The 232950-nt window shown below is 33.6% G+C and overlaps 1 protein-coding gene across 4 annotated transcripts; it reads right to left on the bottom strand.

Annotated features, from left to right (window-relative positions):
* Nucleotides 1–2469: 2469 nt before the first annotated feature.
* Nucleotides 2470–215696, bottom strand: LOC118185672 (neural cell adhesion molecule 1-like). 4 transcript variants are annotated; one of them, XM_085816546.1, is made up of 17 exons: nt 215412–215696; nt 62681–63016; nt 35866–36165; nt 35455–35709; nt 32431–32712; nt 29808–30074; nt 28438–28776; nt 26161–26457; nt 22568–22753; nt 22366–22461; nt 17838–17929; nt 16673–16856; nt 14491–14634; nt 14282–14312; nt 13229–13320; nt 7059–7265; nt 2470–5801 (listed from the first exon to the last, which is right to left on the bottom strand). In XM_085816546.1, exons 1-17 carry the CDS (start codon nt 215527–215529, stop codon nt 5641–5643), a joined length of 3387 nt encoding a protein of 1128 aa, XP_085672672.1. In that variant the 5' UTR covers nt 215530–215696; the 3' UTR covers nt 2470–5640. The 4 variants fall into 4 exon arrangements, with proteins under 4 accessions (XP_085672672.1, XP_085672670.1, XP_085672671.1 ...); XM_085816544.1 differs by having other exon boundaries at nt 13151–13320; nt 215412–215694; XM_085816545.1 differs by lacking the exon at nt 215412–215696 and adding an exon at nt 170623–170756 and having other exon boundaries at nt 13151–13320.
* Between the last annotated feature and the right edge of the window lie 17254 nt (nt 215697–232950).

Genomic DNA, 232950 nt, shown 5'->3' with positions numbered 1-232950 from the left:
GAACTGAATTTTATGGTTTTTTAACTGAATTTTATGGAAAATCTTTCAGATTTTTTTAAATTTTTTTAATTTCCCTAACCAAACTATTGGCTGCAAAAAAACTAATGGCTATATTTTAGAAGAAACTATTGGCTGCAAAAATTAAACAGATTCACTTTAAATTATACAAGCTGATATACTGTTCACTTCCACGAACTGTATAAGGTAAACAGAGTAATTAATACACACGCATTTGAGAAAGGGTAAGAAAACTAATTGCAGAGATACTTTTAGCATTGTTAGCAAATAGATGACGTCTTTGGGTTGTAACTCCCGTGATTACTTTTTACTTCTTAGAGCAATAAGTGATCTAGAGTGTAATTTGGCAATCTAAAAATGAAAGTGTGATAGTTATTTATTTATTTTGTCTAATGAACTAATTTTTAAATATAACTTTTTTTAAAAATTTAAATCATAACTGATTTTATGAAAAGAGGAAAGAAAATTATAACTTCACCGTTAGTTTTTAACTTACACTTCCATAAAAATGGCTCTTATTTCCTTTATATTAAGATGAAAAATGTGAGGAGGTCTACTGAATTTGCTGAAGACAATTAAATTTTAATTTAAGTAACTATATGTTTTCAAAAAATTGAATTGATACTAATATACTACCTAAAATATAATGAAAACTTTAATATAAACAAATTTAAACATTATTTTCGCGAGCTGACTGCATATGTCATTTCGAGATTTTCTGCATTTCTAATGTTTATGAAGTATCCTGTGGATGCATACGTAAATAAGGCGGGTGCAGAACACTGGTAGTTCGATCCAAATTTCGAAAACCGTCGAACTGTTTGGCTGCGCAAAACCACTGAACAGTGGTACTTCGGACCAACTTTTGAATCCCGGCGAACGGACTGGCAGCATGGGTGTTTTCGTGATTTTACGCAAGTGTATCGTGTATAAAGTATCTTCTGGATGAATACGTGAATATAGCGGGCGCAGTCCGCGCAAAATGCTGAAAACTGGTAGTTCGGTCCAACTTTCGAATCCAAGAGGGCTGACTGCATGCTTTCGAGATTTTCTGCATTTCTAATGTTTATGAAGTATCCTGTGGATGCATACGTGAATAAGGCGGGCGCAGAACACTGGTAGTTTGATCCAAATTTCGAAAACCGTCGAATAGGCAAGCTGCATGTGTGTTTTCGGGATTTTACGCATGTGTATCGAGTACGCAGTATCTTCTCCATGCATAAAGTCATTTACCATATTTAGGGGCCATACACATAACTAAATGTAAAATATCAGTTTATTAAAAGGTTATTGAGAGATTAAATGACTAGCATTTCTACGTAGATTATTATGAAAAGTATTGATTCATATTAATTTTTTCAAAATGGAGATAGTACAGAATTTGTATTCTAAAAAACACTGGCAGGCTTCAGTATTGCCATGCCAACAACTCTTCATATTATTTGTATTAGTTACAAATGAAAGATATTTGTAATCTTTTGGAACATTTCGTAGGATTTTAAAGTAATAAAACTTCATGATAATATTAATAATGTAACCTTTGAAGACTTAATAAAGTGCTTGTGTAAAAATTCTTTCAACATACTAAATATAATAAAATTGTAAATTAAAGTCACTAATATATATATATAGTATTATTAACCAATTCCTTATTGCAAACTGAATAGGAAGTAAAAAATCGCAGATTTTGAAACTCTCAATTTTTTTGGAACAAAAGTCAAACTTTTTGTGTTTTAGTTTTTATAAGGAGTACAAAATTTTCTTAAATATGAGTATATGGACTGGAGAAACATATAAAAAGTTAGATTTCGTAACATTTACAAAATTGACGACTTTAAAAATGCAAAAACATGAATTTTTATGTCATGTTTTTAACTGTTATACCCATGATCAATGGTCGTGAAAATAAAGACCAGAAAAGGACTTTTATGGAGCTGTGCTCTGTGGATAAAATTAATGTTATTTGAGAACATTTAGATCTTTTAATGGGTGTGAAAGATACTTAAAAGTATTATGTGAATTCTGAAAATCTGATACTGGGATATCAGGGGCACTTTCTATACAACTAACCTGAGAACAGTTAAAAATACAGGAAAGATGAATAACTTGTATTATATTTACTATAAAAACATTATGAAGAATTTACTTATATTTTTTAAGCAGTTCATTTGGTTGTGCTATAAATGCATGGTTTAATAATGTTTATATTTCCTAGATTAAATACTATTCTGGATAAAAACAACTCCCCAAATAGGACAGCATTATTTGCTATTATTCCACATACTTTTCTTATCTTTTTTGTATTTTCCATAGACAGTTTTGTTTTACACTGTGATAATTTATGGTAATAATTTTCCCATCATTCTATAATAAACTTTTTAAGGTGGGGTCTAATTAATCGGAAGACGACTATACATATGTTTGTGATAGTTAAAAAACAATAAAACACAATTACAAAGAAAGTTATTTTTATTTAAAAAACACAAGGCGAGGAAATCTGACTGTACAAACAGTAAACACAAGGAATATAATATGTATGTATGTATGTACATTTATTTTTAATTTTTTTGCATATCTTGCAATTTGAACAGATAAAATAAAAACATGGAGAAATCAAATGACGTAAAGACATGAAGTACAATAAGCAATATTAAATTATCCACAAATCACTCAAAAACTGATATGCAACAAAGAGTGAACTTGCCTCAATTACATATAAAAAAGTTGAGCAACGCTATGACAGTGGAGTTCTTGTAATAATGAGGGGATGGAAAGCTATTGACATTCTTGGATAAGCACAATTTTGAGGCAGATAACAACAAAAACATCAGCAAGTTTGAAATCAGGAGGATATGTGGACAGACATTTTATATAACAACGGCAAGATAGGATTTTGTACAAAATACTGATATTTTGGGACGGTTTCTTTATCAGCCTTGCGTAATTAAGTGAAAAGAATACAACATATTGCTGTTTTATGTGAACATGAACTACATATTTGAAATAATAACATTTTGAATGCTTTTCCATTTCATAATTGTGTTCCCATCAGCACCTGTTGTAAAATGTGTAAATGAATCGGCATGCCAACACAATCTACAAATTTTCAGACCAATCATACTGACAGCTACTCAAAATAGAATCACTTCTTTATGGACGGTTGTGACTTGCAACGATGAGCTTTAGTAATAATTCTCTTCTTTGATATTTTTATGTATTGCACACTTGGTCATCCTTTATTGGCATAGGAACTAAATGAAACCACAAATAAAAGCTGCCTGCTCTTCTCTCGCTAAGCATTGCAGAGTGCATTTCGATACAGTAGCACTCAAATTTTAAAAACTTTTATAGCTATACCATTATTGCATGCCTCTCTTGAATCATTCGGTACTTGTGTATTATCAGGTACATGCAGATATAGTGCCAAAAGTACCTATCCATGATTCCTGTGAATATTTGACAATCATACAAGCTTTTTCAGATTCACATAAAAAGAAAAGATTTTCTTTCATTATTAATACCTGCTTGGGAAGGGGCGAGTGAAAATGCTTTCTTTTAATTTAGAGCTAACTTCAGGCTAAGCACAGTGGGTGCAATCTGCATTGTGTCATTAGTTTTGGTAATCCTTTTCACATGGAAAGGACCCTGTAGCACATTTGTTCATTTCGTGCCAATTTTTATGAATTTTGCATCACATGTTTAGCCACTATTTCCAGGCTTATGATATTTTCCCAAAATATCATGAGTGTTCCAATGCTCATGAAATGAAATTGTACATGACAGAATATTTAAGATGAAAATTTAATGTCAACAACAGTTGATAGATTATAAGAACTGAGAACTGGTCTGAGAGAAGGTCATTTGTCTTTTGTTTTAGCTGAATTCATATGGAAGCAGACACAACATGTGGAGAGTAATAATCAGAAATGATTTTGAATACGACCCACAAATAAGTAATACCCACTGTAAAAAATTTTTTTAAAAGGTGTTTCCATTGATCTGCCGATATCGAAAATTCGTCAACAAATGGCTCTGATTGTTGCCCGAGCATCTGCGAATACCAGCTAACACACAAGTATCGTCTTTTTATGTTAAGGCTAGTTTTCTAAAATTGTTAGGGACACTTAAGTCTGCCATGAAATTATTAATTCAAATATAATTTAATAAGGGAATGTTCTCTGTTGTTTGATTTAAAACAGCCTATGTATTAAGCTAATAACAATACTCTTTAATTATTATTAGTTTGTCACATATATAATTCATGATTAATTTTTCAAAAATATCTTCTACTTAAATAATTTTCTCTCATTTTACTGTAAATCTTTACTATACCTGTTTAGTCAAAAGTGTTATAAGTAAAGCATTTTTCCCGATTAAAATGCAAAATATGAATATATTTACATGACATGATAATATAAAGGACTTCTTAACACTTTTTTCTCACCTATATCTTTTTTTCTTAAGAGGCATTAAATTTCTTACACATGGATATTTTGTTCTAAATTACTGTTTGGGATTTTTTAAAGCAAGCAAACTTATGCTTCATTTTTTTAACATATTTTTAAGCTTTAAACCATGAAAATGTCCCAATGGTGAAATATCAATAAATAGTAGGATTAATTTGCCTTGTATAGTTTCTTCAATCTATTAACAACCATTTTTTTTTTTTTTTTTTTTCCCTGGCGCAAATAAAACATTTCTTTATTTAGAAATGAATACAGTCATTGTGACTTTATCACAGACTATGCACTGAAGTTATATTTTGTATGGCCAGTTAAAAATTTGTTCCCCTCCCTCAACAACAAGGATATTTCGAAAACTGATCTACTTAACAATGCATAAAGTCAATATGTGTAAATACCCTTAAAGTACCTCATTATTGCATTGATGAATATTGATATATTTTGGGTAACAAAGAAATACAAACAATAACAGCTTTTAAATGTAAATTACTGTTTCTGCCTTTATAACGCCTGATAAATGCCAAATTCTCATAGTACTCATTTTACTGTACTTTGGCAGTACAACTGTGACAGTTCTATCTGTCTCTCTCTTAAGGCAAAGGATTAGCATTTCATAGTGAAGGGAAATATGAATTTCACAGTCTTTTCTATGTACATTGCTTATGAAGTATTTACAATTTTTCATCAGGTAAACTGGAGCCAAGACACAGTAAAATCCTCATCAGTTTGTGGCCCATCCTGCATGATTCTCATCTTTTTGTTGATGGGTTCAGTCAAAGTATTTGTTTTGGTCCAGCATCTGCTGGATTGGTCTATTTTAAACATTACCCGATTCAAAACAATGTCCCATTCTAACTGCTATTTCAAATTTTTTTTTCCTAATAATAATCCTACAAGTTGCCACATTAAAAGCATTTGTTCTCATCATTTTCCAGACACACATTCAGATTAGATTCAACAATTCCTGTTCACAGTATGCAAATGCTTCAAGAGTCTCTTTAAAGGCTGTTCCACAACAAGTAGTTGTGTGGAATGGCAAAAGAACTGACTGCTTGCAGTCGGCACCATCGGATGACAAAATTCTTCTGTCATTTATCACAGTTCTTCTTTTATTTTTTTAACTTAACTGGTCTCCAAACATAGACCATCCAAATGTCCATCAGACGATGATTTCTCGAATTACCCTGCGAGATCTGGAGTTGGGTGTTGAGTACCCACTCTCGTGGCTTTCATCGAATGACAGAGATATATGTTGAGTCTTGTCTTCTTCACTCATGGCATAAGGATCTGGTAAGCCACTTACATCATAGTAAGGAGAATCTGCAATGACAAGAATACAAATAAACTTCAATAATAATAATAATAATAATAAACACAAATGAAAACTTTATAATGCATGTTAATACTAAATTTATCCATACATTAACATGAATGCAAATTCTCTTTAACCTCTGAAATTACAGGAGGTGCGTAAAGTCGTAGCCATAGCAGACATTTAATTACAAAGGTGAAATGTTGCTCAATATATGTCTTTTATCATTCCTCACAGATGAAAGGTTTAAAGTATTAAATCAGGTGAATAGGTGGGAACTCAAATGCACCACTTACCCTTATGTAGTGTCTCATTCATATAAGTTATACTTATGCTAATGCTAACCTTTATCATATATCCATATAATGCTTCAGCTTATATGCATATATATGTGGCAGATTTCTGAGGTGGGTGTGCAAACTCTTCAAGGTGATGAAATGGGATTTGTTACTGCTTGGCAGTTCTTAAATTTGAAATACCACTTTACAGTAAAATTAGCAAAGCAACAACTTTCTGTTTGGCCTAGATTTAGGCAAGAAGTCGATTTAGTTTCACACTTTACAATGTTCGAATGTTTCTTAAACAATAATCATGTGTCACTCACTTTGATTTATTGCATTATGTCACATGTGCATTTTAGGCTCAAGTAATGACATCTATTGACAGAAAATTTTCCTATACATTACCACTGCCATTCAATCCAACTTTTAAAAAAGTCTGAAGTTATGCTAAAATATGTGTGCATTTTTGGCAAACTCTGTATATGTTGGAGAAAGAGTGGAAACTTAAATTATAGCAAAGCACTCGAGAGCTTCTACCTAAGGGGATGGATGCCTTCCTAGAGGACTTCCTAAGGAAAATTGCTTATTAGTCATGTCACATATAACACAAATGTATAGATTCTTATACAAAATCTGATTTCAAACTTATTTTTGAGGATCAGATTTCAAAACATTTTAATTATTTTAAGGATCAGATTTCAAAGCATAGAGTTTTAGGATACAGCAATACTTCTAAAAAATTTTAATATTAGTAAGCACATCATCACTGTAGTTGCAGTGTTAATTTTGAATACATAAATTGCAAATAATATAAGTAACATTTATAATCCTACAAAAACAATTAACTGTCATATAACTTAAAGAGTTTAAAATAATTGTGAATGATTTTAATTCATTCAAGAAAACTGAATGTTGTCAAAAATTTAAGACTATATACCCATGAATTAAATGAATTAATCTAAACTTTAAATTTGTGTAACTTACGCAAGTGTTCTCGGTTTTTCATGTTCATTATCTCCTCTGTCAGTGGCTGATAGTCTTCTGGATAGAAATAGCCATTAGGGAGACGAGAATCATAAGGCTGATATGAACCTTCTGTTCCCATGTCATCTCCAGGTTTCAGCCATGGCTCCGAATGATCGAGAGCACTGCACGGACTGGTATCTTGATCAGGATGGTGGTACATCATGCCTTTTCAAAGGAAAAATAAAATAAATATTATGACTAATTTCTTGGATTAAAAGGCCAATTATTATTATTGTATTTACAGTGACTGCAATTCTATTACTGTTATAAAGTAAAATATAACTTCTGAATTTCTTCTAATTAAGTTTTTGAGATCTCTCTCTTTTTAATCCTCCAGGGGGGAAAAATAAATTACAATATAGTAATAATTATTATGTATACATCACATTATATTTATATGAAATTTATACTCCCTGCAATTTCACATATCTTAAAGAAAGCAGTGAATCAACACTTCCATTGTCAAGACTTATTCAACATTTAAATATACAGTAAAAGCCCGACTATCTGGCCTTCAACTATTTTAAAATTTAAAAAAATTTTAATGAAAAATTAAGCAAATAAGAGATTTGAAATTCCATCATTAAGCAAGAATAGGATTATGACTCAAAGAAAACTGTCACCAAACAATGTGATTTGAGCCAATAATGTTAAGCTTGACATCACAATCTAATCATATGACCTTCGCCTTGGCTTATGTAAACCTGATTAATTTCCGATAAGTGGGTTTAATTCTATAAAACATTAAAGAAGGCATATAAGTTAGCTGCTACTTATTTGTTTTTGAATCACATTTTGAAAATAAATAAATAAAATTTGGGACTAGTTTGATTTTAAGGGAAAAGCATGCAGTAGAGGCATCCATCCCCTCCCTAAAAAAAAAGTGGCAGGCCATTTAAGTTTTTTTATATGTTATGTCCGTAATTTGTATATGTTGATTATCTAACTAAATAAATCATCTATTCCTTCAAATTTCTGCAAGAATAAGTGGTGTAGGTTTAGCAAGATCTCTGCTAATTTTCATAGTCAATAAAATTTCACAATCAGATATGATGTTTCACGTTACCATTTATGTCTGCAATGCCTTTATCTTTCAAATGTTACATAATGTAGATGTAGACATTCAATATTCAAGTTGATAACAAATAAAATGACTCTTTTTATAATTTTAGTCCAGAAATTTTTTCTTCTATTCAGTTGTCATTTTTACTTTGAATCACATTTTTTTATACACTCAATTATTCAGAGTTTTCACGAATCCAGAATTCGGCATTTCCTCAGATTTTATTGCAGTAATAGGCATTTGCATATATATTTATAGATCTGAAATAAATTGCCTAATTAAAAAAACAATTTTGTTTTACAATTTCAAAATGCGACTAAATTTTAAAATAAGAATTTGATTTTGTATAAACTGAAAATTATTTTCAATGTATTATTTTTAGTGTATGTATGTGTATATCTATGTGCGTATTTTTCAGAGTAAACAATCATGACTAAGAGTTTTCTTTTGTGTACTGTTCATATGATGTGCTTTAGTAATTCAATATAGGCCTTTTTATTCTATATGTAAGCATGCATAAATATTGGTCCATAAATACCTATTTCAAATAAAATAATGAGAGTAATTTCTAATTATCGCCTCCCTGAAAAGTACTCATGAGACAATGCAATATGTAGCCATAATAGGCAACTACGACATTGTCAAATGTACTTATGTGGCAACTTTTGGTGTGCACATGTGCATGCACAGCACAGGCTTGTAAATTTCCACCTTGAGATTTGGCAGTCGTTACTGTTTGTTCTCTTTCCATTGAATGCTTTTTTTACCCTGGAAAGGAATCATAATGGGACTATGATGCTTGACAACTGATGAAAAAGAAAGCACTGCATTTCTTCAGAAATATAGTATTTTGTCCAACAGTACAGAATGCAAAAATTGCATGAAGTTGTACTTCATAAATAATCAAATTTGATGGATCAAAATTTGAGCAATTCTCTGATTTCCTTTTTACATGAAAGCAGATCATTGTGTACATGGGGAAAACTACAGTGTGCACAATGCCAAATTTATGGAACTCTGTGATTTTTTTAAAAGCAAAAATAGATCACAGTGTGCATGAGAAGAAAAACAATGAAAAAAATTTACAAAAGGATTTCTTCAGAAAGATGCTATTATGGATGCTTTTGCCTTTTTTTTTTATTAATTCTTTGATGGAATTCTTAATGTTCAAAATGGATGTTGCCTTTCATGTATTAGTTTGGCAAAAAGATAGTTGCCAACTTTTTAAAGAGGTACATTAACAATTGGAAAGCACTGTGATGAGAGATATAAAGCCACTTGAAAGAGCAAAACAAGTTTATTTTGATATTAATCTGATGCATTTTAATTTTACCATTCTTAAGGAAAAATACTACTATAATGCATTGCAAATTTCTGTAAATATTTGCACTGTTATAATTTCATGTATTGCTTTATTTAGTTGTTTATTTGCTTTTAATGTAATAGTTTTGGGGTTTATTTCACAAATAACTGAATCTGTAGCCACACTTTTTACATATAAGTGTTTATTTCTCATATAAGATTGCAGAGCCTTCAATTTTGAGTCCAACAACATTTAAATTATAAAAACGAGCTCAACTAGAGCATAAGATATGGACAAATAAGGCTCCTGATTGAGCCTTGGCAACATTTTGCGATTTATTGCCCTCTTGGCAAGTTTGACGAAAACACATTTTCAAAGCTCTAGCCAAGATTTTCCCAGAAGCCTTGTGCAGCACCACATAATTACCCCTCCGAGAGCCAGGGCATCTGTTGTTAATCAACTTTTAGAGCCTTTGCTGTTCAAACAGGGTTAGTTGAATTATGGTTTGGGGTTTTACTCTATGATTGATTTGGGAATTTACAATATTTCTTATGCACTAAACAAGTAATTGATTAATATCCACATTCTCCTTGATTTATTTAAAACTATTTATTGTTTGTGTGTTATTATTAGTTATAATAAATTGTCAGTTTCTTCCTGTTCAAACACTGTGATTATTTAAAGACGCAACCACAAACTCATATCTTGTAACAATATAATTTCTATGAATTTAGTTCATGAAGAGGTATTTTACAAAATATTTTTAACAGAACTTTTTGCATGTGTTTATCAATAGTTTTGGTAGAAGGATATTGTACAATTTTATTGCATCTCTTTAGATCTTACTTATTTTGGCTAAAATTTGTGAAATATTTAAAGCATACTTAGTTTACAAGATGTAAAAATGATTAGTATGCATGGTAAAAAAATATAAAATTTAAGTATAATTTATAGGCATTTCTTTATGTATTTCATGATATATATTTGATATGATAATGAAACCTTTTACCAAATATCAGATGTTTACAGTAAAGTTTTGAATAGTGAAACACAAATCATTATAAATATATATACATACAACATTATATATATATATATATATAAATGAAAGTTAAATATATTACATGACCAAATAACAAATAAAATCATTACATATCCATACATGAAATTTTAGTCCAAAAAGAATACAGTATTTTGAAAAAATAAGTTAATTAAAGCAGAAATTAAGAGAGTTGAAGCAGTTGCTGAAACTGAAGTTAGATCATGCAACAGAAATTCCATTTACTGGATTATTTATCAAATTACTTAAAAAATAAAGAATGATCAGAAATATTTTACATACCATAAGTAACATAAAATTAAATTTTAAGAAAAGTTTCCACTTTCTTCAAAATTATATTAATTATTTATATGCGCTAATGCTTACTCAGCTTTTTAGAAATAAAAAATTCTTTCTTTTCTACCTATTTTACTTTTCACTCATACATAAAATATGTACAAGTTAAATTTTATCATAATTTCTCTAATATAACTAGATGCATGAAATTACATTACAATTTATATCAATTTAATCCTAAATGAAAATATGGGTAATTAATACATTCAGTTTTAAATTATTGTAATTTTTATCTAATGGATACATTTGTTATCTGAGTTTGCAGTATCCAAAAATGCTAATTAGTTTTTATCATATTAATCCAGTATGAAAGAAACTACAGTTATTATTGCCAAATATGGAAATGCACATAAAATATTAGGCTATGTATGTAAAATAGCAGTTATTAATATCTATATTTTAAAAGTCGGTGGATAAAACAGGAAGTGAGGAAGCACAGCATGATTTATTTTTAATAAATACTTCTTTTTCTTACTTAAAGATTTACCATCTGTTCATATTCTAATTTAATTATATTTTGAATACATAAAAATACCTAAATATCAGGCTTAAATTCAGCCTGAATCCACCAGAGCCAGGCTCCAGTACTCCTTAGTCTGAGTAAAAACATAATTCCAGCCGATACTATAATACTCCCTTATTTTAATTTATTATGTAACTATTTTCATTAATTTAATGCATTTTATTGATTTTCTGTTTGTTTTTTTTAATTTTACTATCCTTTATCATTTTATTTACCTTTCTTAATTTATCCTCCCATAGTTCTAATTTTAGAAATTATCCTGTATGATAAATAATGCTTTTCATATTAAGATATTTCAAAATTAATATTAGCTAGTCAGATTACTTTTTCTAAAAACATAATTAAAAACAAAACTTTTTTTTTTTTTTTGTGAAAAATAATATGTACAATGTACTCTTGATTATCTGGGTTTATATTATCTGTGCGTGGCGGTGCCCACGCACACACAATCAATGCTATGCAGAAGAGTGTGTAAAAAACAAATATGGGCAAGTCCAAGCATGCTCTAAAAACTGCTGAATTCTGTCTTTAGGTTTAGTTTCGGTGATTACCTCGTACAACTCATTCTGCATGTGCAATCAAAAGCAGAAATTTATATGCATCTATGCATTTTTTTTATTCTTTTAAAACTGATTTAAAATTTTAGAAACAAAAATGAATAAAGAACACGCTACAAGTATGAAGAGCACAAGAAAAGTTTTTTTGACATTAAAACAAGAACTTACATTTATTTGAAATATCTGATTGACATCAATGACTTCTGTTGAAACTCTATTTGACTTTGTCAACCAAAGGGATTTGAATATAATGATAAATTCTAAATATTTAAATGCTCTCAAAAAAAGTAAAAATTACTTTCTCTCTCTATATATATAAATAAGAAAGTAAACACATATACAATATGCATGAAAACTGATAGTTTGGATTATCTGTGTTTTTCAGTTATCCATGATCAATTTCACCTGCATTAGCCAGAAAATCGAGAGTACACTGTGATTGGTGAAAATTAACATTTAAAATTAAATTTTAAAAATACATTTTATAATGTAATTTAAAGTTAGACCTATTTATTATATGACATAGTAATATTGCACTTTAACAGAATAACTTTTTAATAATACTTTGATTTACATGATAAAGTAATAAATTGATGCTTTTAATTGAATTTATAACTTAATTTGGCTATAAGATAAACTAATAATGTACTTTAACAGGATAAGTAATTTACATTGGCTTTCAAAATAAACTAATAATATACTTTAATAGAATAAGTAACTTATCTTTACTCACATAATAAACTAATAAATGCACTTGAACAGAATAAGTAAACTAGTTTTGTTTACAGAATGAAGCAATAATGTACTTTAATAGAATAAGTAACACATTGATTGAATATGTTAACAATCCCCAACAGAGGCTGCAGATCTAGTTTGCTCAAATTCCATACTCTTTTCTCAAGACAATTAAAAAAAAAAAAAATTACATGAGGGCAAGAGTGTGGGGTAAAAACTGGCAGCGGTTTTTAGATCATGAAACTTTCCACAAACCAGATAACTTTCACAAGAAGGCAAAATACTAACATCTGCTGAGTTCCAGATAGTTTTGTGCACTCTACTGAAGAAAACAAAAGAAATTACTAAGCAAGTATCAGAAAGCAACTATATGAGAAATGCATTTGCAAATGGCAGGAAGAATGGCCAAGAAAGAAGAAGCAGAAGATTGAGTTTTGTAGTCTTTTCATAGCTAATGTGGTAACATTTCTCACCAGCATGTGGGTGGCTGCTCGAAGGGATATGGCCATTCATCCCTCCATTGATGCCCGATGTATTGGTAGTGTAGATACCTGCTTTAGTGATGTCATCTGTTACGCTCTCCAAGCCCTTGTTCACAACTCCATCGGGGAAGTAGGGAGGTGTAACTGCCTTTGGTCGAGGGCTAAACAGAAGAGAGGGGAAAAAAATTGGAGGCTTTTAATATTATAAGTTTTGGACTTCAGTTACAATAGTAAACTTAATACAATAACTCTAATAATATCATACTATAACAAAATTCTATTAATTCAGACCAGCTATCTGGATCTCCAGTTATTTACGTCACTTTTTGGGGGGGGGTTAAGAAATTAAGCATGTTATTGATTTGTTAATTTTAGTTTTTCATTAAATTAAAGAATAAAAAGTGGTATAAAACTATAATTAAATGCAAATTAAATGTTAATAGGCCATCCAAGTGAATTTTTGTTTAGTCATAATAAGTTCTGCAACTGTATAATAATAAAAAGAATATAAATTTAAAAAATGCAGTGATATGTTTATTTTCTTTTTAGGTAAGGAATTTTTTTGGTAGTATAATCATGTTGGGTTAGTTTCTGTTAGCTTCTTCTTCTTTTTCTCTCTCTCTCTTTTAACTTTGTGTATGTGATTATTGCATTCTAGGAAAGTATCCTTTTCTCCTTCAGTACGTAATTTAACGTTTTTCTATTCTTTAGCTTAAAGAAAAATAGGAAAGCAATTATTGTTTTCACAAAGGATGAAATTAATATTATTAACAGTAAAATAGTTTAACACATGAGAAAATTTCTTTGATTAATTGAGTATATTAAAAATAAAATCAGGACTATGTGCTTACTTTGTTACTGTTGTTGAAAATTTTTTTGGAGGGGAGGGGGGGTCTTAGTGAAAAATTTGTTCTAAATTTCTTTCTTCGCGTATTTACTAATCAATTTTCATCGGCATAATGCACCAAAATACACGGAAAGATTTTATTTTCATATAAAAAAATGTTTGTGTTTCTGATAGATATATAAATATTAAATGACATATATATATGTGCATGTGCATTTCAAATTTTACAGCAGCTTTTATTTGTATTACCTTAATAAATAATAAAAAAGACTTACTTTGTGGTTTCCATTTCAAAATCTTTCTTTTCTAAAATAAAAAAAAGGAAATATTTTGTAATTGTTTATAATAAAAAAAATAGTGCATAATAATGTTAGTAAACATGTAGAACTTTCCGTATCTTTTTAACATAGAAATATGTAACAATAAAAATAATTTAAACTTTATTAACATAACTAAATATGTTTTAATTGTTTTTAATCTGTACCTTTATGGATATTTCTTTTCTTCAAGCAACAACAAATCACTGTAATAACAAGTAACAAAAAGAAAATTCCACCAACTGAAAGTATAATCATAACAAATTCTGTTGATAGTCCAGCTTTAGAATCTTTAGGATTGGGTAGATCCTCTGTGAAATACAATATATTCATTAATAAATAATTTTTTAATCTCTCTCTCTTTTATATAAATATATAATTAGTTCTATTCTATATAAACATAGTATGTTAATTCTATTCTACATAAATATATAATTAGTTCTAAAAATATTAAATAAATTTAATATTTTTAATAAATTAGCAGCTCTTAAAATTGAACGTCTTATCTGCTTAGATATCAACTGATTGCATTATCAAAGAGATCTTAGTTATGCAGAAAAAATTACATTTTTCCTAAAAAATGTAGTTGCATATATTAATCTTTTATACAAATAGTTATATACTACATGTGAAAATAACAGTACAATATCTGAACCATAAACATGCAAATATGTACAATATGGTGATAAATTATGTGAATGTTATGAATCAACCACGTAAAGTAATGAACTTATAAGGTTAAGGTAAAATTTTCATGACGAATGAATATATGGTAAAATATATTATTTCACTAAATCCCAAATATTTCATTTTGGGAATGCTAAATTTTCTTGCATAAAACATTTTGTCTACTTTTCCTTACTTCAAAAAATATAATTTTTCCTTTATTCTTTTGAAGAAATCCTTATTGAATGCATTTATTTCTTCCAGTTTGAACTAAAAACAGAAGTCTTCAATCCTGCTTTTGATGATGATGGTGATGTTTGCGATGGCTTTTTTCTATTGTTGTCATTACCTCTCGATATATCATTACCTCTACCATATAATTTTCTATCATCATAGTGCTTGGCAATAAACCTACACAAATTAGCCATTTAATGTGGTAAGAAACTCTACCAAGTTTCAGATATTTTTTATTCATTTCTGAAACATTAGGCAACCTTTTTTTTTAACAAAATTAACCAATGAATAAAAATTTTTAATCAACACAATATCTGGAAAAATATTTAAAATGTACAAAAAAAAAAAAAAAAAAAAAAAAAAAAAAAAAAAAAATGCAGCTAATTTTGTTCTGGTTGCACATTTAAATAAAATTTAAGGAACTAATTTTCAAGGTAGTCTAATTAAAGTTGAAAGAATAAAATTTTCAAATAGTAATGCAATGCGAATTATTTAAAATGTACAAAAAAATGCAGCAAATTTTGTTCTGGTTGCACATTTAAATAAAATTTAAGGAACTAACTTTCAAGATAGTCTAATTAAAGTTGAAAGAATAAAATTTTCAAATAGTAATGCAATGTGAATTATTTAAAATGTACAAAAAAAAAAAAAAAAAAAAAAAAAAAAATGCAGCTAATTTTGTTCTGGTTGCACATTTAAATAAAATTTAAGGAACTAATTTTCAAGGTAGTCTAATTAAAGTTGAAAGAATAAAATTTTCAAATAGTAATGCAATGCGAATTATTTAAAATGTACAAAAAAAAAATGCAGCTAATTTTGTTCTGGTTGCACATTTAAATAAAATTTAAGGAACTAATTTTCAAGGTAGTCTAATTAAAGTTGAAAGAATAAAATTTTCAAATAGTAATGCAATGCAAATTATTTTAGTTCAATTTAAAAACAAAAATTAATGGATTTAATTTTTAATTTTAAAAGTTATTAATTTAGTATTATGCAGTTAAGCTATTTAGTAAACAACCATAATTTTGGAAAAAAATGTGTTTTCCTGTTTAAAAAGTTTTATTTATTTATTTTTAATTTGGGTCCCTCCAAAAGCTTCTTACGAGGTTCGAATCCCATGAACAGGCTGGCTGCATGGGTGATTTCGTGGTTTTCCCCATGTGTGTAAAGTGTAAGTGTACACGAGCGTATGTAAAGTGTACACGAGCCAGTTTCCCTTAGAAAGTCCTCCACAAAGGTATCCCTCCCCTTAGGCAGATAGCACTTGAAGCTCTGCCGTAATTAAATAACCTAAAGCAAAAGCTTCTTATGTGAGTCAGTTGCAATTATTTACTTATGCACAAGAGTAAAAAATGATCGACTTTTGGTTTTAGGAAAATTAAACAAACAATGAAAGACTATTTTTGAGTTTGATAAACATTATTAAATTATAAATGAATATATATTTACCTTCTAGAGGATTTGCAAGTTTTGCATCACCGCACCATGAATCATTACTTTCCAAGCATAATTTTACCCTTACATCTGAGAAGCCTTCATCTGGTGGACTCAGTTGAACTTTTTCAATTGGCCGTATTACTTTAATAACTGTTTGAGGGATCCACATTTCACTACCAATTGGCCTAGCTTCAATCTAAGAAACAGAATTATAGATTAATACAACTTATGGATGATTTTCTTGTACGTGAAATACAACTCTTAAAATGTAATAAAAGAGAAAAACCATTTTAAAAGCAAATCAGAAGTCCTGCTAATCTACTAATAAACTGCCTCAGACTATCATGGCATTTGTTGTTTAGTTTTATAATTATTTAAAATTGTACTACAATTAGAAAATCAAGCCAAGCATGTACTAAAGTTATATATATCTTTAGGAAGCTATCAAATGTGTATAAATTATTAAATACTTTAATGTTAAATTTTCTAATGATGCATAATTAAACATCCTGTTAGCAGAAACTCATGAGATTAAGGCTTTTCGTCTATTATAAGGGAATATCTGCTAAATAGTATCTCAGATTCTGTTATAGATGGGATAAAATAACAAACATATTTTTTCACATCTTTTCAAGATCTGAAAAATCTCACAGTTAAACTGTATCTAAGAATAAGCAAGATAGGTTTTCATTGGCAATTTTTATCACATATTCAATTACAGATGGAACCAAATAGTGAGCATGTTTGCCAGATCTTGGCGATATCTAACAAACTTGGTTGCAGTTCAACTACACCTCTGTTAATAAGCAAGATACAGAAATGCTGATCTCACTATCTAATTTTGAGAATTGAATCTCTCCTGGTCCAGGTAAGTAGTGGGTGATGAACTGAAAAACATTTTTTTTTTATATATCTTAACAAAGATCTGAATGCAGTGCTATATCTATAAACTTTCAAAATACCTGTAATATATTGGGTTTTATTATCTGTGATCTGCGAAAATATCTAATGAATAGACTCACAGTTCAATTTCATCTTATCATGGAAAAACTCTATCTCAGTCAAGAATTCTCTGCTTGAATGTAGGTATCCATGAATGGAGATATGACTGCATGTTGTTTTTAGTTAATTTTATGATTAAAATTTCATTCAGAAAAATAGGAACTTTATATCATACCTTTGCTAAGAGTTTCAAGGAAGTTAATTCCACATGAAAAGTCAGGTAGCCTGTGTCTTTGTCGTATTGAGCTTCAGAAGGTCTTGGCATATCTATAAAATATGAAAGCATATTGTTAAACCATAGAAATGAATTTGTTAAATTTTATCAAATAAGATATCTCTCAATTTTATACTCAATAACTTTTGAAATAATCATTCATGTATTGTTTAAGAAACATCATATTTTTAATCTATGAAAAACATATTAAAGAAACGTTAAAATAAGAAATTTTCTGTTTTAATATAGCATACATTTCAATGGAAAATTAAATTGGTAATATAAACACAAGCATAAATGGCAGAAAGTGAAAAATTTATATACTTTTGGATCTAAGGTCATGTAGATTTTAGAATTTGGCAGATTCAATCATGAATAAAAAATCACTTAGATTAAAAAATTGCCAGAAAAGAGAAATATATATTACAGAAAAACTGGGAGATATTTATTAATTTTCCAGATAACCATACATTCAATAGATTAGAATTTTATGAGAAAAAGAGCCTAAAACATTATTTTTTACATTTTTCAAACATCTACTTTATAGCAGTTTTAAAATTTTAGGATGTTCTAGTTGCATTCTTCCTGACAAACTATACAGAGTTATTTTTTTCTGATTGGCTAAATGTTTTTATTATTCTAAATTCCTTTTTTTTTTTTAAATTCTGAGTATTATTTGCAGGAAAATCCTAAGAATATTTAAAACTGAAAATTCTAGTGTGACAAAAAATATTCTTTTTAGTTCTGATCTTAACAATTAAAATTCTAATTACTGCAATATTGCTCAATTAAAACAGCACAAGATTAGTCTACAATTTGGGGTTCATGTTTGGCAATTTTTTATAAAAAATCTACTTGACAACAGCTATAAAAACAATAATCAATAGAATAATATGGTGCTTTGTTTCAATACTGAATAAGGAAACCTGTATATAAATATTTTCAGTTTAGCAGTCTTATTAAGTTTGAATTTCATTACTGAGGTCTGAATAGATGTGTATTTTTTCTGTCTTCTGAATTTCACACACAATTTATATATATTTAGCATAAATTTTGCATATTACAGAGTATATACATTTCATGTATCACAATTAAACAATATTTAAAATAAACATTTTTTCATACTGTAGAAGCGAAATTCAAATTTGCACAATATTTTAAATTAATTTTAGCAAAATTCACAGTTTTCCTTAAAGTTAGTTTCTTTTTCTCAGTTTACTCTAACAAAAAATATTTTTGTTGGAAATTTTTATTTCGTCTGTTCAAATAATTTCTAGATCATATAATATTATTATAGATTACAAATTGCATAGTATTAATGCAAAAGTATTGAAAAAAACCTTCTTACTGTTATTTTTCATTGAATGAAAAAAAAAAGTTTCTATAAATACCAAAGATATAATTTAGATATCTTAAATTATATCTAACACTGGTTAATCCCATTAACTGTTTGCAAGATTTATTTTTATTCAGTTTTTAAATGGTAATTCGTTTAAGTCTATTAGTAGGCAGTTTACAATACTCTTTTATTGAGCTAAAAGTGAAAAACTCTTGGATCATATGAGAATAAAACACATTTTAAGCACACATTTCAACATTTTACAAACTTGTATGATACAAAATTTTTTTCATTAAAGTCTATGAAAAAGATGCTGTAAGAAAGCCATAAGATTGGAAAATTTCTTAAAGTTGAATCACAACAAATACCCAAGGTCAAAAGCTTTTTGAAGAAAAACAGCTGGTACAGTAAAAGTTCAATTATTTATTTCATTAAACAATTTTATCATAAAATAAAAATAAAATAAAATAATAATAATAATAATAATAATAATAATAATAATAATAAAAAAAAAAAAACAGAAAAAAGAGTTAGAAATTTTTATTAAATTCTAATGCTTACCTTTCAAATTCACTGTAAAGAAAGAAAAATAAAGAAATTAGTAGAAGATCTAAAATGGCATTAAAGAAAAATATTAGTGTTTAAAGCAAAGGGGGGGAGGAAAAAGTAAAATTTTGAACGCTGCCAATTTCCTTGGGTTAACTTTATTTTAAATTGTGGTGAGAATAAGGATCAAACACATGCTTCAGCAAAGTGCATGTATTTATGCAGTGAGTAAATTAAACCAAAAATTTGTACCAGCTGTTTTTCTCTGCTTATGATTTTTTGAATTGTTCTCAGAAAACTCAGATAATGTATTTTCTGTGCTTTGTATGTATGTTCCAAATTTTAAAAGTATGGGAATAAATTAATTCTTTAATTAAAAATTTTTTATTATATACACTTTCCTTTAGTTATTATAACTTATTATATTATATTTCTATGCGATCTGAATATTAAATAATTATAAATGAACTTCAAAATGTGTATTTGTCTCATATTTATTTTTTAACTCTAAGTACTTTACTAATGTTTTCTCATGCAGTTTTAACTATTTTTTCCTGCTCCTTTTGTTCTGTGGAGTAGTAGTACAAGCTTCATTTGTCACATACTTTTAGGAAATGAATAGTATATTTATTATATTTTATAAGACATTTATTTAATATCACTATTTATAAGACATGTATTTAATACCACTATTTATTTGCCAGGGACCCAAAAGTTCTTTAATATTCGGAAATTCAGTAATTCACTGAATAATGTAGGTAAAGAGGTAAAAATTTATACACATACTTAACCTATAATGTCATGGGGTTTTATTGAAAGAAAAAAAGTGCTTAAAATGGCCAACAGATGGCGCTTTATATGATAGCAAAAGCAATAATTAGCATAACAATAGATTTTCAGCAAAGACTATGTTCTTTATAACAAATGTTCAACATATCGGCCATCATTCATTAACAATACCTGTAGTCGGGGGATAATGTTGTGAACAGTACTGTGCAGCATATCTGCAGGTATGGTGAGAAATTATCATTGGATGTTGTCTTTTAGCATCCCTAATGAGATCGAATGATCGCTGTAGACTTGCGATTTCAGGTAACCCCACAATCAATAATCATATGGATTGAGACTTGAGAGGCCAAGCATGATGGAAGTGGTGGCTCAGCATACGATCCTCGCCAAATGAGGTGTGCAAGAGATTGTTCACACGTATAGCAATATGGGGTGGACAGCCACCTTGCATAAAAGTCATACCTTCCAACACGTGTTTATCAGCCAGAGTAGGGATAATATGATTCTGTAACATATCAGCATACTTTACACCCATCACTGATGGTTTGAATAGCAGGACCATGTGTTTCCTCGAAGAAAAAAGGGTCTGATCACGATTGATGTGATAAATCCCCATCACACCATGACCAACACCCAGAGGCGAGGACAGAAAAGTAACAAAGCCATAAAGGGACTGATTCCCTCTCTCACTACAGCTCATTTCATACACAATTCTCATGCAGTGTCACTGACGTTTTGCTGCCCAGTGCCATATGTTGGCTTTTTTTTGCATGTATGTCAGCTTTTACCTCTCTACCCACATTATTACATGAATTATTGAATTTTCAAATGTTAATGGACTTTTGGGTCACCTGGTATATTACTTTCCTGCAATTATGCTAAATTTTTCATATTTCATATATTTATTTATGTTTAATACTGACTCAGGTTGTATAATTTAGTATGAAAAATTAAAATGGCATGCTTTAAAATATGCAAATAAAAGCTTAACATATAAATTTTAAAATAAGAATTCAATTATTAAATTCACGTTCTTTTCTCCTACTGCCCTAATCTCGTGCTTTTGTGACTTTATATATCATTTACATGCCTGTAATTTCTATTTAATGTCATTTGTGGTTTTCCTTCTCATATAAATTTGGAATTCGAATGCTATATTAAACGGTGTACTACATGAATATATTGTCATCTAATGTGGAACATTCTCAGACAAAATCCTTAATCTTTTTCTGTAAACCTTAGCTTAATATTATGATACAATGCAAAGATAAATAGTGTGGATTCTCAAATTTTACAAATCTATAATTATTTGTCAACTAGACATAAAATAATTTCATCATACTGTGTAAAGATAAGCAGAAATAATTCTTAAATTTTACATTCCTGGTATTGTTTAGTCTACTGTCTATGAAATAATTTCATAATACTGTGTTAGTATAAATAGAGTAGATGCTTACAAATCTGTACACGAAATAATTTTATAATATGTAATTTGTTTTAAATTGCGACTGCTACCAAAATGAAGAAGCTGAAGGTAAGACTCAAAATACTTTTATCTACTAAACCTCAACTAAATGCATTATTTTTTGAACTGCAACTAATTACCATACTTTGTAACTCTGGAATATGGCAATTTTCTTACATATGTGCTTTTCATAATGTCTTAAAGACACAAATTAGACGAATTTCATGCATCCTAACACATTCTGTACTACAGTTTGTTAGAAGACATGCAAATTTACCACTTGCTTATCCAAAGTAATAATGATTGGCAGCAAAACATGCAATAAATTTATATTTTATAACATAAAATACCTTTTGTTGTAACAGGCATTTCTTCTGAATAAGGACTGTAACCACGAGGATTGACAGCTAAAACTTTGAAATGATATTCAGTGTTTGCAGAAAGTCCTGAAAAGAAAGATATAAAATCATTACAATTTGCCGAACCTAATGCTCATTCTTAAGAACAATTATAAAATTAACACTGAATTATGGAATGATTTTTAAAACAGACCTGTAATTTGACAGAGGTTTTGTGAACGGCACGATTCATTGAACTGACGACCAGTTTCAGTGTTCAGGTAGGTGACTAAGAACTCTGTGTTTGAGAAACCACCATTGAATCCTTCTTGCCATCTCAGAGTAACTTTATCTGAGCTCACTTCAATCAGTTCTAAATGTGTAGGTCTTTCAGGTGGACCTTAAAAAATAAATAAGATATATTTTCTCTTCCATTTCTTTATCAGAAGTTTCTTGCTTCATTAGAAAAAGAAAAGATTTTAAAATTTTAAACACATGTATGTGTCCATAAACTATAATTATGTGTTAATAAGATATTTAATTTTCAGTTATTATTTTTGACAGAAGTTTCATTTCATGATAACTTTTTAAGAAGGCCACTGTTGCAGTTCAAATGGTAAATTTTGAAAAATATAGTCCAAATTCGAAGTTTAATTCTGAGGCTTGTAGAAACCATGATAATTATTTTAGAATTAAGTAACAAAAGATAATAAAGTATTATCTAGTTATTCACTTTGATTAATAACATGGTGTTACATAAGCCTAGAAAATAATCACATAAAATGACCAGAGAATGACTAGAAATTTAACATAAAATGACTAGAAAATAATCACATAAAATTCCTGTGTCTCCATAATGATGATTACAAATTCACTCATATCTGATAATTATCATTTCTGATCATTGCATGTTTCATACATTACAAAATTAGTACTTTTTATAATCCACAAATAACTACTAAAATGTGATGAAAGAATTATTACAGTAATCTTTGTTATTAAAAAAGAAAGACATTGGTAGATAATAAAAATTGCGATGGAAAAATTTCTTTATTGTAAAATTAATACCACATGAAAGACTTGTGATTTTATTTGATAAACAAAACAATTATTCAAGATATTACTGCAAACATTTTTTTGTTACTGGATTGTTCATGCCGGAGGTTTGTAACAAATACATCCATTGAGTGGGAATACTTTGGATATGAAATTCGTTTACTAAAAACTATAAACACCTCTTTATATCATCACTTATATAAAAGCTCCATACTAATAGTAACTGTTAAATAATCAGTTAAAATTTTGGAAGCTGTATATAAATATCTTGGAAGGTAAGTTTTTAAATATAAATTTCTAAACTATAAATTTTACATCAGACAAACACACATACATGAGTACAGATTTCAAATTGGTATTTGCAGAAATGTTATAATTAAAAAAAAAAAAACATTATCTAACAAAATTAATTTTACAGAACCCCTAAGATCAATGTTTTGCATATTCTTTTCATTAGATAAAAATATTTAAACCATATAATGAGCATGACTAAACTGTGGAGCAACACAGTGTGCCAACATGCCAACACAGAAACACATGCGCCACAACAAACTGTGCCCACACTATCAACTATAGAGCTTGACTAAACTATGGTATTTTCAATATAGCTTATGTTATAACAAAAAATATTCATGGCATGTGATGCTTTAAGAGAAATGCGAAGTTAAATGACTATTAGTTAGCTAGGGTTTAGAAATTATAAAATAATACTTTTATGCAATTTTTGTTTTTCAGTGTTTTTTAACAACTATGTACAAAACATTTTCAAAACCTGAAATATCATTTCAAAATAAACAGAAATCATGTTACGACATACTGTTTTTAATAATCAGTAGTTTCATTTAAAAATTACGTTTTACATAACAGTAACTTTAAATAATTTCAACTTTCCATTTTTGCAGCTTGCATAATAGCAATACTACTGCTAGAACAGGTAACTGTTATATAGCAGAAAAGACAAATTTTAATAAATGAAGCTAAATATGCGATAAAATACTCCACGCTGCTATACTGAAATCACATTTAAACACAAATAAAAAATACAGAGCTTTTGCAGATACCCATAAGAAGAATAAGAATTATTCTCTTATATTTATACAAAATAGTATTATTAATTATAAACAGCAGTACTATTAATTATTAAAAAATTAAAATATTTCTTTTAATTTATAAGCTATTTTGCTGCTTTTAAAAATTGGTATAAATAACTGTCAATCTTACTAAATCTGCTTGTGTAGCTTTTACTGACATGAAGTCCTTGTTATATAATTTTGTTAAATTTTTCAGCTTTGTTACATGTATCACAAAACTCAGTTTTTCATCTAAAAAATCTTTGTAGGATAAGTGAAAATGTTCTAGAACTTTCTTTTAAAAAGATTGCCTTGTTTATTAAATTTTGCCTTATTTTTAAATTTTGCATAAAATTAACACAATTATTATGTGACCCAACTGTCACAGACTTAAGAAAGCTATCTATTTAATTTAACTCTGAAACTGGAACCCACTGAAGAAATAAATCAATGCAATTTTTTTAACATATTGAGATGATTTTGTTACAACTGTAAGACATGTATTATAGCAACCCTATTATATTTGTGGTAACTACAGTATACCGGCACTGTGTGCAACCCTATACAACACAGATGATTGATCGCACATGGTAAACTTATAGCATGTGCTCATAGTGACGAATATAATGTAGTTAATCTTATGTATTGCACACATACTAATATATGTACACTAATTCATCTTATGTGCTATACTGTCAAAAGTCGTTAATCCGGACTCGTCGGGACTTCGGCGATTCCGGATTATCGATTTTTCCGGATTATAGATCATCAGTTTAAATCTCGTAAGATGGCATGCAGAAATTCTAAAATTAAAAATATGAAACCGTAATTTATGAAATAAAGAACAAGTATGATCTAAAAAGTATCAAATTTTACAAAAAAAAAAAAAAAGCTTAATATTTATTTGTTTACTTTATTAAACATTTCTTTCAATGTAAGTTGCTTAAGTTGCTTCGTTTTATGTAATAATACTTTCTCTTTAATTCTATAAACAGACATAATTTCTTGTTCAGTTACAAAGTTCCGCTGTTCAAGTCCCGTTAATTGCTGTGCCGAGAATACCGACTAACTTGTCAATCGAAATTTTTTCGTTTTCACTAACCTCTCTGTCACATTCTTCATGTCTTTATCCATTTTTTGTTTGTTGGACATCGAAACATACTTTCGTTTTGTAGATCCTTTGGAAGTTCCAGCATCGGAAATTCTATTTGACATAATCGAAAGTTCAAGTTTACTTTTATAAAATTGCTCTTACAGTCTGCAAAAAATAATAAGCGGGATCCAATTCGAAGATCGAGGAGCAACGCAATCATTAACATTAACTGAAATAGATAATTAGAGCTTACACCGTCCGTTATACATTAAACGCGCAGGCGAAAACGTATTCTGCACTTGCGCACATGCATATGCACAGTAGTCAAGGTCTTATGCGCACGCGTAAAAGCCTGTGCGGGCGCATGCGCGGAAAGTTTTTAGCTTTGAGGTCCGGATTATAGATCATTCCGGATTATGGGTGTCCGAATTAACGACTTTTGACTGTATGTGTTATTGTGAAATATGTGCTGTGTTAGCAGAATATATTATTACTTGTGATTTTGAGGTGTCATTATCATTTTATATTTTACTACCACATTAAACTGGCAACATTAAAAACCTTGAATCTACAATAATGATTATTTACCTTTTCTCACAAGCCTTATGATCGTCTTCTTGTCATCACCAACTTGGTTTGAGGCTCTGCAGGTATATTCACCATAGTCTTCTTCTTTCATGTCCCTGATGGAGAGGACACCAGCATAGATGTCTTCTCCCAGATCAGTAATATTAGTTCCATAATTTCCATATTCATCAAGCACTCGTCCTCGAGAGAACCACTCGAACTGAGGATTGGGATATGCCTGCATCTTGCACTGTAGTACAGCAGTTTCCCCAACATCAAATGCTACCCTGTTATAAGTGTGCCTTACCACTGGAGAATCTGTAATATTAAAAATACTGACATTAGAACTTTATACATTGTCTAGGATATTTTGAAAAATGCATAAATAAATAATGATAGGTCCATTAATATTAAAAAAGCTAACGTAAGAAACTTGTTTATTATACAGAATATTTTGAAAAATAAATAAAGATATCAGATAAATAAGATATATTTTATTGCATAGAAAATCAACATCAATTACATAATAGTATCAGGTCTTTTACTCAATATTTACGAAGTATACATGGAAATACTTTAAATTTTACCTCGATAATACATAAAATACCAAGCTGTGCATTATACTTAGGGGAGAACAATAATAACTTTTTTGGACACATCATGTTATTTTTCATGAAACGGGTATACAGATTATTAGGTTTTCTAGAGAGGGACCCTGAAAAATCAGCTGTACCCTTACTGGGATTCAAACTATGGATGTTTCAGTTGCTAGCTCAATGTGCTAACCACTCACACCATATGATAGGAGAATGTGATAATTTTTACATACCCCACTTAAAGAATGACTAAAGAAAATGAATAACTAAATAACTAATAACTAAAGAAAAGAATGACTAAGGAAAGGCAAGTGATGCAATTTACCAAATCCAAGCATATTCATGAGTTATATCTATCATGTACCACATTTTAGTTCTGCAAGAGACCTTCCAACTGCTAGCTGGACATGATAACCACTTATACCATAAAAGCACATGTCGATGAATGTGATAATTCCTTACAAGTGTAATTCTAAAAAGTGTTAATTTGATTATTCCAAAGAGTATATTATTTTGTTCAATAAAAATGCAAGAATCTGCTATCTAAGATCTGTGATTATATTAAGTCTCTCACTTAATATTTAATGCGCTGTGAAATAACAGTTAAGGACATGTATCATTATTTTATTAGTTTTCTCAAATACCAAAAATTAATGAAAACTATAACCATCAGTCAAATAAAAGTTTGTGATATTAATAATATGATGATTGCAATTAAACTATGTTTGCTTTTAATGTATTCTGAATTGTATTTTCTCAAAATTTAGGTTAAAATAACATGTCGAACAACGATTATCTTGGAAGTCAAACAACAAAAATCAGCGTTATATTTTCAAATTTTCCAGGACTAGTTTGGATGATTTAATTACCAATATGATAATTTGTTTATTATATTTCAAAGAGGTATTATTTGTATATTGCATATTATATTTCAATTTATATTTTAAAACCACTTCAGAGGGTTTCTTATTTCTTATTAAGTTACACAATAATTCTTGTGATATGTGATACTATAATATAATGTAATTATGCCATTTTCTCATCCATGCAAAACTGTGGTCTAGTTTAAATATATGGTAGCATGTAGCGGCACATTTATAAATGCTGAGGCCCAATGCAGGATTTACATATAAGCTACACAAGCTACAGCTTAGGGCCCCTACTTTCTTGGGGGCTCCCAAAAAATTAAAATATAGTATAAATATAGTATAACAGACTTATAAAGGGCCCCATATCTCAAATAACTTAGATCCTTATTAAGTCTAAATCTGGCTCTGCTGGGGCCCCTCTTCCCAGAAATTCTGAGGGTTCCTCATCTTAAGATATCAGATAAGTATGCTGTCTTCAACTATTAACTCAAATTTGGGTGCTCCTTGGAATGCAGGACCCCTCACTGTGACTCCATAAGTCTGTCCCTGATTGTATGACAGAAAAATATAGACAAATTATTTTTTAAAATTGCTCCTTTTCTATCTAATTTGCCATTTTATTCCCCCTCCCTCAAAACTGGAATGGAAAGGCACAGCTGGTGCTGCGGGACTATAGCTCTACGACCAATATAGTGAACTTCTGGTGCCCCACCAACTTCTACCTGAACCTGACACTTTACGTTCCTTGACAACAACCAAGATTAGTTACTAAATAAAATTTCATGATTCATTAATCTGTCACATCAGAGCAAGAAATTCAAATGAAAACTTACGTTCTATCCTCAGCATCATCTCTGATCTAGCAGTCTCCCCAAATCCATTGTCAAATTCGCAAGTGTAGCGTCCTCTATCACCAGGGGTAAGACCATTTTCTCGCCGACTAGGTCCTGCAAAAGCAAGGGTACTTTGAACTGTAAAAGCATTGCTATCTTCAACTGTGTCAGTCGTGGTAATGTGGAAAAGGCCACTATCTTCGGATATTTCTTGACCATTTTGCAACCATCGTACTTTGGGCTTGGGTTTTCCTCGAGCTCGACAGGTGATGCTGTAATTCTTTTCTTTGTCTTTCATGACAGTTTGAGGCCTCAACGGATGGACGATGGATGCTGGCTCTAAAACATAAACAAACATTACAATACAGTTTTATTCATTTAATAAAACGTTCATTCATAAAACTTTGGTACTTACATACTTCCCTATCAACTATGACAGTTAAGCTTGGGTCAGTTACTCCGATAGAAATTTAAAAAAATAAATCGCTGTTTATTAGAGGATCAATAGACATAAGTTACTGATATAGCATATAAAAAGCCTAAAAAAATATAAGCTCAAACTTGAGCCAATCATTCTGGCTCAAGTTTTGAAAGAAACAGTAACTGACTCATATTCTTCTTTACAAAAATCAGCCTGGTTTATTTAGGATGAATTAGAGTAACATTAAACCAAGGGGCAGATATGAAGAGCATGTTGTGATGTTACTCTTATACCTTATTGGCACAAAAACAAACTACCCCTCTAAAATAAGTGGCATACAAATTATTTAGTGATGGTTTTTGTTTGTTAGAAATGGTCAACATGAAGGTAAACAAAAAATAAGAAGAGGAAGACAAAATAAGGCTAATATGGGTTTTAACAAACCTTTTATATTAAAAAGCAAACTCCCCATCAATTAAATTTGCAAGCCATTTGATATCTACATAAGCAAGATACATGATACCATCTTTATACATATTTCACTGACTTCATATTCTGAACCTTGAATTCCTTTTAAATTATTTATCTTTACTTTTATATATGACGTCTAGCACATTTTTATGACAACCTTTTTAAAGGCCAGTTTTCAGGGATAGTAAAATTTAAAAAATTCATAAATATTTTTGTCAACAGATTTAAATCACAGAGATCTTATTGATCTAGTCTAGAATTTAGAATATCTGCTTTACTAATACATAAACTTAATGTCATAGATGCAGCTAATTAAACTGATATCATTCCATATTTTTACCTTTAAGGATTAACTGTGGAATTTTTGAAAATTTTTTACGTATTTTTAAGGATATATTTTACGTATATTTTATATTTTACGTATTTTTATAATTTATTTACGTATTTTTAAGGATGAAGAGTAAATTTGATAACATACCATGCACAGTTAAATACACAGAAGCTGATCCTCCTCTGCCTAAAGCATTGGAGGGCTGGCAGAAATATCTTCCTTCATGGCTCATGTGGGCAGAGATTAAAGTGTAATTGGATTTTGGTGTTAGTTCTTGACTCTGCTGTCCTTCCTTCCACCAACGGTATTCAGGTAATGGCCAACCTAAAGGATGGGCAGTGCAAGACAAGGTGAACGGCCGCCCAGCAATCGCCACCGGCTGGACAGGAAGGATTTCAGCTAGGCCAGGCTTGTCTGAAATAAAAGAAAAGAAATAATGAAGGAAATGGTATTAGTAGATAGAATTTTTATATTGAAAAGGTTGGGCTGACTGGTTAGATGTACAAAACATTTGCTGTCTGTAAGTCCATTTTGAAATTAAATACTTCCTTCCCTTTTTCTTATCTAAGAAGTGTCCTCAAGAAAGCTAACACAATGAGAAAAGAGATATAATTTCAAACAGTAGTAAACATGACAATATTAAAAAAAGCAGCACTTGAAGCAATAGTTCCCTTCCCTATTCAGATGATACAGCCTCTGACAACAAGGACATGAACATTTTTCTGCTTTTAATGAAGATGTGGTAATCTAAACAATAAGTAACAAACATTGCAGAAAGAAGGTTTTCAGATTGTGAATGCTCTTGGAAAAGGGGGAAAAAAAAGAAGAAACTTCAGTCGCGCAGTTGTTGCATAAAAGTCAGTGACGTTTGTAGAGACATTAGGTTATTTCGAAGCAGGAAAGATGAAAAATAAGCAATGCCCTCACCGGGATTCTGACCAAGGACCTCTCGAATACGCATCGAGAGTGCTGACCACTACATCACAAAGGCATGCTAAGAAAGCGGGAGAAACACCTTATATACTTCTCCCTTTCAAAGGATGATCGGGGATTAGGGGACCTAATTGCCAAATCTTGGTGGTGGAGAATCATCATATATCCCCCCTTCAGTTCGGATGCCACTGTAGAGACATTAGGAATTTTTCAGATAAAAAATTAGCAATGCCCTCGCCGGGACTCAAACCACGGACCTCTCAAATATATGTCGAGCGTGCTGACCACTACACTACGAAGGTGGGAGAAATACCTAATAAGTTATATCAAATTCTCACTGCACAGGGAAGGTTCCCTGCTTACTTAAAAAGGTTCCACCTCCAGGGAAATGATATATGTAAAGTTTGTATTAAATTCGGCGATTCCAAGGGAAAAAACGGAATGTTTCAGATGTTGCAAAGGTAAGAACTTAAACGTTAAAAGAAAATCTTCGAAGTTAAAAGACAGTTGTATAATAATTAAAATGCTCGATGCCAACTATAAACAAAGCGTTTAATTCTGATTTGGATCTTAAAAATGGTGAAAAAACGTAATGTGCACCATCCTTCTGCACGACATATTGCCGAAAGCAGAACGCGCTGTAGAATTCCGATAATCGTATAACAATTATCGGACAAAAATGGGAAAATGTTGCCGCAATAGATGATTCTTGGGTATATTTAAACGGTCGCAATAAAAAGAGGTCCATTTATTATCATCAAGGAGAACAAAAAAATCTTAAAATATGGTTCAAAAATCTAAAGAAAGTTTTTCAAAGGGATTTATGGTTGTTGCTGGTTTTTTATGTGACGACAAATCAACATTAAAGAGAGTGCAGAAAACTGTTAAGGTCAACTCCACATATTATTAGGAATATATTCTATAGCCGATTTCCAAATAGGAAATCCCCATCTCCTTACCCACAGTGCCATCAACCTGAACTGCATCAAGACAAAGCAAGCAGCCAAGCGTCCAAATACACTGTTAATTTCCTGGAAGAAGAGGAACAAGAAACGTGTATTAAAGGCATATCCTTCACTCATATCAATATGAAATCTGCTGATGTATAATTCCACAGATTTTTGTATTTGGGGACTTTTAAAAAGTGGATTGTCCAAACGTCGACCTATAACTCTTCTTGGACTTTGGAAGGCTGCTCAAGAGGAAAGGGATAAAATACCTCTTCCACTACTAAAAACAGCTTTATTGTCTTGGAGGTTATGGTGCAGAAACATAGTGAAGAATAAGGGTTATCAAATGGATAATTTAAAACACAAAAATTATGCATTAAATATTTCTGTAAATACCATGATAATTGTCTAAAAAATGTGCGAACAGCCTTAGTAGATCCTGTATGTAATTGGCAAAATATCCTGTTTCACAAAAGCTTATTCACCATGCACTGCACCACAGAATTACCATCTGTTCTCACCGCTTCGGTGTTATAAAACCATGATGCACATTTTTCCAGACAATGGAAAAAGTAAAAATGAAGTCTTATATTATCTTATCCGAACATTCTTACAGAAAGACGTTAGATGGTTCCGAAGAACCGTCTTGAATTTCCTGAGCTTAAATTTCATGACAGTTTTCAAAAACTGTCAAGTTTCATCTGCAAAAATCTGTAACACATGTTTGAGAAACAGGCTAAAATCTATTTTCTTACAATTAAATTTTAAATTGTGTGAAGAAAATCATCAATTAATTTCTGCGGACAATCTTTAAGATATTACATTCACAAACACAATGATGTTCTTGCTTCCTGGAGGAGTATAAACATTACCAAATGAAAACTTACGCTTGATACGAACAGTGACAGTGCCATTTCCGGTGGCTTCGCTTTGGACGTTGGATCCTGAGGGCCGGAATGAGGCGGCCGCTTCACAAATGTACCTCCCACCATCATCGACGGAGACTTTCTCGATTTGCAGAGTGTCCCCTGTCTGTCGGAAGTAAGGGTCGCCTTCTTTCAGCCATTGGATCATGTGCGGAGGAGGTTTAGAAGAGACATCACATTTCACAACAAGAGTATCTCCAGCTGCCACTTCTTGGTAAGAAATTACTTTAACATGAGGACCGTCTGAAAAATTAAATAGCATTTTTTGATGTTAACGACTATTATATTATAAATTTCCATTAATGTTGCCATCATTAAACTAAGAAAATACATTATTTTTATACCTTTTCCTATTCATCAAAGCTATATCTTTTTTGTATAGAGTCAAAAGTCGTTAATTCGGACACCCATAATCCGGAATGATCTATAATCCGGACCTCAACGCTACAAACTTTCTGCGCATGCGTCGCGTTCATGCATGCGCACAGGCGTTTACGAGAGCGCATAAGACCCTTACAGCTGCGAATATGTTTGTGCGCATGCGCGTTTAATGCGCACAAACGCTAAGCTAAAGTTATACGAGTTATACGCTAAGCTAAAGTTATGTAATTCAGTTAATGTTGCAGATTGCGTTGTTCCTTAATCTTCGAATTGGATCCGGCTTATTATTTTTTGCAGACTGTTAGAGCAATTTTATAAAAGTTACCTTGAACTTTCGATTATGTCAAATAGAATTTCCGATATATATTTACTACAAAGCGAAAGTATGTTTTGAAATCCGAAATCTGTTTATCAATTTCACGCTGCTCTGCGGCAGAGGGGGGGGGCATAAACGTCATTATTAGATTATGATAGATTAGAAAGATTATGTCAAATAGAATTTCCGATATATATTTACTAATATGTAATTTGTATCTACAAAGCGAAAGTATGTTTTGAAATCCGAAATCTGTTTATCAATTTCACGCCGCGGATTGGAAGTTGATCTGTCAGCACTATCCTTATCTTCAGAGCAGATGTTTTTATTTTATTTGGTTTATAATTCCGTACTAAGTGTAGTATTTCATCTCGATATACTCCGTCTTTGATATGATTTAAATCAAGTTCCTCGTCATTATAATTCGCTTCCGATAGTGAAGAAAGTGACCCAGAGGTTATTGAAAACGAAAACATTTCGATTGACAAATTAGTCGGTATTCTCAACACAGCAATTATAGGACTTGAACAGCGGAACTTTGTAACTAAACAAGAAATTATGTCTGTTTAATAGAATTAAAGAGAAAGCATTATCACATGAAACGAAGCAACTTACATTGAAGGAAATGTTTAATAAAGTAAACAAATAAATATTAAGCTTTTTCTTTTTGTAAATTTTGATACCCTTTAGATCATAATTGTTCTTTATTTCATAAATTACGGTTTCATATTTTTAATTTTGTAATTTCTGCATGCCACCTTACCAGATTTAAACTGATGATCTATAATCCGGAAAAATCGATAATCCGGAATCGCCGAAGTCCCGACGAGTCCGGATTAACGACTTTTGACTGTATTTCTTATTAAATACAAAAAAGAAAAATTAACCATCTTCATATCTTTTGTTTTGTTAGAGCTATTGTTGTTTCTGGCTTGCTCTGGCGATGTCCGCAAAAAGACCATAGGGCGAAGTTAAGTCTGGCAGGAGGGTCGAGCTGCGCCCCTCACATCACATCACAAAAAAGTAGGGTTAGTTGCCCATTTAACTCCTTAAGAACTGCTTAATGTTTTGGGAAAATCGTCACAAAAATATGTAATTTTATTAAAGAAATTTAACAGTAATTAAAATTTAAATGAAGTAGCAGTTACTTTCAGTTTTAGATGGGTTTAACAAAATAAAACTTTGAGAGGAAAAAAAAAAAGTGTTTGAAGAAAATTTAACAAGAAAAGCAAGGCTATCATAAAGCAAAGAATTTTATCACAAAGAATTTATCACAATATCACACAATAAAAGTAGGCACAAATTCAAAATCAAATAAAACACACAGCAAACCAACAAAGAAACAAAAAAATCACTTTACAACGCTATGAAAATTAAGATCTTATGGACAAACGCAGCATATGACTCTGCCAGATGCAATAAAATCTAAGAAAATACATTTTTTATTAAGACTTAAAAAATGGTTATATAAGCACTTGAGCAATCGATTATTATATATTTCAACTACGAGTTAATTACAAAATTTTGAAAATGATTGCATTTTCAGTGCGGTAAGACTACATTTTTCAGCAAATTAAACACTTTCCACTTTCCCTCCCTCCTTCTCATTAAGACTTTTACGTTACAAAAAAAAAAAAAAAAAAAAAAAAAAAAAAAAAAAAAAAAAAAAAAAAAACTGAAATTTTTTAGATTTTAAATTACGTCCAAAGGGGCGTTTTTTTTTAACGTTTTGAGTGTTACCTTTATTTATTAAATATCATGTTCTTTGCACTTAAACCATAAAATTCAGTTCAAGAGCAATATCGCAAAATAATGTTAAATTAAGCATATCTTTAGAATTTCCGATATACACAGTCTCGCGAGCTGGAGATAAAAGTATTTTTTTTTCTGCTTAACGTTGCCATTTCTCGCTTTTAAAGCATTGAGTTTGTAAATCAAAAATTCGTTAAAGTTTTACAAAATATAAAATCTATAATAAAACAAATTCCAAATTTGGGATTTCAGATGCCCATATTCGCAGTAGGATTTCGTCATTCAAAATTCGATGGCTCTATGTACCATTGTTTTATCACAATGCGAGAAATAGACAATCATTTATGCAGATTTTTCATTATTTAATTTCTTCAAATATAATGCAGGACTCTAACATTTTGTGGCAACAGTTTGAAAAGTGAACCGACGTTTATGAGTCCGACGCAAAATGCCAAAACGAAAGCAATAGTCCTTCGGGACTGAAATTCCTTTGGACTAAAAATAGAAAGAATTAGAAATAAAAAGAAAATACATACAAAGTACAGATAATTCCAGGTTGGCTTGTGTAGGATCTCCAATACCATTATCAGCAATGCAGCTATAAATGCCACTGTCATCTGCCGTGACAGATCTAATTGTGTGGTTAAAGGTGTTGGACAAGAGATTGCCATTTTTTACCCAACGAACGGAACGAACAGGTGGAGAAGCGATTACATTGCAGATCAAGTGAGCATCGGTATTCTCCAGAACATTCAGCGGGTTAGAAGGCCCCACCGTGATTCGAGGGGAATCTGCAAAGAGAAGTTTTGTTACGACATCCTCAGAGAGTGAGAAGCAATAAAACAGTCTTTCATTAAAAATATAACAAGAAGAAAAAAAATCCATAAAATAACAAACACATGCTTTGAAGAATTTAACTTACAAGGGCAATTGTGTGGCATACTTACAATGGACCCTGAGGCTGACGCTGGTGTCTAGCTTCAAATTTTCCGCGAGAGCTCGGTTCCAGACTACACATCGGTAGACAGAATCGTCATCATCTATTCGCGGAGTCACATCTAGAACACTGGATGTAGGTCTCTCCCTGGATCCTCCTTTCTGCACCTTTCCTTGCAGCAGAACACCATCTCGGTACCACCGAATGGTAGGGTCCGGGCTACCTCCTTCACTGGAGCACGTCAAAGAGATGGTCTCTCTTTCTCTGGCAATAGGTTTAGGTGGCGTAATCCGTGGTTCCCCAGGTTTAACTGTAAAGGAATTTTTTTTTAATGCATTAAAAAGAATAAACAGTAAAATGGAATACTGTAGCATGAAACAGAATTAAATCTTGATAAACAAATTTGCAGTAACAGTAAAATGCATGATCATGAAGAATTTTTTTAACAGCGCGTTGAAAACAACTTTTAATAATTCTCAGAGGTTTCTATCAAATTTTAGCAGCCTATTAAGAATCATACATAGAGGAAAGGTGAACACTGCCTTTAGTCAAAGATTTTGGATAAAGATAAAAATCCTGTATAAGATGGATCACACTTTTATTGGTAATACCATAAGAATTAAGAGAGAAAATACCTGCACAGTCACATAGATTAGATCATGGGTCATCACACAACCATCAGACAATGTGCGCACTATCACAGATCAGACAAGAGTCGTAGATAGGAGATTGGGTGTATACTATCTTTCATATTAAAAAAAAAAAAAAAAAAAAAAACCTAAGGCACCAGTCTAACCATGAAAGACCAGAAGCGAAAGATAACATTGAAGCTTTTAAAACTGAAATTTTTTAGTTGAATTCGAATTTCAGTTAACATTTGTTTTATTAGTTGACAACATTTATTTTATTTATTTTCTTCTTTCCAAAAGTGGTGTAATGGTAAAAATTGTAAGGTTTCATTTTATTTTCGCTTTTCTAATTTCATCAACTTCCACAGGACTACGAATAAGATCTCAAATTTCAAATTTATCAGAAAGCGTTTAAGCAGCTCAGGCAGACAGTTATTATAGATTTCTGCTACCGCAATTGGCTAGTTAGCAAATTTTTGCTTGTTGTAATTCTTTGAGGTGATTAATAAGAAGCCAAAGTTTAGGCTAAGCTTTGCTAATACTGCATATCACCTTCGATTTAACGTAAAACTCTGTTGAAAGCTGTTTGTGCACTGGAGTTCTGTTTCTGATAATTTTCAGTTTGTATAACGTAAGATCGAAGAGTTAATAACTATTTTTATTGCCTTTTATTTTGTGACACATCTAGACAAGAAATCAGATTGGACGAAAAGTCCTCCGATAATCTTTTATATTTACTTATTAAATAGAGTTTATACTTTACATTAAGTGTAATTTTACAATATTATCTTTGAGTTACCTGAGTATAATCTGTATTTTCCAGACTAATTTTCATTACAAATTGCAAAGTAACAGTACATAAAATTATACTAAATTGAATTTTCATTACTTTCGTCTGTTAATCCTATCCCCTCCTTGTATAGTCCCCTGTATAGTCCCCATGGAACGGTTTATACAAAAAATTTGAATATTATAATGCGGTAGAGGGAATACTACACTATTTGTTTTATAAATCTGTCATACCATTTTCAAATACTTATATTTAGCTCAGTCATTAATCAATTCGCTTGTATATTGTATGTTCAAAAATTCATCCTTTCCAAAATTATTAAATAACTATCGAATAATTAACTTTAAATTTTGGGATTATAAGATTTCCTTTAATTCCAAGATCAAGAAATCACTTAAAAGTAATCAGTTTAAAAACATCTACGCAAATACATAAGTCCAAACTGTTACTTTGTTTGACAAGTCGCTAGTTACTGAAGTAGCTATAAACTTGTTACATTACAAATAGTACTTAAATATTGCGGTAATAAAGAATTTGAAATGATATATGCTGCTAAAAGACGAGAATCAAAAGTCTGTCGACTGAGAAGTTAAAAGTTTAGTATTATTAGTGTTGGCCTAATTTGCAGCGTATCACACCTATGAACTAAATTCAATGAAAATTCAGTTTATTAAACTAATAGAGTGGGTATATCTTTCCATGGGGACTATACTTGTTATGAAGAATATGCAATATTCATAGATAGCTTTGGGCTAGAGAGAGAGAAACATTAGTTTTTGCTCTGTTTATAGAGTGGAAATTGATAATGTAAAATATGAACTAAATATTTTTAATTCAGTATATTAAGAGGAGCAATTTATTGCATTATTATAGACTGCAAAATAAGTAAGTATTTTGCAAAGTAAAAAAATCGGCACTAGGCATTATATTTGTGTGGCATTATATTTGTGTATATATACACAAATATAATGCCTAGTGCCGATTTTTTTGCCGCCCACTGCAATCTTTGCAGGGCATAAATTCTGCTACCCTGGTCATAAATTCTACTAAAAATTTTGCTGTAATAAATTTAAAGTCTAAAAATTTTGCTGTTCCTAAATTCTGGAACAGAATAAAGATATTATTCTAAAAACACAATAAAAATTTCTAATTTAAATTTATATATAATATCCTTTTTACTGCACACTCGATGGTGTTCCAATACTTTTAGAAGCCACTGTAGAAAACGAATGATCAATTCTTACACAACTCAAATTCTTAAAATTACACCTAAAACGACACCGAAAACAATGCACCATTGCTATTTCGTGCAATCATGATATTTGCATTTTAGCAGCTGTTGAAATGACATGGAGAGAAAGAAGGACAACGAAAATTAAGATTAGTCAAACAATAGAAAATGGCAAAAAATAAATCACATCTTTCGGTCATTTTCAAACATCAAACGATATGCGGTTTTCGAACTGGAATCGCTGCAAATGGAAGTTCTTTCTTCCTCTTTGTGACGGATCGCAGGTCAGAGAGCATCGTAAAGAAGAATAAAGCTCCTTCGGGATCTTTTTTTAAATTCGCAGGTGTTTTCTCAAACAATAGAAACGTGAATTCTTCTTACCGCAGAGCTTAGAAACATCTGTGTCGTTTGAAGATTTAGGAATATGCATTAAAGAGATTCCCCTTCCAACCTTGCCTTAAATCCTAAGGAGGACATTCTCAAAAATAAATAACTAAAATTCCAATCTTGGATTGCATGCACAATTTAACGGACGATATTTCCCACAAAGATGCTAAATAGCTTAGGTATTTTATTCTACGTTCATGATAAAAAAAAATAATAAAGATAACAAACTGATGTGGTATTGTTAACAGAATATCTTAATACACTGATGGAAAATAGAGTTCCAACATAAGAAATCAGTTTAGAGGAATGAAATGAAGGCAAAGCATTTGTCTAGGCAACATATTTATTTGATTTATATTTCAAGGTCACAAGTTAAAGTATCCGTGAAAAGAGCCATTTCAAATGTGAAATGGTGGTACACCAATAACCGCTTGGTTGCCACGATGTCGAATGCAAGCCTGGAAACGCGCTTCTATTGTGTTGTACAGGTGTGATACGCCATTTTGTGGGACGGATTTCCATATGTGTTGTACTTAATTAGTCACATCAGCAATGATCCATACTGTTTGGAGATCACGCTCAGTTTATCATCCATTCATGTTCCACATGAGTTCAAAGATCGGTGATCTCGCAGGCCAAGGCAAAATGTCGAACCTATAGAGCACGTCAAGTGATAGCAGCGGTATGGGGAATGGCTTTATCTTGTTGGAAAATGGCCCGTGGAATATTGCTCAAGAATGGCAGCACAAGCGGTGCAATCACCAGTCAAATTTGTTGTTGTGTGGCATAACGATAAGAGTGTAACAGAAAATGGCTCCCCAGACCATAACAACTAGCGTAGCTCCAAAGTATCTAATCTGCAGACAGCTCACCTGGCCTCCTTCTAACCAACACACGGCTATCAATGGCACCAAGACAAAAAGTCTCCTGAAAGCACAGCAAATCTCCACTCTGTTCTTCAGTGAATTCTAGCCTGACAACACCTATTCAACAATTCTAGCCTGACCGCAGATAATGGTGATTTGGAGTTAATTGTATGGCCACTACAAGGCGCCTGGCTCGAAGCATCAAATAACCTTTTTATTACAAGTTCGTTAGGTTACTTTGGTGTTAACAAAAGCTCGAATGTCTGCCACATATGCAGGATGGTGCGCCAGAGTCATGCGGTGAATATGGTTTTCCCTTTGAGCGGCTGCATGTGTGCGGCTGGATTCTGGCCTTCTTGAATCTTTCCGTGACCACTGCTGCCAACACGCATACATAGAGGATAAAGTTTTGTCAGATTTTTCGAAAAGAAAATCCACCTTTTCGTAACCCTATTACACAGCCTCGTTCAAACTTAGTAAGCTGATGATACTGCCTTTTTCATCTCCTCAAAGGCATTCTTGGCTCAAATCTCATTCACAAAGCCCAATCCGAAGGATATATAAAGCACATAAACAACATATATTTAAAACAAACGTGATTTGCATGTTCATATTGGTATTACTAGCGCCACATTTATCCATCTAGCACGAAATGTGAACAGACATCATCTTTAAAATATGCAGATACCCCTCCCAAATTTCGTTTATCTCTAGCTTTTAGTGCTAAGATCTCATTTTCCAACAGAGTAATAATCTGAAAATTGCAATAGCATGCTAGGAAGAACTTTATTTTGGATTAACTTTGTACTTTCAGTGCCTTAATGGGAAAAATTAACCATAGATTTTCCTTTTACAAAAACATATTTTCCAGTTATTAATACTCATCTGAAGAAGCAAGACGGTACTTGTAAAAACAGATGCAGGGAATATTACGCTAAAATAGGTTGTATTGCAGTAAAGCTAGAAAGTTAAGATTAAAGAACAAAATTATTACAGAGGCTGTTCGCACATTTTTTAGACGATTTTGGTAAGCGGTAATAAAAAATCGTTTGCTGCAAAAGAGATAATTGCAAGTGTACTATGTTTTTAAAAGTCAAAATTATCGTCTGTGGCTTGAAAGATTTGTTTTTATTCAAAATGGCGAATTTAACAAAACACTGGTTCGAAGGCTACATTTACCCTCTTTCCGAAGAGAAATACGCATACTCCGTTATCCAAAAACGATGTGAAAGTCATGTTTTTGTGATAGCGTCGATAGGTAATATCATCAACAAGAAAGGAAAAAAACGACAAATTGGAGCCTCAAGAGGGACAAAAATTCCAAACAAGTATCCAAGGAAAAAACGGACATCTTCGACTATTGCAAAGATACGTTGTTTAATGTTAAAAGAAAATCTCCCTAGTCAAAGGACAGTTGCAAAATCATTAAAATGTTCGGTGTCCACCGTAAACAAAATGATAAACGTTGATTTAAATCTTAAGAAAATCTTAAGAAGACGATTTAAATCTTAAGAAGACGATTTAAATCTTAAGAAGACGATGCACATTGCATTGTCTTCTTCCAAAGCATATCGCTCAACGCAGGACACGCTGCAGAGTTCTATATGAGAAACACTTATCCAAAGAAAAATGGAAAACAATTCTCACTATACATGAAGCATGGGTTTATTTAAATGATTCTAACAAAAAAAGACGCATTTATTATCATAAAAGGGGAGAAAAAAATTTAAGTACATGGTTCAAAGAATCGAAAGAAGTTTTTCTAAGGGATTCATGATTGTTGCTGGTTTTTCTTATAATGGCAAGTTAAAAATAAAGAGAGTGCAAAAATATGTCAAGATTAACTTCAAATACTCTCAGGAACATATTTTATGGCCAATTTTTCTGAATGAAATACCATCGCTTTACCCACAGTGCCATCCATCTGTGAGACTCCATCAGGACAAAGCTAGCAGTCACACATCCACATCCACTGTAAATTTCCTAAAAGAAATGGAACAAAAAACTAGTATCAAGGCCATACCCTTCACTGATAACCCTACTAAATCTCCCGATGTGTCACCTATGGATTTTTGTGCTTTCGGACTTTCAAAAACTGCATTATCCAAACGTTGTCCCGAAACCCTAACAAGACTCTGGAAAGCTGTTCGAGAGGAATGGAATAGAATATCTCTTCTGCCGCTTCAAAAGGCATTATTATCCTGGAAATTGCGATGTCGAAAGATAGTTCAAAATAAGGGATGTCAAATAGATCATTTAAAACACAAGAATTTTATGTAATTTAGTTTTGTGAATACAATATACATCGTCTAAAAAATGTGTGAACAGCCTCTGTATTTTTTTCAATTTCAAGCAAACGGCAGTAAAATTCTACTAGTCCACCTTGAAGCGCAAAGAAGGTATTTTGATGTACCGGAATTATTTACTGAAAAATTGGTTACTAACCTTGATAATGAAAACATTGACGCATCGTGCTTTTTAAGCAGAATCACCGTGTATAGATGATTAGACATTTTCGATTAGAAAACAAGAAAAATCAACTGTGCTCTCGCTGGGAATCGAAGCACGCATCTTCTACATCCCGATCATTTTACTACGAAAGAACGCATGCGGGAACGGGATTATTCCTTAACAATAATTAGTCACTGAAAATTTCTCATTAGACCTCATAAGGCAATATCGGATCTGAGACACCCTGAAAAGTTTGATGGTAATGACTAGTGTGATAATGGCAGCGATGATTTTGTTCTTTAAAAGTGGTCTACATAAAATATGCATAACTCACAGTTCTATTCAAAGAAAATTCATTTTTATTTAATTCATTTTCACGGAAGAACATATTATTATAAAATCTTCAGAGCTCTGGGATCATTTCTGGTATTATTCTCCAAACAAGAGTAAATTCGTAAACGAAACTCTACAGAACTGAATCCAGAACGAAAGTTGATTATTCTCTAAATCCCACCTTCCTACCGTAACTTTCATATTTGCCCATTTTCATCCTTGCTCGAATTCCGTTGACATAAAGAACACCCAAAACAATATATGTGGGGCTAATTATTCCACAAAGTCGTCTGCCCGACACGTAGATGCGTATAAAATCCAAATGAATCTTCTGGCTGGTTCGTGCCATAAGCGATGAAGGGGGGGGTTCTTTTGGCGTCGGAATTATTTACGCTGTCGCGAAAAGTTTCTCTCTCGCGGATAATGTGGACATATCCGGCCGAGCGGAAAGCTCCGAAAAGTCACTGCCATCTTGTTTCCCACAAGAAAATTTCTTCCTTATTAATGAAGGAATATCCACGGTTCACGCTCTGACGGGTTTCGCTTCCGAAATCCAGAAGATTGCTTTAGAAACATTTACAGGCCGAAACAAGATTGATTCGGTGGCGAATGGAACATGCAGATGCCATTAAATCCGCTTATGATTAATAAACACCAAGAAAAGCATCCAGATATGATATTTATCATGTTTCAACAAGAGTATTTCAGATCTTGAGCAGTTCGAAAGGTCATATATGCAGTTATTCACGTCTTAGTTTCCGAACCTTTTTTGGCTCATTGCCCCTTATTCCAGGACTGTTTTGCTCAGTATCCCTTTTGAATTTCTTTAGCGTTCCCCTGTCTTATTGACAATAATTCTAATATTACATGCTCTTTCAATATGATCTGTAGGAACTGCCATTGAAATTTTCAGACATTTATTGCACTTGCATCAAAACAATAATTAAACTTTTCTCGCAATACGGAAACAAAACAGTAACGATTAAAAACTCCTCAAAGTATTGCTTTGCTGTAGCACTGTTTCCCACAGGTGGGCGTTGAGGAAGCTGAGGGAAGCGTCACTCCTGCTTGGAGCACTTCACATTGATAATTAAGGGACACTGAAAATAAGCTGGGAAAGTATGGTTGATTACATACTTTTGAAACATTTAGGCATTCATTTGATAACAGAAGTATTATAGCCATGCAGCTTTATCAAATTCGTTCCCAAACATGTCAGTAGACCCTTCACATATGGTAATGATTCAAGCTGAATATAAGTTCACAAAAATTGACCACAAATCCATATTTGCAGCGATCTGCTACGTAGACTGCTCCAACATTAACAATAACCTGTTACATCTCTCTTGGGGATCTTTTTGCAGTTTCCGCTTAGAGCAGGATTGGAATTGTAGGCATCAATAGATTTCTCTGTTTCTCCTCAATATATATCACTACATGAGTTGTAGCAGAAATCTTCGCACGTTTTGTCATGTTCATTATTATAAATTTTTGAGAATCATTTTAATTTTTATCATACATGTGCTACGAGTTCTAATTAATGATTTGAAAATCTATATATATGTAGCGATATCCATGATGTGCTAATACCATGTTCTTTCAGTATATATCACTGAACGAGCTGTAGCAGAAATCTTCTTACGTTTTTTTCAGGTTCATTTATGATTTGATAGTATAAGTACAAGTATTACCTAAATATATTTTTTTTAATATTTTATAAGTTTTCAACCAATTCCTGAAATCCTGTTCATATGAAAATCATTGTGTTGCAATCGTACGGGAAGCGCTGAACGAACTCGAAGAAGACGATGAGTAAAGTAATATTATAAATAAGTAAATAATAAAAAGCAAAAAAGCTTGGGAATCTATAAATTTTAGCAAGTATGTCAAAAACTCAGTGTCTCAAGTGGGCCAAACAGTCATTAGCGTACAGTAGTGCGGACTGCAAGGAAAAAAAATCTGATGTGTACACCACATGACTTCCTTGTACGGAATATTAAATTATACGCATTTTTTCTTGCATTTTATTTAAACTTATTAGATTGAATTAAACCTACTTCGCCGACAGCGCATAAACCACAATAGAATAAAGGTATTCTTTAAAATTCATTTTGTTTACCATAGCGACACTCTGGCGCTAGGTTTACTTAACAGTATTATATTTCGTTCATATTATAACTCAGAATGCACAAAATGTATATCATTTAAAGAATTATCGAATCGTTGCCACATGTTCTATTCAAATACTATAATAAAGCTAGAACTATGTATAAAAGAAATTAAGCAAATAAAACAAAAAAGAAACAGTTTTTCACAGACGATTGAGTATTTTTCATTGAATTAATTCAGTTCGCGAGAAGGCAAAAATACATAAAAACTCAAAATATCTATATTAAAAATTACGAAGTAAATCTCAAACGCTTATTTCCTCGAAAAAATTCCAGAAAGAATTCAGCATGATTTAATTGGCAATAATAAATGAATGCGTTATCTTTGTTGTTGCGAAGGTAAGTTTCTCTAGATTGGCAACAAATCCACTAGTCTCCTGTTTCATATGTAAACATCAATGGCGGCCATTAAAAACAGGCTTAGCGGCAATTAAACAACTTTAAAATTGCTGATAATTCTAAAAATATTGCACACAGATTTACTAAAGGCATAAAATCCTTAACCGGAAGATAAAAACAAAATAATTCAATCATTTTTAAAGAAAAAAATGTACAATTTACAAACATATAAGAGTAAAGAAACTGAGATCACTGAGCCGGGTAACAGAGTGGATATATATATAAATATATTTATAATACGTTTGGTGCGGCCGATTGCAACCAAAATACGAGGTGCACATCTACATGTTATAGCAGTCCTATATAAAAAATTTCAACGTTCTGAGGCTACTCGTTTTTGAGTTATGCGAGATACGTACGTACGTACAGACGTTCGTACAGACGCCACGAAAAATTCTCTTCAGAATTAATTTTAAAGCAGTTTTATAATTTTTTTGAAGGAAAGGAGTATTTTATTCTGTCCTTACGTACAGATATGACGCAAAAACATCGTTAAATTGCATTCGATAGCGGTCAAAATGGATATTTTCGTTGAATTATGCTGCCTGAAACTTTTCGCGATTACAATACTTCCTTTTTACTTCGTACAAGGAAGTAAAAAGAAAAGCCATTTTCATACTTAATTGTATATATTAAAAAAAAATTAAATATATAAAACCTTTCTTACTGTAGTTCTTTTAAAAAATAAAAGGAACATAAGTGAAGCTAAATAGTATAAAGATACCTATTGCTTCTTCCCCGACACCTGGCATCTTTTTCTCACAACCAGCTTTTGGATGTCTTCAGACATGTCGCACAAGCGATTTTCTTAACAGTAATTTTGGTATTTTGTTCTTTTATTTTTGTTTAAGGTTAAACGAAGGCCGCAGAGAAATGAGTCAACGGCCCTCAGTTTGACTTGTTTGATTTACGAACTTGACAAGCAGTTCAGTTTCAAGTTTAAGAACTTGAAAAGCATGCAGAGATTTTTGTTACCACATGCAAAGATACTCACAGAAAGAATATACTAAATGCACGTGTTGAATACCAATGCAAATACAAATGGCCATATAATTAGACCAGTAAGCAGACAGTTGTATTAAGACTCATGACGTCATTAACTATATTGCCATCATATAAACAAGTGAATGTGGAAATTTATTTAATTTTACTAACAGTTAATTTTTAGTTAAAGCAACTTTCCTTTCAGTTTCGTTTCACCTACGCTTTCCTTCGAGAGTGTTATTTAAGGGAAGGGTTTGGAAGATTAAGCCAGAAGCGTTAAGCCAGAAGTGTTGGCTTCCTGAAAGCCCAAGTGGGGCCATCTGTACAATTAATACTGAGTGAATCTTCTGACTTTCTGTAGTTATTAAAGACCAAGGACAGTTCCTCATACAACCTTTTAGATCTCTTTAGTTTATGCTTCCAAAGAAAACGAGACTCATATGTATTTCAAAAATATTTAGGCAGCCATATACTTTCACTATGATCTTTTTGCCTACTTTCTTCTCAGTGTCCCTTTCCTGCTCTGTAGAGTGACTTCTCTACGTCTGATCGCCCTTGAAATTGATAAAGATTTATTAAAAAATGTACACCAAACTTGCTCAGGTAGATGATGTACCAGCTTTTGTCCGGAATAAATAGATTGGTGAAGAATGATAGATGTTGTCGTAGCTTAAATTATCAGACGATAAGTTTAAAAAACAGGATCTATTTATTATATTTCAGGGGAAATAGCAATTACAAAAATCTGATCTCCGGAGTAAATAAAAAAGAATTACTAATAACTTTTTGTATGAAGTTTACTGTATCGTGACATTTAAGAAAAAGTCCTCGATATTCCTTTGGGAGTCATTTTATAGCCTCTGGAAAGGCGGAGCTTCCAAGAAATGATGTCATCCATTCCAGTTCGCTTTAAATATTTCCAGAACATTCTATAACTGCACGTGTCGAAAAGGCAGGAAAAACAACTTGACTACGGGGCTGTGGATTTAATTACACGTACTTTCAAATAAGAGACCGTCGCCATTACAATTGAAAAGAACATACAGTTAGAATGTTAAGTGTATTCTTGACTATGGAATTTTATTATTACAAATATATATATATATATATATATATATATAATATTGATTATATTATCTCTTAATATAAATTTAGTAGAAGTATCTAAAAAGAGTGAACCCATATGTAGGAAGTTTAATTCCGAAAATAAGTGAATTTAAGATCATACAACATTATATATATATGTATATATATTGCCTAATTTTAAATTTTACATTAGCTTATTTCTCTTCCAATGTGAAATTTCTGGTCTTTTACCTCTAACACGCATTCAGATGCTGGGGGGGATTCCCTTTCCTACCTAATGCAGAAAATAAATAATCGCACATCAATGAAATACGCAATAAAATGTTAAAAAGAAAGACAGAAAAGGGGGGAAGGCAATTTGAGTCGATAAATAGGTGCAAAATACAAACATCAAATTGAATTTGCTGCAATGTTCACTGTAATGTCTTAGAAACATCGACAGCATAATAACGAGGTTAGAAATTAATGGAAAAGAAAGCTCAATACCTGTGAATTACCATCCGAATTCAGAATGCAGGGGGGGTGGAGTGAAGGAAGAAACCCTATGATGTTTACAAAAATCAAATAAAGATTTTGTCAATAAATGACTGCATACGCTATAACGCTGGTTGAAATAATTTCGAACGCTTTATTCTGTTTACTTAATGACAAGAAAAGCATATTAGGTTAAATAAGTTTCTTCCAGATAAAAGTTAAAATCCTTTTAAAAGTGGAAAATGGGAAGGAAAGGGCGAAAAAAAAATCTGATGTGTACACCACATGACTTCCTTTTACGGAATATTGAATTATACGCATTTTTTTCTTGAATTTCATTTAAATTGATTGGATTGAATTAAATCTACTTCGTCGACAGCGCATAAACCACAATAGAATAAATGCACTCTTTAAAATTCACTATATTTGTTTACTATAACGAATGCACAAAATTTATATCATCATATCTGAATATATCATTTATATCTGAATCATTATATCATTTATATCTGAATGCACAAAATTTATATCATTTGAAGAATTATCGTTGCCACATGTTCTATTCAAATACTATAATAAAGCTAAAACGATGTATGAAAGAAATAAAGCAAACAAAACAGAAAAGAAACAGTTTTTCACAGACGATTTAGTATTTCTCATTCCATTAATTCAGTTCTCACTTCGCGACAAGGCAAAAATACATAAAAACTCAAAATATCTGCATTAAAAATTACGAAGTAAATCTTAAACACTTATTTCCTCGAAGAAATTCCAGAAAGGATTAAGCATGATTTAATTCGCAATAATAAATGAAGGCGTTATTTTTGTGTTGCGAAGTTTAGTCTCTCTAGATTGGCAACAAATCTACAATCCTGCTGTTTCAAATGTAAACAAATATGTCCGCCATGTTATTTAAAACGTAACGGCACTTAAACAGCTTTTAAATTGTTCATAATTGTACAAATATTGCTTCAAGAATTACGAAAGGCATAAAACCTTAACCGGGAGATAAAAACAACATAATTCAATCATTTTTAAAGCAAAAAATGTACAATTTACAAACATATAAGAGTAAAGAAACTGAGATCACTGAGCCGGGTAACAGAGTGGATATATATATATATATATATATATATATATATATATATATATTTATATACGTTTGGTGCGGCCGATTGCAACCAAAATACGAGGTGCACATCTACATGTTATAGCAGTCCTACATACAAAATTTCAACGTTCTGAGGCCGTTTTTGAGTTATGCGAGATACGTACGTACGCACGTACGTACATACGTTCGTCCAGACGCCACGAAATATTCTCTTCAGAATTAATTTTAAAGCAGTTTTATAATTTTTTGGAGGAAAAGAGTCTTTTATTCTGTCCTTAGGTACAGATATCACGCAAAAACATCGTTAAATTGCATTCGATAGCGGTCAAAATGGATATTTTCGTTGAAATATGTTGCCTGAAACTTTTCGCGATTACAATACTTCCTTCTTACTTCGTACAAGGAAGTAAAAAAGGCTTTAGGGCGAAGTACAAATCTTCATGCAAATATTAGCATTCTGTGAAACGGGAAAGAATCCATTGAAATTGTTCTTTGAATTAGATGAATGTCACAAATTAAGATTTAAACCACTATGCTTCCACAAAGGATATAAAAGGTGGATTATTTAATGTTCGAAGATAGCGAGAGAAAAAATATTAGAAATATTTTTAATAAGTAAAAAAAGATGATAATAATTGCCAATAACATCCTGCTTTAGTTTCATTCACAACTTAAAATTACGTTATGTAATTTTTAATATCAATTACTATTTAATTTAACACAAAGTAAATGAGGAAACAAACAAATAAATGACAGACCAAATTTTACATTGCAAATAAATCTGCGCTTATATTAAATCAGAATCTTTCTCCAAACGTTTTTGATTTCGCACTCCTAAGACGAAAATAATTATAAATCGTACCCCATATAATATAATAAGGTGTCACACAATGTAATTTAATATAATATGTAAAACTTTCTTGTAATATATAATATAATAAAATTAAGTATTTCCAGGGCGAGCGAACAGTGATTCGGCAAAACGGAGTGGTAGCTCCTTTAGAGTTCACAAACAAAAACTTTTGTTGGAAATTCAGTTTTCCTTTTAGGAAAGAAAGACATGTTGAAGAAAGGCCCTCCTGTTATGAGTGAGCTTAATTTTTATCATTTTCCAACTTTTTGAAAATTTTTACTGCATAATTTTATAGTTAGTTCTATGTAGAAAGGAAGTTGTAGGAAATCTCAACTATAGTTGAAAGAAATCGGTCCACAGAGTTAACAAATCGATTGAGTCGATTCTTCCGATTCCACTGCTCGTTCTAGCCTTGCCGTTCTTCTTTGCATTTTCGGATGCCGCGCTTGATTCACTTCCTGTTCCTTATGTTATTCCTCAAGATTACTGCTAGTGAGCGGTGAGTCGTAGAAAGGAGTCAATTCAGTTCGATGAGGGAACGGTTCTGATCTGATCCGTTAAGAAAGCGGTTTTGTTCCCCACTAGTAATCAAGAGTTTTATTATTTTATTGTCCGTAGCATCAGTTCATTTGAGAGCACAAACGCTCACATAGTTTGAATTTGTAAATCTCCATAACAATAGTTTTTTGACTTCAAACATATTTTTCTCTGATTTCCCACACTCTCGACATTCCGAACTGATATGTGAAGAATTAACCAACAGCTTGTGTGCAATGCTAGAGGTGGACAAAACCGCTCTTTTATGGGATGAGATCAGAACCATTCTCTCGCTTAACTGAATCGATTCTTCTTTTATGATTCACCGTTCACTAATAATTACCTTGATAAAAAAAGATCGGGAAGTGGAAGTGAATCAAGAACGGTTAGGGAGAATGGAGCGAAAAGCGGGAAAAAATCGAATGAGCAGTGGCATCGAGAACGGTTAGCAAGGCTGGAGCAAAGTGAGAAACGAATCGAACAATCAGTAGGGTGAGAGGAATCGATTCAATGAAACCGTGAACTCCTTTGATTCATTTCTTTCAAATTTAATTTTTTAATTTAAAATTTAATTTCCCTAATTCTCCGCAGAACTAACAATAAACTTCTAGAATAAAAAAATAAAAAAATTAAAATCACTTTTAACATGGAAAGATAAAAGTTCTTTTCTTCTCTTAAATGGGAATCGAACTTTTCTGGAACGCTTCTAACAAGAGTTCTCTATCGGGAGCTCTTAAAGGGCTAGCTTCTTTTTTGATGAATAAGAGTTCACTCATTCAAGAAAGTGAATCGGTGCTTCGAAACAGTTCGTGAATGAATAGCACATCTCTGTGCTGAACCACATCTAAGAAAGTATTTTGGCAACAACCTCTCTGAAAAAAATCATTAGGGAGAAGCCAATGATTGGATTGGATTATTTAATGCACGCACAGCATGGCATTTATCTACAGCTTTAGATGTATTCTCATTTTGATTGAGAATAACTTTTAGAGGATGGAATTCAAGGATCGCAGGCCTAACACCATATGCAGCCGGCCTTAATTAACCACCACATTATCTGAAGTGGTCGAAAATACATAGACATATTAGCTAAAACATATCTGAGGAAAACTGGTAGCCTTAGCTTTAGTTTTATACCTCCTAGAAAATTATTATATTGGGTTGTTCGGAAAGTAATTTCGTTCTTTTTTTTGGGGGGGGAGCATGAAAGACAATTTTCGTATAATGAATAAATATTTTATTAAATTATATATTGGCCGTTCTGGTCCAACACCTTTTGCCATCTTTCTGGCAGTAACATGATTCCCTGCTCATAAAAGTTTTGGTCCTTGCTGGCAAAAAACTGATTCAGGTGGTTTTTGACATCTTCATTTGAGGTAAAGGTTTTACCATCCAAAAAACTTTGCACGGACCGGAACAAATAATAATCGGAAGGCGCCAGATCTGGAGAATATGGTGGGTGTTGCAGTATGTCCCATTCAAGCTGTAAAACCTTTTGGCGAGTGACCAAACTTGTATGAGGTCTCGCATTATCCTGGTGGAACACTACACCCTTCCTGTTGGTTAATTTTGGCCTCTTCTGTTTAAGTGCATCATTCAATTTGTCCAGCTGATGACAATAGACTTCCGAATTAATAGTTGTATTGTCCGGTAAAAGCTAAAAAAAAAAAAAAAAGATTCCTTTGAAATCCCACCAAACGGACAGCATCACATTTTTTTGGTGAATGTTGGCTTTTGAAACGCTTTGAGCCGGTTCATCTTTTCTGCTCCATGACCTCTTGCGTTTCACCATTGTTGTATACGACCCATTTTTCGTCCCCAGTAATAATCCGCTTCAAAAATGGATCATTTTCCTGACGTTTGAGGAGCGAATCACACACGTCAATGCGACGACACAAATTTCGCTCCGTAAGAACATGGGGCACCCACACATCGAGCTTCGAGGTTAAGCCCAGGCCTTTCAAGTGGCCATAAACAGTCGAATTCGACAAATTTAACCTCTCACCGATCTCTCGTCTGGTTATTTGCCGATTTGCATCAACTAATGCCTTTATCGCATCTTTGTCAGCTTCGACCTGCCTTCCAGACCGTGGTGCATCTTCCGACATCAAAATTGCCGGATCGAAACTTTGCAAACCAGTTCTGGCACTGGCGTACTCTTAACACGCCTTCTCCATACACATCCGTCAATTTTTTTCTCGCTTGGACAGCATTTTTACCTTTTCTGAAGTAAAAAAGTAAAATATGACTAAAATGCTGCTTATTGCTCTCCATATTTAAAAGGGCACCAACCAAAAACTACTGCGTGGAATTAATAGAACTTTTTCACACACAAGCCTTGTAATATCAGCTCTCAAGACATATAATGGTTATGCGGCTTAAGTGTGAAGTTGGTTTCGAAAAAATGTAATTAAGTCCTCTGACGGGAAAAAACGAAATTACTTTCCGAACAACCCAATACAATAAATCTTTTCTAAGATGACCATCAGTGGTTTTAAATGATTTGGTCTATGGAGATGGTTACTTGGATTGTCGATTATTAGTTTCTCGAAGAAACATGAAAAATCAACTGTGCCCTCTTCGAGATCTTCCAAAGATCCTTCCATTTGCTAGGTGGGTGTGCTAACCACTTATATCCCGAAATTACGCAGGGAAGAATGCGCAAATTCTTTTTCTTCCGCTTAAGTTCCACTCGGGAAATACACACAACTAAGCAGTCTAAATCTAGGTGGTGACGATTAATCGTCCACCACATTTCATTAAGTGAACGAATGTGAATACCATTACACTTTTAAGAGAATGAAACATGAAAAATCAACTGTGAGCTCGTCAGGATTCATACCATGGATCTTCCAACTGCCAGATGTAACCAGTTCCAACACGATGCCACACATGGGGAATGCGATAATTCTATACAATATTCAGTAACAATGTTAACTTATGTTCTCAGAATTACTGATCGCTTTCAGAGATTGTTACTTTAAGGAAGTGGATGTGACAAGAGATGTTATATTGCTAAATATGTTGAATACACTGCAGTATGCTTAAAAACATAATGCTCTCTCTTTTTTCCACTGTGGGAGTAAGAAATGTAATTATGTGATGATGTGCTAGATAACTAGTTAATTGCAAGTGATAAAACAAACATACAAGATCTATTTCCCTGCCAGGAATTGGGTAGAAATGGTAAGTCTAACTCTGCAACAATACCACTCTCGAAATGAAATTTTCTTCGAAGGAAAATGCCTCTGAGTTATTTCCCGTGATTGGCCAGGCGCCCAAGGGAAATTACGCTATGATAAACACTTTTAAAATCAGACTTGAGGAAATTAGACGCCAAGAGTAATTAAGCGGAATAAATACAATTCTGCACTGTGACCCTAACTAACATCTGCATCGAAAGTTGTCGTTCACGGAATAGAAATACTAAAAACTCCACATCTGTAGAAACTTCTTCACCAACTACGAATTTCAAACGATATCCAACTGTATTTTGCACGGGTATTTTTCCAATCTTGGATCATCTTTTCCGAAATTTTTGAACTATTCAAGCGCCGTAAGCTATCATTGCCGATTTTATCTCCTATGCTTCCCAAATTTCAATAACTCTGAACTTGCGCTAAATTTTACTCATTTATTTATTTAGTTAGTTCATTTAAAAAAAACTTATAGCTCCTGTTTTAGAAGCTCAAGTAGAAAATTCCACTCTCAAACACGGAAAGAGTTTGTTAAATGGAAGAGAACATTCCCGAGTGAAATCGAATATGTCCTTTTGCTGAAAAACAAACTCGAATTACCAGTGCAGCTGATAAAAGAGTCTTAAGGCAGTTGCTGGCGCATAATTTTCTTAATGTGCCCAAGAAGTACGTTGAGTAATGGTGATCAGTGGGGCGATTGTGCTTGACGATGGTCTTAAGAGCTAGAACGTGCTTAATTCTGATCCTATAAAAACGGCAGAGCTCTTTAGAAGAGATTCCGTGCTCAATATGACAGAAAGGGGAAAGAAATCGATAAAGATCTCCCTTGACAATATTGAAAAAGATAGCATTACCACAATCTCTTCCAACTATCAGGATGAATAAAAACTTTGAACGATATTAACGGAAAAAGAAACTCTTTTCGAAAATGAATCTTCTATCTTTTCTTTTTTTGCTGCTCGGAAGACATTTTCTCTTACACTGCATGCTTTTAAGAAGTAATATTTCGCATGGATTCAATAATCAAGAAGTAATTGCCCTGGTTCACAATAAAAAATTCTTATGAAACCATATCTTCTCTAAGATGACCACACTTGATTCTAGAAAATTTCGGTCTTCTGCGAAATGATCACGTTAGAGAGACGATATTCAGTACCGATGTTAATTTAGAACCTTAGAAATACAAGTCAAACGCGCGTATACTTTACGGTGATGCTCGCTATGAAAGGATATTATATTTGGTACAATTCTTCTAACAGTTCTTCTAATCAAAGAAAGACAAAAATTGAGACCGTAACAAAAAAAAATTTGATCGTTTGTACCAATCCGTTATCGATGTTCATATTTCGACAACATCATTGTCCAGAATAACAAACCCATTAACTAGATAAAAAAAAAAAAAAAAAAAAAAAAAAAAATAACTACCTACTGCCAACAACTTGACATGTTTCGATGAAATTCTGCCATACAAAACCAGAGAGTACAAAATGGTGCAGTAAAAGAATTCTAAAGGTGACGATATTTTTTATTATGACTTCATGTCTTTAGCACTCTTTTTTTAACCAATTACGGCACTTAAAAGCAAAAATTATAGCATTTCGATTATTGTTATACATTATATGTAAACCATACAGCATGATTATAATTGAACATATTTACGATAAACGGGGAATCTGGTTACAGTTAACTTGAATTTGTTTCTCAACGATACCTAACCTGTGTCCAGAATAACAAACCCATTAACTAGATCAGAAAAAATAACTACCTACTGCCAACAACTTGACATGTTTTGATGAAATTCTGCCATAGAAAATCAGAGAGTACAAAATGGTGCAGTAAAAGAATTCTAAAGGTGACGATATTTTTTATTAGGACTTCATGTCTTTAGCACTCTTTTTTTAACCAATTACAGCACTTAAAAGCAAAAATTATAGCATTTCGATTATGGTTATACATTACATGTAAACCATACAGCATGATTATAATTGAACATATTACGATAAACGGGGAGTCTGGTTACAGTTAACTTGAATTTGTTTCTCAACGGTACCTAACCTGTGCTTACAAAAGATATCGCCAAAGATTAAAGTTCATTTAAAATTTTTATAATCCTCCAATTTTGGACATAAAGAATAATTATTAGATCAGAATCAATTAAAGAAATGTTTAAATTTATATACAGTATTTGAAAAAAGTGTTGTCTGGCTAGCGGTAGCAAATGTCTCTCTCTCTCCTCTTTTGTTTTCCCCCGAATCTTTTACCAGCAAAATACCATTTTTCAAAGAATAGAATACTTCCTTTTAAACATTTTTATAAGTATTATAACAATTGATAACATTTTTCCCCTAGAGGCATATTCAGTATTCTCTAATTAAATACTTAAAATGCAATTAAACATGAACGCCCGACAATTTGATTTGCAAGTTATACAGTGTCCATGAAAAGGGAGTTTCTGAGAAATGTATATGTTACCGTGAAAGACCGAAATTGGAGAATGTCGACTTTCACCGGAGAATATCAACATTCACCCAATACGTCGGTGAAAGACCGAAAATTTCACTACATTCTTGTATATTCGGACCCTCACCGGTGTATGTCGACAATCACAGATATGCTCTGGTGAAAGTCGAAAAGAGAGGTCATAAAGTGCCATAATAGTTTAAGTTGTTGCAATAAATAAGATTTGAATCACATAATTTAGTAAGTTTTTTATTACTGTTATTTTATTTTCTCATTTAGAACGTACTGTATAATTAAGTAAGTTTTTAACTTCTATTATTTTCCTTTCACATTGTGAATGTATTGTGTGTTTTGGGTTCCCATGTTCTTATTTCAAGTCTCAAGTGCGTTTATTCGCGACTGAATGACGGAGAAGAAAATAAAATATTGTTATATGTTTAACATTCACCATTAGTACATGGCGAATGTCGACATTGACCGGTGTAAGTCAGAAATAAGAGTATTTGGAAAATATTTCGGACATACACCAAGAGACTATGTGGATGTTGACATTCCCCTGTGAAAGTCGACATTCTCCAGATTTCGGTGTTTCACCGTAACATATACACACTTCAGCAGTTAGTAACTCGTGTTCTTCCCCCCCCCCCTTCTCTCGAATTCCAAATTTTTATATAATAGAAGGAGTTGGACTAATTTTGAACACGGAAACTTTGCATTAAAGTGTTGTCAGAAGTCTGAAAATGCAGTTAAACGTGCAAAGGTAGTTTATCAGAGAGTTTTAAACGTATCCACCTTCCCGGCATAACATCCACTCCGAATTAAAGAAAAGTTTGAACTAGATTTCTCATAAGAATGCCAACAATCCTGGAAGATATCAACGAGACCCACTATGCTAGAAAAGTTAAGGAAATGTTTCTCCAGAACTGAAGAAATTATACCAGACAAGAAGTTTGTGAGAATGGAATTTCAAAATCACTTGTCCATAGCATACTATAGAGCTGTAATTGAAAAAAAATTACATTCCGAAAACAATCTAACTTAACAGTGCAATCTTGGAGAAATGGTATTTGAAAAGAAAGAAAGAAAGTACGAGAAAAATATTTGGAGAAATGAGATCACTAATAAAACATGCATTAACATGAAAATTCTTCAATTCATAGAGTATTTTAAATTCTGAAAATAAACTGTACCTTAAACGCTGACTTTACAATGATGCAAAATATGTTGTACATGTTTAGAGGATATTTGTACTTACAATAGCACCTTTTAAGTTTTCTCTTTAGAACTATGTATTTAAATCAGTTTTCAAAATGTATATTACAAATGTGAATATGCGTCTAAAAATAACCGCGATAAAATATTATACTCTGTAGAGACATTAGGTCAATTGGAAAAGCCGGGGAAATGAAAAATTAGCAACCGCCTTTGCCGGGAATCGAACCACGGACCTCTGGAATACCGGTCCAGAGTGCAGAACCACTAAACCACGAAGGCACGTTAAGAAGGTGGGAGAAATACCTTATATACTCCCCCTTTTAAAGGGCGACTGAGGTTTTTAGGGAACCCAATCGCCAAATCCTGGGTGTGGAGAATAATCATCCAACACCCTTTTTAGTTGGGTCTCCCATCCCTCTTCCCCTACCATCAATCTCTCGAAGGGACTTTCCGCTCGCCACGTATTTTGAGTCCCCCATGCCGTACAGACATTTACAAACATCTATGCCTTCTGCAGGATTCGAACCTGTTCCATCGGTACGGTAATCAAAGTCACTAACTGTTATCCCGGTTAGTGCGGCCCGAGAAAACACAGACTTACTACAGCGTACTCGAATATCAGTAAAACAGGATAGCACGTTACAGAGGGTTTAAAAAAAAAAAAAAAAAAAAAAAAAAACCTATAAAATGAGCATTTCATGACCACTTAATGCGCTCGATTTCAAGAGTCAATGTGAAACAAACGAATTACAAATGATTTACAGTATTAATAGTTAATATTAAAAAAATTAAGAAATGAAAGCTTCGCTTGCTCATCTTCATTGTACTTAAAAAAAAAAAGTCTCGATAAAGATGACACGTTACAGCAACTTCTATTCTTACTACTATTACAACGACGACCGCAAAATCTCATCAGACACGTGACAATAATGCACACAAAGGGAGCAACCCACTCGTTGAGAGGTTGCCGCTGATTGGCTGGCGTCCAGTCTTGCAGCATTGCATAACACATCTCCGTTTTGCCACTATATCAGCGCACAATGATGGAATGCTCTTTATTGGGATAGGATTTTTTGTTTGTTTGTTTGTTTTGTTTTGTTCAAATATGACTCAGCTGCGCGGCCCACAAGCTGACATCTGGTGGGCCGCTGATGCACCACCCATTTTCTAGATATAAGTAAAGAGGTAAGAATATGCCAAAGTTTCTCATTTTGTAAAAGAAAACTGAGAAGGGGAATTCGCGAATGCTTTGCTTTAGATATCTCATCTTTTATTCCTGCGAGAATGATGTTCTGGAAGATTTGATCCATACGGAAGGTATTTCATTACTTCCGTATAAATTAAACTAAAACTCACTGAATTCATTATTAATGACCCGTAACAGGTACCGAATACACGTACTAGGAGATAATTTACATTACGTTAAGAAAAGTATATACAATTCGCATTTTAAATCGCTTTAAACGTTTGGGAAACCTGGGGGTTAATGTTATGCAGTGCTGGAACCCATGAAGACGTTTTTGTCTTTCGAGAACAATGCAATGCCAAAACAAAGGCTCATCTCATTTTTATGCTCCAGTTTAACTGAACATGACAGTTCGTTTGCTGGGGGCGGGAATTCAAAAGTGTTTCTTTCTCGGCGAGGGGGAAACCTCTACGGTAGACTTATTTTTCCAAAATATTCCCGCAAATGCGCAGGGATGCGAAAGGAGGCATCGGAAAAAGAAAGAACGGCCGGATATGCAGCCTTGACCTCCGCCGTCCTGGCGACATCCGACACCTCTACCCAACTCTATGACGTCACAGTCGCGGATAAAAGCCTTCATCGATGAGCAAATTCATCGATCGATCGACAGATGCGGAAATTACCTCTCGCCGGAGACGATAGATGGCGCTACGAGTGCTGTAAACGAACCATATCTCTCGCTCTGATAGTTGGTGTCATGCTGAAACTATCTAAGAAAAAGGATAAGAGAGACATCCCGAATGGATGTTTAAAAAAAAAAAAAAACCTTTACGGCTTTTATGCTTTCCCCTTTTCTCCCCAGACGAAATCTCGACCGATTCTCAGTCTCGGTTTTCACGACTGACCTAATTCATTTGTTCGTTTGGATGCCTTCTTATCGACCCTTTGTGTCCGATTTATGAGAAAGAAATAAACTAGAGGAGGTAAGAATTCTGTAACATCAGCACAATAATTGAAGTTCTTTGTTCTCTTCACTGAAAATGCTTGTAGTAAAGCTCAACTGAAAAATTAACTACTGCTTATTAACGGCTCATAATGAAAGGGTCTACATACCGGATAAATAATCATAAAAAGATTTTAATAAAATCATAATTTTAATCATAAAAGGATTTTTAAGGCTCATCATAAAAGGATTTTAACCAGATTACTCTATGCGAACATAGCTGTTAACGCGACTGACACTCGGGTCGATGTTTTCAGCATATACATAGGTACTCATCCTTAACGGCCCATTTTCAACAATTAATAAACAGATATTTGCTTATGTTCGAGCAAATTCTGGAAATGAGAAGACAGATGCTTTGGCAAAGTTAGCCATAAATCTTGACATAGATAAATCTTGACGTAGATTTAAATCTAACCGTTCTAGCTTCTAAATGGAAGTTCTTTTATTTACAAAATGCAAACTGCATGTGGAACTCAGAATACACTGCACCACCAAAAGCATGTTGAACCAAAACGTTTTCCCCTGCAGTTTTTCCATACATTAAAAATTAATCAATTGTCGGCAGATTTTAAACTGATTCGTACTCTGTATGGACACAGCAACATTAAGAGTTATCTAAAGCGATAAATATTTGTTCCAAATAAAGTGTGCAGTTGCGGTATCGGTGATGAAGATGCCAATTATATTCTTCATCTTGAGGATGTTCGCCATGTCCTGCAGTGAAAGATATTTCAGGCCATGTTGAACAATCTGCATTTTGGTCACCATTATTTTCTGAATTAATACAGACTAAAGAGACATTTTCGGCCTCAATTTAATTCTCAATTTAGACTTTTATGTATTTTAAAATTTTCTTTAATTATTATTTAATTCTTTAATTCCCCCTTCCCCCACTAATGGTATTGTTAATGTAACAAAACGAAAGATAGGCGCAAAATTTCTTGAGTAGGCCTTCCTATAGTTTTTTTCCCTAATATAGCAGATGTCATCGATGCCAGGTACAGAAAACATTTTGTGAAATAACTTAATAGTTCAATATTTTTTCATTCAAAATTATTTAAAAAATTATTTCTGTTTATTATGCGCTGAATAAAATATAGGTTTATACATTTTAAACCAGGATCTTATTTTTATAAAAATTTGGATTAGGTTAATTAATTAAAGCAAAAAGCGCATAAGGGCTATCTGCCCAGTAAATAAGGGCTATCTGTCCTTACTTCTCCGCTTTTCCATGCCTTTAACTTATAAGGTATTTTCTCTTTCCTTGCAGCATGCTTTCGTGTTCGAGAGGTCTAGGTTCGAGTTAAGGCGAGGGGATTGCATATTTTTCACGTCTCCTGCTTCAGAATAATCTAATGACTCTACAAACTTTATAAAACTTAAAATTAAAAATATGCCTAAAGTTTGATATATTTTAAATATCATAGAGGATTTGGAGGCCACTTTAAATGTGAAATCCTGGATAAGCTCTACATCTGACGATCAGGCCTGAGTATTTTTGTTTCATTTATTTACTTACAGGCCCACCAGCGGCCGAGCGGTAAAGTCGCTGAACACTAGTAGTTCGGTTCGGGGTTCGAATCCCGCGAACGGGCTGGCTGCATGGGCGTTTTCGTGGTACGAGTCAGTTTTCCTTAGAAAGTCCTCCACGAAGGCATCCCTCCCCTTAGGCAGATAGCCCTCGTGTGCTTTGCCATAATTAAATACACCATACACCACACCATGTATTTACTTACCATGCTGGCTCTATAATTTGCTTCTATAATAACAGAAGGAGGTAAGAGTCTTATAAAGAGTATAAAATGCCTCACGAAATATATAAAAATCGAAAAAGTAGTCTCACATAAATTTTCTTAACTCGCTAAAATTCGCCGCTATCTTTCGCAAAGTAATTATTTCCTCTCCAGACTTACTCTGGCAGAAACTTAAAAGCTGCTCGATGATCCGTACAGGAAATAACTTTACAGTACGAAACCACTGTGTTCACTGTATGGATGAATTAGTGTTTATCTGGAAAGGCAGTTAAAGCATCTTTTTTTATTTCTTCTCTTATAAGAGCATTTTATAACCGGCATTTCCAGTTAAGTCTGCGCAGAACTTAGGAGACTTTCTTTTATTTTCGTGCGCCTTTTATTATTTAGAAGCGTTCCCCCTTTTCAGGCTTCATTTAACAGAGTGGCTTCTTTTATTCCCATTCTACAGATATACGCTAGGCTGAGCTTGCGAAAGAGTCGTTTATTTCACACCCAGACCAGGTTGCCTGAAAGGGAAAAATCAGCACTCAAATGATCGAAGATCCCTACCAGGACGAGATGTTTTCTCCATAAGCGAAGACGATTTGCGTTTGCATCACCCGATAGATGGGGCTCCGTTGAATCTGAGAAAGAAGAAACTAGCTTATGTTCTTTGTCCCCCCCCCTTTTTTTTTTCAGAGCCTAAAGAACTAAGGAAAGTGATCCATTTACAAGCGGAATAGCAAAGGTATGAGAGACAAAACGCAAAATTCAGGAACGATTTCCGTAGGACGGGGTTTTATCAAAATGGGTTTTAACTAAGCCTACGAATTTTATGAGCGTAAGCAATTAATTTTAAAACTCCTCGTCAGCTGTCTTCGCATGATATTTAGTGGAATATCCAGGTCGCATGGCATAGGTGGAGACAGTACGTCTCAAGATATGAACAGGATTGCTAGACTGGTTTTGCCAATGCCTTATTACAGAAATCCTCGTCCTCCAGTTTTAGTTGATACTGGGCCATTTATTTTCGTTGTAATTTTTTTTTGGGGTGTGTGTGTGTGTCTGTAAATATCAAAACTACTTACATAAAACTGCAAATTATTTCTTCCTTCGAAAAATTATTTAGTGTTTAATCATTTATGAAAGCATATTTATCTGTAACATTACGCATTTTCAGCTTTGTGATTCTTTAGTGTCCAATTTTTTTTTATTTTGCAGAAAATTTTTAAATTGAATGTCTCTAATTTCAGAAGAAAAAATGAATTTAAAATCATACAAATCGACTAAAATATACACGATCAACTGCCATGGAATTTAAGAGGTCTCAGTATGAAAATTAACGCCAGGTAACCTTTTCATTTGATGCTTGAACAAATATTAGTTATAAAATCGGAAGCATATTACTGTTCGAGATATTTTAGCGCATGGGCTATCACCCAAATTGTCGATGAAATGAAAAGAACAGCATAGCTAAATTTCTATGGGTGGACGCTCTTTTTCTGCCCTAAACTACAATCTTACCTACTTATGCATCTCTAAAACAATATGATTAGGGCATCCAAGTTCCTTGTATCCCAAAAGTACCTATTTACTCCTTTCTCTACAAGCAAGGATAAAATCCCATCACGAAGTTGCTTTTTATAATTCGGATTTTTTGTACTGAATGATGGTGGACAAAATTCATATGAATATACAACAGAAAATCATAAAAATAATCGGTACTTACTGAGAACCGTAACAACATAGGACTGGCTGAAAATGTCGAATCCGCTGCCTCCTTCCTTCAACCAACATTCAAATTTTCCATTGTCTTTGTCATAGTTGGCCTCGGAAATCAGCAGATCGTACTTCCCTTCCTGAGGACTGAAGTCAATGCTATAGTGAGGATCAAGGGCAGCGGCATTGATGGCCGCGTTATCTTTGCCGTTCTTGTTGTCCCGGCTCCAGAAATATTGGGTTGTACTCGTCACGAGAGGCGACTGGAATCGGCACGGTAACCTTAAGGTTTCTCCTTCGACCACATCTTTGGTATCACCCCGCATCACTTGACCACTGCAGCATCCTGAAAATTATAAAGATGTAAAACATTCAGTGGAAAATACACATTTTAAACTTAACTCAGAACACAGAATGCATTTATTACAGTTCGAATGTTAATAAATCAGTCATATAATCTTATGTGACTCGAAGAACAAAACAGAGATGATTATCACCCGATACATTACGGGGGGAGGAGCCAAATGAAAATCTTAAATATTTTTTACGAGTGATTTATTGAACAACAGTGGAATACAAATGTACCATTTTTCGACATACTTTCCTTAAAGTTCAGCACACTTCTTCCAGCGTTCAGCGCGGATTCCTCTGGGGGGGGGGGGGGATTTATGTGGTTCTGTTCGCAGCCACTCTTGCAAAATTCTTGTCGTCAAGAGCGCAGCCACTTATGCACTGCCTGGTGTCTTACTTCATCTGAACGAAATGTCTTTTCTGCTATTGCCTTTCTTACGGTGGTGATGTTAACACCGATGCCTTATAAGGTCTTAAAAATGCTGATCACTTTCAGAAATGGTCGTCTTAGGAAGATGGGCAGAATGAAAGGGTTCATAGTACATGCAATTTGGAAGCCTTTCACATAATATCCTTAACAATCGACATTTTATGCATTTCACCGATATGAGAGTTCTGCAAAGTGTACTACGTTTATTCGACACGTTAAAGACCATATTAACGTCGGAAATCGCAAATCATTGAAAGAGACTTTTTTAATCCACAGATATATTCTAGAACTTAAAAACCAGATACACAGCAGATCAGAAGAGCGTACGCATGGTTTCTGCCTAAAAGTGAAAGCAGTCGAGACAGCGGATCACGAAAAACTGAAAACTCCTGTATCACTTAAAAAATAATCAATATTTTTCTTACCTTATGCACATATTTAAAAAATGCAATAAAAAAAAAGAACTTGCGACCTAAATATTCAGTATGGATTATCGCACTTTATAAGCTACCAACATCCCCAGGCTATCAAACCATTTCAAAGTAGTAGATGGTACATAAAGGCCAATCTGCTGCACGGAAATTAAAGGATGTTTGTTATTAAAACAACCCGAAGCGTTTTCCTGGCCCATAAACAGTGTGGCTCCTGGAATGCAATTCACTTTAACGCTTTCTCCCGTTATTGTCTTAGAAGGCCTCGACAAATCGCTGCTTCGAGGAGCTAAAAAAGAATCCTCCACGGACATTACGCTTCGCGCCATTTTGTTTGTTGTTCACGTTTCGAAAGCAAAGACGTTCTTTTTTTTTTTTTTTTTTTTTTTTTTTCCCGCAGCGATTTTATCCAATTATTCGTTCTTCCATGTCAGTCGTGATTAACGATCACTGGATGAAGGCTTTAGGGCAGATCTTCAGATGCTTTTGATTGGGGACAAAGAATCCATTTTGCAGAGCATTTTTTTTTCGGCACCGGCTTTTACACGAAGACGATTAAAAGTTATATTGTTCCCATAACGAATTTAAAAGTACACTACGATTTAATTATGGAATAAATTTGATTGCATCTAACTCTTATTAATCAGCAAGTCGCATCAAGCTTGTGCCGATTTGCATTGAGCAATGTTTTCTTTTTAACGCATATCATGCATTTTTTAAGAAAGGGCCTGAAAACATAGCGAATCATCGGATCTGTTTAAGTTAATTAATTATGCCAAAGTTACAGTTTAATTTTCAGAATTGTGAGATATACGTATAATTACTGCATTATCAGAAAAATTTTCAGAATTCTCTTTTCTCATATTATAACCAACTTTTAATTTTTCACATTCCACTTAATTCAATCAGAATGAAGTTATAATTCAAATTATATATATATTTGTAATAATAAAATTCCATAGTTAAGAATACACTTAAAATTCTAACTGTATGTTCTTTTCATTTTTAATGGCGACGTTCTCTTATTTGAAAGTACGTGGAATTAAATCCACAGCCCCGTAGTCAAGTTGTTTCTCCCGCCTTTTCTACACGTACAGTTTTAGAATGTTCTCGAGATATTTAGAGCGAACTGGATTGGCTGACGTCATTTCTTGGAAGCTCCGCCTTTCCAGAGGCTATAAAAAGACTCGCAGAAGAATATCGGGGAACGTAGTGAAAAGACCTCGAACGATCCACCACAATTCTAAGTGGTGGTAGTGTATATAATATGTAGAAGAAAAAAAAAAAAAAAAAAAAAAAAAAAAAAATTACTATTCCTTTGCAGTTACTATTCAAGAAAGATGAACTTTGCAAAATTAGGACTTTATTTTTCATCGATGAATTCTTCGTTTTACTACTTATTTAACCAAGATTTTTACTTTTACTTTTTATTTTTACTATTTCGTATCATGTGTTTTAAAATCAAAGTTCGGTAACACCAAGTGCTTACTCTCACTCATTAGCCCTAGTGAGCTACATGACCTCACTTTCGCCTTTTACAGTTTCCTATTCATTTAATGATTATATCGCAAGTTTAGAAGATTTTCAAGTGTTTCAAAAGACATAGGACTCTTAAATTCACAAATAGATGTTGCTTTTACTATGTTCGAACTTTATTTATTGCCAAAAACTACAAAAACTTCATTTTTCGAACTCTGACTCCTCGACCAATCTAAATGCCGGACGCTGATAACGTGTTTCTGCACTTCTTGACTTCATAAGCTTAGACTTTCATTTCGCTTCTCGCCACCATTTACGTATATAATCACCCATGCTATGCCATGATATGCAATTTAGCAAAACTTATTTTATGAGTTCTCTCATTTATTGATTTCGCCTTCGGGCGCGGTGTATTTTAAATACACCTCTTAAATTTTTAACTTTATGGCCTATGGTAAAATGATAATATACTGGTAAGAGCTCCTAGTAGCTAAAGCCAGCAGTAAAGATATGATCCAAGATCCAAGATCGGGGCTTTTTCTTAAATGTCACGATGCAGTAAACTTCATACAAAACGTTATTAGTAATTCTTTTTATTTACTCCGGATAGCTGATTTTGTAACTGCTATTTCTACTGAATAATAATAAATGGATCCTTTGTTTTTTAAAACTTATCGTCTGATTATTTAAGCTACGACTAAAGCTGGTACATCACATATATATACGCATAATTTTTTAAAGATTCTTATAATTAAATGAAAAAAAAAAAGATTCAACAGTTACAGTGCAACACAGTCCATTAATCTATACAAGGCCAGATGTGGTGGTTTCTTTATTACGGAGACCTTAATAGGTGGGCCACTATCGCCTCCTATGAAGGGGGACGGACAGTTACAACCATGCCTTCTCCGGGATTATAACCCAGGCCATTCGGTATCGCAGTCAGGCTTCCCTAACCACTATACCGTCTGGGCGGCTTCTGAATAATTAAATTAAAAATAAATTATTTTCTAATCTTAGTTTTATTTCTGTACAACCAACGATAGCTACTGCTGAAGCAAATGCATCAGATTATTATGGACACTCATCAAAACCCTCAAAAGATTTTATATTAAATATGCGTGTTAGTATTTTGGCGACTTTTCTTTTACCACGTATGGTAATTTCTCAAAATAAACATTTTTACACTAAAACTAGGCTAAGAAAAAACTATGCTAAATGAATGAGATAGCCTTTTACAGTTACCATATTCTTTTATAATATTAATAAAACAACTTATAGAGCAGATCAGTGAATTCTCACTGAGTCGACTATTCACAATTCCAGATAATTTTGGTCTTCTAATGGAAGTGGTCAAATTTGAAAAGCTACTTTAATAAACAATATACTCCAACAAATACTAATCAATTTTTGAGGTAATCATTAAGAGAGGGTTCACCGCGTTGCTAGAATAATAATTTATCAGTTTTTTTTTTTTTTTTTTTTTTTTTTTACGTTATTTAATTGCAGTATCGCAACTCACATTGCGCTCCACCAAAAATATTCACAACCATTCACTAGCGCTTGGGAAGTTTGGAAGAAGTTTTATGATAGTTGGTTTAGTAAAAATTGCAGTTCTTGTCAAAATTTAAAACTGCCACTTCTTTGTTTCTTTTTCTCAAAAGTTCATAAAATAATAGGCAAATTATATACAATACAATACGTACAATCATTAGGTTTTTTGATGTTGGGAAACTGAAGAAATCCGCAATGCCCTTGGCGGGATTCGAACTCCAAACCTCCCGATTACACGTCAAGGTCGAGTGTGCTCCCAGTTATATCATAAAGGTAGGCGAAAAGGTGGGAGAAAACTAATCAATATTTTATATGTAACATCATATTATATTAACTAATACTTTCGTAATGACATATTCATCCATCTTGCTGTTAAACAAACCGATCCAAACGGAGCACGTGTGTTTGTACTATGTCGTGACTGTTGTAGAAAGTATTAATTATTAATATAGTTCCTAAAGAAGTTCTGTAACAGTTCCTTATCATATAAATACCGGCATCGTTATACAAGACGGCTACTGTTAGGAAGGATCAAAGCCTTTAACGGATGCTTCAGCATCATAAAGATGACCACATTTTAAGGATTAGATTCTAACCTGTAAAAAGCAATCTATATAAGATACAGGATCTTTACGCCGTAGCCCCGTTATGCAAATAGAATTTTAGTTTTCTACTCGTGGCAAAGGTACCTTTATTTTGGGTCACTATTATGAAGGTGTTCCACATTTTCACGTTAAATGGTGCAAAACAGTTTTGGACCTTTGTAACTTTTCACTTTGTAAACGAATAATCAAACTTTCATGTTATTTCAAGAGAAGAAAAATTTAATGAGAAACTGTTAATATTATTTTAGCTATTTTTAGCCTATATCTTCAGCAAATTAATACATTAATTTATTTCAAATACCTTTGCTCTTCAAGAGCACACTCAGGCAATAAAAGTTTTCCCCCAAATACCAATAACGAATCACAGTTCAGGCTGATAAAGCAAGGAGAATTCAGAGAACTATTGAACACCTACTATAATGTCTATAAATTTCCACTTTTTCACTCAACCCAATCTTCACCAACTTAAAAAAAAAAAAAAAAAAAAAAACCCGCTAAATCGAAATTGACTCCTCAGCAGTTGGGATGGATGAAACTGATCATTATTTACCCGTTTGGGGACAATCTCATTTCCATAAAGTTCTTTCTTTGCGTCGTTTTCCCTCAATTATTGTATAATTTCTTCCCAATGCACAACATTCTGAAAGAAGTTAGGCTTGGAAACAGATGGCGGAAGATTATTAAAAAAAAACTTCTTGTCCTTTCTTCCTTTCTCTCAATAAAATGAAAGAAGACACTTCGTGGTAAATCCCGAAGACAAAGGTTGAGAAGTGTCGGCGTTTGCCACATTTTTCTTATTACTTTCCAAACTTTTTTTTTTTTCGGTTACTTTTCTTTCCTATTTCGCTTAAAGCAGGTAAAAATACTTTATACCCCCTTACTTTAAAGATTTTTTCCCCTTTTCCCCTCTCTCTTTTTTTTTTAACTTTCATCTTCCCCCATCGAAACGATTTGCGGTAATGAAGAAGAACACAGATTTAATCGCGTCGAACTTCAAAAGCTCGCCTTTTTTTTTTTTTTTTCCCCTACCAGTTGTGGCAGCTGCAGGAACTTGATGAGTTGCAGAAATATCGACCACATACTTGTTTCTTCGTGTGACCTTTACCCTTCTCGCAGTTCTTCAATTAGAAATTTTTCTCGTTTTTGGATAGACATAGAAGTTTAGATCTTAAAAATTATATATATATATATATATATATATATATATTTGTAATAATAAAATTCCATAGTCAAGAATACACTTAAAATTCTAACTGTATGTTCTTTTCATTTTTAATGGCGACGTTCTTTTATTTGAAAGTACGTGGAATTAAATCCACAGCCCGGTAGTCAAGTTGTTTTACCTGCCTTTTCTACACGTACAATTATAGAATGTTCTCGAGATATTTAAAGCGAACTGGATTGGCTGATGAGACTGACGTCATTTCTTGGAAGCTCCGCCTTTCCAGAGGCTATAAAAGGACTCGCAAAAGGAATATCGGGAGCTTTTCTTTTAATGCAGCGATGCAGTAAACTTCATACAAAAAGTTATTAATAATTCTTTTTATTTACTCCGGATATCTGATTTTCTAACTGCTATTTCTACTGAATAATAATAAATGGATCCTTTGTTTTTTAAACTTATCGTCTGATTATTTAAGCTACGATTACATCTATATTTCTTCAACGATCTATTTATTCTGGACAAAAGCTGATACATCATATATATATATATATATAAAACCCTCGCTTTTTTTTAGAAGAACTGCGATAATCAGAATTATATTTTAATCTATAATATCTTATTAAGGATTTAACTAATAAGCTCTTATAACTACAAAAAATACCCAATGAAATCACTTGCTTTAAATATTTTAATACGACTACCAAATAATTCGTTTTCTCTGTCCCTCCTCTTCTTCAAGAGGAAAAATGTTCCCCACTTCAAATGTGAGATATTGGAAAAAACAGAGAGAAAAACATTCAAACGAAAGAAAAACAGAGAAGAGAGTGTGTAATATTTGAAAACTTAATTAATTTTAAAAGATTATATTTGAGGGGTAAGGGATTAAAATCGCAACTTTGTACTGAAAAGGGATTAGTAGTGGTGGTGGGGGAAGAAGGAATCACTGAAAATTCGTGTATGATAGATAATGCGTTTATGTTTATCACATAATTACAATTTTAAGATACTCTGATGTAATTACATTTTTAAATTAAGGGAATTCAAAGAGAAATTAAAGGAATTATCACATTTTCATGTACGTACTCTTGTAGTATTAGTGGTTAGCAGTCCAACTATTATTCTTAAGGAGATTCGTCGTTCCAATTCTAGTGATGTCACGGTTGATTTTCCACGTTTCCTGTTCCGAAAAACTTAATTGCATCTACCTTAATGATCCTGGTGTATATTTAGATAAGTACTTTTTCTTTCATAACGTTGCTCAACTTCCATATATTTCTGCGTAGGATTCCAACGTTTTCGAATTCATAATATCAAATGGAAAAAAAAAAATATTGTAAAAAGGCACCTGGTTTTATTTTAAGATTTTATCTTTAGCTTCTCCAACCACACAAATGTCTAATTTAAAAAAATCCCAGACGATCCTTTATTTATTTTAATATTTATATCTACATGAGGCAAAGAGACCAGTAAATATTTTACAATAGCCCCATCGGAAAAATCTGCCCCAACAAAGATGGAACTTGCCTCGACTAACTCCTCAAAAAACCACTTGAATCGTTTATCTGCGGACTCTACCACTCCACCAACAATCGCTAAGAAGTGCAGGAAAGGGAAAAGAAAAGTTGGTATTGCGAAGAAGCCCGTTTTAAAGCCGATACAAGTAAGAGCACGATGGTGATGGAATAAATGCATATGGAAATCAGCTCCGGTCGAAAAAGATCCATCTATATTTATCAATAGCCTTCCACTACCTCCCCCTCCCCCCAGAGACGTATCGCTGGTAGATTCTCGCCAAAGTGTTTCGTGATGGATTTCCAATGCAGCCGAGGAGGAGGAAGTGCACCAAAAACCATTCATCTCCGAAACCGAACGTCAGTCCGGCCCATTGATCACTGGAATACCGAATCCCAGCAGCATGGGAGAGCTACCGACTTGCAGGTAGCAACAGATATCGCAGGCCGTTGGGAAAAGAAGTCGAACCCGAAATTTTCCAAAGTCATTCACTCAACAGGCATTTTGCGAAGCTTTGGAAGATATTCCTTTAAGTCATTCTTTCGCTATCTGTTATATAAATATAGAAAAGAAGAAATGCTAAAAGGATTTATGTGTACTAAGTCCTTCCAAGTTGCCTGCCATTATTAAGCGTTTTAGGTATAATTTAGAGAAAATGTACATGAAGTAACTAAAGTGTTTGAAGAAGGAATAAAACAGACTTCACAAAAGAAGGATACTTAAAGTTTGAAAAAAGAATAGCCCTTTTCTGTTAAAGTAATAAAGTTTCTTAAAAATTAGGACCTAAGACGCCCAGACAGTGCAATAGTTCATGGGAGCTTACTGCGGTGCCGAAGGGACCGGGTTCGAAATCCGGAGAAGACATGGATGTTTGTAAATGCAGCATGGGCACGCTGTAAATACGCGGCATGATCGTGGTGGAAGGGAAGCAAGGAGACCACCTCTCTCCTTTTCTACCTCCGGATCCCCCCGGGATGGAAAACAGAAGTCCAGCCTCTCTTTGGAGTAGGCTGTGGCAACTATTCTTTCATGTAATATGAACACAACAGCAACAAATAAAAACACACCTTCGGGACAGACATACACAATACATAGCAAAGTTTCATGATAAAATGTTTCTATTAATCCCACTGAAGTTGACAAAGGCTAATTGTGAAGAAAGTTTTAAATTTTTCGAAGTCAGAACAAATGAAAAATTAACTGTGCCGTTGTTAGGATCTAAACTACGGATTTTCACTTGGCAGTTGATCGTCCTAACTACATATACTAAGCACGCTCAGGGGAATGCTAAATGCTAATGAGTAAAAATTATTATGAAAAATGTTATTAAATAATGCATTTGAAAACCACTTATTGATAGGAGGCAAATGCATTTGGATATACCAAGCAAGCAAATACAGATATGTTCATATCACAGTCAAAGGACGTTATGAAGGGCAAAGCATTCTGAAAATCACCCGCATTTATAGCATGAGGAGAAAAGGGATTTTCTTATGATAATTAGTATACGAATAACTCGATCAAAATAGAAAAAGCTGATTTAAACCTTCCATACACTATAGCCAATATTAACAAAGATAGATCAGTTGAAAAAAAAAAAATCCGTACCTTAACATGTAGTTTCTAAAAATTCGTTTTTTTTTTTTTTTTTTTTTTTTTTTTTTTTGTGCTTTAAAAGAAAACGATCAACTTCGGACACTTCATTTATCAATAACACGTCGAGAATCCCTCAAGCGCAAATGGCCATCGGTTATGGATATAAATAATCACCTCTCCACCCTAGATGTCCTTTTAATCCCCCTAATGAAGTTAAGCGAACCACTCACGGAGAACTAATACGCCCATGACGTGGTAATAAATAAAGTTAATCATTTAAATAGCCACCTTCCTACCACACTGCAAGAGGCAGTAATAAAATTTCAAACCAGTACCGAGTATCTTAGAATGGACAGGAAAGGATACTTCAGATGATACATGGAGTCTATGTCTTCACACGCCCAGTTCTATTCCTGGAAGTTTTACAGCTAAAGTCTGCAAACTTCGCGAAAGTTGATAAGTCCCCACTGAATACTTCAACCCGCACACCACGTCCAACTTAAACGGTGTCCAGGGAATAGGCTCGGCGCGAGTTATTGGTGGGCCACTGTCACGTTTGGGCACGTGAGGTATCACAGGTTTTCCAAGTTTACTCCACGAAGAACACTAAACCGTTTTCTAACAACTCTTTGTAACTAAAACTTCAACACTTTCTATCAGTAATATTTGTTTATTGCCAGCATTTAACCTCTGAAGCTTTCAAATAGCTCGCCAACAAATGAATAACATTTGTTGTGTTGCGTATTTATTTTCCTATTTCGATATTATCTGTTCTGAAGTGCAATAAGTCACAAACATTGGACAACGGAGTTGATGCACGGTGATATTTGTTCACAGTAGCGAGGAAATTTTAATTTAGTGAAAATTTATCTCCTTTTAAAATAATAATTATATATATGTTACGGTGAAACACCGAAATCTGGAGAATATCGACTTTCACCGGTGAATGTCAACATTCACATAGTCTCTTGGTGTATGTCCGAAATATTTTCCAAATACTCTTATTTCTGACTTACACCGGTGAATGTCGACATTCACCATATACTAATGGTGAATGTTGAACATATAACAATATTACATTTTCTTCCGTAATTCAGTCGCGAATAAACGCACTTGAGACTTGAAATAAGAACTTAAGAACATGAGAACCTAAAACACACAATACATTCAAAATGAGAAAGGAAAATAATAGAAGTTTAAAACTTACTTAATTATACAGTACGTTCTAAATGAGAAAATAAAATAACAGTAATAAAAAACTTACTAAATTATGCGATTCAAATCTTATTTATTGCAACAACTTAAACTATTATGGCACTTTATAACCTCTCTTTTCCACTTTCACCAGAGCATATCTGTGATTGTCGACATACACCGGTGAGGGTCCGAATATACAAGAATGTAGTGCAATATTCGGTCTTTCACCGACGTATTTGGTGGATGCTGACATTCTCCGGTGAAAGTCGACATTCTCCAATTTCGGTCTTTTACAGAAATATATATATTATATACATTATACTTACATTAATGAACAATTCGCTATGTCATATTCAAAGAATCTGTTTGCTTTATGGTTATGTTATATTAAACTGTTCATTGTATAGTTTTGAAACGTGACTGCTCTGCTACATTATTCCTTGGCACCAATTGCCTCAGGTTATGTAATGAGGCATGTAATTATTTTATTGTTTGTTTTATCCTCTTATATTTTCATTTATCGTGTTCTTTTATCAAGTTTTTCTTTTACTTTAAATTAAAATCCGGCATTACACATATGCTTTAATGCTTTAATAATAGAAGCCTATGAGATTTTTCCGGCTCTATAATGCTTATACAAAATACTTGAATATGAATCTAGGTTCTTAATCCTTCACAAACTAATTAGATATTTATTCGCTTCTCTATGACTCCGTTTCGAAGAATTTCCGTCTCCATTTTAACTCTGCTCTTCGTTTGCCCTTACAATCATTTCAAGGTACTTTTAAGTACTTTTATGTAGTCATATTCCTTAACTCTTTCTCGCTTTTCCCATCATTCAAAGCACCTGATTTTGAATATATCTTTTTCTTTACTATCAGGCGCCTGAAATGAACAATCATAGAAATGATTAAAATTCCCTAAGACAAGAGAATCTACAGTGGATGGACAAAAATATGGAAACACCTTGTGAAATGCATGTTTGAAAAGAAAGATTGATTTTAATGAAATATGTTAGTGGCGCTGGCATTTTTTACTACTGACGCCACCTTTACAACTTCGTAAATGTGCTAAACAGTTCAGTTGTTGTCAGATGTGAGGTTGTCATTGCATTATGTCAGAGTTAACAGACTTCGAACGTGGGCAAATTGTTGGAGCACGTATGGTAGGTGCTTCCGTAAGCAAGGTAGCCGAGGTGTTTAGTGTTTCAAGAGGTACCGTATCGAAGATTTATTCCGCATATTTGAAAAGCGGAAAAACATCATCTGCTAAATCACAGCGTGGACGAAAGTGTGTCCTGAGTGATCGTGACAGACGATCATTAAGGGCAATTGTCACGAAAAATAAGAAGACCACAGCTGCAAAAGTTACTGCTGAAATGAATGTTGTGTTACCGAACCCTGTGAGTACCAAAACAATAAGAAAGGAGCTTCATAAACAGGGAATTGCTGGCCGTGCTGCAATTGAGAAGCCACTCATCAGTGATGCCAATGACCGTAACAGGAAAAGGTGGTGTTTAAGTCATAAAGCCTGGACTATAGAGCAGTGGAAGCGAGTAATATGGTCTGACGAGTCTTCTTTCACATTGTTTCCCACTTCTGGCCGAGTTTACGTCTGGAGAACGCCATCTCAAGCCTAAAATACAGACTGCTTGTTGCCAAGAGTGAAACATGGCGGGGGTTCTGTTATGGTTTGGGCAGGCATATCGTTGTTCTCTGCTATCCCCATGATAACTGTGTCAGGGCACATGACTGCCAAGACTCATGTGAACATTTTGGCCGATCAAGTTCATCCCATGGTACAAACTTTGTTCCCCGATGGTGATGGTGTCTTCCAAGACAACAAAGCCCCTGTTCACACAGCTCACATTGTCCAGGACTGGTTTTCTGAGCACGAGGATGGGTTGTCCCATCTCCCCTGGCCACCACAGTGACCAGACCTGAATATTATCGAACCTTTGTGGTCTACATTGGAACGTAAAGTGCGTTCTCGTTATCCACCGCCAACATCGTTATCTGAACTTGCCACCGTTTTGCAAGAAGAATGGTATAATATTCCCTTGGCAAACATGCAGGAACTGTATTTATCCATTCTGAGAAGACTGCAAGCTGTTTTGCTTGCAGTCTTCTCAGAATCAGGAAACCAACGGGTCAGTCAGGAAACCAACGGGTTTCCTACACTATATTATGCAAAGAAACATGTTTTTTAAAAGGTGTTTCCATATTTTTGTCCAACCCCTGTATGTTTCCATACGATTGTAGACTACCGTGGAAGTCGATTTCGAGAATCATATTCAATAACGATATATATTTATGTTTTAAAGAATGCTCTCCAATTTCAAACGTTATAGTCTATGGAAGATGATCACGGTGTAAAATTTCACCCAACCTAGATTTGCAATAAGAAGAAAGCACCAGACAGCAGTTCAGCTAAGCTGAAATGTACAAAGCAAGTAAGTACGGTTGTGTTCAGGATGAAATCTTAATTCAGACTGAGTTAGTTTTGGTTCTCAATGCATTTTGATTGTACAATTAATACTGCTGTACAATTATTTTTGGCTGTTTTAGTTCCATTTACATCATCAGTGTTATGTAAGAGTCATATGACATGGATTAGTGAGTTACTATTTTTAGAATAGAAAGTTCTAATTATGCATTAAGGAGCTATTGCTAATTTAAATTATAATTTATCATTTACTTATTTTTAGTTTTATATATTTCTCCTCCCCCTTTCAAGAAGAAAAAGGCGTAGCGACAGAAAATCTTTTTTTAAAGAAAAAGCGATAAAACAGTAAGAAATCAAGAGAAATGGCAGCAAAATTTTGACCAACATAATTAATTAAATAATTGTTAAGTGTGATTTTTAGAATCCTATTAAATGTTTCTGTTTTTCAGTCCAAAAGGCCTTTCTGTTTTAGAGTCCACATAATCATATTTCTTCTCACAAAAGTATCACAAATAAAATAGGCACTTCCTTTGTATCCCGGCCTCCAAAATTTAAATTTAAACAAATTTAAATTTAAATTTTAACAAACACGTATAAAAGTAAAAAAGCAAATTTAAAGCCTAAAAATAGAAAGAAAGCCAAAATAATTTAAAAAAAAAATTTTTTTTAAATGTGCAAACATATAAAAGATTTAAATCTCGAACTGATCTACAATATCATTTAAATTCAGAAGCATAAGCAAATCAAGTGCAAAACCAATCCACGAAAATAAATTCAATAATTTAGCAAATTAAAATTAAACTAAACAATTTTTTAAAAATGCATAAGTGAATGACTGTTGAGTAGGCAGGAGACAGACTTATCAAGGGGAAGTTGCCTCCAAACCTTATTGTTCATATTTTTAGGGGGGGGAAGAAACATGCACCTTGTCTTAAGATGGTTAACCCTCAATAGTTCAGTCCTAGGCACAGAAGTTTACAGTTCTAATATTCATTTATTGCATTGACGAAAAGAAAATCGTTTTCTCATAATTGCATACGTATCTATGGGTCACTTTAACCTGCAGACTTATTACGAATCCATCATCATCGGCAGTGTGACGGCGAAGATAGCATTTGCCAAGCTAAGCTAGAACAATTTCTTACTTAATTAGCATCTAATTTCTGATAGCAGGCTTGCAGAAGGTGGAAGGAAATCCTACGAGAGAGAAAAATAAAAATAAAAAATATAAAAAGAAGGATCTCAAACCGAACGAAATACCAATTTTCGTTCTCGCTGTTTCCCCAAGTTGAAAATAAATAACGTCATTAAACTGCTGGCATTATGCAGATCCTAGTGTTAATTGCTGACAATTATTCAGTTGTTTGTCCCCTTCTCCGGCATCTACTAATCACCGAGATTAAACTCTAACACCAACTCATCTGTCTCTTCTTCCTTCACTCTGCTTTCCGACGAGTTTACCCTTCGGAATAAGTTTCGCAGATAACTGGTGACGTTAATTGTCTATCGATCGATCGTCCTCAATTTCTTCTCTGCCACCGCTTCCGTATGTGGATCATTTTTTTAATTGCTTTGCTGCAACACTCACAAACAAGTTTAGAACAATGCTTCTGATGACTTCATTCGTCCCAGAGACAGAATTCTTTCCGCCCGTTGTGAATCGCTTGCTCAAAAGCTGTTCGTTCTTCAAGACAGAAATCTGAACATTTCGATAATTCGATATGAATTTCCTATGGTATGGATTTAGCTTCAAATCCACTGTAATGACATCCCCCCCCAGAAAAAAGTCTATATGATTTTAAAACAAGAAAAGGCGAAAATGCAGCACAGAATCGACACTGTGTAGGATTGAGTGCCCTAATCCCCAGTCGCCCTTTAAAAGGGGAAGTATATAGGGTAGATCTTCCGCCTTCTTAGCATGCCCTCGTGGTGTAGTGGTCAGCACGCTCGGCGCGTATTCCAGATGTCGTGGTTCGAGTCTGGGTGAGGGCATTGCTCATTTTTCGTCTCTCCTGTTTCTAAATAACCTAATGACTCTACAACTGAAATAAAAATGCAAATTTAATCTATCTCAGCTGCCAGTTTCATATTCAATATGGATTAACATCCTACGCAATCAAAATTCTTGCTGTTCATTACGGACTCAACATTCTAGATTCTACGTTATCTACGTTTTACGCCATCAGTACTGCTAAGTGCATTCATTACATACACACACACATATATGTGATATACCAGCTTTTGTACGGAATAAATAGATTGGTGAAGAATCATAAATGTAGTCGCAGCTTAAATTATCAGACGATAAGTTTAAAAAACAGGATCCATTTATTATTATTCAGGAGAAATAGCAATTACAAAAATCTGATCTCCGGAGTAAATAAAAAAGAATTACTAATAACTTTTTGTATGAAGTTTACTGCATCGTTACATTAAAGAAAAGACCCCGATATTCCTTTGCGAGTACTTTTATAGACTCTGGAAAGGCGGAGCTTCCAAGAAATGACGTCAGCCATTCCAGTTCGCTTTAAATAACTCTAGAAAATTCTATAACTGTACGTGTGGAAAAGGCGGGAAAAACAACTTGACTACGGGGCTGTGGATTTAATTCCACGTACTTTATTAAAATAAGAGAAACTTTAAACTACGGTGAAGCTTTATTCAAATAAGAGACCGTCGCCATTAAAAAAAATGAAAAGAACATACAGTTAGAATTCTAAGTGTATCTTAACTATGGAATTTTATTATTACAAATATATAGATAGATAGAAAGGTATGCGTGCGTTGGTGTGCGTGTATGTGTGCGCTCATGCTAGCGTTATATGCATCTGTTTTTGTGCTGTGTATGTGGCACGTAGACTGTATTAAAATAATTCGAATTAAAGAAATTCTCTTTTTTATTAACAAATATTAACACTTCACCTTCAGAAAACATTCATTAGGACTTAAAAAAATTCAGTTATCGAAGTTTTGCTATACATATTCGCAAAACGTATTTCGAATTTTAAAGAATGTCGTTAATACAGTCACGCCTGCTCTTTAACAAGACATTAATATGAAATTTAGTTTCTGAATTATAGCTAGGAAAAAAGGAATTTTTTTTTTTTTTTTTTTAATTCCTCCAGAATGTACGAGAATTCGAAAGAAGCCTCTCTTCCTATTTATTTTTGTTCCTAAGAATATTTTTAATAACTAGAAACTAAATACAAAAGAAAGTTTTCAATAGAACAATTTATATGCAAGAAATAATTACCTTTTGGAGAGATTAAACAGACGTTTGGGATCTCAGAAAATTTATTTGGATAATTCCTTCTCGAAAGCATAACTATTTTTTTTCTTTTTATTAATTTAAATGTTTTGTTTCTAAAACAATTCTCTCAAACTATTTTTTTTTAAACGAAACAAAACCCTCAAAAGAATAAAATGTATAGGAATAATTCCTCATTCGCGATCTACATTGTAGATGAAATTTATTTATATTGCGAACTTGCTTTAATATTACGTTAGAACAAAAGATTATTTGGAAAATAATGTTTTACGAAGCTTAAATAAGAGAGAAAAGAACCATGGAAATGTTTCCTCGCCTTTACCAACTAAAGTTGCTTAATAATGTCCTGAATCTAAGATGAGGGGCCGGTTAGGAGTTACATATTTCGCGATTCTGATCGCTATAAAACACAGTAAATCATCTGTACGCCGACCAGTCTTCATTTCGGGTAATTTTGATCTTCTAAGAAGGTAATCGTAAAATAAGTAAATAAATAAATAAATAAAATTTTAAAAAATAAACCGATCTTTAAATGCTAGTTGTTTCTAGACGTAGTCGTTTTAAAGATATGGCCGCCACGAAAAGGTTAAATCTAGTTAAATAACTTATGATTTGAAAGAAACTTGGATCAGTTCCTACTTTGGAGCAGATTTAAAATTTCAGTGCAATAACAATATAAAATAGCACCTATTTTACTGACATAAGATGTGTTTTTAAAAATTGTTACACTAGCATAAAGGCTGTATTTCAGAGATTCATATTTGTTAAATCAAAATATTTAGTTATTAAATCAGAAACTGTAGATGATAATTTTTGCAAATGCTTTCTTGGCTGCTAGACTGGTCGAGCATAAACACTATCACAGGAAGGTTTGGTTTATTTGATTACGACAAAGCACACTAAGAATACCTGCCTAAGGGAACGGATGCCTTCGTGGAGAACATTTCAAGGGAAACCGGTTCGTATACACATTGCACATGGAGAAAACCACGAAAATACCCATGGAATCGAACCCAGGTCTGAACTATCAGTGTTAACTACTCGGCCGCTGGTGGGCGCTATCACAGGAAGGAGAGGAAGAAAAGGAAATTATTATGATATTATACTGTAGTTCACTCATTAAGTAAAAAGAGTATTAATTATTCAAGACCTAACTGTGGGATTTCTTTTTTTCACTAGATCGCTTGCGCATGGAGCTTGCAATAAATATTTCTTGCAAGTGCAGCGACAACAGTTTCTATTTTGCTAGTACACGAAATTCACTTAGTGAAAACAAAAATAACACTTTCTTCGAAATGCTAAAAATTTCTGTGCAGTCCGACGCCAGGAGAAGACTTTTGCATTTATTTAAGACTTAGCAGTACATTTTTTTTCACCTGGAACTGAGCTCTTGCATATGAAGCTTGCAGCGAATATTTCCCACAAGTAAAATAGCAACAATCCCCCCCCCAAGCCAGGACATGAAATTTGCGCAGTAAAAACGATAATACTTTCTTCAAAATGTAATTGCTAAATTATTATCCCCCCCCCGATGAAAAAGTCTTTTCAAATACCTTATGTAAAGACGACTATTTATAACCCAGGTGATTCTAGTTTTCGGTAAAAGTGATCGTTTTAAGGAGGTTGGTGTTCAGTACCGATGTTTATATCTATTTAGAGAAATAAACAGAACATAAATAAACATCATTATTGATCTCTGGTGACTTTTATTGATGGTCGTCTTAGAAGTGATCGAAAGAGAGAGTTCACTGTATCAGCCTTTTAAGTTACTTCTAAAATAAAAAGTCGCGATGAAATTTCATAAAATTAATGTTTTTAGTGACAAAAAAAAAAAAAAATCTTATCGTTAAAGTCACACAGATAAAAAATAACTATAAAAAATAATATTTTGACCTAAAACAAGAATAATCACTTGACAACTACGTTGAAAAAATTTTCTCGAACATATTACTTTGCATTATTTGAAAGTAAAAACTGCGTCTCAAAAGGATGGATATATATGTTAAAAACAATATTAACAACAACATAATATTAACAACATAATGATAAAATGGGAGTAGGTGATAAGCATAAGCAGTCATTTCAGAGTACAAATAATTGCATTAGGTTTCCCTTTCGTTTTTCATGTATAAGCTGAATACCTATTTGAGAGAGATTCTCAATATTGCCAATAGATGGCGGTAACAGCTTACCACCAGTCAATTCAGTTCAGTACTCTGTTTCATCATTACATTAGGATAGGGCCCGAGAAAGCGAACAGCTGTTCAAGACGTGGATATTTTACACTTCGCATTAAAATGATCACTCCGCTAAAGAAACATTTTGCGCAAAAAATCTTAAAAAACGTTTACAGTATTTGAAATACAACAGTAAAGTAATATATCTAAGTAAATTGGTAATAATTTCATTAATGAAATTACCATGTCGTTGAACGTCTTAACAATTAAACAACTTTTCAAACGAAATTATGAATGTTTACGAATGTTATTTAAAATGATACTTATCATCTCAACATATAAATGCGTTGATAGCATTATATATATCATATATAAATCTCTAGTTCTTGGATAATGTGTGCGCTTACATATTATTCACAACTAAATTCGTGTTAGTAGTTTGGTATTTTGTCATTTTGCGTTCTCACCATAGCTGTTCACAAACGCTTTAATCAGAACTTAATACAGGTAATCAAAGTCTTATTTTTGTTGGAATGTTAGGTTGGATTATTGATGCAGGGAAAAAGGCTACAAGGGCTATCTACCTATCTCCTCTCTATACCTCTATTCTTAAAATTATAATTATAAAAGTAATATTCAATTGTGTAATCTTTGATTACTGTTCCATATTTGACTTAAATTTGTCTGTTCTGTTATTGCATCACCATGAGCTGTGACTGTGACTGATACTGGTGCACAAAAGAGTGAAGAGTGCGTTTATTTTCTATACTTTGTTTATGTAAAATAGCTCACCAGCGGCCGAGCGGTAAAGTCACTGAACGCTGGTAGTTTGGTCCGAGTTTCGACTCCCGCGAACGGGCTGGCTGCATGGGCGTTTTCGTGGTTTTTCCAATGTGTAACGTGTATACGAGCAGGTTTCTCTAAGAAAGTCTTCCACGAAGGCATTCCTCTCCTTAGGACGAGAGCCCTCGAGGCCTTGCCATAATTAAATAAAGCAAACCAAACCTGTTTACACAAAAATGATATTTAAAATTTCCCATGACTTTGTAGTCACTTTAGGGTCTGTTAGGGTTACTGGACTAATTAACATTACCAGATCAAGTAAAACCCCACAATTTAAGAATCATAAATACTGCAATTTCTTACGAAGTTACACTTTACGCAGTTTGCAAATTCGACTTAGAATTCGAGTAAAGTTCAAGCTACATAACGCATTAAGTACTATGTAACTCGGGGGGGGGATTACTTTATTCAAAATAAACGGGTATGGGGGCAGGTGAATTAAACAATTTTGGTACTATATCAGTTTTAAAAAGTATATGCTTTTACTTTCAACTACCTGTAAAGGAAGGGAATACTGCAATAGTCCCTCTGGCACCTAAAATTCGGATTTTAAACCAGCGATTTACGTTAAAATAACAATAAATAAGGTAAATAAACTAAATAACTAACTTTAAAAACTAAAGAGAAACAAATCAGAACTTAATTATTAGTTTACTAACCCATGTGAATTCGAATGAATAAAATCGAACATCGAAAAAAGATTTATATAAATAAATCAGAAAATACACGAAGATAGAAAAAGGAGCCAAGAGAAAAATATTGCACCTGAAATGCTTCTAATTCCCCAAACCCTTAATTAATTACTTTGGGAGAAATCTCTAAAATTGACACTTGTCAAATACGTTAAGCATGGTGGATTATTATTATTTTTTCATTCAGTTTTTATTTTATTTTTTAATCAAGCGACAGTTACTTCGGTTTAAAAGGTGCAAAGAAAACGAAGAAAAGAATAAAGGAACAGCTGCGGTCTTGGATCTTTTATTTTCGAATTAAGGATTTCAGACGTTAGGAAGGCTGGAAGCCGCATAATGCAGTGTTGCCAGTTTCTATCCACACTGGCGAGGGAAAAAGAAGAAAAAAAATAATTAAGCTCTAATTAGATCTTAGCGAAATTAACAGATTCTTAGCAAACTAATTACGTCGACTTTCTCCGGTGAATAATAGTACGGCAGACGTTACTATTTATCAACGAAAAAAATTACACGTTTCAGATAAAATAGCAAAATCTCTAATTAAGTGAATTTCTAATTGTATTAAAACTGTACGTAATTAATACCTAGTTATTATCAAATTGTGTGAATTTACTACGGAAAAAAATTACATATATAGATACTAGCAAATATACAGACAGACACTGAAACGACACTCTAAAATACCAGTCACTTAAAAAGAGGTTGTCAGCATAGGCAGGAAGTTGCCACCACAGATTCATTACATATATATATATTTTGACCAAAACGAATAGAAAGTTTTCGCATAATGCAACAGAAATATTTTCCCTTTTTATATATGTCCGGTTAACTGCCATCAATTTAGATATTATTTTGATTATTAAATTCCTACTATTTATTAGCTCACACCCTCCCTATATCTTGTTCAAATTTTCAATCGTTAATAAAATTCTTTTTATTCATCCACTCGAGTTCAAATACATTTTTTAAACTTGTAGTGGATGACACTTGATTTTAATACAGTTTTTTCACATATTAAAATTTTTAATTTAAAAATTAATTTAAAAATTTTCTTTTGTATTTTAAAAATTTTTCTTTGTTGACTTACGTAGGAATTGACTTACGTAGGAATTTTTTTATTTAATTAATTATTAATTAATTAATTTACAATTATTAATAAAATACTCAAATACATTTTTTAAACTTGTAGTGGATGACACTTGATGTTAATAAAGTTTTTTCACATATTAAAAATATTAAAATATTTTTTTTTTTTTTTGTATTTTAAAATTTTTTTGTGTGTTTTTAAAATTTTTCTTTGTTGACCTAAGTAGGAATTGATTTAAAAAAATTTTTGTTATATTACTTGTTTTTTATTTTATATAGGTTCAGATATCATCTCCACCTCCCCCTTTTTTTTCGTTTTACTCTGCCTATGTAAGATGACCAGGCACCATGCACAATTCCATCAGATGATTTGGTCTTTTGTGAACGTATTCGTTTTGTGAACGTATTTGATATTAAGCTTTGTTCCTTCTTTATCTTTTCAGTATAATCAGTATAATATTGCTCTCTTAAGAAGTAACTGCGTTTGTGTTCAGAGCTGTGATCTTGGAGGGTAATGTTTAGAGCAGATGTTTATTCATGTTTTCAGTTACATACTGGTTACTTTCAGAGGTGGTTGTCTTAAAGGGAAGACTGTCATGAAAATGGTTACAGTAGTCCTAAAATTTGAAAAAAGGTTATGTTTATGTTGTGTAAAGTTATGTTAAAATAAAAAAGTTATGTTAAAATTTAAAGTAAAGAATATAAAGTAAAAAAAAAATTATGTAAAAAATATTACAAAAAGTTAAAATTTAAAGTAAAAAATATAATAAAAAGTTAAAAAATGTTATGTTAAAATTTGAAAAAAGAGTTATGTTGCGTAAATGCATTAGTTATTTTTACTGAATCCAAATTAAACGAAAATACTTTTTCTAACTAAAATAATAAAATTAACAATAAAATATGAAATTACTGCTTTGATAGTATGCGACAAATTTAAAATTTCAATAAAAAGTCAAAAAAGATTATTTGTTTTTGGCAAAAGTATTTTCTTTTTTTTCCGGAAATACAAGCATGTTCGTTCGATGCGGATAGCTGGAGTTGCGAATATCTGAAGCCCGGATAACTGGACTTCCGAACATTTAAAGTCCAAATAACTGCAGTTCTGATTTTTTTCAATTATGTTTCAAAACGTTCGGGCTTAGCTCTATTATTTTACTACTTTGATAATTATGTTTAACAGCAGCATGGGGCATTTATAATCAGTCAGTACCAAAGTGCCCAAGAGAGGACAGTGGTAATAGGAAGCCTCGATACAAAGGATGCTTTCGAGGAATAATGACATGGGGCTGAGGCAGATAATTCTGTGCTTTGCTTTAATAAAATAATCGAAACCAATGTCTTGCGTTTTAAACATTGTTTTCATAGTATTATAAGGTATTTCTCCCGTATTCTTAGCATGCCTTCGTAGTGTAGTGGTCAGCACGCTTGACGCGAATTCGAGAGGTCCGTGTTTTGAGTTCCGGGAAGGGCATTGCTCATTTTTCACGACTCCTGCTCCAAAATTACCTAACGTCTCTACAGTACAACGTATTATGCTTAATGAATTAAGTAAATAATCTTCGCAATAAAATTACAAAATCTGAGTGTAATAATAATCAGTGGAGGTAACAGACGCTAATTCTGGCTAACAATACACAGTTAGTAATTCAGAAGTCAAACAACATAAATCAGCGTTATATTTTCAAAATTTTCACAGGACTAGTTTCGATGGTTTTACCGAATCACTATCCTCAGCTGCAAAACCGCAAATGAACAAGATAGGAAATAATGATTAGATAAGAAAAGAAAGCCTGGACAAGAATAAGCAAGTGGCGCCATCTGTTGGTGAAAAAACATAAACCAACAGATGGCGCCACTTGCTTATTCTTGTTCAGGCTTACTTATGTTATCTAATCATTATTTCCTATCTTGTGCATTTGCGGTTTTGCAGCTGAGGATGGTGGTTCGGTAAAACCATCGAAACTAGTCCTGTGAAAATTTTGAAAATATAACGCTGATTTTTGTTGTTTGACTTCTGAATTAGTATTTATTCGGCGTGTTATTGTGTCTTAATACACAGTTAGTTATTTCATTAATTATCAAAACGATCCTGTAATCATCCACAAATGTAGTCCTAATAACACTCATAACCGGGCTATTAAAACAAAAGAAATAATGAGCCGAGTAATTAAATATGACCTTAACCTTTCATTTTCTCATTCGAATCGATTTTTGAACAGTAAACTTCATAAAAACCGAAAAAAGAACAGGGGGGAAAAAAACTTTTGCCATAAATGAAGTATTAAGAGATAGTTCGAAAAGGAAAATAATTAAAGCAGACGAAAAAAATCATTAAAAAAATTACTTATAGATGAGGTATATTGATGAGAAAAGCAGACGATCCCAGATGTGGTCTTTGATGTCAGTTTCAATCTCTTTTGATATGAGGTAAAAATGTAAACTCTGGAAACATCCATACCTTTTCAACGGCTCATTTATGAGAACGTCGATCTTTTTTGCTTATTTTGAAAGAAATTTCATTAAAATTTTATACCAGTATCAGGGTAATTTATTTATCGATTTTTTTACTGTTACTTCAGAGGCGAATTCCAAAGTCAACTTCGGAAAATTAATGTTCCCACTAAGAATTTGGCTTTAAAAGCAAGGCAAACGGAAAATTTTTATTTAAATAAAACTGTACGGTTACAATAACTTGGTTTAGGATTTTGTGCTCTTACTTGTAATGCAATTACAGTTATCAAAAGTCCTTGTGAAAAACATTTTTGCCAAAATTTTTCAACAGAAATGGTTTTCTAGAGACCTATCAAAGATGTTGCCAATAAAAATATTTGTGATCAAAATCTAAGATTCACAAAATTTAGAAGAATTTTAGATCTGCGGATGGCCTAGCAGGAAACAAATGCGTTTTTATTTATTTAGGTTTTTAATTTGTTATAATTTGTTGTGAAATAATAAATTCGGAATCAACGAATTGTCACCACATCACCTAATGTAAAAAAAAGACTATAATCTTTTTAACTAAAGACTTTTCACACTATGAGGACCACTAAAATACACCGAAAGACCAAGACCTCCTATTATTTGACCTCTAAAAATATTGGTTTACTCCTAAAAGATTACAAATTTACAAGTACTTTCAGAAAGGATTCATCGCATTTGACCTTAAGTTATTCTTACGTAATCGAATATATGTTGTTAAGAGTGACACCATCTCTTATCTAAGAGTTAGAAGAAAGGGATACAATGTAAAAAGATTTTGTAAAATTCGCTTTTGGATTGAATGTGAGTCTAGTAGAATGTTTGATAAGGCTGCACTCATTTGTATCGAATAAATGCAAAACCAATGTATAATTTTGCTGTTAATATAGGTTTTACAAAGCAGCAAATACAATGATTCTCGTACAACAATCATCTCCCGTGACAATTGCTGAAAAGTGACCGGTATTTCTGAGAGCATAATTAAATATTGGTATGAACCTCATTTTTTTAACGCGTCCACTGCCACAAATGACTAAATCTACTGATATCGTCTGATATCGTCAATGATTGTCTAACAAAGTTTCGGTGTATTTCCAAAGCTCTTGTGAATTGAGATTCGCCATAAACTATATGATTTTGAATGAATATAAATTCCGTTCTTCCAAAAATGTTTATGTACAGTCGTTTTATTTTATTTTAAATTCTTTGTTTTATCAATTTCTAATAATATTTATTGATATGCAATACACATGAATAAAAATGAATAATCTGATTTACATGCAAATTGCAATTTTTTTAACGTTATTACCTCTGTGTATCTTCCACTAAAACATAAAACTGCAAAATTAAGTTTCAAATATGCATTTTTGCACTTTGTAAAGTTTCGCATTGCAATAAATATGAAGAAGAAAAAATTCTCCCTTGAGTTCAGTAATTTTTTTAGAATCTAAAAAGATTAATTCAGCTATAATTTTGCAAAGCTTTCGGCATATTTTAATTATATTTTTTCACTCTGCTCATTAATAACTTTTTTTTAAATTCTTCGAATGTTTAGTTCTTGACATTTTTACATGTGTAAATTAATTTTTTATCCACTTATTATATTTCACAGTTTTTCTTAACTATTTCGATGAAATAAAATTGTCGTACACGATTTTAATTTTCATCAGGCGTGTTTTACATTACTAATTAGCTTTATTAGAATCAGTTTTTGTTACGCATTTGCAAAAGTAAAGTTCTTTTTAATTTTTTTTCGTTTTCTTCCCCCCTTCTTTCTTTCTTTCTTTCTTTTTTTTCTTTAATCAAGACATTAATTTTGCCTTTTTCCCCTTAGATTTCTAATTTTATTTCACAAATATTTTCCATTATGCTATTTTTTTCAGATTATAGTGTAGTACTGAAAAGTAGCAAACTACAGTTGACATTCTCGAAGATTATTAATAACAGTTTTTCCTAGATTTAAAGGAAATTGCATTTCATGTACCGTTATTTACCTTCACATAATTGCATTCCAATGGTATACAAACATATAAAATATAATTGAATTATTGAATTTATCAATACCAGCGGGTTCTTGTTGAAAATTTTTTGTATTATCAAATATATATTTTCCTCTCTGAAAAAATATTCTCGTTGTCATCTGGTTGCTTGCTTTGAACTAGAAAAAATATGCCAGTTTTTCAACTACAAAAACCATTTTATATGGTTGTCTTATCTTTATTTTCTGTTTTATCTTGTCTTTTCAAAATATGGAAAATATGCAGAGTTATTAAATGACAATTATTGTTAAGCTACATCTGATAATCCCCTATTCGTCTATATTGGGAAGTAGCACTTATTATATGAAATAGGTCACTATCAACAGTTAGTCAATTAGTAGTAACTGGTAACGTAATAAAAAAACCCTTCCAAAGAAACCTCTCCCTCTTTATTAAAGTAAAAGACTGATTTGAGAATGAAATTCGATGGATTTTCAACATTTCAATACAGTAGGCGCCGCTTAATGTGATCGTGGATAATTCAGATATTGTTATCGAATCGATCGTGGATATTCGGATATCGATCGTGGATATTCGGATATCGAATTGCCAAAGTCCGCCCATTGTATACATAAATGTGGAAAATACATCGCTTATTGTAATCAAAATATCGGTTAAGTTATCAAAATATTATAGAAGGAATTTTTTAAACTGCAATAAATTTGCCAAATCAAAATGAAATCGCCAAATAAGGTTGAAATACAGTACATAAATTGTCAAATGACAGAAAGATGTCGCCAAGCAGTTTGTTTTTCATTTAAGGCAAAGGATGTATTAATTAAGAAACTTTTTTTCCAAGTGTTAGAATGAGGAGAGGGGTTTTAGAAGAAATAGAATGGCATAACTAGTTGCACGAGGCAGAATTCCAGATGATCTTGCTTTTTGGCGCGAAAATAACTCTTCGTTTCTTTTCAGCTATACATTATTTATGAATGTTCTTTTTAAGAAGCGCTCATTTTTTTTATTCTGTTTCGTTATTTTTATCACATAATCTAAGAAGAGGAGCAATGATCTAAGGAATGAAGTGGACTTTATAAACCGCTACGACCAAATCGTAAAAAATGAATCAGCGGAATGCTGTTACTTTGAAGAATCGTGAGGATGACAATTGCAAAATTGAAATGAAAACATGATATCGATGCGCAGCAGAAAAAATCTGTGACAAACACCAGGTTTGTTAGAGAACTTCCTATTTAGGTAAATTTAGATTAAAATAACACGTCGAACAACGATTATTTTAGTTTCGAAATTTTGAAATGAGGTTCTGAAAAATAATTTTGTCATCGCTTAACGTTATTCGGTTAATATTACCAAAGTAGTCCTGGACAGATGTGATCACATTAAACGACGTCTACTGCACTTACCCAATCAGAAATCATAGCTTCTCAACGTCATACTTCCGGCAGTCATGCTGTTAGTCTTCCGCAAAATGCAACGGCTGTGAAGTTTGCGTAGTACAAAGAACTTTTTTTCTTTTCATTCTGCTTCATTTTTATCAAACACGAAACTTTTTTAAAAATAAAAGGATAGAAAGCGAAGCTTTTCTTCGAACTAAAACTCAGTAGTGCAGCAAGTGTTGCAAAGAGATGTTGAAAGATAATATAAAGTATCGCACGTAGCCATTTGCATTTTCGTTGAACAACAGAAACAATAGAATACTAATCTCTAATCTTTTTAACACATTGTCTTCTTGTTTTTCTTTTTTCCCTAATGTAGATAGTATGCAATGTTTAATTTTTTAATTATTTTAATAATTAATGCCGTAATCGCTTGCAATTTCTGGGACAGCCATCATACTATCAACAAGTTAGTCATTAATGTTTTTTCGCCAAGAGTTTATGTCTGGAACGAACCTAAGTACTTTTTTGGAATACCAAGAAGCTAAAATTTTCGTATTGCAGCAAATTCTTTTTCAAACGGTTAAACAGTTCAATGGCGATGTTAATAAAGTGCAATTTAATTGTGACCTGTTATAGTATTTATAGAATGTATCTCTACATACGATTACTGTTTCTGAAGGATAACTATTTGACTTTTTCTTTTCTTTCTAAAGCGAGTTAATCTTCGTGGAAAATCAAAAGAGCCTGTAATCATAGATGATCATTTTACAGATAGTTCCTTGCACAGGGAGCTTTTTCTAAGATGACCACCAGCGGTTCTAGATGATTTTGATCTTCCATCAAAGTAGCCATCTTAGATAAGGGGTTTCAGTACTGGTGTTTAGGTATGTTTTCAGAAATACTGATCACTTTCAGAGGCAGTCGAATTACGGAAGTAGTCGCCACTGTATATCAGAGATAACGATAATCTTCAATTCTCATCTATCAGTGTTAGCTACATAATAGTACTAAAATGGCGATAAGGCTAAGTATGAGAGAACATAGCGGTTTGAAATAACGGAATACTGACTCTCTCTTGTAAGAAACACTTACAAGTAACAGTTGAGGATAAGTTACTACCCTCACAGATCAGAATTTTATTGCGAAGATGTCAGATTCTTAATACTTAGTAACAATGCCAGCAAAGACAATGTGGAATACAAAGCTGGAAAATATAATTAATTTTGATTCGTGTCTTTTTAAAAAAAATTCATATATTCTCTCTGAGACATGAATTTTGATCTAAAGATCTTATTCAAGGGTTATGTTTAGAATATATGTTAGTTAAGAATATAAAATATCACGTGACGGAGTTTTAGATTATATTTTAAAGATTAGCTATTTATTAAATTACAGAAAAGAGTTAAATATTGTATAAAACACATCAGCCATATTCACCACTAAATTACTGGTAGTTTTTCAAGAGGAGAGAAATTCGATTACAAAGTAAAAAGTGAAATTACAGTTCTCTTTAAGCACAGTATTATTTCCATTGCAACAATAATACTATATGAAGATGGCATATTTCTAAGGATATTCACCATGTAAGTTTTAGAGGAAATAGTTTAGGAAGCCATAATTGTAGAGAATTAAAACAAACCAAAGGCCCATAGTGTAAGAGAGACACTATTAACAAAATACTGGAATCAGACATTTTCTTCTAAAATCGGAATAATATTTATCATATGCTTATCAATACAAAGCTGTTAACCATCAAATGAGTATGAAAAAAGTGTATAAGTTCTATGCAGCTCCTTTAATAATACGTTTAGTCTAGAGGGTTCAGGCTGCTTTGAATCTTCAAAGCAGCTAAGTCACGCAAATTAATGATTCGAACCACAGAAAAAGTATCAGATAACACTACACTGGTGGTTATTCTTAACTAATCTTTGTAACGTGAAGATTCAAAGCAACTTATATTAAAAAAAAAAAAAAAAAACAATGTATAGCAACCATTTTACAACTTTCATTTCGATCATTTGCTCATCCAACGAGTCAGGGCAATCCAAAAGAAAATGGTGAACCAATAAGCTTTAGGCGAACTTTCAGATGCCATCTTCTATGAATGGCCGAACAAAAGAAACTATCATCGATTTCCTATGGCTTCACTTGGTTGTGGCATGGCAAAAACGAAAATTAAGGGATCGATCCCGAGGACAACTCCGTACCTCCCTAACCAAGGCCCAATAACAGGAGAACCCTTTCTGGAGCCTGCCAATAAGTGTGCCACGCAAACAGAAAATCAGCATCCTGCCAGAAATCATTATCATTGCTCTATTTGAAGGTTTTTCTCTGCAGGAAAACAGAATTCCCACGCAATGATCGATCACTCGTAAATGCATGTTTATGTTTGCACCTGGGGGGAGTAATTGGCAGTGTTTTGTTGTTATGAGCAACACGTTTTTATTGGTCACTTTTATAGGATGTGAGTCATAAAGACAACGATTTCTCTTTTAAGAGGCAATTGCACAAATCCACGGCAGCATTAAAGATGACATTATCTTCAAAAGTCAACATCATAACGAGAATTGTAAAATGAAGCGAGAAAACACTAAATTCGTCGCTTATCCTTTTTTTTTTTTTTTTTTTTTTTCCCCGGCGGGGCGGTCAATAGAATGTTAGTAACTGAAATATTCCACACAACTTTGGCGCTGTTTTTAATTAAAAAGGCCTAGTGTATTCCAAGATACTGTAAAGAAATCTAAACAGTTTTTCATTGCTCTAGATGGCAGCCAGGTTCATCTGAGGTACTGCTTCTTGCACGTGCAGGATGTTCTACGTTGTGACTCCAAGAAGAGTTCGAGTTCCACCAGCGAGCTAGAGAGGTGGAGATTTTCGTCTGCCAGGGATAGGTGTGATGAATGCCGTCATGATCGTTTTTGTCGTCTCTGAGCGTGTCACAGGCTCTAGATATCATCAATATATTTATATGTTTAATTTAAAATTTATGTGTGTAGTGATTTGTGACAGTGGCTTGAATAAAGAATGATGTCCCTGCGTCCATGAACTCGGGCCCAAGGTACAACACTCAGCATCACTAATCACTACAATGGGTGGGCGGCTTATGACGTGGCACGATAGCAAACAACAAATTCGAAAATACTTATTGCTTTACTTCTTATAAATCCCGGATCGGACGGTAGTCTTATTCAGCTGTAATTCCATGCACTAACGAGCGTTGTTAACTTAATACCGCGAGGATATGACGTGCAGACCAAAATAAATTTGAATTTGTTAATAGGACAGAAATAACAAAGAAGAAAATGTAAATTATGGAATTCGTTTTAAAGAATTTATTTTATATATTATAAACGTGTTAATTTATTTAATAGCCAATTAAATTATACATAATCCTTGCCGAATGAAATACAATTTTTAGTAAGGGGCAAATATTGGATTATGCTTATACAAATGTAGAAAAATCAGTTCGTAAACATGGGGAATTTAAGTGTAATGTAAAATTTCGTATTGCAGACCTTTCTATTTATTGGAGCAACAATTCAAGTTTTGTTTACAAAACCTCAGCCGGAAATGATACTTTACTTTAAAGTTATAAGGTATTTCTCCCGCTGCTTTCTAGCATGCCTTCGCGGTGTAATGGTCAGCACACTCGGCGCGTATTCAAGATGTCCAGGTTCGAGTCCCGGCAAGGGTATTGCTCATTTTTCATGTCTCCTGCTCCGAAATAACCTCATATCTCTAAAAGGTTCATTGCTATTTAAAACATGGAACTGACGGGAGGTCATATGCTGGCCACATCAGATTTTTTAACTGTCCTCATATTATTAACCGGATTTTGAATTAACCGTGGTCATCATACCCCGGTAAATCGGTGCTGTTTGTTAGTTAATGCGAGTTATTACGATATAAATTTTTTTATTCCGAGAAAAAAGGTTTTCCAAAACCCAAAACACGAATCTTCTGACATAGACGCGATGGCAGCGGGGGGGGGGGGGAAGAAGCCCATCTTCTCCTAGAATTCAAAAGGAAGAAATAAGGTGGTGGGGAGAGAGGAAAACGGTCTGCAGCAGCATCTGCCATCCGCAGATTTCCTCGTCTCCCGAACAGGTGCTGGAGAAAGCATTGGCAGACCCCGCAGGGGAAGAACGGAAAGCAGCCATTACGAAAAGTGGCCCCTCGCATTAACCTCCAGTCCGATCGCCTGTCACATATGATGTATGATTTCCAGCCAATCGGGGTTGCTCTTTCATGAATGCTATACCTGCCTGGAAAGAAACGGTGACAGTTCTCTATCTACAAGGCCGATGAAAACTGTATTCGGTTGTTTCTTGAGAGTTTTTTTTTTTTTTTTTTAATCATGTCAGCGAATCATCTCATTAAGAAGATTTTTTTTTTTTGGTTTGCCTTCACCTAATTATCTCCTCAACTCGTTTCACTTGTTAAAGAGCAGCTGGCATTTTAGATTTCCAGTCGTATTCTCACCGCATAGAGACATATACATAATATACACGTGCAAAAATGAAATACGAAAGATACATTGTAATTAATACACACTGAATAAGACGTGGTAGCCTCAGCGAAACATCAAATCCTAATTCGTGCTTTATGTTTTACGAAAACAGAAAATACAAATACCTGGACAATAGGGAAGACTTAAAAAAATTTTTAGATATCACACTTCCTGTAGTATATAGAATATTAATGTTCAGTCTTTTGAAAGTTTCCAATTTAAAAGCCGGTTAAAAAAAAAACTTATAGAACTTTAAAAAACCCTTATATTTATCTTTCGATGCAAAATACTTGCATAAAACTGGATAGCCCTTTCACACAGCGAAAACTGTTCATAAATTATATGCTGCCACTCGTGGTCTAAATACATGACAAAAATGATTTTTAATACTTAGATATCTAGATGTTAACCAATGTCGTTTGATTCTCGCAGATGGTTCTTTCGTGGTGACCATGATTTTAAGATGACTACATCTAAAAGTTACCAGTATTTATTTCTGATAACTTAGATAAACATGGATATTAGAAATCACATTTCCAAGATGACCATATGTAGTATTGTTGTGTAAGCCAAAATCATCTGGAACAGCAGTGGCGTAGCTACGATTCCAGCGCCCGGGAACTACTGAAGAATTTGCGCCCCTTTATGTGTGCCAAATGGGAAAACATTCCATTAAAAAAAATCGTAGCATCAATTTGGCGCCCCCTGGATGCTGCGCCCGGGAACAAATGTCCCCCCTTGCCCCACCCTAGCTACGCCACTGTGGAACAGTGAGCTAGCCTTCTTGTTTAACTGAACATGGCAAAGCATAAGAGAGTTATCTGATACCTTTGTGGAGGACTTTCTAAAGAAATTTAGCTCAGACTTATATGGGGAAAGTTATCATGTTGTCGCCCCACATAAGTTTGCCAAAGGCGCTATTGATAAAAGGACCATATTTTTAAAAAACAATTATTGTTCTATAGACGTTACAGCAAGTATAACACAATGTCACTACGACACCAGTCGAGTAGTTAGTAGTCGTAGTTAGAGCAAGTACAAAAAATTATTTTGGACACATAAATTTTTGATATGAAGGTTTTGAGTGCGGGTGGTTTTTCTAAAGAAGGCCCATTCTACTGATTTTGCTTTTCTTTCGGTTCTTTCTTTCTCAATTTCTTTTTTGTCCTTCCTTCAGTAATTTAGAAATGTCAAGAAAGAATCTGACATAACTATTCTGTCAAAAAATTTATAAAATTTTAAATGAAAATTTATGAAAATCAGGCCTTCAAAAAAAACTCAATTTTTGGAAATTGGTTAAAAATAGTCAATACAAAAACTTAGTTTCAACTACAACAGATTCCATGTGCTTTATGTGCTTGAAGAAAATCTAGTTTTTCGTTCATTAAATCTGGTACTAACTTTGCAAGTACTGTTGAAAATTTCGGCTATTTACATTTTGTCTTATTTAAAATATATATAAAAAAATACTAGCTTGCAAATTATATAAATGTATAAGATAGAGGGTGAAAAAATGTCTTTTATGCAGTTTTTTCCTTCCGAATGATAATATGAAATGTTTGATTCCATTTGAAATCCTTTTCACTCAAAGTAACTTGAGCAAAATGAAGAGTCTCAATCAGCTGATGAATGCGTTAAGCATTAAGTCATAGTGAACAAGTAAGCTGATCCGCCTATGGCTTGTTTGCGTTTTTTTACTTTCGTTTTCATTTAGTTATCTCCAATGCGTATTTTTTTTTAAATACTACTTTTTATTGGTTACTCGGGTTGCGACTCTTTCCTTTAGAAATAGGTTGCGAAAAAATTGTGTAGGAAAAAAAAGTTTAAGAAAAATGACACACTATTCAGAAGATGTTTAGAATTTTATTCGAAATATTTTAACTATTTTTTTTTTTAAATTGTAATGTAACATTTCATTATTCAAATGAAAAAAAAGCAGTTCTTAAATCACTACGATTTTCAACAAAACAGAATACCCTAGAAATTTCTAATGTTTCTGCAGAACCCTGTGTGAAAACTATTTAACAAGAGATAAATGGAAATTGTGACTCTGAAGCATGGGCTTATCTAAATGAATGCAACAAATAAGGTCTATTTATTATCCAAAACAAAGGGAAAAGAAATGTATAAAGAAGATTCCAGACTGGAGTTTATGATCGTTGCAAGATTCTCTTAGGGAAATTAAAAATAAAAAAGAGTGGGGGAAAAATGTTAAAATCAGCTCGACGTATTAAGAGAAAGTTTTTATGTCCGATATTTACAGAAAAAAAATTCATTTCTTTATCCCAATGACTTACTCAAGACACAACAAGTCATACTTTGAAAACTATCACGCATTCCTTGAAAAAAATTAAGACTAATACAGATACTGCATATATACCTTTTTAACGTACTCTTACGAAACCCCCTGACGTTTCAACTATGAACTATTGTGCGTCTGGTCTCTTGAAAAGAACTCTTTCTAAGGGCAAACACCCCACGACTGATGGACTGTGGAAAGTAGTGGAAGAGGAATGGAATTCTATACAGTAAGACCCCGCTTAACGCGGGGGATACGTTCCATCGAAGTAGAGCGTAATGCGAAACAGCGCTAAGCGAGGCTATCTTAACATGTAAATAATGGGGTTAGGGGAAGACGGATAAAAAATGGTTATGCATTAAATTTAATGATGTTTTTTAATAAAAATAAAATCAAACATTTTTTAATAAAAATAAAATCAAACAAAACATAAAACAATATAACATGCGTTTATATTGTTTTTATTTCTTACAAAAATAAAAACAATATAAACGCATATACTTTTAAAAACAAATAAAATTCTCAGTCAGATCATTCAGACTATTCTGGGTTTCCAATTTTCTGCCTTTTTGTCAAGAAGGCATTATGATAGATTGGCTTAATGGCATATTGCGTTCAATTTCGTCGTCAATTCATATAGACAGTCGTTTTTCCATTTCCTCTATAATGTTATTTCTAGAACGGGTAATTCTAGTTGCAGAGCTCGACGTAGTTGCAGTTGCCGATGACAGTATTTTTTCTTTATTCTTAAGAATTGTCATTATTGTTGAAATTGCCAAAATCAATGCAGCACTAATTTGAGATTGACGTTCACCAGAATCTAATCTTCTAATCACTTGCATTTGAGTTTCCAGTGAAATGCTTTTTCTGGTTGCTTTCTTTTCTTGTCTTTTATTATCACCCACGATAAGAACTAAAGATCATACATACTATTTGTCACTGTATTATTAATCGTTATAGTATTATATATCAAATTTACAATAATGTCAACAAATGTTGTTTCAAATGATAAAAAGCAAGAAACACAACTACACTGTTTCGGATATGTTATTTGGAAACCTAGCGCTGCGCACAATTTCGGAGAATCCCCGGGTTGAAATAAAAGAGCGCTAAACCGAAACAGCGCTAAACGAAACAGCGTTAAGCGGGGTCTTACTGTACACTGGAAATTTTACGAAAAGCCCTTCTATCATGGAAATCACGATGCAGACTTATAATCCAGAAAAAAAGGATATTAAATCGAACATTTAAAAAAAAGTACTCTTTACATTTTAAACAGTAATTAAAAGGCTCCAAAATCGTTCTAAAAATGTGTGTAACGGAAGAGATTCCAACTTTGTAAGTAATAACAGAAAGAAAACTTTTGAACAATTTTTACCCTCTTTCACTACAAACTGTAAACCCCTCTCAATCCTGGCAGGGGCCTTCACAACTTAATCCGCCAAAGAAACAAAGCGACAGGCGCCTCACAGAAGATTCTAGCCCTGAATCCCTTTTCTGCCATTTCACGAACTCGGAAATCCCTCCAACAAATTCCCAGGAAAGGAACGCAAGAAAACAAAAGGGAAAAAAAATGACCTGGCAATCGCTGCGCAAGACGACGATAACCATCCAACACGAAAAGAAGGCAACAACGCAACGAAAATCATCCTTTCCACCATCTGAACGACATCTTCTTCAGCAAATCTCTGGGGTTATGAACAAGGAAAAAGAAATCACTAAGGAAGGAAAAGAGATTTCTAGCAGCAGAGCATAATCAACTATTCATTTGCTGTTCTGTTCTTCGGAACAGGTGCAGATGGGAACCTCTCTCAGCTACATCCCACCTGCTTCCAGAGTTCCAATTTCCGACCTTCCAGTAACAAGGACGTTATGTGCGCAGCGCATTCGAACGCGATAACGGAAGGAGGGGGAGGGGAGGGAATAACTTGCGACCCCTTTCGGGTTTTATATGCGACGAAATCCAAGGTCTGGATTTTCTGCAGTTTAAGGAAGCTAAAAAACACAAATGGAATTCAAGAGAATTTACCATTCTTATCGCTCCTTTTTTTTAAAATTCACAGCAATAAATTCACCACGTTCAAGAATTTTCTTCATTCAATTTTTTTTTTAGGGTAGGGCGCACGGAAGAGAGAAGCGAATATTTTGCGAGGAGGGGAGGAAGAAATCAGATGCCGTTCGTAGATTTTACCTGTTTGACATAATTTCGAAGCTTGAATTAAATACACAGAACTTTATTTTATAAGGCCAGGTTGACTTAATCTAAACTCTAACGTAACCTTCTACACTGCCGGACGAATTAATGTCTTGATTTTACCTTTTCACTACCAGAATACTACGTAAAAGCAGTCATATAGAACAATCAAAGGATTTAATTGATTTTCAACCTTAATTTACAGAATTACAGCAATTAACAAAATTAACTTCCGCTTCTCGCGGCTCGAAAGACTAAGTAACGGGTTAAAGTTTAGATTTAAAGTTTAATAAACTGGTTCTGCTATTTCTCGATTGTTAATTTATAATTATAATCTATAATCTAATAAGTTTATTACTCATTAGCCGGTAAAAAAGTCTGTGCAGTCAAGGCAGACAATAATAAGGGAATTTTTTCCACCGCGGACTGTGGAAGCGAAATTCTACGATAAATTTCTCTCCTATTTAAAACACCCTTCATTTATTACTTTGGTGCAAAAGACGAAACAGCAAAAGTACATGAAAGATTTAACTCAAAGGAAGGGAGAAGACGGATAGTTGATTAAATTACATCTTACAGTTTTATATTTATGTGCACACAAAAATGGTGAAGAATGCATCATTGTAGGATTTAACGTACAAAATAATTAAAAATGTAGTTTTGATAATAGTGCAGCCAACCCTCCCGTAGCGATCACTTCCCTAAGGAGACACCTTTGAAAGAGATTAGTATTTCTGCGAATATAAGCACATCAATGCTGAATATCATCTCTAAAATAATCATCTCCTATGAACATCTGGTCGAACTCTCTTCGTGCTAGAAAGAATTCACTGCATTTTTAAAGATTGACATAACGTCTTTTTCTCCAACTCTGAAGCCATCCATAGACCTTATAAGATAAGCAAACTTTTCTTTAGCAGGGAATCTCAAATTAAGAAAGCTAAACAAAATATCTACATGGCTTCCTAGTACGGCCTATTAAATTATATACATTTTTTGCTGCACTTTATTTAAACTTAGATCTTGAATTTCATTAGAGATACATTTCTCATCCAATTAATTCAGTTCTCATTTAGCGGCAAGATAAAAATACACAAAAACTCAAATCTTCATTAAAAATTGTAAAATATAAGAAAGACTAGAACACCAAATACACTTCCAAAAAAAAAAAAAAAAATTGTTTTTGCAACTAGAATTAGTTTCTATGCAAAAATAAGCTATTCGGCCAACGGAAAGAAGACAAAGTTTTCTGTACACAAAATTGAAAGTTAACCTTTGGTTCCATTGGGCAAAAAAAACCCAAAGTTAGTGCATCAAATGCCTTAATTTATTATTCTACTAACAGTTTCAAATGTAAACAAATGGCGGCCACGTTAGGCTTAGCGGAACTTTTAAACTGTTAATAATTCTACAATTATTTCATGCCAATTAACTAAAAGCTTAAAAACCTTAACCGAAACATAAGAACAACATAATCTAATCACTTTTAAAGCAAAAAATGCACAATTTACGAACATATAAGAATAAAAAAACTGGACTCAGCGAGCCAGTTACTTCGCACAACGAAGTAAAAAATGTGATGCGTTCTTGTACATTTGCATAAGTATGACAATGAACAGCCAGAGATTGAAACCAAAGCTTCGACAGGAGCAAGAACTAATAATACAAACAGAATATGCACTCGAGAAGCTTAAATAATACCAAAATTTAAATAACATTTCTCCGATTCAAAAATGGCAGCAGAAAAAATAAGTTTAGAATGGTACAGAGAGAAAGTGCGAATGCTTTATGATTTCTCTCAAACTCCACTTAAAGTCTTTACAAACTCCATTGGAAGCTTCGTCAGTGTCAATATTTTGCCTATTTACTTTCCGATGCATTAAACAGTAAAAAGTAAAGAAAAAAAGAAAGCTTTTTCTGCAAATTCACATCTGAGGAGGTCAAGCATGGCAATGCAAACCTTCAAATATTGACGGTAATCTTAATGAGATTTTCATTAAGTAAACAGAAGAAACTTCGCTTTAAGATTCTCTTCTAAATGCATCAGGAAAACAAAAATACGAGCTCGTACATAATTCATAAGAAACACAATTTAAAAGCGAACTACTCTCTCAGTATAGCTGAGGGAGCCTTGAATAGCGCGGAGGGGGGGGGCAGGGAAATTTTTGCCTTTCTTTCGCTAAGTGTAATTGAATTTAAAATCCTTTTGAAGATTTTTAACTTTAACAGAGTCGTCTAGAGTTTAATTTGACTCGGGCGCAAATTTATCGTATCCCTCCTCCATTATATTACCATTAAATTGGAATATTTTTGTTTTGTTTTATTTAAATTGTTTGGTGTCATTATTTTTCAAATTATAAAAGAGACAGATGTATAATAGAGTGCTACTTTTTTTCGTGGTGACAAAGTCACGTGGGTAATCATCTCTTAAAGTGGCCAGTATTTTTTTAATACTGAATCAAACATCAATAACAAAGATTTTCTCCCTAGGGGGACCACCTTCATACAAGACCCAAATCATCTGTAATCCTGCCGGAAACTTTTCTCTGTAAATTTCCAATTTATTTATTTATTTATTTTTTACGATATGTATTAAGTAAGAACATTATTAAAACTGTTGTAAAAGCTATTAAGTATTTTAAAGCCAGGGACCGTGACAGTGTGCCCTCGCCGGGATTCAAAAATAGAATTTCCAGCTGCTAGCTGGCCGTGATAAACTCTAACATCACTACAACAGGCAGAGGAAAATGGGAAGATTTCTCACATTCTTAACCACTCAAAGAGCAGCTAGGAGAGAGGTACGAGACCCATTCGACAAAATCTAGGTCGTGACGTGTTATCGTCCACTAAATTTTAGTTCGGATACCTCTGCAGAGAATATTAGATTTTTCGAAGCCAGAAATGGAATAAGTCGACGGGATTTGAGGCACGGATGAAATTAAATTGCCAGCTGAAAATGCTAGTAATTATAGTTCAACCGTCTCAAACGCAACCTTAGCTGGCAATCTGCCAAAACATATAGACTCGTCCGAAGGGATGTTATTACTTCTTGCGACGTCAAAGGTCACGTGAAAGTCTTCTCCGGAAAGAGAGAATTTATATGCTGGAAGGAAAGAAAGTCCCAATCTTTTCACATTATTTTGAGAACAATTCGGTCTGAATGGCGCATGCGTGTTTGCGTTAATAGTCGCCGATGAGGCGGTCGAACTATACACTGTAAGTGGATGCAAGGAAAAACTGATTATTTGTTACAGTCTTTGTAACGAATATTGACACCTTCATAAAGGTGTCAATATCGTTACGACAATATTGTTGGATTACTTGAATTATGGGGAAAAAACGAACCAGGGTTTCTGCTCAAGGGAAGGATGACTTTGTAGAGTTCCTCATTTTGGAATTCTAAGTTAATGTTGGAAGTGAAGAACCTAAGAACTGATTAGCGAATAATCGCTTGAGTTCGGTGACAAGAAACAACAAGATAGAAGGGTAACTAACCTTTTATTATTCCAATAAGATTTAACAAAACTCCGTTTGGGAGTGTACAAGCAAAGCCCGCACTTGGACTTGAACTTAAAAGACTAAGAATTAAACTAAAACTAAGATTAACTAAAGAAGTATAGCCGAAGCTATCAAGGTTCAAATCGAGTTGGCCCCTTAACTTATTTGACTACGAAGCTTAGCAAGGGCCTGAGTACGGCCGAGCGTAATAACAACAGCTTTGAGAGAGAGAGTGGCCTAAAAAGCAGACGCCCGTAAATCAGAAACTCTGATTCTCTCTGACTCAGTAAGTAACTTCGTGGTTTAAATACCGCTCCTCCTCAACTTACTCGTTCTGGCCGGAAGTAGTAAGTTGAAGTTAAGAATTTGACAGGAAAGGAACTTAAAATTTAACTGTTAATAAAATTAACATAATCCTTACTACTTCATGGATGACAATTTAAGGGAAATTGTTTCGTATTCATTTAAGAAAATTATGAAAAGTCTCATGTAACTAAGCCGTTCGCTGGGATTTGAACCCGGATCAAACTCATGGTGTTTAAATTACAGCAGAAAACTAAAACCTGCTTGCATTCTTGTGCTTCGGCATGACACTTTTGACACTCTCATGAAGTCTCCCTACCCAGTTAAAAATCCTTTCTCATGAAGTTTCCCTACCCAGTTAAAAAAGTGCTTTTTCGGTAATAAAATAAACGATAAAAAAAAAACTGATACAAAATCTTCGCAAATGTGCCGGCGTTTTTCTATCTGGGCACCACTAACAGTTTCTTCAAAGGCGAAGATTAACCAACTTGTATAAAGGTCCCCGCACTTTTGCGGGCTCAGCAGTCCACTCCAGATATATCAGATTAATTATGTAATTTTTTAATCAGGTAAGCAGAAATCTTCTATGATACAGCGAGGCAAATTTACAAAGAAAGATCCTGTGATGTTTTAGTGAGGTACGGGGCTACACTTTAAAAGTCAAATAAAAATTTGTAGAATACTGAGAAATTATTAATAAGTATTTTAGGTACAATACAAGAAAAAAAGGGGGAATAAATCTAAATAATAACAAAGATAAATCTCTCAATAGTCTAATTATACATAAAATTCATTAAATACGTAATACGGATATTGAAGAAAAATTTAAATTTAGAGATTAGTAAACTGGCTCTTTTTAAAACCATTATTTGGAAGGAAAAAAGACATACAACTTTTGTAATGAATCACTGCATTTCCCCGTGCTTGCTGTTATGGTGTAAATGGGTAATTGCATTCAGCTAGTAATTGTACCTGAAAAATCAGCTGCGCCCTCTTGTAGTTAAAATGCCGACGAAGACATAATTTATTTTTCATATTCCCTGTTCCAAAAATTCTCTGTTTACAAAAGTAAACAAATTAAAACTTCTACTTCTCATGACATTTTCAAAATCATTAGATTTATTGATGGATCCTATGTTTAGCATCGAAGCGTCGAAATGTTTTCTAATACATGGGCAGTAAAATTCATTTAAAAAGTTTATTTCCCAAGAATTTTTCTTTTTGATAACAGCAAATTTTCTCGCATAAAACGTTTTATATTAAAATAATTTTCCGCTTAATAAGTTCGTGCTAAACTTTCGGGAAAGTAAAATAGAATTCTTTTAAAAAATTGCTAATGAATGCAATTTTCCCCCCTTCAATTTCAGACTGATTTACAGATGAAAATCATTAATCTAATTTTCAAAACGTGATGACGTTTTTCTATTTCGCAAAGTCCAAGGCGGTTTTTTTTTTTTTTTTTTTTTTTTTTCATAATGGTAAATTTTCTCGCATAAAACGTTTTACCTTAAAAGATTCATCCACTTAAGAAGTTCGCACTAAATGTTCGGAAAAATAAAATACATTATTTTTTTTTTTTTTTTTTTAACTAATGCTTTTTTAGGGGAGGGTGGCAGTTTGAGTCTGAACTACAAGAGGAAATCCCCAGTTCCCCCCCTCTGCTGTTGTCTCGACTGACGACATACTATTTGCTGCCATCATAATAGTTAGCAAGAACCATACCGAATGGTCCAACATTTTTTATCATAGTTAGCAAGATCCATATGCGAATGGTCCAACTCTTTTTTTTATCTTTTTTAAACTGATACCGTCCATTTCTGAAATATTAGACGAAACGAAACCTACAAAAGAAGTGATGTAATTAAGTTCTATTTTGATTATTTAAATAAAATTCGATAAACTAAGTTCTGAAACTTCAGCTACAAGAATTAAGCTGTACAATAGCAATTTCATGAAAAACAAAATTAATTATGAATTTTTTAAATTCAAATAAATAAAAAAAAATCTGAAAGCTTTCAGATTTTATATTAAGCCCAAAGCGGCTTTGTGTAACGTTTTTTGTGTTACCTTTATTTATTAAATATCATGTTCTCAGCCCTTAAACCACAAAAAATCCAACAGCAATATCGCAAAATATTTAAAAGAGCATATCTTTAGAATTTCCGATACACAGTCTCGCGCGCCGGAGATATATATATATACATATATATATATTTTTTTTTCGTACAGTGCTTTCGTACATTGCTCGCTTTGAAATCGTTGGGCTTCTTAACCAAAAACTCATAAATGCTTTACAAAATATGAAATAGATAATAAAACAAATTCCAAATCTGGGCTTCCAGATGCCCATATTCGGGTGGAAACGTACGTTATTCAAAATTTAATGGCTCTACGTACCGTTGTTTTATCACAATACGAGAAACATACATATATTTAGGCATATTCTTTATTATTTAATTTCTTTAAATATAATGCAGGGCAATAATATTTGGTGGCAACAATCTGAAAAGTAAACCGACATTTATAGTGATTGAACGCAAAACGCTAAAACGAAATTAATAGTCCTTCAGGAAAAATTGCCCCTTTCAACTAATTTTTTTTTTTTTTTTTTTTTTTTGAGAACATTCAGACTCCCCGTGCACCACATATGTACAACACGGGGCTTACAGAAGTAAGTTAATTAGAACATTAAAGGTTACATGTATAAATAAACATTAAAAATTACATGCATAAATAAAGCGAATAAAAGCAGAGAACAGCAGTCTGGACTTCACGAAAACAGATAAGTTCACTGACCAAGTCACTCCGAACATTTTCAAATCGTTCTGTAAGCATAATCTAGGGCCATCAAATGTAGGGCACGAGAAAATCAAATGTTCCACATCCTGAGGAACTCTTTTTGAACATTCACATAAATTGTTTGATCGTAGATTAAAACGAAACAAATTTACCGTAACCAGATAAAAACTGAGACACTTTAAAATTTAACGAGAGGAAAGACTCGAAATTCAGTCTATGGTAAATAGAAGGAAGGAACTTTTTGGTGACTTCAGCATTACAAGATGAAATGTATTCCTCATTCCACATAGCTAAAAGCTTTTTATAATGAAAGGACTTCCAATAACTCTTTGGAATGCTAATGTTGTTATCAATGGGTAAATTTAAGGCATCTTTAGCTAAGAAATCAGCTCTTTCATTTCCGTAGAAACCATGATGAGCACGCACATAAGCAAAGCAGATATCAATACCTCTAATTCTAAGTGAACTAACAGTTACTAGGGTTTCGATAACTAATTTATCGCAGCTGGTAATACTGTTCAAAAGTTGAAGAGAAGAAAGAGAATCAGAACAAATAAGGTACTTTGAGGATGTTGTCCCATGATCCTGGATCCATTTGACGGCAAGATAAATGCACAGAAGTTCTGCTTGAAAAACTGTACATTCATTCCGTATACGGTGTCTAAGAAAACAAATCTCGGAATGGCCTTCAAAAAGAACAAATGCAAGGCCAACCTTGTTGTTCATCTTGCTGCCATCTGTAAAGAAAACCATATGAAAACTTATTTCAGCAGTCTCTTTATAATCTCAGAAATTTATGGGTTCTAAAGAAGCGGGATGAGGAAGATCAGTGAAGGGGACAATTCCATTAATACAGTCTTCAGAAGCATGAGTTACCAATGACTCAAAAATACTATTCTTATATGCAATTTCAAAATCAATAGGCGGAACTCCTGCAAGAACAAAAGTAGCCTCATAGCTTAAGGTTCTATAACCACTAATAATACGAAGAAGAATTCTCCGTTGAATCTTTCTTAAATTTCTTTTGTTAACCTTCTTGACAAGAACATGTCCCCAAGCACGACAGCCGTATGAAATGAAGGGTACAATACACTGCTTATACATGAGTTTCTTAACATCGTAGCTTACTCCAAAAGTATTTTTGGCAATTCGGTGAAAACCATTAATAATTTTTTCACATTTAGCAGAAAAGAATTCAATGTGCTTTTTCCATGTTAATTTTTGGTCAAGAATGACACCAAGATATTTAACATTTTCTACAAATTCCAACGGAGAATTATCGAGCATCAAAGAAGCAATATTTTGTTCATCAAACGTACTGGGAACAAGCATAGCTTTACTTTTTGAAGGATTGAAAGTGAGTTTATGAGAAATCGCCCAACTGGAGACAAAATCTAGAACTTCTTGTGCTCTCGAAAGAATGTTATTCAAAATCCTTCCTTGGAAAATTAATAGTAAGTCGTCTGCAAACGCAATTTTTAAACAACCGTCGAGATGACTTAAAAGATCATTTATGATTATGTTCCAAAGAGTAGGTCCGGATACAGAGCCTTGAGGACAGCCTTTTTCTAGAGAATAAACCTTAGCTTCGTTCAACTAATTAACTTCATCTTCAACCTTAGCTTCGTTCAACTACATTTCAACTAATTAACTTCATTTTAAGTTATTTAGTTAAGTTATGAATACACTATTTTGTAATTAATCATTGTTTCGCGAATAATTAAATTTAAAAAAGTTATTTTAATTAAAAAATTTCAAATTTACAAACTATCCTCCCCCCCAAAAAAAAAATTCCACGTAAAACTTTTGATGTGGGTTCTGCTGTACATAAAGCACTACAGTCGACAAGGAACAGAAGAAGCAGACTATGAACCACCAATGATAATAATAAGGAATATTTCCTCCCTTAAATGATCTTGATGTTGAAATAAAGCAGTGAATCTTCCCTTTTCTAAAAATGAAAACCACGGACTCTTAACAGGCAGATAATGAATGTTCCAAGGAAAGTGAAATGAGTGGCCATCTGCTGCCATGGCCTCGCTTCGTAAAGATGACATAACAGATGTCCTAAGAAAGCCCCATCATCATCCCTGTATTTGCCCAAACCACCGGAGGCAGGAAAGCGTCCTTCAAAAATGATTTTTCAGCAAGATGTCTTTTTCTCCATTAGCAAAACCCTTCCAGGGCTAAAAGAAAACATCTCTCGCTCGGACTTTTATTTCTTACTCATCGGAAATTGCAGATGAAATTTATCTTTTATCCCAATTCTGGAGAGTCTTAGCAGAAAAATGGACGGTAAGATGTCTTCTTATATGCCGAACCTTTAACATTTTCCCCATACGCATAACTTTCTTATTTATTTATTTTCCCGAAGTCTAGACGCCGCTAGAAAATAGCAGTTTTTCTTCGAATTTCGATTCCTTTCCGCTACTTTCTTTCCTTCCCCCCCCTTAATGTTTCCTGGTTATTCCTCAAAAGCAATTGTTCGGGTTGACTGTTTAATATATATATAAAAAAGGGATGAAATTCCGAAAGATGTTTTTTTCGAATGGTTCGAAACAATATCATATATGTATATATATTAAAAAAAAATCGTAGGATTACACTGAAGAAACATCGTTGAGAACTGTGTTCTTCATCCTCTTCTCCTGCCTCTGAACTGAAGTACTAAGTAAAAATTTATTGCAAGAAATTGGCATATTAATTTAGAAAAAAAAAAAAAAAAAAAAAAGTAAAATGAAAAAAAAAATCTGAAATTTTTCAGATTTTAAATTACGTCCAAAGGGGCGTTTTTTTAACGTTTTGAGTGTTACCTTTATTTATTAAATATCATGTTCTTTGCACTTAAACCATAAAATTCAGTTCAAGAGCAATATCGCAAAATAATGTTAAATTAAGCATATTTTTAGAATTTCCGATATACACAGTCTCGCGAGCTGGAGATAAAAGTTTTTTTTTTTTTTCTATATAACGTTGCCATTTCTCGCTTTTAAAGCATTGAGTTTGTAAATCAAAAATTCGTTAAAGTTTTACAAAATATAAAATCTATAATAAAACAAATTCCAAATTTGGGATTTCAGACGCCCATATTCGCAGTAGGATTTCGTCATTCAAAATTCGATGGCTCTATGTACCATTGTTTTATCACAATGCGAGAAATAGACAATCATTTATGCAGATTTTTCATTATTTAATTTCTTCAAATATAATGCAGGACTCTAACATTTTGTGGCAACAGTTTGAAAAGTGAACCGACGTTTATGAGTCCGACGCAAAATGCCAAAACGAAAGCAACAGTCCTTCGGGACTGAAATCCCTTTGGACTAAAAAAAGCAAAAGAACAACCACACGTTGTTAAGACTGCGTCCAACAACTAATATCTTTACGTTTTCGAAAAAAGAATTTTTATTATGACTTATTTTGTTCTGATACACGGAGATGCGCTAATAGGATTAAATTCACATTCGTTTGGCTGAAACAGTAGATATATTGGGGCAGCTGTGCGTTAATATTCAATGAAATCATAAAACTCAACCATTGCACCAATCAATATGTAGGAAAGAAAATTTTCGTTTAAAATTCAAAGAGATAAATGCCACATGAACGATAAAATATTAAAATAAAGAACAAAAGCATCTGCGCGTCATATAAGCAGATTATTTACAGTAAAAAATAACGAGCAAAGGTCTAGAAGCTTAAACAGTTACCTAGTTTTAAGCAAAAAATAAACTCACTGTATAATTTATTTTAAAGTTAGTTATTTGATTAATTTTCAATTAAAGTAAGAAGTAGCATTCAGTTCTTTACAGTAAAATTTATTCTTTATATTAAAATTTGATTTAATAAAAATCTATGATTCACACATTTTTCCATGAAAATGTTTTAAAAATTTCTCCATTTTTTTCCCTCTTTTGCATCATATTCTAGTTAGTCCTTGTTATATACGAATTGTTATATTTACATATCCGGTGCTACTCTAAAGTGACGTTGTTGTAGGTGAATCACACGATACGACCTATCTCTTAGAGAACACCACCTTTGAAAGTGAGCAGTACTTCTGAGAACATAAATATCGATATTGTATATGCCGATATTGACATAGAGGTGACCTTTCTTCAAGACGACGACCTCTACAGAAGACAAAAGTCATCTGGAACCGAGGGTGATCGCCTTAGAAAGGATTCAGTGCATTTTGTAATTTTGTAAATCTGTTTAAATTTAATCTTCTTGTGCTGTTATAAAATAGCGTATTTTGTATTTATGTTGCATATCTGTTTTTACTTCCTTGTACGAAGTAAAAAGGAAGTATTGTCATCGCGAAAAGTTTCAGGCAGCTTTATTTCAACGAAAATATCCATTTTGACCGCTATCGAATGCAATTTAACGACGTTTTTGGGTGATATCTGTACGTAAGGACAGAATAAAAGACTCGTTTCCTCCAAAAAATTACAAAACTGCTTTAAAATTAATTTTGAAGAGAATTTTTCGTGGCGTCTGTACGAACGTAGGTACGTACGTGCGTATATCGCATAACTCAAAAACGAGTAGCCTCAGAACGTTGAAATTTTGAATATATAGGACTGCTATAACATGTAGATGTGCACCTCGTATTTTGGTTGCAATCGGCCGCACCAAACGTATATAAATATATTTATATATATATATCCACTCTCTTACCCGGCTCAGTGATCTCAGTTTCTTTACTCTTTTATGTTTGTAAATTGTACATTTTTAGCTTTAAAAATGATTGTATTATGTTGTTTTTATCTTCCGGTTAAGGTTTTTATGCCTTTAGTAAATCTGTATGCAATATTTTTAGAATTATCAACAATTTTAGAGTTGTCTAAATGCCGCTAAGCCTTTTTTATGGCGGCCATTGATGTTTACATTTGAAACAGCAGACTAGTGGATTTGTTGCCAATCTAGAGAAACTTAGCTTCGCAACAACAAAGATAACGCCTTCATTTATTATTGCCAATTAAATCATGCTTAATCCTTTCTGAAATTCTTTCGAGGAAATAAGTATTTAAGATTTACTTCGTGATTTTTAATACAGATATTTTGAGATTTATGTATTTTTGCCTTGTCGCGAAGTGAGAACTGAATTAATTGAATGAGAAATACTCAATCGTCTGTGAAAAACTGTTTCTTTTTTGTTTTGTTTGCTTAATTTCTTTTATACATAGTTCTAGCTTTATTATAGTATTTGAATAGAACATGTGGCAACGATTAGATAATTCTTTAAATGATATAAATTTTGTGCATTATGAGTTATAATATGAAAGAAATATAATACTGTTAAGTGAATCTAGCGCCAGAGTGTCGCTATGGTAAACAAATACCAGAGTGAATTTTAAAGAATGCATTTATTCTATTGTGGTTTATGCGCTGTCGACGAAGATTTAATTCAATCCAATAAGTTTAAATGAAATGCAAGAAAAAATGCGTATAATTTAATATTCCGTACAAGGAAGTCATCTGGTGTACACATCAGATTTTTTTTTAACATGTTAGTTTACCAAATTTCATATATGCATAGTTTTCAAACAACAGCTTTGGTGCCACTGAAAATACGATAATGAAATTTTTAGAACTTCTAGAACTTTCTAGAACTAGCGAAAGATTTTGTATCCGAAATGCGCGCGAAAATTTAAATGAGAGAGCATTGTTAGCTTTGAAAAAGTGGATTAATGATGTAAATGAGAGTAAAAAAATCTGATGTAGACACCACATGACTTTCTTGTACTGGATTTCATTTAAATTTATTTCCTCGAATTTCATTACAGATGTATTTTTCATTCAATTAATTCAATTCTCACTTTGCGGCAAAGCAAAAATACATAAAAACTCAAAACATCTTCGTTCAAAATTGAAAAATATAGGAAAACAAAAAACACCAAAATTTTACAATTAGAGTTTCTACGCAAAACAAGCAATTCGGCCAGTCTGCAAGAAGGCAGATTTTTCGGTGCATAAAACTGAAAATTTACGTCTGGTCCCACTCTGCAAAAAGGCACTGAAGGTGCAGAAACTCACTTAATTCACTATGTTACACAGTTTCAAATGCAAACAAATGGGTGTTCCGTTAGTCTTAGTCCCCCTTAAACAACTTTTAAATTGCTGATATTCTACAACTATTGCATGAAGATTATCTAAAGGTATAAAAACCTTAACCGGAATATAAGAACAACATAATTCAGTCATTATTAAAGCGAAAAATGTACAATTTACCAACATACAAGAAAAGCTGAGCTCACCAAGGCGAGTAACAAAAGTGGTTATATATATGTATATTTATATATACTTTTGGTGCCGCCGATTGCAACCAAAACGGAAGGTGCACAACTATATGTTATAGAAGTCCCATATAAAAATCTCAACGTTCTGAGGCTACTCATTTTTGAGTTATGTGAGATACATTCTCACGTTCGTACGGACAGACGTCATATAAAATATCTTCTGGATCCATTGTACAATCCATAGTTAAATTGCATTCGATAGCGGTCAAAATGTATATTTTCGCAGAAATATAATACTCGAAAAATACGCACGGCAGTGAACAAACGGATAGAGAAGGATAGCCTTTGCATGCTTTGTCATAATTAAGTAAATAAATCCGTTATTAGTATTATTAAAAAATAGACTAAGAACTACGTTCATGGACTAAGAACTACTATATTCAAAAGGTTGAGACAAGACGGCATGAAAAGTGGATAGAGAAGATGTTAATATCCGGGATACAGAACAGAGTTAGCATACAGATAGTGACAATGAACATCAACAATATTACTCAAACGCAAATAACATTGTTATTTTTAAAATATGAAAAGAAAATAGTGTTAAAATTCAAAACATCTACAGAGAATGGGGAAAAGCATTGCATAAACATAAACAAAGAATATTCGTAGCTCTCCAAAATGTCGACACGGATCATCGATAGTACTGAAGGCAAGGTTTTTTGTTAACAAACAAAACATTAATAACACTCAAAAGGTGGGGAAGACAATATTGATAAAATGCAAAGTATGTTATTTATAAAGAATGCTGATAGAATTCAAAGTAAAAAATACTGTTAAGAACGTTTATAAAATTCAGGGCAAAGACTATTTGTTAGACGACAGAATTCTGACAGTATTTAGGACAAATAACGTTGATAGCACACAGTGAAAATCATTGTTAAATGAAAGATCGTTGACAACATTTGTTAGTAGACTGAATGTTGATCCCAATAAGGACAAAGAACGTTGATGGCACATGGTGAAGATCATTGTTAGCAGACAAACCGTTGATAACATTCAAAAGATGGCACGAAGAATACAGACGCTACTTTAAAAAAAATGAACACCAAACGTTATTTAGGATAGAAAAAGTTTTTAAAATTCAAAAAGTGAACGAAAAAACAATATAGCAATGTAATCCTTTGCCAGAAAAATTCCGCTGATACGCGACCTATATAAGTTAGGCAGGTGGCGTAAAGTTATTTAGTTATTAACTCATTCAACACGACACAGAAGCATGCGTCTCTACTGAGTTGCGTTTAAGATTTGTTTTATGTCATCACATTTCGCGTAATCGTTTATGTGAAAATTTATCAAAAGCACATTACCAAGTAACCTTACGTTATAAAAGTTTCATAACTCTTAAAGTTTAGTTTACTTATTATAAAATACATAACGGGGTGGATGAAAAAACAAAGAAATATTTGAGTAACGTTAATTAATTTTTGAAAAAAGTAAATGGCCTTTCAGCAATCTTTACTGAAGTCCTTCGCAATAAATTACGTCAGTAAACTTTCCTTCCTAAAACTGGAAAAAAACAAGAACAGAATAAAAGAAAAAAAAAAAGATGAGAAGAAGGAGAAAAGAATATTATTTTCGCATGTGGAATGAATAAAGTAGCTGTGCCCCCGAAACTACTTTGCTTCCCAAACTCGAAATCTTTGATTTTCCACCATTTTTCTCTTGCTTTCAGTTATTCGGATCCATTTCTTAAAAGTTAAGACGAATATTCTCTTGCGAGTGTGATGGGGACCTTTTGTGATGTATAGAAACCAGTGCCACCGGGGGGGGGGAAGAGACAAGGACAACTTTCGCAAAACGTTTTTCATCAAAAAAGACCAGCGAAACCTCATTCGATTTCTTAAGTTATTTGGCGAATCTGAAACAAGTTTTCTGGCGCCATGTTTTTCCAATAGGAACTTCGCGTTATTCATGACCATTGAAAAAAAGAAAAAGAAAAGAGGATATCGGAGTTGGAACTGGAAGACAGCTGACGCTGAATGCCTAAGAAGCAAAGGTTGGATCGAATCCTTCGGGCTATACATGGGATCGTCTGCATTTGCAGCACGTAGCACCCTTTGTTAGAATGAAAGATGGCAGTTAGTGGGAGGTGGATGCAAAAGAGGTATCAGCTACTGCCACAAGAAATAAGAATTCAGAATACCTGACATGTAAAAGTTTTAAAAAAAATTCACTTTCTTTAGGGAAAGCTGACAAGTAAAATATGGGGAATAAGAAAGGCAGATTGTGGGTCAAAGAAGACAACTGTTAGTCAATTAAAGGATTATGCAACAGATGCTTGGAGGACATAAATTATATAGCCTATAAAAGTTTTGATTTTAATACATTTTTATGATGATATTAGTCGGTGTTTCAGAAAGACTCCGGATTTTCTGAAACACCTATTAATTGGATGATCATCCATTCATATTCTTTTTTATGAAATTAAACAAATTAGGCAAATCTTCAGGTCATGAAAATTTCCATGATGTAACACATTTAAATAAATACAGTGAACCTTCTCGTGGAGACCATCTAACATCTCTGAAACCGATCAGTACTTCTGAGAACTTAAACTAAAACCGGTATTAATCAGATTCCTCAACAATAGTCAAGAATCACTTAGAATTGCAGATGGTCGTGATGCAGAGGGTCAACTGTGTTTAGAAAATATAAAACTTTAGATCCAATCTACCAACAACATGTTTCTATGATATGAACATATCAGTAACACGGTCCTCATTTACAGAAAGATCGAAAGATTATGCAGAAACGCATCTGTGGAGATGGTCGCCTTAGAGAAGTGACGATCAGTAGTAAAGTTTATTTATATTCAGAAATACTAGTTATTTTTCAGAACAGGTCATCTTAGGAGGGATATCGCCATAAGAGGACATTATATAATTAACTCCTGATTTACCGGGATAATAATATGAGAAACGAAATCTGACATCTACGGTTATCACCGAAGGTAAATCTGGATTTAACCGAGGGCAGTTAAAAATACACTGGAGAGAGAAATGACACATATCATCATCAACAGACAAATATTATTATCAATTTACGTATAATTTTAAGCAATTAAATTCGTAGAATTCAGTTACGTAAATTAATTCAACATTCAAAACAAAAAGAACACACACTGTAAATAACGGAAGCATAAACATAATTAGAAACTAAGCTATAACTGGCCTTTAAATCAGGATAAGAAGACTTTGAACAACGTCCATGAGCTCAGACTCGCGTAATAAATTCGGAATTAGAATATTTTTATTGTGCAATGTTTACATATTCGGAATTACATACTGCTACAGATAAAAACAACTTCCTATGACTAACTATGACATCATCAACTACGGTGCACTTCGCCCATGCATTTTTATTTTCCTTTTTGTGTTTTCCGTGTAATTTTATTATTATTACTGATGATTATCATCGTAGTTTTCCCATCTTTCTTTCCGAAATAATGACATTTAGGCTTTCTATTTAAGCAATCAATCCAGTTTTATCAGCCACCGGTAACTGGGAATTGATCGTATTTATGTTCTAAGAAATACTAGCTAATTTTTAGAAGTGGCCATTTTAGGGAGACGTTCGCTACAAAAAGATTTACTGCATTTTATTACATCGTGTTTCTAGCATTCAGTTGACTCGCAACACTTCAGAAATCCTACAGGCTGAATTATTTTAGTTTTAGTTCTGCAACCAAAGGGTCAGTTCTTAGCTCCATCTTATAGTTTATTTATTCGTCCAAAGGGGCTTTGTCCCTGAAGGACTATTGTTTTCGTTTTGCGATTTTGCGTTCAATCACTATAAATGTCCGTTTCACTTTTCAAACTGTTGCCACCAAATGTTAAGAGTCCTGCATTATATTTGAAGAAATTAAATAATGAAAAATCTGCATAAATGTAGGTATATTTCTCGCATTGTGATAAAACAACGGTACCTAGAGCCATCGAATTTTGAACGACGTAATCGAATATGCGCATGTGGAAGACAAAATTTGAAATTTGGAATTTGTTTTATTATAGATTTCATATTTGTAAAACTTTAACGAATTTTTGAGTAACAAACTCAACAATTTAAAAGCGAGCAACGGCAACACTTTACGGAGGGGAAAAAACCCTTTTTATCTCCAACGCGCGGAACTGTGTATCGGAAATTCTAAAGGTATGCTTAGTTTAAAATTATTTTACGATATTGCTCTTGAACTGAATTTTATGGTTTAAGTGCAAAGAACATGATATTTAATAAATAAAGGTAACACACAAAGCGTTAGAAAAACGCCCCTTTGGACGTAATTTAAAATCTGACACCTTTCAGATTTTCTTTTATTATTATTATTATTATTATTATTTGTTTTCCTCTCAAAAATAACAGACTAAATTTCTATCATTCGATTGGAATGCATTGTAACTTTTATTTGTAACAGTAATTTGTATGCTTTTGCAGCCAACTGATCCAGAATACTAAAGATCAAAAACCGCTGGTCTTGAAATCATCGCAATTCACGTCATTTTTTCTTGAGCCGGATTTAGAAGAGCTTGTAGATCACGATTATCCTCCGGTGCTTTTTTTTTTTTTTCCCTTTTGGTCGTTAGTACTTTTCCATCAAATGCACGGTTGGAACCTCCCCCTCCGTGCTCCGGCCTAAGGAGTAGAGGAATGGGATGGGGGTGGACCTGGCCATCGATCGCTCCCCAGCATCATTTAGGCGAGCCTGACGGAAAATGACTTTAGCTCCTCATCGAAGGCCGATAAGCCTCTTACATAACTACAATCCATTTTTGGGATTATATTATGACGTCATCCTCCCCCCCCCTTCCAACCAGACCTATAGATTACATTGGTTATTACCATTTGCGCATTAGAGTTGTTCGTTATGTTACGAAACATAAACCTGTGGTTTACGATGAGGTGTTCGAGGTTAGTTCAGGAGCTCATAGAAACCCCAGACTTTGTGGAGAGTCAAAGTAGAAAACATGCCTTAGAACTGGAGATTAATGAGTAAAACCAGCTGCTCAAAATGTTAAATAAGCTGATTTTTTTAAACGAAAATTAAATAAAAAAATATTCAACGAATTCTAATGGATTTTAGGGATATGAAAATATTCATTTAAATCTTCAGACATAGTTTCAGTACTCGGTTTACATCTCTTCCCTCATATTAAGAGCTTATTTCATTACAAAACATCCTTTTATGGCAGTCTTATTTCACTGTGATAAACTATCATAATATAATATTGCAAGAAGATGGAAAAGAATACATTTATCACAGCATAATAGTGCTATGATATAGCTTAGTCGTGATATCTTATGTTGCGATAGCTTTAAAAAAATTATTTTTTTTACTTTTAGAATATTTAATTAAAACCGTGTAATTTAAAAAATTTTTTACATATTTTATTTTAATATTTTTTAATTTATGAAAAAAAAAAGGAAATTAATCAATTAAATCACTGCCTCTGAATGTGTGACCTATCCGATGATGAAAGATTACATTTTTCATTTAAATTTCTTCTTAATAACTGTGATTTAAAAAAACGTAATCTTAGATTTTAGAAAAATCAACAAAAATCGGTAAATTATGTTAAAGATTCTGAACAAACTTTCTTTGGGAGGTTACTTTTCGATCTATCTAAATGGTGCAAACTTAAAAATAATCATGATTATAATGATGATCATAAAAATAATGATGATCAGTCTGATATCCTTACGCAACAGTATGTTATGTTCACAAAAAATCTTTTAACTATTTAAAAAAAAAAAAAATCTGAAATGTTTCAGATTTTAAATTACGTCCAAAGGGGCGTTTTTAACATTTTGTGTGCTACCTTTCTTTATTAAATAACATGTTCCTCGCACTTAAACCATAAGATCCAGTGAAACAGCAATATCGCAAAATAGTTTTAAAACGAGCATATCTTTAGAATTTCCGATACAGAGACTCACGCGCTGGAGAAAAATGTTTTTTTCTGCACAACGTTGCCATTGCTCGCTTTGAAATCCTTCAGTTTGTTAATCAAAAATTCGTCAAAGTTTTAAAAAATAGGAAATCGATCATAAAACAAATTTCAAATTTCAAATTTGGTCTTTCACATGCTCATATTCGTTGGAGGATTACGTTATTCAAAATTCGATGACTCTATGTACCGTTGTTTTATCACAATACGAGAAATATACATACATTTATGCAGATTTTTCATTATTTAATTTCTTCAAATATAATGCAGGACTCTAGCATTTTGTGGCAACAGTTTGAAAAGTGAACCAACATTTATCCGTCCGACGCAAAATGCCAAAACGAAACTAATAGTACTTCGGGATTCAAATCCCTTTGGACTAAAAAAAAAAAGGATAGAATTTTCGAAGGAATAAAATACCGTTGCGAAATATTGCATTGTCATCACAAATACGATTAAACTGGTTTAACAATTATGAATTGAAGATTTGTCCCAAGCAAATAGCTTTGAGCTAAAGAAAATCACGTGAAAGTATTTTTTGTGCTCTATTAAATAAACAGATACATATATTTTTTTTTGGTTACGGATGTAAATTTGTAACGGATTAATATTTTTGTATTTTTAGTCCAAAGGGGCTTTGTCCCTGAAGGACTATTGATTTCGTTTTGCGATTTTGCGTCGGACTCATAAACGTCGGTTCACTTTTTAAACTGTTGCCACAAAATGTTAGAGTCCTGCATTATATTTGAAGAAATTAAATAATGAAAAATCTGCATAAATGATTGTCTATTTCTCGCATTGTGATAAAACAATGGTACATAGAGCCATCGAATTTTGAATGACGAAATCCTACTGCGAATATGGGCATCTGAAATCCCAAATTTGGAATTTGTTTTATTATAGATTTTATATTTTGTAAAACTTTAACGAATTTTTGATTTACAAACTCAATGCTTTAAAAGCGAGAAATGGCAACGTTATATATAAAAAAAAAATACTTTTATCTCCAGCTCGCGAGACTGTGTATATCGGAAATTCTAAAGATATGCTTAATTTAACATTATTTTGCGATATTGCTCTTGAACTGAATTTTATGGTTTAAGTGCAAAGAACATGATATTTAATAAATAAAGGTAACACTCAAAACGTTAAAAAAACGCCCCTTTGGATATAATTTAAAATCTGAAACATTTCAGATTTTTTTTTTTTTTTTTTTTGTTACGGATGTAAATATGTAACGAGTTAATATTTTTGTATTTTTTTTGGGGGGGGTGTATGAATGTTTTCATTTGAGAAAGCTTTGCCTTCAGTACAACGTACGCAGCCATATTACGCGGGGTCTTGTTAGCACAGCGATGAAATAATGTATTTAGATACACTAGCTAAAGAAATAACCTAATAACAAACAATAACCTAATAAACAAGCCTAATAACCTGATAATTAGTTTCTGGCACTGAGAATTTAGAAGTTCGTACAATTACTTTACTTTACCAATAATTTTCAAACTGTGCTTTGGGAAAATCCGGACTCCACGCACTTGCGCTCAGATATCAAATTCACATATATCAAAATATCACACATCACAATCAAAATTTCGACACGACATAAAGAGAGAGTCTAAACGTGTAGCATAATTAATTAATTATTTCAATTTCTTTTGTTGTTGGCGAAAATTTATACGCAAAATTATAATAATGTAATTATAGATGAGAAGAAGCCTAAACTTGTCGAGCGCGAACCCGAGAAGTTCCTCAAATCATTGGAATATTTCATATCAGAATAATAATAAAAAGAGAAAAAGAAAAAGCATTTTTATTTAATATGAAAGGTTTTTAATTAAAACTATATTTTAAATCTGATTTTAATGAAAAATAAATTTAAAATTACAGGTTTTAAAAATGCACCTAAATTTACCAAGAAGCTAAAAATTAAATTTAGTAAATGAAACATATATTTAGTATTCTAGATTATTCAGCCTCATTTTTTCAATATAATTCCATAAAAATATTGACTAATAGTTACGATCTCCTCCTTTATCCTTAAATCAAAACAATTATTAGGGAAGGGTGAGGAAGTTTATTTCAAAACGAATAGAGATAAACACGAAATATGCAACGATAAATTCTCCCCAGAAAATTACGAATTTGGCACTCAAGGCCGCGGCGAGTTGCTACTTGGTGATTCTGTTCTACTGAAATTGCAACAATTGTGTTCTTTCCTTAATAAAAGCATCTACTGGACGTCAATAAAACGAATTTTATTGACAAAATTTTAAATTAAATTTAAAATTAACTATTTTCTCTTTTCTTTCTTTTATTCTGAGCGAGGTGGGAGGAGTTACGATTCAGAATATTTCAAAGATGGAAAAAAAAAAAAAAAACTCGATGATTACAGTTTCCAAATCGTTTTCAAAAATTCACGTTTCATGCCAAAAAATAACGACTTTTGTATTTTTTTTTCCTTTTTACTTCCTTGTACGAAGTAAAAAGGAAGTATTGTAATCACGAAAAGTTTCAGGCAGGATATTTCAACGAAAATATCCATTTTGACCGCTTTCGAATGCAATTTAACGATGTTTTTGCGTGATATCTGTACGTAAGGACAGAATAAAAGAATCGTTTCCTCCAAAAAAATTATAAAACTGCTTTAAAATTAATTCTGAAGAGAATTTTTCGTGGCGTCTGTACGTACGTACGTATCTCGCATAACTCAAAAACGAGTAGCCTCAAGAACGTTGAAATTTTGTATATAGGACTGCTATAACATGTAGATGTGCACCTCGTATTTTGGTTGCAATCGGCCGCACCAAACGTATATAAATATATTTATATATATATATCCACTCTGTTACCCGGCTCAGTGATCTCAGTTTCTTTACTCTTATATGTTTGTAAACTGTACATTTTTTGCTTTAAAAATTATTGAATTATGTTGTTTTTAACTTCCGGTTAATGTTTTAATGCCTTTAGTAAATTTGTATGCAATATTTTTAAAATTATCAACAATTTTAAAGTTAAGACAGAACAACACGCCGAACAAACACTAATTCAGAAGACAAACAACAAAAATCAGCGTTATATTTACAAAATTTCCACAGGACTAGTTTCGATGGTTTTACCGAACCACCATCCTCAGCTGCAAAACCGCAAATGAACAAGATAGGAAAAAATGATTAGATAAGATAAGAAAGCCTGGACAAGAATAAGCAAGTGGCGCCGTCTGTTGGTGAAACCAGAACTAAAACATAATTTCTTTAAAGGCCGAAGGCAAATTTGGATTGGAATTAGGATCGTTAACTAGAACAGAAAGATTTTTATGAATGTGAAATGCCTCTAGAAAATCCAGTTCTCCAATGGAGGATGTTTTTTGAATAATTTTGGCAGCAGAAAAATTGAAAGTGTGATTTTCGGACCAACAATGTTGCGCAACAGAAGACTTCTGTGTTTCCTTTTTTCTAACATATGCCTCATGTTCCTTGACGCGAAATTTTAAGGCTCTCTTAGTTTGGCCAATGTAAATTAAACCACACTGGCAAGGAATCCTATAAATACCCCAGGAATTGATATCCGGAATGGGGTCCTTAAGTATGGAACTCGGAATTTTATTGATGGGAGAATAAACAACCCGAAAGTTAAATTGCTGCAAAATATGTGCAACTTTATAGCTAATTGATGGAAAGAAGGGAATGACAACAGAATTTTTATAATCTCCTAAAACAAGAAAGTTTTTAAAAGAAAATTTTAAAGTTGTTTAAGTGCCGCTAAGCCTTTTTTTTTTATGGCGGCCATTGATTGTTTACATTTGAAACAGCAAACTAGTGGCTTTGTTGCCAATCTAGAGAAACTTAGCTTCGCAACAACAAAGATAACGCCTTCATTTATTATTGCGAATTAAATCATGCTTAATCCTTTCTGGAATTGTTTCGAGGAAATAAGTGTTTAAGATTTACTTCGTAATTTTTAATATAGATATTTCGAGTTTTTATGTATTTTTGCCTTCTGGCAAATTGAGAACTGAATTAATTGAATGAGAAATACTCAATCGTCTGAAAAACTGTTTCTTTTTTGTTTTGTTTGCTTAATTTCTTTTATACATCGTTCTAGCTTAGTATTTGAATAGAACATGTGGCAAAGATTAGATAATCCTATTCTTTAAATGATATAAATTTTGTGCATTATGAGTTACAATATGAACGAAATATAATACGGTTAAGTGGCAGAGTGTCGCTATGGTAAGCAAATACTAGAGTGAATTTTAAGGAATGCATTTATTCTATTGTGGTTTATGTGCTGTTGGTGAAGTAGATTTAATTCAGTCCAATAAGTTTAAATGAAATGCAAGAAAAAATGCGGATAATTTAATATTCCGTACAAGGAAGTCATGTGGTGTACACATCAGATTTTTCTTATAAAGTGCACGCAACATTGATAAAATTTGAAAGCTTTTTTCGACAATTTCTTTGAAAAGGATGATAATTTATTCAATCGGCAATGCTTGAAGATCACAGACTTAAATTCAAGTGTAGTACATCAACATCTATTTTTATGCACACATAACAGAAAAGAGGAAAATTTCTCTTACTTTCAAACCCATTACGACGTCTACCTGACTTGAATCGCCAGGTGGTACTTTAAAATTTTACACGACAGATAAAAGTAGAGGCAATGCAAAGGTTATCGCTGCAACAGGAAGGTGAATCTATCTAGAGTAAGCTTACAAGAACAGGGGGTCAAAATGACAAAAACTAGTCACAAAAGTCCCAGACTGAGGTCACGATAAGTACCGGGACGACGCGAAAATGACGCAAATCCATGTCACTCTGGGAAAAAGAAATAAGGGGCGTCATCCAAAACGAAAACCGGCTTCTTTCGAAGTCGCGTAGAACATACTCCGTCGGCAAAGATAGTTTTTGGCAGGTGATCCTCAGACAATACCTTACAAGACGTTCTTCTCCCCCCCTTGTACCCCCACGTATAAAAGCATGTACGGTTTGGAAGCTCCCCCCCCCCAATGCTTTTAATGAAAGTAAGTATCTTGAAAACTTTTGTGTCCCTTGGAAGTCGTATTTTTCCATTTCACCCCTCAATCTTTTGTATAAGTTCTTTAATCCTGACAGCTCCTGACTCTACGACCTTATATGCGACGAATGAAAAATGACACTTTTTGCGTGCTTCCAACTAAATTCCGAACCTTAAGATTTTTAAGATGCAGGTACTTAGGAAGATTCTATTTATGATTTTGCGATTACGCAAAAGAATACGAATTCATTTGAAACCATATTTTTGAGTTTTGAATTTTTCTCGGCTATCAATAGCTTAATTCCAACTTATGACCCAGATCATATCGTAAGTTGTAGAACACGCGTATTCTTAATAGTCATCCTTTTTTCTTTCTTTCGTTCTTGCAAATTTTATGTATAATTTCTTAATCGAGAAAATGGAAACATATACATAAATTTAGACTTTAGTAAAAAACGGCCCCTCCACCTGTATGATCCCTGTTTTACATCCCGACTTCTTTCGCTCATTTCATGCCTTATTCTCATCTTTTGACGTATACTGCGATTGCTTTTCATCACTTCTATCACCGCGAATGATTTTAAGGCCATGATTTGATTTATACATAAAACCTTTTACAAGTCGTATGCCAAAAGGTGAAAAATGATCCGTGATCCACCAGTTAGGAAAAGAATTCGAGAATTCTCTGGGGGAATAAAACCACAGCTCGCGTATTCAGAGTAGACTTTTTAAGAATGAGATGATTAAGTTATTATGGCAAATAATTCGAAGGTTGCATTATAAGGTATTTTCTCCCTCCTTTCTGCATGTCTTCGTTGTGTAACAGTTAGCACACTCGGCGCGTATTCGAGAGGTGCAGGTTCGAGTCCTAGCGAAGGCATTGCTCATTTTTCACGTCTCCCACATTCAAAATAACCTAATGACTCTACAGTATGACTATAATGACGCCATAGGATATTTTTAAGAACTCATAAACCACATTCAGGTGCTACTGGAAGCAAAGAAACCGATTTTTTTGCCTGGCGGGTTGTCGAAATGACTTCAGCCAACATGCTTTGTTTAATAAAGCATCATTTAATAAAGTTGCACATCGAGCAGGTTTAAAATAATATAAATAAAGTAGCTACAAGACAGGATAAAGAAAAAGTGCTCAAAGTGTGAAAATTTTATGGATTCCCAACAGACCACGAATGTTGGGACATCGTGGTCTGTTGGGAATCCATAAAAAACAGACCACGATGTAGTAATGTGACTTTTCCGAACACTTATAGGGCTCATGGCAGTCTGGAGAAGAACCCACATCGCACTGGTATTTATAATCATCCATATTTTCCTCTCTGAAATGCACTGTAGTTAGTGAATCCTAAGCAACTTTTTCGTAGCAGTCTTTGCAATCCAAAAGCACCTTTGTATTGGAGAGCTAGAGAATTGCTAAGGCAATGATTTCGGGCACTCATTTATCTATATCGTAATTATTAATATCTGTTCTCCTTGATAATTTCTAACTTTGCAATCTGCCTTATCTCTGGAATAAAAATAATAGTAATACATTCAACTGCATGATACGAGCATCTGTTGAATTAACAATATTCGGCGGTCTTAGCGATTTGTTACTTTTGTAACAGTTTAAAATGCATTGAAAAATACAAGTAGAACAATGGGAAAGTCTTATCTTTTAAAATGCTCTACTACTTTACGTCTACTGTAGACTTTAGCTGAGGACCGAACTTAAGAGATCCTTGTCACCGAGTACCATGATTTACCAAATAAATAATATGACTCATTAAGCAAATTCGTTCAACTTAACTCGGAACATACCCCATCTAATTTGCCAAATCTTGGTGAGATTGGCACAATATTTTATATTCAAAATTGTCTTCATCATTAAGTTAATTATTCAGCTACTTTAACAAAACTATTTATTTAGGTTTAGGATTTATAAGCGTCCGAATCAAAAACTCAAAAAATTACTGCGATAAAAGCAACACATCTGAAAGATTAAGTTCTTAAGGTGACTAAGGTGAATGATAAGTCCCTAATGAAAACTCGAGACTCATTCAGGATTCTCTGATGTTTACGAGAGAGGGTTTGTTTAACTAGAAGAGGGGGCATGGTTACGATTTTGACAACTTGGTACGATTAAGTGCTACGACATTCATATATTCTCCAAGCCATGCGCTTTATCCCAGCGTATGCAAAACAGCTGCCTTTCAGAGCTGACAAAGCACTCCATTGTCCTCGTAGGCGTTACTCGGGTTATTCCGAAGTTAGTTATTCTGAATTTTGCATGAAGGGGGTGTCTTTCCAAAACGAACGAACACATGCACTCCTCCTAATGATGCCATTACCGAAACTAATGCAGATCATTATGTAGTATGTAGTACACCTCGTCGAGTAGTCTCATATCCTTCTGTCAGCAGCGAGTCGAGCCCACGAACCGCAAAAGGAAGGATAGCCAGATAGCTCAAAGAGTCAAACAGGAGAGGCGTTCAATTCGAAGGAGTTGGAACATCGATTTCCGATTGGGGGTGCAATTTTTCATTCTGGATATCTATCGAAAAGTTTCCAATCGATGAAACATTACAACGGAACGAGGAGAAACCGCAATAAATAACGAAGGAGATTGCAACCCATCCCCACCCACCGGTGAATTCACCTGAATTATAAAGCGAGATCCAGAATGAAAGATGCTCCGCAGCTTTTAGAATGATAATGCGAGAATGAAGTCTTTCTATTTTAACTGTATCTGTGACTTCAATTTGCAGCATTAAAGGCCGCTTATTATTCTTTAATATGATTCTTCAGCGCTCGACTCGTATTAAAATGCAGAACTTCGTAACTAATAAACTAATTACTGCATAGCAAAGTTATGTGCCTTATTCTATTCTCGAATATTCTTTCAATTTGAAGTGTTTTAGAAATATATAAAAATTTTTTTTTAATTTAAAAAATAAATAAATAAATAAATAAAAATTTCATAAAATATGTTTTTGGTGGTCGCGAACAATGCATTTCATGGTTTCAGGCCAGTTACGGAGCAGCCTTCCCAAAAAACAGTATTATAACTTTAGTAGTAATATTTTATTTGTGCTATCCGACAGTTTAGGAGCGAATTTTGTTTTTTTACTCTATTTTGCATAATTTTCATATGTATCTATAGAAATTGGTGTTTGAATGTCGTTATTTAAGTTTGGAGCCAAAAAAAAGTTCTAGAAGACCACAATTTCCAATTCTTGGATAGCTGGCTATCACAAGAAGGTTCTCTGTTCTTCTAACCGGTTCTAGGAAAAAAATCCACAGGAAAAAAGCCCACAGGAATAATGCTCACAGGTATAAATGCTCACAGGAAAAAAGCCCAAACAGAAATATGCCCACACAGAAAAAAGCTCACATGGAAAGATGCTCACTTAGAAATATGCTCACACGGAAAAAAACTCACATGGATATATGCTCACATGGAAATAAGCCCACTGATAAATAAAATACGTAGAAATATCCTTACATTAATCAATCTTGAACATCGTACATATTCTTGATTTGTTTAAAGAAAAATTATTTGATGATTTTATAAAATTTAAACTAAAATTTAAAAGCAGTCCAAGAAGGATAAGTTGCAGATTCTACAAAACATTAAGAGGGAGAACTGAACTCCATAAAGCATATTTCAAAAGAAATCCCCGTTCCCAAATTTATGTTACATATAAATAGCCCCGTACATTCAGCAGGAAAAATTTAATGTAGGAAAACACGGGCGTTTAATATTTTGTCAATATAAGATAATCCAATGATTTTGAAATAAATGAGGCTCAATTGAAACTATAATCATTACGTACGACATTTTTATTCCTTTAACTGCCAACAGTTAATTTTTGTTTTTTTACTCTATTTTTGCATAATTTTCATTATGTATCTACAGAAATTGGTATTTGAATGTCGTTATTTAATCTTGGAGCCAAAAAAAGTTCCAATTGACCACAATTTCCAATCGAAATGTGGAATCATAATGATGCTGCCTTCGAAAAATCTCCTAAAACCAAAAATTGTTACGAAAGCTTTCATAAGGTACTAAATTCATTATTTAATTGTATCCATCCCAGTATGTGGTTTTTATTTGACGGACTCTGCTGCTGCTTAAGCTCTGTTCCACTGTGCTCTCTTCCTATCGAAATAGTATTCAAAAATGTAAATGTTCCTGAAGTAGGATCAAATAATGTGCCAAGTTGTTTGTGGCCCAATATGTGTACTGAAAGTAAAAATGGAACTTAATCTGTCTCGACTTCTTTCTCTTTAATATGGATTTACGTGCTTCAGCATCAGAATTTCCGCGTTTCTACGTCACAGTGTTCCTATATCAGTACTTCTCACTTTGCTTTTATAATTTATATATATATATATATATATATAAGAAGTCTTAAATTCTTTGGATAAATTTCTCTTTGCTTAAAGGTAAAATTTTGATTTGAACTTTTCACTAAAGTAATTTATTATTTCACTTTTGTTTTCAGTTCTTTGGATAGAGTTACCTTTTTTTCGAGATAAAATTTTGATTAGAATTTACTTTGTTTTTTCCTTGCTTTGGGAAGGGCCCAGAATTTTCGGGTGAACTATTATAATTTAAATACATTGAAATGATTCATTGGCTAATTCTAAATGCACAAAAGCAAGGATTTTTTTATGGAAGAGAGATTTCAATGTTCCTCCTCCTGACGAAGTGGCATTGAAGTTGCTTGAATTCCTCTTCTTTTATATTCTTTATTGTTGAAATTTCATTGATTTTTTAAAAAAAATTAGGGCATTACTTGTTTGAAGTATTTTAATTTTAACATTTATTTAATCCTTTTTTTACATTTATATGATTTTACGAAATTGATTACTTCTGAATTGCAATTTTTGGTCTTTGTGAAAAATTGGTTCTAAATTTCTTATTGATAATTTTTCAGCAGTTTTATGCACGAAAATACTAGGCATGATTATATTATGTTTTTTTTTTTAAATTTTGTAATTATATATATATGTAACAATAAAATTCCATAGTCAAGAATACACTTTATTTTCTAACTGTATGTTCTTTTCATTTTTAATGGCGACGTTCTCTTATTTGAAAGTACGTGGAATTAAATCCACAGCCCCGTAGTCAAGTTGTTTTTCCCGCCTTTTCTACACGTACAGTTTTAGAATGTTCTCGAGATATTTAAAGCGAACTGGATTGGCTGACGTCATTTCTTTGACGCTCCGCCTTTCCAGAGGCTATAAAAGGACTCGCAAAGGAATATCGGGGTCTTTTCTTTAATGTAACGATGCAGTAAACTTCATACGAAAAGTTATTAGTAATTCTTTTTTATTTACTCCGGATATCTGATTTTTGTAATTGCTATTTCTCCTGAATAATAATAAATGGATCTGTTTTTTTAAACTTATCGTCTGATAATTTAAGCTGCGACTACATTTATGATTCTTCACCAATCTATTTATTCCGGACAAAAGCTGGTACATCACATATATATATATAGAGAGAGCATTAATATATACAGTACCTAAACTGCCTTCTATTTAATATAACTGCATCTAGACTAGAAGAGAAACACGCTAATGTGACAATCAAAACCGTGAAAAACAACCTTATATTTAGCGTAGGTATAATGAAACACTCAATCGATTTCGAGGGCAGCTAAAGGTCCCTCCTCATCAGGAGAAAGAAATACATAGAAAGAAGAAAATAGGAATCACAGAAACACGTGGTGCTTATCAGCACTGCACGTCGTTATAACTAGATTTTTAATCAGAGTTGCACTGGCCGCCTACTTTTACTGAGCCAGGCTGTCTGATCAAGCATAAAGAAATATTAGCGAAGTTAAAATAGGGAGCGAGGGGCAAATGCACATTACGCTCAAAATCTGAACTTCAAATAAATGCATCTATTTAAATATATTTCTCGCTACGTATTACAGCTTTGAAAAATGGAATAAAAATGTGTGTTTTAACTTTCACAGCCTTATGCGAGGCTAAAAATCAGTCGCGGTTAAATAATCAGTTCCCAACATTCAGCGCAAAAGCGAATACCAAAATATTTCTAGATTATTTGAGAATCACCAGACTACCGAATTTGTAGTTGGAACGAAAATCAAATCTTGCGCAAAAGCATCCCCAGGTGGGAAGCCATAAAACCGAAATCCCCCCAGCATTTTACGAGTCTCTAAATATTTATTCTTGTTTATAACGCGTCAGGATTCAATATTTATTTTCCTAGCACGAATTTCAGCTTGTTTACGTTTCCATTTTGCACTAAAAATTTTATCTGTCTCGCTTTCAGGACTTCGAAATATAAAATTAAACGAAGAGTGCACAAATAAAAAAAATGACAAATTAGTATTTAAAAATGTTCATAAGTCAATGAATGAAACAAAAAAAATAACACCAGAAAGTCAAGCTAATAAATGGCAAAAAGCATTAGATAGCATTTATTACAACAAATTCTTAACGGATTGTTAATTGATAAGAATGTTCCAAAAGCCATTAAGTCAAACACAGCGAAATTTTGATTTTTCGGTATCACTGGTGGCAATAAATGCATAATATTTCCTAGAAATTAGAGGCTTCAAAATGAATTTTATGAAATTCTATCGAGGTTATTATTATTATTTTTATTATTATACTCTGCAAATACTTTTACTAAAACCAATAAAAAATCAAAATGGTCTTCTGCAACTGCCTGTCACCTAATAGTATCACTACAGCTAATTTGAAACAATCGATGGATCAAATACAGACTTCGATGAAATATTTATTTATATATATATTCTTTTCCCCTTTCTGAAAAGAGCAAATCAAACTTCACTTCTTTTTCATTGCAACAAACAAAAGAAAAATTTCTTCAGCTGCTCAGTGCCCAACACTCATTTCAAAAAAGCACATTATTTTTTTGCTATTTATTTTTATGAAATAGAAATTACTATTAACGCTTGATGCATTTTATGATTACTTGATGTACAGTATTTTCACAAAATATTCGGTTTCGAACTTTGTTTCAATACTTTTCTCCAGTTATGCCCCGTCCATCCGCAAAGTTACTAATAGCAATTACATGGTATTGTTCCAGGTATATAATATGCATTGCACAGTCTAAAGCACTTACCACTCCATCCTTAAATGAGACACATATTTTGTGTGAAGGTTAAAATCTTACAGACAGACAGACCAACTAGAATGAATCAGAGCGATCGAAGTTTACTCCTCAGATCATGGAAGATATTACAGGAGATTAGGCGGGAAATGTATCAGGTCATAAAAATTTCGTCAGATCATGTGATGGGGGTCTTAAGCTTACCAACCTCAGATAAGACCAAGAATTAATGACTAAGACGATGATGCGGCGATTCGGTGCTACAGAGGGGGGAGGGAGAAAAATTTTTCCCTTTACATAGATCAGCTTATCTTCAGCTGCAGAGGCACTGGCCGTCCAAACTAAATGAATTGGACGTTCTCTGGAACCGATAATGACACTCTTACGCGAATCAACGGATGTAATAAGGATGGCAAGCTTCTCGAACAATAACGCTAAGTGCTTAGATTAATCGATAAAGGTTATTAATGATACACGAAGATGGAAAGATGTAAAGAAAGCCATTGCATGAGTAATTTTAGGTAGCACCGTGTCTTCATATTTGTCCTCTCGCAATGCAGTCAGAAGAACACAAACTACAACAACTTCGCATTCAGAATTTTAACAATTTCGCAAACGACTGACAACCTTGAAATCTGTGCGTTACGGGTATGTCTGATTCAGTTTACGTCGTTTCAGTTTCCATCCGCTTCACTTAAACGCCTCTCGCAGACAACAACTATAAGGAAGTGATACATGAGGATGTTTTATCGTAAAGGTGTCAGCTCACTTATATGGTCAGCCAAAGTTCGTCGACACAGAAAACTTTCACAAATGTACCCAGATATTAAAATGCCGATATAGACTTATACAAGAGCCATTTTAGTTTACTTCATTAATGAAAGACGCAAACTAAAATTTTACTTGCATAAACGTATCTAGGCATAATGTGGTGACACCTTTAAGAAGGGGGGCCACCAGCAGCCGAGCGGTAAAGACGCTGAACACTGGCAGTTCAGTCCGAGGTTCGAATCCCGCGAACGTGCTGGCTGCATGGGCGTTTTCGTGGTTTACCTCATGTGTAACGTGTAAACGAGCCAGTTTCCCTTAGAAAGTCCTCCACAAAAGCATCCCTCCCTTTAGGCAAATAGCCCTCGTGTGCTTTGCCATAACTGAATAATCCAATCCTTTAAGAAGGCTCCTAGTTTCGAGTTAAAAACTGAATGAAGGGAGTCTTCATATTAAAACTGGAGCATGATACATAATATCCGGAATATCCTCTGACTATACTCTGAAACCTCTTAAAAATAACCATCCCTAAAAGCAATCACTATTTTTTACAACTTAAATAAATGCCGTTAATGAATATTTCTGTCTCCAAGGTAATCATTTCCACAGAAGACTAAAATCGCCTGGAACCACGGGTTTCGTGAAATTTCTTACACTCATGGCTTTAATAACAGCTCAAACGTTTCTCGCATTACAACGTGAACAGTCTGCGTCTAGTTTGGTGTGCTAATTGGCTGACAATGGACAACCATTGCAATATAAAAACGTAACGTTAAAACAAAGTAATAATTCTGAAAACAATAATCAAAAAAGAAAAACAGCGCTCAGATAATACGAAACATTAAGTATAACGCTGGGCAAAATTGGTATTCACCAATGTCCAAGTGATAAGATTATTGAACACTGATAAGCTCGACATCATTTCAGATCTCGGCGAGTGGGCTGGACGCATCGTAGTTTTTGAAGCTCAAATTCGAATCAGAAAATCCATCACGAAGGCATATCTTTTTCTGCATATAGCTCTAGTAAAACCAAACCAAAATCCAAATAACGGGAGCCAAAGTGATAAATAAATAAACACTTAAAAATTCGCCTCAGTTCCTTTAGCAGTATAAGCAATGCCAGATTAATCCCCACTATATACCATAAACATGGAAAAAATTTCAAGAAAGAGTTATAAAATTAAACAAAAACGTTAAAAGTACAAAATTTCTTGTTGGAAGTGACAAATAATTCAGTTTTTCTTTCTTAGATAAACCAGCAAAATAATGCAACGAAATTACCATCATTTACAAGTGATTTTCAACCTTGAGAGCAACTTCTGCCTTATTAAAAACCAGTTCCCCTTCTCAAAAATGTGGAAACATCACCGACTCAAAAAACGGGTGACATTCGACGAGGCAATAAAACATAAAGAAAAAACAAGCCTAGCACCTGCCACTCGCTGCCGATCCACGCGAGTCTCCGACGTCTCAAATTAAAGCTCGGGCAAAACATCCAGTAACCTGATTCGCGTGTATATTATTTTTCTTTTAAAACACTGCCGCCCCGCCATTCTGAAATGATTTGTTGGAAGGCACACCTCGGAACAACTTGTTGGCATCGACCATTACTATGTCAAAACCGTCGAAGGGTATACATAACACGAGACAGCGTTATGCAACTCGATATTCTCCAACTAATTTTTCACGCCGAACTTGCTACATAAAGAAAAGGGACCAGGGGAGAGGAGGGAGACTGAAACTGACATGGAAGATAAAAATGACGTCCGTCTGTGCGTGTGCCACCCGAGATGTTGTACCCGTTCCAATCAATTATTAATCAGCGTTCTCGACACAGCCGCGGGAAATAGCGGTTATGACCTCTTGGCGACCTTCTCTGCCTTGCTTGGATGAAGTCGAGCTGGCCAATCTTAACAAGCCTCGTAAATAAGACATTGCTGGTTAAATAAGACTGCGCAACGGGGGTTGGCTTTAATAAGCTTGTTCACATCATAGCAGGCACCAACCCATGCTGTGCAAACTTCTTCATTTCCGATGGTTTAATTGAATTCTAAGAAAAATACATCCTCCCACGACATAGGTTTGCTGAAATTTACAATTTACATCGTAGTCATTATTTTCGGCGTTAATTAAAAGAATGCTTCTTCTTTTGAAATCTTTTGATACTCATAAAAATCTAACCAGAGAATATTTACTAGACATCCCATAGAATTTTCGAAACCCACCCACGGATGGAGGGTGGTAATTATTATTACGCGCATTATTACGTCCAGATGAGGATCTGAACGTAGTTACTTAAGTGTGATCTTTTTTATTATCTTCTTTAAAAGGAATAGGTTTGGATTTATTGGATTATAATAAAACATGGTAAGACTATTAGCTTAAGGGAAGGCATGATTTCGTGGAGGACTTTCGAAGTTGTTTGAAGGAAGTATGGTCAATCGTATGTTTCGCTTTAAATGAGTAATATTCAAAACTAGATTCAGTAGACCGTTGAAGAGTTCCAGCATTTAGAATGTTTTCTAAATAAAACTTTCGATTTTTTTTCCCAGGGCACTTTTAATACATTTAGTTAATTCTTTATTACTTAAACATTTTGGCACTCATATTCTAGATTAATAACAATTGAAAAAAACGTTAAAATTGCAACACTTTTTTTTTAAATCAAAAATATAATGCTTAGCTCTTTTACTTCTTTCCTTACTACGAGTCTTCCAGCTTCTAATTGAACATTTACACCATTAGAGCACGCACGGGGGAATGCGGCATTCCTTTACCTTCTGCTCCAGTTAAAGGGAACTTGGAAAGACACGAGACTTAGTTGATACAATCGAGGTGGAAGTGAATTAGTTTTCAGTTTGTTCGTCACTTAGAGACCTATCAACTACACCCTCGACAGGATTCAGAACATGGATGTACTAGTTGCTAGCGGTATGGGCTAGCTCCTTACACCATGACAGCATGCATAGGAAAATGAGAATTTTTTATATACTTTCTCTGAAATAACAAGATTTCACATGAATCTTTTGAAACTCTTTGTTGCATTTCAAAATGGCTTGAAAGCATTTGCTTCCAAGCAAGCCATACAATGTCCATATGCAATACAAAAGCCCCACAAGGAAATGAAAGTAAAAAATCATAATTACTGAAGTAACATTTCTTACATTTTAAAAAGACACCAGCTGCGAAATCATTATTATGCTGATACTCTACATCAAGGCCACGAAGAATTTCAATAACAACACCAGTTTTTAATTAGAGATCATAAGGATATAAAATTAAAACATCGTCATTGATTGTAACTTATCATTCAAGCCAGACGACAGAAAATGGACTCAGAATTCCCTGGAGAGACAAAATTAAATAGAATTAAATAATCATTTGTTCTTTCGGGGAAGAACAGAACTTAATAAAAGCGCGAATAATCATTATCTTTTCTTTCTCGCAAGAAGTCTGAGCATTTCGATCAAAATTTCTTCTAAACAATTCTTTTGTTGCTCCAATTCAGCACAACAATCGACGCTGGATGCGAGAGGAGGAACAGAAGGGATTTAAAAAAAAAAAAGGAATTTTTTGACGAAATTATTCGTAATTTACACAAAAGGATTTGCTCCAGGAATACTTTTTCTCCTTTTCAAGCCTTCCAAGAAGTAAAATAATAATCGTAAAACAAATAAAAATAAAAAGCTCTCTGGAACAAAAGGAGCTTCTTGGGGCATTCATTTGCAAAGACGAAATGTTTGGGAGATGGATATAAAAGCTTTTTGCAACCTATGTGCTTCAAGCCATTGCCTGACGGACAAAACAAATATGGCGACATCAAAACTTTAAAAGAATTCTTATACAAATTTGAAAAATCTTTTATCGCTGTTTTTCGTTGGTATGCCAGAGTTGAGTTTCCACTTCAGATCGTAATTTACTTCATTCCCCTCCTAAGCCCCTCAAAGATCGTTTCTGTCTCTGTTCGGAATATTCAGTCGCTGCCTTCTTTTGTACAACACCAGCGCGCCATTTTGTTTTAGTCCGATGCGGAGTATGTTTCACATGACGGATATAAATGAAGTTACAGAAAGCGTCGACATATTTTGGCGGAATGCCGGAAGCTAACAACTCAAATTCCGACTCGGCTGTTCAATCAGGAAAAGTAACAATGTTTCGCATTAAAAAAATAAGCCACGAAGAAGAAGAAACAGGAAAAAGGAGAATGTCGACAAGAACCCCAGAAATGCATCCTGGAACTTCCCTCCAGAACCGTTAATGACTTCCGTTTTTGTTTTCATTCCTGTTTTGCATAACTTTGCGCTTATTTATGCCTCCTACCCTTCTAGGTTGACATTTTTGTCATCATTTTAAGAGAAAAAGAAATGTATGCACAAATAACATATTTTTCATTTCCGACAGAAACACATTTTTTTTTCCCGCAAAAATATGCAGAAGATAAAATTCCACACAGATAAGCATCTAACAGCAAATGTGAACAATGGCGAAAATAAATGTTACCAGAAAGTATTTGATTTTCAAATCTACCCAATATGTTAAGCAATAAACAAAACATAATGATAGTTGGAAGTTACATTAAAGTTAAGGTAGCACTGCATTATCTGAGATAATGCTACCTTGCATAACTGGGAACTCCGTAAATGGAAAGTCGCACCTGTTTTCGGTAAAATATTGTACGAATATAAAACGTTTCCACTACGGTTTTGTAAACTTATTTGCTGCAGAACCACTTTGTTATTGTTATTGCTAATGCTCACTTGTCTGACCTATTACAGTCAGCCCGAGCCCAGGAAATTCCTTTTGGCAAGGAGTGCAAGTTTACGCCTATCGTTGGCAACAGCCTTGAGCACCTTACAAGTGACAGTACGATTTAGCTCAGTTCCGCCCCCCCACAATTTTGATGCAGAACAACCCGTGGGGAAGGGCCCAAGGATTCCCCTACCATCAACCTCTCCAGAGGACTTTCGGCTCTCCGCATAATTGGTGCCCTCATGCCGCACGGGCGCTATGCATTTCCAAACATCCATGCCTTCTCCGGGATTCGAACACTGGCCTTTCGGTACAGCAGTCAGCGACGCCAACCGCTATATCGGTTGAGAACAACTTTTAAGATTCGCCTTTTGAGAACTTTTAAGATTTTTCCTATATAAAAATAAAAAATACGCATCTACTACTAATTGCTACGGCACAACATTTATCGTATAGCTAACTGCTGCATGTAAGAGTTTTAAACACAGTTGAAACTCTCCTTGTAACCATCTCTTTAAAACAACCACCTCTGAAGGTAACAGTGTTTCTGAAAATAAACAAACATCAGCAATGAACTCCCTATAACACGACCGCCTCCGGAGAAGACCAAAATCATCTCAAACTGTAGGTGGTTTTTTTACAAGGTTATACTTGGTCTGATATTGGAATTTTAGTCCTACAACCGTAGTAGACAGATAACGAGTTGTTCCTGTGTCTAAAATAGCATGACAAAGACCTACAAATGTGTTTAAGTCGCCTTTATTAAACTGAACTTTAACATAAAGGACATGTCTTGCGCTTTACTGATCGTCACGACTTGAGACGAGCAAATAAATAATTACAATCAAATAACTTAATCAGTAGTCTACGCAGTTAAATACTAAGCTACAAAAGCTGGCTCAAATTATTTACCGCTGCGTAGGTTTAAAGTATTGGCTGCGAAAGAACGTAAAGCCGAGATAATTACGCTTAATTAGAACTCGCAAAATTCTAACAACGCAGCGCGAGTACCAGAAAACTCACTCTCTTTCTCTAAACATCCAAAACCCTCAGCTTAAGTGCTAAGAGAATTTGTATTATGGTAAGGAATACGAAAAGAAGAAGTTAAAGTAAAGATAAAAACAACTGGTTAGTTTAACATAAGAACCTTACAGTTTTATAGAAGGTTAAATACATGTGCATTATAGAAGTCACGTGATCGTACTTGTTTATATAAATATTTCTCCAGAATAAGCTTCTAACTAATTTTCTTGGAAAAGTACGATCACTTGAGTTTTACACGCACGTAAAATTTCATAGCTTTTAAAACGCTGCCTGAAAGAACTTCATAAAAATTTGCTTCAAACTGTCTCGCTAGAAAGAGCACTTCAAAGTTTGTGCCTCATTAGCTCGTAACAATAACTCCTTCGGCAATTTTATGAGTAAAAAAAATATAGCCCATTTTTTGCTCCATATTATTGTCTCATAAAATTCATTACAGTCGAGTTGCCAAAGCGCCACTAGTATTCGAAATACTCGGATTTATGTGTTATCATGAAACAACCAAACTGATGACGCGTTGGAGACTAGCAAGATGATTAGTTTCCCACAGAAAGTACCTGCTGTTGACCTCCTTCAATCCCATTCTAGTTAGCAGACAAACAACACTTGAATCCATTTCAGTCGCCCATCACTTTTCTGAAACAAAAGGATCCTACAATCCTGGCAAGTTTAATCAAGCTCTTTTCTTCTCCATATTCGATTTATTCCCATTTCATCCAACAACGGAATACCCATAATAAATGCTAAGCTTTGTAAAGCCGAAAGAGACAACAAAGGAAGCATTACAATCGTCATCGACGAATCTCTAAATTATTACGAGAAAACCCTTCTTGGATTTGTTCTTAAATTTAATGCTCGTGAGAACGCCGGTGAAAAGGAGCCCAGAGTTGATGTAGAAGTGGCAATACAACATCTTAGAACAAACAACAAAGCGGAAATGATAAGTTTTTGACATTTTGATGAACGTCCTTTTTGGTCATTTGCTTACCATTGTTTCTAAACGGCATAACATAACCAAAAATTCGATTAATTGTACACCTCAAGTTGGAACAGATTCTAATAGGATTAAGGTGTAGTATCACTTCGTAGAAACAATTATTGAAGATTGGGTTATATCAATACACTTTATGCTCAAGTTTGGAACATGCAGTATCTTAAATTTATGAAACACGAAAAGAGATAATAATGTTGAATTCTATTCTTTAGTTTATTCTGTGGTTCACCTTTCATTTCAAAACATTAAATATTTCATATTAACAAACTTTCTAAGATGACCATCCATGGCCTCAAATTACATAGGTCTTTTGTGAAGGCGAGCATCTTAGAAGAAAGACGATGCTGAATACCGATATTTATTTAAAAGTTTTCAGTTAAAATTATTCCACAATATTTATAATTAAATGGTTTAGTTACTATAACAGAAGGCAACTATGTAAACACGTTTTTATAAATTTCAGAAATAAAGCACAAATAATCGTAACATATTTTTCAAATGTTAGGCAACGAATATAAGAAGGTATGACCATTTCAAGGGGGGAAAAACATCGTTTTATATTAAGGCAACTGTGTTAATCGATGCATAGTGAGTTAGTTTGTGGAGCCATCTCTAGGCATTACTTGGCAGGCTTAATTTACGTTGCGTATATTTCAAGTCATCTGAAAAAATTGTTTTTAAAAAGTTAGATAAAGTGGACTTAATAACTTGAATTATAGGAAAACATACCAGGTCTATCTGTCTGAGGGAAAGGACGCTTTTGTGGAAGACTTCCTCATGAACCTTGGCTCATATTCCCGTTAAACATGAGACAAAATTATGAAAACTCCCATACAGCAACGCGTTTGCCAGGATCTGAACTCCGATCGAACTACCGATACACAAACACGTGAGTCAATAGGTAAAGGTGGTACTTACGTATTAACGCCACCGCAGCTGCAGATTTGGCGGTTTTTAAGTACCGCCAATCTACACCTAAAATTTTTGCGACAAATCATAAATTAAAACAACTTTATTTAAAATCAAAGAAGTCAATCGGATTTCGGTGGAAAATGGGCTGATACAGATAGAGTTTAGCATAGATTCAAAACAGTCTCTATTTTCTTTGACCTGATGCTGTCGCCATATGAACTTTGCTAAATAAGATTCTAAATGATGTCTCGCTGTCCCCCTATGTCTCTTGTTCCTCCATTTAGCACTGCCCCACATTTTGTCAACTGTTTGTGTATGAACTCCTGTATCAGGATCAGTAAAATTGTACTTATGATTATCTTTAGCATGTATGAATCCTTCTTTTTCTATCCTATTTGTTTGGTAACCTTTCCAACTGCCAGAATAAATTTTGTGCTACCATCTGCAATGTTTTCAATAATTTTATTAAGAAGGGTAGAGCCTGTTCTATAAAGAACAGTGAGAGCAAACGAATCTTTTGTTTCTCTGCATATACCAACAAACACCCACTGTTCCGGTAATGCTCAACAACAAATCTGGTCCACCTACCTTCTTGTTTGGTTTATTCTCCATATCCAAAACATTTATTGACGCATCATCGCAAATTCTGCTGCGGTGGCGTTAATACGTAAGTACCGAAAAGGTGATACGAATAATACAGACAGCCAGCAGGGAACTGTTCACACTTTTTGCCTGATACATTAAACAAAAAATAAATGAGAAAAATTCCATAATTAACACTAGCTTTCTGCATCCTAAAATACTGAAAACGGAGTAAAAATCACATAATTATTATCTATATATATAAAGAAGAAAGTCTGTTTGTTTGTCCAAAAATAACTCAGTCACTACTATAGCTATCATCACTAAACTTTCTACCATTCTTGTCTGGGTTCTGAAAAAGGTCGACGTCGACTTTTTTGCAAAAACAAAATAGGTAAAATCAGATATATTAATTAAAAACTGGGAAAACGATAATTTTCGTCCTCATTTGTCCTAGTGGCAACAGTTTCGCAAGCTGGAGATGAAAATTTGCTTTATTTCGAAAGTTGTTGCCACTGCTCGCTTTCAAATCCTAGAGTTAGTTAAAAAATTTCTAAGTTTTACGATGAAATAAAAACAGCATTTCCAAACATTAAATACGTTATTCCTGATTCCAAAAAATTCGTGGGAAACCATTTCGACTGTTCAAATCTTCGTACGACTTTAATCAGCCGAATATTAATTTAAAAAAAAAATCTGAGAGGTTTCAGATTTTAAATTAAGCCCAAAGTGGCGTTTTTTTAATGTTTTGTGTGTTACCTTTATTTATTAAATATTATGTTCTGAAACTATAAATTCAGTTCAACAGCAATATCGCAAATTCATTTTAAAATGAGCATATTTTTAGAATTTCTGATACAGTCTCTCAATACAGAGTCATAATTTTTTTTTTTTTTTTCGTACACCGTTGCCATTGCTCATTTTGAAATCGTTTAGTTTTTTTAATCAAAAATTCGTTGAAGTGTTACAAAATATGAAATCGATAACAAAACACATTTCAAATTCAAATTAGGGTTTCCACATGCACATATTCTGTGGAAGATTAGGTTATTCAAATGTTGATGGCTCTAGGTACCGTTGTTTTATCACAGTGCGAGAAACATTCATACATTTATGCAGATTCTTCGTTATTTAATTTCTTTAAATATAAGACAGGGTGATAATATATGATGGCAACGATTTGAAAAGTGATCAGCCTTTTAAAGTTTTAACGCAAAATGCCAAAACGAAATTCATAGTCCTCCAGGGCAAATTGCCCCTTGGACTAAAAACTCTGAAAGCGTTCATTTTCGCACTCATTTTTCCGAGTGGCAACAGTCTCGCGCGTTGGAGATAAAAATGCTTTATTTCGAAAAGCGTTGCTAATGCTTGCTTTCAAAATCGTAGATGTAATAAAAAATTTTCAAGTTTTAAAAAATCTACAGATATAAAGAAGAATGTCTGTTTTGTTTGTTCGCGTTATTTATTTCTAATCAATTATGATAAATGTTTTGCCACATTTAATCTAGTAAAATTGAATATAGGTGAAATATTGGATGGAACTTGAGCTTTTACGACCATTCGATTAGAAAGACGAAAACCATTAAAAACTGAGTGCCATTGCTGCTGATATAAATTAGAGAATTAGCTTATTTTTCTGTAGACTAGGAATCGTATTTTTTTCACTGTTATTAGAGAAGGATTACAGCGGTATCGTTCTCTCTGTTAGATGCATTACTCTCAATCTAATTTAACTTGACATCAGGTACTTCCGCTAGTATTGAAATATATAAATACTGCGTTATTTTTTAAATCATCTCATTACAAAAGTGATAAGAGGATCGTTTTTCGACGTAGTGAAATACTACATTTTCAATGTTTATAAAGATGTAAGAAAAATTAGAATTTTTAAGATATGTCTAAATGCATTCTAGTCAACTATAATCATACTCAAATGCATTTCAAACTCCTTACGTCTTTTAAGGGAAACATTAAACAACTAAAGAGCTATGGAAAGAGAAAGTTCAAATCAAAGGGAAAAACAAGATGTCCCAAAAGAATTTCGTCGAGGTCTTGATATAAAAAATATCAAGAAAATGATTCACCAATTCTCTTCACGGGGATTCACTGACAATCAACAACTCCTCTTCTTCCTTCTTCCCTCGATTTTCGCCACGACATTCTTCGCATTCATTGTTGAATCCAGGAAGCAGACGATCATTTTTCAACCTCTTTGTGTGTCACCTTTTAATTAAACTCCAATCATGTCACACAAAGAACACGACGCCCCAGTGTGAATCTTTCCGCTGTGCTTGCTTTTGCTTATTTTTACAACTGACACATTATCTGAAATCCGTTAATGAAATTCTTACACTTTCTTTCCATTTGCCAATATTCATAGCTGTCTGTGATACATTAGACGAAAAAATTCTATATTGTTTGAAGAAAACAAATTTTCGTTTTAAATAATTTTCATAAAAAGGAAAGTAAGTGTCAGCTTATAATTATAATAAATTTTTTATAATCTTTCCGGATCACCCAAAAGTCGATACTCATTAAAATATACGACAAAAGACTAATCTAATCAAAGGAGGTATAAAGATAAGAAAAACAATAATAAAGAACTCTAAATACTTTAAAGTAAAAGAGAAAAATATAATCAAAAGAATAAAAAAGGGGGAAAAAATCTGAAAGATTTCAGATTTTATTTTACGCCCAAAGGGTTTTTTTAACGTTTTCTGTGCTACCTTTATTTACTAAATTTCACGTTCTTCGCGCTTAAACCATAAAATTCAATTCAACAGCAATATAAAAAAATAAATTTTGAAAAAGGATACCTTAGAATATCCGATGTACAGTATCGCGCGCTAGAGATATTTCTCCCCCCCCCCGTACAGTGCTGTCATAGCTCGCTTTGAAATCGTTGAGTTTGCTAATCAAAAATTTGTTAAAAGTTTCACAAAATATGAAATACATAATAAAACAAATTCCAGATTTGGGCTTCCAAACGTCCATATTCGAGTGGAAGACTACTCTATTCAGAATTTGATGTCTCTAGAGGCCGTTATTTTTTCACAGTGCAAGAAACATACACACATTTATGAAGACTCTTCATTATTTAATTTCTTTAAATATAATACAGAGATCTAATATTTGGTGGGAACAAGTTAAAAAGTGAAATGTTGAGATATTTAATAGTGGAGGACGAGAAACGCCAAAACAAAATTAATAGCCCTTCCTCTGGGAAAATTGCCCCTTTGGGCTAAAAACAAAATTTCCCATATCACATGACTTGTAACATTTCTTCAGAGATTTCATGTCATAAGATAATGTAATAGGACAGCCATGTTACTGAACTACATAGTAAACAAAGTGATAACGCCAAAAATTAGACTAAATTCAAAAGAAATTTCGTTAATTTTGCATATAAATTAGCTAATTGTTATTAATATAATAGTCCAACCGATAGATACCTACAAAACATGCAACTGTTTTTTAATCGTTTTTAACATAAACTTATGTTACCGTGAAAGACCGAAATCGGAGAATGTCTACTTTCACCGGAGAATGTCAACATTCACCAAATACGTCGGTGAAAGATCGAATATTTCTTTACATTCTTGTACATTCGGACCCTCACCGGTGTATGTCGACAATCACAGATATGCTCTGGTGTAGGTCGAAAAGAGAGGAGTATATGTACACGCTGCCATTCCAAAAGGAAGTGTTCCACAAATAAATGCAGTTGTAAAAGCAAGGGCCTCTTGTGCAATTCAAAGTGTCATAATAGTTGAAGTTGTTGCAATAAATAAGATTTGAATCACATAATTTGGTAAGTTTATAACTTCTTTTATTTTCCTTTCTCACTTTGAATGTACTCTGTGTTTTAAGTTATGTTATTAAGTTCTTATTCTGAGTCTCAAGTGCGTTTTTTCACGAATGAATTACGGAGAAGGAAATATAGTATTCTTATATGTTCAACATTCACCATTAGTACATGGTGAATGTCGACATTCACCGGTGTAAGTCAGAAATAACGAGTATTTGGAAAATATTTCGGACATACACCAAGCGACTATGTGAATGTTGACATTCACCGGTGAAAGTCGACATTCTCCAGATTTCGGTGTTTCACCGTAACATTGTATGCGCGCGAAACTGGACAGGAACAATACGTACTATGCCTCGCCGATCCAACACTCCTATATCACCTACGCATTCCTGTGCAATCTCGATCTAAAGAATCTAAAAAGTTTTCGAGAACCTTAAACAATTACAGTTTATATAATAAATAGCATAAACGCAAAACGGGGCGATTTTTCACAGATGTCATTTATAATGAAATATTACAAAAATTAAACCTACATTTGACACCTTAATTCATCCCTTACAACATTTCTTCGAAACTCGGTGACTTTTAAGAACATGTTATCCATTAGTTTTGCATGCTTGGACTGACTGAGAATATTTTTAATTCCATTTAAAAAAAAAAAAAAGAACAAAATCTTTTTCGCTTTTTCAGTTCCGTTTCTTATACCATTTCCAGCGAGTGTATTAAAAAATAAACCCAAATAAAGAAGTAAAACACGAGGCCCTATATTTGACAGGATCTTAATTCTTTGTGACGAATTTTCCAGTTCGTTAATGAATTATTCATTTTACTTTTCCCTTCCTCGCAGCCAACTATACTTCGTGCCGCATAAATTATGCGATGCATGTGTGTATATATTTTTTTTTTCCCGTTGGAAGAACGCACTATCGACATAAAATCTGATGCATAAATTTGAATAACAAGCTCGGATGTTCGGAAAAGATCCAGGAATTAAAATTTTTTCTCCCTCATCAATTCCAGACTGAATTTCTCTAAAGTTGGAACAGAGTCACTTCGTGATTTTTAGTTATAATGTCGAGTTTTAATAAAAAGAATTTATCAAGTAAAACAGAAATTCAGACTCCAAAAACTGAATGTAACAATCCCTTTCTTTACTCCAGGAAATGTCCTTTGTGTACAGAGCAAATTATGGTCAACTGCTTAACCAGCTAATTGGGACAACCATTTACGAGTATTATTATTTTACGAGTCTCGTATTTGGGACATATTTTAAAGAAGCAATTGGTGGTAAAATGGTTAGGATTTAATCGCCTTTTGAAGGTACAGCAGTTTCTTTCAGGGATAAATAGAATCTTTAGTCCTGAGTTTCTTTACTCGCCTGTTATTTGGAACCTATTTTAAAGAACACTTTATTTCGTAACATTTATATCTAACCCTTATTCGGAATCATTTATTGGTACCTTAAATTTCCCATTACATATGTTATAAATTCTAGTTAAAAGGTTAACCAGTTAATTAGGAGAATCAATTATTTGGGTTTATCTAGCAGAATCATTTATTTGGGACCATTTTTTGAACAGCTACTGCCATTTAATTAGGACCTATTTTCAGTCGTTCTTCGTGTATATTGCGAATTCTTTCGGTAAGGATCCCCGTGTGATTCGGATAATAATTTATTTTGAACAAAGGATAAACCCTAATCAATAAACGGCTAAATTTTCTCCAGCTGATTCCCGTTCATATGGTCATTGCTTAATTGCAGCAACTATTTATTTCCTGTGCTGATATTTTTAATTCACAGCCAGTCGAAAGCACAGGACTTAAAGCCCTCTTCCAACCACACTCATGATACTAATACAAATAATACAAATAAACAAAATTTATTGAGTATCTACGCATTTTTCTTTATTATTATTTTGTTTCAAAGGCCTATATGTTGTATACGGAACAAAAAAAAGGGGGGGGGCTTCTTGGAAAGAAACATTGCTTAGTGAAGGCCGTTTTTTGTCTCATATTCAGATCTTAAAGAAATTGTTTAGTTTAAATGGTATTTCCTCGGAGAAATCAAGGCTTGATTATAGACTAGAATTACAAGCTTCGGACTGAGGTACCGTATTTTAAAATAACCTAAATCAGTGTATAAATCTGAATAATCCCGTTTATCTCTCATAAAAATTTAATTTTTAAATTATAAAAGACATAGCAAGTATAGTAAGAAAAGAAAGACACTGATAATTTAAGTCAGATGGGCATTCACTCCACTGATGGGAAAGCCTCTGAAAGAAAAATGCGCCAAAGCTCCACACTGTCTCAATTAGGCTTTGTTTGCAACAATAGGGTTAATTATTCGAAAAATGAACGTCTTTGATCGGTATAGTAGTTTGCGATGCTATTGCATCGTTGGATTCGGGTTCGAATCCCGATGAAGGCATGAATATACATACAACTAAATAGTATATAAGTAAATATATTTATTAGTGTCTGTGCACAATGGAGGCACGTAAAATACTGGTAACCCGATAGTCCTGTCGAGCGATTTGGTGACAGAAGAAGAGGGGTGTCAGACTCTTGGATCCGTCCCCTCCGTGAGTTCTTCCTCAAAACTTTGGCGGGCTGAGCAGCTATAAGGTATTTTCTCCCTCCTTTCCGCATGCCTTCGTGGTGTAGTTGGAAGCATACTCGACACGCACTCGAGAGGTCTAGGGTTCGAGTCCTGGCGAGGTCATTGTATATTTTTCACGTCTCCAGCATGAGAAAAAAAAACTTAGTGGCTGTACACCGTTTATTGTGTTAGGACCACACCTGTGCGACCAATAGTGAAATTCTAGTGTCCCCCCCCCCAATTTCTACCTGCACTTATTTAAAAAATGAGATCACTATATTGTTAATAGATAAGGATTTTGGTCTAAATAATTTTTACGCAACCAAAAAAAAAAAAAAATTTCGAAGAATTTCTTGAGAAACATTTGGAGGCTTCTGGGTGGCAAATAGCGCAGCTGAAAGAAAAGCGTGATTCTAGAATAAAACGGAATAAATTTTAAAAATGAAAGCGATTTTTAGAATTCATAATTCATGTCATATGTTGATACACGTATAGAAGATTTCACATAAATGCATAGAGAACATTACACATTGAGCAAAAAACAGATACGCAGATTGGGTATACGACAGTAGAGTAGGTTCTGCCGTTTTCTCATTTTCTCCATGGAGAAACTTAAAAATTAAAATTTTCGAAAGCTCATAACTAGATGCTAATGACTACGCAAGTTTCCCCATTTCAACTGCTGAATACAGTACCTCGCACTTGCAATGCAACATATGCTAGCCAAACAGCGTAACGTCTCCATCCACATTCCTCCGCAGCAAAAATTCCCCATTTTTAATAAGTCAGACGATAGCTGTTCTAGACTGACTCCGGGAGAGACAATAACATGCAAATCAGAGAGGCGGCGTCCGGAAATAAAAGATTTTTCTACGGACAAGTGACCGAACAGATGTCGTTGTTACTGTAACACCGGATGTTATTAAATTAAGAACCTTCGACGAGAAAGAGGCAAGCACACGCCTTCTCCGTGGACCATTTTAATATTTATAACTAACTATTCGATGGTAATCATCACTTCGAAAAGGGGGATCTTTTCAAGATGTTACAATGGCGAAAGATTAATTTCTAAGTATTTCGGATGCTTCCTCGAAAGCTGTCACATGATCACAATGCATGAAAAGATATCTTCATCGTTCTCTGTACCAAAGAGAAAGAGAGAGAACTTCATTCCTTTGACGATACTTAATTCAGATCTTCGAGAATATAGTAGGAGGAGGATTGGATTGTTTGCATGCAAGTGAATAACGCTTTAGTAATATTGCAGGCTAATAAGAGTGTTCCTAATTTTACGAAGAAAAACATATACAGGTATAGATTAATCCGATTCCGGTGCTTAAAAGTTGTCAAGTTAATCCAAATGACTCTTTCGTGGTGTTATACTTCTTATCTAAATCGCATAAATGCTTGTAACTGAAATATGTTTTGTAATAATTTTAATATATTGAGAAATAATAATATCTCTAGTTATACTGTAAAATGAATCTTTTATATTCTAAAGAAAGAAAATCATTCGTCTCTTCTCTTTCAATCTAACGGTCATCTACTATAGCCGATTTTGCCCAAATCTTCTGTTCCACACGTGGTATTGACACAATGAAATTTTCAATCCACGCTTTTCTTTGGTTCACAATTTTTCATTTTCCAGTAAATTAAAATTTTCTGATAATGCCTATTTGGACTGAAACAACGATTTTTCATATTATGTTCCGTGAAATCCTGGGTTTCCATGCAACTCCTCATCTAGGTGTTTCGCAACTCAAAATCAAAATTCGAAATACTTTTTGAAAAGTATACGGATTGCGAATCAAAACATCTAAAAGAATGAAATATATTTTACTTCCACTGTTTTTGCTAACATGAAATAGATCAGTTTTTATAATATCATAAAATAATAAAATTTCGGCTAATCTTTGGAATATGGCAACAGGTAGTTTGGCGACATTTTGGTAAGGCGATAAAGGTTACTAGCTAGGACTTTAACAGTGTACGTGGATAAAGTCAAGAGTGTGCGCAATGCCATTTTTGTGCAATTCTGGGATTTTTTTAAAGTGTAAATAGATCGACGTTTACATGGATGATACCGTGTATGTGCAATTCTTAAAAACGCGGCAAGCAGTGGGCGATTCTGCACTTTCTCTTAATTTCGCACCTAATCTTCGTCAAGATTAAGCACTTTTGTTCCATAAAAGTTCTAGCATAAGTGTAATTCGGCTAGCAGATTGTTGGAAAAAAATGTTGAGTTAAAAAAAAAAAAAAGTTTAATCGTGAAAACAAAATGACGTCAAAAAAAAAAAAAAAAAAAAAAACTAGCAGGTTGCTGTTGGTCGCCAAATCTTCGCCAAAAAATAGCCAAGTTACCATAATCCGAAGATTAATCAAAATTTCTTTTTCCCACGGAAGGTGTGCATAACACTGTAGAGACATTAGGTATTTTTGGAAATAGGCAAGATGAAAAATTAGCAGCGCCTTCGCCGGGAATCGAACCGCGGATCTCTCAATTACGCGCCGAGCGTGCAGACTACTACACCACGAAGGCTCGCCAAGAAGGTGTAAGAAATACCTTAAACATTAATGTATATTTTCAGTATTCATTTAACATTTATTTTTCTTAAGATGGTAAGATTACCCTCTCCCGAAGAAAAAAGTGTCGTGAGTTCCGTAAATACATAAAATAGTTTTATGGGTTCCCTGAGAAAAAATTTGAAAACTAGCTCAGTAGTAGTAGCAGTACACCATTGAACAGACAGCAATCCGTGGCACTACAACTAAGCTAAGGCCAAAATGGCTGAACAGGCAGCGTTTATAGAAATAATTTTTTTTAAGCATACGGTAGTTAAAGAGGCAATTACAAAATGAATTACATCATGAATTGTTCTTTTCGTTATCCATGGTGCAGTTTATTATTGGGACCAATGATTTTTGGCCTATTTAGATAACCATTTATCTAAGCATGTAGACACTGCAAGTGGAATTTGCAATTAAGAGGTACAGAAAGTGTACTGGTTTAAAACACTTTCAGCATCGCAGGATACACCTCTAGCCCCTTCGCGCTGACTGTCACGTCTACGTGCCAGCAACGAACACACTCACTTCCCGGCCGACACGCAGGCGTGCCAGAGCATTTTCCTGTTCAGCCCCGACTATCACGTATTTGTGCCAGTGTCCTGGAACTTTTAAAAACTATAATTTCTGCCACAAGATGGCACTGTATGTCCATATGGTTTCAGATACATGCGCATTAGACCTTCTACTCGAAATGAGAGAAGATTGACTCACGTGTTTTTGATTATATAAACAAAAGGAGAAATAAATCTTTCCGAACGGCATGCTTTATGACGTCTCTTTAAAGTCGCACGTGGTACTTGTTTATTGTAAGTAGAGAAGTTTTATTTTGCTAAAGCGTTGGGTATTTCGGTTTGCAGTTCAGTATTTAGAAAATAATTAGATCTTGTTAGACGTGATTTCCTTCTGTTTTTACCGTTGCAATGTCGAAGCGTCGAAAATGTTTAACAGAGCATGAAATAGCAGAAATGATGCAAAATATTTCAGATATTGATTCTGAAACAGATTCTGATAGTAGTGATAGTCATACTATGTAACGTAGTATCACTAGGATACTACAGGGGTTGGACAAAAATATGGAAACACATTTAAAAAAACATGTTTCTTTGCTTAATATGGTGTAGGAAACCCGTTGGCATCCAAAACAGCTTGCAGTCTTCTCGGAATGGATAAATACAGTTCCTGTATGTTTGCCAAGGGAATATTACACCATTCTTCCTGCAAAACGGTGGCAAGTTCAGATAATGATGTTGGCGGTGGATAACGAGAACGCACTTTCCGTTCCAATGTAGACCACAAAGGTTCGATAATATTCAAGTCTGGTGACTGTGGTGGCCAGGGGAGATGGGGCAACTCATCCTCGTGCTCAGAAAACCAGTCCTGGATTTCTGAGCACGAGGAACACCTGTGTGAACAGGGGCTTTGTCGTCTTGGAAGACACCATCACCATCGGGGAACAAAGTTTGTACCATGGAATGAACTTGATCGGCCAAAATGTTCACATAAGTCTTGGCAGTCATGTGCCCTGACACAGTTATCATGGGGCTAGCAGAGAACCACGATATGGCTGCCCAAACCATAACAGAACCCCCGCCATGTTTCACTCTTGGCAACAAGCAGTCTGTATTATAGGCTTGAGATGGCGTTCTCCAGACGTAAACTCGGCCAGAAGTGGGAAACAATGTGAAAGAAGACTCGTCAGACCATATTACTCGCTTCCACTGCTCTATAGTCCAGGCTTTATGACTTAAACACCACCTTTTCCTGTTACGGGCATTAGCATCACTGATGAGTGGCTTCTCAATTGCAGCACGGCCAGCAATTCCCTGTTTATGAAGCTCCCTTCTAATTGTTTTGGTACTCACAGGGTTCGGTAACACAACATTCATTTCAGCAGTAACTTTTGCAGCTGTGGTCTTCTTATTTTTCGTCACAATTGCCCTTAATGATCGTCTGTCACGATCACTCGGGACACACTTTCGTCCGCGCTGTGATTTAGCAGATGATGTTTTTCCGCTTTTCAAATATGCGGAATAAATCTTCGATACAGTACCTCTTGAAACACTAAACACCTCGGCTACCTTGCTTACAGAAGCACCTACCACATGTGCTCCAACAATTTGCCCACATAATGCAATGACAACCTCACATAAGAGTACTCCGACAACAACTGAACTGTTTAGCACATTTACGAAGTTGTATAGGTGGCGTCAGTAGTCAAAAACGCCAGCGCCACCTACATATTTCATTAAAATCAATCTTTCTTTTCAAACATGCATTTCATAAGGTGTTTCCATATTTTTGTCCATCCACTGTACGTTACATAGTATCACTATCACATTTTCCAAAACTTTGTTCAGAAGAGACTGATAAGAAAATGAGACGACGATGCTTCGTTTGTTCACATTCCCGGAAAAATCCTCCAAAACGGCAAAGGAGTTATTACGAGTGCAAGGAATGTAACGTAGGACTGTGTGTAGATCCCTGTTTTCAAATTTTTCATACGAAAAGGGAATTTTAAGTAATATATTTAGTTTTCAGATGTATAATCTTAAAAGCCATAAAATGGTGAGTAATGAAAATAAAATGTGTAAAATATGCATTTAAACAAGAAATAAGGTAATTAAAGTATATATATATATATATATATCTATAAAGCATAAGCCGTTTAAATACTCTATAGGGCATTATTAAACAATGCGTTGATACTTCGGAAATTTCATGGATTTAGGCTAGCAAAAAAGCCCTGGACAGACGCTCGCGTAAGACACTGCCGGCCTCCGCGATAAACGCGCGTTAGCGCTACCCGGCGCGAAGGGGCTAGTACTGGTAGCAAGCCCGATTATATTTAGGCTTCAAGAGAATCCATTTGCAGCATTATACAGTACGTATCCAGTCCACTAACGTTTGGAGAATTTTTCGTATTTTTCAAATAATTTACTTGAAGGCGGTTTTAATCTACTGAAGTAACAGAAAATAGACAATAAGACGGCCATTTGATAAATAAAATGCTAAAATAGCGTAGAATTTAAAAGCACTTTTTTCAAGCGACAGCACACTGCCTTTACTGCGTTAGTTATAGATTTGCCAGTTTGCCAAATAAATAAGCAAACATCCATTTAAAGAGTAATCAGTAACAATTTCTAAAGTTTCGCAAAGTAGTTTGTTATGGCTGAATCTTTTCTCCAACAATATGATATTTTCAGAATCACAGAGATAAATAAGTTTTTTTGTTAAACTTTAAAGGTTATACATGCATTATACTAAAGTCACTTCTTCAGCAAGCTTTCCGTGCATCTGTAATAGCGAAACAAACAACTATTTGACGTAAAAGCGAACAGAATTAATTCTACGCTCCACGGATGCTCATCTAGCGAGACCGAAACTGAAGGACAAGAACACTTTGAAACTAAAGGGGAAATTAGAGGCCAGATATATGAATAATGCAGGAAATGTTTTTAGTGATTCTTAGAATATAACATATTTTGGGGAAAAGATTCAATCACAACAAACTGCCTTACGAAGCATTAAGAATGGTTACGGTTAATACTTTCAACAGATGCTTGGTTATTCTTTGATCACTGATGTATGGCATTTCCAAGTTAGTCTATAGAGATTTTCGCTTTTTGGTTGTCAGCTTTGATATACTGAGACGACTAATTCTGTCTCCCAAATAAAGGCAAGAACTGCAGTTTTAAATAATTAAATGTTCTTTGTTTAATTTCTAGCGGCAGATTACAAAGACAACTGTAGAAAGAACAAGCAAATACGAAAAACAATCTATAAATCTATTTTATGTCCCGCCGCCAATAGCAATTTTATAATAAAAGAATTATTAATGAGTCATAATTTCTCGTTTTACAGTCATTTGCGCATTCGAACAAACAACTTGCTTTACATTTTCTCCAGTTATGTTCAGTAAACAAGGATTTAATTTCCTTGTTTTAACAATAATATTAATACTTTTCAAATACCAGAAATATGCGTTATTCGCTAACTTAGTATGTATTCAACAGACGTAATAAATGGCATGTTATTGCTTCGATAATAGCCAAGACCATTTGAAGTTAACTAATGTGCTTAACACAAGTGCACTTGAAATATAAATCTCTGAGCAACAGCCTTTTAAGCACAAAAGTCTCCATACATTTTTAAAATTCCAAAGTGAATAAAGAATACTATTACGATAGCTTACAACAATAAGTCTGGTAAATATAAGGAGTAATAATATTGTAACCCAAAGGGACAAAACAGGAGGCCATGGCAGCAGCTGCAAATACAATTTCTGACATTACTGTGTTTCATCTAGATAAATATACAAAACTATCCGAACTAAACACCCAACAATCGCTTAATATATGACGACTCGTTGATAGCCTCGTGATCCGTCTGGGCCAGAAAGACATATTCCAAAGACCAAGGCATTAATAAAATATCTCGATAATAGCCAAGACCATTTGAAGTAACTAATGTCTTGATGATTACGTGCCAGGAGATGACAGCTTGAGGTCCGGCGATGAGACCGTCTTATATATTAGTAGTAATCACTTAGACGGTATATCGCTGGAAGGAGAATTAATGAACCCCAATAGATTCAGGCAGAAGTAGAGTCTGCGAAAGGGCGGGAACAGCACTGACAGGTCGTATTTAACGTCTGGTCTACCATTCCAAAAGGCGGAGAAGTTAAAATCCAGTTCATCCGACGTGGTGTCTGAATTCATAGGTCGCAACAAATGGATATATATGTGTTGATGGATGCTAGTTCTCTTCTTTTAGTCCTTTTCTAATGGGATGATCGAGATAATAATCGAGAAATCAAGAATATTATTAGTGAAACCAAAACAAGTACGTATTTTTACACTAAAGTATCATAATTAATCACGGATCCCGCATTGGGAGGGTTTAATTCCTTTTACATTTCCTGATTCGGAGGATTTAATTAATTTTTATATTTCAATTTATATTTTCTGGAGGAGCGGATGAAAAAGTACAAGCGCAAGAATGATTCATAAGATATGACGTTCTAATTAAAATAACCTCACAAATTGTTATAAGCTAATAAAGGAATGAGAAATTATTCCAAAATAGTTCCAAAAAAAAAAAGAACACAGCAATGTCACAACATACTAAACAAATGAAACTATTCAAATGAATGCTTTTTTATTAACATCCTCACTAGAGAGGTATAAAAGTTTTGGCACAGTGACAACGAAGATCGTACTATCCGTGATTGTACTGTTGCTTCTTTCTTCATACATGATGCTTCTTCAACACCCTTCCAATATCGAATGTCGCTTAACAGTGATATAAGTCCTGAAACTCTTTTTCTTTGTTTCTTATTAAAAAAAAAACTAAATATAATTTTTATCTAGCAGATCACAATAATACGTATCCTTTCCAGATTTTTAATTTAACAATATCCGGGCTGTCAAGAATATAGTTTATAAACCTGCACTTCAGTTAACTACGATTGAATATTTATATTTCAGGCTATAAAGCTCTAAGAACGATTCAGCTACTCCTTAAGCAGATGCTTCCATCGGAGTTCACTAGACATGAATATTAAAGAGCAAGGAAGTGTGATAACGTAATTTAGTCAAAAGATTATTCGATTTGGAGGGTTTACGTAAGGCACATTCAGTTATGCAGAATATTTTAACTAAACTCAAAACTTTCATATCCCCCTCAACTGCCAGCAATTGATTAATTCATTGACTTAATAAACTTGATTTTATATTTGGTATTTAATAATTAATTAAATGGTATACAATAAACGTTCTCTAAGGTGACCACCCACGTTTCCAGAAAATTTGAGTTTTCTTTTAGAAGTCGTCATCTTAAGGAAGTAATGCTCAAGACCTCTCTTTACTTATTTTCTCAGAAACACTGGCCACTTTCAGAGGGGTCGTCTTAAAGAAGTGGTCGCTTAGAGAGAGTTTACTTTGTATAATATATATATATATGTGATGTACCAGCTTTTGTCCGGCATAAATAGATTGGTGAAGAAATATAGATGTAGTCGTAGCTTAAATTATCAGACGATAAGTTTAAAAAACAGGATCCATTTATTATTGGTCAGGAGAAATAGCAGTTACAAAAAAAAAAACATATTTCCGGAGTAAATAAAAAAAATTACTAATAACCTTTTGTGTGAAGTTTATGCATCGTTACATTAAAGAAAAGACCCCGATATTCCTTTGCGAGTCCTTTTATAGCCTCTGGAAAGGCGGAGCTTCCAAGAAATGACGTCAGCCTCGTCAGCCATTCCAGTTCGCTTTAAATATCTCCAGAACATTCTATAACTGTACGTGTAGAAAAGGCGGGAAAAACAACTTGACTACGGGGCTGGGAATTTAATTCCACGTACTTTCAAATAAGAGACCGTCGCCATTAAAAGTGAAAAGAACATACAGTTAGAATTTTAAGTGTATTCTTGACTATGGAATTTTATTATTACATATATATATATACAAGGAAACCTCTCACGACGATCACCTCTAAAAGTGACCAGCATTTTTGAATATATAATTAAATAGGAATATTGAATATCACGCATAACTAGGAATGCTATACGAGAGACCAAATCGCCTGAAACCGAGGGTGATTATAGTAATATTAGGCAGGATTTTCTGTATATGAAATAAGAAACGAAGAATTTCATATCAGTATATGCTGTGGAACCTGTGTTAAAAGTTTGTTTATATATAGCTAAATTATTAACGAAACAAAAGTTATATTTTACCGCGTAGTGTGGATCTTATAGCATATAGAGCAATTTTCTATAAATCGATCCCTAGAAGGTAGGGCTTAGGCAATATAAACGAAGGGTCATTTAATCCAAAAAAGCACACATGTAGCTTTTATAAGCTGTATAATTGGATTTAAATGATTTGTATACATGTATTACAAAAAAGAGGGGCCACAGTTACATCTTCCGTTCTATTGTGCGGATTGAAGAAATTTAACTTTTCTCCCAGTCTCGAAATGACGACTTAGGATATTATATTAGATTTATATATAGCACTGTTCCCCTAACATAGTATTTTGACATAAAATTGGACTTCCTCTGAAAAGACATACTTTTTTTCTTTTTTTTCTTTTTTTCTCCAATGCTTCGATTCTTCCCAACTATGCCTAAATATTAAATTTTGTAAAATCTGGTAACTTGGCATTTATCAGTTTGCGCCAAGCATAATTCACTTGGCGAAATTCTTAATTTATGGTAACCTATTTTCCTTTCCCTTTCATTGCTTACGAGCGGAACGAGAGATGCTTCGTTCATTCTTTCAAATCATTTTAACGAAGTGCGTACACCACATTTGGCGTTATTATCGATTATAACAAATATGAAAAATTTCAAATGCACAACTATATAAATTCACGTATATCTTGGGAAATATATCAAGTAAATTTAATAAAAAAAGGGATATTAATAAGTATATATCAAATTAATTAACGCTACATTTTGACAGCTAATTTTTGAAAAATTACTCGTGCGATTTTTACAAAACTCGGCATTTTGGGATAATTTGAGTCGCAGAATCGAAATATGGAAAAAAAAAATCGATATGTCATTTCAGAGATAGTCTGACTTTCTGTCAGAAAGCTCTGATAGAACAATGCCATATATTTAAATCTAATACGTATCCTAAGTCGCACTTTCCAGACATGAAAAACGCAAGTTGAATTTCGTCAATCGGTCTAGTAGAAAGGGAGATATCGAACTGTCCTGCCTTTTTTTTTTTCGCAGAGTACAAGTGTGAACGAATCCAATGACTTTTTACAATTGACTTTTATCTAATGACTTCAATTGGTATATTATTTCAGAAAAAGTCCGATTTTGCATCCAAATACCCATGTTAGAACAAGAGTATATATAAATCTAATATATATCCTAAGTCGCGCATTTGGAACATAAAAAACACAAGTTAAGATTTGTCAATCGGCACAATAGAACGGGAGATATAAAACTGCTCCCCCCCCCTATTTTTTTGTGCAAGGTGTACATAAATACTTATTAAAAATCTTTCATCCAGTTAAACAACCACTAAAAACACCATTTGGTCTTTTGAAGACAACATGATCAACCTATTCAAGTCCTCGAATCACGGAGTTTCTATTTGCCAGCTGTACGCGTTAACCGTTAATATCAGAAAAACACGCACAGGGGAATGCAATATTTCCTTATAGAATTATTCCACGACTCACGGCCTGATTATGCAAGGCATATGCTGCAGGTTATAATTTTCAGGCAGGCCTCCACATCTTTCTGCCATATTTGAAATATGTAACATTTAAAAAAATTTCTTCGAATTCTAAGTTTTAGAAACATATAAAATTACAAGCAGGCTCAAAATTTTAAATTTAGCATTTTATGGCTTTCTTCAAAAATCAGACATTAAATCTTGTCTTCACAAGCGACTGATATTTGTAAACTAACTCTGTTGCACAGGCAATCGCTGCTACTGTGTCATACCACATTTTGAAGCTCATGATGTCACGTGAATATGAGGATCCTTCGATTATCATAAGCATGCTATAATGTACTCGTTTATTACACTAATAAACAATTTAATTATATTATTTTGATCTTATATGTGTGATTTAATTAGTTCAGATGTGTAATAAAATCATTAAGAATTCTTTAATTCTTTCTTTTAATCTAGATTTTTAGAGAGGCGAAAGAAAAAAATTTGTTTTAATGAAAAGAACCATATAGAGAGGAGAAATGTATTTTTACTTCCTTGTACGAAGTAAAAAGGAAGATAATCGCGAAAAGTTTCAGGCAGCTTTATTTCAACGAAAATATCCATTTTGACCGCTATCGAATGCAATTTAACGATGTTTTTGCGTGATATCTGTACGTAAGGACAGAATAAAAGACTCTTTTCTAAAAAAAAAAAAAAAAAAAAAAAAAAAATTATAAAACTGCTTTAAAATTAATTCTGAAGAGAATTTTTCGTGGCGTCTGTACGAACGTATATACGTACGTATCTCGCATAACTCAAAAACGAGTAGCCTCAGAACGTTGAAATTTTGTATAAAGGATTGCTATAACATGTAGATGTGCACCTCGTATTTTGGTTGCAATCGGCCGCACCAAACGTATATAAATATATTTATATATATATCCACTCTGTTACCCGGCTCAGTGATCTCAGTTTCTTTACTCTTTTATGTTTGTAAATTGTACATTTTTAGCTTTAAAAATGATTGTATTATGTTGTTTTTATCTTCCGGTTAAGGTTTTTATGCCTTTAGTAAATCTGTATGCAATATTTTTAGAATTATCAACAATTTTAGAGTTGTCTAAATGCCGCTAAGCCTTTTTTATGGCGGCCATTGATGTTTACATTTGAAACAGGAGACTAGTGGATTTGTTGCCAATCTAGAGAAACTTATCTTCGCAACAACAAAGATAACGCATGCATTTATTATTGCCAATTAAATCATGCTTAATTCTTTCTGGAATTTTTTCAAGGAAATAAGTGTTTAAGATTTACTTCGTAATTTTTAATATAGATATTGAGTTTTTATGCATTTTTGCCTTCTCGCGAAGTGACAACTGAATTAATTAAATGAGAAATACTCAATCGTCTGTGAAAAACTGTTTCTTTTTTGTTTTGTTTGCTTAATTTCTTTTATACATCGTTCTAGCTTTATTATAGTATTTGAATGGAACATGTGGCAACGATTAGATGATTCTATTCTTTAAATGATATAAATTTTGTGCATTTTAAGTTATAATATGAACCAAATATAATACTGTTATGTAAACCTAGCGCCAGAGTGTCGCTATGGTAAACAAAACGAATTTTAAAGAATGCATTTATTCTATTGTGGTTTATGTGCTGTCGGCGAAGTAGATTTAATTCAATCCAATAAGTTTAAATGAAATGCAAGAAAAAAATGCGTATAATTTAATATTATGTACAAGGAAGTCATGTGGTGTACACATCAGATTTTTTGCTTGTATGAAAGGAAACAAAATAGCGAATAATTAGGTTATCTTACAAAATACTTTTATCTAATTTGCACCAATGATATATATGCACTGCGTTGAATAGAATTAAAGTAAGAGGGACAAGCGTTTTGTAGATCAGGCCCTGCTCCGACAGCATAAACTGCATTTTCAGAGCTAGCATTTACTATTTAATCGAGGGAAATTGACGAAAAAAGGGAAAGAAACCATGCGAAAACTGCGACAGCAGAACAAGTCGACAGCTGCTAATTTCCAACTGCCCGTCGCGTTCAGCGAGACGAGTAAAAAAATTGCCTCTGAGATAAACAACGCCACATTTTCCAGGAGCATACATACAGAGAGAGTGAGATGCGATGAAGCATCACGGAGAGCTGGTGTAGGGAAGTCCGGTTCAAGGGAGCAAAGCTAATTGCCGGCAGGAACCACCCTTCGCGTGCTGCCACAACGGAACTCTACCCTTTGGGGCTGGAGTCCACCTTGTTATACTGAACTCCACGGGATTGTTCCAAACCCGGGGGCCGTTGGGCCAATTTCCTGCTTCTGCCTCGACAAATACTAGTTCCACTTATTTCATCTCTCCAGATTCCTTTACTTAATTGGGCCAGAGGCCGGAAATATAAGGGGCCACCGCCTAGCTTCAGTACGCGTCCCGCTAAGGTGGAAGTTTTGACTGCTTCATTAGAATGGAATCTCCTGAGTTGAGAATAATTAGAAGTGCAACACCGATTGGCAACTGCTTTGTGATACGCGCATTCAATTCAAAGAGAATAGGCCTCCAACGACTACCATGCAGTTTCAGAATACTTTATTTGTACAAAAAATTTCTGTGCCTCTGTAATGAAGATTTATTTTCATATATATTGGTGTCAGTTACATATGAAAAGCACACTGAAATAAGTAAAGGAAGAAATACCCTTCGCGTATTCATAGATGTTCCTCGATAAAAGGAATTTTTTAAACAATTAAACTAATAGTGGTTTCCAAATTGAGGGTAGCGATGTATCACAAAACTGAAAGACAATTTTTATTTGGTGGTGCAACGTTTTCAAAGACTGCCTTTCTCTTATTACATAATTACATAATGAGTCACAGCTACGAATTACTAATTGGCAATTGATTGTTTAATAGTCGCATAGATTTATTTTGTACTACTTCAATACAGTATAACTTTTTTCAAAGAACATGCTCCCCCCCCACGCAACAGGTGTTTGCACATGCATCATGGGAAATCGCATCAATATTTATGTGGATCGAGAGGTGTAAAAGTTATGAGGATCTTTTTTGCACACAAAAAGTATGACAAACATTGAATTAGAATATAAAACGCTGGACTATTGTTTAAATAGAAAACTTCCTTTTCTCTTTCTAAAAAATTCCTTTTTATTAATCTTACCTTCATTAGATATCGTATGTGAAATAAAAAATCACCTTGAAGTTCATTGATTACTTAACAATCATATTACTTTGAAAACGAAACAATAGAATATAGATCTTTCATTAAATTGTGGATTTTCTTTTCTTGATGTACATTTATAAAATATGACACTGCGTAATATCGGGACTGGCAGGAAACGAAATTGCAGCAACTTTGTAAATCGACACGGTGTAAAATCGACGTAGTCCAGGTTCAACACCAGTAGGCATACAACTCACACTAGTTATCGGCTTCGAATCGACACGAACAAACAAACAAACAAACAAACAAAAAAAAAAAAAAATCTGATGTGTACACCACATGACTTACTTGTACGGAATATTAAATTATACGCATTTTTTCTTGCATTTTATTTAAACTTATTAGATTGAATTAAACCTACATCGCCGACAGCGTATAAACCACAATAGAATAAATGCATTCTTTAAAATTCGTTTTGTTTACCATAGCGACACTCTGGCGCTAGGTTTACATAACAGTATTATATTTGGTTCATATTATAACTCAGAGTGCACAAAATTTATATCATTTAAAGAATTATCTAATCGTTGCCACATGTTCCATTCAAATACTATAATAAAGCTAGAACTATGTATAAAAGAAATTAAGCAAACAAAACAAAAAAGAAACACTTTTTCACAGACGATTGAGTATTTCTCATTCAATTAATTCAGCTTTCACTTCGCGACAAGGCAAAAAAAACTCAAAATATCTGTATTAAGAATTACGAAGTAAATCTTAAACGCTTATTTCCTCGAAAAAATTCCAGAAAGGATTAAGCATGATTTAAATAATAAATGAAGGCGTATCTTTGTTGTTGCGAAGATAAGATTCTCTAGATTGGCAACAAATCCGCTACTCAGCTGTTTCAAATGTAAACAAGAGCAATGGTCGCCATCAAATTAGGCTTAGCGGCACTTAAACAGCTTTAAAATTGTTGATAATTCTAAAAATATTGCATACAGATTTACTAAAGGCATAAAACCCTTAACCGGAAGATAAAAAAAAAACATAATTCAATCATTTTTAAAGCAAAAAATGTACAATTTACAAACATATAACAGCAAATGTTAGCCTCTGTAACAGTGTTGGTAGTGTGATGGTGCCGATCCTACGAAGGTATCCTGCAAATTCTTTCTGTATAAGTTATGCGCAGTTTCTAAGTATAATCTTTGTTTACACTGCGTAATGCACATTGCATGCCGGTGTTGTCTCGTATGCTTATTCCTGTTCTGTCGAACCTACACAGTATAAAACATATGCCTATGCAGGTGAAAATGTACATTAATCATTTAACTTAGCGGTCTCAAACTCAAATTGCATGCGGGTCGAATACAGGATTTAACAGCTGACGGAACAGAATTTTAGAACAATATAGAATATTTTATCGTATATTTTAGAACAATATAGAATTTAGAATAAATATATGTATTTTTTTAGAACAAAAATAAAAATATTTTGTCAATAAATGAAAGAATATTTTAACTAAATTTAAAATTTGGCTAACTAAATATTTATCGAAACATACATAAACAATGATAATAACAACGCAAAGAAAACATCCAAATTTATAATTTCTATTTGAAATTTAAACTTTGGTACCTATAAGATACTTTTGTAGGTTATCCTTGTAATTCAAACATACTGACTGTTAAAATTTTAGACTGGCATTTATTTCAAACAATTCTAATGTGTTTAATTAATCATTAATTAACTTACCTTAAATTAAACTGAAAAATAAACAAATTTTAAAAGCTTTCTGAGAAAACTTTCAGAGTGGGGCAAAACATGCGAATAAACAACGACTAGTCTCTTTCTTTCTTTTATTTATTAAATTTTTCTTCGATACGTAAATAGAAACACGAATGTCTGTAGTACATAAATAATTATAAACTTCATTGTTTCTTGCTACAGCTTGACATCTGATGGCGTTTCGGTTCTGATAAAGTTTGTAGTCTTGGGGGAACAATTATTACAATTACCTTCATCGCGGAATGAAGAAACTCAGCAATTAAACTGGGTTTAATTCTTATTAATTTCCAAGAATGAGAAAAAGCTGTTGATAGATAAGTGTATTTCCTAACAAAATGATTATTCTTAGGGCAAGAATTCGTAACTGATCATGACAAATACGAATAAAAATTATTCAAATCTGTATCTTAAAATCTTTGGATAATATTTCCATCATATTGTAAATTAATTAGCTCCATTTACGGATTTTTTTGATGCGTTATTCATGCTCGTTTGTAATGGTAATGGAAATAATGTAAATTAGGACCTCAAATAACTAAAATCCTGAAATCTTCGCAACATCATATTTGAAAAAGAAACATAACTGAAATGTATTCCCGGGTCGCATAAAATGGCTTTGGGATCCGCATGCGGCCCGTGGGCAACTAGTCTGAAACCGCTGCTCATTATTAATCATTATCAAAATTTCATGACTATTGAATCGACTGTTTTATCGAGTCGATCGTACGCCAGTGTCAGTTCTACTTCGTGTCGGTCTTATGCTGTGTTGATCCTATACAGTGTCGATTCTATGAATGTTACCCGTACAATCGACATTGCATTGCTTAGACAGAAATTACAGTTAGAAACGACGCATTATCTATAGGCTAATTCTTGATTAATTTATTATTATACCTGAGTAAGATCTACAGTGGCATAGATTTTGAGTTTCCTGTACTGATCTTGTGTCCGCGTAGAGGTTATCGATCCCGCGTCATATGTCCTGTTTTCCCATTACGCCATTTTCATATATTGTTTACTCTTATTACAATTACCTACTTACTTCTTATGAAGATCACTTCCTTAAAATTCTACCTCTGAAAGTGATCAGTATTTCTGATGGTATAAATAAATATCAGATCTCTAAAACGATTACCTAAAAGAAGATCAAAATCATTTTCCTGAAAACATAGGTGGTCATCTTAAAGCGAATTCTCTGTACTATTCTTTTCATTCCGTTTGGCAACGTTTTATCATCTCTGTTCCTTGTTCCTTTATTAGTTGTTATATAGTTCTGTTAGAACTTATCATGCCCTGTTAGTATGACTGTCACTTATTAATTAATTATTAATTAATTAATTTTCTCTTAATCAATTTATTACAAACAGCTTCATACGTAGAACGTGCCAGTGAAGGTTGAAAGATAAAAAAGTTTTCTTATAAGATGGTTTCACAAGATATATTAAGAATTTGTTTTTTAAAAAAAAGTTGATTAAACAAATAATGCTGTACCGAGGAAAAACTGAGTTTAACATTAAATTGCTAAGTAGTATGTTGTTTTATAGTAGTATATTTTTTAAATATATACAGACTGCACATGGATATGTTTTAGAAAGGTATATATAGGCACAAGCATTACAAGCATAGTGCAACTCTCTTTTATAGTACACCTTTACCAACAGATTCTTTACTGTATGAAATTTAAACACACCTCATTTTAACAAAAAAAATGTGTTTAAAAACTCAAAGTTTTGAAATCAAATTTTCAGTTTAGTCAGATAAAAACACGCTTTAGACTCACAACAGCAATATTCGAGAAAAAGTTTTCAGCCAAAAAGATAGGAAAAGAAACATCGCGCTTTCACGAAAGCGAAAATGATTTTCCGAAGAATGTGTAAACGCGAACTGGACAAAAATATGTTTGCCAGAATCGCGTAACTAAAGTCGTTCAACCTTCTAACTCGGATCATTTACCACACACATTGAATCCCAGGCTGCTTCAGAAAAAGGCCGGAGATTTACATGCTGCATTCGACTATTTGCAGCCACATTCTTCGACTTTAATCCGCGCGGTGTGGTACAAATTGTCTCATTCTGGAGGAAGATTGCACCGACAGCTGTTATCGGACAATAGACCACAATGCAACGCAGCGTGATTCCTGTTCGCCGTTACAGTTCCAGCGCAAACAATGACTTTTCGGCTATGTCCACGGCTTCGAGCATGAGAAAATCAATGCAAATGGATGGCATTAGATGTCGCTGGAAGGGTAGAACTTGACTCTCTCGGAATAAGTTCAACAAAGTTTTTTTTTTTTCTTAAAAAAAAAAAAAAAAAAAAAAAAAAAATCTGAAATGTTTCAGATTTTAAATTACGTCCAAAGGGGCGTCTTTTTAACATTTTGTGTGTTACCTTTCTTTATTAAATATCATGTTCCTCGCACTTAAACCATAAGATCCAGTGCAACAGCAATATCGCAAAATAGTTTTAAAACGAGCATATCTTTAGAATTTCCGATACAGAGACTCACGCGCTGGAGATAAAAATGTTTTTTCTGCACAACGTTGCCATTGCTCGCTTTGAAACCCTTGAGTTTGTTAATCAAAAATTCGTCAAAGTTTTAAAAAATAGGAAATCGATCATAAAACAAATTTCAAATTTCAAATTGGGTCTTCCACATGCTCATATTCGTTGGAGGATTATGTTATTCAAAATTCGATGACTCTATGTACCGTTGTTTTATCACAATACGAGAAATATACATACATTTATGCAGATTTTTCATTATTTAATTTCTTCAAATATAATGCAGGATTCTAACATTTTGTGGCAACAGTTTGAAAAGTGAACCGACATTTATGAGTCCGACGCAAAATGCCAAAACGAAACTAATAGTCCTTCGGGATTCAAATCCCTTTGGACTAAAAATAATAATAATAATCTTAGGATTTATATAATAGATTCATATCAAATGAATAACAAATAAGTAAAGCGTTTCGTGGGGGACATCCTTCCCTAAGACGACCACTTCTGAAAATGATCAGTATTTCTGAGAACATAAAGGAACATAAGCGTTGAACTTATTTAAGACCATTGCTTCTAGAGAAGACTTAAATCATATGGACTCGTGGGTGGTCATCTTAGAGAGGGTTCATTTGTACCTATATCAGAAGACGGGACCAAACTCCTGCTATGAATAGTTCGACTGTTAAGCGAAGGTTTGTATGAGAGATTGCTAAAGCCTGATTTAATCTTAAATTGAAATATATATATATAGCGTAGTTGGAAATATTACAATGAAATATTGCATTCCGTACACAAATACACAAGTGTGAAAAATTTCAAGAAATTCCTTTTAAGAGAGATTGGCTTAAAAGTTTATTTCACGATTTGACCCACACGAATAAATATAGAAACCAGCCTACAAAACAATATGAGACCATTTAATTATAATAATTAATTGCGATATTACAAGAAAAAGCAATTTAAAATTTCCTTTCGGATATATAAAACGCAATAATATAAAAAAAATATCATTAAAAAATACTAAATTCTTTTTAAGACGACCCATTCACAGGGTCACTGCGACAGGGTTACCGTAACAATTTTTTTAAAATCTATTTCGTAAGGTTACTTTGCTTACTTTGAATAAAGCAAAGCCCCCCTCCCACCAGGGCTATCTGGTTAAGGGAATGGATGCCTTCGTGGTGGCTTTTCTGTAAGGAAACTAGCTCGAATCCACGTCGCGCATCGGAAAAACCACGAAGATGCCCATACACCCCCTGGGCCATCGACAGATTTTATTACAAATTTGATTTATTATTATTATTATTATTATTATTATTATTATTATTATTATTATTATTGCAGGTGGGCTCCGAAAATCATTCACTGTGGCGCCCAAATTAAAACATGGTGAGAGATAACTCGTCACCTAATGAGTTTGGCGGATTGGGTCTCATGCCTCTTCCCAACCATCTTCTGTGTGTAAGCCATCTACTAAATTTAGAATGTAAAAAACTGTTGCATTTCTCTGTGGCTTCTGTCGTATTAGAAACTGTAATGAGCTAATAACAGGAAAATCCGAAATTCGTATCCATTGAGGGCACAGTTAATTTTTCAGCTTCGGGATCTAGAAGACCTAACTGTGTTGTATCAAAAAGTAAAAGCTCATTCTTGTATAACAAATATTCAGCAGGGTGTAGCACATTTTCATAATAATGAAAGTAATATGAAAATTCGCCCAACGTACAGACCACCACACCACGAAGGCACGCCAAGAAAGCGGGAGAAATACCTTATAATAAAAATGCGTACGTAGCGAATTCAACTTGCTATATTGTTGCTAACAAATACTGATTCCTCTTACACCATAACGATTGCCTAAAATACATTACATCAAATCCAAATACGTCATTTCAGCATTTAAACCACGTAAATAACAGCCATTTGTCGCACGCATTCCCGCCGAACTTAAATGAACATAAATAAATAATCATAATAATACTAAAGTTTATCTTTAATACTCTTGATGGCCTTTAAGAGGTAAACCTACAACATAAATATCATTCTCACTTTACTTCGAAGACGGAACCACCCTCTGAATAACATAGTTTATTAGCATACACCCTCCCTCCTAAAAACAGTAACGCTGTGTACCTATCATCGAAAAGGGGGTTAATAAACCCTTTTTATTTTTCTCAACACTTTTCCTCCATCGTAAGACTATTCTGCATTATACGCCACTTAAAACAAATTTATGCTTTTTCAGCCTGCCGCACTTTAAGCACATATTTTTACAACCGAAATAAACCACCGGTTTATAGCCCGTTGTCAAGAGGGCTTCTTGATGTGCTTGTTGCCCGTGTGCAGAAGCCATACTCTTTAAAAGAGAAAAGAGAATAAATACTTCGCTTCTGTATGCTTTTTAACATTTCTGGATCTTTGGGAATTATAGCAGTTATGCTGCTAATTATGTCCGGACAGGAATTTTACGTACGGGTGTTTGGGGTGGATTATGACTAAGGTGTTCTACAGTGCGTAATTCGTTTGTTTGCTACACTTGCGCTTAGCCGTAGGCAGGTGGTTATTAAGGGATTCATTTTGATGGCGCATTAATTGAAGATAGTTGGCAATGTTGACTCCTCAGCTTAAGCATCCTCTTTTAAGGGCGATATTATTTTATGCGTATTCGTAGCGCCATGGAAGAAGATAAATGAAATGGGGTTGCACAGGTCTAAATGTTGGGAAAATGACTCAGTGAGGCGAATAAAGGATGCCGAAGGAAGAATTTCCACGTCATGAATTCTCTATTCATTCTTCCTCATGAAAACGAACATAAAATGCTAGAATTATGCGCATAAAACGATTCAGTAATTTGCTGTTCGTTATTAATTTTTCTTTTTACAAAAATTAACAATAAGGTATTCAAACTCAGTGTTTCAAATCTTTCGATGTATAAATATATTTTCCGATGTACAAATATTTCCCAAATGAACTACTTTCTTTTAATTAATAAAAAAATATAAAATTTAAAGAGTTTTTTTGAATTATATAAACAGCTTTTTATCTAATTCACTCATTAATAAAAAAAATTAATGATTCCTGTATATTGTTTTAAATGTTTATTTCAAAAATTTTAATAATTGGTGAAAAATATCCTATCAGTCTAATTCATTTATTTAATAGAAATGAATAAATGATTTTTCTTTACAAATACGCTTCAAAAAAATTTTTTTTTCATTCTTTTAAAACTAAAAAATTATTTTTAATGCAACTAAAAAAATTAATACATAACTAGAGAAAACAATTTTTTTTTTGATTAAAAAGCTCTTTCTTTCGCAAATAAAATCAGAAATCTTAACATATTTTTTTAGCTAGTGGATTCATTTAAGTTTATTTCTTTAATAATATATATATTTAAGAAATAAATTACTTAATACAAGTAAACTAATTAGTAATAATAAGTAAACATTTCAAACGTGAAGTTTAGATATTTTAAAATTCTATTCATACATTTTCATCGACGTAGAAAAATACAATTTTGAATTCCAAATTAAAATATTAATTTTATAAAATTTTAACCGCAAGCTTTACAATAAAATTAGTTTATTTAATTCTTCTATTAATAGAAAATATAAAGAACTTTACATACTAACTTCCCAAATTAACAGGAAAATATAACTTTCCCAAAAATACTTACTTTAAAAATCAACAGCTAAATTTTACTGCTTCGAAATACTAAAATAAAAAGCATAAATTTTTATGCTTCCAAAAAGTGGCTCAGACGAATTTTCAATCTTCCTTTTGAAAAAGAGTTGCAAAAAACTATAAACAGGGAAAAAAAAAAAAAAAACTAACAGCTTTCAGATTTTATATTACGCCCAAAAGGGCGTTTTTTAACGTTTTGTGTGTTACCTTTATTTACTGAGTATCATGTCCTTCACATTTAAAATCGTAAAATTCAATTCAACAGCAATATCATAAAATATTTAAAAAGAGCATATCTTTAGAATTTCCAATACACAGTCTCGCGCGCTAAAAGATTTTTGCAGTGCTGTCATTGCTCGCTTTGAAATCGTTGAATTGTTAATCCAAAATTCGTTAAAGTTTTACAAAATATGAAAACGATAATAAAACAAATTCCAAATTCGGGCTTCTAGATTCTCATATTCGAGTAGAGGACTATGTTATTCAGAATTTGATGTCTCTAGGCACCGTTCTTTTTTCACAGTGAGAGAAACACACATACATTCATGCAGATGTTTCATTATTTAATTTCTTTAACTATAATGCAGGGCTCTTACATTTAATGGAAACAATATGAAAAGAGAAACACCGTTTTATAGTGGACGACGTAAAATGCTAAAACAAAATTCATAGCCCTTCTGGGAAAATTGTCCTTTTGGGCTAAAAATGTAAATATGTTCGCGGTAAAATAACTTAGTATTATCTAATTTATTATTATTAATTTCTATAAAAGTTTTCTGTAATTCTTTTTGCCGTGATAGAATGGTTAAATTTAGTATTGTCATGGACACTGTTTCACATAAATTATTTCCAAACAAAAGAAGCTTACTCAAAGGATGTCAAGGGAACAATAAGACGAAGTGTTGAATCTTACCTGAAAAAGAGGAAAAAACAAGAGTTAACATCAGGGGGAAAAAATCACACAGATAATAAAAATTAATAAATTAAAATATGTGATGCAAGACAAAATTCAAAGATATTCTTCCTTAACATAATTGTATGAGTTAGAACGTAAGCGATGAAAAACAAGGTTTTATCATAATCCGTGCCAGCAATTGATGGACAATATTGTTCTTCTAACCTTGGCCTAAATTCGGAATTTATAACTTATCAGAATCTACCTCTGTTTCCAAAATACAAATAGTTCTTTATACATACAATGCTTCAAATACGTTGTTAAAAAATAACAAGAAAAAAGGTTTCATTCTGATTATTCAGAATAGAACATAACACCTGAAGCTATCATTAACTAATCTTTCTGCAACGCCTGTTTACATGCGTGTTCATTAAAATATATATATATGTGTATGTGATGTACCAGCTTTTGTCCAGAATAAATAGATCGTTGAAGAAATATAGATGTAGTCGTAGCTTAAATTATCAGACGATAAGTTTAAAAAACAGGATCCATTTATTATTGGTCAGGAGAAATGCAGTTACAAAATCATATTTCCGGAGTAAATAAAAAAGAATTATTAATAACTTTTTGTATGAAGTTTACTGCATCGTTATATTTAAGAAAAAGCCCCGATATTCTTTTATGAGTCTTTTTATAGCCTCTGGAAAGGCGGAGCTTCCAAGAAATGACGTCAGCATCGTCAGCTAATCCAGTTCGCTTTAAATATCTCCAGAACATTCTATAAATGTACGTGTAGAAAAGGCGGGAAAAACAACTTATATATATATATCTCTTTTTGTGAGAAATACATATTCCCAAGCATAATTTAAGTACACGGATTATATAGAAGAATTAAAATCGAACATAATTTTGAAACAGTGTTAAATCTTTAAGAAGGAAAACCGTATTAAATACTTTATTTTTTAAATTGTGAAAAATTTTGTGTTTATATTTTGAACTTTGTTTTTAGGTGTGTTTAAAATTTTGCTTCTAGATTCTGAATTTTATCGAAAAATATTAACATTGCATAAATTTAAAATATTGCTAAATATTTAAACAGAAAGAAATCGTTTTTAAAATTATGTGAAACTCAATAATAAATTAATGTTATTTTTAAAGTATCCGCATTTCAAAGCATAGGTCCCTCTTCTTCAGAATTCTCCTCTCATCCCTGAAATGCATTATCGCTTTTTAATAAAACATCATTATTCTAAAGCTGAATTTTTTGTTTATTGTGGAGTTTAAATTAATGTGTTTCGCTGTCATTTAATACGATATCCCCCCCTCCGAAAAAAAAAAAAGAAAAAGAATTCAGAGTCTAAACGATTCACTACAGCACTGACTCTAAAACTTTTACTCCCGCTACCTGATTATTTAGTGATTTTTGTTCCTTTCTGACATCATTTTTAAGACCTCCACCATTTTGGTCTATCGAAAATTGTGACTTATTTACAGTATGATGTACAGCTTTTTTAAAATACTTTTTCAAGCACTTTTTAGAATGTAAATTAGATTTGAATACACTTAAAAACATAATAACCAACTTTACATTACTTTAAATTATATAGCATCACAAAAAATTACTCGTATAAATAAAGCTACAGTGAATCCTCTACAAGCGACCATTTTCCGAAGGTGACCTTTTTAAAAGTGGATAGAGTTTTTGAGAACACAAACAGGAGTATCTAATATAATTCCTATAACGAGGGCCCACCAGCGGCCGAGCGGTAAAGTCGCTGAACACTGATAGTTCGGTCCGAGGTTCGAATCCCGCGAACGGGCTTTTCGTGGTTTTCCCCATGTGTAACGTGTATACGAGCCAGTTTCCCTTAGAAAGTCCTCCCCGAAGGCATCCCTCTCCTTAGGTAGATAGCCCTAGTGTGCTTTGTTATAATTAAATACACCACACCACCACCTATAATAAGAACATCTCCACTGGAGATCAAATTACCTGGAGCCATGGCTGGTCGTTTTAAAGAGGGTTTAGAGTCAGCTGCATAATTAGTCACTTAAAAAAGAGTTTACTTTCGTAATCCCAAATATTTTTCTCACGATTCCAGTAGGTCATTAGTCTGAGAATCTCTCATTTACACTTAATAGTTTATATAGTATATCACGAAACTTAATTTGAGAATCTTTGACTTAGAGTTAAGCAGCTTATACTACGAAATTAAGTTTGAGAATCTCCGATTTAAAGTTAAACAGTTTATACTACGAAATGTTAATTTTTAATTATCTCTACAATTGATGATGTCATTATAAAGCTGAATTTTTTGTACTCATCTAACAATAAAGCTGAAAATCTCATCTAGCTTTGTTAGTTCTAGCATGTAGCTAGTTTCTAGCATCTTCTAGCAAGTTTGTTTCTAGCATCTAGCTAGTTTGTTTGTTAGCTCTTAACGTCTAGCTTTTTTAGTTGTTAATTAACTGTTAGTTGTTAATTGTTAGCAAAGTTATCTGATTTTAAGTAAAAAGCGAATGCCAAAAATATTTTACAAAAGTTGTACATTTGCTTACAATAATAAGAACCAATAAACAATCTAAGATTTTCCTTAACAATCTTTGATTAACCTGCAAAGGACCTTGAAAATTATCACCAAATAAAACACACGTTTGTTTTCAATCTTACAGCCAGTTAATCTTCATTTATAACATTTCTTTTTTCAAAACTGTTCATTTTTTTTTTACATGTTAAATTTAAAATATTCATTCAGAAATTTCACTTCACTTGTGCATTTTCGAAATTAATCCAACGACAATTCTCCAACTAAAGTAATGATAACAATAACAATAAAAACTTTATGACAATAGCTAACGTTTACAGAAGCAGACAACGTTAGAACCAGAGTATACTATTAAAAATAGAAGAATGAAATAAAGCTACGAATAGACGAAAAAAAAGGGTGGAAATCAAGTTCTGAGAAACGGAAATTCATCAAAAGACATCATGAATTTAACTAACCTGCAGATATATTCAGAAGCTTCACCAAGTTGCAAAAACGGGCGAAGATAATATCCATGATACTATGCAAGAAATGTCAAACACCTTACAACCAACTGATAAAAGAAGCTAAAATGCTTTTATAACCAACTGACAGAACGCGAGCGAAAACTGCGAGAACAAAACACTGAATGAAACTGGCAGGCAAATAAGCATGCCTCTGACGGCAATATGATTGGTCATTCGTTTGTCGTTACATCCAAAGCAAAGAATGAAGTCTACATTTTCCGTGAGAAACAGCTTGGGAGCTTTTGTTCCTGCAATTGACCGTGTCTCCTCTGCTTCTCTATGCGAAGACAGCATGGAGAGAATCGGGGATTTACTCTACCGTGTCCTCGAGGTCCTGGAGAAAGCACCGGAACCCGTGGGTTCCATAATGAGATATTCCAACGACGCGCTAAAGATATCTTCTTTGGAGACAATGTCCGCAAATGTTTTTCTCTTCCGGTTTCTACATTTTTGACCGTTATAAAAGATCGATGTTGATGATATGCTTCGATAATAATCCGATATGATACAATCAAAATCTTTTTTCCTATGGCGCCAAATGAAACAGTGATTGAACATTACCGAAAACTTGAAATACGATTCGGAGTGGATTAATTTCACATTATGTGTAAAAGTTACAACATTATTGATCATTAAGTTATTAAACGCTATTTATCATTAAGTTAATTATATTTCTCATTTACGCGATGGGTGGATAGGTGGATTTAGCAATCGCGATGGGCTTCTTGTTCCAAGGAAATCCTAAACCATCCAATGATTTTTAAAAAAAAAATAAGCACACCTTTTCTTCTAAATTAAGGAAGAATAATGAGATGGTGTGTGTGTGTGTGATTATGGCAAAGCCTCGAGGGTTATCTGCCTAAGAGGAGGGATGCCTTCGTGGAGGACTTTCTAAGGGAAACTGGCTCATATACACGTTACACATGGGGAAAACCACGAAAACGCCCGTTCGCGGGATTCGAACCTCGGAACGAACTACCAGTATTCAGCGACTTTACCGCTCGGCCGCTGGTGGGCCAATAATGAGGTGGAGCTCGCGCCCTTTCATAAATGCCTCCCTGGATAAACCTTACTGTGTTTTATGAAAGCACTGGAATCCTAGCACCAGCTTGTAAATTAGGGAACAAAATTACATGCCATATAATTCCTCATTTTTTTATATATCGAGGAACTATTTAAGATTATATCCTGGAATTAAACACGAGATATCTCATAAACGAATCGTTTTAAAAGGGAATGCTACAAATTAAAGTTAAATGATTTTAGGTTAAAAAGCCTTACGTTTTAGAAAATTTGTAAATGTTTTAAAAAATTTGTACATTTTCCTTACAAGAAAATAAAGACCAATAAACTATAAGATTTTCTTTAACATTCTTTGATTAAATTTAATGACCTTGAAGAAGTTTACCAAATAAAACATACGTTTGTTTTCACTCTTTTTCATATATAACATTTCTTTTTCAAAACAATTCGCTTGTTATATGTTGTTTGAAATATTTTGCATTATCAGCTTAAATAATCCACCTAGTATTAATAGAGTAAACCCTCTTTAAGATGACCACCTATGGTTCAAATGATCTCGGTCACCTGCGGACATGACTGACTTAAAAAGAAGGTATTCCATTATATATGTTCTTCGAAATTTTGGTCATTCTCAGAGGTTGTCGATTTCGAAAGGTTGTCCTTACAAGAGGATTCCCTCTATTTACGTACAACAAGTAAAAAAACTACTACTCAAAGTAATTTTACAGGTTGTTTATATTTAATATAATGGTACTTATGGAATAAAAATTAAAGGTAAAATTCTTATAAATGGCAGGAAAAAAAAATCTAAATCTACTATGGGTTTAAAGTGATTCCCTTTCAATGAAACTGCAATATTTATAATATATAAGTTAAAACTATCATTTTTACAATAACTATACCAAATTTACTACTTTTAAATTTCGCTACAGCTAGAAATAAATTTTACACTTTGTTCAAAGTTGGGCGTTCTAGTGCTTAACTACACAGCTAGCTAATGCCACATGTGAATTTCAAATTTTGATAATAAATATTCAAGCGACAGCAAACTTACTATCCTTTCTTATACTATTAAAACGCCTGGAATCTGTAAACTCATCGAAGAAGCCCATATCGATTCAAATAAAATACCCTCGTGTAGCAATGTCTTTCCAGCATACAGAATAAGAAATGAATTTTAAGATTTTACTAGCATCTGAAACACTAAAGGCGGAACTCTTTTCAACCGCAATTCTTCCAACAAAAATGCTCAAATGCATCCTTCAAGGATTCTAAAATACATATTGGCGCATATTACGATGAAAGGATTCAATCGATTTTCCCTGCACGATTTGGAATATTTGAATGAATGCTGACACAACTGGAAAAGAATTTCTTTTATTAATTCTCCTTCTTTCAGCTTTAAGAATATGTTGCATCATAATGCATAATAATCAAGAGATGTTTCAATATCGAGGTTGATATTCAGCGAAATGTGTTTCGATCAAAACCAGTGATTTGCTTGCTTTTCTTGGCGGAAAGAAATAAAAATATGCCTCTACAGTGATGTCTAAACTGCATCTTGTTTTGCATACTTCCAGCTTTTAAAATATGACTGGTAAGTATCTTTCTCTTTCTGCTTTCTAGGCTATGTGGTGCTTATTTTAGGTAATCAAACTTAGCAATTTATATATCTTGGTGCAAAGTTACGCTTTGTAACCTAGGAAAGGATAAACATTTTTACGTTTTAACATTTATAAAGACGCCTTTTATAACCTGGTTTGTGCTCGCGTGATCAGCGTGATTAGCAAGTCCGAGTAGTTATTAAAAGATGTTTCATTCGAATCCTGGAGAAGGCATAATTGATTTTGCATTCTGTTGGCTTCGAAAAACCTGACGGCCTCCACCCGAATTTGAAACTGAATGATAACTTTTCAGAATCTAGATTGGTCGGCTGGGTCTTATGCCTCTTCCCATTAATTCTTTAAATGGGGAAAAGTGTGCGGAATTATCGCATCTTCCCGCGTGTGCTCTCCCGGTGTAAGTGGTCTGCACTTTTCAGCTGGAAATGGAAGAACCGTGGTTCGAATCCCGCACAATTGATGTATCATATTTCCCTGCTTCGTAAAACTTGATGGTTTCCAGACATTTACTAGTTGTTAAGAAGTTTGTGACAGCTTATTTTTTTTCGCGAAGACCGCTGATACTCCACCATTATTGCAAACGTTTGGCAGCAATACAATCCTTAGCCATAAATATATTAAAACACGGTGTCAAATAAATTGTTGTTACTAATCTCCATGCCTAGGAATATACTAGACGAGGTCCACGAGTCCATTCATCCATTCACCTTTAGAAAATCGAAAACAAGCTTGGGAGACCCGTAAAGGTCCACAAGAGACAAATCCAGGCACTCAAGGATATGTGCCGGTAATGCGGGTGCATTGTGACAAGTCCGGGAAGATGCGATAATTCCGCACACTTTTCCCCATTTAAAGAATGAATGGGAAATAAGTGGCATTCACTAATGTTAGAACATTACAGACCAGATCCTAGGCCGCCAAAGCCTAGGATTACAATGCTCTTTAATGACGCATTTTTCGAAGTGATTTTGGTTTATAGTAAACATAGTCATCTCAGAAAACTGATGTTCAACATCGATATATATTTCAGCGAAATACTGGTCATTCTTAGAGATGGTCATCTTAGGAAAGCCATCGCCGTAGCAGGGTACAGTGTATCTTCAAAAATAAGAATATATTTCATACATACATCAACCAAATGATCTCAAGTCTCTATAGTTATATAACACTTCCCTCAGACGACCACCTATGATTCCAGAGAATTTTCATCTTAAGAAAGGCGAAAAATGATTTAATAAGAAAGCCACATCAATTACTGATTATTATTTATGTTCTACATCATTTACTGAGGGAATAAAAACTGTAGTCACAAAATAAGCACTGGCATTATTGACTGATAATGGACGCAGTACACTGAGTGATCATTAGCTGACAAGAAAAAGAGCTAATAATAATGTTACGTATTTGGTATATATGTAAATAATTTTAGAGAAATTATATGTAAAATGTAGTAGCGCTTGTGTAATGTAACAGGATATGCTTCAAGAGACGAAGCTTCGCTGGAAAAATAAGATTACAGGTGCAGGGCCATTTAACATTTAGGTAAATAGTTATCTCACTAAATTGGCAAGATATCGGCCAAGTTGGTGATGGTTTCGGCGACTAAATTTTGTTTGCCAAATTTGGCCAGAAAATGCCAAAAGTCACTAATATTGGAGACCATTTCGTGATATTTTGGTCGGGTGCCTGTATAACTGTAATTGGTCTAAATGCTAAATTGGTAACTGTAACTGTAATTGTATCCGGCACTTATATGTAACTGCAACCCTTAATGTCTTCCAGTAATTTCGAGAAGTCGAAGGTATTGACAATTTCTCGACGTCTGGGGGGAGGGGGGAACAATACAAGACCGGATCGCAGTTTTTAATTTAAAACTGACTGCGTAGTATTGAGAGGTCTCCGTGCGAGATTCGCTCTTCAGATGCCCTTTTCGTTGCTTTGTGCTTAGTGTTCTTAGCAGTTTGAAGTGGTAACTATTGATTGTGCTATCTCATACTGCTGATACTGAAGAGCCGCAGGATTACTTTTGTGGGAAGTTCCCTTTGAGAAGATATAAGATAATTAATAAATCCCTTCCTGTTAAATCTTCCTTTGAGAAAATAAAACTTTATAAAGCTATCATCGATTCTGAGTGCATTCTGAGTTAGAATTCTTATAGCGACCATCTCCGTAAGGTGATCACATCTTAAAGTGAGGAGTTTGAGGATATAAGTAAATTTTGATACTCCACGGCAGATGATGCGATTACTTCCAGAGTGCATTAATAGCATTTGGATTTTAAAATGGTCTCTTATGAAGGTTCCACTGCAGTAAGCATCAAGTTTAACAGATATTTAACTAAACTCACATTAATGAAATTATACTCTAAGAAAGAAAAATCACTTTCTGTCAAAACATGTAAAATTGTTTAAAAGGAAAATTTCAAAATACATTCAGACTTCTTAAGAAGACCGTCTTTGAAAATGATAAACATTTCTAAGAACATGTACATACGTCCTGAATATCCGTCTGAAGGCGACCGTCTGCATACAGCAAACACCAAAACAGTCCGGAACTCTCGACTGTTGTTTCAGAGGGGTGTTGCAATGCAGAAACTATTCTTTTGAATTTAGGACTTCATTTCCGTGCAATAATTGACAGTGAAATAAAGATAAGAGACCCAGCTGTAGTTCCTCCTAAAATTATCATATATCTTGCTTTCCGTAGGTAACAGGATCCTATTTTCAATGGAAGTCTCTGTGTTCGCCACTAGCGACAATTGTGCGAGTCATATAGAGTCATTAACAACTATCTCTTAACTTGTCAAACCACTGCTTTATGAAAACACTTACTCAGAAAACAGGAAAATGTAAATTGAGGATGCGAATAACATCAGAATACTTGCTTTCGAATAAACTATTCTAAAATGCGGTGACGGTTTTCTGCCTTCCATTGTCTGCATTTAAAAGTATCATCAAATGAGATAAAATGTGGTAGTGATTATGGTTCCGATTAAATTTATAATGAAGTGACATTTTATTATTAGCATTTAAATCTCCTGTATTCCTCATATCCGCCTCACAGAAATGTATATTTAGCATTTAACAATAGCAAATTCCACGTTTAAGGTGCATACCAGGACAAACTGTAATTTATTGCATTAATGCTTGCTTCATTGATAAAAAATTTAAGACACTTAAATGCATTCTTTTTTAATTTAGTTTTATTGCTAATGTTTTGAAAAGCATGTAATACTAAATTATACCGAATGGAATTTAAAATTCATTCATATAAAATATGCAGCAAACACTACAAGCAAGTACTTTGCTTGAATAAAAATTTGCTTAATTAACAAAGGAAAGTCATGACGTAACTGAAAACACAAAAATTAACTAACATGAATCCATGATGATATTACTTTAATTAATAAAAAACTGCTAATTGTATTGATGATGATAGCGATTTGATCGTACTACTAATGATGATGATGATGATGATAGTAATGATAATACATAAAATATATTAAATGACGTGTTTCCTTAAGCTAAAAAAGAGATACAGATGAACACTTTCGTGAAAACCACCCTCTAAGACGACCACAATGAAAGTCACTTGTATTTCTGAAAATAGTATTCATCATCTCTTCTCTAAGATAACCATTTATACAAAAGACCAGAATCACCTGAATAATGGATGGTCGGCTTAGAGAAGGTCATGGTATTAAGAACAATTTCATGTGGAAAAAAATATAATTTCTTATTTATTTAATTAAAGTTTAATAACTCTTTTGAGAACCTGCCACCCTCATCGGAATAGTGGTTAGCGATGCTGCTTGCCATATGATTGCGAGTGAGTTCCAATCCCAGAGAAGGCAAGGAAGTTTGAAAATGTTTAGTGCCTGTGCGACATGCCGGCACTTAATATACTGGTGAGCCTAGAGTCCTCTCGAGTGGTTTGCTGGTAGAGGAAGAGGGATGTTAGACTCTCGGATTCGTTAAAGTCGGGGCGCTGCTGCAGTATTAACACGGTGGGATTATACCTGCACGACCAATGGTGACATTCTACTTATACATATAAATGGCAAAGCAAAAGTCCCAATTCAAGGTTTTTGTGGTCAACAAAAAATTAAATTATGAAAGATAAATGTAATAAAATCCTTTAAAAACAATACTTCTTGAAGATTAAACCATTTAAAAGATTTAAAAGCTAATAGCATTTTGGAAACCATACATGAGTACCGAATAAGACCTCTCTAAGACGATCACATCCATAGAAAATTATCTGAAACCGTGTAGCTTGTTTTAAAGAAGTTTTATTGTAAATGGTTTCGCTAAGTTAACTTAGTCAAATGCTTTGTTATGTACTGTTTAATATCCCTAAAACAACCACTTATGGTACCACAAGATTTTGGTTTCTGCAGAGACGATCGCTTTCCAGGATATCGCTATTCATGATGTTCAAATAGTGATGTTTATTTATGCTCTTAGAACTGGTCACTTTCAGAAGTGTTCGTTTACGGAAAGTGTTCTCCATAAGAAATTTCACTAATGGAATAATGCTTTTCATATACAGGCTATTCATTCTAAGAAGACCAGCCAAATTTTCAGATGATTTTGGTTTTTGGAGGATGTATTATTCATCAATTTCTAGAAGTGTGAAAAATAGGTTCATTAAAAATTTTTCTGAGATGGTCGCTTTACGAAAGTGTTGGTCAAGAGAGATTAATTATATTTCAATTAAAATGAGTGCGTACCAACGGTGTATAGAAGTTCTAGTAACTCTCAACGTTCCACGTAGGAGTTAATTACTCGGCGATTTAGAACCGTTCAAAACAAACCAAACCTTTCAATGTAAAGCACAAACCGAACAATATCTTCATTTTCAAAACAATAATCAATAACCAGCTAGGCTGTCAAGCTGGCGCACTTCAATAGACGGAAGTCTTCAACTTCGCGCTTGGACACTTACGACAACAATGAAATTAGTTGTCTAAACATCACAGCACGAAAATCACTTCAATAAATTGCAGAGATTCCAAGTATCTTCCATTAACGGAAATGGCCCAGTGCTCAGTTGAGCCCAACACACTCGTAAAATAAAACGGCTTTTAATTCAAGCTACGGGATAGTTGGAGCAGAAAATGAAAATCCAGGATCACCGCGGGTAATACAACCAATGAACTTGAGCTGCGTTTAACTTTAAATTATAAATAACGTCCTCTCATTGAACTCCCAACAACTCTAGTAAGTGGATTCATATCCGAGGGCTCGTAGAACAGAAAACAGGGGATTAAGGAATTAGGGGGGGGGAAGTTAAACCATTTTTTCTCCTCCAGTTTTAATCTGGAGATTCTGAGTAGCTTCCGGGAAAGTTGATTTCATTTATGCTTTTTTACGGTTTAAATAGATTACGATGAAGAAAATTAAATAGCTACGATTGATTTTTCAAAGGGCAAAAAATACGATGTAAATAAAATTGTTGGGGGGTCAAAGTATTTCTTTCCCAATGTAATTATTTCTGTTAGCTTGTTACATTATGATCGAGAGTCTCTTTTACACAGATCGATTGTGTCTTTATTATCATTTAAGTCACAATTTATCTATGTTGCGCTGGTAGTAATTAGTACCTTAGTGACTCGATATACCACATTTTCGGATATTACGCTGGTAGTGCTTAAAGCTAATATACGCAAACAATATTATTGTCTTAGAACATAGAAGTCACAATCTTTTTTTTCCTTTGGTTCACTGCCCTTTTTTTGCGGCTTTTTGTTTTTCGATCAGGCGCTTTCTTACTCTTACAACAATGATACATTTGATATCTTCCGAATGTGATTTATGGGCATAGATTGTAAATATTTAAAATTTTTCAGATGTGCATTACATCTGCATTTCTTCAGGTTAATAATTAATACTCATTACCCAATAAAGAATTGGACTGGTAACGATTAAAGATTCTTCAGATTCTTGCCACAGAACGTGCAATGGTATACAAGATGTTACAGAACTGAAGATTACAACTTGAAAGGGTAATAGAACATGGCAAAAGGAATAAGTTTCGTGCTTGGTGGAATGTGAAATGAGAACGTGGAAACACAGAACAAGATGTGAAACGAAAAGTCCTTTTAATCGCGGATATTCACAAGTAATTATATTTGAAATTTACATGAACAGTTTAAATCGTCGATCACTATCTCAACACATGCAACCCAACGACGACGAAGGCGTACACTTTGGAGGGCGCCTGGCAACTGTACGTACTTCTGCAGGAAAAACGCTAATTATGGCGATAAAATCTTCAATAAAATCAATCTATGTCTCAGAAGCAAGATTAGTCGTCGTTATAATGCATGCACAGCATTTGCTGGTTGTTCATTTGAACAATTCTTGTAGATATCAAATATTATTTCTTGAAAATCTCAGTAATTAAAACGACTTAACGTTTCCCTTGTTCTTCATAATCTACTGCGTTTTGGGGTTCAAATTTCCCATTCTGCCACACATTGTATTACAAAAATTTTAACTTTTGCACGTTAAACAATGATTTAACTTTTGCAAATTTTAACTTTTAACTTTTGCTTGCTATCCTCAGTTTGATACACCTTGTATTGAAAGAACGTACTACTCTGCTAATGGATATCGCGTTTATAAACATCCATACTTTCTTCGGGATTCGAACTCCGGCCCATCGTTTTCATAAGCAGGTATCACTAGCTACTAGATGACTCATCATAGAGGTCTTCGAAGGGTTATAAAGACAGTATGGAAAGGTATTAATGAAAATCTGTATATATCATAGTCTGGTCTACTAGTTTGATCGGTGTCGGTGTCGGTGTATTTAATTATGGCAAAGCACACTAGGGCTATCTGCCTAAGAGGAGGGATGCCTTTCGTAGAGGACTTTCTAAGGGAAACTGGCTCGTATACACGTTACACATGGGGAAAACCACGAAAACACCCATGCAGCCAGCCCGTTCGCGGGATTCGAACCTCGGACCGAACTACCAGTGTTCAGCGACTTTACCGCTCGGCCGCTGGTGGGCCTACTAGTTTGAAAATCTGCGTTTCGCGGTTTTGAAATTCAGTTTCTGCCAATTTATGCATATAATAACACAATTTCCGCTAAATGTGGCTTTTCAACATTCTTCGGGTTACTGACCACTGAAGAAATAGTATCTCAGGCACGCGCACCAACACACCGCCTTCGTTAAAACTGCATCAAAGTCCCCGAACACTTGGCTACTTTGGAAACACACGGCGATAAAACTTATATTTAATTTACGGCTTTCCGCCAATGCAGAAAGAATGCTTGAATCCTTTCCCCAACACTTAAATAATTTCATGGCTGTCATTAAACTCCAGCCACTGACTGGAAGCTGGCCAAGAGTGGGGAATAAAAATACAAAATAAAATAAATAATAAAGTTGAGGTCTGAAGCATAAAAATTAATACCAATCCAAACGTGATGCACTTCTGGTCAGTAATGTTTGAGCACAGAGGGGCTACATGGCCAAAAAGCAAAAAAATAAAAAGCGTTTGGGTCAGCAGTTTGCCACATACAAAGTTCGAGCGTGACGGAAGCTCTTGTAGGAAGAGATGAAGCCGGCATTAAAAAAAATATTACCACTAAACGTGCCTTTTACCATGAACAGGGATTTCCAATTGAAAGTACGTTCGCCTTAGGATTACGCCATATTTCTCTTTTTTTCTGTCGTCTTTTTCATACACGTTCGTGTTAAAGTCCCTGTCATTTATTTAGCGCAGCGTGGCTACTGAACTGTGCGAAAGGGATGACTATTTTATAGCTGTGGGATTTGGGCAAGCATTAGAAGACGCCTGGAAATATATATAATTAATTATGCAAGAGTATAAAACTGCAGCGAAGTAATGGAGCGATTTCGGTTATAAAATACAGCGATTTCGTTGCTATGCATCAAGAATTTTACTACCCCCTACCCCCAAGCAGCAGCACAAAGAGAAACCACTTAGGAAGATCGTGGAATTGGATCTAGACTAGAGATTTGATTATGAGCATTCTTTATTCAAATCACAATGTTCATTCACATCACGACGAAGTATGATCATTTCATATTAACACGTCGTTATAAGTGGCTTGTATAACATGGTGTGTCGGCTAGAAGACATGGCTTTTAGCATCTGAAATACCGCATTATACAGGGTTGAATAACAGAATTTGTGTATTTCAGAAAAACAGTCAACAGAAAATAGTCATTTTTTGTCGGTAATTCACCAAGCTTGTCAATGCTCATAAATCTGTCGCAAACAGTTCTGGAAGCCAGGGCATAATACAGTGCTGGACACAGATCCAGCACCTATTTCTGGGCCCTCCAATGCTCATTTTCGTTGTTTCTAGAGGAACAAGCAATATTTGGAGAAATTATTCTACGATACAGGAGTCTCTTTAATATCTGAGATTTTAACAGCTTAGGCTTTTAAAATCAAGACTTATTAGAATTTATTCTTCGCCGTATTTCAGTTGATTAGTCACAGCGGAGATAATAGGATTTCTTAATCTCCGTCTTTTCGACTTAAACGAAATAAATTAAAATTAGCTAAAAAAAAGCAGAGATGCTCCATTTTTTTTTTTTTTTTTTTTTTAATTTAGACTTAATAAATGTCTGCAGGGTGGACATCATACTGCAAGGGCTTGTTCCCGGTCAGTAGTCCTCCTTAGCAGTGTAAAAGTAAAAAAAAGTTTATTGCTGTTACAATTTATTTGCAAGATAATATTTAAAAGTAATGCTTCGTGAGCGTCATTTTGAAATCTGACAATGATATATTTATTCGCACTTTTTAAGAAAAAATGTTTTTTCTTCTTCTGGAAAAAAGGCGCTGCTATTCCACCTGGACGAAATTCTATGCAAGTTCACAATGCAATATTTTATCTGTTCTACTGTTTTATAAGCAAAGAGCTTTTTGAAACTATTTTTTATTACTACATATCTATAAATACATGTACTTTCATTCCGAATAGAATAAACACCTGCTTAAATTATAATAGTCATCATATCATTTCTAAGAATATTCCCGTACACGACATCAATTTTGACTGCCATGCAGATTTCTTTCTCTATTTTTCACTGCTGTATCTCGACGAGAGTTCGAAAAATGCTATGCTCTCTTTTAGACAGACGAATTAAGGAAACAGTTCAAGGGAAAACCCCCCCCCTTTTTTTTTCCGAATATATACATTCGAAATTTTAACAAATTACTTCGAAGAATTTTAAAATTATCGAAACAAGTAAATACAGTATATAAATGTTATAATTTTAGAATAACATGCACGATAGAAGTTCTAGATAATTTGACCAAAATAAAATATAAAAAGGCTTACGAAAAACGTGGCTAAACTTCCACACCCCAAATAAGGAACTAATTATGAGTAATAATGCATATGATAAATTAATGACCTAATTAATTCCCCGAGATAAAAAAAATTTGCTAATTAGCTATGTGAAGATAAATACTGAAAACGTTTCTGTTGGAAAACATTAAAGAAAGTTTAGTAAAACAAAAGAGTACCGCCCATTTTTCCTTCTGCAACTCGTCGCGAGCCAGAGGCGTGTCAGTGGCCACACCTCTATGGAGGTAAGGCCAAAAAAGAGTTAAGATGCGATTTAGTAGGGTTTTAAAAAAGGTGATGGACCTTTGGTCGGTAGCTTATAAAAAATGTATAAATTGGGGTTACGAGGTATAAGTGTAGATCAAATACAAGTGTAGTGAGGTGTTCGTTATCTGATGGATACGTGGAAGCACGTAATTCAGAAAACTGATTGAAACTGAAAACTCTTTTTTTTTTTTTTTTTTTTTTTTTTTTTTTCCCCAGCAAAAATAGATTATTTTGGAATTTTCGCAAAACGCAGGCTGACGTATATAAAATATATCAAAAATCAGAAGGTTTTCGAGTTCAAAACCGGCAATCTGGGAAAATTTTTGGCACTGCGTAGAGGCACCATTTCAGAGTAACTCTATAAATTGACTTCAACTCTCTTTATAATGTATGATTCAAGTTATTCAGCTGTTTATAACATGATTCTGATGTACATTAATACATTGTACATTAAATACATTAATATCTAGTTAAAGTTTATGTTCTTGGTGATATCATTTGGTAAATTTCTTACATTTTTACACAAAAATCCTGAATAGGGAAAGAAAGCTTTAATTTATCAAAGTAATTTTATACACAATAAAAATAATAATTAATGTACACAATTTTGTGTATGCACACTTAGTATGTATCAAATACTGCAATGAAAATTAAATATAAATATTAATTGATTAAACATTGGTTGAATCTTCATAGAATGTTCTACAAAGTTTTGCAGTAAGATTAAAGCAATCCAGATCAAATAAAATTTAAAAAGAAAGAGTATGCTTAAAATGGTTATGGAAAGGGAAATTAAATTTGTCAAATTTTTAGTTTCATAAATTCAATGAATTTCATGTATTGTTAAAAGAACTTTTTTTAGTAAAGGCTAAAAATAAAAAACCGCTAAAGTTGCCATTTTTAGAAGACTGCAAAAAATTCTTGCTATACAGAAGACAAACAACTCTGCTATACCATCAGACGAATGGCATGATAGTGGATAATCTTTCCTTATTTATGCTTTTGGAGTCAAGATGTCTTATGTTAGTATTTCGCACCAAACAAGTTCGGAACAAAACAAAAAACAAAAAAAAAAAAAAAAAAAAAAAAAATACCTCTATTTCTTGCAGTTTTATATAGGAATACCTCTCAAGAATGCAGTGGATTTATATCATCACAAACATTTACCTATATGGCAGCTGTCAGTTTCTCAAAGTAGTATCGAAGATGACATTCACGGTTATCACAAAATCACAACTGATCCAAGGCCAGTATAATGCACAAGAAAGAGCAATAAAGTCATATATTAACAGAAGAATATTAATAAAAGTTTACCTATATTTTCAAGCAATTTAATCCGGAGAATAAGTTCAGTCATTTCCCCATTGTTCTTAATTAAACAAACATACTTCCCCCCCCCCATGGAGGGGTAAAGTACCTTCAGTAAATCGTGAGTTGATTGCATGTACTTTTATAGAATTTCATTTAGGTTAGCTTCTTTCCTTGTTTGGGTCAAATCTTGTAATTACTTTTCGACTTGTTTTGAGCAGAATTTTTTTGAAATGAAATTAAATAAAAAAATATAAAATTTAAAAAAATTTTAAAAAAATTATTAAAAAAAATAAAAAAATTTTACTTATATACGCACTTGGGATGATAACGCATTATTCCATATCAAATTTTCTGTAAATCCGATACATTTTTAAAAAATTTAAAGCAGAAACTTTATTTTATGAATAATTTTATACATACTATAAATATAATAAAATTGTATTATAAATATAATTATTTTATTTGTACAATTAAATATAATTTAATTGTATAAATAAAATAAAATTGTAAGCAGATACATACTTAAAATAACATTAATAATCCTAGAATTTCAAACTATTCACACAGATTGAAAATCAATCTTCAACACCAAAGTTTCCGAGCGTGTTCACTATTGATTTCTTGGAAGTCAATAAAATTTTAAAAGTGGCCTGTGATGATCAATTGGAATCAACTGAGGATCAATAGCTAAAAATGCGCCAACAACTGATCAGAATAATCAAGATCCCATTGATTACAATAACTTATTAATAAAATTGATAATCAATTGTTTACTGATATAAAGCTATATCATGGATGATATTATAAAATGAACATAAGAGAAAAAATATATTAAAAAATTATTAAAAATATTTTTTAAACAAGACCGCTCAGACGGGAAAGGGGTTAGTAACTCTGAATGCCGTACCGAAGTGCCTGGCTTCGAATCCCGAAGAAGGCATGAATGTAATTTGTCCGTTCCTTCATAGGAGGCAACGGTGGTCCACTTATTAGGTGCCTCCATAATAAAGATACCACCACTTCAGGCCTTAGTAGCGGCCAACGCCAATAAACGGCTAGAGCCGGGAACTGGGAGATAATTTTATAACGAGTAATATTTTAATATATAATTTTTATGCAATAAATGCATTGTAAAAGTATGCAATAATAAAAATCGGGAAAGCTTCCTAAATAAAAGTTTTTGAAAAAAAAAAAAAAAAAAAAACATTATTGGCTTTTCTTCTCTTTTTACCTACTGGAAACAGGTACTCCAGTCAATGAACAGAAATAAATAGCAGGTTAAAAATTGTTAACGAAATAATTGAGGAATTAAGGGGACTCATACACCTTAAAACCCATAAGATCTTCAAATAGGTGACTGTTGCAAGAATTGGGATAACTTACTTATTTAAAAGCAATTACTTCCAACTTTTTACAGCTGACTACATAATATAGCTGCTTTCTGAAATAGTCATCGGAAAGTTTGTGTTGCCACAAATATTTTTATAATTTAATCCGCTTTGTGACAACATTTTTCGACATGTTTCCACCATGCGCGCACAATTTTAAACATTCCGTTGCATAATTTAATTCCATATTTAATACATAGCTTTTATAACATTTGGAAACTACTGTGAACCTAAAATTCTAAAAATTTCCTGTTAAATTTTTATTTTATTTTGATTTAAGTTTATAAAATGTATTTTATTAAAAAAATTTGTAATGTTTTTGTCCATAAAATTTTTCAGTGTTAAAATTTTCATCAGATTTTTGGTTCAGTTAGAAAATAGTGCCCATATAAAGAATTCCATCAAATTTCAAGTATGTACCATTAGCCATTTTTAAATTATCATGCGCGCAAGGTGGAAACATGGCGAAATATTTTGTCACAAAGAGGATTAAATTACAAAAATATTTGTGGCAACACAAACGTTCTGGTTACTAGTTTCCAAAGCAGCTATAGTATGTAGTCAGCTGTAAAAGGTTGGAAGTAATTGCTTTTAAAATAAATAAAATATCCCAATTCTTGCAACAGTCACATATTCGAAGATCATGAGGGGTTTAAGGTGTATGAGCCCCCTTAAGTTACGCAATTTGATGCCAAATATTTAAAAACATTGCACCAACAGATGACGTGAAGCCATCACATTATCTATGTGCAATTATTTGATTATGCTGTATATTATAGAGAAAAATGCAAGGACAATTCTTTTAAAAGGGGTCGATGCAAGAAAAGGGTTGGGAATTCTTGTTCTAAATGACATTTCTGGAATTGAATGCAGTTTCTGAAATTTGGGCAATTCATCAAAAATTCAATTTTCCTTTTTCTTCTTTTCTCTCCCCCCTTTTCTTTATCTCTTTCTTCTCCCCCCCCCCTTGCGGACGATGATGGAATTTTAAATCAAAGTTTTAAGTCGTTATCATTACCATCTCCATGATTTGAAATGATGATAAGATCCGATTTTTAAATCGAACAGAAATTCAAATATGTTTCGGACACATCGCAAAATCCTGACAGGAAATGTGACGTTCCGTACAATTTCGTTGCTAAAGCAATTTTGTACGTTCAGAGGCAGGGATGCTATTACTTTTCCCTTTTCTTTGGACTAAAAAATCTGATGTGTACACCACATGACTTCCTTGTACGGAATATTAAATTATACGCATTTTTTCTTGCATTTCATTTAAACTTATTGGATTGAATTAAATCTACTTCGCCGACAACGCATAAACCACAATAGAATAAATGCATTCTTTAAAATTCACTCTAGTATTTGTTTACCATAGCGACACTCTGGCGCTAGATTCACTTAACAGTATTAATAATTATATAATAGTTAACTTATATAATATAACGGACACTAAGTTAACTGTTATATAATACAATAATTATATAACATTTAACTTACATATTTCGTTCATATTATAACTCATAATGCACAAAATTTATATCATTTAAAGAATAGAATTATCTAATCGTTGCCACATGTTCTATTCAAATACTATAATAAAGCTAGAATGATGTATAACAGAAATTAAGCAAACAAAACAAAAAAAGAAACAGTTTTTCACAGGCGATTCAGTATTTCTCATTTAATTAATTCAGTTCTCACTTCGCGAGAAGGCAAAAATACATAAAAACTCAAAATATCTATATTAAAAATTGCGAAGTAAATCTTAAACACTTATTTGCTCGAAAAAATTCCAGAAAGAATTAAGCATGATTTAATTGGCAATAATAAATGAATGCGTTATCTTTGTTGTTGCGAAGCTAAGTTTCTCTAGATTGGCAACAAATCCACTAGTCTCCTGTTTCAAATGTAAACATCAATGGCCGCCAAAAAAAAAAAAAAAAAAAAGGCTTAGCGGCACTTAAACAACTTTAAAATTGTTGATAATTCTAAAAATATTGCATACAGATTTACTAAAGGCAAACCGGAAGATAAAAACAACACAATACAATCATTTTTAAAGCAAAAAATGTACAATTTACAAACATATAAGAGTAAAGAAACTGAGATTACTGAACCGGGTAACAGAGTGGATATATATATAAATATATTTATATACGTTTGGTGCAGCCGATTGCAACCAAAATACGAGGTGCACATCTACATGTTATAGCAGTCCTATATACAAAATTTCAACGTTCTTGAGGCTTCTCGTTTTTGAGTTATGCGAGATACGTACGTACATACGTTCGTACAGACGCCACGAAAAATTCTCTTCAGAATTCATTTTAAAGCAGTTTTATAATTTTTTTGAAGGAAAAGAGTATTTTATTCTGTCCTTACGTACAGATATCACGCAAAAACATCGTTAAATTGCATTCGATAGCGGTCAAAATGGATATTTTCGTTGAAATATGCTGCCTGAAACTTTTCGCGATTACAATACTTCCTTTTTAATTCGTACGAAGAAGTAAAAAGCAGACGATAATATCTGTATAAAAGAGCTTTTACAATTACATAGTTCTAATTAAATGTACTAAAAAGTAAAATAAAAGTAATAATAATAATTTTTAATTATCGAACATTCATAGTCATATACGATTAAAAATAAAATCGTAGGACGTCGGTTGTAGGGTTTGGGGACATTTTAAGCCACCACAGAAGTTAAAAGTATAGAAATCGACTACGAAGACCAACCAATTCTCTTAAATCTTTTTGGCTGTTTTCGCTATGTGTAACGAGAATATCAGCGAAGTTTCCTTCGGAAGCCTTCCACGAATACACCCTTTTCCGTAACCGGACAGCCCTAGTGTGTTTTTCTATTTTCAATAAAACAAATATTTTGATTTCTCTTCGACAATTTTTGACATTATTAGCAGCTTCGCGATATTATTTTTTGTCATATCAGACCACTTAAGAGATTATTAGGATTTTCGGAACAAGAAACGTGAAAAATCAAATTCGCCCTCACCGAAATTCGAATTACGCATGTTTTTCTACTACGTGCACATTTTACTAGAACAGCACGATGCCGAAATGCGGTAATTCCCTGCCTTATCTCCCACTTGAAGGTCAACTGAAAACATTCACTGGGAATGCACAACTGGAAATTCATAAGTCACAAAATCCAGAGGGAGACAAATTATGGTCAGCCAGATTTTAGCTCGTGCACTGTATAGTTTTGTTGTTTTAGCTCGTGCACTGTATAGTTTTGTTGTTTTAGCTCGTGCACTGTATAGTTTTGTTGTTTTAGCTCGTGCACTGTATAGTTTTGTTGTTTTAGCTCGTGCACTGTATAGTTTTGTTGTTTTAGCTCTGCACTGTATAGTTTTGTTGTTTTAGCTCGTGCACTGTATAGTTTTGTTGTTTTAGCTCATGCACTGTATAGTTTTGTTGTTTTAGCTCGTGCACTGTATAGTTTTGTTGTTTTAGCTCGTGCACTGCATAGTTTTGTTGTTTTAGCTCGTGCACTGTATAGTTTTGTTGTTTTAGCTCGTGCACTGTATAGTTTTGTTGTTTGTTGTTTTAGCTCGTGCACTGTATAGTTTTGTTGTTGCTGTTGTAACCTTAATTGTCGACCATTAATCACCTACAACATGAGAACAAGTTTGTGAAAATGCGATGTTTCCTTACAACAATAATATAATAGCTAAAAATATTGCTTTTCTCTTTTTAGGGCATTTAACTAAAACTGCGTAACTGAACAGGCTATTAATATTTTTGTTAATAATAATATAACATTAGAATTTTGTGTGAAGTATGGACAAACGGAGCTGTTTATTCTTACGAAGAACAAATGCAATTACAAGCAACACATATAATAACCGTCATCGTAAATTTCCAAGTTGTGAGTTTTCCAGCCCAGCTGCTAGGCTAGATACAATAATGCGAAGAACCAGGGGGGGGGGGAAGAACAAAAGCAAGGAGAAAACTAACGACACATAATTTCTAGTCGCGCGCTGGATCGTCCACTTAAAACACAACGGTGACAGATATTAATACCAATATAAATTCCATTTTCTAGCAACTGTGTTCAAGTATCTTCCAAAAAGGCGGAATTTTTAACTGCAACTATGACAGATATTTTGTTAGGGGTCGAGGAAGACTTAACAAGAAAATCAAGGCAATGGAAGTTCGAAGGGGGAAGGGCGAAGATTCCTCTCACATAAATATATTTCGGAAACTTGTGTTCGCTCACATTCCAAGTCGAATTTAAGGAGTTTCGCAGACTGCAATTGCTCATTCGTCTCGTCGGCGTCAGAGTAATGTCTTTTTAAACGACTCCCCTTTTTCGTTTCACTTCTTTCGGTTTGTTTCGAAGCACAAACCCAGAGGAATGCAGTAATTAGAAAGCGACAACCCATAAAACACAAAAATCCCAGCGGCGTCTTCCAGTCGTTACGCAAGGGTCGGAGAGCGTTGCAGTTTCGGTCGGAGAGACTGATAAGACTCATACGGTCAGTCTTCCATTCTTACAAAACAGAATTTTCCACTTTGTTCGTAAGATAGACCATGATGCCAACGAGAATAAATTATTTTCGTATTATCAAGCAAAATAGCCATTAAGAACCAAAAAAGAAAATCTCCTCTCCCTCTTAAAAAAAAAAAAAAAAAAAAAAAAAGAGAGAGAGAGAGAGAGAGAGAGAAAAGAAGATTGCACATTACAGTTTTCTTAGAAGGGGGAATAGACCATGACGTCTGCAAGACAGTACAGACTAGATACAAAGGTTATTCATATAGACTAGATAAAATAAGCTTAAAACTAGGCCATCCTACCTGCAATATAAAGACATTCTTATTATCAAAATTACACGTCAGTCATAAAAAAACGAACACAGTGCAACAAGCACCCACCCAGAAAAAAAGTTATATGAAAATTTCAGATTACAGTATAACAGATCCAAGAAAATTTTACCTATAAAAATTCTAAAAACATTAAAATATGTAAACATTCATACTAACTATATAAGGAACTTTCGTTTTTCCCCCTGCGTGTTCTCCTGGTATAACTAATAGCACGTCCAATTAGCAGTCGGAAGATTAGCAAATTGAATGGCGATAAAGGCATAGCTGATTATTTATGTTCATAAGATTCGTCCAAAGCTATCACTATATCTCGTTATCTCGTTATCTATATCTATATCTCGTTATCACTATATCTCGTTATCTATATCTCGTTTTTTATCTCTTTTTCTCCTTTTCCAATGCTATTATTTCTCTCCCCCCCCGGTCGCTATTACTTCCGTTTCCTTTCTTCCGGGCATCCAAAAAAGAATAAAATATAGTAAATACAGTACAAATTAATCAATGTAGTAAAAGTTCTCTAAGACAACGACACATGATTTGATATGATTTTAAGCTTTTGTGGAAACAGTCTTAAAAAGGTGATGTTAAAATATCTCGTTTATTTACCTTCTTTCTAGGTTTACCTCTTTGTTAGTAACAGTGATTTCTTTTAAAAGCCAGTTGTGTTTGATACGCGTTTGCCTACATACGGTTCAATGCATTACCTCTTATTGCCAATTCATATAAACAAATATTTATTATTAAATACGATTAAAATTTAATTTAAAGAGAAATGCAATTTTAAAAGTTCCGTACCTTGTTTCAGCAATCTTCCGAACGTTGGGAAGGAGGGCATAAAATAGTGTAAGAAATATCGAAAAACTGGAAACGTACATTAGGATTTTTGACAGCATTAAAAAATTGAAATATATAAAGAGGTTCACAAATTGTATTATCTCAAAATTTTAGCTTATTAAATTGATACTGTGTAGAATCGCTACCAGAAGAGAACCGACATTAATTACTAATCGTACTTAGTAGGATCAGCACTGGCGAAATCAGTTTCTGAGCTGCCCTGTCGATCTTGCGTATTCAAAGAGACTACAGACCATATGCAATGTCGACTCAGGATAGATATCCAAAAACTTCATCATAATTATTAGAATTTACTTACGATAGAATACTCTAACGGTAGAGTAAGAAATTTTGACATAATTATTTGGTATTAGAAACCTCTTTTATAAATGATATTCATGGTATAAAATAAATGTAAAATGCTATTACGAGTACAAAGTATTTTCTCTTTCCTTCCAGCATCCTTTCCATTTCAAATCCTGGTGGTGACGAATCATTGTCCACCACCTTTTAGTTCGGGCGCCACTCTGAAAATTCTCTTGCAGGGAATCGAGCCTGGAAACCTCGAATAGTAGCGCTTTATACGAAAAGACGATTAAAATTTAATTGTTGTTTAATTGCCGCTAAATTAGAAGTTGTTTAATTGCGGAAAAGTTGTTTAATTGCCGCTAAGCCTGTTTTTAATGGCGGCCATTGATGTTTACATTTGAAACAGGAGACTAGTGGATTTGTTGCCAATCTAGAGAAACTTAGCTCCCGTATCTTCGTGGTATAAAGGTAGCACACTCAACGCTACTATTCGAGGTTTCCAGGTTCGATTCCCTGCAAGAGAATTTTCAGAGTGGCGCCCGAACTAAAAGGTGGTGGACAATGATTCGTCACCACCAGGATTCGGCGACTGGGTCCCCAAACTCCCAGTCGCCCTTTAAATTGAGGGTATATCAGGTATAGTTCGACCGCCTCATCCGCGACCATGAGCGCAAACACGCATGCGCCATTCGGACCGAATTATTCTCAAAATAGGGTGGAAGGATGTGGACTTTCTTTCCCTCCAGCATAGCTCTTTCAGGAGAAGAGAAGACCTTTCACGTCGCAGCAAGTAATACCACCTCTTTTGGACGAGTCTATGTGTTTTGGCAGAATGCCAACCAGGGTTGCGCTTGAGACGGTTGAAGAATATTTTCTTCTTCCTTCCAGCATGGTGTAACAGTAGAATATTCGGCGCGTATCCGAGAGGTCCAGGTTCGAGTCCTGGCGAATGCATTGGACATTTTTCATTCTTCTGCTTCAAAATAACATAATGACTTTGCACGAGATCCAGATAAATGACTTTTTAAATGATTAACTTAATCCACTCAGTACTTCAATCATACCAAAGATAAATTAAGCATCTTATTCATCGCCAACAGGCAGAAACAGCTATTTACAAAGTATTACGTTTTGTTCCATTTCTTCGACACTTGACAGTCACTCAGCAGGGAAATTCACCATTAGTGAAACAAAGCAATTTTACATTAAAATACTTTTCGTTGCACTTACGTCTCTAATGGTCGCGAGAGAAACTTAACAGCAGCCAGTTACCTGAGTAAACTCTGAAACAAGTACAGGATAAAAAGACAAGCGACGCATACACATTTCGAAATGTTCGATGTGTCGTCGTGAGAGGGTGGAGAACAGTCGAATATTCCCCCCCCCCACCTCCACACGACTCGATGTAGAAACTGAGCAGGGATAACATCGGAAGGATGCCGATAGCATCGAACAAGCACTGTCTCTCGAGAAAACAGATGGGAAATCTCTCTGGCAAAGCTGGGGAACTTTCCCCATCGCTTTGCGCAAGAAGAGCGAAAGGAAGAAAAAGAATTCTTTAATGCGGTTTGTTTTCGACGCACTTTTAAAAGTTGGATATGTCTCTAGGCCACGCAGAGTGTTAAAAAATAAAGGAAAAGTGGGATTTTTCCCAAGCGGATATCATCGAAGGATAAGGTAATGCCACTTTGGAGAATTTTTCGCGGGAAATGTGTTTTCCCATTATCAAACTAAACGCGTTACAGGGAATCAGCCGAAAAATTAAAGCACTTGCAATATGGCATGATGCTATTAAATTTCTGCAATACTTGTTCCTCTTGCTTTTCTTCAATCGTTCTTTTTTGAGTTAGCGTTTTCAAAATATTTTAAATCTCTGAGCTTCTTACTCCTTACGGAAGTGTCTTCAAATATTGAACCTTCTATGGCGACCTCTTCCCAAAGAGACCATCTCTTTCAATCTCAAAGGAGACCATCGCAAAAAGCACTCACGATTTCGCATGATATTGGTCTCCTGCGGAAGTGGCTGTTATAGAGAAATGACCTTCAATACCTCAGTTTATATACGTTATTTTATATTTCCGGCACTACAAGCGATCATTACAGTTAGCGCCCTTTATAAATTAAACATAATTCGTATATTTTTATCTATTCACTATCAGTGAGAACAATTTGGTTCGCTCTCATTGAAAATAATAGGCTAGATGTGTGTCAGTTTCGCATATATTTGGTGTCGGCCCTGATCTCGGAAACACTGGCCACTTTTAGAGGGATTTATTTTCAGGAAACACCCGCGTGCTTAATTCTCTATAGTTTAAATTCTGGGTCATTCATTTGGTTAATTTAATTATGATAAAGTTGTAGAGACATTATTTTGGAAGCAAAATATATTGAAAAATGAGCAACGCCTTCGCCGGGAATCGAACCATGGACCTCTGGAATACGCGCCCAGCGTGCAGACCACCACACTACGAAGGCATGCTAAGAAGGCGGGAGAAATACCTTATAAAGTAACTGTAGAATAATTTCTTAAGAAATAAAAGAGATGTTTTTCAGGGTGAATTCTCTAAAGAAACTTATCATTGCACATGGAACAATACCAATCCCATTTTTGCCAATATCTTCAGCTGCCGAGATGAAGTACTGGAATTTCGCGGCCCCAGTTACTTTACTCCATTGGGTGTTATAGCAGATCAATTGTAATTCACCAGCAGTTGCGTACAAAAAATTGCAATATTTTATCTTTAGAAAGTACGGTGAAACTTTCCTAATATAAGCTGCTACCATTACACAAGATTTTGTTCTTCCATGAAGGGGATCGCTAGTTTCAAAGTATATACATATATATATAACTAATTTCCGATCAATAGCGATAATTACTTGTTTTTTAATTTTTAATTACTTTTCAAAGTTTGAAATTTTGTTATTTATGATTTAAATTCAACTCCCCTTAAAACGTTTCCCCCCTTCCTGATTTACGTTCAAGTTACTTTAAAACACAATTTTCGGAATTAAACTTCCTATGTAAGGGTTCCCTCTTTTTTGATACATTCTATTAAATTTATATTAGGAGATAATACAATCAATATTTCTTTAGTAAATAAATTATTATTACCTTACTTTGCAGCTAATGCGCAAGTATTAGAAAAACTTGTTTTCGAACTCAGTGAATTTTAGATCATTCAATATATATATATATATATATATAAATTGTAGAAAGCTCACCTAAAAGTTACCAAGAGCTGCTGCTCCAAAAGGTTTAAAACGTTTTCAAAAATTAATACACATGAAAAGCAAATCATTAGACATGTAAAACATAAAATTAAAAAAAACAGAAAAAGTTAAAAAGTAAGCGGAAAATGGTAAATTAGCCCAATTCGACTTCCAAACAGGCTTTTCAAGGGAAATTTCATTTATTTGAACGTCGAATCAAGCTAACCCCATTACGCGTTTCGCCGAAACAGACAATTGAAACTTTTTCGCTAAAAAAATTTTTTTGACAAAGTGTCTTGGAAATTTTAATAGTCTCAATTCTCTGTTCCAATTTCCCGACTCGTCCGCTCAGAATGACACATTAAGGTGTTAAAATATGTTAATCAAAATCAAAAATTCCTAAATCTAGTCTAAAATTAAAATCAAAACGAAAATAAATAGCGATGAGCTATTAGTCCTAAAAATACAAAAACATACGGGCTGGGCCTGCAAGCTAAAAGATTAACAATTTAATTTTAAAATAATAGATTTTAGAAAACTGCAAGAAAACCTGTAATATATATATATATATATATATATATATATTCAATATATATTCAATATATATTCAATATATATATATATATATATATATATTCAATATATATATATATATATTCAATATATATATATATATATATATAATGTTGTATGAACTTAAATCCATTTAGTGCGAATACAAGTTATTATTACTTGCGCAATTGCTGCAAAGTTAGTTAATAATAATTTATTTCCTAAACAGTATTGATTAATTGATTATATTATCTCCTAAGTTTAAATATTCATTTTCAGGAAAAGAAGAAAAGTTCAAAAAGTTCATTTCTAGTGATAAATTTCAACCAAAACAAACTTTTCCTTTTTTTTTTTTTTTTTCCGAATAAATTCAAGACAGTAAAACAAACGAATGAAATATGAAGTAAACAAAGTAAGTGGTCAGGCACGGTTACAACATGCCACGGCCCATTTATCAACAACAAAACCAACAAAATCGACCCTCATTTTAAAAAAAAAGAATGTTGAATAATCACGCAATGCACTTTATTACACGTTTAAAGCATTAACTCGTTAATTTCACGAAGGCCAAAAAAAAAAAAAAAAAAAAAAAAAAATGGCGCAAGTGCACGTTGGATACCATCCATCAGGTGTCACCAGACGGGTCTCCTTTTCAAAGGGACGCCCTCGTAAATCAGGCAGGTCAGCCCCTTTCTGACGCTGGAAGTCGAATCTTTCCTGCCTGAAAATTCTTTTTAATAAAACCGGGGACTTGTTTACGTGGTCTCAACGCCTCAATTAGTATTCATTGTATGAGCTGAGATCGGAAAAAGTCAAACTCCCGCGATCTGGTGTGTGACGGTCGTCCGCTTCTGATGGCATTTCAAAAGAAGAAGTGATCTATGAATTTCGAAGACGTGTCAGCGTTCGAAGAATGGATGAAGGAGGTTAGCAGAGAGGACAAGACTTGTTTACTCTGCCGGGGCCTTTCAAACAACTATTATTTCGCAAGACAATTCAAGGAATGAATAAATGGAAGGCAATAATATGAGATGCTGATATAGTTAGTCCATTTAAAGTCAATTACATTTAAGGACACTATTTTAATCCCGCTTAAATTGTACATGGTTCAAATTATGCTAATTTTAAATTATAAAATTATTTAATAACAGATAATTGAATAGCTAGCTAAATTTTAGAACAATAGGCAGATGGATTTTTTAATTCACACAAGCATTTCCGGGAAGAAAATTAATTTTTTTGAAAATATACAGAGAGAAAAAGTTGCGTGTATGAAAAAACATACTTCTTTCACCTTTCTCCCAAATTTATACTCGACGTCCCTTACTGATTATCTGAAGAAGCCATACCCCAAGCATTCGAGAACATGCCCTTCATTTCCTACATTCAATTTAGGACGGAAAAAAAAATCAAATTACTTTCCTAAAAAAAAAAGTTAACGGTAAGATGAGTCTACCCTTCTACTTTCACTACCCTGATAAGATCTTTGGAAATTAATCTATTTCTAGAAAATACTTTCATAAATCCTATTGCTTTTGCATCCTAATCTGTTATACTCTTTCGTAAATCCCTTTTAAATTAATCTATTTCTAGAAAATACTTTCATAAATCCTATTGCTTTTGCATCCTAATCCGTTATACTCTTTCGTAAATCCCTTTTAAATTAATCTATTTCTAGAAAATACTTTCATAAATCCTATTGCTTTTGCATCCTAATCCGTTATACTCTTTCGTAAATCCCTTTTAAATTAATCTATTTCTAGAAAATACTTTCATAAATCCTATTGCTTTTGCATCCTAATCCGTTATACTCTTTCGTAAATCCCTTTTAAATTAATCTATTTCTAGAAAATACTTTCATAAATCCTATTGCTTTTGCATCCTAATCCGTTATACTCTTTCGTAAATCCCTTTTAAATTAATCTATTTCTAGAAAATACTTTCATAAATCCTATTGCTTTTGCATCCTAATCCGTTATACTCTTTCGTAAATCCCTTTTAAATTATTAGGCGTGATATATTCTAGGCTGAAACATTTTAGGAACCGTGCGCAAAGGAAGCATTTCTAATTAGATCATGATGTTGAATGAGGTATATTTTAACCGCTGAAAAATGGATTCTCAGTTTATTTCGAGATTGCTCGAATATTAAATTTAACTCCATGTGTTAAATACGAAGTTACTCATTACGATTTTAATAAAAATAAGTTTTATGATAACCTCATTATTTGATTTGTTATATGTTTAAAGACTTGAAAAATTACAGCTGAACTCCCCCCAAAACTTACATCTGACAGAAAGTTACAGGAAATTATTACGCTTTTCGGGGTGGAAAACATGAAAAATCAGCGGTGCTCTCGCCGATTTTTCATGTTCTTCCAGTTTCTAGCTAATCACTTACACCGTGACAACACAAGCAGGGGAACGTGACGATTCCTTTCAAGTCACTATTTATCATAAAAATGCCATTAAGACGTCATTAAAGATAAAAGTTGAAAAAGTGTTTGATGCACGGCGCCCGCAGTAAAATGTCAAAGGCCGACTATTAGAGATAAATATTTACATTAGTACTTTTTTATTTAATTCTTTAATCTGGGAAAATTCACGAGTAGACAATACTGTACCAATTACAAAAACATATGCACTATACACGCACCTATGCACAAACACACATTTTTCACTCGGTTCCGTGAAAGAGGCCCACATTTGCTCCATTCTGTAGATGCCCTCGGTTCTATGCGTGAATCACCTGTCAAATGACATACATGTAGTTAATATGTAGTAGGTTTTGTTATAAACGTTATAGTAAGTCTACAGCGGCGGTTTCAATGGCTTTCTAGATGTACTGTCCTAATTATCGTTTATCTTGAAACAGGTATGGAAAATACACACCATCCGTGATATACGAAAGGTACAGGTTGAATAAAGGCCAGCACCTGTGCATCCGTGTAGGCATACTAGGTATCCGTGGGCCTGACTATTAAGCTTCCGTCCCGAATGTAATTTCGAGAGGAAACACCCCGGGAGGGAGGTCAAGTGGTCTCCCACCTTTTACCCTACCACTAACCTCTCGAGAAGATTTCGGATCGCTGTGTATTTTGATTGCCACCTGGTCGCGCAGACACTATACGCGGACAAACATCTTTCTCCAAGATTCGAACCCGGGGAAATCAGTATGACAGTTAGCGTAATTAAACATTAGAGGCTAAGCGGTCGTAGTGTAATTAAATATCAATATCATGTGACTTGGTCAGCTGCGAATATTGAATCACTGGCAACACTAAGATCATCTGCCATTGTACACTTATTTTATTTATTTCCTTATTTTTTCCTCTATAGATTTTAAAGGATGCTGTATTCGTACGACCCCCTAATTTAAGATTTGCTACAATCGCGATATGCAGACCCTACTTCAATATCTGTCAGAGGTATGATAGTGTGTTCAAACAGGCATTGAAGCTATCCACACGGATTTGCAGCAATATGGAAGGCAAAAACTAGTTGGCAGAAAAACACGACAATGTGAAGTTTACAATAAAAGTAACCTTACATTGGCATAGGTTTTTTTGAATAAAATTCTATCGATTTTGAGAGCAATTTGATATAATTCCTTTTTCCCCGAGTAAAAAATATTTGTGCAGGGACCCTAAAATATCAGAACCAGTTTGCAGTTGCTTTTTTGGCTAATTTTAAACCCTACTGGCACCAAGAGTTTACACACAGAAAATTTATTAATGCACGTTTTCTAAAAATGGACTTCCGTTTCCGAAAATCAGAACAGATATTTATCATTTCTCTCTCTGTATCCAGTAAATAAAATAATTGATAATCGCCGAATATACAAGGTAATAAAATGAAATGCTACAATTATTATTCAATACGCAATTAACAGCGTGACGTCAATACAAAGACCAGCTGTCATCAAATTGAAAAATAGTTTACTCAAAGGACAATGGCTACCTTACCGGAAACGTCCGAGTACGTTCCGAGGAGGTTCGAAACAACCTACCTTGACGGAAACATGACGTCACAATTATTAATAACCGCGACAACTCACCAAAGTTCAAGCCTATCGTTCGGCGATCGAGTGGTTATCTCCAATTTGTGCTCACTGAACAGTCGCGTCCTCAGTCAGCATAATCAAGAGTGACGACCATCGATGGAATCGGAACGATAATCCCCCGAAATTACACACCGGATACGGCCCGTGGGCAGAGGGGGGTTGGATGGAAAGGGGCCGCCCCCAAAAGAAACATCTCAGGTAGTATCGGTTTCTTCCGCTCCATAAATCCCCGGGCGTCATTAATTCTGGCTCGGTCACTCATCCGCATACTCCATAATCCACCCCCACGGATCGTGCCCCCATAGGCAATCAGCTCCCTCCCTCTGCTCTCTCACGCAAAGATTCGAAACGAAGCGTGAGATATAAAGGGATATTTCTCTCAATGCGCAAACGATGTAGCAAAAGAATCAGACGCAAAGTTAGCTTCGATGTTTGTCCCTCGTGTTGAACAACATATTGAAAGTCGTCAAGATCACCGAAGAATGTATCAACAGCAGTTTTAAAATTCGCAAATGAATAATGCTTTCTTTTGGATTATACTTACTCAAAGCGGTATGGTTTAGTATAAAATAAGTTATAACCACAGTGTTTTCAGAATAGAGGGAGAAAGAGGAGATAATTTCAAATCAAGAAAATGAATCTTGTCTTAAATTTGGATATCTACACCGAACCTAAATGATATGATGCTGGATGCAGTTCATAAAATGCTGGATGGTTGGAAACGCGTATTGAATAGACAGCCTTTTTACTGGCATACACTTTACGTAACACCTAAAAAACTGATTTCGATCCTACGCAAATACTGATCCTAGACAAATACCCTAAAATTATAATTTAATCAAATTGTAAGAACCACTCGGTTATTTTCCAAGTGGCAACTTAACGTGTAGTAAATACGTGCAGGAACTACACAGGAGAAGGCCTTAAAAGTACCCTTTATTAAACTCTTTAAAATTCACAATGCGTCAACTTGACGCTAATGCATTACGCCTCACTCGGGCGATAACTGAAATAACAAGAACTAAACTAAAAATTCAAAGATATTAACAAGTAGTAGAAATTACGTTACAGGACTCAGAAAACTCCTGTTACTTACAACAGCAAAGTAAAAGTTGTTGTTATGCCACATAAACCAGCAATAAAAGCTCACACTACAGAGTTGACGGTGAATGCCCAAAACTCTCTCATTTCCCTCTAGAACTCAGTATTTCAACTTTTTCTCCTCCAGTTAGAATCTGCATTCTTTCACGCGCGCTACCAAATTTAAATATTCTGGCATTGAAAATTAGAGGAATGAAGGTTTATAGGAAAGAACGTAAAATTGAATTAAATTGAGACACAATAACACGCCGAATAAATACTGATTCAGAAGTCAAACAACAAAAATCAGCGTTAATTCACAAAATTTTCACAGGACTAGTTTCGATGGTTTTACCGAACCATCATCTTCAGCTGCAAAACCGCAAATGAACAAGATAGGAAATAATGTTTAGATAAGATAAGAAAGCCTGGACAAGAATAAGCAAGTGGCGCCATCTGTTGGCGAAACCAGAACTAAAACATAATTTCTCTAAAAGCCGAAGGCAAATTTGGATTGGAATTAGGATCGTTAACTAGAACAGAAAGATTTTTATGAATGTGAAACGCCTCTAGAAAATCCAGTTCTCCAATGGAAGATGTTTTTTGAATAATTTTGGCAGCAGAAAAATTGAAAGTGTGATTTTCGGACCAACAATGTTGAGCAACAGAAGACTTCTGTGTTTCCTTTTTTCTAACATATGCCTCATGTTCTTTGACGCGAAATTTTAAGGCTCTCTTAGTTTGGCCAATGTAAATTAAACCGCACTGGCAAGGAATCCTATAAATACCCCAGGAATTCATATCCGGAATGGGGTCCTTGAGTATAGAAGTTGGAATTTTATTGATGGGAGAGTAAACAACCCGAAAGTTAAATTTCTACAAAATATGTGCAACTTTATAGCTAATTGATGGAAAGAAGGGAATGACAAAAGAATTTTTATAATCTCCTAAAATAAGAGTGTGGCTTTTAGTGTGTTGAGATGAGAATTTTTTAACTGCTTGATTAATAATGTTGGGTGAAAAGCCCCTGTCAATAGCTATTGCTTTTAAGTAATTTAGTTCTTCATCAACGGCTAGTTTGGAGGAGCAAACTTGAAGAGCACGGAAAACATAGGAATAAAATGAAGCTAACTTTTGTTTAGTCGGATGACATGATTTAAAGTGTGGTGGAAGGCAAACCGATGAAGGTTTACGGTAAACTGTAGTACTGAAGTTGGATGTGTTACGTGTGACCAGAATGTCGAGAAACGGAAGAGAATTGCAAGTCTCAAGTTCAAAAGTGAACTGAATAGCAGGATCAATAGAATTCATTGTTGAAAGAACTCTATTTAAATCATCTTTATTACCTTCAAACAGGGTAAAAGTATCGTCTACGTAGCGGAACCATGCCGGGAAGTTTAAAGTTTCAAACAATTTTGATTCATAATAATGCATGTAGATATCAGCCAGGATGGGACTGAGGGGGCTTCCCATGGCTAATCCCTCAGTTTGCTTGTAATATTTATTTTGGAAAACAAAATGTGTTTGTTTCAAACAGAGTTGAGTGAGAGAAATTAGCTCATCAATTTCGATGCAAGAGAAATGAAATTCGCGAAGTCTGGTTTCTAGACATCTTAATGCACCCTTCACCACTGCATACCGTTGAATTAGACACTGGCATACAGCAAACGGTACCATCACACGAATGATTAATAATGTTGGGGCTTTTCACCCAACATTATTAATCAAGCAGTTAAAAAATTCTCATCTCAACACACTAAAAGCCACACTCTTATTTTAGGAGATTATAAAAATTCTGTTGTCATTCCCTTCTTTCCATCAATTAGCTATAAAATTGCACATATTTTGCAGAAATTTAACTTTCGGGTTGTTTATTCTCCCATCAATAAAATTCCAACTTCTATACTCAAGGACTCCATTCCGGATATGAATTCCTGGGGTATTTATAGGATTCCTTGCCAGTGCGGTTTAATTTACATTGGCCAAACTAAGAGAGCCTTAAAATTTCGCGTCAAAGAACATGAGGCATATGTTAGAAAAAAGGAAACACAGAAGTCTTCTGTTGCTCAACATTGTTGGTCCGAAAATCACACTTTCAATTTTTCTGCTGCCAAAATTATTCAAAAAACATCTTCCATTGGAGAACTGGATTTTCTAGAGGCATTTCACATTCATAAAAATCTTTCTGTTCTAGTTAACGATCCTAATTCCAATCCAAATTTGCCTTCGGCTTTTAGAGAAATTATGTTTTAGTTCTGGTTTCGCCAACAGATGGCGCCACTTGCTTATTCTTGTCCAGGCTTTCTTATCTTATCTAATCATTATTTCCTATCTTGTTCATTTGCGGTTTTGCAGCTGAAGATGATGGTTCGGTAAAACCATCGAAACTAGTCCTGTGAAAATTTTGTGAATTAACGCTGATTTTTGTTGTTTGACTTCTGAATCTGAATTAAATTGGTTATTTAAAGTAAATATAAATCTCTACAAAATTCTTTCTTTTGATTATACGTCACAGAATTACCTACGTCATATGCCAATGTCCACTGTATGCCGGTGTCGATAATGATTCTGAGCAATGTCGGACCTTTACCTATATTAAGCCTATGTCAGTGTCGACCATATGCAATGTCGATCGTATTAGGTGACAAATTCGTATTAATCTAGTTACTTATTATAACATCATTACAGACATTTATTTTTTACCGTATCATTCGTGTGATGGTACCGTTTGCTGTATGCCAGTGTCTAATTCAACGGTATGCAGTGTCGATGTTGTGGCGGAAATTGTTTTCATTGTTAATAGATGGCGCTAGAGTTGCGGGTTAGAGATGCCTCTTTTTTTTTCGCTTCTGCAGATTCCGCCCCGCACCTACCTTTTATAGCTGGTTACTTTTGATTTAGATGTCGGTTGGATATTTGCAATTAAGCTCCTCTTAGATTCGAATGTAAATATTAAACGTCTTCATTTATTTAAAGCATTTGATGTTGATCTATTTCATGACATCTTATGAATGTAAGCCGATAATTTATCATCAATAAACGCTACAGAACTACGAATTGTAAAATCAATACATCTTGAAGTGATTTTAAATATTACAAGTAGAATTATTGAACTGCACACTCGGATACCTCCGCGCTTTCAAAAAAGCGATTAAAAACAAATAAAAAAATATTTGTTTGCTTCAATTTTGGTTGGATCGTTTAATGCGACATGAGTAAATTAAAACACATAGTTTTCCAGCTAGTTTCGCGGATTCTTGATCTAACATAACGAATTCATTTACTAAAATTAATTGCAATGATTTTCCTAGTAAAGTAAGTGATAATAATGTAATTAATCTTTTGTAATAAATGAATTTTTATGATTTAATATATTCCGTAAATGTGCGAAAAAATCAAAATTAAACAAAGATTTTATGAAAAAATTTTTATCTTAAAAATGTGAACTTTAGATGCTTATATATATATATATGTTTGTGTGTATTATATATATTTAAAAAACTTCATTGTTAACTAATTACTAATCTCAATAAAAAATCTCGAATTAAAAATTCTTTTTGATGATTTTACGTCATTTTACCCCACAATGCAAGATTTTAAACAATAAACGCATCTGAATTTATGCCCATCAGACGATCCGGAAACTTTCAAATCAACTCAGCTCTAAGCAGTCGAATTTTGATTTCCAATAGCGTTAAAAGGTACTTAAAAATGTTTCAATTAAGCCTCATTCCTTTCGAACCCATCTTCAACAAGGCTATTTATGAGAATATTTTTTACTTCACCACCAACGTCTCCGAATCCAATATTTCAATTAAGAAAAGAAAAATCACAGCAAATATCATCTCAAGTATTCCAAACCACATGCCTTTTCCGAGATAAAAGCAATTAGGCAACAAAAGGGGTACTCGAAGAATGCCTAATCTTCTTCCGCAGATGATAATTATTCATAAATTGAAGAATTACCGCGGGGGGAGCTTCATAATCGGAGAGAAGTAAGGAAGGAAGCCTTCGCCTCCACGCAACGCAAACGGACCGTGCAGATTTCGAACCAAAAAGAACAAAAATATAGTTTTCCAGGTGGCAATTAATTAAGATTTCGTGGCGGGACAAAATGGCGCGTGTAAAACCAGATGATTAGAAGTGAATTTAAAATATCGAAAAGAGCGCTTTAAATTGTGTTGCCAGGACATTTAATTCAACTAAATTTTTGTTGAACATTTCGACCACGGACGATCTAGCCATTCAGTGAAAATTCACTGCTGATCAGTACAGAACATCTGTGGAGAAGATTTAAAAGGTAATCAATAAATAACTTCCGCTATGAGACTTTTCAGATTCCAGCCTATCGCTTGAAAAGTATAAACTACTGTAGTTAAATTATTCTTCAACGAATCGGAAGATCTATGGTTCGATGCTAGTCCAGTAAAACTCTAGCGCTTCTAATTTTCATCGACAGATGGCGCCACCGCCATAATAATCACAAAAAAAAAAACCTTACTGAATCGCACGCCGAGTTCATCAAAAAATTTAAAACGAACACTTTTTTTAAGATACTATAAATTAACTGGTTATACCTAATTGAAGAGATATTGTAAAGATTCGAAATTCGAGCAACCAGGCTTTGCTTTAACTATTCATAAATGCCAACAAGGATTTGATAAAATGTGACCTTGCTACGTTATGTACCCATGTGGCTCTATCTGACTGAGTCGGAAACGTCGCGCAGCGCGCGGTATCGCGGCAATAACTGTCAAACTTAACTTAATATCTTTCTATTTTGCTTGCACGTGATTTTCTTCACGAGAAAAAGAAGTAACTTCTACAAAGTAGTGATGGATTATATTACATTGCATTATATTATACTACCTAGGACGGCAGTTATTAGCGGAGGCTGACTGCATCGTTAAGGCTTAGATCGTTAAGGATTTTTGTGTCTTTTCCTGCTTTTTTCATATGCGATATCGGTTTATCTCTGTGGTGCAGCATCCTAAGCAGGATTTTCTATGATGAGACGGCTAAAAGACTAAGATACAGCAAAGTACATGAGAGCTATTTGCCTAAAGAGACCACAGGCTACCAGCCACAGCTCAGCGGTCTTACCCGCTGGGCCGCCAGTGGGTCTTTTGTGTTAACGAATAAAGTAAAATGAAACTTAATAATTAAACAAAAAATCAAAAAGTAAAAATATAAATAAATAAATATAATTTTTTGTCGAATATTTTGAAATATTTCAATCGCTATTACGCTTATACTGAATTTATAACAAATCTTTTCATACCTCAAAGTATAGGAACTCTTCAAAATATAACAGCAAGCGAGAATCTGATCTATAAGGCACTTAGTGAAATGATTATTCAGCCCCTATTCAATGAACCTTCAGAAGGAGAGCATGCATATTCCTTGATTAGAATCGAGATCTAAACACAAAAGGAGGGGGTTACAACAGTCATCAGAACAAGAAAGGGAGTCAAAGAATACCTCTAAGATGAGTCTTGGGAGGGAGGCAGATACATGCTCAGGAAGCGCAACACTCGTCCCCCCCACTTCTCCGCCATCAATCTTCGAATCCAGTTGTTCAGGTAATGATCGTGCGGTGAATCTTGGGAAGAAGGCAACAGGTGCGGGAGGTCAGTGGACCAAAACCTACTTTTGCTAAGTTGCCTGGTGAGCAAACACTGCATCGTATGCTGGGATAGTTTTCTCTAGTTCTCGTCCTCCCCCACAGAGAGTAAAGTAATTAGTGTGGAAAACGTGTGAGAAAAAGCGAAAGTTGACTGTGGGAATTTAGATTATGTTTGAGAGGGTAGAAACTTAAAGAAACAGTGCATTCTTTAAAAATGTCCAAGAATGCAGTGCGTCTTAGCGGTGTTTTAGAAGCTGTAAATAAATAACAAGCTAGAAAAGTCAGACAGGTAATCAAATGATTGCATTAGAAATTTAGGTTACAGTATATTATCTTCATGAGACCAGATGCAACTATTCACTATAACTACTATTATACTATTCACTATAACTATACGTAAAATTCTTAATTTGCAAACAACAGTTTTTCAGTTAGTCTGCACATATGTACATTCACAAACAGCCTAAGCATTCATCAAATATCCAAATTTGGTCAAGGTTAGAGATCTATTGTTTCTGAAAGCATGTGAAATGAGAGGACATTATTCCATTGTACAGAAAACAAAGAACAAACACTAACGAATCCTAAGAGATATCTCATGCAATGCAGTTTTTTCAGTTTCTTCCTAATCGGCAGCACGAAAACTCATTTGATATTTCATCAAATATTTACACAAAATTAAATTGAAAATGTTTTCTAAAAATCGCGTATGAATCCGGTTACCATCACAAAAGCCTTCAAACATCCTGTGGTCATTTTCAAAGACCATAAGATCGTCAAAAGATTTTGTATAATTTGAGGATTACGATTGGATGGTCGAAAGATGTTACGAAATCTGAAGCTGATATACAATGACCAAGAAATCTTAGAGAAATAACTTGTTGAATAATTTGTGAGTGTTTTTTTTTTTTTTTTTTTTTTTTTTTTTTTTTTTTAGTCCAAAGGGACTTGAGTCCCGAAGGACTATTGCTTTCGTTTTGGCATTTTGCGTCGGACTCATAAATGTCGGTTCACTTTTCAAACTGTTGCCACAAAATGTTAGAGTCCTGCATTATATTTGAAGAAATTAAATAATGAAAAATCTGCATAAATGTATGTATATTTCTCGTATTGTGATAAAACAACGGTACATAGAACAATCGAATTTTGAATGACGTAATCCTACTACGAATATGGGCATCTGGAATCCCAAATTTGAAATTTGGAAATTTTTTTTTTTTTTTTTTTCAAAAATTTTTCCCCTTAATTCATTCTGGAGATCAATTTTAAAATTCCAAAGCTGTTCGTATCTAGGTTTCATACATAATTCAGAGAACCTGAAATAAACTGTTCGTGACAGACATTTCATTTGCCCAGAAGGGCTATTAATTTCGTTTTGGCATTTTATGTCGTCCACTATAAAACAGCGTTTCACTTTTCAAATTGTTGCCACCTAATATTAGAGACCTGCATTATATTTAATGAAATTAAATAATGAAGAAACTGCATCAATGCATGTATGTTTCTCGCACTGTGATAAACCAACGGCACCTAGAGACATCAAATTCTGAATAACGTAGTCTTCCACAGGAATATGATTGCATTAGAAATTTATTCCAGTGGAATAAATATGGGTATCTGGAAGCCCAAATTTGGAATTTGTTTTATTACCTATTGCATATTTTGTAAAACTTTAACGAATTTTTGATTAACAAACTTAACGATTTGAAAACGGATATTGTTGTTGAATTGAATTTTATAGTTTAAGTGCGAAAAACATGACATTTTATAAATAAAGGTAACACACAAAAAGTTAAAGAAACGCCCCTTTGGGCGTTATATAAAATCGGAAAGCTTTCAGATTTTTTCAAAATCTTTAATAGCTTTTGTTTTTTTCCCGAATTTCAAAGAAATTTTCGTAAGGGTGCACACAACTTTATGCCAGGGAAAGGCTTGCAAAAGTTGCAATTTGCTAATTGATGCCAGCCTCTTTTTTATGAAGCAACCGTTACGAAGGCGACCTTTTCCAAGTCTCACGCTTCAAGATATAAAATGAGCTCAAGCAAGGCACATAAGACATTTGACCAGCATCAGGAAGTTTGATTAACAGCATATTAGAGGCGTGAACGATAGAAATAAATAAATAGCCAGTCTGAAAATTTTTAAATGTTCTCGTGTGAAATTCCAGTTGCACATTTGCGTCACAATTACTACCCACGAAGCTAAATGAAGCGCCTAAGCGGAACAAATTGCCCTTCGTGATACTTGTATCACAGATAATCCTTAAGTAACCTTTCTTAGTTTTTCTCCTTGTGACCGTGGAAAAACGGTGCTCATCATAGTTTTCTTATTTGATGAGATTTTCGAAAGCTGAGTATTTTAGGACCGACGGGATGATCTAACGCTTGATCAGTTGTCTGTCATAAAAAATCCGATTCCTCCGTCAACTTTCAAAGAAACGGTGAATGAGATCTGTAATGAGTTTTTTGACTCAAAAAGGAGAAATAGCGGTAAACGTAACGTTTACATTAAAAAAAAAAAAAAAAAAAAAAAAAAAAAAAACCTAAAAAACAAAATGCATTGTCAGATCTCAAAGTTTATTTTCTAAATTACGGAACACACAAAGCGTAACCTAGTGCTAAACTGATGATGGTAATAATCACTTAATTCAAATTTCAGCACCTATTCCAGAAGACGAAACATAACTCGGAACTGATGCCTCGACACGCTCTTCGATGTACTGTACGATATGAACCAAATACAAAATAACCATTTAAATATGTAAAAGTCCAAAAGAAATACCATCTAAACTAATTTGGATTATATCCACAATAAAATACCATCACTTCTGGGTTCATTACAACCTTCGTGCCGCTTGACATCTATGGGCGATGTAACAGATTTCGAATAACTCAATTCGAATGTGTAGATTTATTTTAAATATTCTTGTTCATTAAAACTCTTTCGTGAAGTATTATTTTATGCTTGCTCAAACAGATGAGCTATTTAAGTGCATCCGAGTAAATATTCTTGCGTAAACACTGTTAAAATAACCATGCGAACTAAAAATAAATTAAATAAACGGTGCAAAATGGAAATGTTTTTAAATATGCCTATTACTAAGACAATATTACAAGATGTTTTCGTAAGAAACTTCTGTACACATTGAAACTGTAAAAAAAAAAAAAAAAAAAATCTGAAATGTTGATTTTAAATTACGTCCAAAGGGGCGTTTTTTAACATTTTGTGTGTTACCTTTCTTTATTAAATATCATGTTCCTCGCACTTAAACCATAAGATCCAGTGCAACAGCAATATCGCAAAATAGTTTTAAAACGAGCATATCTTTAGAATTTCCGATACAGAGACCCACGCGCTGGAGATAAAAATGTTTTTTCTGCACAACGTTGCCATTGCTCGCTTTGAAATCCTTGAGTTTGTTAATCAAAAATTCGTCAAAGTTTTAAAAAATAGGAAATCGATCATAAAACAAATTTCAAATTTCAAATTTGGTCTTCCACATGCTCATATTCGTTGGAGGATTACGTTATTCAAATTCGATGACTATGTACCGTTATTTTATGACAATATGAGAAATATACATACATTTACGCAGATTTTCATTATTTAATTTCTTCAAATATAATGCAGGACTCTAACATTTTGTGGCAACAGTTTGAAAAGTGAACGGACATTTATCCGTCCGACGCAAAATGCCAAAACGAAAGTAATAGTCCTTCGGGACTCAAGTCCCTTTGGACTAAAAACAACTCACTTTATACTTTTTAAATTCAAAATAAGCAAAAATTAACGTAATTTTATTTCTATGGTAGAGAGAGAGAGGAAAAATAATCTGTTTAAAGATATCGGTACAATTAAAAAAAAAGACTAAATTTAATATTCCTATTTCATTTCGATACATTTTATTTCAAGCGACGCTTTTCAAACATAATTTTAGTATATCTTAAAAGGAGAATGTTTCTCGTTTAGAAGAACATAAATAGATCATGAGAATGGCACAAACCACTGTCAGTGACATGACACTAATAAGCGATGGAAACTGTATTTATTATTAAAAAAATGTACGAAACTGCATCTAACTGTTGCTAGAATCCTTAAGGACATTGCATGAAGATGAATCAAAGCGTTGTAAAGACAACGAATTTTAAAGTTCTACATGTGGGCGGTTAGGTTTAGAATTTCCACGTGTTCCATCCAAATCCATGTAGCGGACATTTAGGAAAAAAACCCACTCCTTGATACCTCGGGAACCCCGAGAAGATGAAATCCTGGGATGAAATGTCACAACTCAGCATGTGTGCCCCCGATTGCATTGCCCCCTACCATAAGAAGCATGGAGGTAGGAGAGGTCTTACTTCCTACCTCCATGCATAAGAAGGGTTCAATCACACCAGACAATGGTGATTTTTTCGCTTCTTCAGAAAAGCTGTCTTCTTGTGAAAATCAGCTCCTGTGAGCTGCGTACGAAAGCGAGAGACGGACAATATGATAATGATGTATCTTTGATGATTATAGTAAATAGTTTTTCGTGTGTATATTAGTCCAAAAATTAAGTTTTTTGAAGTCATTAATTTAGTAGTCCTGATTTGATAACTGTCTGTGGTATCCAGAGTACTTATTTTCTCTCATGTTTTGAATTTAAATGAAATGAATTAGAGAATATGATGTTCACAGTAGAATTTACAAACGTAATTCAACTTTAATTCTTAATTTAAATTATTATAATATTAAATATAATCAAAGACTAATCAAAGCACTAAAATTTCAGTTGAAATTCATGAACCATGACCACAAGAAAAGCATGTATAAAAGCCAGTTAATATTATTTGTTTATAGCAACAAGCATCATTTTAAAAGTCGTCTTCCATACACACATACACACACACACACACACACACACAAAAAAAAAAAAAAAAAAAAAAAAGTTTCATAGGTCTTTACAGGAATTCCACTGCTAATTAGTACACCTATTCCTCACAAATGGTAACGGAATGGCTACTTCCTGGAACCAAAATACCTTATGTTTCATAGCAATGATATAACCTAAACTTCTAACTTCTTCAAATCACATTTCAACGGATTTTATCATTAATATATAGACGACATATATTTAATGTATTCGTTGTAATAATAATGTATTATGTAATCGTTGTTCTATAATAGCAGCTTTTTCTGAATAGGGCTGCAATATTTTTTTACGCCCATTATTTTATTATTTGTTTTTCCCATGAAAAAAGTGCCATTGTTCCCATAAAATATACAGTTTTAATATTACATTATGTGTTTGTAGCTAAACACTGTTATATTAACCAAAAAACAACAAAAAAAATGAACCCTCAGTTCATTAAAGCTTACAGAATGACGCACGACACATGACACACCATCTAGCCATCGATGTTTCATGTGGTAAAATTAAACGCGTGCTGCACGGAACAGTTAAAAAAGTGGCCAGTATGGTGTGTACGTTGGAAATGTACGTTGGAACATTACGATCTTCCAATAATGGAGGGGTGCATAAATTTCTTCATCAAATATTTGGCTTTCTGTTTTGAGTCTTTATTGAACAAACAATCCAGACGTGGACGAATGTGATGTCCTACGTTTACACATTAAACTAATCACAATGGGCACAATGAGTCACGCCTGTGACCGCGACTGGCACACGTAAAACTTTATCGAACGTTAATATGTTGCTAAACGTGAATCTTAACCCCAACCGCAAACATATTGGCATATGAAATAAACCTGTAATTTACCTCAAACCTGTATCATTAACCTTAAGAAAAGGCTTTAACATGCGCTTTAGTAACAATGAACATATCCATATGCAATCAATGTACTGCAATTTGAGGTAATCTACACGCAGCAATGTTGTAAGCTGATGCTATGAGTTGTACATATATATATATATATATATATAACTTGAAGCTATAATGCATCTTTTTATGGTACGTAAAATTATCAGGCTCTATATTTACACAAGGGTGTAAATATCAAGGAAGATAAGAAAAGTGAGGTCCTTGCCATATGATTCAATCGAGAGAAAAAGACAAATTACTATTGATTACTAATTAAAGACCGAAATAGTGGGCACGTTTTAGCAAAATATGAGATATCCGCAGAGATCTACTGTTACTTATATACATTTTTTTATCTAGTCCTTACTTTCACTTATCACAAGCTCAAAAAGAAAACTCGCTTTCATTATTTTTACGAAATTTTTTTCACCCTTCAGGGAACACTTTTTTAAAGGCATTATCAATCATTCCCTCAAGAAGAGGAAGGTTACCAGACCCCCCCCCTACATGTATCTTTAAAAGTAAAAAATACGTTCTCTGATGACTAGACAGCTTTCGTTTTTTACCACTTCAAGTTGGGTGTAAGGAAAAAAGGCGATGTATATCATAACATATCTTAGACTTAATCTCAGAATATAATTTCTTTTTTTCGGGGGAGGGCTAGAATTCTTCAAGCAGGAAATATTTTTTTTTTAAAAAAAAAAAGGTCTTCGCATCTTCCGGAAGACACAACTACGAAAAATTTTTGAAGGGATTTTCATATGTTCTTATTTATATACATCCTAATTCATCAACTGCAATAATCATTAAGAATCGCAAAATACAGATACCAATAACGCAACTAAAACAGCAATTCTTTAAGAAATGAATTCTTAAACAAACTTAATTACAATGTTCGAAAAACAGTTTTTGGAAGACTAATATTATAATTCTATGGCAAAAGATCAGTTTAAATTTATATTTAAAAAAAAAAAAAAAAAAAAAAACAGCTGAATATTCAAATTACAATGTTTACAATCCCAATTAGAAACACGCCCTATTTGAAAATAGCGCCGCCATCCTTGTGAACAGGCACAAGTTAACTTCTTGCAAATCAAACTTCTTGCAAATCATTCGCTAACTGATCATATTTTTTGCAAAGATTAATTGAAAAATTATGTGGCTTTCGAAGAAAATATTCACTTGATGTTCTGAGAGTAGGAAAATAAAAATTTTAGATTTCAACGCAATACGCAAAACTCATATTTCAACTATATGCAAATATTCATACTCCAGTTAACAAGCGTAGCTTTAATTTTTGTACTGATATTTATTACAATTTACATTAAAATTGTTTAATGGATGTTACTATACGACTTAGAGGATACATTCTAATTGTTTATATTTTAGCCCATTAATAAGTAAATTGAAATATGTCATAATGCTCTTCCATTTACGTCTCTAAGATAAACATTTCAGAAGAGAAATAACTTCAACTTTAAGATTTTTCATATTAAGTTAAACATCAAAAAGAAATATAATTATATGGAAATGTAGTAAGTATCTAATCGAATAACTTAAGAAAATAATAACAACGAATAAAAAAGAAAGGGAGAAAATTATTATTATTTCTAAACCGTAAGATTACAAATGGTTATTTCTAAAGCAATGTCATCTTCAAAATATAACGCAATAGTAGAAGCTACTCATTCTTTTCAACTTCAAGAACAACTTCATCACAGCTTGCCTGTTTTCATTTCAAAGATTTCGCCCCCCCCCTTTTTTTTAGAACAGCATACTTTTACGAATGAATAAAAATTTCACTGAAGCAATCCTCATCACTATTAGTACAAAGTTTTATTAAAAATCGTTCAAGAACAGAAAAAGCTTAAAAAGTTACTAATGCAGAAAACCAAACATGTCGAAACAGAGCCATCTTTCGGCAAACCTTTCAACTAAAATTATGAAATCTCGATTTTGGAAGAGCAGTAAGTTGAAAATAGTACCTTAGGGATTAATAAATTTCTTTTGCTAATTCCATCGTTTATTCCTTTGTAAATTCAAATCTACGTGTAGCTATGCTAATTACAATTAAATTTACAAAATTTCATTTTTTATGCAATTTTTCATAAAAACCGATTTTGCAACTTATTCTTTTATGTTTGATATAATCTTATTAAGAATTTCTTTTTCAATATAGGATAATATTTTAGAAATTTAACAATATCAAGTAATATTTACTAATGCACGTGACCTGAACACAAACTTTCGAAAAGGAGTCATAAATAATCTGAGATTGGAAAGGAGTGCTGATTTATGTACTGGATAGCAATGTTTTATTCAAAACTGTTTTCACTGACAAATGGAAATAATTCTTTCTCCCACACTGTTACGAAAGCATTTTAATCATCAATTTAATTTTAGAGACAAAATAGTCTTATTCTTGAATAAAGCTCGGATATCGTTCGTTCGTTTCAATATTCCTGTATTGAATAACATCTTCCCTCTTCTCAAAAAGAAAAAGAAAGGTGGGGAAAGAACTGATTAAAAATAAACATTGTTAAAAAGATGCCTTTAAAACAATAGATAAGAATAATTTTTAAATACTGTTGTTAAATAATGTTCAAAAACTACCCCATTCCCTTCCAATAATTAAATAAATAAATAAGAATTAAAAAATAAACAGACTAAAATACTTCCACAAACGTTAAATATTTCATAAAAGAGCAGTATGTATCGTCTGCTTTTAAATTTAATTACTGTAATGGTATCAGTTTCACCCCAATTACTTTTAAATATGCAATAAAAAGACAACAATATCACTAATGAGTCATTTCAGTTTCTAATGCCATTTCAAAATACAAACATTTGCGAAATTTGAAATTACGGAATGATATTAAGAAATGTCTTATCCGAATAAGTTTTCATGAAAAAAAAAAAAAAAAAGAATTATGCTTGGCAAGAAGCCGTAAGTAAATATCAGCCAATCATAAAAACATATCAAAATGTTATAATAAAAAAACTTGAAATATTGTTTTGTTAAATAACATACTAATGAATGCAGAACATTATTACCTTTAAATGTTAATTTGTAGAATGAATTTTGTACCGCAAGCATTCTTTCTTAATTCCGATACATAATGATTCTGTTTTTTTTTTTTTTTTTTCGGGGGGGAGCGGGCGTTATTTACATTCGATGCATTATTATAAAAGAACATCGAACACTAATTGCAAGCGATAAAAATTTATTATATCTACAATCCCCCCCCCGCTCAGGTGTATCATTTTAAACGCCGGAGAAAGAATACGTAAGAACGGAATAGTTTTCATACTTAACCGATGTTCCATAGGAAGCTCAATACTAACTATTCGGAAATGGAATCCGACGATGTGTGAAACTCTATGCGCCCGCGCACCTCAGCGACCGACATCCCTCTCCCGCGACACCCCTGCAGACGGTCAAACCAAAACAAAACGGAGAACAACTTACCTTTTTCGAAATCGAAGAACGTGCTAGCGGCGACAGCGCCCTCCGATGCTGACGTAACCAAAAACAAAAACGCGACGATGCTGGCAAAGTTGGAGTTCGTCATAATCCACGACCACATAAAATACAGAATAAATCCACGAGTAGAGGCAAAAAAAGGCACACACACGAAACGGCACAAAACAAAACAAAGAACGAACTTGGCGGTAGAGAGCAGACGATAGGAACACAGTGGCAAGAGCAGAACTGTCGTGCACCCACCACCGCAGAAGCACGCGTGCGGACTGAGAGCCGGTTTTTTCGTTTTTACCGTTGCCGAAGCTGCTCCTCCGCTCTCCCTCTTTCCCCCCTTCCCACCCTTGAAATTCGTGATTCAACCCTCTCCTCTCCTTCCCCACCTCCTTTGTACTATCTCCCTCCTTCCCATCTGCCGGTAGTGGAAGAGGGGGGGAGGCGGAAGAGCGCACTACCAGGTGAAGCGAACTTTTTCTCTCGGACAAAACATGAGTTCGTAGTTGCAAAAACCTGAGCGTAAAGAATGAAAAATAATAAATAACTGAATAAATGCTGTCATTTTTTGCCACATAGCTGGAAATAGCAACAGCTTCTCTACTTTCCAAGCCATAAATTCTAGAGTGTACAGTTCGAATAATCTTTTCGATGTTGAAAGCTACAGTTTGAAAATTCGATTTCATTTCTTCAAGAAACCATCAAACCCGACAAAAAGTAAGCATCGATGTATGTCGATCAATAATTGTACAGCGAAGTCTGTTGAACAAGGATGTGAATTTCTAAACAGTTTCTAATAGATTCTAGAAGATTAAATACAGAATTCTGAACAATCTGGCATGTTCCAGACTACAGCGATGGTGGATTTATACAGTGGAATGATCGATCTAAAATTGCACATTGAAGCAAAACTCCCTCCCCCTCTAGGGTTATTCAATGTACTGAGGAATTCCACATACATATTTAAGGAGTAAAACGGCATGTTTAAAGAATAAGTAAAAGAATTCACAGTTTAATTACTTATAACCGGCTTTTCTTTTCAAGTTATAAATATTGCCAGTGTATGAAATCTTTTCAAACGAAGTTTAAATGTCTATTTATTTCGAAAATTCCATAAAAATTATAATAAAATAAATAATTAATTATAAAAAAAAAAAAAAAAAAAAAAAAAAAAGAAGGAAGAAAGAAAATCTGAAAATCTTACAGATAATAGGACCAAAAGGACGTTTTCTAACGTTTTGTGTTTCACCTTTATTTACTGAATATCATGCTCTTCGTACTTAAACCACATAAAATTCAATTCAACAGCAATAGCACAAAATAATAATAATAAATAAATAAAAAAACCCTCAAAGCTTTCAAATTTTATAACATGCCAAACGGGACGTGTTATAAAATAATTTTCTCATCATAAAATTTTCTCGTGGGCATTGCTCAATTTTCTCATCTCTTGCATTAAAAATACCTAATGTCTCTACAGTGGCGCCCGAACTAAAAAAGGTGGTGGATGATGATTCTCCACAACCAGGATTTGGCGAATGGGTTCCCTAATTCCCAGTCGCCCTCTAAAGGGGGGATGTATAAGGTATTTATTTCTCTCGCTCTCTTAGCATGCCTTCGTGGTGTAGTGGTCAGCACACTCGGCGCGTATTTTAGAGGTCCGTGCTTCGACTCGCGGCGAAAGCATTGCACATTTCTTTAAGCTCCTGCTTCAAAAAAAAAAAAAAAAAAAAAAAAAACCTAATGTCTCTACAGTGTCTAAAGGTAGACATTATATTTATCAGATTTTGTTTTGGATGCTGACTGACCCCTGACAATAGTGAATAGGAGAAGCTGAGTTAAGAAACTTTGCAGTTGACCAGTTATACAATGCAAGAAACCTATTTTACTTATGACACTCAAGATGTACAATAATAAATTTTGCAAAATGTTGTTAAGAAATGGTAATAATAGAATGAATGACATATTAACTTAAACCTGTACTTAGCAATGGATTTTTGAAAAATGTACGATCTTTTTCAGCATTCGTTGGTAATTATGTCTGTTTATGTAGGAAGTAATTTAATCGGAATTGAAAGTTAATTAACACTCTTTGAGACGTCAAAAACTAAATCACATTTTCAATATGAGAGGGGAGAAAAAAATCTGAAATGTTTCAGAACGCTTTGTGTGTTACCTTTATTTATTAAATATTATGTTCTTTGCAATTGAACCATAAAATTCAGCTCAACAGCAATGTCGCAAAATAAATTTAAAATAAGCTTATCTTTAGAATTTCCGATACACAGTTCCGCGCGCTGGAGATAAAAGATTTTGTTTTTTCCGCCATAGAGTGTTGTCATTGCTCGCTTTTAAATCGTTGAGTTTGTTAACCAAAATTTCGTTAAAGTTTTATAAAATATGAAATCAATAACAGAACAAATTCCAAATTTCAAATGTGGGCTTGTAGAAGCCCATATTCGCAGCAGGATTACGTCATTCAAAATTGGATGGCTCTAGCTACCGATGTTTTATCAAAATGCGAGAAACATACACACATTTACGCAGATTCTTCGTTATTTAATTTCTTCAAATATAATGCAGGGCGATAGTATTCGGTGGCAACGATTTGAAAAGTGATACAGCATTTTAAAGTTTTTATCGCAAAACGAAAACAATAATCCTTCAGGGACAAAGCCCCTTTGGACTAACAAGAAAGAAACCTATAAAGAGACAGACTACAGATTTCTGGAAATGCGACATAGTGTCTGCACTGGAGACGGGTAGATCGACACGATAGCTCAAAAATTGGTTTCGATTCTACGCAGAAACCTAAAAAAATTATATTCTCTTCTTTTTACTGTTAAATTCTTCCTCTAATTAGTAATCAGTTTCTAATTTTAACTTCCTCCAAGTCAATATCTAATGTATATGTTACCGTGAAAGACCGAAATTGGAGAATGTCGACTTTCACCGGAGAATATCAACATTCACCAAATACGTCGGTGAAAGACCGAATATTTCACTACATTCTTGTATATTCTGACTCTCACCGGTCTATGTCGACAATCACAGATATGCTCTGGTGAAAGTGGAAAAGAGAGGTCATAAAGTGCCATAATAGTTTAAGTTGTTGCAATAAATAAGATTTGAATCACATACTTTAGTAAGTTTTTTATTGCTGTTATTTTATTTTCTCATTTAGAACGTACTGTATAATTAAGTAAGTTTTTAACTTCTATTATTTTCCTTTCTCATTTTGAATGTATTGTGTGTTTTGGGTTCTCATGTTCTTAAGTTCTTATCTCAAGTTTCAAGTGCGTTTATTCGCGACTGAATTACGGAGAAGAAAATATAATATTGTTATATGTTCAATATTCACCATTAGTACATGGTGAATGTCGACATTGACCGGTGTAAGTCAGAAATAAGAGTATTTGGAAAATATTTCGGACATACACCAAGAGACTATGTGAATGTTGACATTCACCGGTGAAAGTCGACATTCTCCAGATTTCGGTGTTTCACCGTAACATATATAGATAAAACAATTTCGAACTACGCAATACCTCGTTCGATCTAATGCCAAGGTCGATCCTATGATACATTAATACTATGCTGGTGTCGATTCTATGCAGTGTCAGTAATATGACAGTGGCAGATTTGTATAGAATATGTAATGCGTGTACTGTATACTTCTATAAAGAATACGCAATATGTATTTTATACTAACGACTCTCTGCATGCGACCAAATTCTGCATTCCAATATATGCCTCTTATCCAATATTACATTATTATCAAAATTTAATTTTTATCGTATCGGTGCCATGTCGGTGTCAGTTCTACTCCGTGTCAATGCCACACATATGTGCGGGATCGACAGTGCGATTTACGCTCAACAGATACTCTGCAGAGCGGGTTCTATTCTATGTTCAGTGAATGAATTTAATGCTGATTTTTGAAGCAAATGATGCGTAACGGAAATGAACCTAATACCCTTTAAGAGCAATATCCTTTAGAGATCATACATCCTCTTATTTGGCAACCAACACGTACTGAAATAATATTTTACAGGATTTAAGGGGGCTCATACACCTTAAGCCCCTTATGATCTTCGAATGTATGGTTGTTGCAAGGATTGGGATATTTTATTTATTTTAAAAGCAATTACTTCCATCTTTTTACAGCTGACTACATAATATAGTTGCTTTGGGACCTAGTAACAGAAAGTTTGTGTCGCCAAAATATTTTTGTAATTTAATCCGCTTTGGGACAACATTTTCCGTCATGTTTCCACCTTGAGCGCACGATATTTTAAAAATGGCTTATGGTACGTACTTGAAATTTAGTGGAATTCTTTATATGAGCACTATTATCTAACTAAACCAAAAATCTGATGAATATTTTAGAATTAAAAAATTTTTATGCACGAAAACATTATAGATTTTTTTTAATAAAATACATTTTATAAACTCAAATCCAAATAAAATAAAAATTTAACAGGAAATTCTTAGAATGTTTGGTTCACAGTAGTTTCCAAATGGTATATAAGCTATATATATTAAATATGGAATTAAATTATGCAACAGAATGTTTTAAAATGTGCGCGCAAGTTGGAAACATGACGAAAAATTTTGTCACAAAGCAAATTAAATTATAAAAATACATGTGGCAACACAAACTTTCTGATTACTATTTCAGAAAGCAGTTATATTACGTAATCAGCTGCAAAAAGATGGAAGTAATTGCTTTTAAAATAAATGAGCTATCCCAGTTCTTGTGACAGTCACATATTCGATGATCTTATGGGTTTTAAAGTGATTGAGTCCCCTTAACATTGAAAGGAAGACGTATGAGTTTTACCCCTCCTGCAAAGAAATTGCTGATTCTTCCTTTTTCAACCAATCAGCTATCAGCATCAGTATTCTTTCTATGCTGATATTATAGAATAAAAATCCGTTTAAATGGTAACCCTAATGTCCCGTGGTGGTTGGCTGTTTTAAATCCCGGAACATAAAGCAAATATTAAGGAAAAATTTTGTTACTTTTATGTATGATAGCACTTTTAAAATGATGCATAATATATTGATTCTTTTTTCTTTTAATAGTTCTACTAGCAGCTTGGTAGAGTCCTGCTTCTTCTTTGTATAATTATTTTTTAAGCAGTGTCTCGTTTATGCGAACGTTGAAATACATTTTGACAAAATACTAAACGGTCCTCTAAGATGACCATCCACGGCTCCAGATCTGCTTTTCTGTGGAAGTGGTAGCATTAAGAGATTTCAATAGAACTGAGATTTACTGTCCAACTTAACGAAAAATGATCCCCAGCTCCCAAGTGATGCAACTTTCTTTCAATCAAAGAAGGAAGATCTGACAAAAATAAAAACTGAAAGCAAAATATGAATAAAAAATTCCACATTTTGCTCAATAAAATCCCTAAGTCGATCTAACAAGTCGCCGTCCAAAGGATTTTAGCTTAAGCAAGAACAGAAAATTCCTTTTTAGAGGGATCTTCTACCATAGGATCATCTGAGATAAGAATTATGGTTCGAATTCCTTCTTTTTTTTATACAGAAAAGAATATATCCTACAAAAAAAATTCCCTACTGAGTTGAAGAAGTTTAAGCAAGAAATGCAGGAAAAGGGCTCAGAGAATTATTTTCACAATTGTTCTTTCAATCCATTTAAAGAAGAAGGGAGAAATATTTCATCTATACGATGGTCCAGATAATGTAAGACGTGCAAACCAGTTTATTATCTTTCCTGTAAGGAAAGGAGGATAATTGACAAATCCTCTTTCATTATCATACGAAAATTCGTAATTTTGCATCTGGGATAATGCCAACTACCATTATCGGTCGTATATATACGACCGATAATGGTAGTTGAAAAGCAGGTTTTGATCGGATGCAGGCACCCTAAATGTTTAACAATTTAATAAAACTCTTTCCATTTTAATTATATGCCACTATTAAATATATGAGCCTTGTCTGTGCTATGCCAGAGTCGAATTGTATTCCTATGCCAATGCTGATTCTGCGATCTTATGCTTTTGACAACTTTGTTCCGGTGATAGATATAAATTCATTCTTTAATTATCTCATTATTACCAATGCCGATCCTATGCCAATGCTGATTCTGCGCAGAGTCGATCTTATGCTTTTGACAACTTTGTGCCGGTGATAGATATAAATTCATTCTTTAATTATCTCATCATTACCAATGCCGATCCTATGCCAATGCTGATTCTGCGCAGAGTCGATCTTATGCTTTTAACAACTTTGTGCCGGTGATAGATATAAATTCATTCTTTAATTATCTCATCATTACCAATGCCGATCTTATGCCAATGCTGATTCTGCGGAGAGTCGATCTTATGCCTTTGACAATTTTGTGCCGGTAACAGATATAAATTCAATCTTTAATTATCTCATCATTACCAAAATTTCTGTTGCTTCGCATCCATCATATGCCAGTAATGTGTGGGTCATATGCCAGTCATCGATCGTATGTAGTTTCGAAATGGCAGGCGGAATGTAAATTATAAAATTTAAAATGTGGCACTCGAGACCGCCACAAAGTGATACTGGTGATCGAGGTCAATTGAAATTTATACAGCAGCGTTCCCTTCTGAAAGAATGTTTCTACTGGATGCCCATACAAGTAATTTTCCCAAAGTTTTGATTTAAAATTGGAGAGCTCATTTAATTTTTTCGAAGCATCATTTGCACCCTCAGCGAGATTTGAACCACAGATCTTCCACTAGCTAGCTGGATGTGCTAACCACTTTTATGATGATGATAGCATGCGCGAAGAAATGAGATAATTCCTTAAAAAGTGCTTGGTAGTTTATAAGTTAAGATTTGAATAACGAGAAATGAATGAAGATTCATGTTAGCAACTTGTGTTTGGCGTAGATTCTGTCAAAACTCAATCGATTTCGAGGGCAAACAGGCACAGTCTCTCTTCTTATAGATTTCTTTGCTCCTGGAGAAGAAGGATCTTACCTGCTTGCTCTCGAAATCCATTGAGTTCTTGATTAAATCTGCGCCCAACACAGAGTTGTTGCTTTGCTGATTTTATGATGTACTTTCCCCTTCTTTCTGCATGTCTTCATGGCGCGTATTCGAAAAGTCCAACTCGAGTCTTGGCGAGGGCACTGTTTATTTTTCACGTCTCACAAATAACAAAATTCTAATGACTTTATACAGTGGGGCCGGAACTATAATGGGGTGGATGATGATTCTTCACCACCAGGATTTGGCGATTGGGTCCTCTAATCACCAGTCGCTTTTTAAAAGACGGGTACTTTCTCCCCCCTTTCCGCGTGCCTTCGTGGGGTAAGGGTAGTACACTCGGCGTGTATTCGAGAGGTCCAGGTTCGAGTCCCGGTGAGGCCATTGCTAATTTTTCACGTCTTCCGCATTAAAAAAAAAAAAAAAAAATCCTAATAAATCTACAGTTTTATGTTTCACGTTGGCGTGTTTCTGCTTTGAAGATTCAAGTTTTCGAATTATTATCCTTAACCCTTTGACGTCGGAGACAAAATTTATTAGGAAAAAAACATACCTTTTCTTTTTACGAAACTGATCGTAGTGAAAATCCCAGTTTTTGCCAAGGCGAGAAGAACATTCCGATTTCTTGCTTAGAACTACAGCATGGATTCCGAAAAAATGTTTAATTCGTATATTTATGTTTATGATTTTGCCATTTACAGCAACTTTGTTTTTTCCTTTTATTTTTTCAAGGTTTAGGATTACTACTAAAGTAGACAGCAAACCAACTGACACAACTCGACCATAACCGAAAAAGGGTTTATAGAACAACTACATAGTCGTAGTACATTACCTAAATTGCCTAAACTATAGTCGTATTACATTACCTAAACTACATTAGTCGATTCGACCAGTTTTCTTTCTCTTTTGTCACTTGCGCAGAAGTGTTCTTCCCTCCGCTATCCTCCCAATCTCGGCGCGGTTACGTAGATTTACGATTAGGAACACGACAAATTCCTAATTTATTCCACAAAGTTGTAAAAATGTTTTAAATAGGTAGGTAATTAGTTATCAAGTAACTTAAAATTTTAGAGTATCATGCATATTTAGTCAATAATAATAATATAAATACATGCTTAAAATGCTATAAAATATCATTATTTACGCTGTATTGTTATGTAGAATATTTTATGCAAAGAAGCTACAAAAAAATTTCAAGCAAAGAACATCCTTGGCGTCTACAGAAAACGCAGAATAATCTACAGAATGAGGAGTAATAAACAAGTGCTGTCAGAGAGTTCTCACTTCCGCGGCAAACGACCTCTTATTTGGTGGGGAATTTAGAACCGAAGAGGTGTCGGGGGGAGCAGAAATGATCAAAAGAGGCCGAATTGATACTCATGGATGGAGTAAGCACTGGAAAGCGTCACTTAGCGCGAAGTAGCATTGTCAGGTATTGGTAGGCTAACTGGCGCTTCTTAGCGCAGTTTCCAACTCCGCTTTGTCCCTTCCACGACGGCGTAAAAGATTTATTACTTTCTTCGCTCGCCACACAAGTGACATACCTGAAAAGTTACCTGGAATTCCAGAACATGTCTACAGATACACCTGTAAGGGCAATTGACGACCACCCTTGCACACAAAACACACACTTATGACCCCCTACGAATACAATTTGTATTGGTCAATTGTCCTCAGCGATTCTGGGGGATTTTGTTTTCACACGAAAGTCAAAGACGCCTGTAGCGGAAGTAAAACTGTCTGTCAGTCAGAACATGGAGGTAAGAAAGATCTTACGTCCATGGAATAGTCCTGCTTCCATGGAATGGAATGAGTTATTGTTTCGCGGCCTCTGGGTAAAATCAAAGGAATGAGAGGGGTTAAGACGTGGGAAAATTCTACCACACCTTTAAACGTTCTAAAGCCCGAAGAAAGTAGCCAATTATGGAAACTCGCCGAATAAAGGGAGAAGCAAAGAAAATCCACGTAAATTACCGAGGTCTTTCTCTTCGTACGGGAAGTTGTACCTCTTAATCTTTCTGACATTTGGCAAGAAAAGATTTAACTACCATTATCAACGAAGAAGTAAAACCTTTTCAAGTAAACAATTGCACCGCCTAAATTCGTTCACTACTCCAGGCTATCAAACAATTCAGATGAAAATGTTCGGTTTTGTACGCTGTCGAACAGGAAACAAACTCTGAATAGGTAAGAAAACAACCTCATTATCCTTTTTAAAATGTAGTAAACACCAGCAAAGGCGAAGGACAGAACACAGTGAAATCATAAATCTTTGTAATACGAACCCAACCACACTTTTGCTTTCTTTTAGTAAACATATTTTGCCATCGAAAAACAGGAGATAAAGTATATATAATAGCCATAGACAAACCGCAGCTTTTTAGCTCCTTTAAACCCGGCTATCGTTGTAACACTTCTATTTTCGATATGATTTTCTAACTTGAATCAGAAAATGTGCTATGATAAACTTCTTTAAAAATCCGTAATTTCGTCTTTTTTAAAATTATATTACATGTATAGTAATTTCAAATAATTTGAAACTGTGCGTCATTTTTATGACTTGCTACACTAACGATGCTATTTTAGAACATGTATGAATTGCATTGGTTTGGCTTGGTTTCGTTTATCTTATTACGGCAAAGCACACAAGGGTTATCTGCCTAAGGAAAGGGATGTATTCGTGGAGGACTTACTGAGCAAAACTTACACGTTACACATGGGCAAAACCACGAAAACACCCATGAAGCCAGTATTGAAAATATTGAACCTGGACCCTCTCGAATTCGCGCCAAGTGTGCTATCATTACATCACGAAATGCATGCAGAAAAGAGAGGAAAAATACCTTATACTATAAAATGTAACAGATCAAACTGTTGATTAAAAAAGCATTAAAATATTTCTGATTAAATTCACAATTATACTTCCAAAATGAAATTATTCTTTGTTACAACAAGAGTTGTATTTGAAGAGTAGAAGTTTCGCCGTATCTAATACATAACATGCAAATACTTGTTAAAAAAAAAGATACTCGCTTTATATATATATAAATATTATGAAAATGCATAAAGGGTACTTTAAATCATGTAAAATATTAAGATATAGGTCGAAAGGTTAAATAGAAGAAATATATTGTTTTATTTATATTAGTAATTATTTCATAATACAGTTATACTTTTAACTGAAATTACAGCTTTTAAAATGAAATTATCAGGCCACCTGGCAAATCGCGATTTATATGCCAAAAAACCGTAGTTTGGGCCATGTATTACGTATAAATTTCGAACATTAGAAAGAATTTTCTAATCCAACCAAATTTTCTGTCAAAAATATCAAAAATCGCACAAAGAATAGTATTACTTCTCAAAAAGTGTGAAAATGTCCTGATTAATTTTAATAAGAATTTTAATTTTAGTAACACTTAATTCTTCTGCTTTGCCGCATTTTAAGTAACCCAGGCGTTGGCAACATTTTTTGGCTACGGGTTTAAATCAATTGAAATGTGTGGATTGAGACGATGTTTCATTCAGGTCAGTGGTAATTTAATTTTAACAATTTTTTGGGGGGTGGGGGTGAATAATAAAACAAATTTCATTAGAAATTAATAAATTACAATACGCTTTAAATTTTAAACATATAAATTAAAATTAAAATTATTACAAAAACAAACGTAACTGAATGAATTTAATTTTTCTTTTCAATATTAATGGCTTCTCTGGTGCTGAACTTCTGAAGTCAGTTTAGTTAGGTCTGGCTTATAGTTAGTCGTCTTAAGCATCTGATTAGCTAGATGATGCCATCATCTGATTTTCGCTAGTTAAGCTACTCCCGTTCACATTTAAAATAAATTTCATGTGTGAAAATATTTGCTCGCATTTATAAGCTGAGCCGTACGCAGACAAAATGGCAAAGCCAGTACTTTGAAATCATGAATTATAAATCGGCGTTGCCAATCTTATAGATTTCTCCTTGAAATTAAGTTACAATTTTCATTTTTTAAAAATAAAAGTGCATAATTAATTGTTGCTGCAACTTTGTAATCAAACAAAAATGTCACTGTTATTATTTATTTTCAAATATATTTTTTTTTACATATGCCTCGAGTGTTCGTTCCATATTTATATTTTATAACTTATTTTTTATATATTATACTTTATTTTCTTTCCAACCTGAACGAATTCGTGAAATTAGGAGTTAGGTGTTTTCTTTTTCTGTAGTCATTTGAAGCCGTGATTCTGAAGTGAAAATCGAAGGGTAGTAAATCGCATTTGCTTTAGTTGAAATCTAATATTCTTTTTAATCTAATATTTCTTTAAGTTAATCTAATATTTCTTTTAGTAGCAAATATGGCGCCCGCGAAAAAGAAACAAACACAGTGCTATTTCCAAATGCAAAGCCACTCATTTTGTGAAAGAAAATGGAAATCGTGCTGCAGAAGGGTGTTTTGGTGTTGGTGAAAGATGGTACGGATGATGATGTTGATTTAGTTATGGATGAGCAACAATGATGATGAAGATGAAAGAGAATTCGATGATGCGCCTGAAGATATAACGGAAAACGAATATGATAAACTTTTCCATGTTATCCAATAATGAAAATTTATATGTTCATAATGTACGTCATTTTAGTAAACAGCATTTAGGTACATACAGAAATATAATTTTTTTAATGCTCATTCCTTATTTTTAAATCTATCAGTTTTATACCCGGCGTAGAACGAGATAGCACCCGTAAATTTCGATCTTATGTTTTTGTATTGATAGTGCGCATTATACGCCGGAATAAACGGTATTTGTAATTACCAGACCTCCTTTTAAAGCTCCCTTTTTACTTCCTTGTACGAAGTAAAAAGGAAGTATTGTAATCGCGAAAAGTTTCAGGCAGCAAATTTCAACGAAAATATCCATTTTGACCGCTAGCGAATGCAATTTAACGATGTTTTTGCGTGATATCTGTACGTAAGGACAGAATAAAATACTCTTTTCCTTCAAAAAAATTATAAAACTGCTTTAAAATTAATTCTGAAGAGAATTTTTCGTGGCGTCTGTACGAACATATGTACGTACGTGTGTACGTGCGTGCGTGCGTACATACGTACGTATCTCGCATAACTCAAAAACGAGTAGCTTCAGGACGTTGAAATTTTGTATATAGGACTGCTATAACATGTAGATGTGCACCTCGTATTTTGGTTGCAATCGGCCGCACCAAACGTATATAAATACTATATTTATATATATATATATATATCCACTCTGCTACTCGGCACAGTGATCTCAGTTTCTTCACTCTTATATGTTTGTAAATTGTACATTTTTTGCTTTAAAAATGATTGACTTATGTTGTTTTTATTTTCCGGTTAAGGTTTTTATGCCTTGAGTAAATCTGTGTGCAATATTTTTAGAATTATCAACAATTTTAAAGTTGTTTAAGTGCCACTAAGCCTTTTTTTTATGGCGGCCATTGATTGTTTACATTTGAAACAGGAGACTAGTGGATTTGTTGCCAATCTAGAGAAACTTAGCTTCGCAACAACAAAGATAACGCCTTCATTTATTATTGCTAATTAAATCATGCTTAATCCTTTCTGGAAATTTTTCGAGGAAATAAGTGTTTAAGATTTACTTCGTAATTTTTAATATAGATATTTTGAGTTTTTATGTATTTTTGCCTTCTCGCGAACTGAATTAATTCAATGAAAAATACTCAATCGTCTGTGAAAAACTGTTTCTTTTTTGTTTTATTTGCTTAATTTCTTTTATACATCATTCTAGCTTCATTATAGTATTTAAATAGAACATGTGGCAACGATTAGATAATTCTATTCTTTAAATGATATAAATTTTGTGCATTATGAGTTATAATATGAACGAAATATAATACTGTTAAGTGAATCTAGCGCCAGAGTGTCGCTATGGTAAACAAATACTAGAGTGAATTTTAAAGAATGCATTTATTTTATTGTGGTTTATGCGCTGTCGGCGAAGTAGATTTAATTCAAGCCAATAAGTTTAAATGAAATGCAAGAAAAAATGCGTATAGTTTAATATTCCGTACAAGGAAGTCATGTGGTGTACACATCAGATTTTTTCAAAATTAAATTTCCTCCTTTCATCCGCGGATTGCGTTTTCTATCAAGAGCACTCAGTGACTTTTAGCACAATGATCGACATAGAAATCCTTTGTTAAAAGCAGAAGCACGTTGTATAAACATCAATTGGATCTAATTTCGACCAGTTTCGGTAAAAGTTGTATTGTCCGAAGTTATTACAGCCACATCTAAGTAAACGGCCGAATTCGACCACACAAACATCTTTAAAATTTTGTAATGAGCTTCCACATCGAAGTGGTTGCTATCCGCGGACACAAAGGAAACTTAAACACAACTCACGATATTTAAAACTGATAAATAATCCACCGAGTTGCTCTAAACGTACAGCCCGTAGGCCATCAGCTCGTCTCTTGTAGTATGTCAATACTCGTTAGAGGCAGGGACCTTCAGCAAACACAAACACACGAGCACAGACTTCGGCTTCAAGGAGGCGGTTGCTCAAACAAACAAAACTTGGACGATTAGGGAGGAATTCAGCCCCGAATTCCGATGCTCCTTTCGGCGAGTTTAGATGGATCGATCGAGGTAGGTGTCGATAACTTTTCTTCGATACCGATCGATGCGAAGTATATGAAGACACTGGCCCTTAGGAAAACTCTTCTACTGCAATCAATATCAAGAAAGGAAGGACTTTGTTAGCTCCTTCTGAGGCGAAAGACGATTAGTATACCGGCGACGAAGGCTAATAGCTATTCAATTAAAGTAGGATCCTTGTTCCGGCCCAAAATAAATATTAGGAATCCGTCAGAGATTAATTACTGAGTGTTCAGATTCCGTGAAGCAAAATATTATCCCCAGGCTTCGAATCAAACAAAACCAAGCAGTCGACTTTCAGTAGAAATACAATCTATCCAATTATCTTATAGTGATTATTATACTATTCCGGTATTAGAAATGTGAAACTAATGCTTCTGTTGGCTACCAAACGACATATCTTCGAATTACTAGCTCGATTTGCTTATAACTAAATTAAGTATGTATACTGTAAGGATCTTAAGTTTTACTAACGTTTATTTTATTTTAAATCTTTACTATCACTTCTTATTTTCTACTTCCGGCCAGAATTATAAGCGTTAAGTTATTTATGCAAAATTGGTCTGGCGAACACGCCAAGTACTTAAGTTGTGGCTTTTTGCCAAGCGAGAGAGAGGAAGGAGTTAGCCGAAGCAGGCCGCTTACCTTAGAAGTTTTACTCAGTTGCTGGTTGCCTTCCAGGCCAGAGGTTTTAATCCTCTTGATAATTTTTAAACGTATTGTAGTGTTCACAGTTCTCTGTACTACATACGGCTTCCTGTTAATATAAGGCAAATCTTCCACGTTTATTATTTCAAAGTTAAGTTTAGTTATATTTTCATATTCTTACGTTTAGACCACAAGTAGTGGGTCTTTGTATTCCGAAGTACGGAAATTATTGTAAAGAGAGAAAAATAAAGGGTTTTGTACACCCTTCTTGTGTATCCTTGTCTACTTCCCACAGTTATTGAACATAGCTTTAGTAAGCTCTCTGTTCCGAGTCAGGTCCTTGCATGTTCCCAAAGAAAGTAAGACGGAACATTGAACCTGATAATACGTATGAAGGACTATCTTGCTCTTTGATTGGTCGAATTGTAAGATCATTGAACACTGATAGTTCTACCCAATTTCAAATCCGGGGGAACGGATTCGCTGCTGGGAGTTTTTGTGACTAGGTGTAAGGTGAATATAAGCTAGTTTCCCTAAGAAAATTCGCCATGAATGATTCCTTCCTCTTAGGCACTCTCTCATACACTTTGCCACAACTTACTTAATCCCCAAACCGAAGCTTACTTCCTTCTATTCTTCTCACTATTTAAAGGGCGGCTGCGGAAAGCGAACGAGATTAGTGGGGCAAGTCTGGTGGTGAGAAGATATCGAGAGACTATATAAGCGACTTTCCCACATAACTGGTTTCTGAAAATCATTGCGAATGTTGAACGTTCAAAAGTAGAGGGAAGTAAAGAAAAAAAGAAAAATTTGAAAAGGTTCAGATTTTAACGGTCGCACAAAAGGGTTTGTTTTTTTACGCTCTCGCTGAGATCGCAGTCTACTGTTGTTGCACTCGTGCACTCGCTCGTACTAACTCATTTCTTTTTGCCTTTTTAGTTTTATTATTAAGTTTTATTATTAAAAATTGTAAAAGCAGCGCAGCAGTGTATGCTGACATACATTTTTATTCATTTTTGAGTCTTTTCTTAATTCATCACAGCAATGTTCAATTTGCTTAGTAAAATAGCTTAAAAAACACATTTTTCTTTTATTAACGTTTTGAGTATTAAATTTATCAATTAAATATCTTCGCAATTACCTCACATACACTTCAATTCGACAGAAAAATACCAAAATATTTAAAAGCAGCAAACCTATAGAATTTCCGACAGATAGTGTCGCGCGCAATGGAGATAAAAATGTTTCATTTTAATACAGTGTTGCCAGTGCTCGCTTTCAAATCGTTGAGTCTGTTGAAAATTCATTGAAGTTTTACAAAGTATGAAATATAATATTCGAAATTCAAAATTCGAGCTTCCAGGTGCACGTGTTCGGGTGGAGGATTTCGTAATTCAAAATTTGATGGTCCTAGGTAGCGTTGTTTTATCACAATGCCAGAAACATACATACATTTATGCAGATTCTTCATTATTTAATTTCTTAAAAAATAATACAGAATATTTGGTGGCAACAAGTTGAAAAGTGATTCGCCGTTTTAGTGGACGACGCAAAATCCAGTTTCGAGACTAGTAACCAATTCAGGCTATGGCCCTTTTGGGCTAAAAAATTAAAATTGCATTTTAAAATACTTATTTATGAATAACATTATTTATTTATCAAATTCACGATTATGTTAATGAGACGTCTTTAAGATCTTTCAGGTGTTTTCTTCATAAACTTTCCAAGAACTTCCCCCCTTAATAAAAGGTTTTGTAATATTCTGTGCGTTTCTCAATTAACCTACGTACTTGATATATGCGTTCTCCATTGGGATCACATTCTTTGATGACAGTCAAAAATTTATCAATATGCACAAAGGCTTCGTTCATAGTTTTGACTGTCAAAGGTCTAACAATTTCATCAGCTTCTTCCTCACTTTCATTGTGTATTTCAATTAACTCTTGTTTCTTAATTAAGTTTCATTTGGCAGGTATGAGATTCAATCAACTCACTAACATCTTCGTTGTTGATGTCCAAGTTTAGTTCATTTATTAGGCCAACTATTTCATCTGTGGCACTTTCCGAAATTCCTTCAGAATTTATAAAATTACTCATTTGTGGTGTAGAGACATTAGGATTTTTTTTGGAAGCAGGCAAGATGAAAAATAAACAAGCGCTTTCGTAGGAATCGAACCGCGGATCTCTGGAATACGCGCCCAGCGTGCAGACCACCCCACCACGAAGGCATGACAAGAAGGTGGTTTCCAGGAACCTTTCACTGTTAATTCTTTTATTTCAGCCCATGTGTCTCCAATATTATTGATGGTGTTTCATATATATAGTACTTACGAAAACATCTTAATGTAGGCCCACCTCCTTGTCAGTTGCCTTCAGGGACTAATTAATTATTGTTCTCATATAATGTGGTTTAAACGGTGCTATCACTGTTTGATTCCATTGGCGGGTATTGATCCGTGGTCCCTTTTTGCATTTACTATATTGCTAAACTTCCGGCACGAAATGAAAAATGAATTAATCTTTAACTATTGACTTAGTACCCCAGGCCTTTTTAATTGATTTTCAAATGACTGGAAGCAATTTTTTATCTTTCCCTTTCTATATACGAGGGTTGGAACTCTAATAGTGGCAACTATTTATTTACAAGGAATACAAAAGTGATTCATGTCACCATGTTTTACAGTCCTTCAATATAGTCGCCAGCATTGTGTACAACCCGTTTCCAACGATGTGGAAGTCGCAGAATACCTGTAGCAGCGCCTGTTTTGTTGATAGTTTGAATGGACCGGTCTACTGCCGCAAGAATCTCAAGAACAGTTTGGAAGCGAGTGCCACGAAGTGGTTCCTACATCTTAGAAATTAAGTCATAGTCACAAGGGCTTAGATCTGGGGAGTATGGTGGATGGTAAAGCACTTCCCAGCCCCATCGCTTGAACAAATCAGTCACAGCTCGCGCTGCATGTGGCCGAGCATTGTCATGCAAAATGAGAGGAGCGTTCTGCAGAAAGTGTCGCCATTTTTTTCTCAAAGCTTGTCGGAGATTGTGCTCCAAAAATGAGCAGTAATACTGCGCAGTGACCGTCTGCTGTGGGAAAACGGTATGCGTTAGGATGACACCATCACAGTCTATACGAGAATCACCATAACTTTCACATTGCTGGGGTTCTGACGAAATTTCGAACGTCGTGGTGACCCGTGATGACGCCATTCGTTTTATTGGCGTTTCAGTTCTGGCTGGTACG

Source organism: Stegodyphus dumicola, chromosome 5 (genome assembly GCF_044657685.1).
Source record: "Stegodyphus dumicola isolate Sdum_Otavi_A_Nest chromosome 5, ASM4465768v1".
Classification (NCBI taxonomy): Eukaryota; Metazoa; Arthropoda; class Arachnida; order Araneae; family Eresidae; genus Stegodyphus; species Stegodyphus dumicola.
Note: the sequence above shows the minus strand (reverse complement) of the source record. Positions and strands in the feature narration are given on the sequence as shown.

Excerpts from the sequence above, each read along its gene's own strand:
- LOC118185672 (XM_085816544.1), bottom strand. The coding sequence starts at position 215,529 with ATGTGGTCGTGGATTATGACGAACTCCAACTTTGCCAGCATCGTCGCG. Across the intron at positions 22,462-22,567 it reads AAACCTCTGTCAAATTACAG|GACTTTCTGCAAACACTGAA; the intron begins GTCTGTTTTAAA and ends CTTTCTTTTCAG. Across the intron at positions 16,857-17,837 it reads CCTTGAAACTCTTAGCAAAG|ATTGAAGCTAGGCCAATTGG; the intron begins GTATGATATAAA and ends TCTGTTTCTTAG.